The sequence below is a fragment of the Podarcis gaigeae genome (genome assembly GCF_964106915.1).
Source record: "Podarcis gaigeae genome assembly, chromosome: 4".
NCBI lineage: Eukaryota > Metazoa > Chordata > Lepidosauria > Squamata > Lacertidae > Podarcis > Podarcis gaigeae.
In genome coordinates this window covers 85,388,790-85,657,859 of record NC_139677.1, presented here as the reverse complement: position 1 = coordinate 85,657,859, position 269,070 = coordinate 85,388,790, and the positions used below count along the sequence as shown (strand labels likewise).

General features: G+C 42.5%; 9 protein-coding genes across 32 annotated transcripts; 4 read left to right on the top strand and 5 right to left on the bottom strand.

Moving 5' to 3' along the window:
• Positions 1-6,182: 6,182 nt before the first annotated feature.
• SLN (sarcolipin) lies at positions 6,183-8,980 on the bottom strand. Its single transcript, XM_083737611.1, has 2 exons — positions 8,798-8,980; positions 6,183-6,792 (listed from the first exon to the last, which is right to left on the bottom strand). Exon 2 carries the CDS (start codon positions 6,693-6,695, stop codon positions 6,600-6,602), a length of 96 nt encoding a protein of 31 aa, XP_083593737.1. The 5' UTR covers positions 6,696-6,792; positions 8,798-8,980; the 3' UTR covers positions 6,183-6,599.
• A 38,006-nt stretch (positions 8,981-46,986) lies between these two features.
• SLC35F2 (solute carrier family 35 member F2) lies at positions 46,987-75,104 on the bottom strand. Of its 2 annotated transcripts, XR_014563618.1 has the most exons (9): positions 74,659-75,030; positions 64,916-65,091; positions 63,161-63,288; positions 60,981-61,140; positions 57,323-57,479; positions 54,830-54,882; positions 53,653-53,807; positions 47,818-49,508; positions 46,987-47,745 (listed from the first exon to the last, which is right to left on the bottom strand). XR_014563618.1 is itself a non-coding variant. In XM_083737044.1 (8 exons), exons 1-8 carry the CDS (start codon positions 74,844-74,846, stop codon positions 49,260-49,262), a joined length of 1,266 nt encoding a protein of 421 aa, XP_083593170.1. In that variant the 5' UTR covers positions 74,847-75,104; the 3' UTR covers positions 46,987-49,259. The 2 variants fall into 2 exon arrangements, 1 of the variants encoding a protein (XP_083593170.1); XM_083737044.1 differs by having other exon boundaries at positions 46,987-49,508; positions 74,659-75,104.
• Positions 75,105-90,405: 15,301 nt separating this feature from the next.
• On the top strand, positions 90,406-100,333 carry RAB39A (RAB39A, member RAS oncogene family). Its single transcript, XM_083737394.1, has 2 exons — positions 90,406-90,876; positions 97,991-100,333. The coding sequence occupies exons 1-2, from the start codon at positions 90,530-90,532 to the stop codon at positions 98,415-98,417; spliced, it is 774 nt and encodes a 257-aa protein (XP_083593520.1). The 5' UTR covers positions 90,406-90,529; the 3' UTR covers positions 98,418-100,333.
• Positions 100,334-106,369: 6,036 nt separating this feature from the next.
• CUL5 (cullin 5) lies at positions 106,370-142,057 on the top strand. 3 transcript variants are annotated; one of them, XM_083736510.1, is made up of 19 exons: positions 106,370-106,827; positions 115,492-115,601; positions 117,935-118,034; positions 118,451-118,627; positions 119,296-119,437; positions 120,297-120,442; positions 120,524-120,604; positions 122,220-122,313; positions 124,611-124,741; positions 126,166-126,273; positions 127,712-127,776; positions 128,509-128,641; positions 130,181-130,312; positions 131,667-131,790; positions 131,950-132,125; positions 132,250-132,411; positions 135,460-135,578; positions 136,371-136,494; positions 138,068-142,057. In XM_083736510.1, exons 1-19 carry the CDS (start codon positions 106,804-106,806, stop codon positions 138,260-138,262), a joined length of 2,343 nt encoding a protein of 780 aa, XP_083592636.1. In that variant the 5' UTR covers positions 106,370-106,803; the 3' UTR covers positions 138,263-142,057. The 3 variants fall into 3 exon arrangements, with proteins under 3 accessions (XP_083592636.1, XP_083592638.1, XP_083592637.1); XM_083736511.1 differs by having other exon boundaries at positions 106,414-106,827; positions 115,492-116,479; XM_083736512.1 differs by lacking the exons at positions 135,460-135,578; positions 136,371-136,494; positions 138,068-142,057 and adding an exon at positions 132,896-133,121 and having other exon boundaries at positions 106,405-106,827; positions 132,250-132,457.
• Positions 142,058-144,173: 2,116 nt separating this feature from the next.
• On the top strand, positions 144,174-157,476 carry ACAT1 (acetyl-CoA acetyltransferase 1). Of its 3 annotated transcripts, none has more exons than XM_083737050.1 (12): positions 144,174-144,339; positions 146,446-146,493; positions 148,357-148,474; positions 149,147-149,242; positions 150,030-150,130; positions 151,184-151,327; positions 153,438-153,588; positions 154,052-154,147; positions 154,400-154,513; positions 155,211-155,275; positions 156,103-156,260; positions 157,125-157,476. In XM_083737050.1, exons 1-12 carry the CDS (start codon positions 144,304-144,306, stop codon positions 157,243-157,245), a joined length of 1,248 nt encoding a protein of 415 aa, XP_083593176.1. In that variant the 5' UTR covers positions 144,174-144,303; the 3' UTR covers positions 157,246-157,476. The 3 variants fall into 3 exon arrangements, with proteins under 3 accessions (XP_083593176.1, XP_083593178.1, XP_083593177.1); XM_083737052.1 differs by having other exon boundaries at positions 144,175-145,022; positions 145,081-146,819; positions 147,174-148,474; XM_083737051.1 differs by having other exon boundaries at positions 144,195-145,022; positions 145,081-146,493.
• A 1,496-nt stretch (positions 157,477-158,972) lies between these two features.
• On the bottom strand, positions 158,973-180,471 carry NPAT (nuclear protein, coactivator of histone transcription). Of its 13 annotated transcripts, none has more exons than XM_083736026.1 (18): positions 180,076-180,471; positions 176,683-176,801; positions 175,897-175,957; positions 175,176-175,248; positions 174,396-174,436; positions 173,386-173,613; positions 171,804-171,885; positions 171,200-171,344; positions 170,323-170,414; positions 170,150-170,237; positions 168,520-168,625; positions 167,872-168,000; positions 164,542-166,155; positions 163,063-163,178; positions 162,871-162,970; positions 162,539-162,596; positions 160,522-161,644; positions 158,973-159,670 (listed from the first exon to the last, which is right to left on the bottom strand). In XM_083736026.1, the coding sequence occupies exons 1-18, from the start codon at positions 180,110-180,112 to the stop codon at positions 159,593-159,595; spliced, it is 4,290 nt and encodes a 1,429-aa protein (XP_083592152.1). In that variant the 5' UTR covers positions 180,113-180,471; the 3' UTR covers positions 158,973-159,592. The 13 variants fall into 13 exon arrangements, with proteins under 13 accessions (XP_083592152.1, XP_083592158.1, XP_083592159.1 ...); XM_083736032.1 differs by having other exon boundaries at positions 158,973-159,667; XM_083736033.1 differs by having other exon boundaries at positions 168,526-168,625; positions 180,076-180,462.
• Positions 180,472-180,516: 45 nt separating this feature from the next.
• On the top strand, positions 180,517-232,789 carry ATM (ATM serine/threonine kinase). Of its 4 annotated transcripts, XM_083735739.1 has the most exons (63): positions 180,517-180,817; positions 183,331-183,439; positions 183,529-183,641; positions 184,846-184,991; positions 185,202-185,366; positions 187,342-187,507; positions 188,288-188,526; positions 188,856-189,019; positions 189,361-189,524; positions 189,629-190,000; positions 190,865-191,059; positions 191,465-191,560; positions 192,658-192,883; positions 194,065-194,190; positions 194,582-194,707; positions 195,017-195,106; positions 196,082-196,250; positions 197,264-197,463; positions 197,743-197,825; positions 197,912-198,055; positions 198,987-199,062; positions 199,165-199,295; positions 199,867-199,987; positions 200,800-200,976; positions 201,402-201,562; positions 201,929-202,175; positions 203,352-203,470; positions 205,341-205,467; positions 205,899-206,098; positions 206,723-206,897; positions 208,725-208,889; positions 209,161-209,293; positions 210,902-210,991; positions 211,836-212,007; positions 212,108-212,249; positions 212,588-212,764; positions 212,999-213,176; positions 214,158-214,245; positions 215,018-215,173; positions 215,741-215,849; positions 216,691-216,779; positions 216,864-216,966; positions 217,277-217,425; positions 217,587-217,691; positions 218,230-218,349; positions 218,691-218,925; positions 220,244-220,408; positions 220,637-220,756; positions 220,870-221,087; positions 221,413-221,620; positions 222,740-222,844; positions 224,030-224,185; positions 224,523-224,661; positions 225,408-225,490; positions 225,857-225,997; positions 226,491-226,607; positions 227,241-227,390; positions 228,642-228,807; positions 229,698-229,784; positions 229,873-229,987; positions 230,238-230,301; positions 231,335-231,471; positions 231,570-232,789. In XM_083735739.1, exons 2-63 carry the CDS (start codon positions 183,368-183,370, stop codon positions 231,748-231,750), a joined length of 9,153 nt encoding a protein of 3,050 aa, XP_083591865.1. In that variant the 5' UTR covers positions 180,517-180,817; positions 183,331-183,367; the 3' UTR covers positions 231,751-232,789. The 4 variants fall into 4 exon arrangements, 2 of the variants coding, with proteins under 2 accessions (XP_083591865.1, XP_083591866.1); XM_083735740.1 differs by lacking the exon at positions 194,582-194,707 and having other exon boundaries at positions 180,570-180,817; XR_014563543.1 differs by lacking the exons at positions 209,161-209,293; positions 210,902-210,991; positions 211,836-212,007; ... (27 more) ...; positions 231,335-231,471; positions 231,570-232,789 and adding an exon at positions 210,120-210,642 and having other exon boundaries at positions 180,527-180,817; positions 208,725-209,125.
• A 783-nt stretch (positions 232,790-233,572) lies between these two features.
• LOC310843591 (protein MFI) lies at positions 233,573-247,095 on the bottom strand. Of its 4 annotated transcripts, none has more exons than XM_083737177.1 (10): positions 246,981-247,083; positions 245,019-245,085; positions 244,085-244,205; positions 242,025-242,117; positions 241,084-241,137; positions 239,686-239,886; positions 237,464-237,597; positions 235,936-236,106; positions 235,666-235,721; positions 233,573-233,954 (listed from the first exon to the last, which is right to left on the bottom strand). In XM_083737177.1, exons 2-10 carry the CDS (start codon positions 245,054-245,056, stop codon positions 233,803-233,805), a joined length of 1,020 nt encoding a protein of 339 aa, XP_083593303.1. In that variant the 5' UTR covers positions 245,057-245,085; positions 246,981-247,083; the 3' UTR covers positions 233,573-233,802. The 4 variants fall into 4 exon arrangements, with proteins under 4 accessions (XP_083593303.1, XP_083593304.1, XP_083593302.1 ...); XM_083737178.1 differs by having other exon boundaries at positions 246,790-246,992; XM_083737176.1 differs by lacking the exon at positions 245,019-245,085 and having other exon boundaries at positions 246,981-247,095.
• A 5,864-nt stretch (positions 247,096-252,959) lies between these two features.
• POGLUT3 (protein O-glucosyltransferase 3) lies at positions 252,960-266,866 on the bottom strand. Its single transcript, XM_083737292.1, is given in 10 exon segments — positions 252,960-253,786; positions 254,364-254,468; positions 256,003-256,197; positions 257,976-258,172; positions 259,709-259,925; positions 261,654-261,751; positions 261,754-261,939; positions 262,515-262,545; positions 262,548-262,702; positions 266,736-266,866. Coding segments are annotated over 9 exon segments (1,209 nt in total). The 5' UTR covers positions 262,602-262,702; positions 266,736-266,866; the 3' UTR covers positions 252,960-253,660.
• Between the last annotated feature and the right edge of the window lie 2,204 nt (positions 266,867-269,070).

The window sequence follows — 269,070 nt, the reverse complement described above, 5'->3', positions numbered from 1 at the left end:
TCCACCTAAAAGTAGGGTGGGAACGTGACAAATGGTGAGGTTGAAAGCACCTGTGATTATAAAGGTGCACATCTGAGTGTCTGGAGCGACTGACGCTCCCTATTGCAATAAACACTATTTACCACAGAATCGTGTAAAATGCCAAGCTCGAAAATGTGCTGACAATGCTTGGTTTAAGTTTTTCAGGGAGAAGGGACGTCAGTGCCTCACATAGCTGTTTGGCTTTTTCTGTTCACTAGCAGAAGCATTGCAGCTGCAACATCAAATGCAGATACATTTACGGCTTACTGTGTAAACTGCCCCAGTTCCCCCTCCCACTTTTTTTTAACAAGCTGCCTTCTGACTAATCATCCCAAAATGTAATTTGGAACTAGATTCGGGTCAGAATGTTCAGTGGGAATTTGTACTAATGAGGCCCAGGGGCTATTATTCGTAATGCTTGCTGAGGCTTTTGACTATCTCTTTGCCACTTGTGCCTAATAAAATAGCATGAATTATTTAAAAACATGCTGTTTTGTTGGAAACAGTCCCGACGTCAATGAATTATTCATTTTCCTTTCACCCTTCTCCCAACAGGTATGTGACAGCTTAGATTTCACACAAGGTCTGCAAAATGCAGTGTTATTCCAACAATAGAATACTGTTGTATTCCACTGTTACAATAATTCTACGTTGTCATGCTGCAACGTAGAATTGTAGACTTTGCTGCAGCATAGAATTGTAAGGAGGAGTTTGGAGGAGTTTGGATTTGATATCCCGCTTTATCACTACCCTAAGGAGTCTCAAAGCGGCTAACATTCTCCTTTCCCCTCCTCCCCCACAACAAACACTCTGTGAGGTGAGTGGGGCTGAGAGATTTCAAAGAAGTGTGACTAGCCCAAGGTCACCCAGCAGCTGCATGTGGAGGAGCAGAGAAGCGAACGCGGTTCACCAGATTACGAGTCTATCACTCTTAACCACTATACCACACTGGTTGGAAGGCACCACCTCCTGCAATGCAGGAAACGTTTGTGCAATATGGGGCTCAAACCCACAGCCATGAGACTGAGTCTCATGCCCCAATGGCTATCCCAGCTGACATGCTGTATCACTATCATTTAGGACTGGGAATTTCCATCTGTTCATGGGCTGAATGCAGCCTTTAGTTACCTAAATGTGGTTTGAGGAACCAAACACATACGCTCATCATCCTCATCAAAGCCCCATCTGTGCATGCCCTCAGGGCTGGCTTAAGGCATTTTGCTACCTGAGGTAAAGGATGGTATACATTCCATGTATACAAGCTGACCCGGGCTGCCATTTTGAGTCTTACCACAATGTCAGTGATGAGACAGCATCCACCATGCTTGAAGGCAGTGTCCTAGTTTAAGGGGTGGGAGCAGACTGTGAAGAGGGCCCACCACTCTGCCTTCCACGCCCTATCCCTTAGCATCCACAATCTGTGGCAGACAACCCACTTTGGCTAAAGCTAGGATCGGGCTTGCCTGTCCGCACATTCTGCTGTGAGGCAAGTGATGACGAGAGAGAGGCCATTTTTTTTCTGGCTTCCTGCCCGTGGAGTGTGCTCCCCAGGGAAGTTCTATATAGCTATACATGTCTCTCTGATGCTAGGCAAAAATCTTTAGGAAGGAGAAAAGGGGGGGGGGGGAAGAAGGAGAAAGAGGGAGGATGTGCTCAACAAGTGCATTGCTGCGAGAGAAAACAGGATGTGGGTAGAAGCTTTTACTGCCTAACCTACCCTTCCTGCCAGGCCTTTCCCTTTCCCAGCACCGCACAGGATCAAATCCTGCTGCTTACCAACTGGTAAGCAGAAGTTTCAAAGCTGTGTGCTTTGTGCTTCACAAATTGCTTCCTTATGTGCAGGGAAGATACGAAGGATCAGCCTGCCTCTTTGGTTTTGGGGGTTGGTAAAAGGATGTGCAGTGCCTTCTTCCCCTCCTCTGCTCTCAACCTTATGTTGAAAATAAGGTTTCAAAAATCCTTAACCCTAATCCTCATGCAGGTGGGGCAAATCAGGGGACCTGTGCACCAACCTAGTGAATATAATCTTATTCTCTTACACTTTCCCCACTCAATCTTTCTGCAGCTTTGTCCAATCTTGAAAATGCTGGCTGTTTCCATAATTCAGCTTGAACCGTAATCAAGGTGCCACTTGCTCTGAGATTCTGTAATATTTGAATTGGTGTTAAAGCAGGCCATTGTCAGCCAAGGATGCTAATGTGTTTGACAGCTCTTTGCAAGAAAAAAAAACAACAACTAAAAGAATGCCCCTTTAGTAAGGCTGACAAGAGGCAGAATGCACAGGCCCCAATGGATCCGCTGTGGGAAAACACTTGAGGAGTATGTAGCCTGAGGCAATAGCTTGGTAGACTTGAGTAAAAGTCCTTTTAAGGAAGTGTGAAAGATCCTGGCTAACTGGGTCAATCATGAGTCCTCTTGACATGCCTCAACTTTCAGGCTGTTTTTGAGCTCCCCGTTTCAAGTTCTTTTAAAATAGGTAGGACCAACAGGCATGAGAGAATGGAAAATGGCATGCTCTGTGAATTTGATCCCAGGGAATGAATATTATATACAACTTTTCAACCGATGGGTGTAGCGATTATGTTCCACTCCGAAAAGCTGTGGGTTTTTCCCCCAAAAGAGGGCATGAAAGAGACTTTGGCTGAAGTGGGATGATGGATATTAATACTCAAAGTCAGTGTAGATGTAGACAAAAGTATTGTTTTACCATTCAATGCCTTGTGAGCAGCACTGGATAACTATGGACCACAGTCCTTATTTCCTCACAGGCTTGTGAGGAAAAAGTCAAAGAGAAAAAACATGTATGCTGCCCTGAGCTTCTTAGAGAAGCATATACCGTATTTTTCGCTTTGTAAGGCGCACCAGACCACAAGACGCACCTAGTTTTTGCAGGAGGAAAACAAGAAGAAAAAAAATCTGAATCTCAGAAGCCAGAACAGCAAGAGGGATCGCTGCGCAGTGAAAGCAGCAATCCCTCTTGCTGTTCTGGCTTCTGGGATAGCTGCATTCGCTCCATAAGATGCACACACATTTCCCCTTACTTTTTAGGAGAGAAAAAGTGAGTCTTATAGAGCAAAAAATACGGTAAATGTGACCTCTAGGGATGAGGGAGAAGTTTCATTTGGTTCACATTTAAAGGTGAATCTATCAAATCTACACTTTTTGAAACTGTGAGAACTGAAGCACAAACTTTGAAATGTGTATTCATGTGTGACCTGTTCCTTTTCTTCCCATACAAGAAGTACATGTCTTTGCAACTGCCACAGCGAACATGCAGCTCAGTACTACAGCATCTGCTTTGCATGTGGGTCTCGGGTTCAATCTCTGAAGAACTAGGAGAGACTCTTGTCGGAGAGCCACTGCCATTTAGAGTACTGAGGTAAATGGACTAGTGGTTCATCTTAGCATAGGCAGATTCCTGCTCTTCTACGTCATTAAGCAGGGCTTTGTCAGCCCAGTGAAAATGAATGCCTTTTGAATAAGCACACCCCCGCCGTGCAAAATATTTGTAGCTTGGAAGTTCTAAAGATTAAAAAAAAAAGCATGAATATTTAAGCTTCAGGATAAGAGCTGACTAGCTAGTACAACTGTGCTAAATGACTTTGGAAAGCATACAATTCCACCCCTGCCCTCTACCCCCATTCCTACAAGCTAAACTGAAAATAAGCCCTGGGCAAAGAAGACGACCCAACTCAGCTGTAGAAGTGAGGAATGATTTAGTGAGCCTTTGAGGGCGACATTCTGAAAGTGTCAACATTTATCAGACTTCAACTCCTGTTCTGTGCTACATCTGGGCGAGAACTAAGGCTTTATAAAGGTCCTTCTGACCTTTTCCTTATTTAGCATTTTAGAAAAATTCTGTGGCCTTTGGGGCATTATCAAACAAAGCTATACGGACATATTTCCCCTTGATCTCCATGTTTCTTTTAATGGTGCTTTTGTTATCCTAAGGAATGTAGATTGGCATGCTGTTGTTGATGACATGCCCTTTGTAAATGTTATTTTGTGCTTGGTCTTGAAAAGAAATCTAACTTGGTTGCTAAAAGGCCCGTCATGATGGAGGTGTGTGATATAGATAAGGCCTGAGGGAATGTCAGTCAATTAAGGCCACATCTGCATCATATATTTAAAGCACTATTAACAGCCATGGCTTCCCACAAAGCATTCTGGGAGCTGTAATTTGTGAAGGGTTCTGAGAGTTGTTAGGAGACCCTTATTCCCCTCACAGAGCAACAACTCCCAGATTTCTCTGGGAGGAGGGATTGATTTCTAAACCCCTCTGGAAACTGTCACTCTGTAAAGGGAATAGCTGTGGAGGCTCCCAAGCAGTTCCTTGGAAACATTTTAATGCCAGGGGAAGGCTTCATAATATCAGATGAAGACACACACGCACACTTATGTGAGACAGAGGCACGGCATGTGAACTACAAGACTTTTCCAAATTAAACTGCAGGGGATTCACGGCCTATGGAAACAGATGGTTAGCCATTCTTGGGAGGCGGCTGCATGATTCAGAGGCCACTGATGGCACGCAAACGAATTGTGAGAATTAGTGAAAGTGTGGGCAGCTTCTCCTGATAGGCGAGTCCAGTGCCAAGGTTATGACCTCTCACTTAGCACAGGCCAAGTTCTCTTCTGGGACAGGGTTCTTAGGTTACCTCACAACTCTGCTCCTTCCAACACTGGTAGGGCAACATGAGACGCTTAGGAGCATGCAAGTGAAGTAAAGACTAACACTGTGCCTTCTCTACTGAAGAGAAGGGGTAGTATGTGGAAGAGCTGCAGAGGTGGTTCCAAACTGTGGCCTTGCATTTCCACAGTAATCCAAGAAAGATGCAGGGCCAATAAGGTGAGGGTATCCAACAAGGTGCCTCCATTTGCTGCCGGGCTGCCCTTTTCATCAATCCTGACCTTTTGCCATGTTGACTGGGGCTGATGAGAGCTGTCGCTAAACAACTTCTGGAGGTTGTAAGATTGAGGAAGCCTGTCTTTAATCTTAATGCTTCAGATGAGAAGACATTACGGATGAGGCTTGCATAAGAAGCTGCCTTCTACCATTGGCCATTCAAACTACAAGAAATGAGATCCCGACCAAACACCAGGAAGAACTTTCTGACAGAACTGTTTGACAGTGGAACAGACTCCCATGAGAGGTGGTGGGTTCTCCTTCATGGGGGGGGGGGTTTAAGCAAATGTTATGTATACTCTAGCCAAAATTCCTGCATTGCAAGAGGTTGGACCAGTAGATGACCCTTAGGATCTTTTCGAACTCTACGATTCTATGATAGGCAGTGGCTTTCCAGGGTTGCAGTGGGTGTCTCTCCCAACCCTACTAGGAGATGCTGGTGATTGACCCTAGGAGCAGCTTTTCCATGTAAAGCATGGGCTCAATCACTCAGCCATGACCCTTGACCTTAAAGCCCTTTCCAAATAGCTATCTGAAAAGGTATTCAGTATGGAACAAGAGAAGCGTTGTTATAAACCAAGTGCCATTCTAATTACAGGATGGCATTGCAGAGAGGGCTATCGTTGGCTAGCTCAGGTTGCAATCATAAGAACATAGGAGAGCTTAGGAGGAACATAATAAGCTGCCTTATGCTGAGTCAGACCATTGGTCCATCTGTGGATCATTGTAATGTCTACACCAACTTGCAGTGACTCTTCAGAGTTTCAGGCAGAAGTTTTCCCCAGCTTTACCTGGAGAAACCAGAGATTGAAACTATGACCTTTTGTGTACAAGACAGATGCTCAATCACTAAGCTACAGTTTCCCCCCATAATTATATACCCACTCATCTACCATTGAACTTAATGGGGCCCACATCGTAGACAGCTATAGAATTGCGCTGTTATTGTTTAATTAAATATATATATTTAGACTGACGTGACCTGGGACTGGTGTATCTCAATAAAAGTTCTCTCTCCTAGTGTACTTCTGGTGTCTTCAAGAAGTTCCCTTCTCTAGCTTCCATTTCCCAAATTCCACAGAGCATCTACAAAGCGTAGGAGCAGGGTCTTATTTGGAGTGGCACCTTGCATGCTATTTTGTGACAATTTGGTGGACCTAATAAAGGTATTGCCCTAATGTGGCTTTGAATCCACCACCACCCTTATGAGCCAACATATTTATCTTTTGAAGAAAATTAATGAGAAGGGAAAAAATGCATCCTACTTAGTTCTTTATTCAAATGACAGCAACAGAGGATGAATGAAGCTACGTGATCACATTTCAGCTACGTAAATCTGACCATACAAACAAGAGGGAGTCAGGAAACAGACAGACACAGACTTGAAAGGTGCTCGTAGTCACCATAATGGCTCCATGTGTTGATTGTGAAGGACAAGAATACGTCGATGCTTTCATTGCTTTGTAGCTAGCTTACATATTTGCATCATCCTAGGTCAATTTGAAATTTTGGGCAGATATAGGCAAGAGGTATTTTAGAGTATTGTTTTCTTTAAAAAAAAATTGACACACAGACAAAGAGCAAGCATAGGACTGCTCCTGTATAGTAGAATTTGCATTCTTTTTCCGAAGGTAGATCCCTCACTCACTCCCAAGGGGTAGGAGGGAGTCTTTCAGTCTTGGTATGACTTCACCAGAAGCCACATGAGGAGAACCGTGATCAGTACAATCATGAAGTTGAGGAAGAGCTCTTGTGTGGACCGTTCCATGGCTATGAAGAGACGAGTGGAGATCTGAGGCCGTGGGGGTGAACGCCAAGAGCCACCTTTCGTTTCGCGTTGTCCTTGAGATCAACCTTGCCCTCTCCTAAAGAACAAGGAGAAAAGCCCAACAAAACAAGACGTGTGGAAATCGGAAAGCTGCTCCAACACTATTTATACCGCTGTAAGTAAATGTTATTTCAACTGCTAACCTTTAGAGCGAGTAAGAGATTAAAAAAAAAAAAGCAGAAGGTATCTCTAACAGCTTATCGCCTTCTTCAATTTCTGCTGTGAAACAGGCTCTATTCTCCATGTCGCCAAATATATATATACACAAGCGCGTGTGCACACACACACACTGGAATCCTGAGGATCTCATTTGGATTTGCGATCCTTTTTCTTAATAATGATAGATAACAATACCTTTATTTATGGTTTTGTAAAGGGAATGACATTGGCAACCACACTTGGACGGGAATGTAATGATTAAAATCCTAATATGTATTATTTTAAAAAGAAAAAACATGATTTCATTCCCTTGAGGCAATGGGATAGCTGGGGACGGTCAGATTTTACTAGGCTCCAGTTCTCATCCTCTCCAGCTAGCATGGCCAATGGTTAGGGGTGATGGGAACATCTGGTTGCCCATTGTTTTTCATCTCTCTTGTCATTTTTCTTAGCAAAGCGACTAACCCGCATGGAGTTTAGTTGTCTTCTAAGACCATAAGTCTTCACAATGATTGGTACAAACCACAGTTCCCATTAGCTTTTCTACATCTTTGGCAATGCTTTGGTCCGTACATCTTCTGTACGTAGTTACAAAATGCTGAATTTTGCTTAAGAGGCTGCACAACCAGTTTCCAAAAAAAAATTATAAGCAGCAAAGATTTCCATTTAGTTAACTGCAGCCAGTCTGGGTCTTCATGTCTTTTATTTAATTTTTCAAGTTCTCTAGGTAAGTCATGGATAAATAAATTTACCATCAATCCTGTGCCTTTTTAGTGAAAGTAATGGTGCAAACCTATTTTTTTTTATTCAAAAGTAAGTCTCGCTGATCACATCCTTAATTCCACTGAGTAAAAGCGGACTTAATACCAACCGTGTGTGTATAGAATTGAAAATTGAAAGCAATAATACCATCAAATATTACTTTGGTAGTGTTGGTATTATAAACTCATATTAATAATTTATACCCTGCCCAACTGGCTGAGTTTCATAAAACCTCATAATATTATTTTTAAAAGACATTAACAATAATAAACATTTAAATAGTGCATTTTTAAGAGTGCTTCATGTAGATTTTCTCAGTAATTCTTACAAACACCACTGTAAGGTATGTCACCATGCTGTTTCTTCTGTTTTGCAGATGAAAAGCTCAGGCTGAGAAATAGTGGCTTAAAGCTGTGGTTCACCGCTGAGCTGAGATTTACCGGTAGTTCAGACTTGCAGCCCACAGCTTATTTCTCAACCATTTTGATGGTTGTCAAATCAGATCAGCATAGAATCATCAAATCAAAGAACTGTAGAATTGTAGAGTTGGAAGGAACCTGAGGAATGCAAGAATCTCAGCATGTGCCACCCTGTCCAATTTGAAACCATACTTGACCTTGCCTATCTTCATAAATGATATTGCAAATGCTATATTGCCTTCAGTTCTATCAGCCCTTAGGTAAAATCTGCCATGACTATTGGGTTCAGTCCTAATAAGCAGCTCTGATCAATTCATTTCTCATTGGTCTCAGTTCCTGGGGATAATAGCAATTTGTCTCACAAGTGTAGAAAGAGAATAAATGAGACAAATAATATAAAGCTCTTGGTGCCGTAAAATTGTAGTCCCGCCCATAGAAAAAGAACAGGTGTACCCTGATAAAATAAATTCTAATGACTGCAGCCAGCAAGCATTATATAATATCATATTTTTATATATAAATAAATAAAAACTAGGGAAACTTCAATGTTAGACCAGGAAGGACTAATGAGACATTTTCTGCATAAACACAAGATGCTTTAAATGTCAGACTGTTCTCAAACTTTGGGTGTTTAAGTTTTCTATCATCTTTGAAGATAGAAGGAAGATCTATGCATATAATACAGAACATCTCTTGGTCTACCTGAAGGGGATTGATGGAGCACAGAGCTTCAGCCTGTGGTACCCAGGGCTTCCTCAGCTTCTCTTCATCTCCCAGTGCAGTCTGGATTCCCAGTTCCTCAGTTGGGACTAAAGTAGCCAGAGGAAGGAGACCAGCAAGGGAATTGGCAACAAAAACAATGACGTCGCCAGCTGCATATTTAAGAGAGGTTGGGCTGATGAGCGGAATTTTGCTCAGGCTATTTATGCATGGAGCCAGAGAGGAGGGGTATGTATTGATTTACATATTACCTTTGGATTCTTTCCTGCGGTTGATTGTAAGAATGCCCAGGAATACTTAACAGAGGAGGGAGCTTCTAGATTTTTTTGAAGGCAATTCTGCTTCAAAGCCAAAGGATCATCCACAAAGAGAAAGGGGACCACAATTGCCAGGAATGTTCTGTGTTCTTCTTGATCAAGGCAAGACTTTACTCAGCCTTTTGAGTGGATTCCAGATTTCCACCTGTTGCTGTCTTAAATCCTGATTATAGCAGCCTCTTTTGACTTATCGTGTTCCTATATGTTTAACCAAAGATAGAACAGTGGGAGCAAAATAGCTCTTGTGTGCCAAGTCTTAAGTAACAAAGTACTGATGTCAAATGCAGAGATAGGGGTTCAGATTTAAAGTATTCTGAACATGTGTGCCTTGATTGCTATGTGTATTATTTAGTGTATTAGTTAATAGTGTTTTGATGCTCTCCCCCTGACCGCATGCTTGCTTGCTAGCTAGCTAGCTAGTTTATTTCTTTATATGTTTTTATAGTGTTGTTGGTGCCTAATGTTTTGAAGAGACCAAGAGGACTGGTCTCTAATGCCTGGAGCTTTTTAAAAAAAATATATATGTATTTTTATTAAAGATTTTCTTGATTTACAAAAGTATGTGCAATGTCTTTCTCTTGTATTTTTTCCATGTAACATTTTTACAAATTAGTTTCATTTGTTGAGATGTTAGGAATAAAGGGGAGAAAGGGGTGGAGGGGGGAAAAGATGGGTGGGGATGGGGTCGGGTGGTGATGTTTCTATTTTACTTAATATATGTAGGGTTTGGTGTCAGCGTTGCTTGTGCAGGTTTTCTGCTGTTCACTTGTGTTCCTTTGGTGGTGAGAGAGGTTGGGGTTGGCCTAGGGTGTGGTTGTTCATTTGTGGATGGCTGTGGTGGTCTTTGTTTTCATGTGTGTGTGAGTGGGGTGGGTGGGTGTTTTGGGTCAGGTTAGCCATATTGATTTGTATGCTGTTGGTGGATTTTAGTCATTGTCTTGTTGGGCTGTGTATGTGATAAAGGGGAGCCATACCGGGGTGAAATGCCTGGAGCTTATGTTAGCCCATTTTATTTTGTTTCAGGGAGAAAACCCTGTTTGCATTAAATGTGGGAAATGTTTTTTCACTTTTTAAAACGGAAGGTGCTTCCATACTTAACTTCACCTTGAAGCATAGAGAAGAACGCCTAGCACAGGACCAGTTAGGACACCAACATGTACATAAATGCCAGGTCATAGAATCATAGAATTTTATAATTGGAAGGGACTCCGACGATCATTTCGTCCAACCCCCGGCAATGCAGGAATATGCAGCTGTCTCATACAGGGATAGAACCTGCAACCTTGGCGTTACCAGCACCACACTCAAACCATCTGAGCTATCCGTAAAGCATGTCATGCATTGGTTAAATGGGCCAAAGCGTGACCGAGATAGGGCAATAGAAAAATCCTTAGACAGTATGACCTGCCCTATGGATGGTCTCCTAGCATGTCAGCCTGATGTAGCTGAGGAGTCGTCATGCAACAAAAAGGCAGCAAGGAGATCCTAAAAGGCAGCACATTCAGGTTTCTAATCTTAAACTGAAAGCCCCACATTGTGTCAAAGGAAAATTGAATTCTTCCTCCCTTTGCCTTCATCTGTCAGGGGGATGGGACCCAAGGCTATGCACATACACACACATCTTCAACTTGAAACACGGTGTGTTTGTTTCCCACATCTCCCCTGCGCAGCGTTTCGAGTCACACTGCTGTACAGACTGGAGAGAGGGCAACGGTTGTCTGAAATGAGCACACCTCAGCTTAAGTGCAGCTTTTTGTTTTCAAATCAGACGGAAGCTGGTTCGAGAGAAAGTGCATCATCAGGTGTATTTCTCAAGCAGCTGCAGGATACTGATGGATTGTGCCTGGCGTCTTGTGTACTTGGCTTCAAACACCAGTGGTGGGAGAGTGCTAGAGCTGGATTAAATGGTCATGTGTACACACAGCTCGAGAGGCTTTCTCAGCCTGGGAGAGGAAGAACCATGTTCAGGGAAGGGGTTGGGAGCCATGGGAGGGAGCTGAGGGGAGTTGAAGTAGCAGAGGGTGCAGGCATGCTATGGAGAGAGGAGGAAAGTCGATTAAACAAGAAGGTGATTGAGGAAGTCAACAAAGTAGGCTTTGATCTCAGTCCATTTGAAATGCAATGACCATGTTCAGATTCCTCCAACATAACCCCATGCATGTCTGCATAGAAGTGAGTTTTGCCGAGTCTCCAACATAAAATGGCAGCCTTCGTGTTGGGCAGGTGCAACAGCCCATCACTGGTGCCTGCATCTGCTTTCTTTGATTCCACCTTACATACTTCTCTCAGATAAGGATTTCAGTGGCTCCTAGCCATGATGGCTAGATACTACTACCCCCAGTGTCAGAGGCGGTACATCTCTTAGTATTAGGTGCTGGGAAGCACAAACAGGAGAAGGCTGTTGTACTCATGTCCTGCCTGTAGATTTTCCCGGGCGTCTGATTGGCCACTGTGAGAACTAGATACTGGACTAGAGGGGTCTTTGGTATGATTCTACATTATTCTACCCTTTGTGGATCTTTGCTTCCCATTTCTAAACAAATCCAAATCCTTTAAGCTTTTAAAAAAAAATGCCCGTCCCAAGTTCCTTCTTCATCCCTTACATATTCAGACGTGAGGCCCTGGTCTATATTTAACGTCCCCGTGTTTGTGACAAATTCCTCTTGAGTAATGCACCAAGCAGCATGTAGTCCTCCCGTATAACTTTACATAACGGGACTGCAATTTCTCATAATTCTGTTCCACAGAGGAGACTCAATCCAAGATGGCTGATTTCAAAAAGCTTAAGGAACTGCTGGGTCAGAAATACTCCCATGGTCAGAAATGCTCCAAGAGAAGGGAGTAAATCTATCTCAAAGTTGGGAAAGCACCAACTAGGATTTGGAAAGGAGGTGTGAGGACTCTAGGACCCTGTCAGAGACTTGCACCTCCTTCAGCAAACCCCACCTTGGGTTGGACCACCCCAGACTAGATGTTCCTCAGAATCCCTTCCAATTCTACGATTGTGTGATTCTATTGTTCCTCTTTTGTTATCTTCTTTGGTGATGCATAGTTGGAAGAGCTTTCGGATAAGAGCAAAGATGACTCCAGCAGTTAAATTTCTTGAGGCAAAAGTGAACACACGCATATTCCAGGTAGCAACGAAGGACGAGCAAATCTGTCTGTTCTGGTTTCTCACAGTAGTTCTACTTTTGGGTCTTTATTTCAGTTCTCTACATTTCTGTATCCGTTTACTTTTTAAAGAGAAAGAGAACAAGAAAGCCATCACAAAAAATCATTGGCATTTTTGTGTGCACTTCTGATATCGATGATGAAAAATTATATCCTGTCCTTTCTCCCCAAGGAGCAGAAGGTGGCAATTTTGCCTAATATATCATCATCACCATCATTATTAAATTTATTATCCGCCATTCACCAACAAGTCCCATGGCAGGTCACAGCCATTCAGCATTTAAAAAAACAGTTACAACAGATTGCAATCACAGGAAGAGGGTGTGCCCTGAAAACACACATCTCAGATGTCAAAGGTCAGGGAAAAGAAGTGTCTTCAGCATTCATCAAAAGCTGCATAATAGCGAAGAATTCAGAAGCACCTCTGTTGGGGAGGAAATTCCACAACTTGGCAGCATATACACTTCTTTCCCAATATGCATTTTTGTATGTTCTTTTCACGTACACATGAACTTCTATGCACACTTTCCCCTAATGCATGCATTTTGTGTACACATTTTTCCTTTGGAGAGGTGCATTGCAAAATTTGGAGAAGTGCCAATTTCAAAGAGCTGTGTTTCAGTTTGAATATTGTTTCAGGGACCATGACTTAGGCAGGTCTGCATTTTAAGCTGGATTTCTCCCCAGGCCTAGTAGCAACGTCAGTGAAGTGATTCGCCTGTGAGGTGCAACCTCTGTGGTATTTTCTGGCACACTTCAGCAGACCGCTTCCTATTTAACAGGAATGGGAAAGGCATGCACACTGCTTGATCCTCAGAGAGAAGGAGCTGACTCAGCTGCCTTGAGGGAAATCAAGCTCATGGGTAGCATTTACAAGGTTAAACACTGGTGGAAGCAAAGGCCTAATATTAACAGACATCTTACTCAACAGAAGCGTCAGCTGGTTTTAGGAGTAGCAATGAACTTTTCTCCCATTGGGTGAGTCAGCACCCTCCCTCCTTCATAATTTATTAAGATATTTGCAGTGTAATTGACGGGGACATATGCCAGTAATTCAAATTGTGACTCAGTTCTCAGTCTTACACCACTCCCACCCCTCTTGTGCTAAGTGGCCTGTTTATTATTATTTTTTAAATTATAAGGCACCCAGTGTACATATATTGAATTAAACATTCACATGTTGTTGCACATATATTTTAAGGCATGAATTTTCAAACGTTGCAGGGGGTGATGAGGGACTAGAGGTCGACTTGTGATGACACAAGTGCTAGCCAATCACCCCTCTGCACAACTAGCTTCTGGTGCTGACATTCCTGTTTACCCAGCCATTCGATGACTGAAATAAACTGACCATGGCAACTGTAAAATTAAGAACTGCGAGGGTATGTGATTGTTTTTTTAAAAAAATGTTTTTAGATGTTCTATGTGCATTTGCATTTTATTGCTTTTGCTTTTTTAAAAAATATATTTTTATTTGGTTCAATTGAACTCTTTTAACATTCTGGTTCCTTTGAACCAGCTCCTTTGAGAGGTAGGATTCCATGGTGGAAGTGAGAGTTTGGCAATCCTTCCTTCCAAAGTGAGGAAAGCCTGGCAGGACAGCTTACTCTATGGTCTTAACTATAGAATTCTCAATTTGGAATATAAAGGGATGAGACAATCTATTCTGGGATAAATCAGCATGTAGGTTATATGGGGCTGATTTATCCCAGAATAGATTGTTTCACCCCTTTATATTCCAGATCGAGAACTGCACGAGAGGGTCTTATACAGATACCATCTTATCAGGAGGTCTGTTCCATATGACATAGGATTCAGGCCTTTAGTATGGGGACATCTTCACTTTGAAACGCCCTCCCATTACACATCAGACAGGCACCATCTCTCCTGATGGCACTGTTGAAGACCTTCCATTTTCTACAAACCTTTTAAGTGGCACAAGACATTTTGGCACCTGAGGTGAATCTCAAAATGTTATGCCCCCCCCCCCCACACACACCAGCAAAGAAGGAGTGAGTAAAAATCTACCGGTACATCAGGAACAATGAGGGACTAAAGATGTACAAGGGTGGGAGGAGACCACCAGAACCTCCTATTCACCAAGAGGCCACTGTAGAGGTGGCATTGGGGGGCTGCCAAGGAGGTAGCAGATTTGGACCATGTAGACCTACCTGAAGCATCTAGTCCTGCCTGGTGTAAGGTATCTGCCGCCAGAGTATTCCCAAAGGTGGCTGTGCAACTCTTGTCTGAAGGCCTCCAGTGTAGAAGAGCCTTCCCTCCCTATAGGTCATTGGCCCCACCGTGTAAATACTCTTACTGTCATTCATTTGATAAAAAATAGAGTCCATCTATAAGTACTTGTTCCTGGTAAGCCCCACAGGAAGATTCCCCAAACCTGCTTATATTTTGCCCGTTTCCCTGAATGTGTTGATTGTTCCTAAGGCTGCAACATTTAATCAATACAGTGGTACCTCGGGTTAAGTACTTAATTTGTTCTGGAGGTCCATTGTTAACCTGAAACTGTTCTTAACCTGAGGTTCCACTTTGGCTAATGGGGCCTCCCGCTGCGGCTGCTGCGCCGCTGGAGCACGATTTCTGTTCTCATCCTGAAGCAAAGTTCTTAACCCGAGGTAATATTTCTGGGTTAGCGGAGTCTGTAACCCGAAGCATCTGTAACCCGAGGTACCACTGTATATTGGTTGGATCAATTAATTGCAAACAATGTGGTTGACTAAGAGGTGCCCCTGATTCATTATTCATTGCGTATCTGGTTTTTAATTTTTGAAAAACTTATTATTATTATTATTATTATTATTATTATTATTATTATGATGATGATGATGATGATGATGATGATGATGACTTATTACAAGCAGATGGCATCTTAAAAATTAGTATCCCTTCCTGTATGTGGGAGAAAGTGGGTGGGGAAACCTGCAGGCGAGACCCTAATTATTACAGAGGCAGTGCAGCACAGATGCAATTTCTAGAAGCTTCTCTTCACAAATTATTGTGCATGCCACTTCATGAGCCTGTGCCAGAAATGAAATGTGAGAATTAAGTGAAATCCAGAGCAGATGAGAAGATGAGCTGTGAGCCTGGAAATCCTTAGCTGCAAACTCATTGGGGCTTTACATGCAACCTCCCTTCATATGTTACTTAACACGTAAGAAGAGGAACAGGATTACATCCCTGACCCTACCCTACAAGTTTGGTGGTTAGGCATTGGAGTATTGCTGGAGAAGAGAGGAGGGGAGGTAGCGCCATCACCTCCCCCCGCACATTGAAGGGTATTCCGTTAGAGGACTCTGGGGGTGTGGACCTGTCCGAAGCCTGGGGAGGCTAGGGCCTAAGACACGACCCCTATTGGTGGCCCTGGGGGAGCTCCTAGTTGATGTGCCTCAGCAGTACTCCCCCTACTGGTGGTTAACCCTTCCCGGACTCCACGCAGACAGGCGGGAGTCAGATATAGTCGGTTAGGTCCAATGCCTAAGCCAATACCACTCACAATCTGTAACCAATAAAGTTGTGGCCTTTTTTAGCCCATTAACCTAAAATACTATTGTCAAGTGTCTTTATTCAATCTCGTGGGGGGGGGGGGGTCGGGACTTTGCCACACAATGCATACTTCACATATAACAAGCTTTCACCTGAGAAGAGGAGCAGGATTGCACCCCTAGCCTCACCCTAACATCCACCCCTCTGGCAAGCCTCCACACAGTGCAGAGCTGTTCAGGATATTGGCCTGTTTATTTTCCAGAACATTTTAATTTGTAATAGCTTTCAGCTTTCTTCTTTCTTTCTTTTTTTGTCTCCTTGACTGCTGTTATGCTCTCTGGGCCCCACATCCCCCCCTCACAGAATTGTTAATAATCTTTCAGGTGTTTGGGATAGATGCACGAAGCTGCCATCTTTGTCCTCAGAGAGAAGGGAGATTGCACTTTCAGACTAGCATCTTGACGATGCTAACGGGACAGTGATCTTGCATTACACGGTGTGTACATATCCTTAATCTACAGTGGACATTTTCCTGATCTGATTCACGGTTGGGCACAGTGGGACAGGGAGATGCCAAGAGCATCTCTGCCAAATGTCGCAGCTGTGTTTCTCACTTCTCCACTACTGCGCGTCGATCGCCGGATCGTGTTGCCACAGTCGAAACGAGAGGCCTGTGAGCAGATGGCATATTTTCTTGTGTACATGAGCAATATAGTCAAGCATACCCCGGTTGCTAGGCAACTGCAGGCCACACTGGAAATAGTGACAGCAGCAAAGTCAGAGGGGAAGAGGAGGCAAACTGAACCTCCTTATTGCAGAGAAGGAACTAAGATTCAGAGCACAGCTCTGGGTGACAGTTCCCCAGAGAGCCAGTGTGGTGTAGTGGTTGAGAGTGGTAGATTCGTAATCTGGGGAACCGGGTTCGCTTCCTCGCTCCTCCACATGCAGCTGCTGGGTGACCTTGGGCCAGTCACACTTCTTTGAAGTCTCTCAGCCCCACTCACCTCACAGAGTGTTTGTTGTGGGGGAGGAAGGGAAAGGAGATTGTTAGCCGCTTTGAGACTCCTTAAAGGGAGTGAAAGGCGGGATATCAAACTCCTCCTCTTCTTCTTCTTCTTCTTCTTCCCCAGCCATTTCTTCTCTGCATCATCGTATTATTCTGTTTGAGTCACTCGGTTGAATGGCTTCCACTCATTCACCAATGAGAGCCTGTGGGGTGTAATGGTTAGAGTGTTGGGCTACCACCTGGGAGACCAGGGTTCGAATCCTCTCTGAGCCATGAAGCTCACTGGGTGACCTTGGGCCAGTCACCATCTCGCAGCCTAACCTACCTCACAGGATTGTTGTGAGGATGAGATAAGGAGGAGGAGAATCCTTGAGCTCTTTGGAAGATAAAAATGGTGGTATAAATGTAATAGATACTGCTGCTGCTGATTTCTTCCACATATGGTATGTAAGGGCCAAACTATACATTTATCAGGAGACCCCAGCACATTTCAATTGACAGTAGAGAACAGGTAAACTGCCCCTCACTTCACTAGAGCATGCTACAGTGACCTTCCTCTTCACAGCAATTTGTGTTTCTTGCTGTTATGGATGCTCTCCTTGACTTAATGTATTGCACCCAAAAAACTAGGGGCAGAATGCAAGCAGCTGCTACATACATCCACTGGATTCATGCATGATCTGTGGTTTTTGAGGGTTTCTAAAATGCTCTTCTTCCCCTTTTGAACAGCAGGCCCCTGTGTCATATCACAAATTGCGACTGAAAGCCCTTTCATTTTCGAAAAGTTGTTTCCATGTGGCATGGAAAGCTGCTATTTTCAGAACTCAAGTCCCTTTAGGTATGCAGAATTTGGCTTTGCTGCTGTTGCTTTTGGAACTCTTCCCTAGATTAATTTTGGGGAAACCTAGCCAGATGGGCGGGGTAGAAATAATATATTATTATTATTATTATTATTATTATTATTATTATTGGTAAATTAGTAGGTGCTGCCCTTGGTTCTGAAAATAAACTGCTGTTCAGAAGTTGAGTATTTCTGGAGTGGAACTTACCGTAACTCTCTCTGGCTGTTTTAGTGGCAAACCTGTCAACGCAACTAAACTGTGCAGAACCAAAGCAGACTCTCCCCCCCCCCCCCATGCAAGGATACTGAACATGAACTTGACAATGGGACAGCAGAGCTATTTAATCCATGTGTAAGTGCTAGAGAGTCAGTTCCAGATGTCTGGTTCAAAAATATAATTGCATCACAGCATGAATGGCTTTGCTGGGCTTGCCTCTTTCCGTACAGCAGGAACTCAGTTACACTGAAATCCACAGGGCTCCTCTGATGGTGAGTAATTACTGCTTTTTCATGCTCCGAAAGGAAACCTTTCTATGTGCAAAAGTGACGTGGTCCTGTATTCATCTGAACGTGCTTTGAACCCTCTTCAGATCTTCCCACCCAGTGCAGGAAGGCTGGGTAGTCAAGCAGTTTGGGATGGGAATGTTTGCCAGCCAATGTTATGTTCGCACATGTTCGGAGAATGCATGAATAGGACTTTATTTTGAGTTCTATGGAACACTACCTAATGAAATCCAGCTAGCACCAGCTGTAATGAGTTTTAGGCACCCACTTAAGACTTGGCTATTCCCAAAAGGCTTCCTATGAAAACAATTCCCTGTTTTAACAACCTTCCTGTCAGGTGTACTTCTGGTCCTTTAATCTAGTTTGCTCTGATTTTCATTCATGTGGTGGTAGTTTTAACTGGGATCTTGTACACCACAAGAGTTTGTGGTATATAAATGAATAAAAAATAAGAACAGTGGGCTTGTAGCAAGCGGGCAAATACCCCTATTTCCCGTTAAAGTCTAGACATAGCAAACCCCAGCCACCCACACCTTTGTTTAATCAATAGTTCATATGATCAATTTCGTATCTCAGCTCCCATCAGAGTGACTAGGTACAATGCAAGTGAACACTCTTACAAATTGTTCAGACAATTGAACGTTAAGAACATAAAATGTAACAAAATCATAGATGCCTTGCCCTTACTTAGACGGAAAGTCCAGACACAAGCTTGAGTGCCCCTCGTTCAGCATCAAAATAACACAAGAATAGCCTTGTTGCATCAGAACCAAAGTCCCTGTCTGGGCCAGAATTAGTGTTTCCAGCTGTTCTAATATGACAGCAATGCTGTAAGAAGCAGGCCCCAAATGGTGACACAATTAATTTCCCTCATATCAGCATTCATGCAGCTTCTACCTGAGGGATGTTCCCCCTAAAGCAGCATCAAGCAGATGAAGGTCCACCTTCCCAAAGCAGCTGTCCCCACCATAGTGGAAAATAAATGTAATGGAGCGAGTTGGGCTGTGTATGCAGCAGACATTCAAAGCACATTTTGCCCCCAAAGGATCCTGGGAAAGCGTGTTCTCCTTCATGGAGAGCATGTGTTGCGGTGGGGGCCGCCAGGACACTCCGAAGTTGGGGGGCGGGCTAATTGATCGTTGGCCACTGATGCGATTGGGGCTTCCCTTGTTGTTGGGAAGAAGTTAATGTTGCCACTTATTGATTGACAGCCAGAAATAGTAAAACTCCTTGCACGAGGCTAGGGCTTCCTCTTTTCGCCCGTGCATTGGATTGCCCGTCCCTCCCTCCCTAGAATAGGGTTGTTCGCTTTGACCTATTGAATGAATGAAGTGATTCACAAAGACCAGGCTGGCTTTCTCCCTGGTAGGCATTTGTTTGACAACACAAGAAACATTATTGACATCTTGGAACTTCTACAAACAAATCTGAATACCAGAGCGGTTTTGATTTTTGTTGATGCGGAGAAGGCCTTTGATAATATTTCTTGGATGTTTATGAAGAAAAATTTGGAAGGGATGGGAGTGGGGCGGGGGTTCGAAAATGGTATAGAAGCAATCTACACAGAACAAAAAGCTAAATTGATAGTAAACAATGTGGTGACAGAGGAGTTTAAAATTGAAAAAGGGACACGCCAGGGGTGCCCCCTATCCCCCCTATTGTTTATTTCGGTCCTAGAGGTGTTGCTAAATATGATTAGAAAGGACCGGTTGGTCCAGGGAATTGAGGTCGGAGTGAAACAATATAAATTGAAAGCATTTGCAGATGACTTGGTATTAACACTTCAGGAACCAGTCTCTAGCACTAAAAGAGTGTTAGAATTAATCTCTGATTTTGGTCGGGTGGCGGGGTTTAAGTTAAATAAGCAAAAAACCAAGGTTTTAGCAAAAAATTTGACAGTTACAGAAACAGATGAGTTCTCTAAAGAAATGGAGTTGAATGTGGTTAAAAAAGTAAAATACCTAGGGGTGTACTTGACCTCCAAAAATTTGAATTTGTTTAAAGATAATTATGAGAAATGCTGGTCAGAAATCAAAAGAGACTTGGATATATGGTCAAGACTGAAACTTTCCTTGTTAGGCCGAATAGCTGCTGTAAAGATGAATGTATTGCCGAAAATGTTATTTTTGTTTCAGGCCCTACAGATCGTGGACAAGGTGGAATGTTTTGGAAAGTGGCAGAAGGATATCTCTAAGTTTGTTTGGCAGGGCAAAAAGCCCCGAATAAAGTTTAAGATATTAACTGACGCGAAAGAAAGAGGGGGATTTGCCCTGCCAGACTTGAGGTTATATTACGAATCCGCAGCCTTCTGCTGGTTGAAAGATTGGATTTTATTGGAGAACACTGATGTCCTGGATCTGGAAGGGTTTGACAATGCGTTTGGGTGGCATGCATATTTGTGGTATGACAAGGTTAAAGTGCACAAACTGTTTAAAAACCATATTGTCAGAAGAGCAATTTGGAGGGTCTGGATAAAATACAAAGACTTATTGGAGAGTAAAACTCCGAGGTGGCTCTCACCGGTGGAGGCCAAGGCTCGTAAGAGACCCAACATGGAGGCCCATTGGCCTAAATACTGGGAAATAATTGAAAAAACTGGAGACAATTGGAGGTTGCTAAGTTTGGAGAAATTGAAAACTAAGGTACGAGATTGGTTGCACTATGCGCAAATTCAAGAGGTATTTAAAATAGATAAAAAAGTTGGATTCCAGGTGGAAAAATTGAAACTAGAGACTGAATTGTTAGAGCCAAAAAGTAAACTACTTTCGAGAATGTATAACTTGCTGCTTAAGTGGAATACACAGGATGAGACAGTCAAATCCGCTATGATAAAATGGGCTCAGGATGTGGGGCATAACATTATGTTTGCAGACTGGGAAAGGTTATGGAACACCGGTTTGAAATTCACGGCATGTACTGCCTTGAAGGAAAATATTATGAAAATGGTATACCGGTGGTACATGACCCCAGTCAAGTTAGCCAAGATATATCATCTGTCTGACAACAAATGTTGGAAATGTGGAGAGGCGGAGGGGACATTCTTCCATCTCTGGTGGACCTGCCCGAAAGTGAAGGCCTTCTGGGAAATGATCCATAATGAACTAAAAAAGGTATTGAGATTTACCTTACCTAAAAAACCAGAGGCCTTCCTTCTGGGCATGGTGGACCAGAGAGTGATTAAGAAGGACAGAACCTTTTTTATGTATGCTACCACAGCAGCAAGGATCCTGATTGCAAAATACTGGAAGATACAAGATTTACCCACGCTGGAGGAATGGCAATCGCAGTTGATGGACTATATGGAACTGGCTGAAATGACTGGCAGAATCCGAGACGTGGGAGAAGAAACAACTGAGGAGGATTGGGAAAAGTTTAAGGACTATTTGAAAAAACACTATAAGTTGTATGAATGTTAAAAAAAAAAAATGCACCTTTCAGGAAATTCTAGCTTCAGCAAATGTAAGTTATTGGAATGAAAATTAAGACACAAGAATTCAGAGGTAAAATAATGAAATAACTTTATTGTGTTTAATATAAAACATATAAGAATTGAGTGACAGTAAAATTGAAAATAGGGAACATGATAAAATGGAAGTTACAATAAGTTTTGAAATAAGTTAACAAATTGCTGATGCCTTATAAGACAGAGAACGCAGGGTTCGGAGGATGTGAGGAAGTCCTATAGGTTAGATGGAAAAAGAATATGGAAATTTGTTATTTATATCTCCCTTTCATATAACCACTCTTTATTCTTTTTTCTGTATTTCTGTATCTTTAAAAAAGCAATAAAAAATGTATATAAAAAAAAAGGAATTGGGAGCTAACTATTGCTTGTCCACTCTGTCAAGGGGGCTCGGGCCATAGCAATGAGCTCCTGGTTGCATTTGGGGTGAGGGCAGGTTCCCTGCTCCTCGTAACCCCCAAGTGTATACCCCCATTCTGACTTTCGCATCGTGCGGAATGTCAGTCTGTCCCCCATGGTGGGGGCAGATAGTCGCAACCAATGCCTACGCAACCACTCACAAATTTGTATTTTAATAAAGTTGTGGCCAAAATTATGCCAAAAATCTTAAACAAAAATTTCTGTGTGATGTGTGAGTTATTGGGGTGGACCTGGGGACCTCGACATGCAACTGTAGTTTGCTCCTCACAGAGTTACGTCTCCCAGAACCCTTAACAAACTGCAGTTTCCAGGATGCTCTGAGGTGGGAAATGTGCTTAAATGTCCAGTGTATACAGAGGGAGGGAGGAAAAAAGAGGCGATAACCTGACGATAAGGCTGCAGAATCTCTAGGAAAACCAACAAGACTGGCGTCAGGAGTTGGCGCTGCCAGGCCTCTGCCAAGCCTCACACCCCTGCAGGTGTCTCACCGTTGATGTGCAGAGCTTCCTGGCCCAGCTGCTCCTGCTGTTCACTTGCCCTCTCCAACCACGCAGTTATTTAATGACAGGCTTGAGCACATGGAGCGCCATTTGTCCTTGCACAATCACTGGGGGCGCTTGTGTGGACTGGGACCAGAAGAAGAGAGCAAACAAATCAGCTGAGGTGACGGCTGTGAGGAGGCAGGGGCGTAGGAAGGGGGGGCGGTCTGCCCCAGTTGCCATCATGGAGGGGGGTGACAAATCATCAAGGAACAATTACTGCCCTAGTAGGGCGGTTCATTAAAAACTTTTTTAAAAAAATGCCTGCTCCAAAGGTCTTATCTTACTACACTAGGGATTATATAGCTATACACTGGTACCTCGGTTTAAGTACTTAATTCATTCCAGAGGTCTGTACTTAACCTGAAACTGTTCTTAACCTGAAGCACCACTTTAGCTAATGGGGCCTCCTGCTGCTACCGTGCCACCGGAGCACGATTTCTGTTCTCATCCTGAAGCAAAGTTCTTAACCTGAAGCACTATTTCTGTGTTAGTGGAGTCTGTAACCTGAAGCGTATGTAACCCGAGGTACCATTGTATATGAAATTTCAGACCCCAACCTCTTGCCCCCGGTCCCGACGTCTTCCACAAGGACTTCGACCGCCCGTAAACCAGACCGTGACAATAAGTCCCACTGATCATGGTGAGACTAGATTGCTGCTGCGCAGTCCTGTTTTTTAAATAAATGTTTTCCTTTTCGGATAGTACAGAGCATGGTGAAATCACAGTAAATAAAACCTCCCCTTTAGTAGTTTCAAGCACTACTACAGGTTCCACATAATATCCATACTGCATTTACTGTGACAGCACCTACACTTTGCTAGACTCTTTTCAGGCACCTGCTAAAAGCATTCTTCTTTAGGCAAGCATACCTAGATGCTTAGGAAGTTGAAATAATTTTTAATCATAATATTTTAGCTTTTGTATGTTTTAAAGCAGGATTGTTAATTTTTCTTGATTTTACTGCTGTGGTGTTTTTGTTTTGTTTTGGTAAACCACTTTGCAGGTTTTTAAAAAAGAAATTTTATTAAATAAATAAACAATAAATATAAATAAAATGACACAAGCCAAAACACAACCCATCCTGTAGATTTATGAATCTGTCCACAGTCGCCTACTTGTTATCAGAGGCCCAGAATCCACATTCCTTTGTAAGAAAATATGAAATAACGGAAAACCATTTTTTCAGGCAAAAAACAAAACAAATCAAAACAATGGGGGGTGGCAATAAATTTTCCACACGGGGTACCACCTGACCTTCCTACACCTCCTCATGCAAGGAGGGGAACCCCCTGAGGACATCTTGCCCAAGTGCCTACTCCCCCCCCCCCAGCAAAACTAGAGTTGACACCATATAGGCGCCAAGGCACTTTGGGGTCCCCCCAATGTTCAGAGGGTGGACGAGGCTGCATGCAGACCGGGCGCAGCACAGCTTTGGTGACCGGAAGCTCCTCTTTCTTCTGCCACATGGAGGAGGGACAGGGGAAGCACCCCCCAGTCGGTGGCGCAGGGCAAGGACGAGGACAATACTGGAGTCAAGCGTGGCATGGCTCTGTGGTTGGTGGCTCCTCCTCTTCCTTCTCCTGCTGCTGCTGCCACTGGCCAATGGTGGCTTTCCCTGCCTTCCCAGGGGGAGGGGGAAGAGGAAGGTGGGGGCCACCAACTGCTAAGCCTGTGCTGCCACTGCATTTGGGTCTGCCCCTGGCACCTCACAACATCACGCATGTGTCATCAAAACAACGTCCCACATTGTGCTTGTGATGTCAGAATGTTGCGTCGGGCCTGCACTATCTTTCCCAGAAGCTGGTGCCTCTGGCCGACACTCTGAGCTGCGATAGTAACAGAAGAACTGAGCAACAGCATAAATCTTCTTTATTTGCAGTGCTGGAATTGTTTGCGTTGCTTGCAGAGGCATAATGTTTGTGCTGCGCTGATTGCAGACCCATAATGATCTACTACCCTTCCAATAGTGACATGGGGAGAAATTAATCCTGAGCCAGTGTCAGTAAAGCTGGGCCTAGTGTAAGAAAGGACAAACAACATGATGAAGGGATCCAAGTAACTTTTCCACTGGAACAAAGGCTAAAGTGTTTGGGGCTTTCTAATTTAGGAATAGAAGGCAAATAAGGGCCAAGCCATATGTAAAGTGGCAGAGCTGTGGTTGTATATCCTGATATATTTATTATCACTTAAAAGCAGCCCTAGGGATGTGAGAGCTAATTGGGTCAGAGCAGTAGCGCTGGGGGCTGTCATTGTGCTTCTCTCCAAACCCGCTTTCTGATCTAAATGCCCTCACCACCAGAGTTTCTGTTAGTCCTGCTGGAGAAATCAGCTTGCTGGCAATTGTTTCCCCAGCAAGGTCAGCAGCACCATCCTAGCCATGTCTACTCAGAAACACTGTAAGTTCTGTTGAAATCCAGGAGAGCCCAGGTGATTTCAAACGTCTCCTCTCCGCAGACGCTGAAGAATATCGCCCTCTTCTTGGCATCATTGGTGAACCCTTTGGCTTCTAGGAGGAAGGTGAAACAGGAGGCGTATGCTTCCCAGTCTCCTGATGCTGGTTTGAACGGCGAGAAGCTGCTGTTGGTTGCCATTTTGAGTTCCTTGGGTCCCGGAGCTGAAGCCTGGATACACGGTGCGAGGCAGCAGTGCAGCAGGTTGCGGTGCTGCAGTGCTGTGTGTGGTGGTCAGCTCAGCAGGATCCCATCCTCGTCGCCAGTTGAATATATTTGGAGTCGAGAGTGGATTTCATGCTCTTTATTCAGCTCATAGTGGTGAGGAGGAATTGAAGTTCCCCCACAATATCTGCTTTATATACATTATTTACACAATGGGCTGCACGTGATTGGCTAATTCCGGGATTCTCCTATAGGCCAATCAGGTTGTGGATTCACTTCCACCTGGAACTGGATTGGGTGGCTCCTGTGGACCAATCATACTGCTGCATTGATCTAGGACCAATCAGACTGCTGAATTTTGGATCCTATTATTCTAGGACCAATCAGACTGCTGAATTTTGGATCCTATTCAACTCAGTACATAACACCTGTTAAATTCAGTGGGGCTAACTCCCAGGTGAGTGGGATTAGGACTGCAACCTAAATTCGTTTGACTTGGTACATTTTGAAATCAATAGGATTTAAGCAATGACTGACTTATCCTGTTGATTTACATGGGACCCAACTTCAGCTAAGTTAGTCTGGATCCAGCCTCTTGGCTTGTTGATGCTACATCCACAAACATTTTCTGCTGTTTTCTATGGGCATATACGGCCATCCTCAAACCAGTTATTGGTTCAGATAACTGAGATGGTGGTATCTTGCTGAGGTTTTCATAAGTTTGAGAAGTCTGCAATTCTCCAGAAAAGAACTGGGAAGTTAAAGAAATAGCCAATTGTTTGTTCCCATTTCATCACATATCCCCTCCTGAAGACACTGAGCAGTGGCCATTGCGGTTTCCTTGTATGGATCTGCAGTGTTACTTGTACTTTGCATCATCAGCACAAATCTGACAGGGGTTTAGAAAGTGACAACAAACCAAATCTGGGAAGGAAAGAATGATAAGAGGCACTTTGGTCTTAAGACAGAACAGAGACGATTCCGAACAGAGAGGCAATGTTTACAGGAACTCTTTTAACTTGACCTACTTATGTTTTCTCACTCTAAGAATAGAGCATTCCAGGCTTCTTGCCATGTTCCAGGATTTCCAACAGTTTAAGAGAGCAAAATCCCATGTACTTTCCAAGGTGGAGGGGAACAGTGGTGCTATTTAAAGGGATCTGCGAGTAAATCTCCCTTTCTCCTGTTTTGGGTTTCAGATCTTGGCACGGAAAAATAATCAATTAAAAGCGGTATCTGCTGTCTAGAAACAGACTGACAAAAGCCCCAGTGTGGGAGCCACTTCCCCGCCCGGTGCAATTCCCACAGAGCTGCATGCCGCATGGGAACTGTGCCACTGCATAGGCAAGGCTCTTTTCCATCCACCATTAGACCAGGTGCTGATCCAATGGTATAAGCACAGGTTCACTCCAGCCATTCAAACGCATCGTTCACACAAGTAGCATCATCGCACCTATTAGGTGTCAAGTACCATCTATACAGTGGGACGCGGGTGGCGCTGTGGGTTAAACCACAGAGCCTAGGGCTTGCCGATCAGAAAGTTGGTGGTTCGAACCCCATGACAGGGTGAGCTCCCATTGCTCGGTCCCTGCTCCTGCCAACCTAGCAGTTTGAAAGCACATCAAAGTGCAAGTAGATAAATAGCTACTGCTCTGGCAGGAAGGTAAACGGCGTTTCTGTGCGCTGCTCTGGTTCGCCAGAAGTGGCTTAGTCATACGCTGGCTCCCTCGGCCAATAAAGCGAGATGAGCGCCGCAACCCCACAGTCAGTCACAACTGGACCTAATGGTCAGGGGTCCCTTTACTTTACCTTACCATCTATACATCATTTTCGTATAATTTTCCCTCAGGTTGTAACAGGCTGTAAACTTTATATCATTATTCCACAGTCATTCCCACACCTCTGTCTCAATATTATGACCACTATCCATTGCCAGTACAATTGTGTCTGCCACAATAATGCATTTAAGCATTTCAGTAAATTAAATCACTGCGCTTAACAGTTCTCGCAGGTGGAATGGCTATATCGCAATACCCCTTCGCATGTTTGTGCATGAAAGCTGCTGCATCATGGCTTATCCCTGCACTAAAGGTAAGGGTAAAGGGACCCCTGACCATTAGGTCCAGTCATGGCCGACTCTGGGGTGGCGGCGCTCATCTCGCTTTATTGGCCGAGGGAGCCTGCGTACAGTTTCTGGGTCATGTGGCCAGCATGACTAAGCCACTTCTGGCAAACCAGAGCAGCGCATGGAAACGCCGTTTACCTTCCTGCTGGAGCAGTATCTATTTATCTACTTGCACTTTGACGTGCTTTCGAACTGCTAGGTTGGCAGGAGCAGTGACAGAGCAACGGGAGCTCATCCCATTGCAGGGATTCGAACCGCCGACCTTCTGATCGGCAAGTCCTAGGCTCTGTGGTTTAACCCACAGCGCCACCTGCGTCCCCCCTCTCCCTGCACTACTTTGGATCATATCAGAAGACTCAGCCAAAGGAGAAATTCCTGTGCTATGGCGTTTTCCCCCACACCAGTGCCAGTCCTTCTGGGATGAGGAGGAGCTTCTGGGTGGGCTTCTCCCACAAGGCCTGGGACTTCTTGTCAGTAATTCATTCTCTCATTGCTGAATCATGTGATCCTTATTTACGTTCCATACTGCTGGAGTGTGGGAACGGAAACTCAGACAAGAGAACTTCCGTTCTTTGTGCTTTTGTTTTCCTGCTCTTTGTTCTGTGCTCTCGGACAGAGAAGATGTGTGTGAGCCACTGCTCACACCAGCCATGTTTTGTTGTTTTGATTTGCTGCAGATTAATAAATTTCGTGATGCCACATGCCTACACAGCCTTGCTTCCTGCATATCTCTGCTAAGTGTGCATACAGCTCCACTGTCCCCTGCATACAGGGCATTGTACGCACACTTCTGGCAGTGCACAGGCAAGTGCAGCCACCTGGCAGATGCTCCCAACTTGAAATGGTAACATGAGAAGGAGTCCATGTTTTCCATGGCTGCTTCCCCTGACATACATATCACCTTTAGGATTATTTTGGTTCTTTGGCTTCAAATGATCAAGTGTTGTCTTGTGGCACTCAGCAGCCTTGTTCTGCCTTTCAGCAAGGAGTAAAAAGCAGACTCTGACTCTGCTAAGCATTGCTACATTCATCAACAAGAGCCTGGGGATGACACCAGCCCATGCCACAGAGGTCAATCACAGAGGGACAGAAGGGCTACATCACATCCAGGCCAGGCTTGCTTTTGCCATGAGTCTGATGGCCATGAGTCTGACTTTACAGAGGGCAATCTTCTAGTTCAGGGTGTCCCAAACCTGGGTCTCCACCTGTTTTGGGACTACAATCCCTATCATCCCTGACCACTGGTCCTGCTAGCTGGAGGGCCAAGTTTGAGAAACCCTATTCTAGTTGAAGCTCTAGTTGGAGGTCTTTTCTATCCAAAGGTCTGTTGGGTTAGACTTGTTTAAACCATAATAACGGGGAGCTGGGGTCTTGAGGTTGCCCATCAACACTGAAAACCTGGACATCAGATTGAGTGAGGCACTCAGATCACCTACCTGGTCACACTATTCCTCACTATGGTGAGATGTCCTTGGTTTCTGTTTAAATTACAGCCATTATTTCTAGGCAGATTGTATGCAGATCTCTGACCTCCTTTACTCTCTTGATGGTGACAGGTTTCCTCTTTTTTTTGGCAAAGTTACCCTACATAGCTGATAACTGAGTTCTAGGAGAGTTTTAGCAGCTGAATAAGACAGGCCAATTCCAAAACTGTTGTAACGTGGAACTGGGGGGAGTAACCTTTTTCAGGCTGAGGGTCACATTGACCCATAGGCAACTGTCTGGGGTCACGTGTGTGTGTCAGATTGGCTGAAGTGTAAAAAGTGGTTTCACCATTTTTAAAATAAATAAATAAATAATACATGGATATACAGATATATATATATATATATATATATATGCAGGTTTTGGTGTCCTCGGGTGTCTTCCCGTGTAAAAGTGTAAACTTTTACACGGGAAGACACCCGAGGACACCAAAACCTGCATTCCTGTACCCGTGAAAATCTACGAAAGCAAATATATATATATATATATATATATATATATATATATATATATGAATTCCTGGATGCTAAGTACTCTTTGCTGAGAGAATCTCAGCAGAGGTTGAAAGTCACAAAATATGTGACTACATTTCCACAAAATAGTATGTGACAGTATGTGGAAATAAAGGCTGTTATACCTTTAAAACGTGTGCCCTTCAAAGTGAGTTCCAAAATGTCCCCTTAAAAAGTTCCTTTCCAATTTTTTTTTTAAAAGACAAATGAGTGGGGTTTTTGAGGTCACAAAAAATCTAATGGGGGACCAGAAGTAGCCAGCAGACCACAAGGCAGCCATCCCTGCCATAACCTGTCAGAGAATCGGGCAAACTTTAATTTGTCATGTTTTCTCTATAGCCTCTCCCTGTCCCCGTCCAGAGCATGCAAATTGCCAAGCCAAAAAATTTAGGCTGTACCTTTAAGACTTGCTAACCTCAGCTTCTTGTAAATCTTTAGGGCTCCTTATTGTTTTTCAGAGCTGTGTGGCAGGAATAAGTTTGGCAGATGCAATGCCTGCTCTCTGAGCAATAAATAGCACCCATGAGAAGAGAATAACCCACCGAGATTTCCCCAACCATAAAGCAAGAAGATGCCTGGGTTCTGGGAGAAGCTTTCAATATGCCTGGGTTAGTAGTGTAAATTCAGGAGGCAACGCTTTTGCCATCACTTACTTCTATGACAGGGAAAGTTTCATCGTGTTTCTGCGTGTCGTGGTTCTCTGAAGCCCTTGAGAACTCACTAGCACAGTCAATCCAGGAGGCTGCAGCTCAACCAACCATCAACTTAATCAAAGTCTGCTTTCTCTTGCCAAGGCATATTTGAGGCACTTCTTAAACCCTTAAGAGCACACACACACACACACACACACACACACACACACACACACACTGTATTAAGAGCAGAGGAACAGTCCGGGGGAAAAGAAATTGGCAATCATACTACTACTACATATTACTACTCCTACTATACCTGAAGGAGTGTCTCCGCCCCCATCATTCTGCCCGGACGCTGAGGGCCTTCTGCCGGTTCCCTCATTGCGAGAAGCAAAGCTACAGGGAACCAGGCAGAGGGCCTTCTCGGTAGTGGCGCACTCCCTGTGGAATGTCCTCCCATCAGATGTCAAAGAGATAAACAGCTACCTGACATTCAGAAGACATCTTAAGGCAGCCTGTTCAGGGAAGTTTTTAAGGTGTGACATTTTAGTGTATTTTTGGTCTCTGTGGAAGCCGCCCAGAGTGGCTGGGGAAACCCAGCCAGATGGACGGGGTACAAATAATAAATAATAAATAAATAAATAAATAAATAAATAAATAAATAAATAATAATTGTTGTTGTTGTTATTATTATTATTATTATTATTATTATATTTATTTCTTATACCCCACCCAACTAACTGGTTTCCCCAGCCACTCTGGGCAGCTTCATAACATACAGTACTTCTAAAACCTGTTTTCACACCTGCAGGGTGTTTTTCTTTTAGCCATTTACAAAAGTTGGCTCTCAGATCTGATATTTAAGCTAATGACATGTATTACATTGAGAGACTTGCACCGCAAACCCATCTATTTCCCAGCCTGAGCAAGAAAGCAACTATGCAAGTGGTTTGGTTTAGCCTGGAGTCCACAGATTAGACAAAATTTAACTAGACTCTCATGCAGCACCTGCTGGATAGGATTAAATAAAGTCTGTGAGCTTAAGATGATCTGCTTGATCTCCACAGATGATTCTGCCAGTATTGACTTGATGTTAATAAAGCGATTAACTCGGAGCAATAAACCTCAGCCATGTGCAATCAAAACATGTCTTCTGTCTTTATACTCCAGTTACAGCAGTCATTCTTTGAGGCATCAAAGCAGGAAAGATTGCCCTTCAAAACCATTTTTAAAGAAGAACAAAGTAAACTGGTTGCAATTTTCATTGGCGTGCAGCTCGTCTACAGTTCGTTGTCCTATAACTTGGAGACTTTGCAGCTTTTGTCACTTAGAGTAAAGACGTTGCAACTTAGTTCTGACAATGGAGGCCCCAGAAGGTCAAAAGCCTTCTAAATAATGACGTTTCTTGAGTATTGAGAATTTCGGCTACTGTTGAGCTAGGTGGATCCCAACCTTTGCTGAGATTCTTCATTCTGCAGGAAGGTCAGAGGGTGGAACTGGCATCATTGCTCCCCCTTCCAAAGAGACTGAGGTCAAAGTGGAAAGGGGAGATTTCCTCCCTCCTCCCACTTGGCTCCCCACCATCCAATGTCCTCCTCTGTTTCTTCCTCCTCCTGGGTCAGGAGCTGCCAAGACAAGCCTCATCCCAACAAGGCTGGGGAGCTCTTGACTCAGGCATCTGAAACTTACCTCAGCACCCATCCTTCACTGCACCTGAGGGCAACAGGTTAGCATATGGGGTGCTGGGTTAGTCATGTGGCACATGCAGCTCTGTCCTCCAGCACCTCGCTGCCCATCCATGCCCACCAGCATCTGCTTCCTCAGGTGACCACCACCATCTACCTAATGGTAGGGCCTTCCATGCCTCCTGAACAATGTGAGATGGGAGGGTGCTGCTGCTGGGAGATGTGGGACTTGCCCAATATCAAGCTTCAATCCTAAACTAACTTTTGGAGGTTTGCAGAAGGAAAACTTGAGTAGGCATCAAGTAAAATTATGGTATAGCCCAGGGGTCAGCAAACTTTTTCAGAAGGGGGCCATTCCACTGTCCCTCAGACCTTGTGGGGGGCCGGACTATATTTGGGGGGGAATGAACCAATTCCTATGCCTCACAAATAATGCAGAGATGCATTTTAAATAAAAGCACATATTCTACTCATGTATAAACACGCTGATTCCTGGACTGTCTGTGGGCTGGATTTAGAAGGCAATTGGGTCAGATCTGGCCCCCGGGCCTTAGTTTGCCTTCCCATGGTGTAGCTCATGACATTTCAAGAATTTTTGACAGCAGTTGTTTGGGAAGTGAAATGTTGTGGGCGATCTTTGATAAGTAAAAGCTGTCCCCAGTACCAGTCCATATGAAGAAAACATCCTGGGATTTCTTGTTAAGTCTTACGTTGCGTTGAAAAGGATGCCCTTAAGCAGGGTCGTAAATAATTGAAGCGCAGCACAGTTAAATATTCATGTGGTTTGTTTATAGTTTCTGGTTTGTTTATCGTCTTCCAAAGCTCTTGACTGCGGATAATGCCTGCTCTTGGTTCATATGTAAGCAACGCAGCAAAGATTTGGAGTGGGAAGGGTAGGTCTAAAATTTTAAGTTTCCCAAACATTTGGAAGCCCATCTTGTAACACTTGTTCAGGGGAGCCTACTCCCAGGTAGCTGTGTCCAGTGGGCTTGCAACCATAGCTGGCAAGTGTCCCTTATTTGGCGGGAAAGTCCCTTATTCCAGTGTCATGTCCCGCTGCTGTCCCTTATTGATGGATGGCCCTTAAATGTCCCTTAAATTTCAAAGGAAGCAGCTCCTCTGCCTCCCTCCCTGATGGCCAAGTGTGTTGCTTGGCTGTGTTGCTCACTAATAATAAGTCTAAGAACGACTGGGGGGTGGAGCTTGCATGCCTTGTGTGTGGCTAGTTAATGCAAGCTGAGGGGGGTTTTGAATGCTGGATGCCATTTTGTTGCATGTGCTATTCAGTTGAACCTCTGGTTACAAAGTTGGTTGGACAGTGTTCTCGAAGCTACCAGCATGAGTTTGACCAGAATGCAGGAGGACAGGAAGACTGGAGTGCCTGGAACAGGTGAGGCTGCAGGTCCCTTATTTTGGCTGCTGGTCCCTTATTTTCAAGGCTGCTAGTCCCTTATTTTCAAATTTGTAAATTGACAGCTATGCTTGCAACATACGCAGGGGCTATGATCGGGGGGGGGGGGGTGTCTGTGCACAAGGCAAAATCATGCAAAATAAGGAAGACTTTGATAGTCTTTGAAAGTCCAAACCACTTCCAGGCTCTGGGAAGGTCACACAAGATCTCAGGCAGCCCTTTCTGACTGTTCCTCGCCCCCTCTGGCTTTCTATTCTTTTATATATTATCCCACCATCTTACCAAAAACTGCCACCGTGTAAGTAAATCACTACTTTACAGGACTGCAGCCTTAGCAACGAAAGATCAAAACATACAGCATCAGCTCACGAAGACTTGGAACTCATTCCACATTTTGCTTTTAAACCTTAAACTAGTCATTTTTACTTCTTTGCTTCACTGGAATTTAACATGCTATATATTCTCAGCACTTGACACAGCTGCTCATGACTCGCTAATGTCCATATCCTCTTTGTCAGGTCTTCCTGATTTAGAAATAATGTTCACATAGCTTCAGGAAGCCCCTTTAAGACAGAGGGAATCTGCCAGGGTCTAGAGATTCTCTGTGTTGAAAGTACTGTCATACTGCAGCCCTGTCCACTGTCAACAGAATACAGCTGCACAGCAGCGTTGACAGTTCAGCTTTCTTTGCAGTGGGCTTGTGTATGTAGATATATTTTTAGCAGAGCTGCGAGAGTAATTTGATAAATTTTAAAAGGTGCCCTTGGTTAATCGGGCAGAAGACTCCATCTATATTTTTAATTGTTTGTAACATAGCAGCTTTCTCACACATGCACACACAGACAAGGCAGGCAGCACCATCTTGGAGCGCTGCTAAACTAGAAGCATAGAGTTGAAATACTACACTTTGTTCACTCATTTTTGTCATGGGGCATGCACTCCAAAGCATAATATAGCCAATGTCTTGCTGAATTTTACAGATACTTCTTCCATCTTTTCTCAGACAGCAGAAAAGGTGGCTTTATTTGAAAGGATGGTACAATCTCTACAGGTGTAGAATACAGCTTTATTTGAAAGGATGGTACAATCTCTACAGGTGTAGAACAATGCTCCTCTCCCATCTTCCTAGGAAGTGTGGTTTCAACATGCACAGTGGTGTCTCAAGCCAGTAAAGTAAGCCTATCACTACTGTACACAGCTTCGCTATAATCTTTTGGTAGGTACTCCTTTATCACCCCACTTATTCTTAAATCAGTATTTTGTTTAGTGAGAAAAACTTTTCTGGCTTTTTTTTACATCACACCATTACATTACATTTACATACACACAAACACACAGACCCTGCTTTTTTCTGGGGGGACGCAGGGGTACACATACCCTAAACATTTTGTGAATCTAAGTTTGGCCTCATTGAGGGGCAGTATGTCAATATGAGTAGGAAAATGAGAGTACCCCTAAATGTTTCTTTAGAAAAAAAACCACTGTATGTATATCACATTAGTGCTTAGATGAAAAGGTGTAATTGCACTAATAATTGATTATATTAAAAAGAAAAACCTTGCCACCTTTTCAGTCACTGCCATTTCCAGCAACATGGTTGTTTTAATGATTAAACACTTCAAATCTACACTTGTGATACTTTTTTCCCCCAATAGGCATAATTACACTTAAATAAATAGGTACTTTAACCCTACTTAAAAGATAAATATAAACCGTAATTTTAAAAATAACTCGGGGGGAGGGGGGGAGAATATTTTTTAAAATGACCTCTCAGGTGAATTGGGCCTTTTGCTCTCAAATCTACAAGAGCCATGTGTCGCTCACTGGTGTGGAGTAATATAGTGAGATGAACGCATGTGCCAAGTCAACAGATGGAGTAGGAGGCAAGGGGGGGAGAGAGAGGATGAGAAAAATGGTGGTGGGGTAGATGAGCTGTGGGGTTACATAGAGGAGGAGAGGGGAAAGGCGGAGAGAGTGAGCCACCTCAGCTGGTGGCAACCTTGTAAGATTCACTTTGGTGACTCAGACTTATGCCCATTTCCAAAAGTGACCATCCAGAATCATTGGGAAACTTGCAAGGAGAGACCCAGTAGTGATCCTTTGGCGTTTGTTTCTAGCATCTGTTACTTCTTTATATAAAAAAGGCATTTCAGCCACACTGGAAATGATTGAATAAAATGACTGATATTCTGATAATATTGTAGAATGCCTAGTTTAGATTCTTAGTCTTTTTAAAAACAAAACAAAACAGTACGTACATGCATTTCTTACTGATTGTAGATCAGCAATGTAGGGTTACCATAATAACTTTGTCAAGTGCTCTGAATTGATTGTGTTTGTATATTTGCCAGGCAGAAGAGAACATTGCGAACTCTGCCGCACGCCTGATGAGAATGGACGCGTTTGTCCTGAACTTCATGCCACGTAGAACTAACATGTGTAATATGAGTAAAGGTCAGCATTAAAATAGCCATTAACATGTTTCCTTCTTCAAATTCCAGGAGCAATGCAATTGCAGAGAGATGCAATCTTTTAAATTCATTTCAGCCACATACAAGAAATTCATATTTTAATATTTGCAGCTTTGCGTTAGAGCGAGACAAGGCACCCTGTTTAATAAACCCATCTCTGAGCTGGAAAACATAAATTGGATTAATCTAAAAGGCTTGCCAAGAAACTGCCAAGGACCCCATCCCTCAGGGCCTATCGGGTTTATCAGCATTCACTTATTTTGATGGCCTTTTATTTACACATGATATAAATCTAAGAGAGGCCGCAGATACTTTGAAGGATAAGATTTGAATTTTAAATCATCTCCTACTGGAGGCAGGAGAGATGGGGAAGAGTAGATGCTAGCTCTTTTGAAGTGCAGAGAAGTGCATAGCAGAAGACACAATTATTTTGGTTTAGGATGATGCTGATTACTAGGGATGTTACTTCCAAGGAAGCTGAATGTTGGAAGATTCGGAACTGAAAATAAAAAGTACTTCTCCACACAGCACTTATGTGCTGGCCCCGGGGGTAAGGTACCGTGGGCGTAAGCAGAGTCCACACGAAGAGGGGCGAGGTCCGAGGCGGAGAGCCGGGCGGGGAACAGGAACGCTGGAACAGGAGACCGAGCAGGGAACAGGAACACCGGATGATCAGGAACAGGAGGCCGAGCAGGGAACAGGAGCACCGGATGGTCAGGAACAGGAGGCCGAGCAGGGGTCAGGAACACAGGAAGGTCCGAAGCCAACAACGACGTTGCTCCCGCAACCTGGGGCCGGGCTGACTGGGCTTTTATCCTCTTCTAAGGCCAGGGGTGGTCCCGGCCCCCAGGAGCCCCGCCTCCTCTGGCCTTAAGGCGAGCACTCCTCCTGGGAGCAACCAGTTCCCTTCGCCTCTCTGCCCTAAGCCTCTGCAGATCAGGAGAGGCCGAAGGGTTACTGGGCCCTGGAGGAGGCTCACCTGTAGCCACTGAGTCCTCAAGCACCTCTGGGGCCAGAAGGGTTTCACCTGGGGCCAGCTCCTGGTGCTCTGCCACAGGTGCAGGCTCTTCAGCATCTAGGCCTTGCCCCAGTTCAGCCGGCCCTGGAGGCGGGGACTCCTGTGCAGGCTGGGATTCCTCTGGTTCGTCCTCTGAATCGGAATCCCAGGCCATCACACCTTAGTGCCTTCTTGCGAGTGACACCCACATTAGAAAATTTCCTCCCCAGGGAATTTTGTCAAGTCAATTATATTGTAATATTCTGAGCAGGGAAGACCCTGCTCCTTATGCCCGTCTGTCAGATGTCATGTAACTTAGGGTTACCAGATGTCCCTTGTTCCCGGGAACAGTCCCCGGATTTGCAAATCTGTCCCCAGACAAATTCCGTCCCCGGAATGTCCCCAGATTTGCAAATCTGTCCCTGGGAAACATGGCAGCAGCAAGAGCTGCTTGCTGCTGTGGCGCCCGCCATTTTTCCTCACTGGAAGTCCCCATATGATGTGTCTTGTGCACAACACATTATATGGGGACTTCTGGAGAGGAAAAATGGAGGGCGCGACGGCAGCAAGCAGCTCCTGAAACCAGCCAGAGCCAACTGCACTACCAGGCTGGCTCCGGGTTGCTGACTGCCGCTGCCACTGCCAAAGGGGAACCAGGGACGTCCGCGCTACAGATTTCCTGCCCCCTGTCCCCTTCCCCCCTTTGTTCTGACTGATCGGGGGAGGCTCGGGAGTCGTGGGCAGGTGGCTGTTGCCCAGTTTTTTAAAAACTCTGCACATTTATGTTTCACAGGGTGTGAAAGAAGGGCTTTGCACCTTTATACAATATGCATGTGTGCTTGGGTCCAGGGTCATTTGCCTCACCATCCCCACTACAGACTCCCTGTTGCTACTCAGCCTTATTTAAAAAAAAAAAGTCCCCAGGTTCATTGAAAAAAATCTGGTAACCAACTATGTATTATGTTTTCATACCAAGTATGCAGAGGAAGGGCTAAAGACAGCAGCTTTATGGAATATCTTAAAGGTAAAGGTACCCCTGCCCATACGGGCCAGTCTTGACAGACTCTAGGTGTTATGTATTGAAGTTCTCACCCAGGCCACCAGGAGTATTGTGTATGTAGTTTTCACTCAGGTCCAGCTGTTTGCTGTTCAGTTCTATTCCAGCTTACAAAATAAAGAGCTACTTGGAGAAGTCGCTGTGTCGTCTGTCATGTCTACACACTATTCAACACTGGCGACGAAGGTGGGATCGATGGACATCAGAGCACAGCCAGACGCGGCCACCCTCTGAGATGAGTTGAATCACAGAGCTGAAACACTGAGCGAAATCACGGAGCAGAACCAATACAGAGCTGACCGTTCTGGCTAGAGCACAGTGTACCATCCATCGCCTCCACGTCGGCATCGGAACCATGGCTTCACTCGTGCCTCTACCGCCGTTTGCCCCAGCCTCTGAATCCTGGGACTCCTACCTCGCTCGGTTTGACTGCTACCTCCAAGCAAATGAGCCGACAAGAGGGTCTGTAGAGCAGAAGCGGGGCCTCTCCTCAGCCTTTGTGGCCCCGAAGTGTTCGCGACGGCCCGAGCATTGGTTGCACCTCTAGCAGTCCAGGCAGCACCTTGAGACACGATTCAAGAGAAGCTCTGCAACCACTAAACCCCAAAGCCGTCCAAGATTGCTGCCCACCATGCGTTCTACCACTGGAACCAGGCAGAGGGGGAGTCAATCAACAACTACACCACCGCCCTGCGACAGGCTGCAATGCACTGTGAGTTCCGAGACTTAGATGATGCCCTGATGGATCAAATCATCTGTGGGGTCCGGGACATCCGTCTGCAACGGCATCTTCTCGCCAAGCCAGACCTCACGCTGCAGAAAGCCACTGAGGAGGCTGTGGCCTCAGAAGCTGTTGAACTCTCCGCACAGGAAATCCACAAGGCCAGTAGACCGTATTTAAAGGACTATGTTGTTGGACATGTAACACTGTTGGTCTAATGGAAGTAATGTGAAATGTAACCGATATGCTTTGTGCCTAATTGAACCATTACGTGTAGTGCTGTATATAAGGAAACCATTATGATTGTAACTAACGCCTTATCTCGGTGGGGAGGGGTGTTATGTATTGAAGTTCTCACCCAGGCCACCAGGAGTATTGTGTATGTAGTTTTCACTCAGGTCCAGCTGTTTGCTGTTTGCTGTTCAGTTCTATTCCAGCTTACAAAATAAAGAGCTACTTGGAGAAGTCGCTGTGTCGTCTGTCATGTCTACACACTATTTAACACTAGGGTTGTGCGCTCATCTCACTCTATAGGCCGAGAGCCAGCGCTGTCCGCAGACACTTCCGGGTCACGTGGCCAGCGTGACGAAGCTGCTCTGGCGAGCCAGAGCCGCACATGGAAACGCCGTTTACCTTCCCGCTAATAAGCGGTCCCTATTTATCTACTTGCACCCGGGGGTGCTTTCGAACTGCTAGGTTGGCAGGCGCTGGGACCGAGCAACGGGAGTGCACCCCGCCGTGGGGATTCGAACTGCCGACCATGCGATCAGCAAGTCCTAGGCGCTGAGGTTTTACCCACAGCGCCACCCGCGTCCCATATGGAATACCTTAAGAACTCCTTAATTTAGGAGTTCTGGGACTCCTCTTAACATCAGGTTTCTTAGCAGTGGTATTTAGTTTCACCCATCACTAAACCTGTTGAATATTTATAAGGGTCCTGTAGTTCCTCACTTAAAGCCCACTTACTCAGCTGCCCCTTCCTTGTAAATGTGTCCCTTTTGGAATCTGGTGCTGTCCCTCCTGTTGTTTTGGAGGTAATGTGGGTCTTTCCCACCCAGTGGGCATCTTGCTTGGGAAAAGGACCGTGATCCAACAGAAAAGAACCACACTCGCTCTCTAGCAGGATGGGATCTTGTTGGCATCCATCTGTCGAGAGAGAGAGAATGGAGTGTGTCTCCAGGCGTGAAGTCAAACCACTGTGTTAGCTGCACCAAAGTCACCACCCTGGGGGTTGGGGACAAGCCTGGGCAGTGTGTACGGAGGTTCTGCTGCCCAGATGACAAGACCTCCTCCTTGGCTTCACTGATGTGGTCCAAAGGAGAGCAATGCTCGGTTGGTTTCAGCTTGGCTGCAGGACTTGCCAGGAGGTAGTGTACAAGGTGTCGCCCAACCAGTTCAGATTTGTGTGATTTGTTGCTTCTTTAGCTTTTCTTCTCTCAGTTATAACCCGCAAGGCAATGGAGGTTTAGGGTCAGAGTTTTCCTTCTCCTAGATGGGCTACCTTCCCAGGTGGACGAGCCCCATCTACCCCTCAGTTCCCTCTACAGCATGTGCAGAAACCGCCTTCTTGGCTGTTGGACCCACTATTGGTCTCATCTGCTCAACTTGCCAGAACTTGTCTTCACTTGCAGGGGAGAAACTACCCCAAGAGTACAATGCATCCCCCACCAGATGTACTACTACTCCCCTAACATCCCATACACCCCAGCTGGGGATCACACCACGGGGGAAAAGTATGCACACCTTTGCAGGTGCCTTCTCTACAAAGAATGGCACTGGACTTCAGGGAGCATAGACTTGTAATTTTTCTTTTTATTTGTGAAGGTCAGAAGAAAAACAGAGTGTAAGTGAAGCATTAGCCGACACCATAAAAATATCATCTTACTAGCTCTAGAATGATTTGTCATTGTTAGGTAAAGCAGAATTGTCAGCCAGGACAGTCACAGGTCTGTGGCATGTTTATGTTGACACAATGCATCTGCAGTACTTCTGTCCCATGATTTTATCTGAGAAGATGGACTGCCAAGTCTGGTTAATTTAAGAACCTTAGTGAACTCCATTATTACAGTGGATTTTTAAATACTAGGCAGCGCAGTCCTGTGCACATTTACTTAGAAACAAGTCCCACTTGGTCCGATGGTGCTTACTCCCAGGTAAGTATGCTTTACTGTGTTAGTGCCATGTGGAGAGTCACTCTTGCACTACAGGGTAACAAAAAATGGGCGAAAGATAAACAAGAACGTTTGTGGTATCCAGTGTGACGGGATTTCACCAAGAGGCTTATGGGACAAGCACCAATTTGATATGAACCAGGATGTGAACTGGATTTGAAGCAGAACCAAACCTTTTGCAGGCCCAAACAATATTGGAAGCAGGATGGTAGTGATAGAAATCTGTTTGGGAACAATCCTAACCCCTGGTGTATCTGCTCAAGGTTAAAAGGTAAAGGGACCCCTGACCATTAGGTCCAGTCATGGCCGACTCTGGGGTTGCGGCGCTCATCTCGCTTTACTGGCCGAGGGAGCCAGCGTACAGCTTCCGGGTCATGTGGCCAGCATGACTAAGCCGCTTCTGGCGAACCACAGCAGCGCACAGAAACGCCGTTTACCTTCTCGTCGGAGTGGTACCTATTTATCTACTTGCACTTTGACATGCTTTTTGAACTGCTAGGTTGGCAGGAGCAGGGACCGAACAATGGGAGCTCACCCCGTCACGGGGATTCGAACCGCCGACCTTCTGATCGGCAAGTCCTAGGTTCTGTGGTTTAACCCACAGCGCCACCCGCGTCCCTTCTGCTCAAGGTTAGGGGTTTGGCAGAAATGGCCCTCCACTCTAAGGAGGTTTCCACAGCCATGGAAGTCCCTGCTTTAGACTCATGGGATTGTAGAGCTGGAAGGGACCCTGGGGGGTCATCTAGTCCAACCCCCTGCAATGCAGGGATCTTTTGCCCAACGTGGGGCTCAAACCCAAGACCCTGTCTGCCAAAGTTATGGGCTGTTGTGAAGCTATTGCCAACAGTTTGTAATGGGAGTGGACAACAGCAAAATATTCAGAAATAATGGTCCTTCTGGATTGTGTCAAAGGTCAAGTGAGAAAAGTACATATAGTGGTGGTTATTTATTTTGTTAGCTACTGCACAGTCTTTCTCATGAAAGCTTGGGCTACATATATAGATGGAATGTGAGCATAATCCCATGTACAGTATATAAATATATACAGATCTATTTTATTTTTTAAAGACTGTGAAGAACAGGTCAATTTACTGGCAGAAATGACTGGCAGAATCCGAGACCAGGGGAGAGAGACAGCGGAAGAAGATTGGAAGAAATTTAAGGACTATCTCAAGAAACATTGCAAAATTAATGAATGTTAGAATGACGTTGGTTTAGAAATTATGTGGTTTCCAGCTGGAATGGATAAGTAATAAGAAAAGAAGGGCCAAAAATTAAACGAAAATTAAGGGAAAGGATTTGCTGAACTAATAAAATAGAAATTGGAATACAGAGAGGGGAGGTATGAGGAAGTCAGGAAAGTAAGTTATAAGGAAAAAAGGGGGTTGAAACTATACTTGTTTTTTATTTTTGTCTGTTTTTTATTATTGTTTTGTTTTGTTTTTACATAATTTTTGAAAAAATTAATAAAAATCTTTAAAAAAAAAGAACAGGTCAATTTACATTTATGAAAATTTGAAAAATGTAGAGCTTTATGATTTTAAACATTTATGAGAAGGAAAAACTTAACAGTTTAAAAACTAGACTCCATTCATACAATACTGGAATCAATTCAGATCTGGTTCATTTGTTGCATTAGAAGTGATGTAATATTTGAGTTGACTGGCCCATTTTGGAATTTATCATTTCCATTTTTAATATTTGAAATCTGCAATAAAGTATTTTGAAATGGTGAGCAACTAACACTTTGGCACTGTTACTGCTGCTTTTAGCTTTATTGTTATTTTACACTCAGGACTTTTAACAAAGCTCCTAACTCAGGGGAGACCATTCCACTGGAATGTGCCCAACATCAATTAAACCCATTGCAGCTGTATTTCACGCACCAGCCATAAAAGTTCTAATGGCTTCAGAAGTGAATGCTTCTGTGCTGATGGAACTGTGAGCTACTGTACATTGCATGGTAAAGATAAAGTTCCTTTTATCAATTGATTCATAAACTGCTGGGATAGCTTCAAAATACATAATAAATTATGTTTATTACAGAATCCCATCAATAAGATTGTATGTTTGAGAATTGGAGAAGGTGCAGAGATCATGAGCTATGTGTAGTAGCAGTTGGGAACTGGCAAGGCCCATGTTTTTGCAGCATTCTGCAGGAATCCAAGCTTCAACAAAATCCGTGCGTATTCAAGGTTTCTCTAGCTAGACACACCTCTGGCAAGAAGTGTCTCAATATGGACATAAGAAGAACCTGCTCAGTCAGGCCAATGGCCCATCTACTCCAGCATCCTGTTCTCACAGGAGTCAGCTGAATGCCTTTGAGATGCAGTTTCCAGCAACTGGTATTTAGAAGAATACTGCCTGTGATGGCCTGGGATTCAGACTCGGAGGCTGAACCTGAGGAATCCCAGCCTGCACAGGAGTCCCCGCCTCCAGAACCAGCTGACTTTTACTGAAGGCTTGAGCCTGAAGGGTCCTCACCTGTGCTGGATCCTCAGGTGCAGGCACCAGCTGAGTCTGCTCTGGCTCCTGAGGTGATGGAGGACCCATTGCCTGCAGGTGCTCCACTCTCAGCCCCGTCAGGGGAAGCTGAGGTTGCCTTTGGGTCGGGTAACCCTCCAGCCTCTCCTGAGCTGCAGAGGCTCAGGGCAGAGAGGTGGAGGGAACTAAGTTCCCGCAGGAGTAGTGCTCACCTCCAGGCCAGGAGAGGCGAGTCACCTGTGGACTGGGGCCTCCCTATGCCTCGGGGCAGATAAAAGCCAGCCAGCCCCAGTCCCAAGTTGCGGGAGCAACATTGCTGGTAGCCTGTTCCTGCCTGCCCCCTGTCCTGCTCTTCTGCCAGAGTTCCTGACCTCACCCGACTCCCTGCCTTGGACCCCGCTTCAGCTTTGACGGACAGCCTCCATACCGCACCCTCAACCTCGGACTGGACTCGGACCTCGCCGCACAGTTAACCCTCGGGACCAGCACACTGCCTCCAACAGAGGAGGTACAATACAGCCAGAATGGCTGCTAGCCATTCATTCTCCATGAATATGTCTAACCCCCTTCTAAAGCCTTCCAAGGTGGTGACCATCACTATCTCTGCCAAAGTACAGTGTGGGGCTGTTTAAAAGCCTTTTTGCAAACAGCCCACCCCAGCTTGCAACCTGCCTCTGCTGCCCACCCACATAGGCTTCTGACAACTGTGAGCAGCGGCAATCTGAGGCTGTCTCAGCCCAACTTGATTAAACCCTGGTTCCACCCAAATTGGCCCAATTCGGGTCAGATGTTAAAGAAATCCAGTACTTAATGGCTGTAACTGACTCATACATCATCGTGGTTTTGCTCCATAATGATCCAGAGCAAGTCACAATGAAAAACAATGCCGGGTCCTTCAAAATAACTCAGGACGCAATCAGATTCATCCAATATTATTTACTCAAGGCAAATTAGCATAACAGTCATAAATCCAACTCTTCCAGATTGGCATCTCCTTAAGAATCCTGTTGCAGCAAAACCTTAACTTAATAAGACTAAAACTTAGCACCTAAGAATACTATGTACAGATCACCAGACAGGGACAAAGTAGAGAGAACCAAGAAAGAAAGGGAGAAAGGGAGACCAGGTTCCTTCTGGCCTGTCATTATAGGCAACATGACCCTGAGAGAGATAACTGGGCCAGCGTAAACAGATGCAATCAGCTTCTCTGAAGAAATAACCCAAACATCAGGAACCTTCAGCTTGTTTCTAAGCAGAATGGAAACTTACTTGTCAGTTAGAAACTTCTGGCTTGTATCACAAAGAGAAAGTTCCAGAATCTTCTTGAATCGATATTCTACAATTTAAACCAATACTTTCTGTACTTCAAAAATGCAAGCCATGACAGTTTTGCTGTTTTCTTTTACTTATTTACTTTTTATCCTGTATTTTATTCTACTCATACTCAAAGTACCCACCAAAAATGTTGCAACCTTTCCTCATAGGGGAGCTGCCAAATTGATTTATGGGAATTTGCAGCTGCAAGTGTGTTAATGGGCACTAGGTCAGGTGACTTTAAGAGAGGGCTGAACAAATCCAGGGACGACAGGGCAAATCAACAACTGCCAGTCTAAATGGAACCTCTAGTTCCAACACAGCCAATACAACTTCGGGTACCAGAGCAAATTTTCTGCTTGAGGGCTTCCCAGAGGCATCTGTTTGGTGGCTACAGGAAACAGGATGCTACCTTTGGTCTGATCCAGCAGGGTTCTCCTTATGTTATTTTCTTAAAGGCAGAAACACACAATCAAAATAATTGCATGAAAATGCACTTCCTGGACCGTACCACTTCAGATTACATGAAAGATATGCGTGTCATACTTTTTTTGTAAGCCTATATATATATCCATATGGCAAATAAGTTGCCATCTATGGTCTTCTTCACTGATAAATAATAAAAAATAATAATATGTGTCAGGGTTTCAGGGACAGAGAGCGAGGGGGAGGGGTCCCAGGGCGACGAGGAAGAGGACGACGACGACCCGAGGTTGTCAGTGAGTCCGTCAAGTGAATCCGAGGATTCCCAAAAGGGAGCCCCCCTGGTCAGGCCAAGGGGCAGTAGAGAGGGAAGCAGTCAGAAGCAGGGGAACGAAGAGGGAATCCCCAGTGGGGGTTGGAGATCGGGACCGGCCTCTCCGTCGGAACGGAGTGAAAGGGGTGGAGTTGCCAGTGTGTCAGAAAGAGCAGAACAGGAAGCAGAGAGGGGAAGGAGTTCGGAGCAGAACGTCCTGCCGGAAGGGGAGGAGTATAGTACCGAGAGTAGCGTAACGGTCGAAAGGAAGGTCAAAAGCAACGTACGCGCGCCAAGTTCAAATGTGGAGGCGCGCGGAAATGAGGAGAGCCCTGAGGAGGAGCCTGGTCCCAAAGCACGAAGGAGGGGGGAGCAGGCGTCAGAAGACTCAGCCTCGGGGGAGTCCCGGAGGGAGGGAGCACAGGGGGGCAGGAAGACCCTGCGGAAAAGGAAGGAGAGGAAAAGGTGGAGCAGTACAAGCCTCTTAAGCTGGTGCAGGAGCGGGACTGACTCAGAGGGGACTTCTAACATCTAAGGGTAACAGATGCTGAGCCACGGAGCTTGGATGTAACGACAACAATGTTCTTCAATAAAACCTTTTGTATATAACTTGGACTGGATTTTGGTCTCTTGTGAGCTGGGACCTCGGGTGGCTCTGACAATATGCTTTTATACATGCAAGGTGTTCCTTTTATAAAAAAAAAATCCTACAGGAAGTCAAAGATGCAATTTGACTTCCCTGCAGTTTCAGGTGGAAGAGTCCAGCAAGAAAGAGAGACACATGATGATCCTGCTGTTCTTTATAGCTCAATTGAGAGGCTGTGTCATGTCAGAAATTGGGCAGGTTTCCCATGAAGTGTCTTTCCCTGGAATCTACCCAGCACACACAGTTCCCCATTTCAGTTGTTAAGCGTTGCATCCAGAATGTACAGGACAACTGCACCTGAACCCAGCCTAATTATCTCAGGAAATGTCTCTACAGCAAAGCTGGACCTGCCTTGCTTCGCTACAGCTCATGTTTACCTTTCCAGCTGAGCAAACACACACCCTCTCCTGACAACCAGGCACTTTGCTAAGGGAAAATGGTTCTCTGAGTGCCATCTTGTGGCCAGAAGGTACTCTTACAAAATACTGAGCACCCATCTAACGTGCCTTACCGTATTTTTTGCTCTATAAGACTCACTTTTCCCCTCCTAAAAAATAAGGGGAAATGTGTGTGCGTCTTATGGAGTGAATGCAGGCTGCGCAGCTATCCCAGAAGCCAGAACAGCAAGAGGGATTGCTGCTTTCACTGCGCAGCGATCCCTCTTGTGGTTCTGGCTTCTGAGATTCATAATATATTTTTTCTTGTTTTCCTCCTCCCCAAACTAGGTGTGTCTTGTGGTCTGGTGCGTCTTATGGAGCGAAAAATACAGTAATTTCTGGCTCGGCTCCACATTAAGGCACACTTTTTAGTTTCAACAACTTTTGCAGAGCACCTTTCTGGAGGGGCAAAGGAAAGTATTCACTAGTGACACACAACAGGGATGGGGCGGGGTATGAATAAATAAATAAAAATATTACCATTCTTATTGTAAGGAACCTAAGCCCCTCCAGATATTGTTACGACTACAACTCCCCTCAGTACCAGCCAGCATGGCAAATGATAAGGGATGATGAGAGCTGTAGCCCAAAATTTGGAGGCCAGAGTTTCCCCATGCATGACAGGCAAGCACAAATTCTGAATTACAAGCTCACTGAAGAGGGGAGCAACCATAACTGATTGCTTTGTGTATTTCTGATGCACTGGTGGAGTGTATTCTTGTGAATTTGCTTGGATAACTTTTGATATATTGTAAGGCAAAGAGAGGGCCAGGAAGCTCTAAATTGTCCTCTCTGAGCTTACTCTACCTCACAAGGTTGTTGTGACTTATAGAGGGGGGGACACCATTAAGCCAATAAATGCTCTTTTGAGGAAGGGTGAAACGTAATAAAAAGGCCAGCCAGAGAAATACTGAACGTCTATTTATTTTCCATCCTTTAAACAAAACTTTAATATGAATTCCATTCCCATTTTAAACATGCTGCCATGGAACTGTACAAAAAAAGGATCCAAAATCATCTCACTGTTTATTAAACAGCGTAAATCTTTATATAATATATTGATACTTCGCAGGGGGGACAGACACCCATGTATATCAAAAGAGCAGGGTTACACTGTGGTCCTAAACATATTGAACTGAAAGTCTAACTGAGTTCAAATGGCACTTAATACTTAATAATGGCTAGGAGGAGTGCAGCTCAAAAAGGAGAATAGCAGCCCTGGCACAAACTCCTCTGAATTAATAGTTTCAATGCAGCAGATTTCAGCCCTAAATATTTAGTTGATGAAATGAGCAACTCTCCTCAGATTCTAGTCAAACTGGGATAATAACCATCTTGATAAGGACCCAGCCTAAAAAGCAACTTTATCACAGTGTTGCAGGATCAGCTTCCAGTCTTATTATTCAACGGCGTTGGGCTTGAATTATTGTTCAAAAGCTATTTATAACAATAATATTATGGCACAGCTGGAGAAACGTTAGCACTGATCCAGAAAAAGCAAGGTAACACCCACAAACAGAAGAGAGTGCTGTTGCAGAGAAGTTAAGTTGGGGAGACCATGAACACCATATCCAGGAACTGGGAGTATCACATGTCACCAAACTCCTGCTGTCAGCTCCATTAGAGCCAATCGTTGGTAGTGATGGCAAACATGGGGACGAGACCTCTGCCCTCAGTCTTGGTACCACCTTCCTCTTAACAACTGGTGTCATCAGAGCTGATGATCTGATGCAGGCACATGGCTTTCTGTTGAACAGCACTGGAGTGTGTGAAAAAGCTGCCAATACTACAGTGCTGATCCTTAAGGCACAACACGTAGACCAGTTGAATACTTTAAACAGGAGCAGTAAGTTGTTCGACTGGGAAGGGAAAGCAAGAATGCCTAAATCAAATACCTTCTCCCCGGAAGTATTCAACCTGTTTTTCCTAGAGCTGGCAGCTGGACTGGATTTGGAAACGATGGACACTGCTTAGGGCCCGTGACTCATCCAAGTAGGGGTACATGCATAGAGATCTGTGCATCCTAATCTCTCGCTGGATAGGGGCCCAAATATTGATTATGCTTCGACAATATACATGTGCATAGGTCATGTACAATTGGTTCTGAAAGCATATCTTATAGCTGCAGAGGTGTACACCATTAGGCAAATTGTCAGTGAATGGATTTAAATATATATATATATGTGCGGCTCGATACATTATTTATTGTGGCGAAAAAGACCACCTTCACATTTCCAAAAAGCTGATTTACACACATGGGATTTTGCATCCCTCAAACTTAAAACACACCAAGTGTTTACCTGCTGAGCTCTCTGTCACCAGAAGGGGCGTGGTCTACTCTAAAGTATATCTGAGATCCAAAAGGACGAGACAATTTAATGAAGACAGAAACAGCGCCAATAGGGAGGCAGGCTCAGTGCCTCCTTTAATTCAGATGGGTCATCAGCATCAGTTGCCAGTGCAACCAAGTGTAATTTCAAGTGTTAAGGTTCAATTAAATTATTGCAAAGATGATGAACAAACTCTGAATTTTAACTGTGTAGGAGTAGGAAATGGTTAACCAATTCAGTTTTTTATATATATAAAAATGTTTCTTGTCCTCATCGCTTAATTTTAAAGATGGTTTCTGGCCCTCATGGTCTTGTGGTCTAAAGACAGGGATTCACAGCTCTTCACAGACGCCTTTCTCTCTCTCCCTTTACAGTTTCCAGCTTCTCTTTCAGTACTGGCCATGTAACCTGTTTCAAGTCTCTCTTCCCTCTCTTCTTCTTTTGTCAGTCTTGTTCTTGCCAAAAATATTCCACAGTCCTTCAAAGTGCAAACCTTGGACATTGGATAAATTACTCAAAATGAGCCATGAGTGCAATTTGGTTTCTTTAGTGTCGATTTTTTTCTCTCTCTCTACAGAGAGCATTGCTAGTCGTTCCCTTAGTTGTCCCTACCTTTTTATTTCCCTGTCAGCTCCAAGGACAGATCTTCAGTGAACATGACTTGGTACAGGTGGTTCGACTAAGGATCCGGCCCTCGTTATCTCGCGGTGAAATTCTAGACTTTGGCATGACCACAAACTCCACCGTAGGCATCTCTCCAGTTTAATCCAACCTAGCGCAGCATTACATTCATTATCGCTTGTTTACTGACATTTCCAAAGTAATTCTGCCAGCTGAGAGGCTGTGCGCTTCACAAGACGGTTAGTTTTGTGTCTAGCGCTTCCTCTGTCTGACTTCCTTCCTTACTGTGTTGTGTAGGTGAGACGATGGACACATTCAGGTGGTTCTCTTCAATTTTTAAGGCAAGATTGTCAAACCCAGTACTGGATCCCAAAGGCAAGCTGGTTGAGGCGGCCTCTGCACTACGGGTCGGCGTTGAGCAATACATGATGAATCCCACCATTATGACAGCAAAGGACAGGATATACAGTGCTGAAAACTGATAAAATAAGAAAAGAGAGGAAGAATCAGGGCGCCTGTTTAGACAAATGCCTTGCGGCCACAAAAATCACCTTAAAACTCATTTTATTTGCCGTGGCTTTGAACTGAGGACTTTTATCTGCTTGGCATTGTTTTCTGCTGCTTTCTACCGTGTTGCCAATTGTTCTAATTTTTAAAGTATTTTTGTTGTACGTTTGTATTTCAGAATTGTTTCAGTGGTGCCTGTTTATATACTTTTTTAAAATTGCCTTTAGCCTGGACACCTCTTTAAATTGCCCGAGGGTGGCGGGAGGCAGAGGTGTAATAATAATCCTAGTATTAATAATGATTTTATTATTTATATGCCACCCATCTGACTGGGCTGCCAGGCTTCCAAAAAAAATAGTAAAACACAACCATGCCACAACATCACAACACCTTTTCACTTGCACCCAAAAGACCTGTGAGATTTGGTGGACAGGGAGAGACGGAAAATTATTATCTCTTTACCCATAGCTACATTTACCCCCTTTGCTCCCCTGCTCAAACTTACTGCCCCCCTGACTGTTCATCGCTGATGCAATGACCAGTGTCTGAGCAAGGGAAAGGGAGGGCAGGGAGGGAGGTGGGAAGAGGAAACAGGGCCTCTATTTACAACACTTGGCCCAACCCACTGCTCCTTCTAAACAGGGCATAGCCTCCAGGAGATGAGAAACACATCTCCCTTCCCAAGAGGCCCTGTATTCTGTCGATTGCAAAAGACCCTCTTGTTTGTCCAGGTCTTTGGAGAAGCCTGAATGTGGCTGATGGCCGGCTGTTCCTTGTGTGTTGTGCCATAAATTCTGTGTTTTAAATTATTTTATTGATATTACGTTGCATATTTTCAAGGCTATAATTTGGCTCTTTTCTCTGTATGCTGCTCTGGGCTCGTAAGTGTAGGCTGCAAATATGATCAATTATCATCATCATAGCTCCTGGGCGTTATTTTTAAACTAGGGGATACCCCACTGTCAATCTGCTGGTACCAGCCTTTAGCCTTTGCAGAGAAAAGGAGCCATCCTTTGAAGCAAAACTCCACCCGACCTCCTTTTCTCTCTGACTGTAGGAATAAGCACAGCAGAAGCAGCGCCAAGTTATCTGGGACTTCTGAGATAATGGGCAAGGTCTTCATGGCCTATCTGATGTTTCATTGTGTTCTTTTATATTGTGCTGGAAGCTGCCCAGAGTGGCTGGGGCAACCCAGTCAGATGTGAGGAGTGTAAGTAATAAATAATGATGACGATAATAATAAAATAATAATAATAATAATATGATAATAATATGATAATAAATAATATGATGATGATGATGATGATGATGATGATGATGATGATGATGATGAAATGGCTGTAGTAGCACCACTGCACCAAACCCAAAAGATGGAGGTGGTACTTTATCATCATTCCACCATGTTGTATAGCATCCAGCTGGAACCCACCCAAATTAAGGGAGAAGCTGAGGTATCCCTTGCCAAAGTGATCGGCTAATGGCTGCTGCTGGGAGTCCTGGTCTGGGGCCATAACAACTATTCTTCTTTAGAATCCCAGCCATCTATTTACACAGGAGAATGCAATGCGGGGATTGGGAGGGTAGTGCCCTCCTGCGATTTTGGAGTACAGCTCACATCACGGGGGCCCCCACATCTAAGGGGCCACGTTTTCTCCTGCTAAAAGTAAAAAGATGCACTTCAGGAAACCTACACAAATTTATTCCGTGGTCCTGATGAACGCAGCCGTTTAAAATTAAGCCTGTCTCCCCGTCTCCTTAGGCCTGGCTTCTGTCTCTTGGTCGTGTTAGAGAGTGACAGAGTGCTGGGAAAGTGCTGAGGACTGGCTCTTGTAGATTTAGATCCCCATCGCCGCTACCAGAGGTCACAATCGCCATTTGTGCAGAAGGGCACAATGTGCAAATACAAAATCCTTTTGCTTTTATTATGTGTTTTGACTTTGTTTCATTACGTATTTTCATTTTGCATTTTTATGCTGTGAACGTCCCTGAGGTCTTGGGGGGGGCGAGGATGATATTCAAATTTAATAAACAAATGAATAAAATAATCCTGTGGGCAGCAGGGTTGCTAAAGGAACACCTAATGCATATCAGTCACACATGTGGGTTCACTGCTCACTGAGGACTTGCCTGCTAGAATGAACCCATCATTCAATAAATAGAAAGCTGCCCTTATACCACTGGTCCATCTAGCTCAGTATTGTTGACAGTGGCCTCCTGGATGTTTCAGACTCATAGCTCTCAACTTACAGATTTGAAAATAAGGGACCAGCAGCCTCGAAAATAAGGGATCAGCAGCCAAAATAAGGGATCAACAATTACTTTGATGAAATACATATTTTGTTGTGTGCAAATGGCTTTAGATACCTATTAGGTCCATAAATTACCATATAGCATATATTCAACACAAAAAAACCAGCAACAATTTGTTGTTGACAAAGGACAGCTGGACATAGAAAGCGCCCCATTACCTTCAGTAGCTTATTTAAGGGACATCATCAATAAGGGACAGCAGTGGGACATGGCGCTGGGATAAGGGACTGTCCCGCCAAATAAGGGACGTTTGCCAGCTATGTTCAGACTACAGTTTGTATCTGCTCCAGCCACCACGGCCATGATTAGGGAAGATGGGAGCTGTGGCCCAAAACATCTGGGGGCACCAGCTGGGAAAGGCTGGTCTGTGCTACCAGGCAGCCTGCTCTCCAGGGTTTGTGGCACGAGCCTTCCCAGCCCTCCCTGAAAATGTTGGGGGCTGAACCTATGACCTTACGCATAAAAAGCTTGACAGGCAGAGGCATGAAAATTCATCAGCATCATAGAATCACAGAGTTGGAAGGGACCAAGAAGGAAATTTGCTCCAACCCCCTGAAATGCAGGAAATCTTTTTGCCCAGCATGGGGCTCAAACCAACAACCCTGAGATTAAGAGTCTCATGCTCAACTGACTGAGCTATCCTGCGGGCCGATGGGCAGGTGACTGACTGAAGCTTTAGGAGTGTTGAAAGTATGCCCTAATCCTCACAGAAACTTATTGGTCTTAGAAGCAAAGGCTGCTACTGGCTGACTTGGCCAGGTCTGAATGTTCCGACACTAATTAACTTAATGCGTTTCCCATGGATTCGCTTATTTCAGAAGGGTTTGCCTTTGCAATTCCATCAAGCAGCTCAGTCCGTGAAGTCAGGGAGGAAAGAGCATGTTAACCATATTGCACACAATTATTAACCTACATATGCAGCAGACCCAAGTATAATTAACTTTCATCCTGTCATAGATAATTGCATGGTGCACTTTGTCCCCAAATTCACATCTATAGCAAGACTATTAGGGCCAATTAAAGTCATGCCTGCATGTGCCTGCCACAATTCTGTAAGAGTGCTGAAGGAAAATGACATTGTGATATTGAGCACAAAATTCTGCCCCAAAAGTACAGTGTGTGTGTTTGTGTGTGTTGTTTTAGAAGCAAGTTCCTAGACCTCATACCTGCAACAATATACTTCAAATAAGTGGGCAATGCCTATTGATATAACATACTGAGGTCCAGCGCCGAGGGCCTTCTGGCGGTTCCCTCGCTGCGAGAAGCCAAGTTACAGGGAACCAGATAGAGGGCCTTCTCGGTAGTGGCGCCCACCCTGTGGAACGCCCTCCCACCAGATGTCAAAGAGAAAAGTAACTACCAAATTTTTAGAAGACATCTGGAGGCAGCCCTGTTTAGGGAAGCTTTTAATGTTTAATAGGTTATTGTATTTTAGTTTTTTGTTGGAAGCTTCCCAGAGTGGCTGGGGAAACCCAGCCAGATGGGTGGGGTATAAATAATAAATTATTATTATTATTATTAGCCAGAGGAGGCACGAGACAAGGTTTCTGTGTTCTGCAAAGATCCTAGTCACTCCCCTCAACTACCACCACCAGGCAAAACAATGCAGATGGCCAGATAAATTATGCAAAGTTAGAGAAATTATGCCAATTGATAACTGTGACAGAATTTTGCTGGGGTGGGTGCAGAATGTTAATTATTTTTAGCACTGAGCACGGATAGCCCTAGTTTAGATGCTAAGCCACAGAAATAATTCTTGAACATAGACTAGCCGCAAATGTCATTGATCTGAAAAACTTGCTCACCTTGTAGTCGAAGAGAAAGAGCCCGAAGAAGAGGCTGTAGAGGTCAGCGGTCAGAATGCCCAAGTTGACGGATGTAGCGCTGGTTACTTTGATCACGACTGGCATGAAGCTGTACAGTCCGAACATGCACAGTGCAAAGGCCAGGAAGAGCAGCACTGCAAGGCAAGGGCTTAACATTTAAGGCACCAAATGCTGCTAATAGCATGAAAGAGGAGGACAGTGTATTCTCAGGAGCATTAAACCCGTACAGCTACAGTGAGATAAGAAGATAAGAGAGGAGCTCTCCATGGTTGGACCAAAGGCTGAACTATGCCAGCACCCCATGCATGGCCCATCATTCAGCCCAGACACTGAGGTCCAGCTCCGAGGGCCTTCTGGCGGTTCCCTCCCTGCGAGAAGTGAGGTTACAGGGAACCAGGCAGAGGGCTTTCTTGGTTGTGGCACCCACCCTGTGGAACACCCTCCCATCAGATGTCAAGGAAATGAACTACTATTTGACTTTTAGAAGACATCTGAAGGCAGCTCTGTTTAGGGAAGCTTTTAACGTTTCATCTTTTATTGTATTTTTAATATTTTGTTGGAAGCCGCCCAGAGTGGCTGGGGAAACCCAGCCAGATGGGCAGGGTATAAAGAACAACAACAACAACAACAACAACAACAATTAGCAATAGTTCCCTTCCACTCTTGTTATTATTTGGCAACTACTATTCAGAGAGGTACATTGGCTCTGAATCTCCAAGTTCTGGGCAGGCCATTGTGACAAATGGCCACTGATACACTAAACCTCTCTGAACCGTGCTCTCTTTATGTCTGTTGTGTCAATCAAACTGGCAGGGTCACTCCGTGTTCTAGGATTAACGGAGAAGAAATGGGGAGGACAGAAAGTTACCTCTATCCAGTTCCTCCAAACATGATTTTATACGTGCATCATGATTCCTTACCCCACACCCCAAGTTGCCGATTTCCTTAACCAAAAAAGCTCCTTACAAGACACCCACACAGCTTTTGGAAGTGAATAGGAGAACCTGGGGCCTCTTCTACTAATTACAAGTATCACCCTATTTGGGATTGACCAGGGTCTGAGCAGCTTTCCAGGAGCAGCATGGAATCCCACCCCCACAGCTACATGCAAAGCAATTGCAAGGTTATTTGCTTCGGTGTTTCAGAGCACACATACCAACTTTCCAGTTCCACTGAATAGAAGCAATGTCTTTATGTTCCACAATGGCTCTACAGGGAAGGTGGGAGAAGGGGGAGGAAAGAAAAACACCGGCATTAAAATATGGAGGTGTGGTTTTCATAATGATCAACAGTTAATTATAACAGGCATTTAGGTTATGGATTGATCCTATGAAGGCTTTCTTTGAAGCAAGTCCCCCCTGAATTAGGGAGACTTACTCCTAAAGCAGTGGGCATTGGATTACAGTCTCTGTGGACAATACACACAAGAGTAAACTTCTGGCACCTTAAATGAGGAAGAGGTTTATTAGGGTGCAGGTGAGGAGCAACACAATGTTGCTCCCTGTTCGTTATTTTAGCAGCTCTATTCCATTCCCCTGGGCCAAGCTTCAGAATTTCATGGTTACTGACCATACTGGACTGATTTGGGGCTTCTTCCCACTTTGGGTTTTTCCCCAATGGTTTTTGGTACTTCTGCATATCTCTGGGTTGCCCCAAGTCCATTGATATCTCCCTCTTATGTATGGGTGGCACCATTTGGGCTACGCAAATAATGACTGGAACGAGAGGAAATGTGCCACCTGAAACTGTGCTGACCAAAGCCCACTTTATCGGCTATTTATTTTATTAAAATTATTATATTCCACCTTTCGTCTGCTTGGTGGAGCCGCAGAAGCAGCTCATAAACTTCAGTAAAACAATCAAAAGATAGCATAATAATCCAAAAAACCCACATTAGCAATAGCTAAAACAGGCTGAATCTGAAGGGCCAGTGCTGATCTCCAGATAGTGACCAGCAGTATTAGGACCCTGCTAATATCTTCAGGATTTTAATATAAACCCATAAAATAGCTCCAAGGCTGCAATCAGCGCACAGGCCTACTGCCACTTGTTTCTAGCGACTGCAGTGTTTGGCTAATCAAGAAGCAGAGTTTAATAATTGAAACATGTTTTTTCTTGTTGATCCATTAACAACAACCAGGTCATATTTGGCCTTAGTTAACTCTGTGGGATTAAAATGGTAATTGAATCACTCCCTTGGGAGAATCAATAGTGCCTCATTCAAAGGCATGTTTGCATAATATTCTTCTTGGCTGGAACTAATTCATCATCCGCTGTAGATAAACACTTATTTTTTTAAAGGTGCATTTAATTAAGTCTAGATGGTTATACAAAATGGGATCTGCAGCAGAATATTGCAGTGTGTCAGAATGGCAAAGTTGGAAGGGGCCACCAGGATCATCTAGTCCAACTGCAATTGCAATGAAGAAATATTTAGCCCAACATGGGGCTCAAACCCACGATCCTGAGATTAAGGGTCTCATGCTCTACCAACTGAGCTATCTCAGTGTGTGGACTTCTCCTGTTCAGTGTTCCAGTTAAAGCAGTGACGCCTTCTTCCAGAAAACTCAATTTCATTTCCACTCAAATTTTCCATCCCGTTTCCACCCCCACCACTATCAGTTAGCAAACTGTGCCCACTGGATATTTTTGGGGAGGGGGGAAGGGTTTCCATTCCTATGTACTTATGCAAACCTTGGTCCTTCCTAGAGCCTATAATACTGCCCTCTTGTGCATGGATGGTGCATTTTCGGCTACATAAGGATCCATACTTGTAGAATGAGTTCATCATCAGCATATGGGATTACTTTAAGAAACACAATTAAGGGCCCTTTGCCAACTATCAACACCATAGCTTCAAGTTTCACTGGAAAGATGCATTTCCAAAATAGGGTGGCCACTTTTTCTACGGACAATGGTGCCTTTCAACACTACTATAATGGGCAGAAGTCAGTCAGGTGAACTGATCTCAGCATGGAGAGATGAAGCAATGGGAAGAAGTGTTGGGTTTGTGCTTACCACTCAACTGTAAAAGACGCAAAAACTCTTGTCTCTAAAAAGATGGCAACGTGACCCAGAAAAACAAGATCCCGGGCCAGAAATGATTAATCCCAAGATTGTCTTTAATCCTACATCTAGTTCATTGAAAGTCAAGGAGATAATTTGCATGAATAATCATTTACAGGATTTGGAATTTCAAGGGACAGCATGGACAGCACGTAAGCCACAAAACGAAAGTTAAAGACACACCAGGTATGAGAAGAACAAATCAGGTAAATACTTTGATGTCTAAGGGTGCAGGTCACAACCCAGAGATCCCACCCTATAACTTTATGTTATTTTTGATATACAGAAGATAGAAGAGGTAAGCAAATGAAAGAGATGGTGGAATGAGGTGGGGAGATGAGTAAGAGAAGCGATGTCTGCCTAGTCTCCCAATTTGGGAGAAAATTGAAATGTAAAGGACTTCTCCAGGTTGCATCCTGGCAATCCCACAAGATGCCTTTGCTCTTGAACAGGTTAATGGCAATGCTAGCAATGGATTACTAATAACACACCCACCAATTCATGAAAGGAAGAAATCATTCTGTGATGCAGAAGGTTTTTTGTTTTCTTAATTAGAATTAAAGTACGTATAATAGATCCTTACAGCTGCAGACCGCTGATAATAGTCCCAAACAAGCCCACCATTCCTAGAAACTCCACTCTGCTCAGATTTTTCACAATGTATTCCTCACTCACATTCGAAATGGCATATAAGGAAGCACCAAGGAGGACTAAGACATCGCCGATCACCACGTCGGTACCTGCACAGAAAATATAAATTGACACGCACAAAAAGAGGGAGGCTGCTGTAAAATCCAACTTGCAGGCATTTTTAATGGCAAAATCAGGTATAAGCACACAGATCATTTTTCCAACTGTTTATTCTTTCCTCCAAGGAACTCATGGTCTCCTCCTCCATTTTCTATATTCACAGCAATGCCATGAGGTAGCTTAGGCTGAGAGTGAGCGATTGTGACCACCCTGTGAGCGTCATGGCTATCGGTATTTGAACCCTGGTCTCCCAGGTCCTAGTCCAATGGTCTAACTACTACACCACATTGGCAACTACTGAAGCATTTAAAAAAGTGTGTCGGGTACTTGCCACAGAATCTATTTTCTCTTTCAGCTCAGAAGACATGACTGTGTTTGGACATCATGATAAACCATAGTTCATAAACCATAGTTTATCATGCTTAAAAAAAAAAACTGGCACAAGGAGATAAGAAGTTTCTTTGTTTTATCCAATGCTGTCGTTCTGCTTGAGCAACAGCAGACTTCTACTTGTGCAATGGAACACCCTTCTCCTTTCTGCAGCCTCCACACACCATCAAAATCTGCTCCAACGGGGGGGGGGGGGAGGGCTGGAGCAGATTTGGGGTGGGGAGAAGAAGTCCCACTGCTCTGGTGGAACTCTAGGCACATACACTGAATACAACTCCCTACTTCCAATTAACGCCCACATTTGTGTCCGAACTTTTTTATTATTATTATTATTATTATTATTATTATTATTATTATTATTATTATTTTAATTTAATTTAATTTCTATACCGCCCTATACCCAAAGGTCTCACTGTGAAGAACTCTACACTGTGGTTAATTATATATCATGGTTTGAAGTCGGTCTGTTTCAAACAAGTCTTCGTCCGCTGCTGACCATCAGATCTTTGGAGAAATCTGAATTCTAAACAAAACCTTCTTTTCTGAAACATGGTTTTGTGGAATGTTTAAGTACTGTATTGGTCTGGATATAGATTGGACTCCACCCCACCCCAAACCTGGCTTGGGGTGTAGGCCTATGTTTACGCTTAATTGTGGGTCAGGATATCTTGTTTTGCTGCCTTTGAAAAAGATCTCTGTTTCATGGTGCGGCCTGCATTTGGGGGCAACTTATTTTCAGACCAATATGTACTACCTGTTAGTTGGGCACTTTAAGAAACCAAGCAAAATGTAGTTAAGAGAAGAACAAGACCTTAAGTTCCCCCTCTTACATTAACAGCCTAATTTAGCCCTTTTGTAAAAAAAAATCAATACATGGATCTCCGTAAGTTCTCAGTAAATTCCTAAATGGATGCTAAGAGTATGACAGACCCTTTTTCGGTTTGCTTTTGGAGGCCCCAGGATTTAGAACTGTTTTACTAGCTGTAACATGATCCAGTTGTGGGATCTTGCTCAATATCGAATCAATGCTAAAAAAACACTGCTCTTATTAGAGACGCAAGCTTTTTCACCCTAGCAGGGCTCCTGTTGCTTTAGCCAGCAGAATTTGATGCAGGTTTTTCCTATTGGAATGGCTGGGTTGTGGATTTCTGCCTCTCACACTGCTGGAGATTTGCCAGGAAACTCTGGGCCTTTCTGAGCAGAATGGCTTCAAATCTAGGATAGACTCTCCAACTGGAGCAAACCTGTGGAGCCTGAATGGCAGGTGAGAAAGATCTGACAGAGATCATTGCTAGGTTGCAGGTACTGTGGTTGAGAGGAAGCCTTCGCCCAAATCCATAAAAGGAGAAGCCATCATTATGAAAGCATGCTCAGTACATTTCCATTCAACAAGGCAAGGAAATACTGTATTTTTCGCTTGTGGTCTGCACCAGACCACAAGACGCACCTAGTTTTTGGAGGAGGAAAACAAGGAAAAAAAAATTCTGAATCTCAGAAGCCAGAACAGCAAGAGGGATCGGTGCGCAGTGAAAGCAGCAATCCCTCTTGCTGTTCTGGCTTCTGTGATAGCTGCGCAGCCTGCATTCACTCCATAAGACACACACACATTTCCCCTTACTTTTTAGAAGGGAAAAAGTGAGTCTTATAGAACAAAAAATATGGTAGTTCTTTGAGGTATTGTCAGCACTGCATCGGATGCTCACCAGGCCAATCCCGACTCTGCATAAGGTAGCTTCAGACATTCATTTATTGAAGTATTTCATTTATAATACCAGCTAGCAATGTCCCACCCATGGCCATACAGCAGGGGCAGGGAGGGGCGGTGGTATATCCTGCTAAATAACTGTTTTTAGGAAAACTTGTCTTTAAAATCTGATCTTACTGGGGATTTTAAAGTGTATTTTATGTAAACTGCCTAGAGGTTTTGTTGATTAAGCAGAACATAAATTGTGTGTGTGTGTGTGTGTGTGTGTGTGTGTATTAATTTAATTTCAGAGTCTTGGATTTTAAGATTTTTACTTTCTTTAGAGATTTCTGTCCTTTGCCAAAAATACTCACAGGGCAGTTAACAAAAACAGGGTAACATAAAACCCTAACAAAACAGAAAGATTACACCAGTTCTCATGAACTGCATAATTAGTAATAATAAAAAAATTACTTATCCTATCAGACTCTGAAAACCCAACAAAAAAGGTGGTGTTTTACCTGGAATCTAAAAGAATATAAAGATGGGGAGAGATGTACATAAGTTAACTTAAGAAAGTTTGTGAAAGGTTTCCTGCCGTCTTCCACTCCCCCAGCCCCCTACATTTTCCAGGAAGGCTCCCAGAGGCACTTCCCAAGGGAGAGAGACAGAAACCTTTTTCTCTGAACTTCCTTACCTTAGCATCCAAGCCAGAATATACATTTCAGAACCATGCAGTAGTCGGCAACACATTTTCAGGCATTCTGACTCCATGCATCTTTTTGTTTTTCAGCCAGTGATACCAAAAGCCCTAGCACTTCAGAATTCAGGCTTTCTCAACTACGCACAGAGCAGCAAAGAACACTGATTGGAATTCAACACAGTACTAAATGCTGGCGGTGTGCAAGACCCCCCTCCTGCCCAAAACCTTTTCTGGGTTCCCCCCCTCCCCAACCCTCAAGGAGCAGACTTAGGGGGTGTGAGGCGATTCACAGGGGAAAGGAGGAGTGCCATTGCATAAGAGGACCTCATTCTGTGCATTCAACAGCTTAGTTGAATCCAGTGGCGTAGCGTGGGTTGTCAGCACCCGGGGCAAGGCAAGTAATTTGTGCCCCCTAACCCGTGGATTTGCGCCCCCTAACCCGTGGATTTGCGCCTCCTAACCCTAACCCCCAGATGTTGCGCCCAGTGCGGCCGGCCCCCCCTGCACCCCCACGCTACGCCACTGGTTGAATCCTGCCCGTATATTTCCCCATCTAAACAAGAACATGGTTATTATTTCCTCGAAGCAGAAATACTTGACATATTCTGGAATTAGTGAAAATCTGATTCAGAGGAAGGATTTGAACACTCAGAGGATTCTACCATGGACGCCATGTTTTTCACATTTCACCATGACATTTTCTCCAGCCCTTACCTTCCCCATTGTGCCTCTCAGCTAACACGTCCGCACCGACCATGGTGCCTACGCCCAACAGGCAGACAGCAACCGCAATGAAATGGATCAGTTTGTATCTTGCGCGGAGGATGAACCACGATAAAGCCATCAGCACCGGAATCCCAAAGCAGTCTAGGAGCTGCCATGTACAGAAAGGCATACAGTCCGGTCATAAAAATAAGGGCACATGAGGACTAATAACTCCTCCAGGTGGCAAATATTAAATTCATTTATTTATTTTTTACTGAAATTTGGAAAGAAATACAAAAGATTCCTATTGGATATCTTTGTATCAAGACTAAATAGCTAGTCTAAATAATCTAAATAAAAACACAGAGCTGTAAGAGCAGACATAGGCCAACTCAGCCCTCCAGGTGTTTTGGGACTACAACTCCCATCATCCCTGACCACTGGTCCTGCCAGCTAGGCATGATGGGAGTTGTAGAGTCCCAAAACATCTGGAGGGCCGAGTTTGCCTATGCCTGAGTAAGAGGGAGAAGAACAAAATAAGAAAGAAAGGAAAGATGGGGGAAGAGGGAAAGAAAAAGAAAGAGGAACTTTCAATTCTTCATCTGTCAGCTGTAATAATACAGAATTATTCAACACATGCACTCCAAGATAACACCCAACAAATCCACCTTCTGTAAACCAACATTATCTTCAATCTTCAAGCCCAGATATCATAACTTCATTTTCTTTTTCATGCAAAAAGTCTCTAAGAAGTTTCCAATCCATGGGAAGACATCGGCAAATTAAACAAGGTCGAAACTAGCCAAGCGGTTTTTGTGTCTTTTGAGGATGGGGCAGCAATAATAATTTATAATAATAATAATTTATTATTTATACCCCGCCCATCTGGCTGAGCTTCCCCAGCCACTCTGGGCGGCTCCCAATCAAGTGTTAAAAACCGTACAGCAACACTTATTCCTGATGCGTAAGGTACCTCTCATGCTTAGCATATATTTAGAACAACAGTATTGTCTGGGGTGTTGATAGTTAAACCAGCCCTGCTCTCCTCCCCCCTCCCTCCACACACACATACACTGAAATATGTCTCCCTCCTGTAGCATCACTGACCCACAGAATTATATCTGGCATTCGCTGCTTGATCCATTCACCCTGTTCAAGGAGAGACTGCAATAGGGGTGGCATTGTAGCTATTTTTAACAGAGACAGCCAGGTTGGTAGCATACAACATTGCCTTTAAACAATCTGCTGGCATCAGCTTGTTCCACAGGGGCCACCCCCTCATGGATCTCTATCTAAGGCGACAGAAGTTGCAATGTTTGCATTATGTTTCTTCCACAGCCAGGCCCTACACATGTTTACTCAGAAGTAAGTCCCACTGAGTTCAATGGTGCTCACTCCCAGTGGGACATACCAAGAATTGCTGTAGCCTTAATTACCAGGAAACAGCAGCGAGCATCTCACCATTATCAAACCTCAAAATCTACAAAAATACTTCCTCAAATTGAAAACAACCAGACGAAGCAAAAAGGTATCTTTTATCCAGAGAAAGCAGCTGGAAGACTCCCATGGAGAGGATGTTTTGAGCTGGAGAGGATGTTTTCTATGTATTTGTATTAAAAGTCATTAGCCAGTTTTCAGAAAATGCATCTGCTGCCCCGTTAACTAGGGGACACCTTTTTAATCTACCAAAAGGTTTCTAACGGATGAATTGGGTAATCACTGCTGTCCTAATTTTAGACAGGACTCTGTTGGATGTTTACCCTCAAACACTGAAACAGTGCTGGAATAGGAGGCCACAGTTCAAATCCCCACTTATGCTCATTCGTGGTTTTTTTGCATCTCTCCCGTGTAAAACAGTCCTACACAGTCTCGAGATTATGTGATGACACTGAGCCTCTTCACTGTCCACTCGTTCTATTTACACCCCTATCTTTCCTTGAAGGAGCTTCTCCCCACCTCCATTTTATCCTCACCACAACCCCATGAGGTAGGTTAGGCTGAGAGAGAACTTGACTAGCCTAAGGTTACCCAGTCAACGTCAAGAGGCTGGGTGGCGATTTAAAGCATCAAGTCTCCCTAGGCCTAGCCCATCACTCTGACCAATACATCACACTCGTTTATCGGTGGCTCCTCACACATACACACACTCATTTTTAAAGTCTAACAAGACTCTTTGCTCTCTATTCTACCTGGACACTTGTTAGGGTGGTATACTGGTAGGCTTTGACGATGGAGTAGTTGGCTTCAACGTCAACTAATCCAAGCAAAATGTACTTCCACCATTTCCTTCGCAGGATCTGCCAGAGGTTGTCGTCATCTGCAGAGAAAGCAAAACACGCATGTCAACATTTAGGCATGGGTCTGCTCTCTGGTCCATCTCTTCTACAGAAGCTACCTCTGTATCCCCAAAAAAATCTGAGTTACATTTGATAGTTTTATTATTATTTCCTCCAAGGAACCCACAGTGACATATGTGCTTCGCCCCCTCTCCATCTTTGGGCCTGTGAGGTAAGTTTGGCAGAGAGCTGGCAACTGGTCCAAGGTCACCGAGCGAGCTTTGTGGCCAAATGGAGATTTGAACCCTGGTCTCTATTTGAAACACATGTCTATTTTGAACACATGTCTCTATTTGACCAAGGAGGCATCCTTCTCCAAAGCTCCTCAGAGAGGCCTACCTTACCCATTCTCCAACAGCTTTGCATCACCATGTGAAAACTTTTCTTTTCGACAAGCGTTTGACCAGACAAGTTTTGATATTTTCCCCGCCTAGAGTGGCTGGGGAAACCAAGCCAGACAGGTGGGGTATAAATAATAAATCAATAATAATTAATAATATTAAGTTTACATTTTTTTATTAGCCGCCACTCATTTCTATTTGTCGTTCGTTTTTATTTTACAATACAGTGCTTTTATTGTCTAGTTTTACTAAGGGAAAAGTGGAGTACCAATATTTTCTACCGATATAAAGTGCTGTTACGTTTACAGTTCACCTTTCCACTGGAAACAGAACAAACACCACCCAACCTGACTAACAGTAAAAATCGTAATAAAAAATGACCAATCCACAAATAATGTTTTGAAACATTACTTCTAAAACTTATTTTATCCATACAGTGATAACATATATTATGTATACTTGTTTTTAAAGCCTGTTCATTTTTATTGATTTTTTCTTATGAGTATTCCTCTTACACTATTTTATGTAAACTTCTTACGAGAATTTTGAAAAAATCTTGCCATATAAATAAATAAAATCTAAACATCAGGTTGTTTTTTTAAATGGCACCTTTAGGGAAATACCATACGGAAGGGAACTCTCCATAAAACATCCCCGTGAGGACAGAGTATGAATAGTGGGCATGGAATTCTGAGAGCAGAGGTTAAGTGAAATGGAATGGAGAATCCTGGGCTGACTGACTGGAACAAGAATGCAGTGGTACCTTGGTTCTCAAACACCTTGGTACTCAAACAACTTTGAACCCAAACACTGCAAACCCGGAAGTAAGTGTTCTGGTTTGTGAACTTTTTTTGGAAGCCAAACGTGCGCCGATTTGAGTGCCACACTTCTGTTTTGAGTGTGACGCTGAGGTCTGTCTGTTTTTGCTATTTATTTTGCGTTTTTGCGGCTCTTTTTGGCTTGTTTTTGTGACTGTGTGGAACCCAGTTCAGCTACTGATTGATTGTGTGACTGCAGTACATCGTTTAATGCTTTCATTTTATGGATCAATGGTCTCGTTAGGATAGTAAAATTCATGTTAAATTGCTGTTTTAGAGGTTGTTTTTAAAAGTCTGGAACGGATTAATCCATTTTGCATTACTTTCTGTGGGAAAGCGTGCCTTGGTTTTGGAACGCTTTGGTTTTGGAACGGACTTCCGGAACGGATTAAGTTTGAGAACCAAGGTCCCACTGTACTCCACAATTCTGTGGCGGGTCCCACTTGTACCTTTTCTGAAGGCCAGAATCATTGTGTACACGAGGAAAAGCAGGCAATAGTTGATGAAGCTCTGCAGCATTGGAGTGTTGACCTGGTACTTGTCCGCCAAGTACTGGCTTGTAACTGCAGTCCCACATATGAACAGTGAAAGTATCTGACCCAGGAATAGCGTTTTCACAATATGCCTGCGAATGAGAAAAGTTTAGAGGACCATTATTCTTCTTCATGCATTTTTATTATTATTAACCACATACCAATAATTGGGAGCTGCTTCTGTTACCTCACGTCAGCAAGTGAAGCGAAACTGTACCAAGAAAAATCATGCCTGTGACCCTCTAAATTTTGTTAGACGTTAGCGCCACCATCGCTGACAATTGACCAAGCTGGCCATGTCTGAAGGCCCATGGGTTCTCCACCCCTGCCCAACAGAATGATTTGGTTTAACATTTTTTATGGATTATTATTTTTTTTACTGCAAATGTATAAAAAGGGGGAAATAAAGGGGGGGAGACACATAAAGAACGGGAAAATACAAACCACCACAGAACTAAAACAAACCCATCAGCTCACAGTCACAATTTATTTTATTCACATTGCGTCAAGCAAAGCTAAACACTTTGAACCTGCCAAGCTTGCCTAATACTGTATTTGCACTTGGCATCCATCCACTGTTACTTTAGAAACCAAAAAAAAATTCCACAGAAAATTTTTCCACATCGCATTGCTCAGCACCTCACAGGTTCAAAAGCTTCTCCAGCAGATTTCTTATGTTTGTTATTGTGTATAGCGAACTATGGAGTCACTGCAAACCGACCTGCGAATTCATTACTTTAAACTCAAGAGATGCCATTTAAACTTATTTATGTAGCATACATATTTCTAATTCATTCCTAGGAAGCTGCTGGAGAAGTTTATAAAGTACCGTATTTTTCGCTCTATAACACGCACCCGACCATAACACGCAGGTAGTTTTTAGAGGAGGAAAATCCGTAGGCATGCCACCCGTGGGCATTCCCTCCATAACACGCACAGACATTTCCCCTTACTTTTTAGGAGGAAAAAAGTGAGTGTTATGGTGCAAAAAATACGGGTAATTGAAACGACAGGGGTTATTTCAGTCGAAAGTTCAAAAGGCGGACCATGACACTATAATTATGACACATCAAAAGCTTCAAAAGGTATAAAGAAACCGATAAAGAGATAAACAAACACAATTAATACAAACTGCAAGCCTGTGCAATATGTCCTATCAAAATGTTCTCAGCCTATCAACCATGTATGGTAGCACAAGCAAAAGAGAGAGACCGTGAGTGTCTTCAGCATTCACAATTCACCAGGAGCATTTTGAACCCGGCTATTGACCAACTTTGCCAACAAAGGTTTGTATAGTTAAAGCTATGGTTTTCCCAGTAGTGATGTATGGAAGTGAGAGCTGGACCATAAAGAAGGCTGATCGCCGAAGAATTGATGCTTTTGAATTATGGTGCTGGAGGAGACTCTTGAGAGTCCCATGGACTGCAAGAAGATCAAACCTCTCCATTCTTCAGGAAATCAGCCCTGAGTGCTAACTGGAAGGACAGATCGTGAAGCTGAGGCTCCAGTACTTTGGCCACCTCATGAGAAGAGAAGACTCCCTGGAAAAGACCCTGATGTTGGGAAAGATGGAGGGCACTAGGAGAAGGGGGCGACAGAGGACGAGATGGTTGGATAGTGGTCTTGAGGCTACCAGCATGAGTTTGACCAAACTGCGGGAGGCAGTGGAGGACAGAGGTGCCTGGCGTTCTCTGGTCCATGGGGTCACGAAGAGTCGGACACGACTAAACAACTAAACAACAACAATTGACCAACTGAAGATGCCCCGGGCACCAGGATAGCTCCTGACATCTCCACCATCTGGAGCTGCATACCTGGGGATCTTGACTGTTTTCACACACTAGCAACACATCCTCTGGAATGCTATGTGTTATATTTTATCTGTAGAATCAGAATGAATTTCAGGAACCAAAAAGTTATATTGCAAAAATACAATTTTCGAGCCAGCTGGCCCCAAAATGGCAACTAGGCATTCTGTTTTGGCGACTGTAACCATGGTTTAAGGAGCCATTTGACACCTAGTTTATATATCTGAGTTTCTAACACTGTGCATGTCTGCTGAAGCACTTAACAAGCCCACAATTCATCCAACTTTTTATTTGGTAGGTTGTAGGCCAGGGAATTCAGAAGTGAAATGAAAGTCACAGGGCCAAATACATTTTCTTTAACACCACATAAGCATCATCACCACATCTCTATCCCATCTTTTAATCAAAGAAAGTGGTTCTCTTCCTCTCAATGCTATCCTTCCAACAACCCTGTGAGGTAGTTAGGTAGGTTAGTTTAGAGAACATGAACTTCATGGCTGAGTGGGGATCTCAACCCTGGCTTCCCAAGGTCCTAGTAAAATCATGATTTAATGTGAACCATAGTAAAACTTCAGGTGCCTGATTCACAATCACTTAAGCCTTTGTTTACTGCATCACAGAAGAGTTAAAATCACCAGAGAGAGCAGCCGAGCCTTAATCACTCGCAGTTGTGTAGCTTTGGGGGCAGCGATGGTTTCTTAACTATAATTAAGGAGGGGGTTCAGATTTTGCACGTATTGCTAGGCCATGTAAAAGACATTTCACAGCACAAACTTGTCATCGCCTGCAGAAAACAATCAATAGCGAGATTAATAGATGATAAAATGACAACTATCTGAGGTGCTGGATAAATGATTAATAATGAGAACACATGTTATTAAAGGCAAATGTGTGGAATTAAATAACCTTTTATAGGGTTTTAGAAGCACGTTGAAGAACGCTGATGGCAAAAACTTTAGTTTTCCACATGGAAAGGACAGAAAACACACATGCGTAACCAGCATCTCCCTCTCCACTAATTCCCCTAATTGTGCTACTGGGATGCCTATTGATTACCACTGTTCTTATCTATTATTTATCAGCCTATAAATAAAAGAAAAATAACCTTCCCCTCCCAAGCACTTGGATGCATCTCTCTGGTCCGCTTTGCGAAGACAGTAAAGATTAATTGCTTTGGCTCCTTTCTGTGATGAGGTAATGGCAGTGATCTCAGGCAGACATTTAGTTCTACAACGCATGGCTTTGATTTATTCCGCCGGCCACAGGCCACAAAAGCTTGTCCCGCTCATTAGTTGTCTCGTGTATAGTATACTCCTGCCCAGTCATTTCATTCCTCGGGAGAGACACTCTCAGTAGTGACTTGTGAGCCAATGGTTCGATTTATGTCCTTTCAGTGTGGCAGAACCTGCCCCTTGGAATGCGCTCCCAATGAATGTCAGGCAGGCTCCTGCAGATCTGGCACTTGGGCACCTGCTTAAAACTCATCCAGGCTTTCCCTGAGGGGTAATACATGATGATGTATTAATCTGATCTACTGATTTGTGAGGCATTTTGTACTTGTCTTACGAATGCAATTTTATTGACAAATTTATGCCTTGTTCACTCACTGCCATGGTATTCCCCACCCTCCTTAATGGTGGTATATAAATCTTTGCTAAATAAATAAATAAATGGATATGGGTTGCACCTCTTTGGCTCCGCCTCAATGTCTGCATGCCCTCCTTACCAATGATACCACTGTCCATTCTGAAAATACACACTCCAGTGGCACAGGCCTCACTTCAGCTGTTTTATTGCACACTGCTGCGGTATGTATGAAAATCAGGCAGGCTAATCAGGTGGGTCCTCCATTTCTCTCCCTTCCAATTGCTGGCCAGATGGTGAACAGGTGGGGAAGTCCAATGAAGCCTGACCTACCTGCATTTTTCAGATATTCACTCATATACTGCAGCAGCTTTGGATCACACCAAGTAAAACATCTCTTGCGGTTTAGAGGCATCACCCACTTTCCAATGAACTGCCTGTTTATCACTCTGCTGTCACTTTGGGAAGCAATCCCAATCAGATTCAAACTCTATGAAATTCAAGTTTTCAGGCTGCTCTTCTGTTTAAGAGAGCTTTAGTCTGCTCAATTTTGAAGAAAATTAAGAAGTAATGAGTAAGCCACAGCGACGTTTCAAAAACATTGCCAAAAAGGCAGTCAGTTCACTCTTCTAGCTCACAAAGCAGCTAAGCGAGTTTATTAACTCACACCGCGAGACATGAAAGTGTGACTGCAGGTAAATGTTTTAACCGTTACGTTAATGGCAATCCAGGCAGGCGTTTATAAATTAAGAGGGCGCTCAACTGTTGCGCCTGAAGCCTAAATTAACTTAAGAGTTGCTTTTACTCCAGAAGTGCCGCATGTACAAATGGCAAGAGAACTTGTGGAGTGGCAATAAGTTCAATATATTTTGGATGGTAGCTGAAGGCAGGTGATTTTCCCATGCAGCTGCTAATATTTGCACTGGATTCTGTTGAAGAACTCCTCCTACCTGATCAAAGTGAGAGAAGATATAATTAAGCTGTTTATTACGATCAGGACTGCGATAAGTGCTAAATGGAAGTTCAACAGTCTCACATTGTTGTTGTACCCACCCTTCGCCATCCGATCCCAAGGTGTGGCACAATAATTTAAAATTCAATATTAAAAACCATTCGACACAAATGACTAACAGCAACACCTTGAACGGTCTGGGAGCAAATCAGCAACCTATCTGAGCAGATGTGTCATGCGCTGACAGGCTCTCACTCCCGTTTGCAAACATGCCGCAGCATTCTGCATGAACTGCAAGAGGAGCCCCACATAGGGTGCATTGCAGTAGCTCAATCTTGAAGAAACCATTGCATAAACCAGTGTGGCCAATTCAGGAACAGCTGTAGCTGCTGTACTAGTGGCACTTCTAGCCACTGAGACTACTTGGGCCCCCAGTGACAAAGTTGGATCCAGAAGCATCCCCAGACTGCAAACCTGCTCCTCCAAAAAAGGAGAATGCAACCCTATCTAGGGGAGGCAATTGACCAGTTTCTCAGGCACTTGGCCACAGAGCCCCTGACTTGCTAGGATTCAAGCTCAGCTTGTTTTCCTCTCCTTCATCTCACCACTGGCACCAGTCCAAGGGACTGCATGGCCTCTCCCAATTCAGATGCTATGGAGAAATAGAGCTGAGTGTCATCAACATACTGATGGCACCTTTCCCTAAAACTCCTAATGACCACTCTCAGCAGTTTCGTATTGACATTAAATAGCACTGAATATAAGATAGTGCCCTGCAGTACCCCATTATGTAATCTCTAGGGCATTGAAAAGCACTCTCCCAATGTTATTCTCTGGTCCAGGATTGGATCATGGTCAATGGGATAAAGCGCTGATGAGAGATCAAGAACAGGAACAGTGTTAGAAACTCAGATACGTTAAATAGGCACCAAATGGCTCCTTAAACCAATGTTACAATGGCCAAAATAGAACGTCTAGTTGCCATTTTGGGGTAAGACAAGAGCTATACTCTCGTTTTTCCAAAAACAGACTGGCTTTGATTGATTCTCTGTTCAACACCTGGCTGGTTCAGATGACTACTCGGAGCTAGGTTAAGAGCTTTTGAGAAATTAAATTTTAAAAGTCACTTGATCCAGGGACTGTCCACATATCTACTCGCCTATTCCGACCTTCTTTTTCTTAATGGCGGACATTCATTCCACAGTGAACTATGATGTTGTTCACTGCCCCTCCTCAGGCTGCACAGAAAAAGCATTTTGGCTCCTGAAATTCATTCCAATTGTGAGGATAAAATAGAACCAACAGAATTCTACAGAATGTGGTTATTAGTGTGTGAAAACAGTCAAGACCCAATAATCCCCAGGCAGACACCTCCAGAGATGGTGGAAATGTCAGGTACCCTCCTAGTACCCAGGCATCTCCCTCCACTTGTTCGGGGCAAGATAAAGCAATGAAAGAATTCAATTAATAATGATGATGATAATAATAATAAGAGTAACAGCCATGGGCAGGCTGTCTTTTTCTGGTAAGGTTCTGGCCTATGTCTTGTTCTGGTAAGGCAATTCTTATGTTGTCATAAGACAGTGGTGGGCAATCTTTTTTCTCTCCACAACAACAGGAGAGAGTCAGATCACTCTTGCCTGAGAAGTGAGCTGATCACTTGCAGAATGCCTTTAAAATTAGGCCAAAATTAGGTCCTAGGTATCTCCACTGTGCTAAAAGAGTGGTGCAAGAAAATTCCCTGTTCTTCATCATGCTCTTAGTCACTGTAAGGCCTAAATTAACCTTTTCTTTTTGTCACGGGGGCTGTAAGAACAATTGGGGACAATCCAGCATAATTTAAGTACTTTAAAGGACCACTAATTTAAGAAAGAATGGGACGCAGGTGGCGCTGTGGGTTAAACCACAGAGCCTAGGACTTGCTGATCAGAAGGTCGGTGGTTCGAATCCCTGCGACGGGGTGAGCTCCCATTGCTCGGTCCCTGCTCCGGCCAACCTAGTAGTTCAAAAGCATGTCAAAGTACAAGTAGATAAATAGGTACCACTCCGGTGGGAAGGTTAACGGCGTTTCCGTGCGCTGCTCTGGTTCGCCAGAAGCAGCTTAGTCATGCTGACCACATGATCCGGAAGCTGTCTGCGGACAAACGCCAGCTCCCTCGGCCAATAAAGCGAGATGAGCGCCACAACCCCAGAGTCGGTCACGACTGGACCTAATGGTCAGGGGTCCCTTTACCTTTACATTTAAGAAAGAAGGGGTTTAACATGGGGTTTGAATTTCCAAGCAACATTAGCTAGGATTAAAAGTACGTCCACTTTAGCCAAGGCATTTCAGAACCTCAGTAATTTGGAATCTTCAGATTGAAGAACAGAATCTAAGCAACAACTACTCAGTTGTGGTTAATTGTTCTTCAACCTGTAGCCACTATATCCACAGGCCTCAGCCTTCAACACCAGTTGAAACTGTTGTATAATGTCCTCCCTCCCCTTACCGCAATGACATGTTGCAGTCTGAAGGCCTTTTGACGCATGGGCCTGCCATTCTGCAAAAATATATCGCTTGACCTTTCTTCCAGGAGGTAATGCAAGGTTCTTCGTTTAGAATAATACAAGAAAAAACTTGGCTGCCAGTTTAAGAAGCAGAAATTCCTTTGCAATCTGCTCTGCAACCTGGACCTTAAACCTTACAGAGCAATAATTTCCATCAAAAGGTCTCAAGCAAGCAGTTTTATCAATCTCCTATATCGCTTGGCTCTGAAAGAGAGGAGAGCACTGCCTGAGACAACACCCCTCCCCGTAAGATTCATTCGTTTAATCGTTTGGAATTCTATTTAAAAAAAGGATACAGAAGCAGGAGACAGATCTGAAGTCCAATCTGGTCAAGTCCCAGTATAGGGATAAGAGCTTAACCCTTCTTCACTTCACAGAAGGGCTGCAACAAATCATTAGCTTTGCACAAAGCACAGCAATATCTAGCTATGACACTGTCTGTTTATAATGAAAGGGATGGTAACAGTTCAGGTAGGCACATTAGGCCAACTTCCATTGTCATACAAGCGTACAACCAGTGCTGTTTTTCTAGAAAAAGGTCCGGACCTCACCCTTGTTATCTTATGAAGGCAATGGCACCCACCTGAGGGGCGCTAGAACTGAGTTTCAGGTGGAGAAAAAGCGCTCTGTACAACCTTATAACAGCAAAGCAATTTCCAGGCCTAAAAACGTATTCATCAAGCTGATCCAATAAAACACATTGCCATACCAGTCTTGAGATCAACATCCCCATTGCCTTGCACTCCCCCAATAAGCAGCAGGGACCTGCCTGCCAAAAGCATAGCAGTTCTGCCCCACCCAACAGCCACTTTTGCCTCAGGTGAGCTCTGTTTGCAGGGAAGCCTCTATGATCAACTGATTGTCTAGGTCCTGCCAAGTGCTGTGCACAGACCTGCGATTATACCTTTTAAGACCAAGAGGACGATACTGCCATCATGCTTCAACTTTCCCAGACACATTTAGCCAACTGCTGTTGACAACAGAATATTGGACAAGATGGAGAAAGTCAGTTGCTCAAGACCATGATCTCGGAGTACCAGGCAGAGAGAGGTGTGGACTGAACCTATGTTTCCTGCACCTACACCCATTTCAACAACGACAAACAAGTAAGACGGAAAGGTAGGTGACTTGACCATAACCACAAATTAAGCACAAGGCAGGATGGGTGGGCAAACCTAATCCACTAATCATTTCTCCTTCAATTAATTCCCTACCCAGATGCCCCAAATCAATCCCTCAGTTATTTGGGTTTTTTTTACAAAGTTCACAGTTTTGTTGTTGTTGTTTAGTCGTGTCCGACTCTTCGTGACCCTATGGACCAGAACACGCCAGGCACTCCTGTCTTCTCACAGTTTACCATCCAATTAATTAATGCTTCAAATACTCATTCCAGCCAAGATTATCCCCCCCCCAGATCCTCCAATCAATTTCACAACAGCTGGTTCCTCCCCCACCACAAAAATTGAATTTCCTACTCAGATACCCCCCCCCCACTACCAAATCAATTCCAATGGAAAAACATTAGGTTTCCGCCTGTTCCTTGCAAAAGCAAATAGATGCCAACTTTTCTGCTGGGCTCTCCTTTGATACTCTTTTACAATAACAACCAATATTCCATTATTCTGCCTGCAACTTAAAGGAGCAAGGCTTACAGAGCAAAGAAAACCTGGAATTCAAAACAGCCATCCGATTCTGAATCGCCAGCCACCTAATGCATCAGCCTCCCATTACTTTTGTTGCACCACCTCTCTGGCTACTCCACCCATCGGCCACTCAGGTGTTGGGGCATGCAAGTACCTAGCTGCAAGCATTTTGTTCTTGTTCACTGGCACCAACATCTCAGCCCAGACCCAGAGGCAACGTGCCTATGCTCCCTTACATCCTTGGCAAGGAGATGTATTTTGTGGTGATTTTTGTGCCCTTGGGCTGAGGACCAACCTAACCAATCTCTAGGTTTGCCCCTGCCCACACCCTAAAGAAACTGATCTGCCATCATATGGGCCTCTAGAAGTCTACAGGCTGATCCTAGGTCCCTTCAGACATTTGTAGGGTGTAGAAAACTGACTTATGCCAGGTCAGGCTATCATCTAATGTTAGGAACTTAAGTTGCCATAGAGGGAGTCAGATGATTGACCCACTTAGTACTGTCCACACTGACTGGCAGCAGCTCTCGATGGTTTCAAGCAGGCATGCGGAGGAGATGCTCCTCCAGTCAGCCAAGGCCCTTCCCCACTGTCTACTTTCCAGAGCCTCTGCCAGCAGCATACACAAAATAATAATAATCAGCCGGGAACATTCTGCCTACATAGCATATGCTTCACCGCTCCCCAAGTAAATAAATTTCTTTATTCTGTGTCAGCCAGCCATAAACCACTAAGACTTAAGCGGATGCACGAAGGCTCTTGTCCGAATACCCCGTGGCGCTCACGAACTAACCACAAAAAAAAAAGTACGCCTTGAGCATGTGCAGAGGGCACAGCCTCAGCCAGCCAACCCCAACCCACCCTACTCAAGTGGAAGGATTCCTCCGCCAGAAAGTGAACAAACTTGCTTCCCACGTGAACATTGCCTTGTTTCCACCCCCCCCCACACGCACACAAAAGCAGAAAGCGCTCCGACCGCGTGCCGCTTCAGAAAAGCACGTGCGCCACGGAAGGCGCAGCCCGGAAGCGTAAAGATAACAAAAGTCTGCTCAAAATCGGGTTGTAAACCCTCGAAGAGAATTGATCGGGTGCCAGCGCCTCGCTCGCTCGCCCTTTTGTGCTCACCAAGAGCAGAGCTTGTCCCGGACACGTGTCAGAAAGCTGCTGCGGAAGGATCGTGGGGAAACGACTGCTGGTGTTGATGGTGGTGATGATGATGATGATGGTGCCGCCGCCGCCGCTGTTGCTGCAACTGCCGGCGCGGCGGGGTTCCCATTCTTCAGCTCCAAGGAGGTCGAAGGCAAGCCTTCCATCGCAATCGGCAGCCTGAGCGCAGATCCGCTCAGGAGAGGAGGCGCGGGCGGCAGAAAGCGGCGCGCAGGAGGAAAGGGAGGGGAAAGGAGGCGGGGCCGCCGCTACTGCTGCTCGGCCGACCTCCTCGGATTTGCTGCTGGGTGATGCTGCCGCCGCTGTTCCTCGCTTGTCTCCTGCAGCAAACGATTAGCAGTCAGCAGATCGCACAAGCCCGGATCAAAGATGCACAGCGCCCGCTGCCTGGTTGCTTGGGCACCTGCGCCAAAGGGTGCCAGCCAGGGGGAGTCAAAACAACCTCCCAGGTCCTCCCGCTTTTAGTTGCTCGAGGCTTCATAGCACCTGCTGCTAAGAAGACCATAGCTGTCAACTTTCAGATTTGAAAATAAGGGATCAGCAGCCTCACCTGTGCCGGAGACAGTCTACGGGATATCTAACAATCCGGGATAGCAGCGGGAAATGGCGCTGAAATAAGGGAATTTCCCGCAAAAAAAGGGAAGGTTGACAGCTATGTAAGAAGACGCCTGTGTGGCCTTGATGAGAGCTTCCTGTTATTTATGCGTTTGTACCCTTTTCGCTCCTAGGGACTCCAGGCGGCCTACAGATAAAATCAGAGCAGCCGAATTATTATTTTTTTAAGCATTAATAGAATTAAACCCTGTCTGTCTCTAAGGGCTATTAAAAACATTGGAGAAACTGACTGCTTTTAATGCTATCCCTAAGCCTGCTGAAAAAAGGTCTTCACCTGCCAAGGGAGCCAGTCTAGCTTTTAATGTATTTTTCATCTTTGTTGGAAGCCGCCTAGAGTGGCTGGGAAAAGCCAGCCAGATGGGCGGGGTACAAATAATAAATTATTATTATTATAGCGAGGGAGCAGTGGCAAAGTGGGGAGGGAGTACAGAGACAGTTGTCCTGGGCGCAAAATTGTTAGGGGGTGCAAAATTTAAACCCCTGGTGCTTCCTCAGTACAGCTGCACACTTCTGATGCTGAGCTCTGTTGAAAATGGCCTCTCCATGCAAGTCAGGAAGTGACTTTTCCAGACAGCAGAATGACTCCTCTTATCTCTGCGGCTGAGATTTCCTGGGTGACATAAATGCCTTTAGGCAGTTGAATGTGCCTGCCTTCTCCCTCCCACCTCCCCATCCATGAAGTCCCAGGTGTTAGCAACTCACTAGAAGGGAGTTCCAGTGACCGGGAGCAACCACTTAGAAGACCCTCTCCTACGTCTGTACCAAGCAAGGGCACCCGGTTCCTGGGAGCTGAAACACTGTGGAGGGCCCCAATCTCTTTTTTTGAGGTGGGCCAGGCCAATCCCCTCAATTGAATCAGTGGCCCTCAATCCTTGGTAGCACCTCTGCTACTAGGTGTGTTTGTGAGAGGTCGAGAGAAGACAAAATTGCCTTGTATACACTTGGGATGGCAAAGCAAAGACCCTCTCCCATAGGATTCTGAATGACAGTGGGTGATGAAAACAGCATTATCCTTGCCCAAAGCTGTGCTTTGTGTTTCCTTGAGTTTCGTCCTTCTCACATATGTGGAAATGTAGTAGCAAAGTCCAGATTGCCAGCTTGATTCTTCTTGTCTCACATCTGCATATTAAAGTAGCAAAGCCCAGAGTGGGCGATCTTCGCACCTCACATCCAAAGCGGAAAGAACAAATCACAAACAAACACTGCTCAAATGTAACTGCTCTGTTCCGGCTTGACTCTGAGGTTACAGATAGTGAAACTGCAAGGCTTTATTATATAGACTTTTAAAAGAAACTTGGTAAAGGAAAGGAAATAACGGAATGAAGAGGTGTGATACATGTTTTTAAAAGAAGGCTGTCATGTGTCTGGATTTTCCTGGACATTACCAGGATTTCAAAGGTTGGGGGAATTTCTGAAAGGCAGTGCTTTGTCTAACTTTGAGGTTTGTCTGAAAAAAGCTCAAGAACTTTCGGGGGGTCCTGGTTTTTACTTTTTGAAATAAATGTCTCTAACAAATATTAGCTTCCTAGGTTACCAGATACAAAAATTAGTCCTAGTGCTTCTGCTTTATTAGGGTTGCCAAATTACTAAAACCAAAATACAAAATGCAATCTAATTGTGACAAGAGTCCCTCTTTTTTCTGGTCCCTGTTAATTATCTAAAACATTTGCACCCCACCTTTCCAAAAGAGTCAGGGAGGCTAACAATTCCCTATAAAACAACCTATAGAGAGAGGTTAAGAATACAACAAAGAGTCAAAATACAACAAAACACTTGCTCAAGACGCAGCCTCAGCAAAAACAAAAAAAACCAACACCCCCCTCCCAAAAAAATAGAACATAGACCAAAGTTCATTAAAATCACTAACAAACAAAGGCCTCCGGATAATGCCTGATTAAAATGTTGTTCTGAACTGCTTAAAGATCACTTGAAAAAGTTGGGCAAGTTGTTTAGTCTGGAGAAGAGAAGATTAAAGGGGGGGGGGTGAGAGCCCTCTTCAAACATCTGAAGGTCTGTTTGGCAGAAGCTGGAACAGACTTTTCCTGTGTTGTTCCTTGGGGCAGTACTGGGATCAATGGTTAGACTTTGCAGGGAAGCAGAATTTGGCTCAACACGAGCAGCAAGACTCTAATTGTATGAGGAGTTCAGCAATGGGACAAACTGCCTCTGGGAGGTGATGATGAGTGCTCCTTCACTGAAGGTGCCTAAGCAGAGGTCGGGCAAGAATGCTGTAGTTGTGTCCTGTGTCCTGTGGTCCCTTCACCAACCTGGTTTTGGACTACAACTCCCTAGCTGAGGCTGATGGGAGTTGTAGTCCAAAAAGTCTGGAGGGCACCAGGTTCACAAAGGTTGGATTGGGTGACCTCTGAATTTCATTCAAACTCTAATTCTGATTTATTTCCATGCACTCCCATGTCATGGACACAGAGGTGGAACCAGGTGGGGTACCACCGAATGAAGAAGGCTCAGAGCCCAGGGACTGGTGTTGGGATGACAATGAGTGGTTAGAGGGAGAAGACTGGGAAGATGAGATGTTGGAAGCTGAAGAGGTAACAGGATTTAGTGAGTCTGTGGTAGACAGAAATCCAGAATCAGAGGCAGAAGCTGAAGCGGGGAGGAGGGAGGCGAAGAGGCCAGTGTCTCCTGCTGCTGCTGCTGCAACAAGCTCCCCTCCTCTCCTGTTTCCCAGAACCAGAAGAGGGCTGAAATGGACGGTGCAGTGACAGGCTGCAACCGGGCACAGTCTCTGATTGCTTGGAAAAAGCCCTAGAGAGGAAGGGACTTAGACAGCTGTTGGGAGGCAGGCAACTGATCCATGGGGCAAGACCTATCAGGGAAGAGCTGCTCATTAGGCCTGATATTCCACCAAGTCTGTGCAGATCGTCTTCTTCCTACTAAAGAGTTAATTCCAACTTGCATGGTGTGATTTGCTGCCAGCTTGTCCCCAAGTTTCAGGCAGACTGCTGCATCAGATATGGCTGTAGCTCAGTTGTAGAGCACCTGCTTGGCATGCAGAGAGTCATAGGTTCAATCCCTGGCATCGCCAGGTAGGACCTGGGAAGCCTGGAGAACTGCTGCCAGTCAGTGTGGAGCCTCCTGGTTGTTTTACAGAGGACAGGGTTAATTAATGGCTATGTTCTTCCTCTGAATGCACCATGCCTCTGAATGGCAGTTGCTGAGAATCACAGGTGGGGAGAGTGCAGGTATGTTCAGGTCTTGCTTTAGTGCTTCCCATAGGGTATCTAGTTGACCACAATGAGAACAAGATGCTGGACTAGATGGACCATCAGCCTGACCCAGCAGATTCTCCTCATGTTCTTCGATACAATAATAACAACAACAACAACAACAACAACAACAACAACAACAACAATAATAATAATAATAATAATAATAATTTAATTAATTAATTTATATCCCACCCTCCCCGGCCAGAGCCAGGCTCAGGGCAGCTAACACCAGTAAAATTACAGTAAAAACATAATGGGGGGTGCAATTTAAAATACAGGTTAAAATGCAATTTAAAATGTAGCCTCATTTTAAAAGTAGCCCATAGATCAAAACCATAAGGGGAGGGAAACATAAGGGTCAGACTGAGTCCAAACCAAAGGCCAGACGGAACAGCTCTGTCTTGCAGGCCCTGCAGAAAGAGGCCAGGTCCCACAGGGCCCTAGTCTCTTGTGACAGAGCGTTCCACCAAGTTGGAGCCAGTACTGAAAAGGCCCTGGCCCTAGCTGAGACCAATCTAACCACCTTGTGACTTGGGACCTCCAAAATGTTGTCATTTGTGGACCTTAAGGTCCTCCGCAGGGCATACCAGGAGAGGCGATCCCGTAGGTACGTGTGTCCTAGGCCACATAGGGCTTTAAAGGTCAAAACCAGCAACTTAAACCTGACCCTGTACTCCACCAGGAGCCAGTGCAGTTGGTAAAGCACTGGATGAATGTGATCCAGTGATATCCAGCTACCTGTCTTGAAGGAAGACAGGGAATATTTCTTTTTTAAATATAAAAATAAGTAATTATTACAATCTCAGGGAAGGTATACCTTGACAATAGCATAAATGCAAACCCACGTAGTCTGTGCACAGTTGTTGAATGTTTAACTTCTGATATCCTATCGTAGGCAATTATGTTGTTGTTGTTTTTCTAGTCTAAGTTTAACCCAAGAGCAAATACCTTCTTGGTTCTTAAGTCCTCAGAAGAGAGGCTGTTGCTGTGTAAAGAAATGATGCGCTGCACACAGTAGAGAGTTACAATGTGTTGATTAATTAATTAAAACCAGCTAATTAAAAGGGGAAATTTGGGCTCTGGTCCTTAGTGTGAGAACAGGGAAGTTATATAGGCGCGTTCTTGTTGGCATCTGCAGAATGTTGGACCAGCATCCTTGGTAAGATCCTGGGCTGTATCTCCTATTTTATTTATGTACTGCTTTAACTAGGGGCCCCTGATCACTCTGCTCTCTAACCGCATGTACCTGCCAACTCTTTTGCTGCCACTCCATGCTTTACAGTGCATTTTCCTGTCATAAAGTTCTATTTCAGGAGGCAAGCAGGTTCTTTTGTTTTTTATTATTATTATATATCCCAACTTTCCTTCAAGGAACTCAAGGTAGCATATACAGTCATACCTCTTCAGGTTGCGTTTTTTCAGGTTACACACCCGCCAAAACCCGGAAGTACCAGAACGGGTTACTTCCAGATTTCAGCAGTCGCACATGCACAGAAGCGCATGTGCAGAAGCATCTGCGCACGCGCGGGTTGCGAACGTGTATCCCGTGCACAGATCACGTTCGCAACCCGAGTGTCCACTGTATATATTTCTCTTCCCTCCATTTAATCCTCACAACCCTGTAAGGTAACTTAGGCAGTGGTGGAGCTTCATGCTCCAGCACTGGGAGCAGAGAGTAGGCGGGGGCATGACTGGCATGCGCCCCGGGGTGTGTGGTGCGCGTCCCGTGGGCATGTCATGCCGCATGCAGGGGTGTGGCGTGCATCCCAGGGGCATGACACACTGCCTGCAGGGGTGTGGCGCACGTCCTGGGGCGTGGCGCCCAGCGTGGGGGAGGTAGCCGCGATGGCATCTCACTGGGACCGTGGTGCCGGGGGCAGTGCGCTCCCCCCTTCCTCCGCCAGTTAACTTAGGTGGGTTAGGCTGAGAGACTGTGGCTGGCCCAAGGTCACCCAGTGAGCTTTGTGGTCAGGTGTGGACTAGAAACCTGGGCTCCCAGGTCCTACTCTGACACTTTAGCCAGTATCGTACCCTGCATTGGCTCTCCTTGTTTGTTACACAAGAGCACGAAATCGTTTGCACAGCCAAAATTTGGTGGAATGTAAGCGAATCCTACCCTAACAGTCTGCAAGTGCTCTGTGTCAGGGATTATTAAGGAACACACTCAATCATCCTGATCCCATTAACACCCATTCTTACATTATGATGATTCTTGTGAAACGAAAAGGAAAAGTAGTTTTTTTGCCCATAAGAAAAACTTCATTATTCATATGACACAGCCAATGCCTTTTCTAGGCCAAACAAAATTCCACAAAATAGTGTTCAAGATTTTGGGTTCTTCTTTATAACAATCATAATAATATCATTTTAGTTAAGATTTTATGGTAAATCATAACAAGTTGATGGAAACGCACAAAAACTTAAGATCCTAAAAGTAAAAAGATTAAAACATTCCAAAATCTACACTGCATCCCATTGCAGACAGGAAAGAAGTCTAAAGAGCAGAGGCAGAACACTAAGTCCTTTTGAACGAACTACATTCGTTCACCAGATGGAGCCTCAGTACAAACGCAAAACGCGAGAACATTCAGGGAACCAAACCTTACTTTGCATTTTGATGCATGTCAGCTCAGCCATATGGTTTTTTCTCATTATTGAAGGTAAGGGTGTACAGTGGGTAAAGATGGAAAAAAACTGAGACGATTGGGGTTCCATGAAGCATTTCTGCTTTTTGGAAACATAAATTCCAGTCTCTGCAATGGCTGGATAACCAGTTCTCATTTACATTATTTAAAGCTTAGATTAAGTGGGTACCAGAGCTATCCCTACTTTTCCTGCTACAACACCACCCACTTTTTATGAATAAAAGCAGGACGTACTCTATAAATTGATGCAAATCCTTATGACTTGTATCGCCTACTTATTTTTATGTAAATAGTATCCCATTGATTATAACAGAATTTGGGAGACAAACCTCTCCCCTGGCTTTTAAGTTGCCAGCTACATTCATTTCTTCTTTGCCCAGCTATTAAAAAAAAGCTACAATACAATTAACCTCATTTGAATGAATTGCTATGCGTTCCTTGGGCCCACAAAAGTTTCATTGCATAAAATTTTGCTAAATGCTACTTCTGCTTCAGACCCAAATTGTAGGTCCCAGCTGGGAAGTTCAGGTAGAAGAAGACAGGTAGAAGGTGATGGGAAGACCTCCGCCCAAAACCCTGGAATAGGATTGTCATCTTCCTGCTTACAGAAGACAGTGTCTATTTCAGATGTCCTGTGCTTGAAGGGCTGGTCAGCCCAAGTTCCATTTAAAGGCAAAGAACTGCCGGAAGGGAGAGCAGGAGATTTGCAATTGCTCAGCAGCAGCTGACACCTGGACAGGTAGTAAGATCTATTTTATTTCTATTTAAATTATAGTATAATTATTTCTAGATTTGCAGCTATACGTGTACATGGGCATAAGCAAATGCTATGCAAATCAGTGTCCTTACTCGTCCTCTTTATTTGTTGGCGCATTTTCTCTTTCATTCCTTTTTTGGCAATGCACAAGGGTTCACCCAACTCTGGAAAGCTTCTGCTGGAGAGAGCAGATTATATTGGGCTAAGCAACTTGTGCTACAGGTATGAGGCTCTAAAAGTAAGCCATTTCATGTGCAAGAGTTGTGCCTCCAGTTTTTATTCAGAGGTTTGGGAAACTGCTCTGAGGAGAAGGCTCAGGGCCACTGTTGTTTTCCTTACAAAAGACCATGCAGCCTTCTTGTTTTTCTGCGAAGAAATACCACTACGTGGAATGAATATATGAAGGTTTTCCCCAACGCCCCCCCCCCCACTCTTTCCCTGAGCATTAAAATGCAACACACAACATGTACTTTCTAACTTTGTTCTGTCTGATTCCAGGAAACGTGGTCCTGAATTTATATTTAAGATGCTTGATTGGTATAGAAATATATTGCAATTTCTTTTCATTAACATTTGTCACTTGGCCTTAAATATCGCTGGTAGGAAAAGCAGCTTGGAAGAGGCTGCATTTAGTCTGGGCACCAAGCCAAATTGCACTTCCAATCCCCCACACCCTGCCAGCCATTACTGGAATTAGCAATAACCCTGAAATCTTTGATGTGTGCAATGGGTTTTCAGCAAAATCTCACTAAATTGATTGGGCGGTTTCCCCCATCGTTTCCACTCCATGTTCTTCTTCCAGGTACTTCCAGGTACTTACACCTGTTTCCAGGTCTCTTAGCTGTTTTGCACAAACAAATACAAGCATCATTATTTATTTTGTCTGCTTAAAGCACTTCTAGGCTGCATATAATCATAATAATTGTAATTATAAATATTCGAACATTTGTTGTAGCTTATACTGAGAAACAATTGCGGGTTTCATCTTTTGTAAGTTGCTATGGGTGACAAACCAGTAAACAATAAAGCAATAAAACAATGATTAAATGCCACATGCTTTGGAGAAATAAAAAGGCTGGATAATGAAAGGATGAAAGAGCTGGTGCTTCTTTCACTTATCACAATCTGTAAGCAGGGTGCCATCACTGAAAAGGCCCTCTCTCCAGTTGCTAGCCATCTCATCTGAACTTGGATTTGGGATAAGTGCATATGGGAAAAGACAGTTCCCTGTTTCCCAAGCTGTTTACGATTTTAAAAAATTAGGTCACATTGATATGAGCCCAGAAACACACAGGACACCTGTTATGTTGTGGGTGAACATATCAGACGACACAGTGATTCTTCAACCAGCTCTTGTTTATTCACAGGCAGAACAGAACTGAACTCAAGGGTTCACCCAGCCTGCTTATATAGAGCTCCACTACAATGCAACAGTAGCTATCCAATCACTGAACGTCACTTTCAATCCCTTATTTGCATATGTGGACCTGAGTGAAAACTTTCTACAGTATCCCCCTGCTGGCCCAGGGTGAGAACTTCAGTATATAACAACACCAATGCAGATCTTTTAAAACAGGACTTAGAAAGGACCTATATGTTTAGAATGGCAAGTTCTGGATAACCACCAATCAAAGTCTCTGGGCTGTCTTCAAGAGCTGCCCCATGTACAACTCATTGCAGTAATCTAACTTGGATTTTTTAAAAGCATTGATAATAGTGGCAAGTATGCATCTTTGTAGCAATTATCCAGGAGGGCAGTCTGGCAATTAAGAGTATAGAAGACTGTTTATAAAATTTATAAGCTCCATATCTCTCTCTCTCTCTCTCTCTCTCTATATATATATATGTACTCGTTCCACAAACAAGTTTCTGAAAGTGAAATACAAATACAGTGCAAGATAAAACAATGATTATAACCATTTAAAACCACAAATATACAAATCTGAAACAGCAGCAAAAAGAAAAGAAAGAGAAAACCCCCGGAAGTGTAGCACTAGCAATACATTAAGCAGCAACAGAATCAAAAGCTTGTTTCAAAAGAAAAATGTTTCAACTGCTATGCTAGCAGAAGACATAAAAATTGGAAGATAACCTAAATGTGGAATGCCTCACACCACCATAGAAAAAGCTGTTTTGCAGGTCACCACCAGCTTTGCCTCAGAAGAGAACGTCTGATTTCATATCTGTAATAAACTATAATAGATAACTATGATAGGTCATCAGTTCAAATAAAGGTGCTACCATAAAAATAACATTTGAACATTGAGACAAGGAGCAGAGAGGAAGATATAAGGTATGATTTCACCCTCAACACAAAAGCCTCTGCTAATTAGTTATACCTTGCAAGTATTCATTGCTACCGCTAGAGGCCACTTGTTCACAGCAACCAGTTCAAACACAGCTCTGTTTTTCCCCTCAATCTCCTTTCAATGTTTGGCCTATCTTTGATAAACCAAGTAAGGGCTCATCCACACTTTCGCTTGACCTGTATTTTAATCACATTGTGTGCAGATAATTCCCCCGGTGGACAAGAGCTTTTCTCATTGTTACGTGGATGTGCTTTGCAAAAGTCTGATCTCAACCTGCTGAATCAGAGCTTATTGAATGCATGGGAAATCTAAACAGAGGTTTTGCTTAACCGAGCATCAATTCAGCAGGTGAGATTGGATTTTTGCACAGCTGTGAAACTTAGAAATGTGCTCATGGAATCAGGTGGTTCTATGAGCTCCTGCTATCAATACTACTTGAGCCTGCAAAAGTTTCAACCTGAACTTAGGGCCCTCCATTCATGATCATTTGTGCTCATTGTGATATCAGCACAATCCCACTTTCAATACTTTTTGTGCCTGCAAATGTTTTGGGTGGACATGCTGCTTCATTTTCAGTTGATACACGTTTTGTAGCTTCCTGCTGAAATCTTGTAACTTCTCATACAGCAAATGTTCCGTGAGGGGTTTTTGTGTGTGTGGGTTACCGCCACTGCCACCGCCATGTTTGCTGCACCATAGCACAAAAGTGTCCCTCCAAATGACAACAACACACTAACACTGGGGAAGCATCACAGAAACAACTAATAAAGCAGAACAATGTGTAGATGGTCCAGTATCAACCCACGACCAAGGCGTTATAACTGCATCAATGATGTGTTGCGTAATACGCCTGAGGGGAATATTTTGAAAGCAGATATGAAGGAAGGGAATTTGGCTTTGAAAATACAGCTCTGTATTTAAGGAAAAGAGAGAGAAATCTACCACGCTGAAGAATAAATATTGTAGGGAAGCCAAGGAATTCTAACAGCCCAACATGCTGTAGAGTCTGTTCATTTAGCTTACTCGAATTTCTGGAGTTCACCAGCATCTGTGCAAGATTTGGAGCACTGTGGTTCTCAGCGGATGGGTGGAGGGCATTCCTAGGAAGCCACAAACAGATGCCAGCAAAGGCACATGCTCCCCACCAACCCCATTCCCAAGGGTGTCTGTGCAGAGATTTGTAGCATGAACTTATGAATGCCTACTCAAAGACATACCAATAGAATTAGTATGGCCAAAGCGGAGTGATACAGGATGTGCTTTGCTGGAAGGTGGTCCCAGATTCAGGCACCAGAATCTCCTGGTAAGATTCCTCCTGTCTGAAGCCCTGGAACACACTGACACTGAGAGCAGACACTCTCTGAGTACTGAGATAGGTAGCACATTGGTATAAGGCAGTTCTATGTACTCAGAAGTACCGTATTTTTCGCTCTTTAAGACGCACCAGACAACAAGACACACCTAGTTTTTGGAGGAGGAAAACAAGAAAAAAAATATTATGAATCTCAGAAGCCAGAACAGTAAGAGGGATCGCTGCGCAGTGAAAGCAGCAATCCCTCTTGCTGTTCTGGCTTCTGGGATAGCTGCGCAGCCTGCAATTGCTCCATAAGACGCACACACATTTCCCCTTATTTTTTAGGAGGGAAAAATTGAGTCTTATAGAGCAAAAAAGTACGGTAAGTCACGTTATCTCAGAAATTGGGAAGGACCAAAGCTCAGTAGCAAAGCATTGGCCTTGCACGCAGAAGGTCCAATTTTTTTCCCTTGGCATTGCTAGGTGGGGCTAGAAATGTCCACTGTTTGAAACCCTGGAGAGCCACTGCCAGACAGAGTAGGCAATGCTGAACTAGATGGACCAGCTGTGTGCCTTTTTTTCCTGACTTCAGTGGGACTCATTTATAAGCGAGTGCATATATCACAGATCAGCAACCAACTGCATGCAGCCTCAGCCTCATGTCGTGAAACTTTCAACACCTATTGAAGCTGCCCTCGCCTTCCATTCTATCAGAATTCATGTTCATTTCTTCTTTATTTCCTCCAGCTTTTAAATGCACCCTGTTCCCCTTTCGTTGTAGCTTCCAAGCTGAAATGAGCAGCATTTTATTTGTTGGAAACAATTTTTGTTGTTGTTGATTTAAATCTTTTCCAGGTTGCATGGCTTAGAGAAGAAAAGTTCCACCCACCTCCCAGCTGTCGGAGAACAAATTAGTAGGCTTTCTACTGTGTGTGAAGCAAACTAAAGCCATAAATTACTTTGTTTTCCAGAACAGTAGCTGTATTGAACTGTTGTTGTTTAAAAATCCTCTGTATAGTTAAGCAAACACAGGGGGGCTGACTTCTCAGGTTGGGAATTCTCATCTGAGATAGCTTTGGTGAAAACTGAAGCAAGCTGGTCTTTATTCTGGATTCATTAATACAGAACACTTTTTCTCTCAGACTTTGTCCACTGCTGGAATGCAACTTATGACAGATTATCTGGAGGGGATGTAGCCTTCAAAAACATTGTCCACCCCGATGTATAGCACTGAACTGCATCCTGTTGAGATGGCGGCCTAAGGCATTAGTTGATTAATCTGTTTTAAGTTATTTATTAATTAACTTCACATCCTGCCTTTCTTCCTCCAAAGGGGCTCAGGGCAGCAGCCCAGGGCCGTTGAGGGGTGTGGCCTGGAGAGAGGAAGCTCATCTGAGGAGAGTCCTGAAGGCCAAAGAAAGGGGTTCCAGGATCCACATTTTATTATTGAAGCTGAAGTTCAATGTCCCTCCTTGACAGCACACCACTTGTTCCTAAAGCTACTTTGATTCTGATTCATTCCTGTAATAGGAAATGAAGACAATATTTGGAGCAAAAATAGAATATGACAAACGGTGCGTCCATCTAAGAACCAGCGGTAATTTTGTTAATGAAATTGTAAATCATTTTACACTTTCTTTGTTGTCTTGAAAATCCCCCTACACCGAGATACAATCACATGCAAATGTGAGACTAATTGATCAATCAGCTGAAGGGTAGATGATGACCAATCAACTAAAAATGCAGTCTTCTCCAGATACATTCATTCATTTAGCTTGATTGTTCCCTACCAGTCACACATGTGTCATCAGCTGGGTTTGTGTTGGTCTCTCACATTTCTTACAGAGCAGACAACAGCAGAACTCTTCTGGGCAGAGCCACACAAAGTGTGGTGCTGGCGCTGGATTTCCCCTATGCCCCATTTTGCCTGCGAGCGATTTCTCCCAAGTGCATTGATTTCCCCCATACTCTCAATTTGGCACACACGTTGCACTGCAGTTCCACTCTGACGTTTGCTTTCCCTTCCCGTCTGCACAAGCCAAAAAGCTATGTGCCCTATCCAGGTCCTAAGCTGTGTCCGGGATCACCCCAGGCTATGTTCTCAGGTAACCTGATCCTGAGCTGCATAGGGGGCTTATATGTTAGCATCAACACTTTGGACTTGTCCCAGTAGAGGATTGGCAGCCTGTGGAAATCCAGCAAGCAGGGTGTTTTATGCCGGCAGTAGCTCGCTCTCACAAGCAACCAAGCCACTGTGTTCTGCACCTGCAGACCAACCCAAAGGGTAGCTCCACATAAAGGACATTTGCAGGAATCCAGCAGTGAGGAGCATGGGCAACTGTGGTCAAGCTATCCTGATCTAGGAACAGCCGTGGGTGCCTTACCAACCAAGTAGGAAAAAGGTACTCCCATTCATCAAAGACACCCGTGTCTCCGGTGACAGAGTTGGAGCCAGGATCACCCCCAAACTATGCCCATGCTCCTTCAGGAAAAGTGTGACGTCCCAGATCCAGGAACCACTATCACACACAAGCTTCCATCTTGCCAGGATTCAGCCTTGGTTTTCTAGCCTTCATCCAGCCTACAACTGTACCAGCTGTTCCCAATTCAGATGCTACAGAAAAATACGAGTTAGGTATCATTGGAGTTCGGATGGCACCTTGCTCCCAAACTATTAAGGTTCCCTCCCAATGGGTTCATGTAGATGTTAAATAGCATTGGAAACAATATAGTGAATAATAGAATCATGGAGTTGGAAGGGCCTTCAGGATCACCTAGTCCAACCTATGCAGCTGTTCCATATGGGGATCAAACCTGCAACCTTGGCATTATCAGCCCCGTGCTCTAACCAACTTTGCTCTCCAGTGCCCTGAGATCCAATGGAAGTTGTTTTCCAAGAGCATCTGGAGGGCACCAGGTTAAACATTTGCTTTCACTTCAGTTTTCCATGAGTTTTATTTAAAGAGGGGTGTTTTGACAAGCTGGTTCCAGTTTTCAAACTGTGTGTTTTGTTGCTGCTGCTGCTGGTATTATATAGCACTCAGGTCTCTGGGTGCTCCGTTTCGAAAAGGTGCTGAACGGACAGCTCCCTTATTCTAAACTCCTGCTTGCCACGGGAGATCCTCAGTCTATTTAACAAGGAAGAAGAGCCACTTTCGGGGTCGGGACTTGGACGCAGAAGCCCAAGGCTCCTCAGCAAGGGGGTCCCCTACACGGAGCAGCTCATCTCACATTTTGCATTCAATGGAGTAATGCCATCTAAAGACCAACCCACCCACATGATCATTATGTCAAGATCCTGCTGCCTTATACTGCACCACTGAGAGATCTATTCCATTTCCAACCCTCTGTGGGTGTCACAGAGTGCCACCCATCAGCCAGTGCCAAGCCAAACATTATTCCACTTAGCAAAGCCCAAGAGCCTTTGAATAGAAGCTGTCCTTGCCAATGGCCGGCCAACCAGCCCCATTTGCCAGTGAGCTCAAAAATCTCATTCCGCAGCAAGACACCTTAAAAAGATCCATAACGATGATTTTGTAGTGTGCATACACCTGTGTCAAAATGCTATCTAACTCCTAAGACAGCAAGAGGAACCAGGCAACCATCTGTTTGATTGCCCTTGGTGTGGTGGAGGTGCATTTTAGCTTGAGAAATTTGCCTTCTCTGTAGTGTGTGGTTTTGTTCACACGCTTACGTCGCACAGAGCTATTTGCTTTGTTAGCATCTGCCCACGATGCACTTAGGCAACCTCTGATCCTGGAGGTAATATATAGTCACTATAACAACTTGTAGCCATCAAGAGGCTTATTCTTCCAAACTTTCTTTTAATCCCTTTTTCAAAGCCATCTAGGGTGGCCCCCTTCATCACATTTGGTGGGAAAGAGTTCCATGGTTTAATAAAGTGATGGGTAAATACTTCCTTGGAGTGGGAGGTGCTGACAGTCAGGATAGAAAGTCGTGGGTTTGATGGACCAATGTTTACTTCTTCATACATATCTTCCAGGTAATGTATTTTAAAATATACGCCGACAAATCGGACATGCCAATGAAACAAGCAAGCGTTTTGCAAACCCGCCGGACAGGTGTACCTGTCAGTGAGCCAGGATTTGATTCTAGCTCCCTTTTAAAGCATACCCTCGGTGGTATCTTCACATTCGCTTTGGTTTTTTGCCACCATGCGGTGATGTGAAACCGCTAAGCCTGTTTCGTACCTCCTTCTAAAGTAGGAGCCCTGCCTGGTCGCTCCGACGTAACCAGAAGCATTGTCCTGACTTAAACCCTCCCCAAAGAGCCAAAGAACCCGTTTTCAGTGCCAAGCCTGGGAACATCAACGCGCCTCTCTGGGCACGTGCAGAGTGCTTTTTTCCCGGGGGAGAAGCGACGGACCGGTGACACGAGGCGAAAGGGGCTTGTCGGGTCCCCTCCATTTCAGAAAGGGAGCCTGGGAGCAAAAGGGGGAAACCGATGCCGAGCCCCGGCAGCCCCTCGCACAGAAGCGGAGCCAAGCTGCCAATCCACGCCCACCCGACGATTTCAAAGCCTCCTTCTTTTCCCATCCCAGTGGCAGCAAAGCAGTGGGCAGTCCCCGCCCTCCTCCTCCTCCTCCTCCAGCACCGCCACCACTGGGGGAAAACTGGAAAAAATAAGCCCACCCACCGCCCAATCGAAGGGAACAAAGGCGCGCCATCCGCTCGCCTGGAATCCTCTCCCTGCTCCGTCGCCCCCCGTCTGGGCTCCTCCGCTTTCCCCTCTCCGTTAGCAGGGCAGGAGGTAAGCAAAGGCAGCTCCATTTCCCCCCAGACCCGACCGCCATCCCTTTCCATACCCAGATCCGCCTTTCAGACGGGGAGAGCCTCGGCCCGTGGCTCCCTTCTCCTTCCCGCGCTGCTCGTCGAGTCCCCGCGCTCGGACCAGAGGCGCCTCCGTCCCGCCCTCCGTGCTTCCCTTCCTCCGCGCGTCCCTCCCTTCCTGCTGCGCCAATGCCTGGGATAGGGGCCGTGGGAGCTCGGTGCAGGCACCGCCCGAGGAGGCGCCCCAACAAGGCCGAGGACGGCGGCGGCGGAGCCCACCCGGCCGCCTGCTCCTCCTCCGGGGAGAGCGCCATGGACGCAGCCATCTGGATCTACCAGTTCCGCCTGATCGTGCTGGGCGACTCGACGGTGGGCAAGTCGTGCCTTTTGCACCGCTTCACCGAGGGCCGCTTCCCGGGGCCCATGCACTCGGATCCCACCGTCGGGGTGGATTTCTTCTCCCGCCTGGTGGAGATCGAGCCGGGCAAGAGGATCAAGCTGCAGCTCTGGGACACGGCGGGCCAGGAAAGATTCAGGTATAGCAGGCGCCCCTTCCCGCCCCCTAAGTAATATGCATGCTGTTTAACTAAGGGGTGTCTCCGGAATCTCTCCCCCCCCCCCCGCTACGCTGACAAGAGGCTTCTGAGTATATGCAGAGTGCCTGCTCTTCGCCGCAGATCAGCAGCTCCGTGGATCAACCCCACCCGCCTTTCCCGCTCAGGGCGTGTTCGTGCGTGTTAACCCCTTGAAGGTAGTTAACTTCTTGCATTCATCCTTAGCCAACCTGCTGTCTTCCCAGTTTTCGGACTACAACTTCCATCAGCCACGACCAGCGTGGTCATTGGTCAGGGATGTTGGGAGTTGTAGTCAGGAAAAAATCTGGAGGGCATCATGTTGGCAAAAGCTTCTTTGAATGTGCTGATTCAGATCTCTAGCAACACCAGTGTAATTAGGTTTGCAGAAGAGCAGAGTCCCCAAGGCTGGCCCTAACATTTGGCACAGTGAGACTGTCACCTCAGGCGGCAGATTTGGGGGATCATTTGAAGGCAGTAATTAACTTAGGATGGCTGTGTTTCTAACCCTAGGGAAAGAGGCTTGTGTGGTTTTCTATCTCAGGTGCTTAAATAACTTGGTCACCTACAGGCACTATGCAGTTTGTCTGGGAAGTGTTCTGCCTCAGGCAGCAAAATACTTGTGCTTTGTGGCACCTAAACAGGTTGAGTGTGGCATCAGCTTTGGTGGACCAGTGTTGACTTCATCATCGGGTGCATGAAATGTGGTTCTCAGTGGGGATATAGATAAGACACACGTGGACATACGCACTAGAGAGGAAGAAATGTCAACAACGGGGCCTCTCACATTTCAGGACATTTGGGCCTCATCTCTTTTCCGCATCCCATGAAGCAAGTTCTAAACCACAAAAGCTTTTGCCACCCCCCAAAATCTGCTTGTCTCCAAGGAAGTCTTCTGTATTTGTTCCAACAGGCTAATGGGGTAGCCCCCTATGAAATTAGTCACTGTTGTATTCCGACAACCATTCCTGTGTCCACAACCACCCAGCGCCTCCGTCATCCAAGGCCTCTTTCTTCCCAAGGCTTATTTTCAGGGAGGCTTTGTTTGTTTGTTTGTTTGTTTGTTTGATTGATTCTCTTTCTCACAATAAGAACCATCAAATTTGGCTTCATGGTGGACCAAATAAAGTGCATAGTTAACTTGGGGGACTCAGTGCCACTGGACAGCTTTAAAGGGAGAATAGACAAATTCATGGTGGATAAGGGCTATTAATCATAATAGCTGTTTACTAACTCCAGGATCAGAGTCAGAAAGCCTCTTTGGGCAACAACAGGAGGAAAGGAATATTGTCCTCATTAAGAGCATAAGAAGAGCCTACTGGCAGTAACAACAACAACTTTATTATTAAGCCCACAAGCAGGACCTGCATGCAAAGGTTTTCTCCCTATTTGTGATTCCCAGCAATGTGTATTCAGATACATGATGCCCCCAACAGTGATGGTAAAACCTAGCCATTGCACGAATCACCTATAAATCTGTCCAATCCTCTTTTAAAGCCATTTAAGTTGGTGGCCAATCACTATCCCTTGCAGAAGGGAATTCCATAGATTAACTCAGGTCCTCCATGTGGGCTTCCCTGGGCATCTAAGTAGGCCCCTCTAGGAAACAGGAAGCTGGACTCAATAGACATTTGGTCTGATTCTTGTACAGTACGGTGGTACCTCGGGTTAAGAACTTAATTCGTTCTGGAGGTCCGTTCTTAACCTGAAACTGTTCTTAACCTGAAGCACCACTTTAGCTAATGGGGCCTCCTGCTGCTGCCGCACCACCGGAGCACAATTTCTGTTCTCATCCTGAAGCAAAGTTCTTAACCTGAGGTACTATTTCTGGGTTAGCGGAGTATATAACCTGAAGCGTATGTAACCTGAAGCATATGTAACCCGAGGTACCACTTGGATTGGTTCCCCAGGCCTGCACTTCAAGTGTTGATGCTCCTAGGACAGCTAACAAAGAATAAATGTGATGTGAAACTACTAAAATCAAGCAAGAAAATAACAGCAACAGAGCAGCAGGACAATAATGCAAGCATAAAAACGCAGCAGCAGAATAATATTCAGACTTAAACTTAGTTTGAAAAAGGCCTAGGTTTTTTGTTGTTGTTGTTTTTGTTTTTTTGGATATGTGAAGCAATAAGAATAGGAGTAGAAGATATTTTCTTCACCACTCAAGGGCAACCATCCCCCAGACAGGTGGCTGGGTAAGAAATCCCAGTCGGAGGATGTACCTTTGCCTTGCTTCCCAAACTCTTGTTAAAATGAACTGCTGATTCCAGCTCCTAAATTTCCGTGTGCTTCCTTTGCAGAATTGCTTCTGAGGGGGCCAGTTTGACTCCACTTTTCCCCATCTTCTGTGTGAATAATGGGGCAGTTTGATTCTGTTTGCCAAGGCAAACCTTGGTTTTCTGTTCCGCTAGGTGTGCTAGTTAACATAGCAAAGTTGGGATGGTTGTGTTATCAACAACCATTGCTGTTATGAACACGTACTTTGCTTATCTTAATCTTTACATTCAATGGGCACAGACCGTACTTTTTGTACTTCATTGCCATTTGGCTTCATTTCTCCTCTGCCAATTGCCAACAACACTTCATGCAGCTGATGAAGTAGATTCTAGACCGTGAAGGCTCATGTCATAATAAATCTGTTGGCCTACAAGCTCCCGCCAGCCTATTGGTAAGTGTGGTTAGGACTGCAGCCTACGTCTGTATCCAAGTCAAAGTAAATAAAATGAGAGGCCAGTATAGACTTCATATATTGTACTAGATTGTAAGCTAGTAATTTAACATAACAATGCTCAAGGTCAATCTATATTGCAATGAACCATATAGATGTGTTGTTTGCTTTCTAATTTACCAGTCAGAGAGACATGTTGGAAGAAATGTGGCTCCAAACTGTTTTTGCTTCATTAACTAGCCTTTAGCAGTTGGTTTATGACAAATTTAGTCTTATTGAAATTATCACGTAGACCATTATTATAATTATTGTGTATAACATTCAATATCTGCTAAGGAAAATTATATGCATACTTGATCAGTCAAACAGTACATTGGAAGTTTGCACATTCAAATACTCTCAGCTTCTTGCAGCTGTGAAAATAAATCAAACAGGACAATTCCTAGGATTATACAAATTGAGACTGCAGATAGCGGGTTGTTTTTCAGTTTTTCCGCCAGATAAAAATAAACCATTATTCACTCTTGTTTGCTTGTTTACCCATTTGATAGCTTGTGCTGCAATGAACTTTGGGTTAAACAGTAAGTGAGACTTGACTTGACTCCTCTAATGCAGAAAGCTAGCAGCTCAGGCAGAACATTAGACTAGAACCTTCTACCCAATGTTAGTTTTCTGTGGCAAGGACACTACATTCAGACATGCAGTTCCCCATCTGAACTATAAAATGGTACAGTCCCAGGCAGTGGTTTGGTGGTAAATTTAGAAGTTCAGGAGCTCCTCATCACAGCCACTACAGCCACATTTTAAAGGAAAGTCAAAAAAATACTCAGGCACCCATACTGAGACATCATTTTATATGCATACACTGCGGTACATAGCATAATACCCACTTTATTAGAATCTACATAACTGCAACAATCCTATACATAGTCTCTAGGGTGTAAAGTCTATTGAAATCAGTGGTGCTTAACTTCTGACTGCATAGGTTCAATATGTAAAACTAACTGAACATTAACGAAATATCTTCAGTTGGCTGAACTGCAACCATTGCCTTTTAATTACAAAAGCAAGCAGTCTTTCAATGAAGAGTTTGCCATTTAAATTGCTAGCTTGACAAGGGAATCCCATCAAAGAGGCCCCCATCCTCTGTTTGATTATTATTATTATCACCATCCTCGGACTTCTATGCTAATCTGTTGCAAAGAAACTTGAAAGCCTCATTATCATCTCATTCACTTGCCACAGCAAGGCGATTTGTTAGTTACCACAATGCTCCTCCAGATAACATCATTCCTCCTGCTCTGAGCTGCAGTCTGCTGCATTTGCTCTCCACTATACCATAGGTTCGAAAGCACGTCAAAGTGCAAGTAGATAAATAGGTACCACTCTGGCGGGAAGGTAAACGGTGTTACCGTGCACTGCTCTGGTTCGCCAGAAGTGGCTTAGTCATGCTGGCCACATGACCCGGAAGCTGTACACCGCCTCCCTCAGCCAATAAAGCGAGATGAGCACCACAACCCCAGAGTCAGTCACGACTGGACCTAATGGTCAGGGGTCCCTTTACCTTTTTATACCATAGGTCTTAGGAACTCTGTAACATCTGCCTGCTTGGACATGCAAACACAGAAGTTCATTTCAGCATCCTACAAACCCTCACAATCCCTTTAAAAAACAAGAAGATAATTCCTAGTTTTTACAGTTCTGCAAGTAGGCCATGGTCAAGCGAACTATGCCAAAGAATGCTCTTGGCACCCCCAGAGTGAGTTTGGATACTTGCTTTTCTCAAACATCAACACCTCAGTCCTGCACAGGAAACGCTTTGGAACCTTGGAGGAAATTCAGAAATGGTATGTGATACAGCACAGGAAATCTTCTGCTCTGGGGTTGTGGGGGAGAGATAAAAATGCTGCTGGATGCCTAAAGTGGCCTTTTGGATTTCATCCAAAAGCTTGAAAATCTATGTCAGTGCCTGAGGAATCCTCAGCACAGCAGAGGTTAGGGCAAATGAGGCACAGCTTATGTTTCAAGCATATTCTTAGCCACATCTCACACATTATAAAGAAACAGATAGGTAGCCGTGTTGGTCTGCCATAGTCAAAACAAAACAAAATTCCTTCCAATAGCACCTTAAAGACCAACTAAGTCAGTTCTTGGTATGAGCTTTCGTGTGCATGCACACTTCTTCAGATACATGTTATAAAGAAACATTGCAGGGAACATCAGCAGAATCTTGTGGCACCTTAAAGGCTAACAATTTTATTATAGCATAAGCTTTTGTGGACCGTAGCCCCCTTTATCAGGTGTTTTCCATCATCTGTCAGCTAAGAAGTACCAAATTGCTTGACACAAAACGCAGCGTAATCCTAGGCACAACTGCTCAGAAACACATCCTATTGCGGGGTTAGATAGGACTTAGTAAGAGTACCTAAGATTGCAATTCTAATCAATGATTCTCTCTGGCAGGGTGCCCTACTTAGAATATACTCAAGAAAACCATCTGATATAGATGCACTCTTAGGACCTGATCATACAGCTCAATTCTTCTGCATGATCATGTATGCGGGTACATTTTACTGGACACCTGCAAATTCTGATATGAATACAGTCATAACTTGGTTCTTGAACGGCTTAGTTGCCGAACAAATCAGCTCCCGAACGCCGCAAACCCAGAAGTAAGTGTTCTGGTTTGTGAACGTTTTTCGGAAGCCCAACATCCAATGCGGCTTCCACTTGAGCGCAGGAAGCTCCCAATCTAAGCTGCACCTTGGTTTTTGAACAGTTTTGGAAGTCGAACGGACTCCCGGAACGTATTCAGTTCAAGAAGCAAGGTACCACTGTAATAAAGTTGCTTTTAAAAAATAGACAGCTAATTATATTCTTTCCACTTTCTCAGCAGTGTGCAGTATTTTAATAGGACATAGCAATTTACAATCAAAGTTCATATTAAGCAAGAAAATTCTGGACAGGCTCATTTGTTTCAGTGAATAGCTCCCAAGCAATGGACCAAGCTTTACTTGGAGGTTGCACTTTCTGCCTTCCAGGAAGAGCATCGTGGTAAAAGAGAGACCAGCTTGGCCCCATCCATTGGCCAGAGGAGCAGCAGATGCAGGGGGGCTTGCTCCCCACCTCCCTGCCAGAAACAACACTTGGTTTCACCTGCAGGTTGTTATGGGACTTCAGAGGTTCAGGGGAACAGACTTACTTTGGTCCCTTCCATCAGCCAGGTGACTAAGACTGGTGGATTATATGGATTTTGGGTTTGTGTGTGGATGTGTGTGTGATCACAGTCTCTTAACAAGTGACCTTGAGGACTGTTCAGATGTATTAGTAACCAGTGTGGTGGGCAGACCTGTGGAGCCAACCTCCCTATGCTGGCAACTTTGATGGGACCAGGGGTAGGGCAACTGCAAGGTCATACACTGATGGGAGTCCCAGAGTGGCTCGGTCTGCCAGTGCACCTACCCAGCCCCGGTCAAACCACTGCCCTGCTCAGCCCCAACCAAGTGCTGGTGGGAAGAGGGACAGCTCCATAACTTTGTCCCACGAGACTGTCTACTGCCATTCCATTGAAAGGTGGAAAAGAAACCTTATCTAAATACATAAAGGTAAAGGACCCCTGGACGGTTTCGCGCTTTCAGGCTGAGGAAACCAGTGTTTGTCCACAGGCTGCTTTCCGGGTCATGTGGCCAGCATGACTGAACTGCTTCTGGTGAACAGAACACCGTGATGGAAGCCAAAATGCACAGAAATGCCATTTACCTTCCCGCCACAGCGGTACCTATTTATCTACTTGCACTGGTGTGCTTTCTAACTGCTAGGTTGGCAGAGCTGGGACAGAGCAACGGGAGCTCACTCCGTCGTGGGGATTCGAACTGCTGACCTTCTGATCGGCAAGCCCAAGAGGTTCAGTGGTTTAGACCACAGCGCCACCCGCATCCTATACAGTGAGCTGGCTTGACAATTGCAGAGAATTAGGCTTGCAATCCTGCTTCTGTTGCATCCTTTGGTCACATTCACAGCATACATTTAAAGCACATGGCATCCCCCCCAAATAGTCCTGGGAACCATAATTTGTTGGGAATTGTAGTGTGTGGGTGTTCTAGCTTAAAAACTATTGGTGATTGCTGGGGAGGAGGGTAAGGGAAAGTTAGATATGCACCATACCTCACATCAGATGCCTCTCTATTTTCTCTTCACATAATTTGTAGAATAATTGCAAAAAAAGACTGACTACTGCTACCGAATTAGAGCAATTCTTCTAATTTGTCTTTTTTTAAATGCCAGGATTTCATATTGTTCTAAAATCTTCTCCAGCTCACAAGGATACTCCTGTCTTTAAAGAAGTAAACGCAGACAAGCTGGAACGTTCTTTCCTGTTGAGCATGTTTCTCCCCTTTTGTTTTGCAGGTCAATCACGCGTTCCTATTACCGAAATTCGGTAGGAGGCTTGCTGGTGTTTGACATCACTAATCGGTCTTCTTTTGAGCATGTGTACGATTGGCTTCAGGAAGCTAAGATGCATGTGCACCCTTTCCAGATTGTGTTTATCCTCGTGGGACACAAATGCGACTTGGAGACACAGCGCCAGGTTACGAGAGAGGAAGCTGAGGAACTAGCATCTGCCTGTGGCATGAAATACATTGAAACATCAGCCAAAGAAGCCACGAATGTTGAAGAATCCTTCACTGTTCTCACTAAAGACATATACGAACTTGTGAAAAAAGGAGACATTTCGATGCAAGAGGGGTGGGAAGGGGTAAAAAGTGGCTTTGTTCCAAATGTTGTACATTCCTCAGAGGAGGCTACCTCACTCGGAGACCAGTGCCCTTGCTAAATCGCTTGCATGCCAAAGAAGCGTAGTATATCAGGTGTCTGGAGAACAGGGCCCGGTTATACAAAATATTATATATGAAGATGCATTAGATCAGGGGTAAGCAATATCCACTGAGTTGCTTACAGCCCCTACAGTACTTATGTGTGGCCTGCACGCTCCTATAAAGATCCTGAGACTCACAGCTTTTGATTAAAAAGCAAAGTGCATTTCTGGTAATTAAATATGGGATGGCAAAGACAATGAAAACAAAGAGGCAGGTTGAAAAAAAAAGTTGGGATGCTTTGTTTTCCACTTGTGATTTTTTGAAGTATATCTCAAAGATTTCTTTTTTTAAAAAAAAAAGCAGTCTCAGGTTTCTTCAGCCTTTGTTGCTAGTTTTTCAGAATGTTGAAACAATGGGTTTTTGTCACGAGAAATGCGGCATATCCGCCACCCTGAGGTTTGGCGACCACTCTGTGCATGAAAATGATATGCAAATTACATGAATTATCTGCAGCAAAAGTCGTGCAGTTCTGCAACAATCCTCTGGTTCCTCGTGTATTTTTTCGAGGAGGTCCTTGATGCTTTGATCACGTTGCATAAGCCTACATGGGATCATGGACTCTGTTTGTGAACGTAGTGGCCTATCCAAATCACAGAACGGAAGTTACCAGTAAATGTTTTGCTTATTTGTATCATATAATAGGGAGCTTTATATTTCACAGTGAATCAGTTTGCTTGGGCTGGACGTGATACGATTTCCAAAAAAATGTGCAGTGTATTCTCACCCCCCAAGAGCTTTGTACTGCTGTCCAACCCTCAAGGAGGGGGGCGGGGAATTGCAAAACTGGGGAAGCAATACTGGGCAACCCCTAAACATATCCACAAGATTCTTCCCCTGCTGTAATACATGCAACAATGCTACCAGCAACAAAGCTGAGTATTTCATAACTAAAGCAGAAGCAGTGAGAGTCCAGGAGGTGAGAGAGGCATCCCTCCTAATTTCCTTCCTCCAGGAGATATTTATATATTATATTTATTTGGCACTTTTCTCACTATAAGTTGCCAAGGACACATTTATTCTGCATCCAGTGTGCTTTCATCGCTGGCTTTCGAAACCTCAGCCACAATGCATATCTACCCTGCCATTTCTTGAAGCAATACTGCTGTTTGATGTGTTTTCCCTCAAACTGGATTTGATCCGAATGGAAAACTGAAACCACATTCACTTTGCTGTGTACATTTGAGTCTGCCATTGCACACGCACGGATGACGGATGATATAGGAATTTGGAATTGGTGGGGAAGCCAAACATTTAACGTGCATCCAATAAAGACATCCCTGCCTCCTTTCTGATGTGCATGACGGCTGCAAATGTAAATAAAATTCAGTGGGGAAAACAAGCTCTCTTATGTTTTCAGCCACTAATGCTTAAAACAAGTCTATTCCCTATCTTCCTTTGCCCTCTTCCCCCTTTTATTTGCTTTTCAGCCGACCCGTGACTGTCTCAAACTGCTCTCAGCCATAGATTTGACTGGAAGACAGTCTGATCAACTGGTTTCTTTACACTCTTCCCCACTGCCAGCTGACGCCAACATCTTGTAACATCATGGATACCTGCCAGGATGTTATTAGTTTTTTTATGTCTTTTTTTTAAAAAAAAAACACCCTGTGCATTTCTGCGCACCTAGGGAATCCCCTGTCTACACAGAAGCCATTTGCTTATTTTTGAGTGGCCTCCTCTTTCACTTTTAAACCACTGCTTTCATTATGACTCAAGGGAACAATATATATAGATATTTATCTATCACAGGGGGAAAAATGCTTAGCAGTAAGGTGTTTTCTACAATGCTCTTATTACTGTTTTTATTACGTACAAGCTTTTAAGACATCACATTTTGAAAAGAGGTTAAAATAAAACTATGGACTGTACTGTATGCCTGATGAATCCCAGATTTGATTCACTTGGCCTTATTTCTGGGAAACGGCCTGTTGAAGAGTGTTGCCTTGTTCTGTCATCTCTTGTGCCACTTCACTGCAAACATCGAGTTTTCCTTCCCACCAGGGCCTCTCCATAGACTGAAATGGTGGGGAGGCTCCATGCATGTATGGGAAAGCTTATATACACAGGTAAGCCCTGTGCAAATCGTAGCACATATGGGCTTTGCATCAGTGCCATGTACTCTTCTATTGCATTCCTTTGCTCATGTAATAAATGTATAGGAAGTAAACCGAATACAGTTGCGCCATCACTTTTGATATTCCTGTAGCAATGGGGAAAATGTTATAAACATCAATATATTTCTGAATCTTTAAAAGTGCATGGAAGAAACACTGTTTACAACAACGTATTTTCTCTCAACCATCTATGTAACTACTGGTGGCTTAGATACAAAATAGTTTTCTCTGTTGCCAACTGTGTAAATAAACCACTTAATTTGCCTAATGGGTAAATACATAATTCCAAGTATAAGAAGTTCCTTTCAGCCGGCCTTGCAAATAAGCCCATAAAAGGATCACGACCAACAAACTAATTAGTCATACATTCCTCTTGTGTGAACCGGTGGTATCCAAAATACGAGAAAGTCATCCAGCCGTGATGGGAATCGTGACCAATCCCTTCACTAATTAAATACAGAGGATGAACTCCTGAAACAAAACTGGAGACTTTTGATTTAAATTTGTATTCACGTTGCTGTGCTTTCATTGTATAATTTCACCTTTGATCAACCTTATGTGGCCAGCCTGTCATCTTGGCATGCAAGTACTGTATATCCCAGAGATTTGATTTCTAGTGCAATACACAACTGACATGTGCATTATGGAAAAGTTTGCAGGCACAGACAAGGAAGCATGGTCACTGCAACCATTGCCATAGGGGCACTGATATTTTCCTCCTGCTCTGTCTCAGCCACATTTGGAAAGAGCACAAAGCACAGCAGGAAAAACTGGTCAAGCTAGAGTGACCAGAAGCCAGTTTAAAGGAAAAACTCTGACCATCTGTCTACTGGCAGAAAAAGTGTTGTAGTTATACCTTTGTAGTTTCTAAGAGCATGCCTTGTGAATCACACAGATCAGAGAAACTCAGCAGTCAGTAGTGCCATACTTAGGGAAAAGAGTACAGCTTTTGCATTAGGCCTGCCTTAAGTTCAGTCTGTAGTTACATGTTCTTTCGAAGCTAGTTTGGAAAATATTTCCACACTCACCCCTGAGATGCTGCAGTCAAAAGTAACTGGCACTGGACTACATGGACCAATGATATTGCACAGGCAGTCCCTGAAATGCTTAGAAGAGATGTTTTGCCCCTGCGTGCTTCCTGTCACCCACCTCATCCATCTTTCCCAGGAATACTCATGCACACACATATATCCATGTGCAGGAGTATTGATTTATTTCCACATCAAAGCTTTTGGTCTAAGTTTCCTTGTTTGGCATTCTTCGCGTGGCATCTCCTGTCAGTTGTATGTGAGTGGAATGAGGTAAATATATTCAAGAGATACTTCTGTGTTTCAGGTTTAAACACCAGAAGAATTCATACCATCACCAATCATTTTCAAGGGGGTGGGGAAGAAAGATGCAGTTTGCATTGTTATAGAATGCTATGGCTCAAAAGACTGGGATGCATTTACAATTCTCAATACAAAGTTCAAACACTGCACAGGTTGTGGGTGATGGGGATGTTAAACACTGTAGAGCAATTTATGCAGCATGGTCTCTCAAACATAATTTACTAGTTTTTATTTCTGAAGTTGCACTGAAGAATTCAGCTGGGAATCATAAGACAGCGCTCACACTTCCTGCTGTATTTATCCAGCATAATTTCTGATGGTATAGTCTACTCCGTAAATCCTGCTGTGTTTATTTATTTATTACATTTATAGTTCACCTTTTCCCCAAGCAGCTCAAGATGTCATATATAATCCCCTTCTAATTTAATCCCCACAACAATTGTGTGAAGTAGATTAGTCACCCAGTGAACTTCCAGGCTAAGTGGGGATTCAAACTCTGGTTTCCCAGGTCCTTGACCAACACTCTAACCACTACTCTACACTAGCTCTCTATCTAACTGGTGTTCGCTGGGGCTTACACCTAGGAAAGTATACTTGGGATATTATCCGAAAAGTACTGACTGCAATGGCGTAGGCTATGTAATAAACAAAAATCTTCCCTTATGGGGAACACAAGACCCTTATAGAGTCCTTTGTAGGTTCTCCATCGGTCAGAGAAAATAACAGGCCAACCAGATAATATTGAGAAGCAAAGCAGCTAGTAAACCTGATCTTTATTGAACTGTTGCAACAGGGTGCTCCCCTCACACACAGGAAAGGAGGAGGACCCAGAACCAAGGTGTGCCTGCCCTTATATAGACATTTTAAATTCCCTGCCCTGGAGCTCAAGACCACCCCTCCATACATCATACATATATGACAGAAGGGATGTAACCCAAGACCACCCCGCACAAACATCATACCTACATCACAGAAAAGGTGGTCTACAACAGAAATTTGAATGTTGTAGTTTTTCCTGTCTGCCAGGTTATCTGATAATGCCTTATGTGATTGCCTTTCCTGGTAGTCTGACTATTCCTTTGAGATGGTGATTTCTTTATTTCTGCCCCCCCCCCCAGCCCTCCTTGCAGAGCAAACATTTGGTCAGTTGGGGAGTTAAAATGGTTTCAGGGCGGTCTTCCTGTGCTGCTCCAGACATGTGGTCCCCATATCTATGTACGTGCTAGATTGGTACATTTATGAAAATTTATTATATATATAAGACCTTACATTTTTTATTTCAGCTGCAATCCTATACCCACTTGCCTGGGAATAAGACCAACTGAATACAGTGGAATTTACTTCTGAGTAGACATGTATACAATTGCCACTGTTAGCTGCAACTTCTGTTCAAAATTAGAGAGTCCACATCAGCAGTCTGGTGCCATATTGAGTGTCAAGAAGTCTGCTCATTTATTGATCCAACATACAGCACATTCCAACATACAGTTAGCAGAGTAACAAAAAATTAGCACGTTGCAGGATTCCCCCCCCCCCAAATAGACCAGAGGCAATTATGATTTCATCCAGCAGAGCTGAAGGCACATGAGCATAATGGCCACAAATCCATACATTTTCAGTATTGACGTTGTCCATAAGAAATTCAGTTGCAGCAGACTTAACTTAAATTTACAATAACTTACAATAAGACTAAAACCTTAACACTATATACAGAACACCACACCAGAAGGGAAGAGAAAGTGAAACCCAGGCTCCTTCTGACCTCATTATTATAGTCAGCATTAACATTGACAGAAGGAGATAAGAGAATCAGTTTAAACTAGCTGTACTCAGCTTCCCTGAAGGAATAAATCCAAACATTAGGAACCTTCAGCTTGTTTTTAGGCAGAATAGAAACTTCCTTGTCAGCTAGGAAACTTCCAGCTTGCACCACACAGAGAAGCTTCCAGAAGCCTCTTGAATCAATTAGAATAAGAAAGATCTCTACACTTTAAACCAATACTTTCTGTACCAAGAAATGCAAACTGACAATGAGTTCCAGAGCATGGTCTAAGAAGGACATGTGATGTGGCCACCTTGCTAAAGCTAAGCCAGGGTCTGGATGGCAGACCCGTGTAGACAGTGTTTATTTCCATGACGAGATATGCAATAGAAATACAACATAGCAACACAACGGCTTACTATATATGCCAATGTGCCCACTTATGAGAACAGGATGCTGGACTAGGTGGGCCACTGGCCTGATCCAGAAGGTCTCTCCTTTTGCTCTTATGGAGCTTCTGAACCAGGCCCAGGAGCAGCCCCCCCCAGAGCTCATTGCAGCATTCCAGCCTCAAGGGCTCCAACACATGGACTACAATGGTCAGGCTCCCCCTGTCCAGGAACAGCTGTAGCTGGAAAACCAGATGATGCTTTGTAAAAGGCACTCTTAGCCAGAGGGCACTTGGGCCACTAGTGGCAATTACCCCAGCTCAAGTTGGTGATGTAGGTACCACCATACAATAATTATTTTGCTTAATGTCAAAATAGGTTTCTATCCAGTTCCCAGTGTATAAAGACCAGTTACCGGTACACCCAGTTACACAATGTTGTTGTTGTTGGCATCCGTCTGTCTCAGGACACAATGGAGGAGTGTGCCTTTGGAGGTGTGTGCCTTTGGAGGTGAAGCGAAAATGTTGGGAGGTTGCAGCGCCCGCCATAAAGAAAGACATGTTTGGATGCAGCTGGGGCAGAGGAAGGCACATATAAACATCTACCTGTCATTAAAATACACAACAAAACCATCAGATTAAAGTATACATTGTGGCAGTGAATCCTGGAAGACCTGATCGCTGCCTTGCTGGCCTTTTCCTATCTGGCCTGGGACTGACTCCAGCTACAAAAGCGGAGGCTGCGGAACAGTATTGCTTAGGAGTTTTATTGTTGTGGCTACAAAATAAAAAAAAATTCCTTCCAGTAGCACCTTAGAGACCAACTAAGTTTGTTATTGATATGAGCTTTCATGTGCATGCACACTTCTTCAGATACCATTGTTGCTGCTGTTATGGACATTAACCTTTCATATTTTTATTTTTTAGATCTGATGATGATATAAGTAGAAATTGTTCTGATTTGGCCGTGTGCTTTTTGAGGCGTTATATTTATTGCTTATAACTGACTATACCCTTGGGGTTCCTTCTAACTCTAAGATTCTATGGTTTTGTTTAGCTGAGATTCCTACATTACAACAGGTTGGACTAGATGATGCTTGGGGTCCCTCCCTTCCAACTCTATGACTACTTTTTTTTTTTGCTATGTTCGCAGTTGTGGGCAAATCTATTATTATTATTATATGTGTAATGTTTTATTTTGCTTTTATGTATGTTGGAAGCTGGCCAGAATGGCTGGGGGCAACACAGTCAGATGGGTGGGGGCACATATAAATAAGACTATGACTTCAGTGGTACCTTGGTTCTCAAACACCTTGGTACTCATACAACTTGGGACCCAAAATACTACAAACCCAGAAGTAAGTTATCCAGTTTGTGAACTTTTTTTGGAAGCCAAACATGCTCCGTTTTGAGTGTTACACTTCTGATTTGAGTGCCACACTTCCGTTTTGAGTGTTACACTGAGGTCTGTCTGTTTTTGCTATTTATTTTGCATTTTTGCGGCTCTTTTTGTTTTTATGACTGTGTGCAACCCAGCTCAGCTTCTGATTGATTGATTGCGTGACTGCACTACATTGTTTAGGGGACGTGGGTGGCGCTGTGGGTTAAACCACAGAGCCTAGTACTTGCTGATCAGAAGGTCAGCAGTTTGAATCCCTGAGCTCCTGTTGCTCGGTCCCTGCTCCTGCCAACCTAGCAGTTCGAAAGCACATCAAAGTGCAAGTAGATAAATAGGTACCACTCCAGCAGGAAGGTAAACGACGTTTCCGTGTGCTGCTCTGGTTCGCCAGAAGCGGCTTAGTCATGCTGGCCACATGACCACTGGCTCTCTCGGCCAATAAACAAGATGAGCACCGCAACCCCAGAGACAGTCACGACTGGACCTAATGGTCAGGGGTCCCTTTACCTTTACTACATTGTTTATTGCTTTCATTTTATGGATCAATGGTCTCGTTAGATAGTAAAATTCATGTTAAATGGCTGTTTTAGGGGTTGTTTTTTAAAGTCTAGAACGGATTAATCCATTTTGCATTACTTCCTGTGGGAAAGCGCGCCTTGGTTTTGTAACGCTTTGGTTTTAGCACGGATTTAAGTTTGAGAACCAAGGTACCACTGCATTATGACGATGCTGGTAAGTCGCCTCGGAGCATGGAAAGGCGGTGTGCGAATAAAAACGATGCTGCCACAGCAACACACACACACACGGGCAGCTGGCAGCCTTCGCCACAGCATGAGGGAACACTACCGAGGCCTGCGCTCCGCCCGAGAGCAGGAGGCGAGGCAGGCGCGGCCTCCGCCCTGCAGGGGCCGCTGTGGGCCGGAGCCGCTCTCCCCTCTCGGCGGCGGGCCATCCGGCTCCTCGGCGCCGCATCATGTGGGCTCGCCCAGCCCCTCGCGAGGAGCCGGGCCGCTGCCGCTGCTACCGCCGCCTCCTCCTCCTCCTCCTCCTCTTCCAGTGCCCGGAGTCTCCCGCTGTCTGGGCTGGTTCCGCCATGAGGCGCTGAGACCCGAGGCAGGGGAGCCGCGAGGAGCCCGTCGCCCAGCGGCTGAGGGGGCCGGGTGGACGCCGAGCCGAGGCTCCCCACACGGTTCCGTCCCGCGCGGGGCGACCGAGACCATGTAAAGCGGCCCCAGCCCGAAGAACCAGCCCCGGACGACGGGGTTGCAGCTGCTGCCGCCGCCGCCGGCTTGTGAAGGCCCCGCAAGGGCGCCTGTTTCTCACTCTGTGTTGTGTGTTTTGTGGGGAACATGGCGACGTCTAATCTGTTAAAGGTGAGAGAGAGGCAACCCCCGGCCTGGTTGGGCGGCTTGCCTGCCTGAGGGAACCTCCGGCCTTTGGGGGTTGGGTGATATGGGGGGAGGAGCTGCCTGGCTGATAAGGAGAGGGAGGGATATATATGTGTGTGTGTGTGTGTGTGTGTGTGTGTGTGTGTGTGTATATATATATATATATGTAAATGTAATGTGCTGTGCTATATATATATATATATTGCTGTGCTGTGTGTGGTGTGTTTTTTAAAAGCATATATATATAATGTGCTGTGCTATATATATGTAATGTAATGTGCTGTGCTATATATATATTGCTGTGCTGTGTGTGTGGTGTGTTTTTTAAAAACATACATATATATATATATATATATATATATATATATATATATAATGTGCTGTGCTATATATATGTAATGTAATGTGCTGTATATATATAGCTGTGCTGTGTGTGTGGTGTTGTTTTTTTTCAAAGCACCGAGCAGCACTTCCGACAAGTTTGCTCTGGATCTCGGCAGGATGCAGTTAAACACCCCCGTTGGCTTATTGCAGCGCCGCCGTAACAAAGCAGAGGTATCATAGGCAAAACATATCGGCTTCTGGGTGCCTGCCTAAAGAGACCCGACTGCCAGGGTTAGGGTTACATGGTAGGAAGGGGTAGAGCCACAAGCCTGAAGGTTGGAACATCTTATAAGGTGAAGGGAGTGTTGCATTCCCTTCACAAGGTTTTTCTGGATTTCAGCCCCTGTGTCCTGCAGGGCGAAGGCAGGGGAAGAAACAGCATTTGAGGAAAATGACAAGTGCTCTAAGACATGGTGTCCTAAATGTATTCTCTGCACCCCAGCCTCTACCCTCCTCCAGTCATCAAGGGTTTTAAGTGGGGCATATGCAGGACAGCTTCCCACTGGATTTTGCCCCCCCCAATCAGATTTGTTGTCAGTCGCTTTGTTCCCCTTAATCATATCCAAAATTTTCTGCTGGAGGTGCCTTTGCGCATTTATTATGATTATTTATTTATTTGATTTATACACTGCCCTTCATCAAAAGATCGCAGGGCAGTTAACATCTGCTTCCCAGTTGCTATCCTTTGCCCTTTCCCCTTGAACTCCATGTATCCTACAAGAAGTGCCAGCCTTTTGCTTCTGAACACTAGTTTGTTCTGATGTAAATGAATTCCATCTTCAACTGGAAGCATGGACTGAGAAGGGTGATGAAATACTACAAACCTTAATGTGCTCTTACACTCCACGTTTGGGATCCTTTCATTAATTAAACTGAAAGCAGAGGATGGGTAAGCTGTAGAAGGCAGGTAAAACTCAGGCTAGGAACAGAAGGACTGGAGCTAGGAAACAAATTAGATAACAAATCAGGAGCATAGGCAGTGAGTGGGTGAGTGTGTTTGGGGACATAAAAGAAAAACAAGTGCTCAGTATTGTAATTGAGTTGAGGATTGGAGATGCTGAAAAAAAAATCTCAAAAGGCGTAAAAAGCTGTCAAAGGAAAATAGTGCAGGAAGGGTGGTAGTGAGAGTGAGTATGTGGGGGGAGAGTATTCTTAAAACGCACAGATGTAGCAGCTTGTGTGTGCGCAAGATTGTATGTGTTTGTGAATAGCAGAGGGTAGCCAATGTGGGACCCTCTGGAAATTGTGAACTCTCAACAGCCACAGCAAGCATAGTCAGTGGCCTGGAGTGGTGGGAGTTCTAGTCCAACAACATCTGGAGGATACAGCCTTAGCCCTTCCTGGTATATAGCAAAGTGGCAATAATTGAGGGTAGGGCTGGAGAAATATCCAAACAAGATTTTTCCCTGCCCCAATCTTATGTGTGGCTGACCCATTAAATTTTATTTTTGTCCCCAAACTCTGAGACTGAAATAAAGAAATTTAGAATGTTTTCCATTCCTGATAGGTATTGTAACAAATCGTCATTTAATCACCAGGCTTGGGTGTTATGCATTAAGCAGGTTGGCACTAGCATTTTTGAAAATTGATGTCTGGTGAACTTGTTTTAAGCCAAACACTGCTGTAAGAGATTGTAGAACAAATAGGTATATTTTATTATTTGCTTATTGGATGTTTATGATGCTAAAAATAACTAAAATCTCTAGTTTAAAACAAAAATACAGCAAAAAATCCTAAATACGAGATAAAAACATGTGATAACATTATAAGCTATTTTGCCATAGCAAAATAAAAATACAATAGCCAAAACTTATTTGCTTTATGCAAAATGTGCAAGCCCAAGCCATTGAAAAAGTGTTAATGTATTAAGTGACTTATTTGATAACTCTTGTCCCCTGATCATCTTGCTGTCAAATGATAGGTTGAGAGAGGACAACAGACTTACTTTTCTGCCTCTTGTTGATAAATAGATTTTTTAAATTATTGTAATAACTTTCAGGAGAAAGTATACTCTTGTGAAAGTTAACCTATGCCTTTTTCCTGTACATATCAAGATATTCATAACTGGAGAAATGAATGCCATTTATCCATCAGTTAATTCAGATACTTCGAAGTTAAAATATAATCAGAATAGGTTGTTTCGTGAAGGTGAAATTTCAGTTTTCACTGTTTCCTGAAAATTATGAAAGGGGTTTATGTTTTGCCCTTGTCTGAATTTGTAGGTATGTATAACCAAGAGAGATGGGACGCAGGTGGCGCTGTGGGTTAAAGCCTCAGCGCCTAGGACTTGCCGATCGAAAGGTTGGCGGTTCGAATCCCTGTGGCGGGGTGCGCTCCCGCTGCTCGGTCCCAGCGCCTGCCAACCTAGCAGTTCAAAAGCACCTCCGGGTGCAAGTAGATAAATAGGGACCGCTTACCAGCGGGAAGGTAAACGGCGTTTCCGTGTGCGGCTCTGGCTCGCCAGAGCAGCGATGTCACGCTGGCCACGTGACCCGGAAGTGTCTCCGGACAGCGCTGGCCCCTGGCCTCTTGAGTGAGATGGGCGCACAACCCCAGAGTCTGGCAAGACTGGCCCGTACGGGCAGGGGTACCTTTACCTTTACCTTTATAACCAAGAGAAGGGATGTAAAATAGTGCCCATGTAGAAGTATAGTGGTTTCTTCTTGAAACAATACTCTAAAAACATCTGCAACATTAAAATTAAGTATATTCAAACCTAAGATCAAGCAGGTTGAAATATTTATGCTTTTGATCTTACTTTTGATAGGACTGGGATTATGAAGTGAAATATGAGGCTGCTTTTAGAAAGAGGCACTTACCTCAGAAGTCTTCCAAGAAATATATAGTGATACCACATTGAAATGTTGAGGCCTTGATGGCTGTAATCCATCTGTCAAACTCCCTTTTCCAGAGCATGTTGCAAACCAGTGGCCTATGGGCCTCATCTTCCCCCGGAGGTATCTTTATTTGGCCACCTGATGACTCTTCTCTAACCCTGTGAGGGGATATTTCAGGAAACACACATTAGTTTATCTGTATTACCTGTGATGATGAAGACACCCCATCTGAGTGTATGTGCTGGGGGATGTCAACTTAGTAATAGAGCCAGACCATGTATGGTTGGCTTTAATGGCACTGGCTCTTTAAAGTCTGAAGAACTTTAATTGCCCCAGAGGGTACAGAAGTTTGCCATCCGTGCACAATAGCATTCTTGGCAAATAAAGCCCAACCTCTGAACTGCTTCCCAGTTACCTGTAAATGTTACCATGTGGCTTTGGAATAGGCTGAGCTATTAAACTAGGTACGGTAAATACACTGTTTCTCCTTACACGTCACCATCTAGTTGGAGTTCTCCCGTTCTTTCTACTAGCAGACAGGCACTTCTCGCTCTCTTTCTAGAGCCATTTTTTCTTCTTGTCTTTCTATTGAACGCAGGCAGGTTCTTGGCTTAGTCTGCAGGAGCCAGCTCAGATCAGTTTGTTCTTTTGCTCTGACCAGGGCAGGAGAAACAAGAAGTTAAATAAATAACCATTGGCTGTTTTTCTAACTTAGTCCCCTTTTCTTCACCTTATTACGGAGAACATGCACCCAGCCTCACAAGTGCAGATCAGCCCTTCCTTCCTACTCAGAAGCTATAAGTATACGAAAGGGACAAATATGCCCAGTCATGAACTTCCCTTTTGGCTTTCTGTCCTTTTGCCTCCCTCATTCCCTGCCTTACCACTGGTCTTTGCCTCCCTCTCCATCTGGTGGTGAAATCCATCTCCTTTCCTTGTTTAGGCCTGAGGCAGGTATTTGAGATTGGCTACCAAGTGCTGGGTCTGTGGGGTTTGTTAAGATGCCCAGGCCTAAGTGAATGCATTATGGACAGTGTTCATATGGCTAACAGCTATAGGCTGAATAGGTATTCATTTACATAGGAGTATGTCTCATTGACAACAGTGCAGTGACATCTCAATAAGCCACAATACAAATATATTGTGGCTTCTTTCTCTCTCTTAGGGTCCTCACTGGTGCAGTCTGTAGCAGCCATCATCACTTGTCCCAGCCTCTCTATAACCCCTGATTTCCTATGTCGCCCAGTCATTGCTTCTTGACTCCATCTCCTAGCCCAAGTCAGTCTTGCAAATTAGACAGTTGTCACTTTCCTGTCTACCACCACCGCCTGCTAAACTCCCTAAGTTTTGACTTCGGCAATAAAATGCAGCAATAAAACAGATGCTAATGTGTTGTAACCGTAGGACCAGAATTCCATTGATTTGCAATGAAGCCATATTAAAGCAGTCTTTGGACTTATTTTTCATGTTTCAGGCATCTATAATGTTGGCTCCTATAACAAATACAGTGATAAAAAAGCCATGTGAACCCTAGTAGTCAATGGAGCATATATGATTCCAATAACATCAGTAAATTCTTAGTATTTAGTGTACAAGGCTCCCATGAATAACCACAGCATATGATGCTGTCATGGGTATATAAAATGGGTAGATAAAATGTTTTCTTAGTATCAGAGTAGCTTCTGGCATCTGCTCAACATCTGAGTAACAGTTCCTCTTAAATTCTCTGCCAATATACATAGTGAATTTGTTCATCCCAGCAATATGTATTTGTATGAAAATGTTAACTACTAGCTGATATTAACCAGTCTTGCTCAGAAATTCTATGAAACCAAGAATTACTGAGTTTTATAAATAGGTAATTTGTTTTTAGGTGAGTGCACACTCTCTCATTGGCCTGATCTGAGAGTCCAGATCAGCCCCAACCTGAGCGACACCCAAACTGGGCCTGAGCCCCAATCATTTTGGCTACAGGACTAATGCTTATTTAGGGTTTTAAAAATTCCTATACAGTCAGGAGCGGAGCAGGGCATTTAGACATTGTACTCCCCCCCCCCCCCACTCCACAGGCACTGCAGAGAGCAAGAGAATTAAAGCCTAGTGGGTGGGTGCTGCTTCACCAGCGTGTTCCTTGCAGGGAACCCACTGGTGAAGCAAACCTCTGCAGCCAGCAGACTTGTACCCATAATGGGTGGCTCCTGCACTGCTGCTGTATGTACTTGACTGTTGTGCCAGGCATGCCTGCCCACTCCTCACCGATATCATTTCCCCCCAGGGTGTCCCAGTTCATTGTGTTGCAGGGTCATGGCATCTCCACTTCCACTGACAATAGCACCTCCTCCCACTCCCACTATCTTCAAATGTGTCCAAACTGGTACAGGTTGCAATGGTTCTGTCTACCATTTTGATTCAAAATGGCCTGCAGCCATTTCCAAACATAAACGAAAATTCTCCTCCATCTTGGGATCCATCAAATTTGATGATGATATCTCAAGTGGCATCTGAATGCATTGAGACAAACCACGTTCTAAAATATAATATTAATAATAATAATGTAGAATAATATATATATATAGAGAGTGTGTGTAGATGTGCCTTAGGTGCTAGTTTCTCTCTTCCTAGAAAAGACTGCAAATCAACTTGCCTGGGGTGGGGTGGAGGGCTGCTGTTCTCAGCTACCTATGAGGAAGACTGGAGTGGATGGGGACAAAATGATGTTTGCAGAAGGTATTCAGAGTCTGAGGTTCTGCAACATGTCACAATAGGCTACCTGCAGTTGCTTAAGGTAAAAAGCTAAAATTTTGCCTGCCACGCTGTGCTAGAAGACTGGCTAGAATTCTTCCCTTTTGTCCCTTTGTATTACTGCTTTGTGGAATGAGGTAATGGCAACTTGTTATATAGGCATAATTGTGCCAGTACAGTTAAGGTGGATAGGTAATGAAACTTTATATCATTGTAAATGCAGAACATTCTCCGTGTTATTAAAATCCAGGCAATTTGTTCAGATTGTCTGAAATTTAGCATGGGCTTTCTCCATGTTGATACGTTAAATGCAACTAGCTTGCTCCATAAGCTAGCTATATTTGAAGAAAACTGTTGAGGAACAGCCAAGTTGCAGCAATTACATTTCCCTTCATTTGTGGCCATTTTTTGCTCTCCCATAAGATGCCATAGAATCATATAATTGTTGAGTTGGAAGGGACCATGTGGAAGGGACCCCTTGCAATGCTGAAATCTTTTACCCAACCTGGGCTCGAACCCATGACCCTGAGATGAAGCGCCTGCTTTTTCTCACTCATTTAAATGCACCTAGAATAGTAAAGGAAGTTATATTACAAGTGTCTGGCATTTCAATTTTGTGAAAATTCATTATCTTCATAAAGATAACTATCTTTTAAAGCAGGGGTTGGCAACCTCTGGAGCCGCATGTGGCTCTTTTACACCTTTGCCACGGCTCTGGGGCGGATACTAGCGAGGGGAGGAGGCGCATTGTGCGCCCTGACACTCCCCACTGCAGCGGGCGCTGTACTGGCTGTGACGTTGCATGGGGGAGGTGCGTGCGTTAGTCACGCACCGTCCCGATGTCACCTACCCGCCCGTCCGCCCGCCCACTACATTGTAAGGGGCATGTACGCTGGTCACTACATTGAAAGGGGGCATGTACGCTGGTCACTGTTTTGAAGGGGAGTGAAGAACACACATACACAAAAAGGTAACTTGTTAATTTAACGTTTATTTCTATGAGGAGGAGTAATTCTGAGGGGTCAAACAAAGAAATAATAAAAAAGTGACAAAAAAGTTATTTTTATAATGACGAGTTTGCGGCTCCCAGTTTGTTTTTTCTTCGGAAACGGGTCCAAGTGGCTCTTTTTGTCTTAAAGGTTGCAAACCCCTGTTTTAAAGTCTCTGTGCAAGTAACCAGTTAAAGGCAAGTCATGAAGTCATGCTTAGTAAAAAGATCAAAGGAAAGTTTGGGTAAATAGAGTCTAAGTTGTGAGCACAATATGTTTGAATGCACAATGTGTTTGCTTCTTGCATGGTGCAGAAATTGGATGAATGCCGTACAGTTTCCTGTTCCTCTCCCGTCTAAATATGGAAAAGTTGTGAATGTCTTAACCCTTCTCTTAAACTGGTCGCTAGTCTCTGGAGAACAACAGCGGGAGAGAGCAATTGTCCTTGTGGGCTTCCCATGAGCGTCTGGTGATGGCCACTGTGGGAAACAAGCCTTCACTCTGATCCAGCAGAGATCTTTGAATTTCTGAGGCTCATGATATATCGTTGCATTTAATTTTTCAGTGCTTAAAAATCCAAACTCCTAGTATGGCAACATATCAAAATTATCATTATTAGTCAACTTGAATACCTAGTCCTTTCGCTTTGATTGAATGAATGTCTGGGTTAGTGCAGTGTGTCATTTGTATCTGCATACAGTGTTTTCTCACATGGATTTCTGTCCCTCTCAGTTTGCATCCACTGTCTCCACTGCAATAGGATTTCCTGATCACAGGGTAGATGTGGTGTTTCCACTGTAGCTCTATCACTCTCGCTTGAAGGAGAATAATTTTTATGTGTGTTTCTTTATCAGCAAGAACATGAGAATTTGTGAAAAGGGTTCAGTGCAGGCACATTTTAAGTGTCAAGTATATTTGCATGTATTTTTCCTCCTACCATACCTTTTTGCAACAAAACAGCAATATTGACACACTGAATATGTTAGACTGAGAGCAATAGAGCACTGTGTTCAGATGTGTTTAAATGGACCCAAACCTTCTTTTGTTGGATATCAGTTGGATTACAGAGTGCACATACCTCACCTGGAATTTCGTACTCCAGAATCTGCTTCCAAGTTTAAAATGTGCTGCATACGTTAGTCCATATCCCTAGTGCTATAAGGTTACAGTGGTGTTTGAAAACCTCCAACACAATGCAGATAAATAAAACAATGAAAATGCATTTTGTCAGTTTTTCATTGTCTCCCCTTTTTGTGGCTCATGACTTAAAAAGCTTCTTTCTTGTTTAAGTTCTGGACTATTACTTAAATGTACCTGCTGGAGTATCATATACAGCTTAGGGGGAGAGGAGATGAATCTCTCATTGGGACATTTTTAAAACATAGCTAGTTCAATATGTTTGAAGTCTGAACCTGGGAAAACCAATGTGTGCTGTGATTTCTACTAAGTTTGTTCCCCTGAGGATTGCAGATAACACGGTGTGATCATGAAACTTCACAGGGTAAGATGCAATGAGTTATTTAAAGAAGTGGTTGTCTAGTTGATCTATTTGACTACAGGTGGACCCAAGTGCACATGTAATTGGAAGCCCCAATGAGCAAAATGGACTGGATTCAGAATAAACATATATAGGACTGGGCTGCAAGATTAATGCTTATTTGACCTGTATTTCAAGTATGCTGTCTTCTTTCTTGAAGAATAAAGGTTCACTTCAGTTTGAAGACAAATGGGATTTCATGCGCCCCATTGTTCTGAAGCTTTTGCGCCAGGAATCTGTCACGAAACAGCAGTGGTTTGATCTATTTTCGTAAGTAGTGTGTATCATTTGTAATTCTTGGGTAATAGAACAATGGTAATGGTTTGTAATATCTTGTTGAAACAGTTGTTTAAGGAAAGACCCTGTAATAGACTTCTTTCTTAGGATACTCATTTGTTTTCAAGATAGCTAGCAATTGACTTTGAAAATTAGAATGGTAATGAAGTGATTTATTTAGGATTATCATTTACTTAAACTGTTATGTATTGATGTACTGTGCTCATAGGTTCCACATTCAATTCCACATTCATAATTTTTCTCTGATAAAATGATTGGACAGTTATTTTTATATAGCACAATCTATTGCTATTCTGTCAACAGACATCTAAATTCTAATCAGTGCTTTACTCAAGAGCTGAAAATATGCTGAAAAGAGCAATTTCCGAAGCTAATAGCAGCTTTTAGCAGTGCTGCATTTACAAAATATGCACACACACACACAAATGGATTTCAGGACGTATTTATGGGACACACATACCCTTTTTTTAAAGAACATTTGTTCCATTTTTTGTTGACAGGGTTTTTCCTTCTAAAGACTAGCAGTAGACGGGGCTTGCTTCCTGGGCTGTAATGGTCACTTGAACTAGCAAGCCCCTGGCTATCAGGGCTATGAATTCCCCCTCAAGTTGCTCTTGCCAAAAAAGGGAGTTGCTGTTAAGCCTTTTCCTGACATTCTCTCCCCCACCCCACCCCTCCGGCCAATGTTCCTTGAGCTGAGAGATGAAGATTGGGAGGTTGGAGGATGGAGACACATGCATGGGCAATCATATGTTCATAGGAGAGATGGTACCCATGCCTTGTATGCAAGTGAGCTTACTTGAGTGTGTAACACACCATACATGCTGACCAGAGGGCCTTGCTGCTCTTAGGTAAGCTTGTGGGCTTGCCCTAATATGATTTCTCTCTCTTAATGTGTGCTTAGAATGAGCAGATGAACGTGACTCTTTCCTAAGTGGAATTAAAATAGTGTGGCAAACTTGAGAGGGAAGGGGCAAGCAATCGGGGGCAAGAAGTCTTGAGAATTTCATCACCAGCTCTTGCAAAGGTGAAACCTCATATGAGACATCTTTGCAAGACAGATTGCCATAGAGGATTTGGCAGTCACATGGGTGGCAGATTAAGTTGAAGTAGATGTAGTCCTACCCTGAGTACACACATTAAAATTAATGGATATGTCTAACTTATGTTCATTAATTTCAGTAGGTTTACTCTTGAGTAAACCTTAGTTGGATACAACTCATAGGTTTGCTAAGCTCCAGATCTGATAATTTCGAATAAGGACATAAAGAGCTTCTATATATATGGAGTCATATTAATGGTATCTATATAATCTATATAAATGGTTGTTGGCTGGTTTTATCAGTGGGGTAATCTTAAAGGCGGGTGAGTGGCCAAACCCTCTCCCTCTCCCTCTCCCTCTCCCTCTCCCTCTCCCTCTCCCTCTCCCTCTCCCTCTCCCTCTCCCTCTCCTCAAAGGGACATGTTAGAAAATCCAGTTTCTTTCTAATACTTGAAGTCAGGGAAGAGACACATTGGAGTGCCTAAGTGAGAGCAGAGACAAATATTGTCCATTTTTTAGCCATTTTGCAGGGAAACCAGATTGATATCTGGCTCTGCGAGTGAGAGAAGGGCTTTTCCTCTTTATTTGCTTGCCTATGCCTTCATCTCACTACCTCATACTGCTGGAAGTCCAGAAGGAAGAAGGTGACGAGCACTTGGGGTATGTGAGATTGTCAGAACATCTCAGGAGAGCAGCTTTTGCTAACAAACCGCTGGTTGTTAACCTAATTATGACCAGTCGCAGTTCTTCAGAGTCTCAGTCAGGGCTGTCTTAGACTTATTACCAAAACACCTTCAAGCTAGACACTGAACTTGGGATGTTTACAAAAGTATGTGATCTAGCACTAAGCTGCAGCTCTTTCTTTATGTGTGACTGGGGAGATGGTGTTTCTCCACCTGGAAATAGTTCTGTTTCCCAGGACGGCAACTTTGGTTAGGCATACTCTGTAACATTGGACTTTGTAAATGAATGATAAAGTGCCAGATTCTTTTTTCTACTGTGAATTATTTGACTTCAGACATTAATATTGCATGTACAGATTTGTATATGCTGATATGTCTATTTAAAACAGCCTAATGGACAAAGTAATGCGCGGTCCCATTTTTCCCAGCTGTGGGTAGGCACTATATTGTTGACATTTAACAGGAGTTGCTTGAGGACTGGGGTTGCTTGAGGACATTATTATCAAGTGGCCACTTAAACTGAAATTTCAGCTATACAGTTTAGTATTATCTTGACCTGACTGAATGTATATATTTTCTAGGGATGTGCATGGCGTTTGCTTGTGGGATGATAAAGGCCCAGCAAAAATACACCAGGCTTTGAAAGAAGATATCCTTGATTTTATTAAACAAGCACAAGCAGTAAGTTTTCAACTTGTCCACAAGTAGATTCTTTTCTCCTGATATCTCAAAAGTGTATTTTCTCAAAGGCAGCTCAACTTTGCATACAGAACTGAGAATAACCACAAACATGATGGGTCACCTAATCCAAATCTCCCTGGATAGGGCGGTGTGTACTGTGCAAATGTTGGGTATTGTCATCTTGCAGCTTTTTTACAAGTTTGCTTTTGTAACATCAGAGTTCTCTGTGTTATGTATGGCATAATTTTTTTTTAAAAAAAGAACCAATAGCTTCATTGGTGGTAGGCATTAGAAGTACTCGTTTGTGTTTTTATACTGTATCTGTTTTTATACTGTACCTGTGATCTTCGGATGAAGGGTGGTATAGAAGCTTAACAAATAAAGATGATAATATTTTGAGCCATCTCTTCTTTCAGAGAGTGCTGAGCCACCAAGATGATACTGCATTACTGAAAGCCTATATTGTAGAGTGGCGTAAATTCTTCACGCAGTGTGATATCTTACCCAAGCCATTTTGTCAGTTAGAGATTACTCTCATGGGCAAACAAGGCAGCAATAAGAAGTCCAATGTAGAAGACAGTATTGTACGAAAGGTAAGTGCTTTACTGTAAATATACACCATCACAAAGAGAGTGTGTTGTAGCACGAATACATGGCATAGCATAGTGAAATCTTGCATCGTCCATAGTTATACTGAAGCATCACTTTAAAGTGGGGGTTAGAACTGATGATTTACTGAACTGCTTCTCTTTCCACTGCCAGACACAATTCCATAATGCAGTGCTATTCATCCAATGTAGTGGTAGCTTTGCATATTCCTGCTGCTTTTCTCTTAAACAAATTTGTAGGTAGGTGATGAATATGTTCTTCCTTTGAAAGTGTGAAAAGAGTGTGGCCAAAAAAAGCAGTTGGTTTATGTTTCCCTGAGTTTTAAAGATAAGACAGGGTGAGCGCATAATTAGCTGGAGTTATTTAAAACACACTTTCTACTCAATTAACAATGCTCACTATAAAGTGACCACAAACCTCATTGGAGAACTTTTTTTTTTTGTTAGTCCTTGGTAAAGAGAGTGGCAATTGTAACAGAACATTTGTTTTTTTTAATAGCTGTCATGTGGACATGCTGTACAATTTGAGAAATAAGTTTAAATCTGAAACTGAACTTTTGCTAGGCCCTTCAAGGGCCAGTTTTTAATGGGTTGCCTTTTGATAATTTGTACATACCTTTTAATGTTATTTCTTCTTCTTTCTGTCTTTGCAGCTCATGTTAGACACTTGGAACGAATCCATATTTTCAAATATAAAGACTCGCCTTCAAGACAGTGCAATGAAGCTGGTCCATGCTGAAAGGCTAGGAGAAGCATTTGACTCTCAACTTGTCATTGGTGTTAGAGAATCGTATGGTATGTGTTGTTTTATGGGACATGTCTTCAGAACCCCATTAATATACAAACCATCATAGTTTGCCTCCAGCTACAATTTGCATTGACAAAAGGATTGATGACAAGTGTACAGAAAAGACCAGTAATCTCTGTAGTCCAGCAGCAGGAGCAGTTTTTTTTCTTGATGCTTGAAACTTGTCCCTTGTCTTGATTAGTAAATAAGGAATTTCTTCAGACATTTCAATCAGTGATGATCTTAAGATTCATGTTACTGCTGCTTTTGCACAGGCAAATGCCCTGGGAATTATTCTTTTTTTGTGGGGAGGAATCTGAAATCCCATGGGTTGGTGGAAGTTAAATTCGATATTTTTTAAACACTACCCTTTTGGTGCTGTAAGTTCCAGAGTTAGCCCTCCTGGCCTGGCCCAGCCCTTGCCACTCTCCTAGAATGCCCATTTTTCAGGTCTTATGCTGGAAAGATCTTTCAGTAATGACTCAGGTGACTGAGCCGACAGGTTGAGGGAGTTAAGACTGGCATATCTTTGCCCAAATTGGCATATGGGGCTTACGCCAGCATAGCCCAGCAGGACCAGGAATCGGCTGACTGAGCGAGGGATCCTGTGGGTCTTTATTTGCTCATCCTGAGACAAGTCCCTTACCTGCTAACTTACAATCTAAAATTGCCCTAAAAAGCACACTTTTATTAGACTTCTAAGTTGTCATAGTCTTATGTCCAGATGATCAGGAATTGTTTTAAAAAATGGAAAGCTAGACTATGTTTTTCTGCCTATTGTTATATTCATTGTCATTAATGGGAGAAGTGTGTTTCATCATATAGAAGCCCAGGAAGAATGCTTTAACTTTATATTCCTCATTTCAGTTAATCTGTGTTCTAATCCTGAAGACAAACTCCAGATTTATCGGGATAATTTTGAAAAAGCATACCTTGATTCAACAGAGAGATTTTATAGAACTCAAGCCCCTTCGTATTTGCAACAAAATGGTGTTCAGAATTACATGAAATATGTAAGTTCAAAGGTGTTGGTATGAAGTTGTTGGTCCTGTTAATGTTAATATTCTAAGTAATTGTTGTTCTGCTCTCTACAGGCAGATGCTAAATTAAAGGAAGAAGAAAAAAGAGCACTACGGTATTTAGAAACCAGGCGGGAATGTAACTCTGTAGAAGCGGTATGTGTTAGTTTTAGCTATATATAGCAGGTATAATTATATACCATTGTATGCCCATTTACGTGGGTACAAACATCACCAAGCTCTGTGGGACTTGTGTATGGGATTGCCCTGTAGAATGTGTACATGCTTCTGCTTTTTTATCCCTGTGTTTTAGGACCCTTGTTCCCTTGATTATTAAGGGACGCAGGTGGCGCTGTGGGTTAAAGCCTCAGCGCCTAGGACTTGCCGATCAAAAGGTCGGCGGTTCGAATCCCTGCGGTGGGGTGCGCTCCCGCTGCTCGGTCCCAGCGCCTGCCAACCTAGCAGTTCGAAAGCACCTCCGGGTGCAAGTAGATAAATAGGGACCGCTTACCAGCGGGAAGGTAAACGGCGTTTCCGTGTGCGGCTCTGGCTCGCCAGAGCAGCGATGTCACGCTGGCCACGTGACCCGGAAGTGTCTCCGGACAGCGCTGGCCCCTGGCCTCTTGAGTGAGATGGGCACACAACCCCAGAGTCTGGCAAGACTGGCCCATACGGGCAGGGGTACCTTTACCTTTACCTTTTCCCTTGATTATAATCTTTATTAACTGTTTTTAATATTGTAATTCAAAATTGCTGTAACCCACCCTGGAACTTCATGGTGAAGAGTGGATGATGATGATGATGATGATGAAGAAGAAGAAGAATAAATAATACTCACATTAGTCAAAATGTGTATAAACGTAATTTTATCTACTATAGGGAGTGTCCTAAATTTGCTTCATACTGGGGAGTTCTGTATTTTGCAAAACTGGAGACTAGCTGATTTCAGATTATCCTCCAAGCCAGAGCTTCCCAAACTGTGTGTCACATGAATACTCCCCATGCTCCTCCTGGGGCTGGAAAGGGGTTAGTTTAACCACCAGTTTGCTAATAAAACTGAATTGCCGTGTCACAAAATGATGCATGTCTAAAAAGTGTGTCACCAACATGAAAAGTTTGGAAAGCTCTCCTCCAAACCATAGTTTGAGCAAGCCCTCCAAACCAGAATTGCAAAGCACAAAATGATCCTGGTGTGCTGTCCTAGTTTGAAGGGTTCAATCTCCCCCAAACACTTCACCCAAAATGTCTTCCATATCATTTAAAAAAAAAGACAGTCCCCTCCCATTCCTCATTCTCACAATCAGAGAAGTCTCCACACCAAAGGAAAATGGATTGGGAGGGAGGGATAAATAAGCAAACTCAGGTGTAAGTTCTTAGTTACCAGTTCTTTGAATGATAAACTGGATTGGAAAGAGTTCAAGGAGTTCATAAGTTCTTGGTGTCTCAGCTGCACAGATGAAGTGGCCCCACATCTGTTCTGTCTTCTCTTATGTAGCCTAATGTAATGGCTGCTATCAGGTGACAATTCATGGAGGGAGGAGCTTGACTGTATTCCTTCTGTTTCCTCCACTAGTATTGCCTAATGTAATGTCTGCTGCAAATTGTGGCTTGATTAAAAGAGGAAGTGATTGATTGAGGCATGCATGAAGGAGGGAGAAAGGGGTGTGTGGAATGTTCCTCATCCTCCAAAACATGATTGCAAGATCATCTCAATTTAGCTGATGCGTTTCTACATCCTAAGTACACTAATGGTTGGACTTCTACATTTCAGCTTATGGAGTGCTGTGTGAATGCTCTGGTGACATCTTTTAAGGAGACAATTTTAGCTGAATGCCAAGGCATGATCAAACGAAATGAAACGGAAAGTAAGTGAAGTGTAGCATAAATTTGTGTCATTAGATTGGTATGGACAGAGTAAAATATATAACTGATTTATATTACTGCTTTTGTAAAGAGTAGCACACAAGAAATACAATTTGACGTAGAACCAGTTCAGAGTTGCTTGCTGCCCTGCATCACTATGTGTAAATATATTTTATCACATGTTTCTTTGTTGCATTTTTATCCTGCCCTTTCTCCATGGAGCTCAGGGTCTGTGCACAAAGTTATTCTCCCCATCTTAATCCTCAAAACAACCCTGTTAATTCCGTGAGTCTGAGGAATAGTGGCTGGTCTAAGGTTAACTTCATGGCTGAGTGGGAGCTGAAATCTGTTCTACCTGCATAGTCTAATAGTTGAACCACTATATTACACATCGGGATGTTCATTGCAGTTTCAGTGCATTTCATGTAACTGAATGAGGGTTAATCCAGTGGTAGCTGAAAGCACACTTGGCCCCACCATATTGCATTATGATTGCTGCTGCATGCTTTTAGCTGTATTTCAACACCCTTGTCTGTCGTTTGGGTCTACTTAGTTTTTATCATTTAGGTGAACAGGCATATCTTTAAGCCCTAGGAATGCTATTACTTTATATGTGCCCTTTTGGCAAAGGTTTATGTTGATGACAACTGATGTCATTCTAAGTTGCTTTTTAATACATTGTTATCCATGGGTGGAAATCAGAAGAAAGAGACTGCATAAACAAACAACCCTACACACTATAATCTTTTGTTTAATTTACTCCACTACATGGTATATGTTATTTGTGGGGTTGTTTTGTTTTTTTAAAAAATAGCAATTAGTTCAAAATGGATGATTCCACCTTTCATGGTATAAACATCTGCAGTTAGGCCTGGGAATTCAAAAGGTATCTGACCTTTAAAAAATATGCTTGGCTTCTCATCCTGACAGCACTTCTTTGGCACTAGTCCAGAGCTGAATATAGCAAGGCAGCAAACGTCGTACAAGTATAACTTTCAGTCCTCAAGGGGAATGAGACTTTATGGGAACTTGGAACTATTGAGAAATTGATTAGTGAACATGGGCTATTGCAGTGAATTTCGCTGCATAGTCCTGGAGAAGACTGGTCCATAAAACCACTTCTTCCCCCACAATTTTGCTTTCCCCTGCAACCTTCCCTGAATGAATCAGTGATTTATTTGATTTACATACTTAATTTGAATTATATACTGCTTATTCTTAAAAACCTCTGAGTGGTTTACCTAAAATGTAATGCTGGCCCTGGCTAACTGTAAGCAGCAAATCAGGAATCCTCCTTGAGGATGCATTCTTTCCCTTCCTTCTCTTCCTTTTATTTATTTTATTCATTCATTCCCCGCCTTTCCCCCTGATGGCACTCAAGGTAGTTTCTCTTCTCTTCCCTTCCCTTCCAAGGGTTAATATAGTTCTCTTTCATGGTCCCAGTGCAGTCCCATTTATCGGTATTGTGCCTGTGCAGAGCCTTACTTTGGAGCCTTCTAGAGCTAGGCTAATGTTTTCTGCAGGCAGCTCACCACCATCTTAGCACACTCTCAAAAGGGCCATGACTACTACTGTAAGTTCCTTTCATCCACCTCAGTGGTAGCATGATGAGAGACTTCCTACTTCCTTGTTCTGTTAGAGGTTGAGCTTGGCTATTTAAAATCAGCACTATATTCCTTTTTATTCTTTCTTTACTATAGTGTATTTTATTAATACACTACATACAGATTTTAAAAAAAATATTTCACATCTGCTTTGATTGCTGTGAGCCTCAGGGTGCTTCTGTCTTCTCCCAACAAGCCTATTTTACTTTATTTTCACAACATTTATATACTGCTTATATACACGTATACCATAGTTCAAAGCCTAGATTACAAGGATCCTGGTATTGATTAACCATGGTGTGTATGTGATGGAAGACGATGGTTAATGCTAGAAAGGAAAGGGGAAAATTGGTTCATGGAGGAGAAAGTGTGCATTCTCAAGGCTGGCTTCCAATTTGCACATTGTGGTTTGTACAGAGCCCAGGTTAAGCCTGAACAGACCCACTGGATAATCTCAAGTCATTATTCATAGAATTCCCACTGATAGTTTGTGAAGTGGAGGAGTGTTTTGCAATTAAGAAAGCATGAATCAAACATATTGCAATTTGTAGACATTATTATTTGAATTTATATACTGCCCTATACCTGGAGGTCTCAGGGCGGTTCACAGAATAAAGCTTCTCTGGAATAAAGCTTCCAGGTGCCTTGCTACAGATGAATTGACTTGTGACTTCTTCAACTTTTTTTGTCTTCAGAGTTGCATCTAATGTTTTCATTGATGGATAAAGTTCCTAATGGAATAGAGCCTATGTTAAAAGATTTGGAAGAGCATATCGTTAGTGCTGGATTAGCAGATATGGTAGCAGCCGCTGAAACTATTACTACTGTAAGTAGGTGTTTCTTGACTTTATCCCTTACCCTTAGAAAGCTTTCCCTATATATCAGGAATATTTTGCAAAACTAATTCTCAGTTTGGTGTGAAGTAGGTGTCCAAAGTGTTGGTTGCCTTTTTTTTACCACCCAAGAAATCATGCAGCCAAATGTTTGCAACTACGTCCAGTATGATATGCTCCTTCCCACTTCAGTCCCTGCTTTGCCCAGGAACCACAGTCTCTACTAAACCTTGAAATGAATGTGTGAAATTGAATTGAAAACCAGGCTGTTTACTAGATACAGTAGGGAAATATTGCTGCTTCCTTAAAATCATTGGGGTTTTAAAATCTCATGAAATAAAACTGCAAGCTTTTACTTTTGTTGGGGTTATTAAGCAATTACAGATTTCTATTACAAATTGAAACTTTGCTTCAAAGCAATCAGCACAATTAAGAGCAAGCCAAATCCCTGGAACGTGGGGATCTTAAAAGAACTGCCACCACGCTGGCAAGATAAATTCCCTGCACCAGATTTAATGGTAGAGAAATTAACCATGGCTCTGCCTTCCAATCTGCATTGAGAGTTAGCACATAGCATGCCATTGGGGGACTGCCCAGTTGTGATACGAATGAGCAGTCAGAAGCCTCAGATTTGTACATTCATTCTCTCCAACTTTTGTGTGCAGCGATTCCCTACCTCCAGTTCTCGTTTGAGGCCAATCTTAGTAAGCAAGTTTCATCCAAACCATGGTTAGTGTCAAACCAGGATTGGGGTTACTGTCAAACCAGGTGAATTGCCATGCATACTAGGCACACCAAGCCCCAAACCTTTAGCTGGTGGTTCACGTAATGCCAGTCTTTGGTTTAGCATAACGTCTGAATCACTTCTTGGGGTGAAATTGTATTTTTTGTAATAGGAAAAGTAGCTGAAATTGATGGTGGCCTGTAAAGTCACCTCTACCTTCTAAAGAACTGGGACATCTTCCTCAAATGAAGCAGTTTTATTGGAAGCACCTGGTGTACTTTTTCAGTCTATAAAAAGGGATAGATCAAAAAGCTGACAGTAACCAGATATCTGTCAGATTGTCCACTAACACTCAACAATTTCCATTTTTAATATATTTTGAATAGTTCTTGTTCCTTTGTTCTAACAGCTTGTACTTAACAAAATTTCTGTAGAATATAGGTTCTTCCAAGAAATGTGTTTTAGGAATATAATTCAGAAAACTTTATATAAATTGTTTGAACTTAAAAATGGTAATGTGCTTCATAAAATCTAGCAAAAGTAATTACTTTTGAGCTCAATACCCTCCATAAAAATAAGTAATTCACAGAAAATTGGTTTAATTTACCAGTGCCACTGATTAATAATAATGTGCTATTTTTTCTCACAGATTTGGCTTTTTATTTTTTGTTGCTTTGCTTCTTCAATTTTTAGGATTCTGAAAAGTATGTAGAACAATTGCTCACATTATTTAATCGATTTAGCAAGCTGGTTAAAGAAGCTTTTCAAGATGACCCAAGATTTCTTACTGCCAGAGATAAGGTATGATTGTTATTAATTCAGTTGGCAATTTGTTTCAGTTTTTAACACTGTGTGTTTTAAAACACAATGACATACTTCATGTTTCAAGTCTACAATTTGTTATTGATGCTTATGGGACTTGCATGATGTAAATGAAAAATATAATAACTTGTCATCTTAAGAATTCTCTATATAGAAGTAATTGCAAGATTTCAATCATATACTTATACAATTACATTTGATACTGTCACAGCTATACATGCCTAATTAATCATGATATGTCAATATTGCCCAAGTATCTAAGTCGGGGATTTGTTAAGGTGATTATAGAAATAGTAGTGAATTGAAAGTCCTAATACTATAAACTGTATATAAAATGTTGGAGAATACCATCACAAGGTATGATGATATAATAATACTAGGTGTACTGCTGATATAATGGTAGGTTTTAAAATGCAGGCAACAAAACTGTTACATTTCTATGAATAGTTTAGCTAGTTCAGACATCATATTCGGCTGATTTAATAATTGGGATTACCCTGCATGTGTCAGGAGTGAGCTAGCAGTAAGTCACCTGGAGTAAGTGAACTTTCTATTAGAAAAAAGCAGGGTCTGCACAGGGTTGCCAGGCCTAAATGAGCACATCAGCTCTTCTTCAGTAGGTCTTGCCCCAGGAGACAGTTGCAGAGACTGAAGGTCCACAGCTGCCTCTCACTTCTCCAGGGTTTTCCTCAAGCAATCTGAGACACTGCCTGTGCTTTTGCTCCTCTTGCTAATGCCTCTCCTAGCCCTTGGGAGACTCTCCTAGTCCTAGTCCTTGGGAGACCAGCGGGAAGGGGAGCTAGTCGCAGCAGGAGAGGGAGACACCCATGCTTTTTCACCAGTCTGACTCACCTCTGCCTCTTGGCTTCTCTCACCCCCCCCCCTCTCCTGCTGCAGCTTCTGGCTCTGATTCTGGACTTCTCTCTGCCACAGACTTCCCCCACTCACTAAGCCCTATTACCTCTTCAGCTTCTGACACCTACTCCTTTCAGTCTTCTCTCTGACCACCCATCGGCAACCCACCTCCAGTACCCAGGCTTTGAGCCTTCTTCCCTTGGGGAAGCTGGTTCCTGCTACCTTTCCAGCTCGTTCCTCCTACCATTCTTCTGTGTCCAACCTTTCCATGACAGCATGTTTGCACACACCTAACCTCCACCCACCTATGTGCATTTCCCCTTCTCTTTTCTGATTAGCGAAGCATAGGTGCCAGCTCCCACTAATTCTCTTTAGCTTTCAAACTTAATACTGCAATTAAAGTAGGGAGCGCATGAACCTTCAGGGAGTTCTTGGTGGCCAAACCATAGCTTTGCAATCAGCCCTGTGTGATGTCTGAAATTAAAGATGAAGATTTTGAATGGTCGGTTTTGGAATCTGTTCCTGTGTTGAGAATTGAATGGATGTTTTCATTTTATTTTAGGCATATAAAGCTGTTGTTAACGATGCCACAATATTTAAACTTGAATTGCCATTGAAACAGAAGGGGTAAGTTGTTCGAATATTGGCTTGAATCTAATTGCCTTCTCTTTGACGTCAATTAGGCAAGTTCCTTATATAAAGTTGGTTTTCCAGGCCACCTTGTGCTTACATCCATCTTTCCCATGCTCGACATTGTATATTCAGTCCTTTACCATAAACAGATAATTGTAAGCATCAAATTACTAGAAGTTGCAATGCCACATTATATTTAAATACTTGAAACACTTGAAATTTCTGAATCCTTCCACCATAATTGACACTGTTCTAATCTAGAGGCTCAAAGAAGCCACCTTCAGAGGAGTCCCATGAAAGTGCCTGCCTTGTGGTGCTTTTGTACTGTATATTCTCCCGATTGTAACTTCTGATTGTTCATTTAATAGTAGGCCCAGAGTTTAAGTCACACACAGCTTGTGGTGATGTTAGGAGGAGCTGTTTGTTTTGATAAATCTTCTCTTATACATGCTGCACTGGCTTTCTGAGTACAGTCCCTTCTGCTAACTCATTTACACAAATTACTATTCTCCGTATTAATTACATCTGTGAAATAACATATGGACCCTTGGAAGGAAAAGAAGCAAGTGGAATTTAAGAAAAGTGTGTAAACGTTTGCCCTTTTTATTGAAGTGTCCGCCCCCTTTTAATTATTAGCAAAAGCCTAACCCGCTATAATGGTGTGCAACTTCACATTGAGGGCTGCTCAGTATAATTTTGTGATAACTGCTTCTCATGTTCGTTTAGTGTTGGACTGAAAACACAGCCAGAGTCCAAGTGCCCGGAGCTGCTTGCGAATTATTGTGATATGTTGTTGAGAAAAACACCGCTAAGCAAAAAACTAACCTCTGAAGAAATTGAAGCAAAGCTTAAAGAAGTGGTATGTGCAGATTCTAGTTTTTATCTGAGAAAAAAAAATACAATTGTGATCCCCGCAAAATTTCTTTTGATCACTCTAAAAAACAGCAGGATTAATAGGGGGAGAGACAGTCAATGCCACAACAGTTCAGTTCTTAATCTAGTTGCTGTCTGGGTGCAGAGAGTAGCACCTTACTTTTATGCACAATTAAGTATTCCTTAATATGTCTGACAGTTGCATGCAATTTAAGTTGGCTGATGTGGGGTTCAGACCTTTCACAAAATCCTCTTTTCATGCATTACTTGTGTGAAGATGCAAAATGTACTGAAAATGTGTTGGATTGTGCCTTTAGGTCTGCCCCAATGGCTAGCAGCTTCTCTCACTTGGCCATCCTCTCATTACCAGAGACATCTGGTTCAAAGAAGCATTTGCACACAAAATCCCTGGAACTCTGATTGCACTGAGTTTGAGGGCTCAGGGCAGCCTCTAGTTGAAGAGGTTACTGCAGAAAAACTTTCCTGCCCCTAGTGTCAATGCTAATATGTGGATTGTGAGGCCAGGAGCAGCTGTGCATTTTGAGGTTCTAAAAGTTTGGCATCCTCCAAACCACAACCCCTTTCAAAACAACCCACAACCCCTTTCAAAACACTTTGCCTTATTATTTCGGGGGGGGGGGGGAGTTATTAGTTTGTTTCTGTTTTATTACGCCCATCCCCTCACTTTGTATTTTTATATTGTGAACTGCCGTGTGATCTTTGCATTAAGGGTGGCATACAAAATAATAATAATAATAATAATAATAATAATAATAATAATAATAATTTTTAAAAATGTGAGTAGTGTGAGAAGGAAACTAAAGAGTCCCCATGTACTGTTGTGTTTGAGCCCTGGCACCTTTTGTTTTAGAAAAATTTAAGCACACTGTATTGCACACTAAGAGGGATGTGGATGGCGCTGTGGTCGGATTGGAAGGTCGGAGGTTCGAATCCCTGTGACGGGGTGAGCTCCTGTTGCTCAGTCCCAGCTCCTGCAAACCTAGCAGTTCGAAAGCACGTCAAAGTGCAAGTAGATAAATAGGTACCGCTCCGGTGGGAAGGTAAACGGTTTTTCCATGCGCTGCTCTGGTTTCACCAGAAGTGGCTTAGTCATGCTGGCCACATGACTGTATGCCGGCTCCATCGGCCAGTAAAGCGAGATGAGCGCCGCAACCCCAGAGTCGTTTGCAACTGGACTTAACTGTCAGGGGTCCTTTACCTTTTTATTGCACACTAATCTCTCAATGCTACTGTGTGGTCTTTTTGCAGAATCAGATACTGCTGTGATCAAAAGGGAGAAATGCAGAACTTTTCAATTAAAAGTGAAACTATGTGTTGTTAAACCACATTTGTTCCTCAGTGATAGCTTGAGAAGGAACGTAATTATATCTGTAGTCATTTCATAGAGCAGACTGCCGAAAGATCAATTTGGGAGTATGAGCTTGCCACCTCCTGGCTCGGCTGTGCAGTAACAATAGATGTTAGTAGCAACCACTGAAACTAGTCTAATGCTTTTTTTAAACAGCTATTGGTGCTCAAGTATGTGCAGAACAAAGATGTTTTCATGAGATACCACAAAGCTCATTTAACAAGACGTCTTATATTGGATATATCAGCAGATAGTGAAATAGAAGAGAATATGGTAGAATGGCTGAGAGTAAGTATCTCAAATCCTAATGTTTTTATTATTCCTCTAAGTTTGTTGATTAAAAAGGGCAAATATTAATGTTTTAAATATAAATTATCGAGAGTCTACCTCAGGGGTCAGCAAACTTTTTAGCAGGGGGGCCGGTCCACTGTCCCTCAGACCTTGTGGGGGGCCGGACTATTATTTTGAAGTGGAAAAAATGAACGAATTCCTATGCCCCACAAATAACCCAGAGATGCATTTGAAATAAAAGGACACATTCTACTCATGTACAAACATGCTGATTCCTGGACCGTTCGCGGACCACATTTAGAAGGCGATCTGGCCCCTGGGCCTTAATTTGCCTACCCGTGGTCTACCTGCACTGCAAATTGGATGTGTGCTAATGAATTTCCTTCTTAGAATAGGCCTTTATGTTTAAAATTAAGTATTTAAAAAAATTAAAATATTGAAAATTAGTAGTAGCTCTGTTTCATAAGACTTAGGCTTACAGTATTTTCTGTAAAACAGAATCTCTCAGAATAAGCCACAGAACTCATAATTTAATTAGATTAAGTTCCTTATGATAATATAACTTCTTTATGATATAACAGCTATTTATATACACAATGGCCAAGTGGTGGCCCTTACATTAGCTCCAGCCACCGCCAGTCCTCTCCATGGGACTCTGTGAGCATTGCACGGCTCTCTTTTCTAGGCAGGTGCATCTCATATGAGGGTTTCTTTCCCCCTCTCTCAAGAAGTTAGTAGGCACCCCTTCCTTCAGAGTAAGTGAGTTAACACCTTGGAAGACTTTTGACTGATGCAGAAACTTTGGGGGCAATCTTCCTGGAGGCTTGCAGAATTACTCATTTCCTGAAAGAAAGAATGTCTGCCTATATAATGGGACTGGAGGCCAAACTCTTGTTTCTGGCCAAGTCATTTGTAGGTAAACAAATTGCATCACGATGGTATCCAACCCCAAGAAACTCAGTGGAGTGGAAATAGAGGCCTAACTGTTTTTCATATAGCTATGCAACTCACATAGCAGACATTTTCAGACTTGCTGTGTTAGATGTGCAGAGCTGATCATTGGACATTGTCAAATGCAGTAGTTACTAAGGCCATACTAGCTGGTGCTTTCCAGATTTACATTTATCAACATGCTGCTTCATCCCACTTGAGACCATCTGGTTTTCCATTATCTGATAGGCCTGTGTAGCTGTCAAGCAGCGGGGGGGGGGGGGGTATGTGTATATTGTCTATGCGGGTTATACCTTTTGAATTAACTATATTTGAAAAATACAATGCTACCGTGCAGTACAAACCCTTCCTTTTAAAGATCCTATTGTGCCTACATTTAATTTGCCATCTCTTTATGCAGGAAGTAGGTATGCCAGCAGATTATGTAAATAAGCTGGCGAGAATGTTCCAGGATATCAAAGTATCTGAAGATTTGAACCAGGCTTTCAAGGAAATGCACAAAAATAATAAGCTGGCCCTACCAGGTACTCTTATTTTCCTGTGTTACATAGAATGACGCTGCTTGACTCCAGCATGAAAAGAGTCAGTTTCTTTATTGTGCTAACCTGTCAGAGATGTTTTGCTGTTAGCTCTGTGTGACTTACATTCTGATTTGGAATTCATCTGTGTTTTTGTTTGTACAGCGGATTCTGTGAATATCAAAATTTTGAATGCTGGGGCCTGGTCCAGAAGTTCTGAAAAGGTTTTTGTATCGCTGCCCACGGAATTAGAAGATCTCATCCCTGAGGTGGAAGAGTTCTACAAAAAGAACCACAGCGGCAGGAAACTTCACTGGCATCACCTTATGTCCAATGGAATTGTATGTATGCATGTGCCAGTCACTTCTGTTCTGTATTTATGTAAATATGTACTTGGTCTTGGTGAGCTGGAGACAAGTCTGTACTTAAGTACAGTTCATGGATAATTTTTGCTCCCTTTAACAGATAACTTTTAAGAATGAAGTTGGCCAGTATGACTTGGAGGTAACAACGTTTCAGCTGGCTGTGCTTTTTGCCTGGAACCAAAGACCCCGAGAGAAGATCAGCTTTGAAAACCTTAAACTGGCAACAGAACTCCCTGATGCTGAGCTCAGGAGAACTTTGTGGGTATGTGCCCAGATTTTTAAACTAATTTTATTTATAGGACAAGGGTGTGTGTCAGATGGCTGTTGTGGTTGCTCAAGAGTAACCAGGCAGGACTCCAACCTGTCTTTTACAGGCTTTATTTAGGTACAAACTATTTACAGTGAAGAGCGTCAAAAGTTTATGTCTGGCTCAATCGCTAGCAGAATCTGGGAGTGGTCTGTTTTTGGACCTCCCCCAACATAAGAGTTTCTTTACTCCCAACCTTCTCCTTCCTTCTCTGCACCTTAGGCTACTGCGCAGCACGGGCGATGGCAAGGGCCTGTTTCCCTCCTGTCCTCCTTGCCTAGGAGTGGTGTTAAGGCTCCCACAAGCATCCTCTGGTCCTTGCACCTCTCCCTTTCCTCCTCCCCGGAAGAGGAACTGCTTCGCAAGATTTTCGGAGGCTCCCTGTAACACAACTGCTCTTCTGTTCCTCGCCTCTGAGCTGATGGCAGTTCCCTGACAGTGTGTGTGTTGGGTGGATAATTTTGAAACAAAGCTCAATTTGCTATGCTTTTTAAGTAAAATCAAGTCACCTAAAAGTAAACCATAATAATATTGAGAGGGTGATAATTGCACAGAATTCCTGACTTATCTTTTATGGGAAATTGGTTTGGTAGTCTTAATGTTAAGTCCTATTTATTATTATTTATGTTCCACTATTAAGGATACACACCCTTCCAAGGTGACTGAGGGGTAAAAACAAAATACATTAATAACAGAACAAATAACAGAACAGTGCAGCTGATGTCAGTAGGCCCTGTGGCAGGACAGAACACAGAGCAGTTGATTCCTTCCCTCCCTCTTCTGTTTCCAGAACAGTTTGTTTGTTTATGTCATAAATTTATCACTAAAATATTTACAACCATAACTTAAAACATAAGTTAAAACCACAATAGAATAGACAAAAACAAATAAAAACTTATACAAAATTTGTAAGTTAGTTGCTAAGGGTGTTGTCAAAGAGTTAGGGATAGCTTTAATGAAGAGGCGAGGGAGAATACTGTAGCTATGAATATTGTTGAACTTTAAGAGTTGTCATACTTCCTGTCTTATTTTTATACTGCCTTTTTATGGTTAGAATTATTGATGATGATTCATATGTTTTTGATCAAAACAGCTTGTTCTCAGTGTAAGGGGGAAGGGAAGCTATATCTCACAGTTCCAACATAGTGATGAAAAAGTGGTCAGGTGTGTATTTCATCTGCTGGTAGTTAAACATGATTACAATTTGCCAAGTAATATTGGCTCTGTGCAGCAGTTGGAGATGGACTTTTCTTCAGGGCTTTTTTGTATGGTTGGGGGTGGGCAGTCTATTATGGTTGCTTATGTAATCACTGTTCCAGAAAAAGTTGTCCAGATATGCAGACATCACCTACTTCAGTGACAGAACCAAGCCTTAACCAAAGTCTTGCCATTAGCTAAATAACAAGGCTGGATACAACCCATAAGTTTTTAATAACTCAGTTTGGTGCAAGCAGGACTTTTATACTTTCCTTTTGCTAAGGGTGTTGTCAAAGAGTTAGGGACAGCTTTATTCAAAGTATTTGTTTGTTATTTACCGTATTTTTCGCACAATTGGACACACCGGACCATAGGACGCACCTAGTTTTTTTTTTGGGGGGGGGGGGAAATAAAGGGGAAAAAATTCCCTTTATTTCCCCCACAAAAGCAGGTCAGGGAAACCGAACCAGGTTGAGGAACAGCAGGATAGTGGCGCTGTGCCTCCCTGCTGTCCCCCGAGCTTGTGGGGCTGGCTGATGTCTGCCTGGCGCGCGGGGCGCTCTGCTTCAGCGGGCTCCACCCGCCAGGCAGCAGGCTGCTATCCGCAGCGTGGGGAGCCCTGCGGCGAACTCCTGCAAGGCTCCCCACGCTGCGGATGTGTTCCCGAAGCGCCGGGCGCTCTGCTTTCAGGGCGCCCCTCGCGCCGGGCGGCAGGCTGCTATCCGCAGTGTGGGGAGCCCTGCGGGGAACTCCTGCAGGGCTCCCCACGCTGCGGATGTCTGCCTGGCGCGAGGGGCGCTCTGCTTCAGGGTGCCCATCGCGCCGGGTGGCAGGCTGCTCTCCGCAGCGTGGGGAGCCCTGCGGGGAACTCCTGCAGGGCTCCCCACGCTGCGGATGTCTGCCTGGCGCGAGGGGCGCTCTGCTTCAGGGTGCCCATCGCGCCGGGTGGCAGGCTGCTCTCCGCAGCATGGGGAGCCCTGCGGGGAACTCCTGCAGGGCTCCCCACGCTGCGGATGTGTTCCCGAAGCGCCGGGCACTCTGCTTTCAGGGCGCCCGATGCTCCGGGAAGCAGGCTGCTATCCACAGCCTAGACATCCCTGGGGACCTCCCGCAGGGCTGCCTAGGCTGCGGATGTGTTCCCGAAGCACTGGGCGTTCTGCTTTCAGGGCGCCCGACGCTCCGGGAAGCAGGCTGCTATCTGCAGCCTAGACACGGCTAGCGAAGCGCTAATCCCGAAGCTTGGGGCGTGCGGAGCTCTGCGCGCCTCAAGCTTCTGGGTGCTGGCAAGGTCTAGACGGCTAGTGGAGACCTTGCCGACCTTGCCGGCACCCAGAAGCTTGGGGCGCGCTGAGCTCCGCACGCCCCAAGCTTCGGGATTAATGCAGCACTCCACTAGCCGTGGGAGAGCTAGGTCTCCCATGGCTAGCGGATAGCTTCCTGAAGCCTGGAGAGCGAGAGGGGTCGTTGCGCACCGACCCCTCTCACCAGGCTTCAGCGAAAGCCTGCATTCGCTCCATAGGACGCACACACATTTTCCCTTGCTTTTTAGGAGGGAAAAAGTGCGTCCTATGGTGCGAAAAATACGGTAGCTTTCATCGTTCACAGTTGCTTTGCCTACTACGAGAATGTGTATAAGAATTGTTCCGTTTTAGCAGCTGGTTAAAATAAAGCAGGATTTCTCTGCTGTTTGTATCTAGCAAACAGATAGCATGACAAAATGCTGCGGATTTGCCAAAATTTCACCTGAAAGCTTATTTTCATGATGTGTATCTCTCACTCACTCACTCTCACCTTTCTTCTCAACAGTCGCTTGTAGCATTTCCAAAGTTGAAACGTCAGGTTTTGTCATATGAACCTCAAGTCAACTCACCCAAAGACTTTACTGAAGGAACCCTCTTCTCAGTGAACCAGGAGTTCAGCTTAATGTAAGATGTAGAATTGGTTTATTCCTTAAGCGCTTTGTAGAAGATGAAGGACAATTTTTGGTCCAACAATACTTAGATTTCATTTTGCAGATGTGTCATATCAGAGCAAAACTTAAAATGGTTGACATTTTTGCAGTTAATTGAAACTGAATGTTTTGGCATTGGCCTATCAGGTTTGAAGTGTTCTTATATCTTATCTCCTACTTATAGGCAGAAATTAAAATGTTTTCATTCTTGATGTTTTTCACGATGTACTTGGCAAACATGTTTAACCAAGTCCTTTTTGTAGAGGTCAGAATTTTGTAATAAATATTATTCATTTTGGCAAGTTACAATTAATCTTGCTGATGTGTATACGCACGGGTTGAACACCTGCAAGTGGGGAGATACCTGTATTTATAGCGGTAGAATACAACACTTTGGTTGAGTCCCAAGTGCCCCCAATTAAATGCACCCTTTCACCCTTGTTTTTGACACTTGAGATGCACCTTTTTAGGACCCACCATATTTTTGTAAGTTTTTAATTTGTTTTGAATTGTTCTTAGCATTGTGTAATGATTGTATTTAAATACTTGTGTTGTGGTTTAATTGTTGTCACCTGCCGTGATCTTAGGGTGAAGGGCAGGTAATTGTAATGATGATAATCCTAATCATAATAAAGGTTTTTGAGCATTAGCACTCAGAAATAGCTTTGCCTGAATTCTTGGAGAGTCTCTTTGGATTAGGACTAAGCAGTGAAAGCATCTTGCATATCCAATATATTTTGCTTCATCTCATTTTTTATTATTTCAGAAAAAATGCAAAAGTTCAAAAGAGAGGTAAGATAAACCTAATTGGTAGACTTCAATTAACTACAGAGAGAATGCGAGAAGAGGAAAATGAAGGGATAGTCCAGTTAAGAATATTACGGACGCAGGTACGTTAATCCTATATAACCTTCTGGCTTTGATTCAGTTTTCTAACTGTTCAACTCTGTGATTTATTTATTTTTTACACTACTACAAGTATGATCTCTCTGTATGCTCTTGAAGTCTAAAGTGCTTCAGTACCTGACAGCTTGTTTTTGCCTTCCTTTACAGTTTATCTAATTAAATGAAGAGTAGATCTGTCACTGTAGGATGTGGAAATTCATGTTTAACTATCTGACTTTGTGATCAAAAGGGCTCCACAATACAGGCAGGTGAAAATCTGCTTTGCACCAGGCTACACAGGTGCAAAGCCGCAAGGGGCAACATGAACAGAAGCAAATTTTCTTATTCACAACATAGGAACAGGGACTGAGTTGCAAAATTGCTGCGGGTCCATCATGACTAGGACTGTGTGTTTTATGCGTTCCCATTGGCACACAAATGGTGATATGGGATGCAGAATTCAGCTACTTTGGTTTTAATAGAAATAAAAAGGAAACGGTCTTGTCATTCCAAGATATGCTTGGAAGAGTGTCATCCATGCTTTCTGAAATTTCAAAGTCAGCATTCATACCTAAATGTGTCATTAAAACTATGTAACCTTGGTAGTGCCACACTGACACAACAGGTTGATTTGTAGAGTCACCCTAGCAGAAATCTATGTGTGTTGTGTCCCAGGGCCTTGGGAATGTGCACCCACTGCTGCCCAGTGGCAAAGTGTGTGCTTTGTTTAATTAATTTCTGTCCTGTTTGACCATACGTTGGTAGTTTCAAACCCCTGGCTCACATGAGATTCATGAGATGCTGAGCCCCATGCCCTACAAGTTCTAAGAACTTAGCTTTCAGGAGGAATGTCTGAGCCAGCTTAATAATGACAAACTTAGTCCCAAATCTTTTAGCTGAAAATTCATAACTTACACGATCCTCTCCAGTATGCATATATGTAATATGTTAGTTTAGAGAGGCTAAGTGTTATTCTCACAAACTGCCCTCTGCCAGTACTCATACCCCTGCAGTTTTCGAAAGCAATAGGCTTTTATGATATTAAAATAAAATGGTAGAACCTTGTTTGACCTTCACTTTTACCAGCATAGTTGCAACTTTGTCTTGTGTTAGTACAAAATGTTTTCCTCTCTTGGTTGCTGTGACTATGTGTCTAGCAACTCTGAAGGCAATATCTGAAGATCTCTGTTACATTGTTTTGTTGTTATTATCATTTATGTATATTTGTATGCTGCTTAAGAGATTTTTAAATATTTGCTTAACATTAGGAATGCTTTTAAATATAAATAGATAAAGGTAAACAAATAAATAATTGCTTACGATGTTGCTAAAGCAGTCCATGTGAATTCAACTAAGCTGGTAAGTACAGATCTAAAATGAGGGGTGCGTCTTAAGCTAAGTTGGCTGTTCTTTTCAGTTAGTATAATAGGTAGCCCTAGTCTTCAAAATTCTGTGATTTACGAAGTGATGCTTGTGAAATTGACTGTCTTCTCTGTCAACCAGTTAAATAGATTTGGTTTGTTAACCTTGTACAACAGACACCCAAAGTGCTTTTTCTTACCTTTTTCCCTTGCTTAGGAGGCTATCATCCAAATAATGAAAATGAGGAAGAAAATTACTAATGCTCAGCTTCAGACTGAACTAGTAGAGATATTAAAGAACATGTTCTTGCCACAGAAGAAAATGATAAAAGAGCAGATTGAATGGCTTATAGAACACAAATATATCAGAAGAGATGAATCAGATATCAACACTTTTATATACATGGCATAGCTTGAAGACTCTCTTACTGGAAGATGCCAAGGAAATGTGCATTGGAGATGCCTTGAGCAGACAACTACAAGAAAATGAACTGTGCTGAGAAAGGACTTGTTTGACTTGCATTACATATTCAAATCCCTGCCTTACCTTACCAGAGGACTTTGTTTTGCCAACCTTTTTTTTTTTTCAGCTAGCATGATGGCGTTCCCTTCATGTTGCACAGGTTTTTAACAGCATGCTGTTTTTGTGGGGAAACTTTGCATTCATTGAGAGCCCGTTGTGATATTTTTTTAGATTTCCATTGTACCCACCTGGAAGAGAACAGATTTGGGGTTTCTAGATGAACAGTACCTTGCACAAGGAAAATAATCTTCAAAACCCATGCACTGAGGGTTGTCACATTTTTAAGAAAGCAGCGAGTAGGACTAGATGTAGCAGTTCACACTTTGTGTTTCGGATCAACAGTCTCCTTTTGATCCATTTTTATGTACGATATTTGAGCAAGACACAAATAGCATCACAGCTGAAGATACATATTTATCTTTGGGCTCAAGCAAAGTGCTTCAGTATAACTGAATTTGGATACTGAGACACAAGTGATGTTAAGCAGGATATATCCTGTTTGTCACTTTTCTTTACAAAACTTGGGTAAACATTTGTTTCTTGGACAGATGACTTCATTCCCCTCCTTTTTAAAATAAGAGGTGTTGCTTTCTCTTGATTATGGCTTCACCCTTAAGAACTGTGTTTCATGGATGGATCTGTTTATGGTGAAACAAAATGAAATATTAAGTGTATCTCTTTGTACATTTAATATAGTATGCTTGCGTAAATCTGAATGCATTAAAAATAGCCAGTGCACAACTTATCCAAAATAGGAATTAACATTTTGACAATCCCTATATATTTCTTCCTTGATTATTTATTTGAAAATCTCTAAATGTTACTTTTTTTTTTAATACAGTTCTACTCTGGCGGGGGGTGGGGGGATCAACTGTGTGGAATATGATAATTCTTTGACCTCCTAGACCAGCTCCACATATATATGCTGACAGATTGTCATAAATCTGACTGTTCTACAAAAAAGGAAAAAATGCTGCCACCCGGCTTCCATTTGTTTCAGTGAGCCCCCACTGATGGAATGTGCACATCCCCCCCTTTCCCTTGATAAAAATCTTCCAGAGACTTAAAGCAATGCACATTAAGGCTTAGGGCTAAAGAGTGCTTTACTGAGGGCAAGAGAACTGCCACACCACAGCAAGATGCTAGTCATTTTCAGAGTTAACTGCCAAGTCTCCAGCTGCTTTAAAATGTCCATGAAGAGTCGAGCTTCCTGCCTCAGCATTACTAGTGTGTGTGTGTGGGGGGGGAATTACCTAACGCCAGTTCAGCTTTTACCATACCCTATTCCTAAAGGTTATGCCTGGGGAAAGCAATGTTGCAAAACGGCCTTTAAACTTTTAGCAGTCTAGAGCAATTGTCTTTCCTTCTTAAAGTTAGTGATTATGCTTACAGGTTGCAAAGTGAAATAGTAACAGATAGCTGTGTGGGCAGAGTGAAATTGGAAATGGTTGCTGTATTTTACCTATAACGGGGCTCCAAAGGTAGTCTACCCATCCACAGGCAGAGGTTGGTACTGACGCCCTTAAGTGATCATAAATAACATACCAGTGTGGGTGGGGAACTGTATGTGCTTTGGAATGGCAGAGACTGACAAATGTGCATGGAAATGCAAAAGTGGCAGGTGAAAACAGGCAGTGATTTAAAAACCTCACTTTCTGCACTTAATGTGTGCATTTTTATTGTGGATCAGAGGATAATATTTTTTAAAAATTAACATAGAGTTGACATAAAGTTAACTTCCAAGTTAACATAGAATTGTTGAATTTGAGCATCAAAATTTTATGGGCGAGAATTTTTAAAAAAGGTTTTACATACTTGTCAAGCACTCCTTGTTAAAGGGAAAGACAACTAAAATTGATCCCCCAGAAGTCTACATGCTACAGGGTTTCTAAAACTGCATTTGGTTTGGAAGTTGGTTTGGAAATGGGTAGAAAAGGGCAAGTAATTTTTTAAAATATTTGTACATATTTCTTGAATACTTTGATGAGAGTGCTTTTGAATTGTATGCTTCCCATTAATTTGTATTGGAGGCAGTAGGCATGACACATTAAATATAAAACCAGCTTTAAACTTCATATTTAATTTCTTGGTATCGTTCAGACACTAGCAGCCTGATTGTCAAAAAATATTCCTTTCCCTATTTTTATTCCTAGCAGTGCAACTACTTTAGAACTTTGGAATTAGTGGCTAGGATGTAAATGACCACCATGGACTTCATTTGTGACTATTCATAAAGCCCTCCCATCAGCCCCTTGTTCTCCCTAAAAAGAGTGCGGTACAGTGGCCTGTACTTCAAAAGGAAAATTGCCAAAAAGAAAAAAGGAAAAGAAAAAACCTCAGAAAACCCATCCACATGCAGAAGCACTTTAAGGATCACATGAGGCTGTTTGGATCTTGCCAGTGAGAGTCTGTCTTGCTCATTTACATAGCAGCAAAATTCACAGTGCCCTTGCGTCTCCATCTCTTACGGTTATTTCTTACACAAGGTACCTAAATGTTTCTAGGACCAGGGGAATTACAACGGACAATGTGCCTATAACTTTGTTCAGTTTTTTTCTTTTCTTTTTGTGTACATTGGATCAGGATGTCATGTAAAACACTGAATCTGAAAAATCACACCAGCAATTTCCTTAACAGCTGCAGAATCACATTTAGCGTTCTCTTGTCAGGACACTTTTCACCAAGATGCCCTTAAGGCTAAAGCTTATCAGGAAGAGAAACAAACTGGTTTAAAAATGTATGGAGAAATAGGAAAACATCCAAATCTAAGAATGAACTGAATCATCAGTAGTCATTGCAATATGGCAACATGGCACTTTTAAAGCTTGATTTTTAGCTTTGGATATTTTTCTCCAAAGACCTAGCATAAAGAGGTGCTGCTTCTGAAAAATGTATGTTGCCACAAGCACTGCCATTGTGGTTTGTATTAAGTAATACTCTAGATGTGAAAAATAATGTAGGTTGCATTGATTTTAAACATAGTTGTTAAAAAAAACAAAAACTTTTGTCACAACATATAAGGCTCATACTTAATTTTGAAGTCTTCCATTTCCCCCCTTTATCCTACTGGTGTCCCTTGTTTTCTACCTATTCATTTGTTCAAAGCTGTTGTTGGAGCATAGTGAAGTTTAACTTAAGTTTGAGTGGTGGCTTCCCCCTTTTGGGGGGAAAGAAAGTAACATGGCCCGGGTAGTTGAATACTTTGGATTTATTTGCATTACAGTATCCGTTGTAAAAGGTACAAATTTTAAAAATGCAGCTGAGAGAAATATTTGATAGCTTCACGGAAAGATTTGGTATCTTAAGCGCAAAACTATTTTCTATTTTCATGGAACTGGCTGGGATCCTATCTTTGTAAATTCAAGGTCATATTTGTGAAATAAAACAATACACAAGAGCTTTCCTGTTTTAATAGACTATATGTAGCCTGGAGTGCAGCGCAAACATGAGTTTCCTAGGTTGTAATATCCATCTACATATGGTTATTTACAGTTTTGAATGTGTGCCACTACATACTGAAATAATGCTGTACAATTTTGACTGGTAGCAGTTTCTTCTTGTATGGCAGTCCGGCTGAACTATTTTGATGTACTGCTTAATTTTTGGATTTTATTTTTTAAGTTGTATAATTTATTTTCTTGCAAAATAAAAATGTAATATAAAATATTATAAAAAACCACAAAACATTTTTGGTGTTATCTTCAGAACCTTTTGAAAATGGGAATGAAACACAGTCTATTAGGGTTCCTAGACTACCATCAGTTGTTTTGAAATCCAAACCCAAGCTAGTCCAAGGTATGAATAAGTGTTTTTATCAGCATTTAACATCACATAGGTTCCAAGGGACCTGTCTGAGCATTGTTAGAGGGATATGCATTTGTATTGGCTATATGCATGGCACATACAACTGCCTTGCCAGACAGCAGTGCAGCAATATAATCTGATCCAAATCCACAGCACCTAATTATCTGTTCTTTCTATATAACAGAAGTTTACTACCATTTTAGTACAAGCTCTCTATGTAAACCTTATAGTAGGGCAAAGTAATTGAAATTTTAAACTAGAAGATTTGGATTGCAAATTGCTATTAAAAATCAATACTTTCCCACCGCTATTTAGTGCTGCTTACTCAATTAATGTCGCTTTAGTACTTGGTTATATTGCCTTCAGTCCCATGGACAGTTTGGATTTGTAATTGATCTGGTGACACTCAATGACATTTTATTTTTTCAGAAATTTGAGCAGTACAGCACTAGTAGACTGAACACTTAAAAGTTGAGAAAAAAATCCCTTTCATGTTAAGAGATGAAAGAAATTCCAGCTGTGGTTGAGGCACTTGGAGGCAGTAGTCTGCCAAGACATGGAAGACTGATGTATGGCTTGTCCTTTAAGCAGTTTATTTTAACCAGTAGCTCTTTGGATCACAGCCATTTTTTACATGATGATGCATATATGACACACAAGTGCTTTTACAAAGGGATTTACTATGCATGAAGTGGTCGTTAGCCGTTTTTCATCCTGTTCCATTATTATATTCTTGGAAGTTTGCTAAAATAACATTTACATAGCTCCACACCTGTCATATAAAAAGAGTTTACAAAAACTTCGGTTTTATTGCCTAATCTTCTTTTACAGCCTGTACTACGACTCATTGGAGTCCACAGTGTATTCTTCTGTTTTCTGTATTGCAGCAAATGTCGATAAAACATTGGATCATTTCAGTGTTTTTTAAAACAAAGCCTTTAGGCTGGGTCCAGAAGGCTGGTCCTGACACTCCTGAACATCTTTTCCCCCCCAAAACAAAACAGGAATTCGATGGTATCCAAGGCAGTGTGAGATGTGTGTTTTTGACTTAATGAGATTTAAGTCCCAAATAAGTATGCCTAAAACTGGGGCATCAGAGTATGCTTGTATACTGATAAGGCTGAAAGTCACTTTACTGTCACATTGTAAAAATCCAGATTAGAGCAATACCTTTCTTAGGCCAAAAAAAGTTCACAAAATAGTGTGCAAGCTTGCATGTTCCCCAGAACTCTTCACCAGACTAGTTGGGGGAGAGAGTGGTAAGCAAAGCAACTTTGTGTACCGGTAAATTGCTTTTCTCGTTTGGTGCCTCTTTTGTGTGCATGTTCTGCTGAGAACTTGTTTTGCCATTGCACATTTATGGCAGTGGGGAGCAATAGTGAATGCTTCCTCTTCAAACAAGGTAGCTCAGTTGGTGAAGCACGAGACTCCTAATTTCAGGGTTGTGAGTTTGAGTCCCACGCTGCCTAAAAGATTCTTGTGTTGCAGGGGGTTGGACTAGATGGCCCTTGTGGTCCCTTCCAATTCTACAATTCCATCCCAACCTAAACTGTCAACATCCCTGCCTACTGTGTTCAAAGCACATTCGAAGCACATTCTTTCCCTCAAAGAATTCTGGGCACTGCAGTTTACTCTTCCCAGAGCTACAATGCCCAGCGCCCTTAACAAACTACAGTGCCCAGAATTCTCTGGGGGAAGGAATGTCCTTCAAGCGGTTCACTTTGATGCTGGGAACTGCGAAGCCCCTCCCTCTGAATCAAGGATAGTGTGTCTCTTGTCCTTTCCCCAACCTCTACCCCTTGTCCAATGAGCGCCGCTTATTAATTCCCACGCCCCCTCCCTCGCCAATAGCACTGCTCTCTAATAGCCACGCCCACGCCTCTTCAGGCTCCAATAGGATTTTATCCCAACTTTGACGCGCCCTCCCCTCCTCAGACCGGAGGCACAGGAATCGAGGGCAGGGCGGGTCCGCCCTTGGGCTCCTATTGGCTAGGTCAAGGGGTGGGCGTGCCCTTCTGAAGGTGACGGCGGCGGCTCTCGCGCTGCCTCGGAGGTCCGTTGCTGAGGCAGCTGAAGGGGTTCTGAGGGCGACTGCTGGTGCTGCGGAGGCCGGCGCAAGAGCGAAGATGTTGGGCGGGCGGCAGGTGCCGAGGACGCTTCGGGTGAGGAGGGAAAAACTAGGCCAGGCCCGGGGGGAGGGCGGGTTTGGTTATGGAGGTCCCGCTTTCCCCTAACGGACGACCCGGCCGCCTTCCTTTGTCCTCCGCGCTTCCCCTCAGGGACGGCTGAGCCCCCCTGAGGCACAGCCGGCTAAGCGGCGAGCCCCGCCTCCCTTCGTCCTTCCCTGCGTCAGCGCCGCGTGCCTCTTAGGCCCGGCCTGCGTGCATGCGCCAGGACGAGCCCACCTGAGGTGGCAGAGTCTTGCTTGCATGGAGCGAGCCATGTTCGAGCGCTCTCCTGTATTTTCTCTCTCCTAATAAATCCTTCCTGAGAAACGCTGATCTTATTGTTGTGGCCCCCGAGTTTTGCTGCCCTTTTTTTAAAAAAAAATGTTTTTTAAGGATGTGTCTCTGTGGATAATGTTCCAAAGGGGATTGTCTTCTCCTATACTGAAGTGGTAAACTCCCAAACTCTTGCTACCTTTCAATGCTAACACACACACACAGAGTGTAGTGGGAATCAAGCTGCTGCAAGGTCACATCACTTCCCCCGTGACTGCCTGCTTGAAACCTTTAATGTTGTTAACTGTTGCATTTTAAATAAAAAATAGGGTTTTATTTTGTGGTGGCATTGGCACCTAGGGTCATGGACATTTGCCAGCGCCCACTTGAGAGTCCCATGGACTGCAAGAAGATCAAACGCATACATTCTGAAGGAAATCAGCCCTGAGTGCTCACTGGAAGGACAGATCCTGAAGCTGAGGCTCCAATACTTTGGCCACCTCATGAGAAGAGAAGACTCCCTGGAAAAGACTCTGATGTTGGGAAAGATGGAGGGCACAAGGAGAAGGGACAACGGAAGATGAGGTGGTTGGACAGTGTTCTCGAAACTACCAGCATAAGTTTGACCAAACTGCGGGAGGCGGTGGAAGACAGGAGTGCCTGGTGTGCTCCATGGGGTCAGGAAGAGTGGGACACGACTAAATGACTAAACAGCAACAACAACTCCAGTCCTTGCACAAGCAGACTCTGCAAGTTCACTTGTGGGAGGCAGAAGCTAATGACTGCAGCAGTATCATTGTATGGGGACTCAAGTGGCCACAGGTGCTGGAGATGGGAGGCCCACGGAAGACAGCCTGCCCAGCACCCCCAATAATCTGAAGCTAGACCTGCAATTTACATGCTACTGTATCTGTAGGCAGGGCCTAATTCTTGCTCTGTGGTTCCCCTCTTAAAGGTAAAGGAGCTCTTTGGAGCAGAGACAGCCCAATATACTTGGTTGCTTGAAACAAAAAAGCCAATCAGCAGATCTACTTTCCTCTTTCTGCAAATGAACATGGTGCATCAGAAGATCTCCTGTGAAAAGGGTCATCTACAGGAGAACCTCCTGATGGAGTTTGCCTTTTTTGGATAAAACCTTCCTTCCATTCTGCTGTCCTCAATGATGCTCAAAATCTGCTGCTATGGTGGTTGTCTCATGGTGTTTATCCATCTAATATCATTCATAAGTTATGTTTGTATCAAGGAGCAATGGCCCCTTTTAAAACAGCACTCCTCTGGAGCGCCCATGGAAGCTGCTAAAAACAATAAACCTGGATCCTCATCTTTATGTGCGACTGCTTACTGTGGCAAAAGTTATCTAAATAAAGAGGCTAAAACAGAGATTAAAAACTGCTGTGTGTCTGTCAGAGTTTGTTAACCTAAATGGGCTAAAGGTTATAGGATCAAAAGGGTAAATTACCAAATAACATAGCTCAGCATCACTGACTTGTTTTCCAGTGGGATTGTACAATATTGCAATCTTGTGTAACTGACAGTTATTATAAGCATCAGGATTTTTGTAAAGGTATATTGCTTGAAAATTCTTCACAAAGTTATGACAGTTGTTGCCCTTTTCTGCCTATTCACTTCTGGAAGTATTTCAAAGAGTAGCAAATGCTGCTGCTGCTGCTGCAAATAAGAATAATTCTAAAGCTTCAAAGTATTAAGAAAAGCAAACAAGTGTATTTAAGTAGCTTGTTTAAAATATGTTAAATGGAAAAACACAATATTTTTGAATCAGTAAACCAGATGTTTTTACACTTACTGAAAAATAAACGCTTTTTTCAGATGTTAACTTATGCAAGCAGAGGCTACTCATCACAACATGGCTTAAATGTAAGTATCAATTGTAATAGGACTTCAGGTATTTGCGATGGCAATACCATACTTTGACCAGCTCTACAAGACCATGTTCTTTCCAGCAGCGAGTTGAGATATATTAAATGGATTAGGTGTGATGCCAAACATATCACTTCCTGATGTTCCTTTGGTTTTAAATTGCAAATGAAACATATTAGGGGTGGGGGGATTTTTGCCAGGACTATGGTGTGCAGGGTTTTCTAACTCGTTCCTCATCTGCTGTGGTCCTGACAAAAGATGCCTTGCCCACATAGATGCATTTTCGTTTTAGGAAGAACTATTAGTACCAATGTGGGACACAGGTGGCGCCTAGGACTTGCCGATCGAAAGGTCGGCGGTTCGAATCCCTGCGGCGGGGTGCGCTCCCGCTGCTTGGTCCCAGCGCCTGCCAACCTAGCAGTTCGAAAGCACCTCCGGGTGCAAGTAGATAAATAGGGACCGCTTACCAGCGGGAAGGTAAACAGCGTTTCCGTGTGCGGCTCTGGCTCGCCAGATGCAGCTTTGTCACGCTGGCCACGTGACCCGGAAGTGTCTCCGGGCAGCGCTGGCCCCTGGCCTCTTGAGTGAGATGGGCGCACAACCCCAGAGTCTGTCAAGACTGGCCCGTACGGGCAGGGGTACCTTTACCTTTACCTTTTTATTGGTACCAATGTAAGCTCTCCTGATGGGGCTGATAGTGGCCAAGGGAGGAGAATTTTCACTGGGACCACAGCCTAGGGCAGAGTTTTCCGAACTTCATGTTGGTGACACACTTTTTAGACATGTATCATTTCACAACACAGTAATTCAGTTTTACTAGCAAACCAGAGGTTAAACTAACCCCTTCCCAGCATTCGTGCGACACACCTACACACTGCAGCTGACACACTAACATGTCTCTACATATAGTTTGGAAAGCTCTGGCCTAGAGGCTAAGGGTTAAATTGGATTTGCTGCACACCACAGCCTGACAAAACACTCTACCATTCCACACTTCGATTAGGAATTAAAAAGCAGTGCATTCAGCATCCTACCTAGTCTGGCCCTAAGAATGATACATGTCTATCTATGTGCATACTTGAAAAGGTTACCTTGCTGCATGCATCTGATAAAGTGGGTTCCTATCCAAAAAGTTGTTGTTGTCAAAGTGTGTGCCATAATAAATAGATTCTAGGATGCCATAAAATTTTGTTGTCTCACTGCTGCAAATAACTTGTGTTCTCTTTTGAAATTGTCTAAGTAGACTGCCTATAATTTGGCCTACATGGGTTGTTACAGAACCTGCAATGTAGCTTCCCCCTCTCTCAATGTTTTCCAGCACTAGATAATATTATTTCTATTATCATGCTGTCTGATCCACCTACTCACTCCCTGGCAAAAAAAGAATAAGTAGAAAGTTCTCCCATCTGTATGTCTTATTTCCTTTAATTATCAGCAGTTGTACAGCCTTCTTGCTAAGATATAGCAACATATTATCTTTGAGTAAAGAGACATACCAATTAACTTATTTATTTATTTATTTATACATTTATATCCTAGCTTTCCTCCAAGGAGTTCAAGGTGGTTCTCCGTCAGTTTCATCCTTGCAATAACCCTGTGGAGTAGGTTAGGCTGAGAGACTGTGGCCCAAGTTCACCCATCAAGTTTCATGGTTAAGGGGACTAGAACCCTGGTCTCCCAGGTCCTAGTCTGATACTCTAACCACTACACAACCCATCATACAGGAGTAACCAGATGTTTCTGGAGCATACACTTTGATAACTGCTAAGTCTCACCTTACTAATTAAAACAGAACTTAAGACTTGAGAATATACCTTTCTGTGGGTAACTCATAATCGTTGCAATGGTTTTGTTTGTTAGGAAGTAGTAATTGTAAGTGCTGTCCGGACACCCATTGGCTCTTTCCAAGGATCCCTTTCATCACAGCCAGCCACTAAACTTGGTTCCATTGCAATTAAAGGCGCAATTGAAAGAGCAGGTAAGTCCAGACTCTCTTCAGAAGGTTTTGTGGAACAGGGTGGGATGGTGATGGATTGTTCGGAAAATATTCACCATCTATTCTGATCCAGGTTAAATAGCAGCTAGTGTTTGTTGTAATCACCCCTTGCCACTTTGCTATTATGCTGGAACAAGTTAGCCACTAAGTATTCATGCTGCTCTTTAAAGAAATGCATGTGCCTAAGGTGTATCTGTAAAGTACATCATCCTTTTTAAAGCATGTCACACTCGGTCTGCTTTTGAGCAATTATTGGTCCTCTTGTCATTACTCTGCTACCCTCTCCCCTGGTTTATTCTCAGTTCTGACATGGTTCAAGGATGTTTTATTGCAAACCTGTGCCAGGGACTAAAGCAATGGTGATCAAATTTGTACAGCAAACATTGTGCTAAGCTTGCAAAAAAGTACCTGCTCTGCACCACTTCACAAGTGGTTTTGCGTAGAAGTTCTGAGCTAAAAGCAGGGAGAGCTGCAATCTAGATGAGCTTTTTAAGGACTTAACTTTGCTCCTCAGTTTTGTCCATAAACAAAAGCGAAGTGGCAGCTTCAGCATCTATTTCATTCTTCTTACCCAGATGTTTCTTTTCTCTCTCATTCTATGAGCATATTAACACTTTATGCTTGGAAAATGCCTTCTCTGATTTTTGCCATTAGGTATCCCTGCACAAGAAGTGAAAGAAGTCTACATGGGCAATGTTATTCAGGCTGGACAAGGACAAGCTCCTGCAAGACAAGCGACCCTTGGTGCAGGTACCAAAACTGTTTTATGGCTCATGACTTCTTAGGGCACAAGTCGTAAATCCAACAAGGCATGAGTAGATTTCCTTTCATGCAGTGGGACTTCTTCTCCCCACACCCACAGCTCCTTCAGAGCCCCCTGAATCAGGTCCAGTGGGTCTCCCAAACCTCTAGAGTAGATTCTGAGGGTGTGCAGGGAGCTACAGTGAGGGAGAAGGTGAAGCCTTTTTCACTAGCACAGAGATGACATTGGATACAACCCTCAATGAGTAAGATTCACCGCTAAATTATAAAACAGGTAAATAACTGAGAAGTATGATTCACATAATACTCAACAAATTAATCTGAGTTTGAATTTTAATCTGAATCGGCCTTCTGTTTTCTTCAAACTGCCATAATCAGAACTGGAACATTTTTTGAGTTACCTTTTCTTCTTTTTCTCCTTCTGTACTTTCACTTCAGCCTAGAGTCCTTAGCATATATTGTGGTGGGGAGGTAATATGTTGCCTAATAACACGCTGCTAGTTTTCTGATGTGGTGAAGTCAAAGGGTTGAATCCCAAAGATAAAATGTTATGAATGGAAGGAACTACCGGAGATGTCAGGAATGGTCTTTCATTTTATAGAACTGAGACTAGTATGAGAGGACACTACTGGTCTGAAAAACACATGGTATCAGGAAGTCAGTGGGATTCTTTGGCATGAGTTCCATTTTAATTGATTAAAGCAACTTGATATATTCCATATATGCAGCTGGCTGACAATTCTTTGAAGTTTATTTTTATTTTAACTTGGCTCAGGTTTACCAGTTTCTACTCCTTGCACGACTGTCAACAAAGTTTGTGCCTCTGGAATGAAATCTATTATGCTGGCAGCACAGAGTCTGGCATGTGGGAGCCAGGTAGGAGAGTCAGTATATTCAGAAGACTTGTAAATACGTGGAAATGTATAATCTCTTAAATAGGCTAAAAGCAACTGTTTATAAGAGCAAATTTGCTGGAATCCTTTTGTATGCCTCTGAGAGTTTCTGCTCTTGCAAGATCTTCTTCCTTTAAAAAGGAAGTGTGTCAGAGAGATTTCTTGCCAACTGTACCAAACCACACTGCTTTGATTGTTGTGCTGGTATGGCTTCAGTATCTGACTTGTCTATGTTATTTCCTGTAACTTTCCAACAGTTTGACTTCAGCCCCGAAGGCACACTCTTCCATTCTCTCCCAATACAAACTATTAACATTTTATATTAAATCTACACAATTTTGGGGGGGACATCAAAAGGATATGCAACATGAAGATTAGCATAACCAGTGGGTGGAAAAGTAATAACGCTGTGTGACTATCTGAGGATTTTTATAAATTATTTTATTTATTTATTTAATAAAATGTATACACTGCTTGTTATTCAATATATTAAAAAAAAACCCTCAAAGGAAAGGAGACTCCATGGCCCTCCAGATTATGTCAGACTAAAATTCCCAGTAGCCCAGGCAGCATGGCCAGTGGTCAGGAATGATGGGAGTTGTAGTCCAACAATATTTGAAGGGCTACAGGTTTCCCATTCCAGTGTTTGTTATTGTGTATGTACCCTTTTGATTGTATGACGAATTGCATTGCAACGTTTTGCCTAATGGGAGACTCAAAACATCATTTAGATCTGAGCCAAGCAATTCAAAGGTGTGGGAGAGAAAGTGAAAGATGAAGGAACCTTTTTCAGGGTTTTTATTTTTCTTGCAGAGGTCATAGTGGGCAGGAAAATCAGTATGCCAACTCCGGGCCTGGCATATTTCCCCCCTTTTTTGGGGGGGGGGGCGTTCTGGGAGAATGGAGATTCTGTTGAGAGAGGGGGAAATTTGCTGTATCCTAGGCCTTCCCAGGGACAGTAGTATTGCACTCTTCAGTATTTTGTTTTCATCCTCCTTGTAATTTGGAAAAAGCTGTATATAATTTGTTGAAACAGGACGTGATGGTAGCTGGTGGAATGGAGAGCATGTCTAATGTACCCTACACAATGGTCAGAGGAGCAACGCCTTATGGAGGAGTAAAGCTTGAAGACTTGATTGTAAAAGATGGCTTGACAGATGTTTACAACAAAATTCACATGGTAAATACAGCTTTTAATGTCTTGCAAGTTTCGTGGCAGCCTATTTTTGTTGTTCTGTTGTTTTTTTTAAAAGTTCTCTTGGCAAATAGGATGTTCAGATACTTTCCTGATCAAAAGCCTACAATTGTTGAGTTTAGGAGCTACCCCTGCCACCAATGCAATGGCCATTCCAGGAGATCTTTTATTTGTTTAAACACCATCTGTCCCTGGATAGTGAACTCATGGATATGCAAAATAAAAATAAAAAATAAAAGTCTCCACCCAATCTATAAGATATCTGCAACTGAGAAAGGAAAGGAACTGAAAACACTGTGTGTGCAATTGCACAATATTAGGGTTTTGTTCATAGAATTTTCCGGCGAAATGTCCTGGAAAATCCAGACTTATGGCAGCCCATGCTGACAGTGTTATCAAGCCATTTTTTCCCTCAGAAATGGCTCAGAAATGTCCACTTTATTTTTGCTCAACCACCTTGGGCAAAACTTAAAAATGCTCAATAGGTGAACTGCTTTTGATCAGCTAGAAACTGTTGCTAGGAGATTCTGGATAAAACGCTGACTGTACAAGCTTATCTAGTCCATACAGACCATAGGATTCTGGACAGAGTTTACAATCTTGTGAAGGTTATCTGAAAGGTCGAGAACTTTGACCCAGAGAGGAATCTAGAGGTTTTTTTCCAAGTTCACCCACCCCACCCCCAAATTAGTATTTGATAACAGCTAGTATTAACAGCCTTAAACATTCTGTGACTGTTTGTGGTAAAAATTACACACATATAAAAGTCTGCTTACGTAGTTCAGTTGCTGAATATAAGGTATGGGAACCCTGAGCCATGAGCAGCGAACTGTTGGGAAATCAGGACTACATTCCTGTTTCAAACTTACTTGAGTCCATCTCATGCCTTGTTACACTGCCATTTCTACGGGGAAATACGCTCGGTATATATTACCCCTGCTATGCAAAAATCTCCAAATGAATCCGAACTTCAAAATCTAAAATCCCTGGTAGAGGACAGGAATCCTGAGATCACATTAAGGGTAGCCAAATTCTGTGTGATTGCCATAAAACGTAGGGAACAAACTGTGCTATCATAATGATTAAGGCCTTAAATGATAATTTTAGGTTATATTTTAGTGACTAAGTTTTAATTTATATATATTTTAACTGTTGCTGTAACTGTATTGTCCCTGTTATACCTAATTGCAAATTCAAATGTATCCCTATCTGTTTTATGACTTCCTTGATATTGTATGTGGACTGGAACTAGTCTGTGACCGAAATGATAAATTCATTCAGGTCTATTTCTTTTTTTAAAAAAAGATTTAAGCAGATTTAATCCACTTCAGTTGTTCAAACCTAAACTTCCCGGTAAGCAGTTGAATACCCTTTTGTAAACTACCAATAGTCTGGAGACGACGCTACTGAATCTAATGGGATTCAGAATTTGTGAATACATACCAAAATCTTATGCCTAGGATTTCAGCAATGCTGTTGAATTTAGTGCGATTGGCACTGTGGTGTGTTCAGGCTGGCAGTCTAAGTAAATTAAGAGATGATCTGGTCCATCTCTGGTGTTTCATTTGCATTCAGAGTGTGAAGTCGGGGAAAACAGGATGATACAGGAATCTCCACATGTACATGCAAAATGATTTGATCAGTTTCCTAAGGCTGCAGCCCTGAACAGTTATGTCACTTAGGCTGCAGCCCTACTTGGAAGTAAGTTCCATTTAGCGCAATGGTAGGTTCACCTTTAAATGTGAATAGAATCAAATTTCTCCCCCATCCCTAGTTATCCCATGACCTTTGCTTAACACTCAGAAACCACAAACGGCCTTGCTTCATGCTGTTTCATTGGAAAAGCTAGCACAGATTGTTTCAGGCAGCAAACAAACCAAGAAGCTTGTGAGTTGCATGGTTTTTTGTTTGTTCTCAATGTCTAACAGAGTCACAAATGAAATGGGCAGTTTCATTTCAGTTGGTTTAAATTTATTCATTCATACTTGAGTCCATTAAACTCAAAAGTGGGGATTTTGGCGATGGCACAGCTGATCTACACAAACCTGTCCAGTTTTTAAAATGACTTTCAGTGATTTCCTGTCTGCCTCCCCAGGGTAATTGCGCAGAGAATACTGCAAAGAAGTTTACTATATCACGGGAAGATCAAGACGCCTATGCCATAAAATCTTACACCAAAAGCAAGGAAGGTTGGGAGTCGGGAGTTTTTGCAAATGAAATTGTCCCAGTTACTATTTCTCAGAAAGGTAGTATAATTTCATATATAATACCTCCCCACCTTCTGTTTTGTGATAAACTATGTACAGAAATGGTATAAAATGTTGTATGCATTCTGGCAAACGTAACTTGTCTATGAAATGAAGACTGAACATATTTTCTTTTTGCTGAAATAGAGACCATTTCTGTTTACACCCCTATCCCCATATTAAGCTTTTTGTGTTTTTTGATCTTCCAAGCTGAGGTTTGAGTTTTCTTTCTGTCCCCCCCCCCCAAAAAAAAAAGTTTGTGGCCTGCTGGGAAGCCTATCTGCCTTTCTTCACTTTCACAGGAGGCTTAGGGCAGTGATGGAGCAAGAAATGAGACAATGATTTGAAGCATGCTTAACTGCAGCCTTTGCATGTTCTGCTGTTCCTTGTGAAATTAGGGAGTGCCAGCTGTCTAGCCACAAAGAAGTCTGAAATTGTTTAACTAAATAAAGTCTTACTTTAGGGAAACCAGACACAGAGATTAAAGAAGACGAGGAGTACAAGCGTGTTGATTTCAGTAAAGTTCCAAAACTGAAGGCCGTTTTTCAGAAAGAAAATGGTAAGCTCGGAAAAAGTGATGCCTGGTTTTTAATGTAGTAAAAGCTGGCCAGATTGCATTTTTTATTTAAACATACCTGCACTTCCTTCGGTGAAATGGTTTATATGGATGTGTGTTTTGATATAATGCCAGCCTTGTTGAATTTGAGTTGCTGTATGTTGTGTAGCCAGTGTTTTGAATATGGATTGATGTAGGCTGGAATTTAGGATGTTACTGAGGAATGCACTATATTCACATTGCTGCCTCTTTCAGGAACAGTAACTGCTGCCAATGCCAGTACATTGAATGATGGAGCAGCTGCATTAGTACTGATGACTTCAGAAGCAGCCAAAAGGCTGAATGCTAAACCATTGGCTAAAATAGTAGGTAAGAATCTTCTTGACTTTCTAGTGAAATGTTGAGAAATGCTTGATCCTGACAGATAATGGGTTAGACTGACTTTGTTTTAGGTAAGGTAAAGGGACCCCTGACCATTAGGTCCAGTTGTGACAGACTCTGGGGTTGCAGCGCTCATCTCACTTTATTGGCCAAGGGAGCTTCCGGGTCATGTGGCCAGCATGACTAAGCCGCTTCTGGCGAACCAGAGCAGCGCACGGAAATGCTGTTTACCTTCCCGCTGGGAAGGTACTTCCCGCTACTTGCACTTCGACGTGCTTTCGAACTGCTATGTGGGCAGGAGCTGGGACCAAGTGGGAGCTCACCCCGTTGCGGGGATTCGAACTGCTAACCTCCTGATCGGCAAGTCCTAGGCTCTGTGGTTTAACCCATAGCGCCACCCGCCCTTTGTTTTACTTTGCCTTTTATCAGCGGGTTAGGTTGAAAGGACTGCTTTTTAACTGAATGGTGCAGTCATAGCTTGACAATTTGTCAAACTCGAGAGAATTCAGGGGCCTTTGGGATGTCACAGCTGTTCCTCTAACACTGCCATGCTTACATCTTTTAAAAGCAATAATATCCTGAATTTTGCCAGAGGCTGTAAGCAACTATTGCAGGTACTCTAAATGCTGCTATGTATACCAATAATGACATTTTCCCTTTCTGCTTCACATTTGCTCTTTTGCAGGTTTTGCAGATGCTGCTGTTGATCCTATTGACTTTCCAATTGCACCAGCACATGCAGTTCCTAAGGTAATCATTTTATAGCATTCCCCTACCTTCAAATTAAAATCTTCCTCAAGGCAGGCTCTCTCATATTTATCACAGTACGTCAAACAGTAATACTTATACTTCAGAAGTATTCAGAATATTGGATAATAAGACTTAATGCCAATCAAACATGGAAGGTTTCTTAGAAAACTTCTGCCAAAATCATAATGCAACTTGCCTCTGAATCTTCTCATTAGGTTTTTATTTCTGTTGGCCTTTGTACTTTTATTTTCCGTTTTGGTGTTCACTACCTACTGATAACAAAGTGGTTTTTTAAAATGGACCTGAAAAGCAAAATATATTTGAGTAAAACATAAATGTTAGCTGACATTTCTCAGCAGCACTGTAAGTAATTTAAGTAGACAATTAAATAGGTGTTACTCCAGTTGCTTTATTGCTTGAAATCTACATTTCACTCTTAGGTTAATGCTGGTATTTTAGCATTGTGAAACACTGAACTATTTAATTTGTTAATACTGAATTCTGAAGTATCTCAGACCTTAGATTTGATCAGAAACTGGTACACATGGATTTCGTAATACAGGGACTGGGCTTATTTTTTTCTAGAGAAAGTTTGCTTGAATCCTGACTGCTGTAGGCAGTAGTAATTGTTAGAATTTTTTTTCACATGACTTGTGGCTTCAAGTCAGTTGAAATGTTTATCTTTATGGTTGGATGTCTCTTGAACTACAGTCCCAATTGTGCCAGTGACCCATTTTATATCTCAATTAAAACAGAAGGGGAAGAACCATCAGACCCTGTTGGTGATAAATATTATCTTTTATCTATGTGTTTCTGTCTTTTTTCAGATACTTAATCAGACAGGTCTAAAAAAGGAAGATATTAAAATGTGGGAAATTAATGAAGCATTCAGTGTTGTTGTCCTAGCCAACATTAAAATGCTAGATGTTGATCCGCAAAAGGTGAACATTCATGGAGGAGCAGTCTCTTTGGGACATCCAATTGGGTAAGTGAAGTAATACATTTGTTTGCACAACAAGAAGAAATTTGTATCTGACCCTCCCCTCCACAGCAAAGGCAAATAGTTAGTTATTATAGCTTCGGTAACAGTATTTAAATGTAAGAAGGCAGAAAGCATTCCTAGTTCTGATGTGTAAATTTACTTGACATGGTGCATTTTAAGTGCTTGCTCTTGGTACTTTTAAACATGCCTACTCTTATTTAAACTAAAATTATTAATAGTTTGCAATATTCTAAGTGCCCTGCTTCATAATCCACTAGGAAATAAGATTATGCAATGGTGCAGAGGAAGTATTAGCCCTGTAAAAAATCCAACTTCAAACCATCAACACCCTCCTTAACATTTATTGTGTTTGGTAGTGGAAAATCTCAACCATGATAACTGAAAAAGTTGTCTCAGAGTCTTGGGACCACAGATCAGTTCATCTAGTTTGGGAACAGGGCGGCTGGGAAAGACCTAAGACAATGAAGAGTTGTTGCTAAGCTGGCCAGTTCTGCATTAGACAGACCCATAGAAAAGTTTATTTTGGATACTTCTTCCCTATTGATTCCATTCCCACGTCCTCTTTTCCCACATCTCTTGCCTCCCTTCCCTCTTGGCATAGTTTCATCCTAACTCATCCTCCAGGATGCTCAGTGGTGCGTGGTTGTCATAGATTAGCACATGCATGAGACAGGTCTGTCACAAACTACTTACCTCTAGTACTACTCTTATGCTTCAGCTAGATATTATTTAGCACTATGCTGATTCTAAGGCATGGGCTGAAAAGCTGATTAATGAGGTTAAGCGCTAACATTTTTGCCAATCTATAGAACTCAAAACTTAACTAGGGTGCTTTTTCTGTTTTAGGATGTCTGGAGCAAGAATTGTTGTTCACATGGCTCATGCATTGAAGCAAGGAGAGTATGGCCTTGCTGGAATCTGTAATGGAGGTGGAGGCGCATCTGCGATACTAATCCAGAAACTGTAGACTCGAATGGCAAGCCTTAAGGCTCAACTGTCAAATGGCTGTTACAACTATTTATGGAATTGCAGCGCAGACTCCCCTGCCCAAGCTCAGTCTATCATTGTTTTTAAAAAAACACAACTAATTTTTTTTTTACTATATATCCAGTGCAAGTGGTTTTTTTATACCATAGGGGCTATAAAATGTGGGTTAAACTTCAATCAAAGACAATAAAGACTAAGTATAGTGGCTGGCTACTGTGGAAGTTTCATTATGTTTTATAATTTTTTTAAAAAATGGCTGTCACAAATCCCTGCTCACACTTACCTTGGCATTCAGACTATTTCCCTGTGCCCTAGGGAACGTGCAGTCCTCCAAGTCATGAAAGAAGTTTTTGTGTCTTTTGGCTTGGATAAGACAGGGCCTGCACAGCCCTTGTTCAAGCCCCTCCTTTACCTGCCCCCTACCATATATATTGTCAGGTGGATATAGCCTAGCAGCTGGTAACTATGCCCATCGGCTGAAAGTTACCTACCCCTGCTATAGTATGCTATCTCTCTGGTGTGGTTTCTCCCAGCATAGCTCTAATATGAATTCACAGAGGGCTCTTAATGGCATGTGAGGACTGGGTTGCTGTATTCAAAAGCTGATACTACTAGTTACTAGTTGGTTCTACAAAGGATGACAGCAAAAGCAGCAAGTTGGTCTACTTAAATTGACAATTTAGAAAGTATACTTGAAGTAACTTTCAAAAGCTGGGGTGAGATCTAGCATAGCATGAACAGTTGTTTGCACATCCTTCCAAATCTGCAAAGGGTTGGGGAACAAGATACCGTATTTTTCTCTCTATAACACACACATTTTCCCCTAAAAAGTAAGGGGAAATGTCTGTGCGTGTTATTGAGAGAATGTGTGGTCCCTGGAGCCGACTGGCCCGAGTGCAGGGGCAAAAATCAGATTGCGCGGAGGCGGGAAGGCTGGAGAGAGGAAGCTGCTGCTTTCCTGCATTCTGCCTCAGGGTCTTACTGCCCACCCTCTTCTGTTTTTGGTTGCTGTGTTTGCTCAAACGCAACAAAGAGCAGGGAAATCCCCTGCCCTCATGGCAAGCAGAGGGGAAAGGAAAGTCACACTGCGTGCAGGCTCCAGCCCAACCGGCTCAGGTTCCGTAGTCTAGGAGCGCAGCCGACAGCCACCACCACCTCCTCCTCTCCGTGCTCCAGTGCTGCTGCGTCCAGCATTCTAGGGACTCACAGGCAGCTGGAAAACATGCAGGTGGGAGAGGGGGGGAGGGAGGGAGGGAGGGCTGGCTGGCTTCGGTGGGTGGGTGGGGGAAAACTTTTGCCTTCCTTTCCTCCCTCCCGTTAAACCCCTCTCCTGCACTGTTAGCCAGCTGCTTCTCCGCACACCCCTCTCGTGCTCCTTGTCCCTTCTGTGTTTTTCCTTCCCTCCCCACTTAAAACGTGGTTACAAAGCACGGATCCACATGGATCCTGTCCTCCTGAGGAGCTGTACCAGAAAAAGGAGACAACAGATTCCCCCCTCCTCCATTGTCAACGGCTTCGGTTAAAAATCCCAATTCATGGCAGTCATGGTTCAAACATCTCTTTGGGAAGAGGAATTCCTATTAAGGGTGTGTGTTAAATACAACAACTTTTAGGAAATGTTCGAAAACACACCACACTGGGTTAGTGTCATTTACAGGTGTATTTTAAAGTTAAATGAAATAAAAATAAATTGCCTCTTAATATTCGTAAATATAGTAAGAAAGTTGAAAAAGCCTTTATTGTAACAGATTTGCAACTAGAGGAAAAGACAGGCACAAGGGAACCAGGTTGGGGAAATTCCCACTGTAGGACAAGCTGAATTGTTATTGTTAGAAGTTGGCTAGCTATCCAATTTAAGACTTGGCTAACCATTACCTTATGTTTTCCAACTTGAGCCAGCTATCTGTCCTGGGCTATAACCCCAAGCACAATGACTGAAAAGCAAGTTCCACAGTTCAACAGAACCTGCTTCTAAGCGTAATTTGGCTCAACAATGTATGACACTGAAAATGTCTGAGCAGTTAATGTGCACATTTTGCAAAACACATCCAACCCCCAGTGTTAATAAAAGTAGTACCTTGTTGTTTTACAACTCCAACAGCTGTACAATATTTACATTATCCCCACAAGTATAACTGTGCAAACGTAACTGGTTGTACATTAAGTGCTTCCTCAGAAGTTGATCTGCCAAGTTATTTATAAGCTAGCAACTTTCTTCAGAACCAGCGTGTCTTTTTAAATATGCAGTGACACTTGAATGCATCAACTGCACTCCCATTTTGTTATTTCACCTCAAAGTTGCAAAAGACCAATGAACAGTTCAGTTTTTATTCATCATAATGCAAAGATAACAAAAATTTATCCACATCCATTCCAGCAGGAAATGCGATTGGTAGCTTCTTCTGCTGAAAAAGGAAAAAAAAACACACAACCATTGAGGCAAACAAGATCTAGGTGCTTAAAAATTGCTTAGTTTCACAGAACTCAACACAAAAACATGTTTATCTGTATAAACCAATGAGTGGGATCTCCTGTCTTTTTCAAAAGTAGCTTGTACAGTTCTTTGGGATTATGCAGGCCTACACTTATAGAATTGGGCTGCTTTCCACCCACCACTTTTGGGGCATTAAATAAATTAAAAACCAGGATCACGTCTCATCCTGCCCAAAAGGCAAAATCAACCTTTGGAACAAACCATCCCTGACCCATGACATTTAAATGTTCTGCATCAACTGCTATTGAGATTCTTCCCCAATCTAATTTTGTTTACTTCTCAAGTCTATATATAAGTATATGTAGTCCAACAGTGGACATAGGCTTAAATGGTCAACTGGTAAGTGTACCAAAACTTCATAGCTATTAAAAAAATAATCATAAAGGTTGCAATACCTGCAGTCTCTTACAACTTCAGCAGGCCAATACAGGCTAGCTTGCAAACATTGGTTAAGCAAGCAACTGTGATTCTAAAGATTCATTAAGACAAGCTCTAAAGATGGGGAGATGTCTCCTCAGCCAAATATTTCTTCTGAAAAGTTGTGACAAGTAAAAAAATGAAGGAACCGTTTCCATTAGGTTAGGAATGCCAATGTGAGCTTGAGAAAAGGCATATTACAGGATACATTATGATGTTTCCCATTCTGGGCCATTTAGCTAGACAATGGGATTAAAAGCTGTTAACTCTTCTTCTGCCTGTAGGTACTGTGCTGGAAAAGAAACAGTACCATGCAATTATGTTTGAAAGGACTAGTTTACTTACCTTCACTTTCTTCTTTTTTATTGGCACTGTAAAGTTCTGCATATCTTTTTTACTGGCAGTCCGGGCATTCCTCTCACATTCAACCATGTCTTCTGGTTTCCTTTTTTTTGCACTTCTCAAAGACCTAAACTGTTGCGTATTGTCTTTAAGAGGTGTAGTGGTACTAGTCCTTGCAATGGCTGCTCGTGAAAGTATCATTAAAGTGTGGGCAGCCATACTAACACTGTTTTCACTGCCTGTTTCACTAGCTGGGCTACAAGCTGGCAAGTCAGGAGTAGCTGGAGGGACCATGATCCTTGGTGTTGTACTGTCTTCACTATACCGTCTACATGCGGGCGTCCTTATTATATCAAAGGTATCCTCAGAGTGTCTATCGCCAGTTCCTGAAGGTGTGCGTGGTACTGGCAAATCCACATTTTCAGGAAGTTTACTAGCGGGGCTTTGCCTCTGAATGTCATGCAGCATTTCCACAGCTTGTTTAGTTAATGGACTGGTCAAACAATGGGCTTGGTTGGCAGACCTGTTCTGGTCTTTTTTTGGCTCCTTTGAAGGTAAAGCTGCTGAAATTTTGCAATTTGCATTTGGCTGCAGCCCCTGCTTTTTAGTCAGTTCCTGAGCAGAGGAGGTGTTCTTCTCATTATGAAGGCTAACGTTCTGTTGGCCGTTTGAGAGAGTCGCCACCTCCTGGTTTTTGGGGGGTTTGTCAACAGTCCTTTCCAATTCGTTCTCTTTATTTGCAGTCTGTTTTCTTAACACATCCGATGCCAATCCTGGACCTGAATGTCTCTTCTCAGATTGGGTGTCCTTTGCAGTCAAGTTTCTGCTAGTAATATCAGGCTTACATAAAATCCTAGGCAAAGTTCTCTCTCGTTCCCTCTTGCAGGACTGAGTTTTAGCAGTTGAAAGCACAGCGCTGGGAGAATTCCCAGAGCATAAAGGGTTTTCACTCCTTTCTTTCTGTGATGCTGGAATACTTCCTACTGGAGCAGCCAGAGTGTTGTCAAAGCAAAGCACTCTCCTATGGCTTTCATTCTGTTTGGAAGCGGAACTTAGGGTGTCAAGAGCAACTGTCTCCAGCTTCTTTTTCAATTCTGCACAAACATTCTTGTCTGAGTTTGCATTTCTGAATGGGGGAAAAGGGTAGGGATTATCTGACAATTCTGTCATGAAATTTCTATTTTAAATTATTTTGGTATCTTTTTAAAAACTATTGCTGAAGGCTATAAACTCAGCCATGTTAGTAGCAGAGAGTACCAAACAAGTTGGTTTAAGGGGACATCCCCACCTTCAGTTTAAAAATCTTTAATAGCTCAACTTTTGATTTACTGAAATAACAAAAGGGTGAAGAGAAGCAGAACACCCTCCATGCATATAAAAATAAAGGGAAAAGTACAGAATTAATTTTAAAGGTTTCCCTGTTGTGAACTTTACCCTTCACAAAACATGTAAAATTTGCTGAATATACACAAAACCACCTCAGGCCTGAAAAACATAGGACCGTTTCATTGCAAAGGAAGGCTAAGCTCTAGAGGTGCTTCCTTGTCCAAATCCTTTTTCTTCTAAAGAACAAGGCCTTGAAGGCAACTAATAGGGAGAAGAGATACCCACTTTAATTTAACTACCCAATAAAGTTTCTGAACCCTCATTTAAACATTCATGTTAAAATACACGTTTGCCACTATTTTTAAAACAAAATTCTTTGAACAAATGGAAAGTAACAGCTACAAGAAAGTTTATACTCCCTATCAGTTGCTATAAGCCAAAATTTCAAAGGCTACTAAGGAACAATGTAGAAAACAGTCCAAACCACTCAAGTGAAAAAATATAATGTGTGAAGTTAGTGATCACTATTATATTTGCCAGCAGCTCCCATGATTGCAATGCCTAAACATTATCACTGCAAATGGCAGAAATAACTATGGACCGCTCATATATTTTACCATGCGAGTGCCTTCCCAGAAATGTTGAGAACTGAGAAAAAAAACACCCACATTTTATGGAATGCAACTTAACTGACCTTTGTGCATGAGAAGCAGGACGATTTATAGGCTCAGATCCACTGGGTACCAACTTTCCTAAAACATTTGTTTAAAAATCAAACTGTTAATTAAAAGAAACAAGTCTGGATTTTTAAAAAAAAATTAACAGCATCTAAAGAAGCATACTCTAGGTTTCATATGGAAGAAAAAGACAAGTCCAACATTATATACAGTCTGCTACAATAGTTTCTACCTGCAGAACTGAGTATCTTGGGCTGCTGAGGAAGGAATCAGATTTGAGCTGGCAACCTATGAATTCTTCCCATGCTAGAAACAGACTTCCCTTCCTTCAGCCACATCACTAGCTCACCTGTATTTGTCTTGTTTCTTGGGATCCTCTGAGATTTGGGAGGGAGAGGTAGTTTAGGAACACCACCACCCAAAGAAGTCTGTACTGGCATGTGCAGAACCTTGGAGAAAGTGAAAGCAGCACAATGAAGGTTTCTCACAAGATTTTCCAACTCAAGAATGACAGTATGGAAATTTAGCGGCAGCGTTTTACCTGACGGGAAGGATCTGAGAATGTATGTCCATTTTGCCCCATTAAAGATACAGGAATCATTCCCACCATTCCTTGCAACACAGGTTGTACTGGAGATGCGATTATGATGGCAGAACCTGAAAATCAAAGGACTCATGTGAGCAAGCTGTTAGTACTTACTCAGAGAGTCTCTCTCACTCTCTGTGCCAATGATCCAATGTCAGAGAATGATCCAAAGGCAAATGGCACTGTTCTACCAGTAAGCCTAAGTGTGTATGACCCCGTAAGCTACCTGGAAGGCAGACTCCCTGGGAACCCTATATAAGCAGCTATAAGCTCTTTAAAGAAAGAGCAGTAAATAGCTCTAACCACATTATTGCTACTAAGCTGAGATATCTTGCTATGAAGAACACCATCCTATATATACAGCAGGTTGCAGACAGCAAGTTCTCTAAAACAAAGGGCTAAAATAGAAATATGTTGTTCTGCATGGGAGTGACCCAGCCTTTGCTAGGTACACAGCTATAGGGAGGAAATAATGTCTGACACGTTGCCTGCATTCACATCTATTTTAGCAACTATTTGTGTGGCAGATGAACAATAAGGCAAGAAAAGAAGCAAAGAAACCCCTGCGACTGTGTATGTGTTCCTAAGAAACCAGGCTTCTCCAATGCATTTCAATTCCAGGAAGGGCTCCTTTGTTTTGCTTTCTCCCATCTCAACATATTGGTTAGGTGCTCCAGTCTAGAGCTTCAAACAATAACTCGGGGGGATTTGCAAGGCAACCATCAACTTAATGTCTTATAGCAGAGATAACCAGTGTAGTGCCCTCCAGATGTTGTGGCCTGGAGCTCTCATCATCCATGATCACTGATCATGCAACCAAGTAGGTATCCTAAGGGTGAGGCAACTGTTAGTATATTGCTCTTAGTTCTCATTCCATTTTTAGAACAAACTTCAAGCCAGAATACAGCTTTCCCTCCAGACTAGTTATATGAGCTCCAGAAACAAATAGTGAGATCCAGAAACAAAGAAATCTCAGCCTCTAACCCAAAGGGGTAGCTTTCTTAAATCAACTTTTCTTCGTATTTGAATGCATGCGCATACCACTCAAAATCCTTGGTACTTAATTCTAAAGAAGCAAATATGTCAATTTACTTGCCACCCACTGGTTTTTGACTTGTCACAAGTTAAGCACAAATTCCATAGTGCTAAATGGGTATTAAATCCATGGAATCAAGGTTTAGATATTACTGGCCACAGGAACCATTTGAAAGTAAACCATACAATGAAACTCTTCTGCTTCTATTATGGGAAACTGGATTATTCTGAAATCAGCTGCATGATTTTTGCATCTGGCTACCATAAACACATTTTATAAGTTACCTACAAGTGAAGAGCAATGTAATATGTAAGTTCTAACTCATTTAAATAGTAAAGCAACAGACTTATGACCAAAACCAGTATAAACTTCAGTTACGGTTTTAAACCAATAGTTACCCTGTGAAAAGTTTGGCGACATTGGCGGGTTCATGGCAAACAAGTTGCTTGTTCTAGGAGGAGTCCGTAACTGCTGTGGTGTTGGAACCTGCGGTGCAAGAGATGCTGAACTGCCAGGCAACATAACCAAGTTTGAGGGAGTAACGTTTGTATTTAAAGCTGGCTCAGTCATACAGGTGGCAATATAGACACCATTGGAGTTGCTGAAAGATGTGTTTGTGGCTGGCATCAGCTGTATAAATCCCCCATCCTTGGCAACGCTGGACGTCCCAGCAATGGAAAAAACAGCACACTCCTCATTTGATATGTTGAGTGTACTCGCGACAGAGTCTTGAGGTCTGAGCACAAGAAGATTCTGTTCTACCAAAGCTGAATCCCCAGTTCTTTCAACCTCTTCCGAAGTTATGCATCTGGCTGGTCCCGTTAGCTTGGCTGGTGACTTAGCTGGTGAGGACAGGATTATAGTCGGCAAGTTTTCTCCAGCGATGCTGGAAACTGCATTGTTCAGCTCGGCATCTGCTGAAATGAATGTGTCATCGCTGATAATGATCTTTAAGGAAACTACGCTGGAGGGATCTACATCTGTGGCTTGACTACTAGAGGAAACACTGCCTGATTCTTTCTTCCCTGGACTTGATTCTGCCACTGGTTCTGGAGGAGGAGAGCAACACGCAGCAGATGTGGTGGGATTGCTATCAGTAGATCTCTCTGAACGCCCCTCATTATCAGAAGACCGAAATAAGCTATCTGCATCTGATTTTGTGGAAGATGATGGCTCTTGCATTTCTATCTGTGAGGTTTCAGAGCCTTCCAATTTCTGGTTTTGAGGTTTTGAACAAAGTTCTTGGTGCACAGGCTGATCATCTGAAAGGAGGCTGTTGGAAGTATCCACAACTTCAAGCTGGAGCTCTACAGCATTTGGATCAGATGCATTCGCTACAAATGCTGCAGCAGAATCAGACTCAATTTTATCCTGGTTTTGACAATCAGAGGCAGCATGACTGTCTGGGTTTTGCTGGCCAAGTACAGGAAGTTCAGCTGGCTGTCCCATTATGTGCTCTAGATTTTTATTTGTTTCTGCTGAATGGCTAGAGTTGGCTGCAATAGTTCCTTTCAGCATTTCATTTCGGGCAGCTCTCAGAGGGGATAGCAATTTTGCATTTGTCCTTTCCGCTAGTATATTATTAGACAATGAACAACTCTCTGCTCCTCCAGACAGTGAGATATGCATCACACCCAACTGATCATACTGCAAATGAGGCAAGTTTTGAAGATCTTGACATAAGAGGTCTTTATCAGTTCTACCGTCTCTTGCTGCTGTTCCTTGTTTGCTGCAAGAGCCTACACTGTGTCCACTGAACTCTGGGTCAGAGACATGATTCTGCTCAGATTCAAAGACTGTATTGTGCTTGGTTCTTTGGCTAACCATTCCCATTTCTACAGGGTCACTTTCACTCCTCACTTTAGAGTCCCTGGGAAATTTTTCAACTCCTACATTTTGCATCTCCAGGTGTTCTTCCAAGGTGACTTCACTACCACTGCAACCAGTCTTTCGAATATGTGCTTCTTTTGAATGATCTTCTGTGTATGACAGAGTTACTTGGGAATTATCACCTGCAACAGATCAATACAGTTTCACTACAATCTAGTGTTGTAGGACACCCCATGCCAGAATAATGTTACAAAAATAGATTACACCACTTTTGTGTAAAACACATTGTAAAACCTCCATGGAGATACTAAAAAATTTGCACTGGCCTCTTAAGAACCATGTCATTGTTTTGCCCTCCCTTTATCCAGGGAGGACCATTATCCAGCATCTGAAACTCTCCCCTTTAGAAGAAAATCCCCAGCAACCCCACCCTTCTATGTACAGATGAGTATTTTATTAGAAAATATTTGATTGTTGTGTCTTAAGTGATTGGAAGTCGTTTAAAATATCATAAGCATAAGTTCAAGGAGTAATAGAACCATCTGGTTTTAAAGTTTCTCATCTATTTTTTTTTCTAATTTCTCAGTGCAGTAGTAATGGTAGTTATTGTTTGGGGTGGCTATTATTGTTTGGGGATATCTTGCACTCTGAATTTACAAAGCTGTATTTAATGGATTCAAGTTATAAGAAAGGAGATTTCAACTAAAGAACTTTCTGACAGTAAGAGATGTTTGACTATGGAAGAGACTCCCTCAAGAGGTGGTGGACTCCACTACCTCGGAGATTTTTAAGCAGAGGTTGGATGGTCATCAGTCATGTATGATCTAGTTGGGATTCCTACATTGCAGGGGGTTGGGCTAGATGACCCTCAGGCTCCCTTCCAACTCTATGCTTCTATGATAACAGCTATGAAGCTGATTTTGTCTAATACAATATATGAGTCTAGTTTAAAGACAGGGAAACAATTTGTAATCCATTTACATTATCATAGTACTATGAAGGTCATCAGCTTCACTGAAATCCATGGTGCTATAAAAATATTTGGGACTTAACACACACAAGTGCCATATGAAATAAGTTCATTAAGCCCACCCTGGTCTTTCGCCTCCAAGAAAGGTGAATTCTAGAAACAGGTTAGTACCCCTCCACCTCTATTTTCACTCATTCAGGCTGTAGCATTGCTTTACCACTTACGTATCCCACAAAGAGCATGACGGGACTCCATCCACGACCCATGGGGTGCTGGAGAAAGACTTATTGGGCTGAAAGAGAGATGGCTATAGTGGAACAAGCATACTCTCTAAACTAAAGAGTGGACTGGACTCTGCACATCACAATGTAGGACCTGTGGTCTGAATAATCTCCACTAATTCAGGCTAGTATTGGGGAGTTACTTTAGCACATGCTCTTAAATCTAGTTTTGTGCTACTGACTTGTAATCAGAATGGCATTTGAGCTCCAAAGCCAACAGTTGGCATTAGCTGTCATTCTAAGCTGATTTACGGAAAGGAGAGAAGGGGACAAAGTTACCTTGGTTAGAAGTCCAAGCAGCTGTTATCATTAGGCTATATAAAGAACAACAAGGCTCACCTTTTCAAAAGAAGACTGAAGTCTCAAAGAAACTCAAATGTCAATTAAGCAACTTGCAGCCCAGCCCTTTGGATGTTTATCTAGAAGTTAGTCCCATCCATTTCAATAGGATTCACTTCCTACTTTGTGTACACAGGACTGCAGTAACAGTAATTTTAACATGTCCACAATTGCACATCTCAAATTTCCCAGTCTTTAATAGTGTTTTATCATTTGTGCAGGGTTAACAATTAATATTCTAGGCCCTGGAACAAAAGGACATTCTACAAGTATTGAAGATAACTGGAAAGCTTTGAAGAAGTGCTTACTGATTTCCTTTGTTGCAATAAAACTTTCAAGTGCTCCTAGGCTTTCTTCGTCCACTAAGATTGCATTCTCTAGTCCTCCATTCTGAGTGGAAATACTGTGAGAAGCATTTCTTCCACCCTTAGCTTTACCTGTTTTAAAAGAAATGGAAAAAATAAACTGAAAGGGTACTAATATTTGATTCAATGCACAAATTATACCTAACATATATTCCTTAATCAGGTATGTTTTTCTGTTTCCACTAAATCAATCATCCATAAAAGTATTTTGGGCAATCGTGGAAGAGCAAAAGTTATAAATATTGATTCCAAATATTTGTACTACTTGACATTTAACAAACTAGATATAAACTGTAGACCACACATTTAGGGAGTCCTCTGTGAGCATGTGTGGCACTTGGTGTGCATCAGTTACAGACAGCTACATAAATGCTGAAGTGCTATACCCATAAATACTTTACAACAATATGAGGCATAATATGCCAAGTTCCTACAAAACTCATAAGGGGTGATAACTGACTTCTCAACATATGAAATTGGCCAGAACATAGGACTGTAGCCAATGCTCGCTCTACTCAGAATAGACCCACTGAAATTAAACCAGACCACCCCTTAGCCTTTCATTGCAAAGTATTCAAAGTGATAACTAACCCGCACCAAAATCAAATATATCGAAGAGTCCTTGAAATGCTGGATCTGACTCTGTTTGCTCCAGAATCTCCTGGATGGCTTCTTCGGTCATGTGAATCTCACCCTGCTATGTAGGTGATATAAAAATAATCCACAAATAAGTTAGAAGATGTAAACTGTTCTCTCTAGATGTAAAATGTATGTTGAAAGGTAACATAGGAAGAAAACCTCCTTGAAAAATCAGAAGGAATTTATAAAATAAACCTGACCTCAATGGTAGAAGCTGAAGTGACACCAACCATCTTGACTGCACTTGTTTCTACTATAGTTCCAAAAGGTGTCAAGGGAAATATATACACATAAATTGGGATCAGCAACAAATCAGTAGTGCAGAATACTCCCAATTCAGGGTTCTACCCAGCCAGCCATACTCTTTCCCTGGGTACTCCATTCCCATCTGCCCCACTCTTAAATATAGTTTTCCCATTCACTCTGCCTCAACTGATAGCCAGCAAGCTCTCAGTGCACTCAAAGAATGCTCAGTCCTCACTGGGCTGTTTGGGTTCTTCTTCCCCAAGTTTTTCAATTTTTGGAAACCATGGAGTTTCTCTAAGCCCAAAGATATTGCCCCATATGTGTGCAGATGGTAGTGTTTTGGCTACAAACATATCCATATTCAGACAATCAAGCTTGCTATTAGTGCACAAGATTCGTATGCTAGACTGCTTAACTGTCCTTTGTGTTACTTCCCTTTAAGGTGGTTCTGAAACTTCAGTCAGTACAAAATACAGTGGCTCAGTAGTTGGAAACGTATAAAAATATTTGAAATAATTTTCATTACAAAACTACATCAACCTCAGTTTCTGTATCCGACATTAGTCATACTGAGTAGGACAGCTGAAATTAATGTGTATTACTAATTTATAGGCATTAATTTCAAACAGTCTACTCTTGAGTAGAATGTAGTTGGGTACCACTCAGTTTGTAAATAAAATTCACTTAACAGATCATGTAGACCAGGCATCCCCAACCTGCGGCCCTCCAGATGTTTGGGCCTACAACTCCCATGATCCCTAGCCAACAGGACCAATGGTCAGGGATGATGGGAATTGTAGTCCACAACATCTGGAGGGCCAAAGGTTGGGGATGCCTGGTGTAGACATAGCAACCAAAACCATGATTTTAAGCACAACCAAGAACTTCTTTAGGAGAAGTCCTACTGATTGATAGTCACAAAGGATAGTAACTGTGCTATCGTACAGCTCTCATTAATTTCAATAAGGTTCAGGGTAATAATATTCCCAGTTAACTGTGCCTCAGTTACTTGTAAGGTCTGCACAACTTGCAAGCCACCAAGGTGAAATGTGGAGCATCAGCAACATACTGTGGCCTGCTTTGGCCTTGCTAACACCCCTGGGTTTGCAGTCCCATGAAGAAAGCAAAAGAAGGTGGTTTATCAAGCACTGATGGCTGTCATACACAGCTGGTGGTCTGCAGCTTGGCTAAGTGAGTGACAAGTAATGCAGTCTGCTTTAAAGTAAGAAATGTGGGCTGATTCTTTAACTATTTGGTGTGCTTTTTCACTTACAAATGCATGCCAGGCATCAAATACATTTTATATATGAGTGTGCATTAGTTCTTGGAATCTTACCTGAAGACCAAGGAATTCATCAATTGAGGACTCTTGTATTGTTGGGCCACTGTCTGCCTGTTTTGCTGTCTGAGAAATATTGCCATCACTGGAACAGATAGTTACAAATAATTAGCAGACTTCCAAAATAATTTACAGATTTGGAACAGGAGGTGTCAAGAAAGTTATTTTACCTGCCCAAGAATTTGTTGATGTTTTCAGCTAGCTTCTCCTGAAGACATTTGTTGCTCAGAATTTTCTCTCTGGCATTTTCAATAATCATTTGCTAGAAAACAAATTTGAAGCAGTCCAAAATTACTAAAAAAGATAAGAAAAACTGATTCTACCAGCACTATTAAGTAACACCCCACCCCCTTATCCAGAGGTGCCTCCTTCATTGAATGTTTAGTTAAAATTCCTGCATTGCAGGGGGTTGGACTAGATAATCCTCAGGGTCTTTGTGATTCTTTTAGTACACCAATTCTAAATTGCTCTCACGTCTCCAAACCAATCTTAAGAGAAGCAAGATTTAAGTCCTATTTATACTTTATATACTGTTATATACTTTATGCACATTTACTATACGTATTCAGGGCCAGCCTACCCATGAGGCAAGGTAAGGTGACCGCCTCAGGCAGCAGGGTCCACTGGAACAGCAGATCCCAATGTCAATCTTTCTTCCACCCCTTGTTCCTGATATAATTCTTCCCTGACCTCTTCTTCTCTGGTGAGGAGGGAGGTACCATTTTGGTGTCAGCCTCAGGTGCCAAAATCTCTTGGGCTGGCCCTTATACATTCATATGTGTGCACAGACATAGCGACTACATGTCATACATCTAAACCTTTCTGGATTAAATTTAAAAGTTGGCCCAGAAACACCACTATAAGCTATACCAAAAAGGGACACACTCTGGAAAGTCTTTAAAAATGCCTTATTACCTGAATTTTTCATAGCAATAAATGAAGCTGGAATTGCAATAACAAACTGCAAGGGTGTGGGGAAGGAGAAACAAAAGGCGAATAGAAAAAAGAAAGTAAATGCTGTTCTGCATTTTTTTTTAAAAGGCTTACTGGAAGGTCACCCTCTATAAGTTCTAGCTGTTCACTTCCTTCTTCCATGGGTGAGCTTTCTTCTTCCACCATTGCGGTGTCCCGTAAATCACAATTGGATAATTGTGATCCTGATGATACAATGCTTTTTTTCTTCTGGAAGTCACTGAAGTATTTCAGAAGTTTAAAGAAATGAGAAAGGCATAAATTGAGGAAATTTACTGCAACTCATGTTGTAAATCTTATCTATTCATTCCTCCGGCTCTTTGCTCAGAGGAACCTAGTGGCCTTAAACGAGATCAACACCTGTTAAGAGTACTTGCCGCATAACCTAATGGTTTATAATCTGTAGACACAAGGTTAACTATGCAATCCTATACATGTCTATGCAGAAGTAATTCCCATTGAGTTCAATGGGGCTTACTCCAAGGTAAGTGAGCACAACTATGCAGCCCTGTGGTTGAGGGCAGAAATGAGGGAAGTGACTTCAAATGAATTTATACAAAAGGGAATAGTAAAAAGGAGCAGGGTGAATACACTGTTGTAAATAGAGGATTAGGTGCCCTTCAAAATATAAACAAGATTCATAAATTATAAAACACATTAGCCAAAAATTAGCAGTTACCCTTTTCTTTTTCCGGGAGACACCATGCTCGAGTGAAGCTTCCGTTCTTGGGGTGCAGAAACCAAGTTTGCAGTGTCTCCTGCTTTAAAAAGAAAAAATGAGTGAGACAAATGTTGCTTCTGATTAAGATTTTTTAGGCTACCAAACATTTTCTGTTGCCAATAGGAAAGGCAATGACAAATGACAACAGGCAATTGAAATACGGTAGACATTTCCCTCTTCTCTCTTTTTAAACAAAATATTTTCCCCATTTTATTTCTTTATCATCCTCCACATGTGTTTCAAGGCAATTTACAGAAACAATACCTGAAAAGGTTTTTTAAGCAGTACAAAAAACAAGTAAAGATGGGTTTTAAAACTACTGATAATGAACACCTAAGACAGACCTTTTCATCTGAGTGGAAAAGCTTGTTGAAACAAAAATATATTTAACTGATCAGCAGGTACAAGCAGTGGGTGCCTGTCTTATCTCAGCAGTAATGGTATTCCACACAACAAAGGAGCAGCTGCACTGAAAACCCTGCTAGGGGTTACTGTGGAGTGGGATTCAGTTATTTTAGGAATGTCAAGGAGAAACTCTCATGTAGAAGAACATAGTGACCTACTGGGTGTAAAATCAATAAGATGATCTCTCAAATAACCAGGTCATGAGGATGTTTTGATGTGTTTTCAGGGGAAACTATAGATTCTAACACATTTCCCATGTTTAGTGCCAGAAAGCCAGTTTCATTGCTTTCAGTTCACCTGGCTCTTTCAGCATATCCATTCTAACCACTCTCTCACAAACATACACAAATGGAAAAACAAAGGACCAATAACAACTGGGGGGCAAAGGAGGAACAACCCAGGTTGGAGGAGCAGGGGGAAAAAATCAAAGCCCTGCCAGCTTCACACTGCTAGAGTAGAAAGTGGGGTGGGGTGGCGGTATTGTTTTTAAATGGTTTTCTTTTCCACTGGTCTCAACGAAAAAGAAAAGAAGTATGCTAGCTTATAGGGATAATGCGTATCCTCCGATTCATCCCCAGAAGACATCTTTTTTGTCTTCTTCATTGTTGGGACAGGAATAGTTGCAGAGGTTTCTGCAACTGATAGGAGAACTCCTTTTTAGGCAGAACCTCCTGCTTCACCTGAAAGGTATCTGAAAGTGGGGAGGGAGATCTGCTAAACAAGAGGTGGGGAGCCATTTTCAACCCAAGGCCATGTTCCCTTCTGGGCAACATTCAGGTGGCCACATTTCAGTAGTGGGCAGGGCCAGAGGCAAAAGTAAGTGGAGCAACACATGTGAATTTTATTCCTTTGTACAGTAAGCTAGTTTCTTCACACTCACACATCCCTCTCTATCTTTCATCTAGATAAACTAAAGACATTAGCAGAGTTCAAGGACCTATTCCAGACAGGAATAAACACCTAAAGAGGCTGTGAAGCTGGGTTGTGGATCAGGATGGTGTGTGGATTGGGGAGAGTCCCATAGGCCAGATAGGGAGGCCTGGAGGTCAAGCGTGAGGTTCCCCAACACTATGCTAAACTGTGCAACCCCTGGGACACCCTCCCAAGGACCACAGAATTGAGTATTCAAACTTACTGTTAATATTGTTTTCTTGTACTTGGAACTGGGGTGCCGATGAAGAACCTGATCTTGTCTGGGCCATAACTGGGATTACAGTTGGTTTAAGAATAACTTGTGTGGCTGCCATCGGAGCAGAGGTCAGTTGTCCTGGCTGGTGAGCTACAGAGGACCCTGAATTTGAGGGAAGTGATTGTGGAATACATCTTTGCTTTTTCATATCTGCAATTGCACTTCTTGTGCGGCCTAGAAAAAGACATAAAATAAAAGGAGATAGGAGCCCATCTCAACAGACTGTTAGTTTCTTAAGCTGTGCCTTTACTACTTTGAGAGCTGAATTGTGGCACTGCAGTAAAACCAAATGTTCCTTCACCCCTGAAGTAATTTTGAACCAAATCAGGAATGCAGGTAGTTTTGTTGCTAAATATATTTGGTGTCAACTACTGAAAGAGGCAGCCAGCTGCTTGCTGGCACTACTATGGAATCACACACAAGATTCAGGAGTGTTGACACATGCTACAAGGGAAAAGAGTTTGTCCACATTCCAGGATTATGGAGTCCAAGAGCTGATTTAAACGGCAGAAATAACACATGGTATTTTCCTGGATCACTTCCAGATCAGGACAACTGTTGTTTCCCTACTTCCAATCACTCTGAACTAGTACAGTGACAAGCTGAACTTGCCAGTCTGTTGGGTGGGTGATGAAGAAAACAAAACTCTCAATGCTTACTTCAGAGATACAAGATAAAGCATTTCCAGCTTTAATGCAACACGAAAATATTAAGCTCTGCCTCTATGGGCCAAATCCATCACATTTACACTGTCAAATGTTAACAGTTCTACCATAAATATTTCAGAAAATTTCTTATTACAATAAGATTGCAATTCTAAGTATACTATGATGTACAAGTCATACTGAAATGAATTCGACTGATTTTCAGTTGATTTCCTCTTGGACTGGGAAAAGTTTAAAGGTATTAGAGGGGTGAATTCAGATTATGTAAAATAGATGTTTTCAGATACATACCCCGTTGATGAGCACAAAATGCACCAGAATTCTGCATGCTCCTGCAACAATCAAATTGCCAAGTGAAATTAGAATTCAATATACAAGTGTAAGGGAAACTTGGCTTCATATGGACCAGTGAGACAATAGTTACATGGACATTTAGATTAGGGATTAAAGCAACGGGGGGTGGGGATCAAAATTAAACATAATTAAAATTTTGTTATCAGTAACATATTTCTATGGTAAGATGAACAATTTTCAAAAACACCATCACCCTGATTAACATTTTGTAGTAAATAAGCTTGGTTTTATTTTGGAAGTGTTATATATGTGCTTTGGGGTTGGTTGGTTGCAGAAATGGCTGCTTACAGAGTTTGGGGTGGGTGATTCCATTGTGCAACCAGTAGCTGCAAATCATTGGGCCGAGCACAAAGCACTTTAGGAGTTCCCACCAAACCCCCTATTTGAATTCAGCCAATCTGGCTGGGCCTGCAGGGTGGGGCTTTGGGAGCAGACCTGACTGCAGCAGTTTTCACTGTGGTCCACTCCCAGCCCATAAAGGGCGGCTGAAGCTTTCCTTGGCACCACTTTTATCATTCTGATCAGACAAAGCTTTAAAACATCAGCATGCTGCGTCTAATAACTTACAAGCATCAGTGAGATAAAATCAGTACGAAAACATCAAGACGTCACCAAAATGCAACCGTAGTAAGCATATAGGAGAATTGTAGCCCTATAATAAGATGACAAAGGTTCCCTGTGACATGCAGACTAGTATTTGCTTTCAATACAAATTACCTGATTTGAGAAAGTGTGTAGTCCAACTTCTTCCATAAAGATGACATCATTGCTGGAACATCATTTGTTGCTTCTTTAAATAAACACATCAGACAAAACTTGTGTCAAATGTGAAAAGGACTGGTTAATCTATGAATCAACTGGAAAGACTACACAATAAAGAGATCATGATTCTAATTTCTTTAAAAATGGCGCTGCTGCTTTAGCATAAAGAGGATCATTTTTGGAGTCTAGATGTACAAGTGAGGTATGTAAGAAAATGTCACACTGTTGAAAAATTCTGCTAAGGGTTCCAGCCAGCCATGCAAACTTCAAGTATATTCTATTCCATTCCTCCTTCCCCCAGCAACAGCCACTCAGCTCTGACTCTGCTCAGTCCCCACTGGGCTAGTTTTGTTTTTCCTCTTCCTTTGCAGTTTCTTGGTCCCTTCTTTCTGCTGTTGAGTGGCTGGCTGGTGTTAAGTTTTTTGTCTATTGCTCCTGCTCTTTTGTTTTCATTGGTGACTTTTTTAAAAATTCTAAACTAATTTTAAGCCACCTTGAATTTATTTTATTTAAAAAGATAATTGTGTTTAATAATTTATGTACTCTGTCCTGACGTCACCGAGTAGAGTGTGGATTATAAATCTAAAGAAAACATATTGCACAATATACCCCCCACTAATGGAGAAAATAGCCAAATCTATATCTTGTATCTTCCAGTCCCAACACCCCTTCTTACCTTTCGATTTCATTGTGATATACTCATTCAGGATGGTGATTAAGTTCTTCCCAAAGAGAGACTAAAGAAAAAAAAGGAAAAGAACAGCATTCAACTACACAACTTCCAGCAACAACATACTGGAAATGTCTTGACTATCCAAAGCACAATGGTTATGGATGCCATTTGGACTCAAGCAAGCAATTTTCATGTGGACTCCAAAGCTCACCATGCAGTGGAGGGGTATTTATTGTTAGATAAATGATTTGCAGTTATGGGACTGTTGTCTTTCACATGACGGTATATGTTTTGACTCCACAGAGTGGGAAGCGACGGAGACAGGATGTTTGTGTTACTGTATTCTGTGAAGTGCGACTGTTGTCCTTTGTTCTTTCTCTTTGCTGTCTGATGCTAGAGAGAGAGGGAGCCATGTTGCAGTGCTCCGTGTGTGTTTATATGTAAATAAAGTAGATTAGCCAACATGCTGAGTTGCTGGGGTCTGTCATGTGAACTGTGCAGGCTCTGCAGATCCCTAAGCATGCTGGTGTCTGTTGGCATCGGTCGCTGTGATGTTCGGGCAGAAGAAAGCTTTTGAAGCTCCCGAATGATCGACCAGGAGGGAGGGAACATGCCAGTCAGGCATGTGTTTCTACCAGGGTCCTTCTCGAGTGTAGGCTGAGCTCCTAACATTTATTACCTGAATCAACCTTAAGTTGAAATATTCATTATGCAGAACTATCTTGTAAAGTAGAAAGCTCAGGGGCTGATCAAAACGTACAGCCACCTTTCTCACAAATATGTACTCACCAGTAAACAAGCTGGAACAAAGCCTTCCCCAGTACAGTGCTCTGCGTATTCTTTTAAATCTGAGCTTTCTAGTATAAATGCCCGACATGTGGCTAAAAGCTTTTCTTGTTGTAAATAACCTGTAACAGACAAAATATTTTCTGACCCTTTGTGCCACTATGAACAAGGAAAGAAGTTAAAGCCAACGATATTATACTTAAACTCATATATTTATCATGAGTTTTAAAAATGATCATTCCACTGTGAAAAGGAGTCTAGTCTGGTTTATATGGAATGTTCTTTTACAAGGCAATCCTGCACACACTTACTTGCGAGAAAATCTCATTGAATACAGTGGGACTTTTTTCTGAGCAGATAAATTTAGGATTGCCGTATTACGATACCATTTCAAAACCAGCAACAACAACAGCTAGAAACACTTTCTGAAGAAAGCCAATAAATATTTTCAGAAATTCAGTGATTTAAAGTTCAGAGTTATAAAATGCCATATTTACTTGAATGTAATGTGCACGTTTTTTGGCCAAATCACTTCACGAAAATTAGGGAGCACATTAGATTTGATGGCGCCAGCAAATCCTTTTTTGGTTTCAAGGTTTCAAAAATTGAGGTGCGCAATAAAAAGGTAAAGGTACCCCTGCCCGTACGGGCCAGTCTTGACAGACTCTGGGGTTGTGCGCCCATCTCACTTAAGAGGCCAGGGGCCAGCGCTGTCCGGAGACACTTCCGGGTCACGTGGCCAGCGTGACAAAGCTGCATCTGGCGAGCCAGAGTCGCACACGGAAACGCCGTTTACCTTCCCGCTGGTAAGCGGTCCCTATTTATCTACTTGCACCCGGAGGTGCTTTCGAACTGCTAGGTTGGCAGGCGCTGGGACCGAGCAGCAGGAGCGCACCCCGCCGCAGGGATTCGAACCGCCGACCTTTCGATCGGCAAGTCCTAGGCGCTGAGGCTTTAACCCACAGCGCCACCTGCGTCCCTATAGATTCACATAAATATGGTATGAACGAGGATGCAACCCATGATAAGACTGCTAATATATATATTTATATTGCTATCTGTGCCTTTATTACCAAACTGGAAACATGAACCATGTACCAAAGAAACAGTGTGGACATTGCTTTTCCTGTTGTTCTGTTTATGCACGGTGGTGGTGGGAACAAATATGTGCAGCTCCACTTTACATGTCTGATCCACTTGGCAGCCACACACAAACGTAACATTTGAATGTATACACATAAAAGGATACATTTAAACACATGTGGCCTGAACTGATATACAACTTACAATGTGGAAAACAACCATGTGATGCCAGCCCATTATGCACCTTATTAAAGTATGTGTAGGTGTCTGGTGATGTTGAAGATGGGACACATGCAACTCGTGGGTAGCAAAGCATGATTTCACTCAAGCAAACACAGGTGGGTGGACAAGGAGAAGATTGATCCCAATCTGCATCAAAGCTTGGTTTGTAGTGGGGAACCCTAATTACAATGCAATGCATTCAAGATTTAGGATTTGACAAAACCAGAACTCCTCTTTGGGGTGATGTGAAATCTATAGCAAGATGTGTGCAAGTGCTCCCTTACTGAGAGCAATTGTGACTTTTTCCTGTGTTTTTGTCTTCATGTAGACTTCAGAGAATCACTCTGTATGGTATGATGAAAGAAAACAAAACCATCTGCTATTAAACAATTATGTAAATAGCTTTGTCTATTTTTAATAATTAAATTTAAATTTAATGGGAATATAAACAAGAATTTAACTGACAACAAAGTTAATAGCAGCTGGTTATATTTTCTTGTTTGTAAAAACTACTGATAGCAGTTCCTCTCTTGCTTGCTATAAATTGAATTTATGCAAATAAAATAGCCTCCCCCCTATGAGCAATAGCAGTTGGTGGAGCGGCACACATAGTGCAACACTGCTCATCTGCCTGCTGAACCCAAAGCATCACTGCCAGTTCCTGAGAGGAAGAGGATTCCAACTAAAGAAAGGTGATTCCAACTAAGCATCAGGAAGAACTTTCTGGTGGTTAGAGCTGTTCAAAAGTGGAACAGACTCTCTTGGAAGATGGTGGACCCGCTTTCCTTGGATGTTTTTAAGCAGAGGTTGGATGGCCATCTGTCATGGAAGCTTTAGATGAGATTCCTGCATTGCACCCATTGGACTTGTTGAGCCTCAGCATTTCTTTCAACTTTACAATTCAATGATTCAACTCCCTTCTCCCGGAACTAGACATTAAATCCAGGGTGCCACTCAAATTCTACTCATGCTTGCTAGGAAGTAAGTTCTACCTTATTTGGTGGAGCATGTGCATCTTATTCAGTTGAGTATTTCCAGCTAACCATGCATAAGATTGTAGTCCAGTTTGGATGGGAGCAGTCCTTGTACACGTATATATAAGAATAAAGGTAAAGGTACCCCTGACCATTAGGTCCAGTCGTGGACGACTCTGGGGTTGCGGCACTCATCTCGCTCTATAGGCTGAGGGAGCCAGCGTTTGTCCACAGACAGCTTCCGGGTCATGTGGCCAGCATGACTAAGCTTCTGGCGAACCTGTTTACCTTCCTGCTGGAGCGGTGCCTATTTATCTACTTGCACTTGATGTGCTTTCGAACTGCTAGGTTGGCAGGAGCTGGGACCGAGCAGCAGGAGCTCACCCCGTCGCAGGGATTCAAACTGCCTACCTTCTGATCAGCAAGCTCTAGGCTCACAATGCTGTGCATAGTCTGACATTTCACTTATGACAGCTACAAAGAACCACAGAGTAGGAAAAGCCAAAACAGCAAGCTACAAAAATCACCCTTCTTCCTTCTCTCCCCACAACACACATACAGCCATCTTGTGATTCTAAGCCATTTTGGGAGCCATGTTAGCAAGAAAAGAAAGGGGGGAATAAAAGGTGGGCGGCTGGGAGAGCATCATATATATATGTAACAAAATAATAAGCAACTCCTTAGCCCCTGATCCCAGTGGAAGAAGACGGGCTACGGTGGAGTAAAGCAATAAACAAAATTAACCGCGCTTTAGCTTTTAGATCCGCGGAGGACGGCCAGGGTGAATTACAAAAATAACGATCGACAATATTTCTGCTTTTAGGGCAGGCTATGGAACAGTAAATAAAGAACAGCAACATGCAAAGGAGAGGGAGCAAAGCTTCTCACAACATAACACAACAGTGTGGCGGCGGGGGCGATGAATTAGGAGTTGGGGATCGCGGGCGTGTCCCTCTTCTGCTTTGGAAACGACGGAAGATGCGAGGGGCGCCCTTGGCTTGTCCTTCTCGGAGGCCCCCAGAAACACACACAGAGACACCGCGGGTCCAGGAGCAAAAAGAAGGGCCCGTTTTCCCCGGAAGCCCCCTCAGGAGAGGAAGTCTTTGCTCGCGCTTACCTAGCACCAGGCGGGCCACGTCGGACGGCAGTAACATGGTGAGGGGGGCTGAGGGAGGGACGGGGAGGGGTCCGCGCCCTTCCCGCCCCAGCGGGGCAGCGGCGGCAGCAACTCCCAGAAAAGGCGGTTATCCGCGCTCCCCTTTCTCTCCGCGCCCAAAACCTCTCCACAACAGCATCAGCAGCCGTCAGCCTCCGTCCCGCCCACCGACTTCCGGCAGCAGGAGAGAAAACAGGAGCTTTTCCGCTTCCGGCGGGGACGGGGGTAGGAGTAGGAGTTAGGAGGGGCGGGATTAGAACGCGAGGGGGATGGAAAACACCACGTCGATTGGTGATGAGCGTGGAGCAGCCACGCCTCCCCGCGTTCGTCGGAGCGCGAGGGCGGCTGCGCGCGCAAGGAGCAAGAAGCCCGCGCTGCGGGTCCCTTCAGGCCCCGCCCACCGCTCGTTCCTGGCGCGAGCCCTCGCCGCTCCGCCTCTTCGCCTCACTTCGCTCCCCCCCCCGCCCCCATTCATCTTTTCGGTTTCGTTTTCCCTCGCATCCCTCTCGTTGTCTCCGTTCGTTCTCCTCCGGCCGCTTCCTCTCTTTCCCACCCCTTTGGCAAGAATGCCGCCGTCTTGCCCGCGTGGCCTCTGAGGCGGGACCGGGGTGGCCGGTGTCCTCCCTCCCTCACGACCCGCCTCGGTCTCGTCACGGCGGCCTTGGACGTCCCAGCTGCCGTGGCGGCGTTGCGAAGTCGTCGTGTAAGTGGGGGTTTGGGGCGGGGTCACGCAATTCGCGGAGCTGTGAGAACAGGGGGCTCTGCCACGCGGGCCGCTGCCCTGATCCCCTCAGGTGCCCCTTCTGGAGTCTCGCTTGTGTGGCATCCTTGCCCTTTAGCGCAAAATGGTAAGCGTCGGAAGGGAACGGCTGAACCTGAATTTGTTTAGCTGCAAAATTTAGTGTTCTGTCAATAACATTTTAAAGTGGTAATGAATAACATTGTAGATCTGATGTTATTCCTCACTACTTTGGTGAGTAGCAAAGTAACTTTTAAAGCAGTAATGTATGTTATTCATTTACTACTTTCAAATGAATAACATTCATTACTATGTACTTTAAAATTTCTTTGTTACTCACCAAAGTAGTGGCGAATAACATCAGATCAACAATGAAATCGCGTTGATTAAAACAAATGCGGAATGCATCATAAATCAGAGGTTGCCAGACTTCTTTTTTTTAACCTTTGGACCTGTAGAGAAGCTGCCGTGGGTACCGTGCATGCACTGCAACAGCAGACTTGCTCTTCTCCCCCACTCCTTTCTAAAAGCAATTAGGATTGGAAAAGTGTTTTCACTTTCCCCTCCAAGTTAGTGGTCCCCTTCCTTGCTGTAACCCCCCCTCCTTCAATTCTTATCCAGGGGAGGAGCTAGGGGAATAGCAGCCAGCATGTTTCAGAGAAGACCTCTGCGGGTGCCACGTGGTTGTTAAGTTGTTTAGTCGTGTCTGACTCTTCGAGACCCCAAGGACACGGCACTCCTGCCAAGCACTCCTGTCTTCCACTGCCTCCCGCAGTTTGGTCAATCTCATGCTGGTAGCTTCGAGAACACTATCCAACAATCTTGTCCTCTGTCGCCCCCTTCTCCTTGTGACCTCAATCTTTCCCAACATCAGGGTCTTTTCCAGGGAGTCTTCTCTTCTCATGAAGTGGCCAAAGTACTGGAGCCTCAGCTTCAGGATCTGTCCTTCCAGTGATCTGTCCTTCCAGTGAGCACTCAGGGCTGGAGCAGGAACCGGCAAGCCACTCCAGTATCCCTGCCAAGAAAACTCCATGGACAAAGACAACAGGGTGCCACATTGCCAACCTATAAATCAATAGATCAGGTTATTACATCAACATACCTGAACCACGCATCAGAAAAAGCCTAAGTGATACATAACTGCCTCAAATGTTTGGACATTAACTGGGAATTCAAAGCTTAGTTGTAACTTCTTAACTGGGAATTCATAATTCCTTTATGGAACATATTTTAAAATATTTAAAGAAAGGATGCGCCTAGTTCCATTTTCCTAAATGCTGACTAACACACCCATCTGAAGATAAAAGCAGAGCTGATACACAGGATGTGGCTTGCAGGCAAGCTTATACACACACGTTGCCTTAGGCATGCTCATTATTGCACCCTCCAATAATGTTTACTGCCTCTGAGAGAAATTTTGCTACAGCCAGTGTAAAAGTATCAAACTTATCCTGAAGGAGAACCTTGACATGAAATGAGTCAGCAATTCCAGGTTGTTCTATTAGTATTTGATTGATTAGATGCTGTCTAACCTAGTTCTGCAGGGACACGGGTGGCGCTGTGGGTAAAAGCCTCAGTGCCTAGGGCTTGCCGATCGAAAGGTCGGCGGTTCGAATCCCCGCGGCGGGGTGCGCTCCCGTTGCTCGGTCCCAGCGCCTGCCAACCTAGCAGTTCGAAAGCACCCCCGGGTGCAAGTAGATAAATAGGGACTACTTACTGGCGGGAAGGTAAACGGCGTTTCCGTGTGCTGCGCTGGCTCGCCAGATGCAGCTTTGTCACGCTGGCCACGTGACCCGGAAGTGTCTCCGGACAGCGCTGGCCCCCGGCCTCTTGAGTGAGATGGGCGCACAAACCCAGAGTCTGTCAAGACTGGCCCGTACGGGCAGGGGTACCTTTACCTTTACCTTTAACCTAGTTCTGCAGACTACAATGCAATAAAATTGAGGCATATGATAATCTTATTGAACAAATGTAATACATTTACAGCAGTGGGGCTGATCTGGAAGCTGCTTCACTCTTTTCAATTGTAAGAAAACCTCTGAATGGTTTACAAAAATATAAAACAAAACATTCAAATTACAGTACAGTTAAAAGTTACTACAGTACAGTATTAGTTAAAAACAGGTACTATATTTAGAAATAGACAATGATTAAAACCAGCAGTAGCTAAAAAGTAAAAAACATGTAATTTATACATGCCTGCATTGGCTTGCCTAAACAATGTTTTAAGCAGGTGTCAAAAAGGGTAGTCAAGGCTCCTGCCTGATGTCAATATGCAGGAAGTTCCAGAGAGTAGGTGCTGCCACACTAAATTATCATAACAACCCTGTGAGGTAGGTTGGGCTAAGAGATGGTGACTGTACGCCCAGTGAGCTTCATGTCTGAGTGGGGATTTGAACCCTGGTCTCCAGAGCCAAACGCTAACCATTGTGCCACACCGGCTCTATTGAAAAACCGATTGTTATTTCCCTTTTCAGGTTCATGCTGTGAGTGCATCTACAACTTAGCTGAGCCATGAACTTTGCACTCCAAGACCTGTTGGCTTGCTGCCGCCATCTTGAAAGTGACAAGGCCACAGACCGAAAGGTAATAATAAACCACCATTCCTGCACTTCTAATATGCAACAGTACAATAACATGATAGTGTTATTCTTTATTCTGGATTACTTTTTTAGAAGGAAATTGAGAAGTTCAAGCGTCTCATCAGGGATTCTGAAACAATTCAACAGCTGGATCGAAATTCTGATTCCAAAAATGGCAAACAGATGAACTGGGATACTGTATTCAGGTACAATATTTTGATGTGTGTTAAACTTTGTTGAATATCAAGCATTCGACAAACATCTCAGTAATTCTTACAAAAACACAGCAAAGTCTGTACTTGCCCCCAAATTGTAAATTTGGGAGAGGGGTTCTGGGTAAGAGCTAAGGCCATCTAGGGAGTCTGTTGTCTTTTCGGCACCAGGAGAAAACTTTTCAAGGAGCGTCTCCACCCCCATCGTTCAGCCTGAGATCCAGCTCTGAGGACCTTTTGGCGGTTCCATCACATGTGAGAAGCAAGGTTACAGAGAAAGAGGCAGGGGTCCTTCTCGGTAGTGGCGCCTGCCCTGTGGAACGCCCTCCCATCAGATGTCAAGGAAATAAACAACTATCTGCCTTTTAGAAGACATCTGAAGGCAGCCCTTTTTAGGGAAGTTTTTAATGTTTGATGTTTTATTTTTTATATTTTGTTGGAAACAGCCAGATGGGCAGGGTATTATTATTATTATTTTATTTTCCGTTTCTTTTAGATCTCTTTTTCATCTCACATTTTATCTGATTGCTGTTTTGCTATAACTGTGATTAATTATTACTTTATTTTGTGTTAGAAATCACTCTAGAAATTTAAGTTGAAAAGGAGGACATCAAATATCTGAAACAGTTCAGGAACCCATGAATTGAACATAGGACTTCTGGTTCACCTATCAGTCTCTTTACTGCTATGCTACATTATTTGTTGTGGTTTGATTACTAGAAAGGAAGCAATATATCATTATTTTACCCAATCAAGTGAATGTTCAGAGGTTGCTTGGCCACCCTCTGTATCAGTTCATCCAGCTATTGTACCTCTTCCTTATGGCTATTATATATCTCATCAGCGCACCTAGTGTTTATTTTTTCCTTTCCATCCCGCTTGTCAGAGTAGTGAGCACAGCAGCCGCAGGGTTGTACTTTGCTTTTCCAGCCTGAGAAATGTTGTGACTGTGATCATGTGTAGTTTGCCCTGATTGTCCAGAGACAGCCTGTATTTTCTCAAGGTAAGCAAGTCACACATTGCATAGCATATGTTTTTTAATATCCCTGTGGAGCAGAAGGATCTAGTAGAATATCATAGAAGAGCTTGCACTGAAAATTCACTATTTAAAAGAATAAATTGTTGTTGCTGCTGAGCATTTTGTTTATTTTAATTAGATGATGTGCCTATAAATAGTGTTTATTTTTTGCCTTTTAAGTTTTCTTCAGAAGTACATTAAGAAGGAAACTGAAAGTGCAAGATTAGCAAAACCAAATGTGTCTGCATCAACCCAAGCAACACGACATAAAAAGATGCAAGAGATCAGCTCTTTGGTCAAATATTTCATCAGATGTGCCAATAAAAGTGAGTGACTCAGTACAGACATAATTAAGATATATTTTCGGGGGAAAATATTACAGTTCATTTCATTAACTCTACCATGTATCAGGTAACTTGTTTTCTAATAAATGTTACAATTTTTGGTTGTATTTCAACAGCTTCTCCCTGAATTTGACCTGGTTTGAGATCACTCATAAAAGTTAAAAACTCACTTTTATATTCTGCTTTTCACAGGAGCACCCAGGTTAAAATGCCAAGAGCTTCTGATTTTTGTCATGGACACAGTAAATGATCCATCAAGTTGTGCCATTTATGGAACTGATTGTAGCAGCATATTGTTAAAGGATATTCTTACAGTGAGGATGTATTGGTGTGCTATCCCTTCACAACAGTGGTCAGGTTTGTAGATATTATTCCTATGCTTGAAATCCCATGAACTGCTTGGAAGTGACGTCAAGAGACATTTTATACAGCATAACTTATTTTCTTTGAAGATGTGTGCTATATAGCTCCAATAATCGAAGTTCCCATAATGAACCATAGAATAACTGTGGTTTTTCTATTCTTGGTTTTTCTTCCTCTGTCATTGAATATCAGATTTTGGCTTTTCTAATATCCTTGCCTCGCTTGATTTATTATTTAATATTGACTTCATTAATTTTATAGGGATTTTCTCAAATTACATACTCATATTGAAATTACAAACCAAACAATTTCATCATGTCAACAATATTTTATTGTTGATCTGGGTAGTCATGAGGCCAGTTTGTACAAAGGTATGCTTGTGCAGAGTTCCCTTCTTAGTTTACAAAGAACAAGGAAGCTGTTTTGTGGGGGGCTGCATGAGTATAGAATACCCTGCTTCCCACAGTTTCTGTCTGTATTGATATTTATGTGCCTGAACTGCATCATTGATTATTCACTTTTCATGAAATGTGGCTGTAGTTGGACTTCATTTTGTGAATTTACTGTATTTAACTAAATTGCTTACATGGATGCAGCCCTCTTTTGAATTTTTCTTCAGAGGCAATTGAGAGTAGCTCAGACACATTGAAAATACAATTGCTTCATACATATTGATATTTCCTGCCAGAAACATGTAAAAGCATTTATTTATTTACTTATTTCATAAAAGGTATACAGTGGTACCTCCGGTTATGAACGGGATCCATTCTTGAGGCCCAGCTCTATCCCGAAAATTAAGTAACTGGAGGGCTGCTTCTGCACACATGTGTGGTGCCACAGAGTGTTTCTGTCCATGCACGCAGGGCAAACCCACTCTGGGTTTGCCGCGGCCGTAACCTAAAGATTCCGTAACCTGGAGGTTATGCAACTCAGGGTACAACTGTACACCGCTTGATTATGAAAAACCTCAAAGTGGTTTACAAAAGTAAAGCGATTTACAACAGTAGAACCATACACACATCTTTAAAAACCTATGTACCTGGGAAAGCTGGCCTAACGGGTTTTGCTCTGTAGCAAAACCATGCTCATTGTGGCTCCCACAGTTTATATATCTGCTGAAGAAAATATCTGCATGTATGCAGTATTTGTGTTCGCTGCATAAAGTTGAGACAAAGTGGAAGAGCTGGTACTCTCAGCTAAAATGTCCTTCTACATAGACCTGCAAATTTGTTACTAGCCTTCTAGGGACTAGTAGAGGAAGCGTTAAGAACTCCATTCTCTTGCAACAACATGCTGTATTTCTATACTGAGTGCTTCCATTGTCTGGTAGCCTGCCCAATTCTATACTGAGCACAAAAGATAGCTGGTGCTCCATCCTTTCTCCACCAGGCAGCTCAGTTGCCTGCATACAATTCCTTGTTGGATGTGATAGCAGGCAAGTTTTTAAATACAGTCAAATCTCAGGAAACCCGGAAATAAATGCTCCGGTTTTCAAATGTTTTTTGGAACCCGAGCGTCCGACACTGCTTCCGTTTTGAGTTTCCCTATTGAATTGAGGCTTCCACTTGCAGTTTTTGGTTTTCGAATGTTTCAGAAGTCAAACGGTCTTCCGGAATAGATTACGTTTGAAAACTGAGGTTCCACTGTACAAGGCTGGGATAATGAGAAACACCTTTTTCAAATGTGTGACATCTTAACATAAATGAACCCATTGGGGAGCTACCTGTTTGCTTTGCAACTATTCTTAACATAGGAATGATCAGTGGAAAGGACTGGAAATATTTAGTAAACACACACATGTTTTTGTGACTTAGTTAAGGAATAATAATAATAATAATAATAATTTATTATTTATACCTCGCCCATCTGGCTGGGCCTCCCCAGCCACTCTGGGCGGCTTCCATAAAAACCAAAAATACAGTAAAAATGTAATTCATACAGTAATATGAATTTGATTTTCTTCTCCTAGATCTCCAAAACCTGTACTTCAAATTGTTTCTCAAACCTTGTAGAGATATTAACAAAGTATTGGTGGCTAGAATAATTTATACATTGACCAGAGGACTGTGCCTCCAAACTGATGGGTTAAATTCTACAATTTTAAGCTTCTTCTCTAGAGCTATGCAGCTTGCAAGGTAAATTTCCTTTTCTTTTGGTGTATCAATTTTAAGTTTAACATGGTTACTCTTCTAAACTTAAACTTCCACTATTCTAATGTATTTTAAGTTCACTTGCTTTTCAGTCTCATTGAACTAATCTAAATCTTTTCTACATCTTGCTTTCATATCTTTGAATTACTTTCAAGTACGGTATTTGGAGCCAATTTTAAAATTAAAGCATTGCACTTTCCTTGCTTCAAAAACATTTGCCATTTCTTGGGGATAACAGCACAAGAGCAGAAATGATATCTTTCTTCCAAAATGTGTATTTTTTTTAGTTTTGAGAACTCCTTCTTATAATAAAAAGGTTTAGAAAAAAACTTCTCTGTAAGTCAGCTGCCACCATATTTTCCAATCTTTGTATAATCCTTTCTGCAAGGCTTGGCTGCAGCAGAAATTATTGCTCTTCGGGTCAGCTCAATACGGTCAACTTTCTAGTTCTTCCTTATGTATGACAATAGTTACCTTTATCACTGCCATGTGTTACCAAAAACTGTCAGCCTATCAGTTACAGGGTCCTATAACTGTCCTCTCTTCCAAAGCCTTTATGGTACAGTTTTCTTCTCTCTCTCACTGGAACTGAACTACATTTTTTCTCCTCCTGATGGTTTGCGTACCTTGAGTACTTTGGAGAAAAGGCAGAATTAAAATAAAATAGCATAGCATAGCTTGGGTCTCTATACCCAGTAGAGGTTAGTATTTGCATGCTCATTAAATTAGTTTACTATAACAAACCATGACTTTTTTCTGTTGCAGGCAAGAAAGGAACCTCGCAGGCCTCGATCATATTTTTGCGGCCATTAATGTATATTTGAGTGTATTTGCAGTCAACTACCGTATGCGGGTTTGTAAGCTAGGAGAGGAAATTCTGCCAACTGTGCTCTATATATGGGCTCAGTATAAGCCGAAAGATTTCCTAAAGGAGCAGATCATTCAGTTCATTCAGCTGCAGGTTCGTGTTCATCACCCAAATGGAGCGAAAGCCAAAGAAAAAGGTATGCATAAGTTACTTCATGCCCAATTGTGAAGAGATATTACAGGAACAGTTGGCACTGTTGGAGGGTGACTAAACTTCTGCATTCTTCTGTGGAAAGTATTCAGATATTTTTTAATTGGCTAGTATACTATCATTGTTTTTCATAGTGTCTATTCATGTTTGAGTCTTCAAATACTTGTTTGATTTAGCTGTTACTTTTTTGCATTGTTATATTAGGTATTCTTAATAGCTGGTGAACTTTTAAAATATTTGAACAGATTGTTTGGGGGTTGGTTCACATATTATAAGTTACACAGAGCTAAATTTGTCCTGTTCTTGTGCAAACAGGAGTATGTGACCCGACAAAATGGCAAAGTATTGTATACAACCTGTATGAACTATTAGTGAACGAGATAAACCTCATAGGCAGCAGAGGAAAGTATTCTGCAGGGTCCCGCAGTATTGCTGTGAAGGAAAGCCTGGTTGAGTTAATGGCTGACATTTGTCATCAGGTAAATTGTTCTGCTTTCAGAAACTGTTTCTTGTAAAAAGGAGTAAATCCTTTCCTATTGCAGTACAGCACGGAGACACTCCAGTATGACCTAAAAGTACCATGTTTTCCCCCTACTTCCCTGTGCACATGCACAGGTGTGTACTTGGGTACCACATTGACAATCTAAGATGGGCTTGGGAGGCTTGGGTGCAGATTCTGTATCCCCATCTAGAGGGCCTTTTCTGTTTGGTCCACTATTTTGAGCTGGGAGCTACAGTGCTTTGGCCTTACATCATTCTTTCTTAATGCATGTTTTAATGTAAAATGTTATGTTATAATATGCACTTATTGTTTGCAAAGGTCTTTACTGAAGACACCAAAGTCTTGGAGATAACTCAGTCGTATGTTGCTACACAGAGAGAATGTGGAGATGTACCATCCAAGCGTAGGAGAATTGAATCAGGTTGGGAGGTGGTGTGGAGCAACCTGCAAAGTTCACAGAATGACTTTTATGTCATACCCTGGTAAAAACAAACAAACATTCATTCTTGTCCGTCCGTCCCCGTCCCCCCCCCAATTTTCCAAGTTCCATTTTTTCCAAGATCTCTCTGCTTTTTCTACCCTCAAGGCTGCAGATTACGACCAGATTGATATCGAAGTACCCTATGAGCTTTCCTCACTGTGAACGTCCTCATTTGCTTAGTATACTTTACCAGCTGCTGTCTCAACAGCGTCGAAGAGAACGGATGCCTTATGTGTTACGTTGTCTTAAAGAGGTTGCATGGTGTCAAAGCCAACAGTTAGATCTGAAACCTGTGCAGAACTCAGAACTGCAGCGAATCTGGTCAAAAGTTTGGTCTCTGGTCATTCGTAGCCTAAGTCTTCAGCAAACTGAAGTGGAATGCTTTGGATTACTTCAAGTCATGATTCAAGGAGGCTTAATAGCAATGGATAGAGAAATTTGGAAGATATTTTCACTATCTGCATGCAAACCTTCAAGGTAACTTGGATCCTTTTGTAAGCACCAACTGTTTCTGCTGCATTAGTAAGATTAGTAGGATTGCTCCTTAAGACATTTCCGACACTTTCCCCTCCACAGACTAGTGGGATTTTATGAAGCAAGGTGAGGTGCATAGGCAGGTTGCTGTGGTAGCTTGGACCTGCCACAACAATTGGGACCAATGCCATCACTTGATGGCAAACATGTTGACTCAACCCTTCCCATTCCCACCCTTTGAATTGACAGAATGGGGAACTCCACAAGGATGTAGTGACGCCTAGCATCACTACACAGATGGTGGCCAGCAGAAGGATAACTGCCTTAATCAACAGTCTTCCCTGCAAGGCAAGCAAAGGGGGTTTCAAGTGCTCTGTCCTATACTAGTACAAATCCAATTAATATCCAGAATTGTATTTGTCAAACTTTTGCTGTGCTTTTACTTTTTTTCTATTTAATTTTTGTAACTAATATAAGAACGCTCTTATCTATTACAAATTCTGTTTGGGGTGTTTTATAATAGATTAACTAATGTAGTTTAGAATGAAAACTTATATACTTTACCTAGGAATAAGCTCCTTTAACTTCATGTGACTTACTTTAAAGTACACATGTATGGGATAGAACTGTTAACCTACACAGAGAGAGAGAGAGATTTCAGTTAAAAATCTGAAGATATTTTGGTGGAGGGGCATATGTGACTCAGCCACAAGACTTGTCATATTTAAAACAGATTTAGATCAGAACAGACATATTACAGTCTCGCCTCCCTGCAAAAAGGCACTGTTATTTTTGTAAATTTAAAATGCAGGTCTGCACTGGAGCTGTAAATTCAGATGGTAATCTTGTGCAAATAATGTCTTGTAGTTCTGCAGCAAAGTGCTTGGCATTAGCGATGACATCTTTGGAAGTGCCAGAGACTTCGAAAACGGAGGCAGTACAGAATGATTGGGAAGGAAGTGCGGCTTCTACATTAAAAGAAACCATTATGAAGTGGCTTCTGTTCTGCCACTTAGAGGAGGAGATGGAACACAGGACAGAGCCGCCACCTATCCTACGCAGGTAACAGCTTGAGAAATAAAGTGGCTTAAAACAGAATTAGTCTTACATCAAAGGAAAATAAAACTTTAATATTGTTAGGTTTTATTTGACCAGCTTGGTTTCAGACGTAGATAACACATTGTATTTGCCTGAACCCTCGGAATGGATTTGATTACCAATTAAATAAAACTGGCAGTAGAATACGTTGTTAGAGAGTTAAACAAGAGTTAAACATTTTCATTTCTTTTAATATTAATTTAGATTTATTTGTTCCAGTATATCTGATATACATTTTTTCTGTATCCTTTATTCAAAATTCTGTATTCAAAAAATTAATCAAGTTTCTATTTGAGGTCTCATAGAGATAAACAGATATGCTGTGTTGGGGACTGTCAAGTCTAAAACATGCTTTTGATTCTTTTGCAGTGACTTTCCCAAATTAGAGTTGCAAAAAATCCTTGTAAGTCTGACTATGAAAAATAGTAGGGCAGCAATGGAATTTTTTCACAATGCTTCAGAATGGTATGTTTTAAAGATCAACATAAGTATTTCTGTCACTTGGAGGTATTATCTTTAAGAATTGGTTTCATTTTAAAAAATTATTCTGTTTTATGGGCAGAATTTAGAAATTTGTTTCATGGACCCTATACCAGGATGAAGAACCTTTCTCAGCCCAAAGAATTCATTCCTTCCTTCTCTCTCTCTCTCTCTCTCTCTCTCTGTGTGTGTGTGTGTAACAAAAATCTAAGTAGTTTCCAGAAAAATAATAAAAGTGGGGCAACGACATTCAATGGAAACTACTTAAAAACTAGATGAAAGCAAAATAAAACTCAGTGTCGCAAAGAGGCTGAGCAAGAGAGAACTAAAAAAGAGGGTTCAGGCAAGCTTGGGTAAACATAAGGTTTTTAAGCAGTCATTATTATACAGTCTTCCAGAGCAATTGATGTGGCTCTTACCATAGTACATTTAGGCTACGATTTCCCTTTGGTTAGCAGGGTTGGTAGGTTGGGTTTTGGCTCAACCAACTGGTCAAAGGCAGGAACGAACACTTGGGAAGTAGGCTGCTCCCAAAAATCCAGCTTGTTTCCTGCTTTCGTTAAATACAGTCATGATAGCTTAAGCTTCCTGAAGACTGCATGTGGCTCCTGGGCTGATATTCCCCAATGCTGCCTTATACAGTTAAAAACCATCTGTCTGTGAAGTAGGTTTCTATAAGTGGATTGCCCTCACTGCCCATGTAACATGTAAATGGCAGGAGGAATTCTTAGCACTCTCCTCAGAAACCTGTGCATGTATTACTGCCTCTCTTCAAAGAGGTACAGTTTTTGCATAAGGCTGTGTTGTTGCTGCTGGGTTTATGGTGCCTTATCTTCCTGCTCTTCAAGAGATGAATAGAGCTGGTTGTACATTCAGTGGGAAAGGGGAGACTGTTCATAATTCATTAGACGGTGTACAGATGTTATTATATGAAGACATGCCTTTGGTTTCAACTCATCTATTAGAGTATTTTGGAAATCAAATACAATTAAATTTTCATTATTCTGTGTTTGGTTTTAAAGGTTTCAAATACTGTAGTGAAATATCAGTGATAGATAATATTTGTCATCTTTTTTTTTAAGTACACAACATGCACAAGACACAGAAGAAGCCAGCCGTTCAGAAATTGAAACATTCTACATGCAAACAACTTTCGATGAAATAGGCATGTTTACAAATGTGGCAAATGATACATTTGAAAGCAAATTGCTCAGTTCCAGATTAACAGTCAGTCAAAAACACAGAGAAGCCTTAGAACAGAACTTGTTGGAGATATCAGAACAACTTCTGAGTAACTTTATGCCTGAGGTAAGTTGGAAAAGAAAGGTATCTCAAAGTACATCCTCATCAAGAATATTTGTGAGCAGCTTTTGATATACGTCACATAATTAATAAAACAGACAAATGGTGGCTTGCTATGGTGGCTGGTGCCCATTGGGAATGGTAGGACAGAAGGCAGGGAGACCCAACATTATGGAGAGTCAGAGCCAAGGACAGGCAAAGCCTATCCCCAGCTTTGTCCCCATCCTCCCTGTGATTTTTAGGAGGGGAAACAGAAAGCAGGAAAAAGAAAGTTGATAGGTGGTGCCACTCCCTGGACTGATTGTAATTAAGAAGGTGGGCAGGTGGGGTCTGGCTGAGGGCAAGCTGAGGTTAATGGGACAGTGGCCCATGCCTGTTGATGGACCAGTCCCTGGTGGCTCATACTACATGACATTCATCTAAACATGGCATGTTTAGACATTCATCTAAACATGGCTGCTGCAATGAAGTGGGAGGAGTTCCTCTTTTCTGCTCTTGGATGGCGTAAGTTTCTTTCTGTGCCTGAATCAGCTCAGAAGAGCACCTCTGGGGCAACATCTTTGCCCTGGCAGGTGGGAAGCTGTTGCTGGTGATAGCCAGAAGAAAACCCTAAAATGGGACAATTTGGGGTGGGTTGCCAGTGGCCTTGGAGCTCCCAAGCAGCATCAGTCTTGATCATCAGCTGCAGCAGCCTGGAGCTACCACAAAAAACTTCAACCTCACCTTCTGCCTTGGCCAGCAGAAGTAGCGGGGCCTCAGATGCTGTGGTCACTCTGCCCCACTGCTCCCTGTCAGGTAGGGTTGCTCTGTCCTTGTGAGTCTAAAATCACACATAGGCAGAGTAAGTGCGCTCTGTTTACCAGCTTCATCTTAGCAGCCTGCAATTCATGAAGGTACAGTGGTACCTCTAGTTATGAACTTAATTCATTCCGGAGGCCCGTTCTTAACCTGAAACTGTTCTTAACCTGAGGTACCACTTTAGCAATGGGGCCTACCACGCCGCCGCGACGCGATTTCTGTTCTCATCCTGGACAAAGTTCTTAACCTGAGGTACTACTTCTGGGTTAGCGGAGTCTGTAACCCGAAGTGTTTGTAACCCAAGGTACCACTGTATTCTGAACTTTATATAAGTATTAATAACTATTCAGATGCAAAGTTTAGCATGTATTTTTGTGTTTGACTTGAAGGTTGCATCTGCAATAATCCTAGTACGTTGTGTCAGCCTCCTGACTGGTGTTCTTGGCTGCTACTGCTATGCTGGCATACTGACGGAAGAAGAAGCACGCAAATCAAAGCTGTTTCATAAAGCCAAGGTAAGGCTTTTTTGTGTTTTAAGGAATACACTAAATTTCTGGTTTCCAAGCAAGAGAAATATCTTAACAGTGGTGGAAGCATATCTTTTTATTTTTTACATTTAAGTTCCTTGTCACTTATTTTACAAATTGTTTAATGCTTATTTTTACATTATTGGTAGCTTTGAGGCACTTTTGTGAAAAAAGCGAGAAATATAAGGAACAGGAAAATAAATGATGTCAGGAAATGTTAGTAGAGACAAAGTTACTCATCTTTGTATGGTTGATTGCCTTAGCAAAAGCTGAAAGTTTCTTTAGCATGATTAGACTTGAATATGGATGGAATGCAATAAAAGCAATATATATCTGAGACAGTTTCTTAATTATTTGCATTTTTTTTTAATTTGCACAGTCTCTTATTCATTATGTGGGAGAAACTATTTATCAGTCAAAAAACAAGCTAAATGAAGATTCTAGGATCGTTTCGTTAAGGACGTTAATAGGACAGTGTATTAGTTGCGCATGTAATTGTAAGCAGGTAAGACACTTGTCGATCTTTCAGTCCATGCCACAATTAAGAAATGCTGAAATCCTTGTACTTTAAGCTAGTTAGGTCCCTTTTGCAGCAAACCTATTTCTCCAATCAGTTTAATAATTTGTAATCATGTACAGGTGTTATGTATGCACACAGAATGTTTATTAGTTCAGTTTCAAATGAATACAGCAGTAGCTAATTATACTTAGTTTTAAAGTGATTTGGTTATGTTTCCATGCCTAGTTAAAGTGATTAAATCCTGTTTTGGGGGATGTGTTCAATAATTAGTATATATTGGGTTTGTTTTGACAGAACAGCCTAAGAAAGATCATGTCTGGAATTTTCTTGCATTTGTTAACCTCAAAACTGATGAATGATCTTGTAGACATTTGCAAACATCTGGTGAGTAGTTACAGTGTATGGTATGAGTTCCCCATCACAGTTTATTTTGGACAACAAAAAGTGTATAACGTAAGCAGATATTTCACTTGAAAGACAGACAAAACATGCTGGGTTTGACCTTTTCTTATGCCTATTGAGAGTGAAGAATATAGCCAGACCAATTTGCTCTATGTACATTGCAATGCTCCCCCCGCTCCGCCATTAAACACCGGTGTTGCATGTATCCTGCTTCACACTTACTTTCTCTGTTGTTTCTCTTTCCCCTTACTAGTTTATCTTCCTTCTCTTTCAACTCTACCCTACCTTTAGCACCCTTGTTAGTAATGGTGGGGGCCAAGCCACTGCTAGTGCTGCACTGCTATGCTCCCTTCTGGCTAAGCTGCACCATCTTGGGGTTATCGCTTGAATCTCTCTATTTCTTCTAAAGAGACAGTAGAAATTAAGGCTGAATGAGTGTTGTATACCATTAGGTTTGACAAATGTGATATTGTCCATTATCTTCCATGACTGCAACTCTCACATTAAGGATAATACTGTACAGTGGGTTTCTGGATCAGTTAGAGACATTGGTGTGGATCTCTAATCTCTGAATAGCTTGAGATTTGTGTAGCCGAGGGAGTATTTCTCTTGAATAAATTTCTCTGCCAGTTGAGGTCAATCTGGACTCCTCAGCTGTGAGTTTTGTCTCTCTGTTTTACTTAAATTACAAAGTGAAATGGAGGTCCTCAGTAAAAGTCCCAGTCCCATAGTAAGCAGTATCAAACAGTGGTCTTCCACAGGAAAGTGATGCCGCATTTAACGAAGCAATCAGAAGTCACATTTTTCTGGTTTGTATACAGGTGGTACAGTTTTTATATACTGAAACGTACACAGAACTCTCAGTTAAGAAAATTTTAAGCTTTTTTTCATAAAGTATCTTGAGTTTATTGTAAGAAAGATGCGATGAAAGAATTCCAAATAAATAACTTCTCTTAGATGTTTTCTACTGGGAGGATAAGTGAAGCTGGCGAAGTGGATTTAATGGAAGATGATCCAGAAGAGAGTAGGATGGAAGGAGAAAATCCGACCACGTCAGATCTTTTTGATGATCACTCTGCTGAAGCTGGTGATGTAAATGAGGGTGGAGAGCTGCAAACTTTGACAGGTATCTTGAAATTGCTTTCTGTATCGTTTTGTGATAACTAAATGGTTTTAAAAGTTTTTGAGGGTACCATTCCAACAACCATTTTACACATGTTCAAAGCCTGTGCAACTTTGCTCGTGTGCATCACTGCAAACATAGAAGTGGCAGGTAATGTGGAAATGTGTGTGTGTGTGTTCCTGTATTTTAATTGCCTTCCTCTAGAAATACACCAGACTTCCTCTATAAATACACCAGAAGTTCAAAAGCCACCTTCAAAGTTGTTGTTTTTCTAAATGTGCTGACTGATTTATTTATTTTCAGAATATAGAGGTGACTGGGGAAGGACTTAAACCCTGCCCTTCCAATGTAATCACAGTACACAGACAACTAGGACAGAATTTGTCCTTTTTCTCAAAGACACACAATCTGTGTCAAGGCTGGTATTAAACACTAAGTTTCCTAGCCCTACCAGACTTGCACGATGTGCTCATGCTTTAGCAAATGCTGATACTACAGCTTCCTTTTTGACCTGGTTGCTGGTATAACTGCTTTAGAATTCCTTTAATCTCTATGTAGCTGCCCAGGTTAGGAATAGAGAACAACTTAGTTTGGTCTACAATATAGTTCTCAGCTCAAAAAGTGTGTTTGTCTCTCTGTGTGTTGGTAAGATACATTTTCTCAATGAATTTATTTCTAAACATATGCATTTAATTAGGTTTTTTGATAAAATGCTGATTTAAACATGGTTTTTCACAAGGAATTAAAAATATAATCTACGATTAGTGCATAAATGTGTCACAATGGATTTACCACCGAGCACATGTAAAATTTATAGAGATACGATTTTGACTGAGTTGTCCATCCCTAGTCCAGGAACACTAATTTACTGCTGTATATGTCTACGTGTGCCTTCAGATACTTGGGTATGTCTGCCAGGAAACTAGTAGTTATGGCTTCCTGGCATATATCTGCTAAATGTTTGGAAGTTCATGTCTTACATTTTTTTATTTAACACTACACCATTTTATGTACAGGTGCCATAAGCCCATTGTCAGAAGAACACTTGGCAAAGCAGGACTTGTTGCTCCTTGATACTTTAAAGTTCTTGTGTATAGCTGCCACAGCAACCCCAGTGCAAACTGTTTGCTTTAGAGCATCTGAAATTTGGAAGAAACTCTTGATGCTAATTGAGGAAAACATGTTTGATTATATTAAGCCGCAGCATCTGCATGTAGTGAGTATGATTATGAAAAGTCACTCTGCTGTGTGTTAAGTAGTCTTTGGCTAACTGTTCTAGGATCTTGAAACTTTAACATCATGTAGGCATTTTATAAACAATTCTGCTGCTGTGTGATTTTAGCCTGTGATAAGCTTTGTTCTACGTTAAAATATATACAAAACCTATAAACCAAGCATGAATATACCAGTATGCAGTCTAATATATATGGAATTTAAAATGTTTGATATAAATGAAAGCATTAGAAAAGCTTTTTAAAAATGTGTTTCGTTCTAGTACTTGGTCTTGTTGAAGGAACTCCCCAGTGAAGAAAACCCCTTGCCAGATGACTACCTTGTCTCCCTTCTCAAGCCTCTTTCGTAAGAGAATCTTGTTTTTAATGAAAAAACTGTGACATTAATATTTTGCAGATACATTTTCTCAACGTTTCTCTTTTTTCCTACAGGGATATATGTCCCTTTTATCGTCGAGATCAAGAAGTTTGCTCAGCAATTTTATATAATCTCCTTCCTATGGTGACCGCCTTGGGTGCTGCCAGAACAAATACTGAAGCCCTGGGTCCACTTTTAACTGTTGTTGCAGCATTTTGGTATGATAAGCATATTTTCACATGCAGTTAATTTCATGGTCATAAACTTGGCAGCTGTAGCAATTGCCAAGTGTTGGATCACATGGTCTTTTGCATTTGCTCCTTCCCACCACCCTTCTTGGGTCAGTAAGTGTATTTATCATGAAAGGGATTTCTTGGACCTATACAAACTGATGCCTTGCCCTGTCTTACTGTTTTTTGCTGCCTGTAGCTGGGGTTCTAGCTTGTATATACATTTTTTGGTCTGATTTCAGAGTCTTTTTGTTTCCTTTTGCTGTTTTGTGCCTGATTTTCCTTTCCTTCTTTGGTTTGTTGCAATTAAAAAAAACAGACTTGCAAGGGAGGGAAGAGTTCAGTTAAATTCTTCCAACTTGCAATTTTGCCTGTGACTGCTAGAGGGAGCTAAATACTATCCTTGGCATCAGCTCATATAGGCTCAATAAATCCTGTTCATGGTAAGTATCAACGGTCTTATTGATTGAGCAGACTCTTCCATATTTTTTATGATGTATGTATGTTATTTCTGTATGAAATACTTATGTTTGTTCTTCCAGTGCCTCCAATCTGGTTTCCAAGGATATGCTCTATTTTTTTAAAACTGTATTTATATTTATAACATTTTATAACATTTCTGAAAGTATACTAGTCTTAAGTGCCCTCAGCGTAATGTGTTTTAGTTGTGAATGGTGTAAGGAATGAATGTTTAGTTTAGACAAAAACACTTTGCTTCCAGGAAGGAAGCAGCAGTCAACAGTAGCTTGATCAGAAAGTTGTTCATATTATCTGTTCTTGAACTCTGCATAAATTAAAAACTAGCCAAGAAGTTTTGAAGCATGGAAAGAAATACTTTTTTTCTTATTCTGAGTGACCTGCCAAAAGTATAGACTTTTTTGCCTCTTTGAAATTTATCATAAAATATTGTTTGTTCCAGGCAATTAGCAAATAAAGGAAAATACACAGCTCCCGTAAGAATTGCCTTAGTGAATTGTATGAAAGCCTTACTTCAGGTAAGTCAGTGGCTAGAAATATTTAAACAAAAGGTTTTTGTTGGCTTTCCCAAGTTCCATAGAAATGTAGTGTTAACATTTTCTCTATTTCCCCCCCACCAGGTTGATCCTCATTCAAAGTGGGCTGTGCTTGATGTTAATGGTGAAGAAATCCCTGTGAGTGATGCTTTCCCCCACTTCCTTGCAGATAGCAGTTTTCAAGTTTGCATGATTGCAGCTAAATCAATAAGCAGGTATGCCCTTGTAGTTTAATTATTTGACATAAAGGTAGCATACAAAAGTTACACATTCAGAATTGCTTAGTGTTCTTTCTTTACCATCTCCCAGAAAGACATACAAGTAGAAGTTAAACAGCCTAGGCACCGCTTCAAAACCATGCTCGCTGTTTCTCGTATCTTTCTTTAGTTAGGGATATTGTCAAAGATTTATGGTAGGACTGGATATCCAGCTTCTACCTCTCTTCTAATTTTGTTCCTAACTGCAAGAGAAATAGATACTACTGACAAAATGCCAAATATCTAGTTCAGAAGTTTACAAGAAACCTTTAAAGAAAATGATGGGAGATAGCTCTTATGAAGTGTATATCTTTGATGGAGGCCCTTTGTCTTTTCCTTTTTGCTATGCAAACTCACACCCTCTGGGAAAGGGATTCAAAGTGACGGTTGCTTAATCACAAACATAGGGGGGCACCCCCAAGAACCACAGAAGGGCTCTCAAAATTAAATGCATTTAAGGCTTTATTTTAGAAAACAGAGAATGTTGTAAATTATTCTAATTTGATTTTTCTCCCTGCTTGATCCTAAGTTTGTTTCAAGATGTGAAGCTGAGAGATTCAACTGGCTTACTGAATGCTCTTCCATTGAAGCTCCAGCAAAGGGCTTTTGAGAACTTGTATCTCACAGTTCAAGAAGGAACAAAGAAATTGGTAATACACCCCCCCAGCACACATACACACTTCCACTGTAACATTTTCTCTTATTCATTGGAAGTTGTTGTTGGGTGTCCTTTTTAACCGTTTTTCCCCAAATCCACTGAAGTTTAGTTGGATTTGCCTGTTTTTAAGTCTTTGCTTCTGATTAGTCTTCCAGCTAGGTAATACAAGAAAATGAACATATTTCCATTCACTTACCAGGTGCACAAGCTACATCGTGACTTAAATGAGGTTGTTTAATTGATGACATGGGGGCACAGTAGTTGTGCTGTTACTGCAAAAGAGCTATCATGTTTAAGAGTAATGCTAATGTTTATTTTTTTTATTTTTTTTATTATTATTATTAGTCTACTTTGTATTAAACATTTCAGATTTTTTGTGCTGAACCCCTCTTGTACATTTTTTCTTTGATTAAATGTTCCTTTTCACTGTGGCCTTTAATTTCATCAGATAAACTATTGTATTATCTCTGCAATCTTAACACAGCTTCACTCTGCAAGCTGTCCTGGAATAGGGGTCTTGAGTGTTTGCTTCACTCAAAAACAATGGTGCTCTTATCTCATTTAATTGGTATGTGTGGGTTAAGTGTAAGGGGGAAGTCATGCTTAGGTTTTGCATGAGGCCTGTAAACGCCCAGTAGGAAAACTTAAAAATGATTGCTGCAAAGTAGACCTATTGGATTATTTCTTACATCTCAATTTCAGGATCATATTTTAATAAAATATAAATGGTTGAGGGAATTTAAATTACATCTATCACTTAAATATATTAAAAGTTCATCTTCATTCAATATTTTCTTCTTACAGGCACATGGTTCTGTGAACCAAGAGAACCTTCCTGATGAAGAGTTTAATAGAAAATCAGTTCTTCTCATGTTAATAACGATGATTTTACGCTGCAGTCCTGTGTGTGAAAAGCAAGCACTGTTTGCAATTTTCCAGTGTGTAAAAGAGAATGGATTAGAGCCTCACCTTGTAAGGAAGGTATGGGAAAGCACACAGTTAAAAACTCTAAATGAACGTGCAGGGCTTTAAAAAACTTCAAACAGTTTTCAAAGAATTTCCGTATTACTTAGATTTGAACCCATTAAAAGGTCCATGGTTTTGTGGTTCTGTATAAAATGGTTGTAATAAATAGGTCTGAGCCACTACTCGTTTTTCTCCATAGTGTTAATTCCTGATAGGAGCTTTAGTTCATAGACACAGCCGTCATTCGCACATCACAGTGAATAATAGTTAATGGTTTATTATGATCACATCTTTTACTCTTTCCTCCTACTGTGTGGGGGAAACAAACCACATTCCTTGGCTTAGCATTACACCCAAACTAGGGATATGTGAATGAAGCCACTTGTTACAGTTACTACCAGTGGTAGTCTCATTTGGAATTGCCCTTTTTTCGAATGTAGGTATTGGAAAGAATTCCTGGTACTCTTGGATACAGAAGTGTCGAAGATTTCATGAATACACACTTAGATTATCTTGTTCACCAATGGCTGAACTGCAGCTACAGCCTTCCAGATTTTCCATATATATTATTGAATTACCGTACTTTGGACGAGTTCTACAGGTATGCTTACGTTTTTGTGATTCCCCCACTATTTATCTGGAAACACTCAAAATATTTTGCAGCGATATGCCAGGTGCCACATTTTGTGTTTCTTTGGTTGAAGCAGCATATTCTCAGAAAGGTGCATAGTTTTTGAGTTACAATACCAATATTTTGGAATACCCTTCATACATTAAACTATGCTCCTGCTGCAATTAACTGGTCAGTAGCTAATTAGAAATAGGTGATCAAATGAACTTTTCAATAATAATTTGTCATAAGAATGCAGTTGTTGGATTCTGTTGTAGCTTTCACTGTATACTATACTTAAAGTGTAATTTCCCCCTCAATTGTTTTGCCATAATTAAAGAAAATCCTTAATTTCAGATCCTGCTACAAAGTTTTTATTCCACAACTGGTTGTTAAGCAACAGTTTGAAGAGGTTACATCCATTGCTAACAAGATTGAAAGAGGGGAGCAACAGCTCTTGGCACATTGTTTCCCCAAAATACTTGTCAACATCCTCCCTTATTTTGCCTATGAAAATCATGAAGATGGTGAGTTTGCGCAAAAGAAAAAGACAGCTCATGAAGTCTATGAGAGGCTGAAAGATGACAACTGGTTAGGAAAACAGGTACTTTTTTATAAACTTGTTGGAATTCCTAGACGATTCTTCTAAAATGTTCTGTGTTCTGCTGTTTGGTTAAAGAGGCATCCAGCGCTTACTGGGGTTTGTGTCCCTTCCCATTGCACAGAAGCCAATAAGCCTTTTGACTAAGCCCCCTCTTCCCGTTAGCTCTGCTAGCTCTTTTGTATTCACTTCCTGCCTTGCAGAAGAGGAGAGCAGAAGATACATTCCTCTTCTCATTTTTCTACTTCATAGCTCAGGCCTTCCTTCCCCAACTTAGTTTTTCTAACTCTTCCCCTCCCCTCAATGCCTCTCCTCAATGGCTCCTTCAGGGAAACATGCTACCAACAAAGATGTAAAAGCATGTGAGACTGTTTAGAAGCCATGCAGCAGTGTGCTATTCAGTAGCAAGCAGCTCTGACTCTGAACCAGCTTTCATGAGCAGCCAAGAATACCCATCTTGGATTGCAGTAACCGTGCAGCTCTAAACCCTGTTAATCCTGGCTGTAGTTGAGATGAGGGCAGGCATATTCTCATACTGATTCCACCCACCCCCAATTTTAGATGGCTGAGGTCTGAATCACCCCAAGGAGCTTAATTGATGTGCAACCCCTGTAAAATGGGAGAAAGCAACAAATGTGGTGCTGTCTGTCGGAACCAAAAGCAATTTGCTGATTAGCCACCAGATGGTGCAGGAGAACAATCTAAGGGCATCCTCACCTCTTGGTTTTAAGGGCTTTTGCCTTTTTGAAAAGGAGGCGCTTAAAGAGATGATTGTTGGAATTTGGGATAAATGTTAATCTGTGCCATCCACCCCCAGTGGGAAAGTTGCCTTAAATGAACTTTCCTCCCAGTTTGTTTGAAGGATGCTTTGCTGGGGTAGGTTGTTGCTCTTGGGGAGAAATGGAAGGTGCCCCCTGTTCGTGCATCAGACAGAGTATTGCTTTAAAGAACCTCCTCCTTCATAGGAAGCAATTAATAAACAAAATAATAGTAATAATGAGGAGGAGATCATCATACACACGGTGGTGGGCAAATAGGTAAACTATCCAGTTTCTGAGTTTAATACTTTTGAATATAACATCAGCATGGAGACTGACAGGCTGTGTAATAACCAGCCTTGTATTGTATTTCACATTTAAAATAAAACTAAACCTGTGTTGTGTTGTTTTGTTTTTACAGCTAATTGACAGTTTATTTCATAGTAATTTACCAGAGATTGTTGTGGAGGTATTGATGACACTGCATGAGTCAGCTGGTATCGCAGCACAAGAAGATTCTGCTCTAACGAGATTTACAGGGTACAGTTTCCCATCCTCTGCCGATTATAACACATGTTGGTTATTTAACCTTTGTAAGCAAATATTTAAGAAATGGGGATGGTATGTAGTTGTTTGATGGTCTGACAAACTGTTTTCTATTTGAGAAAGTGGTGAGTTAGTAATAGTACCTTAAGAACAGGAAAATCTGTTAATCTCATGAACCTACACATAGCAATAGGTCATAAAATTCACTTGTAGTTAATGGGGATGCCCACCACTGAGGAAGGTGATGGCTCAAAGAAGCAGGGGCTAGAAGCTCCTGGTTGCAACTTGGAAGGAGACCAGGGTGTGGGTTCAGAACCATGGATAGTGCTCCTGTAGGTGACTCCAAACATTCAAGTTGTTTCAGTGCAGAGCAACTGGATGCCCACCCACTTAGTGCTGCCTCCTGGCTGATTGAATGGCAGGTGCCTTCCACTGTAGCTCCTTCAGAGTAATTGGGTTTCCAGCTGTGGGGATCTCTGTGGATGACCCAAAGATTTTGTGGATCAGCCTTAAGAATCTAGTGGCAGAGGTCTCTCATGGGGGGAATCAGGGTAGCCTCCTGTGTCTACAGAACCACAAGAGAAGAACCAGAGAGTAGATATATCTCCTGAGAACTGCAGGTGCCAGAGGACTCTGCCTCTAAGGAGTCTGGGTCCAGGGTCATGGCATGACCTTTATCATATTGATATTTGTATGTACAGAAGGAAATTATGTTAGTGCTCTTGTCTCAACTGCCCATTTTCCCCAAAGTAAGCCTTCCCTGTTGGGCACTAGGCTACCTCCGGGTAGGACTGTGTTCCTCCAACTGCTTGAAGGCAGGAACTGTTGATGCTGCAAAGAAAGTTGATGGATTTCTCTCTCTTGGAGTCATTTTATTTCTTATGTTTACTTGAAGCAAACGTTGCCCTGCAATTGTGATCCTACTTTGCAACTTTTGAGGTCTGTTCACCAGTGACAAAATGCACCATGTGGTTCCACAAGAGTTTGTGGTCTATCAGTGAATAATGTCTTGCTTATAGATATTTCTATGGGTGTTAGCACAGTATGATTCTTCAGTTCCTTTTCTCTAGTTCACAGTGTATAGAAATATATTCATGCACACATTACAGCATGTGGACACAGAAAGGCAAGCAGTCATATTTCCCCAGTGTGCACTTGGTGTACACACTCATATGTTTGAAATAAAACTGGAGTCTGTCTTTATACTTTCAGCCCAGTGATGAGTCAGCAAATTGTCCCTAGACAATAAACTGTTATCCAGATTAGATCAGCAGTAGAGAGAGAGAAAAAGAGAGGAGATATAGAATTGTTGTTGTTGTTTAGCCATGTCTGACTCTTCGTGACCCCATGGACCAGAGCACGCCAGGCACTCCTGTCTTCCACTGCCTCCCACGGTTTGGTCAGACTCATGCTTGTAGCTTCGAGAACACTGTCCAACCATCTCGTCCTCTGTCGTCCCCTTCTCCTTGTGCCCTCTATCTTTCCCAACATCAGGGTCTTTTCCAGGGAGTCTTCTTTTCTCATGAGGTGGCCAAAATATTGGAGTCTCAGATATAGAATATATCTGAATGTAGAATATAGAATATAAGATATATCTGAATATAGAATATAAGATATAGAATAGGTAATATTAAATCACCTATTTAAATACAGCATGAGTCTTTTAAAAGAGGCCCCGTGGAACATGTGTACTTTGTATCCACGGGGCCTCTTTTAAAGGACTCACCCTGTATAAGTTAGTTTGTTTCCTCCCAGCTGAGAAATGAATCCGTATTTCAGTCCAATCTGTTCATATTTCTTTTCACAGAAGATTTTTGTTTGGGGACTCATCAAGGCTTTGAAAGGTTTGCATTTTTTTTTTCAGGGATCTGGATCCCACTCCTAATCCTCCTCATTTTCCATCACGTGTCATCAAAGCAACATTGGATTACATCAGCAGTTGTCATAAAACAAAGTCAAAAGGTCTTGTAGCAATTCTTTCCAAGCACCCTGTAAGTAACTGATTTCAGTATTGTGACCTACATGCAGGTGCTGCTTAAAAAAGAACTACTGGTCTTACCTGAATAGTAGATTTATTAGCCCATTCCGAAGACTTCATCGTCCACTGTAATAAATCTGCAATATCTTGTCTGTTTGCTCCTTCCTCTTCTGTAATGCCAGCTAGTTTACCCTAATGTCATAATATGGTTCATTTCCTTGTCTCCTTTAAATGTTCGCCTGTAATGTCAGGTGGTGGGGAAATACTAGACATCATGACTTCAGGACAGGGATAAGATGCTGGGGGCAAGGGAGGGAAGCGTAGAGTTAGTTAGTTAGATAGCTGGCTGTCATTTTTTTTTATTCATCAGATCTAATTCCAGACAATGTAAAACAGAAAATCCCCAGAGATTACTATCTAATGTCCTATCTTTTTTTTCTGCAGGAGTCATTCCAAAAAATCTTATTTGCCATATGTAAGCAAGCATCTGAAACAAATAATATATACAAAAAACATAGAATTATTATGATATATCATTTTTTTGTTCAACTATTACTGGAAAAAATAAAGGATGGTTTAGGAGGAGCATGGGCTTTTGTACTCCGGGATGTGATTTATACTACAATTTACCACATCAGCAACAGGTATGAGTATTATGTACTATTATTTATACACATGTCCAGTGTGAAAATACTTCAGCAACTGGGATTGGGCATCATAGCATTTATGGAGTTGCCTTACCCTGGTACAGCCCATCTCATCTATGGCTATCAGCTGTGACTGGTATTTAAAGAGCTCAAGCTCAGGCCTTACTGTTCAAGAATCCTATAAATGGAGATTGAACCTTGTCCGATGCCAGTAAGCCATGAAGTTGATTGGTGGTTTAAGGTATTAAGCTTTCAAAGACCTTCAATGATATTGTGAGGGACTTTGTCAAAAGCCTTAATGAAATCAAGATACACTGCATCCATGATATTCTTGTGGAGCAGCTGGTAAAATGTGAGCTGGATGAGGTAACTGTTAGGTGGATTTGAAGCTGGTTGGCTGAGCGGACTCAAAGAGGATGATGAGGAACACTAATAGTTCCTCATCATCCTGAGAAAAAGTGGCATTGCTTTCATTTGAGGGAGAGGGAAGTGTTAAGACAGGGGAGCATAGGACACTTTCTCCTGTTGTAAAAATCATTTGTACATCACCACCTTGTTTGGATATACTGTGTGTATTTTAGCTCCGCTAAGCTGCTTAATTTTTTAAAAAATGTGTTTTAGGCCTGTTCCTCTCAAAGGGATATCCCTCCGGAGCTTCTTGCTATGTTGTGACCTTCTCAGTCGTGTTTGCCACACAGCAGTAATATATTGTGGAGATGCCCTAGGGAGTCACCTCCATGTTGTTGTGGGGACCCTGATTCCCATAGTTGCAGAACAACCTGAAACCCAAGAAGAAGTAAGTTTTAATCAGCTGCACTTGCTAGGCATTTTATGTTTGCTTGATTTAGGTTTACTTGGGTCAGTTTAGAATATGTGTACTCCGCCTTTCCACCTGAGAACACCTAACGAAGCAACCAATATAAATGCAAGAATCAATTAGTAACAGTTTTAAAAGGCAATTACTGTGAACCCACAACTTATTCAGGGGTTATGTTCCAAGGATAGTGCATGGAACAAAAACCGTGCATAGTCAAAACAATGTAGGGAGCAATAGCAGGTGAGATTGCTGAAGTTTTTCCCCCTGGGTGCCTGCCCTTTTTACCTCTCCTTTAAAAAAAACCCAAGCATGTAAAGCTGAATACACATAAGTTAACTGTGTGTGTGTAAGTTGCAGGATTACTGTAACAAGGTATGCACAAGAGTATTTTAAAAGCCCCAGGCAATATTCCAAACTTCTGAGATCCCCTCAATCTCAAAATCTTGAGGTTTAGCAGCTGCTGTTTTAAGAAACGCACAACTAATTGCACAGTTTTTTGGATCCCATTGCCATTACATGTGTATGCCCACAAATTTTGGTCACAGTTCTCTTCCTCACTCCTCTGGAAGGAGTAAGATCTTGTCCTTGGTCTGTGCTGCATCTGAGACACTCAGTGTGAGATCAGGGATGAATTCCTGTTTCTTTCCCAAGCGTAACTAAATGTCTGCCTTAAATTGCCTTAAATGTCTACTTAATTGGTAGGAAAGCTGAACAACTTAACTATCTGCATTATTTAAATGCTTCATTTTTTCTTTTTAGGCGAATATGGATAATTATGCTCAAAATGCTTGCCAATGAAGAAGTAAATTATACAATCAGGGCTCTATGCTTGCTCATCTTAATTATGAGTCTTAGCGTGTCTGTGTCATTAAAGCTGTGAGCTGTGGGCTTCAGTATTTGCATTTAGATATATTTAAAGGCAAGAACTGATATGTGTTATGCTAATCTACTGCATATAATTATATCACTAATGTTATAAAATTCTGTTAAATAGTTTTGCTATTTTTTTGCAGCCTGCTGATATATTTCAGTGTAAAAGCTGCAGGCTGTGAAAGGCCGTACGTAGTATGTAGAAGAATTTGTGATGTCAGAATAGTTAGTTTGCAGTCAGTCTGAGAAGGTCCATACATAACCTTTGTCACTAACATCTACATTTAAAAGAGTAAAGTAGGAGTGGTCAGACAGCATACACTAGCATTCTGCTCATTTCCTTTAAATCACAGTAAGCCAGCAACCCTGTCTTACTGTAATGTGCACATGTGGCCACTGTGGATATTTAGATGCTACTTCTGCCTTTCCGCTTTATGCACCGTGAAATCAAAAGCAGGCCTTGGGCTCGTGCACATCATCTTCACTCTTTCCTCTGTTGTGCCCATAGCATATTGAAATGCACATGGGAACTGAGGAATTAACAGCACAGTCCTTGGTATGGTTGCACAGAAGTAAGTCCCATTGTCTTCAGTGGGCCTTATTGCCTAATAAACCAGTTTGGGATTATAGTTTAAATGTAGGGTTTTCCCTGACATTGGATATTGAGCCTGATAAACAGGCTCAGCGTCAAAGGATTGGGTGGAAGTGGGGAGTATTTTGCATTCAAATAAGTGCAGGATCTTCTGTTTGGGTATGGGTTTCTGTGCAGTAAGGAAAGAAAATACACAAGCATTGAGGGAAGTAACTGCTGAGCAGCTAGTCTGCAGATCATGGATCAGAGTATTGTGATTGCTGTTTTTCCATGCAAAAACGTGAAGACTTTCTAGAGTGGTTTCATTTCTTTGTTCCTCCACTTTTGTTTTCCTTTTCGTTTAGGTCTTGGGCTTACTGAGATACCTAGTGATAGATAACAAAGACAATGAAAACCTATACCAGGCAATCAAATATCTGGATCCTTTTCCAGATCACCCTGCTTTTAAAGACCTGCGTGCTATTCAGCAAAAAATAAAATACAGTAATGGTGGATTTTCTCTCCTGGAGGTAATACAATCAGTTTTCAATCCTTTGAAATCATAGCGGGTTAGGTCTTCCTATTCATAATCTACTCATGAGTAAGTCTCATTGATCTTAGTGATGTTAATTTCCAGATAAGATTTGACACATTACTCAGCCATTAAGAGTCTCTACATTTTTTTTTAGGATAATGAACATGTAGAACTCTTTTTGATTATATCTAACTGTAGAGATTTATGAAAAACAGTACCTAATAATTGTGCGTATCCTTATTATAAAATCTGTTTGTTGTTTGCAGGAAATTAACCATTTTCTGTCCATAAATACCTCTGATTCGCTACTGTTAACGAGACTTGAAGGTTTAAATGATTTGCGTAAGCAACTTAAGGAGCATAAAGAACAAATGAAGGACCTTATGAAAGAATTTCACGGTATGGGTTTGAGACTGCTTTTTAAATTCCTGGGAGTACTGCATATTGCGGGGGGATGACTAACCTAAGGGCAGCAGGGATGCATGATCAACCTGAAAACGAACTAAACCAGATACCAGTACAGTTTCTGTTTTGTATACAATGAACTATGCAATAAGCAAAAATAAATATCAGTCGAAGGATTAGGGAGAAACTGTTTCTTATCTAGAGGATGTTGAGGAAGGCACTAGGCGAAACATAACATTGAGAATGCATTTCACAGTGGGTACCACAATTTTAAAAGTGCTGTCCTTTTTTTTTTTGTTTGTTTGTTCACGACACACTTCAGAAAATAGCACTGGAGAAAGCAAAGATAGAAATAAATCTGCTCTGGCTGATCTCCTTACTTTCTAGAGACTCTCTTCCTCTTTCACTGATGATTTGCCTTGTGTCATTGGGGACAGTGTTGGCATATCATAAAGGTAAAGGTAAAGGTACCCCTTTTGGGACGCAGGTGGCGCTGTGGGTTAAAGCCTCAGCACCTAGGACTTGCCGATCGAAAGGTCGGCAGTTCGAATCCCTGCGGCGGGGTGCGCTCCCGCTGCTCGGTCCCAGCGCCTGCCAACCTAGCAGTTCGAAAGCACCTCCGGGTGCAAGTAGATAAATAGGGACCGCTTACCAGCGGGAAGGTAAACAGCGTTTCCGTGTGCGGCTCTGGCTCGCCAGAGCAGCGATGTCACGCTGGCCACGTGACCCGGAAGTGTCTCCGGACAGCGCTGGCCCCTGGCCTCTTGAGTGAGATGGGCGCACAACCCCAGAGTCTGTCAAGACTGGCCCATACGGGCAGGGGTACCTTTACCTTTTTAAAGGTACCCCTGCCCGTGCGGGCCAGTCTTGACAGACTCTGGGGTTGGTGCGCCCATCTCACTCAAGAGGCCGGGGGCCAGTGCTGTCCGCAGACACTTCCGGGTCACGTGGCCAGCGTGACAAAGCTGCATCTGGCGAGCCAGCGCAGCACACGGAAACGCCGTTTACCTTCCCGCCGGTAAGCGGTCCCTATTTATCTACTTGCACCCGGGGGTGCTTTCGAACTGCTAGGTTGGCAGGCGCTGGGACCGAACAACGGGAGCGCACCCCGCTGCGGGGATTCGAACCGCCGACGTTTCGATCGGCAAGCCCTAGGCGCTGAGGCTTTTACCCACAGCGCCACCCACGTCCCCGTTGGCATATCATACTAAAGACTAATTAATATGATGTTTGAAATGCAGTTTGGCAAGTCCTGTGAGTTTCTGTAAATATAATTCCATTTGCCTTTTAACAGGTTCTGTGTACTTCAAAGCACTGGCATTTAAGAAGAATTTTTTAAATTTGTTTGGTTACAACTTTACACACATGGTTGATATGGATATTGTGGGGTAGTTGGGGTTTGTTTTTGGGGGGGGTTGAGTCTTCAAATGAAAAATGTTTAAATTAGTAGAATTTGTAAATCTTACATGTGTAATCTGTATATTTAATGTCTGTTTTTAATCATATAATTTTAATTGTATATTTAATTTTATTGGTCTGTGATCATAATAAATAATTCATTCACTTAATACTGCTTTTATTACTTTTTACACCCAACTGTAGAAAACCCAAAGGACTGTATAATAGTGAAGCTGATAGCGTGTTTCTTACAACTTTCAAAAACAGCTGTTAATTCTACCAATAGAGCCTTGGGTAAGAAATTTAGCTATTCAAATGAGTAGAGTTCTTTTGAAGAGAATTAGTAAAAATTAGATTATGTTGCATGGTCATACAACATTTAATATTTTTATACCAGTTAATAACTTCAGAGAAATTTTGATTTGAATGTTGAAAGATAGCACCTAGAAACCTGTTTAAAAAACCTGATATTGCTCTGTTAGCTTTTTAAAAAAGTATTATTTACTAAATAGTTACTTTTATTAAAGCTTAAAAAACAAGATTTAGTTAATAATACTTCATCTTTGCATTACTTCCTTTGTCTCCTGTAAAAAGTATCTGCTTTCCTAAATTGCTAACTAATCCTTGCCATTTGAGTATTTCTAAAACTGGAATGTATTGGCTTTTCAAAATGTTTTCTCAAAATAGTACTGGTTCTAGTTCTCCAAGCTCAGTAAGCCCCTCAACAGTATAACAGCACCAATTGAAATTCTAAGTGCAAAGAAATTTGGGGGGAGATCTCCCTCCCTTTTTTTCATCCTTTCTCTTGTTTTGTAAGCTATTGCTGCTATTAAGCAATAGGAATTCAGGGAACATATGTGATGGAGACAGTTTTCCCTGCCCTGTTTATACACACTGTTGCTATCACTGCAATGCTTAGGCCTAGCCCTTGAATTCTATACAAATTAGAGTCCCTGTAGTGGAAATCACACAGAAAACGCAACATATTAAAACAGTAGAATACTATCTTTATTCTTAATTTTCATATTGAAGGGTCCAGTTGTATTATGTATATTTTGTACATAAATATGAAAAGCAGTGAAATGTGAAAAGCATCAGTGAAATATGAAAAGCATCATATGAATGTCTACATTTGCAGATGCAGTTGGAAGTTGTTTGGGAGAAATTGGCCCTATCAATTTTTCCACCACAGCGTTGCAGCACACTAAAAGCGCTTCATCCTCAAGTGCGGTTGATCTGTTTGAAGACCGAGAACTTCAATGGGTCTTCATAATGTTAACTCTCATAAATAATACTTTAATAGATCAATGGTAAGTATACAGGAGAAAATTTAACATGGTGTATAAATGTTGCCTTTAAGTAAATCTGAGATGACAATATCCAATTTCTAAAGCGTTACATTTTTTTCAGTATTGACGTTCGATCTGCTGCTGTTGCATGTTTGAAAAACATTCTAGCCACTGAAACTGGACATCGATTTTGGGATATTTACAAAACTGAGACTGATCCCATGCTGGTATACCTCCATCCTTTCAGGGTGTCTAAGAAAAAGGTATTGTGTTTTGTACTGTATTATAAAACTAGATGCAGAACCCTAACTCTCCTGTCTTAATTGATAAGACTATCTTGGATCAGTAGCTGCTCCCAGACATTTCCAGAGGCGTGTCCAAATATCTGAAGTAGTTTGACTGACTCCTGGATTTTCCAGAGCTTTTAAAATACAATTCTCTTTGTCCCAGCAGTTCTGCATAGTGAGATAAAGGGATTGTGAGCTGCCTTAATAGAGGCTGGAGGTGGTGGTTCAGGAGAGAAGGCTATGTAATGCTGCTTAAGGAATTTTAACAGACTCTTGGTTTCTTTTCTTAAAAAACAACACAAAATGATATTTAGTTCTTGGAAGTGCCCGAACAAGCAAGAGACACTCTTTCCGAAGATCTGGATAATACAAACCTGTGGATTCCTCAAGGTGAAAGCCACGATGTTTGGATTAAGACCTTGACTTGTGCCTTGTTGGATAGTGGAAGGATAAAAAGTGAACCCCTTCTTTTTCTGAAGCCACTGTGCAAGGTAAAATAAGTTTGTTGGTAGGATTATATTCTATTGCCCTGTCACCTTCCTATTTTAAAGTTTCATCTTACTACATTTTTTTATCTTTGACCATGTCATTTAGAGGTGTGTGAACTTTTTGAATGAACAATATATGGAATGCTTTGTTATAACTTAGTATAAGAATAAAGGTCACTGCTAAAGGCAAACTGAAACTAATAATGTGTTCAAGCAATTTCTTTCTTTGTGTTCTAGGTTCAAACTGCTTTTTGTCAGGCTGTCCTTCCATATTTGATTCATGACATTTTACTTCATGACTTAGATGAATCTGCGCAATCTCTTTTATCAACACACATTCAGATGTTTTTTACCACCTGTTGCAAATATGCACTATCTCCCAGTAGGCCATCTACACCTGCAAATTCTGATCCAGGTAACGCCATAGAGCTTTTCCTATGCCTCAACTAAGATATTATGCATGTAAGGGTGAGCTTAGGTGGGATTTGAGCTCCTTCTAGTGGTTTGAGGCAAAATTGCTGCTCCATTTAAAGCATTTCCCCCCATCCTTAAAAATAAAGACTAATAATTTAAAGATATGGCATGCAAGAGATTGAGAAAGAGGATGGGGGGAAACCCAACTCAAGCATTGGTTCTTAGTTATAGGGCTCTGGTAATGATCAGCTAGAATGGAAAGAGTTTTAAGAAGAGGAAGAGCGAAATATTGCTAGTTTGTCAGCTAAGCCAATGGAGAACATTGTTAAGAAATAACAGAAGAGTCAAAGCTATTTCTTTTTGTTAAATAGCAGAGACAGCATAGCTTAATAGATGGTTCAGATTTCTGCTTTGCTATAAACCACTTTCTTAATAGCTGTGGGGGTACTTCTGTATTTCACACACCATTTTCTCATTTAAAATACAGTGGTGCCTCGCAAGACGAAATTAATCCGTTCCGTGAGTCTCTTCGTATAGCGGTTTTTTCGTCTTGCGAAGCAAGCCCATTGACAGCTTAGCGGATTAGTGCTATTAGCGGCTTTTAGCGGATCAGCTGATAAGCGGCTTAGCTGCTTAGAAAAAGGGGGGGAGGGGAAAAAAACCCGCAGGAACTCGCAAGACAATTTTCGTCTTGCGAAGCAAGCCCATAGGGAAATTCGTTTTGCGAAGCACCTCCAAAACGGAAAACCCTTTCGTCTAGCGGGTTTTCCGTCTTGCGAGGTGTTCGTCTTGCGGGGCACCACTGTATATGTATTCATGACTTACCGGAGGAGTTACTTATCAGGGTGATTCAAAAGAATATTGAAAACTTAAGCATAACATCCCTCTATTTTGGTTTTCGTTGTTATTAACTTCCCTAATTCAGAGTTGTTATTGTACATCAGATCAGTAGCCTTCTGACTAAAGTTTTTCTTCAATGCAGACTCACAAACCTTTGTTCATGGAAGTTTGGATAAAATATCTCGACGGACAATGCTCGCTGTTGTTGACTTCTTAAGACGGCAAAAGAGGTGGATTAAGTTGCTGTGTTAGCCTTTATGTTATTGTATTTTTAATTTTACAACAGCGGTCTATTTGGACATTGAGGGGAGGGCTCTCAGATTTCTTTGTTATTTTTGCACTCACAATGATTTGTGCTCATGATGATATGGGGTGGTTACACATGTTGCCTCTTTCAATACTGTTTGTGCCTTCAAACATTTGGGGGCAGTGGCACTGTTTCATTTCCAAATAGTAAATGTCCTGTAGCATACCCCACAAATGTTCTGTGTTGTCTTTCCCCTCCAAATGGCAATAATGCCGTAACGTTAGGTTACCATTTTAGAGCAACTAATAAAGCAGAATATTGTGTGGGTGGTCCATTATAAATCCACCACTAATGCATAATTTTTGTGTCAATGACCTGTTGCAAAGTATACCTGCAAAAAAACCAAATCCCAGCAGTTTTACCAAAGGGCCTGGGCCCTTCCAGTCAATTGCATTTAGAAGACCTGTTATATATTGTTATATATTTAGAAGACCTGTTTCAGTTGTCAATAACAAAACAGCCATTGAAAGTGGTTTTGTATTTTGCCCAGAATTGTGTTTGTCGATTAAGTTGAAGCAACTTCTAAAATCTTTCTAAAGATGTCAAATAATTCTATGTTATTTCTTAAAACGACTGTTATAGTCCTGACAAAATAATGGGGAATAGGTTATAGATTTATAGAACATGTGCTGCTTTCAGTTTAAAGCCGTTTTATAAAGTGAGATGAATGCACTTGTGCTTAATATTTTGTTCAGGAGTCCTTCAAGTACAGTCTTCAGTGACAGCTTTTGGCTGGAACTCGACTACCTTCAGGTTGCCATGGCAGCTCAGTCTTGTGCTGCTCACTTCACAGCTTTGCTCTACACAGAAATCTATGCAGACAAGATAAATTCAGACAAACAGCAAGCAAGGTACTAGTGTTAAATACAGCCTATTCTCATTTATGTTAAACTAAAATACATTGATATACGTGCATGTGGTATAAGTCTGATTCAAAGGGTTCTCCTCTTGGATAAATTGAACTGCTTATTTTGTTTCAGCATGAGTTCTTCATGTTAAAAATCAATACTGCTTTCAAACAAAAGTCATTAACTTCCACCAACCAGATGGTTTTGGCCCATTGGCTTCAGTAAAGTCCATCCCTGCCTTAATCTAGAGACTATCTCAGTGGCGAGAGGCAGTGTGCCATGTCTTGGTTTGTTGAAATTCTGTGGGTTTTGTAGTTTAAATAAAATGAAAACAACACAGTTTTGTTAAGGGGAGACCTTTGCTGCCTCCCAAAGCACCTACTTATAGTTATCCAATTTTCCATTTAAGGCGTTGATTGAACAGGTCTGACCAAGGAAATGGACTCAGCTTAGTTAAGTAACAGAGTATCTCTAGGAGCTACTCATGGCTTAGATTTACTGGTATATCTAGTCGTTTTAAAAGAATTCATATCCAACTTGAAGACCAATTTTTAAACTTGTTTTCTGCAGGTCTACTTTCAAAGCAGCTAAGCAGCTAATATTTGAAGAAGGAAGTCAGAATTTAACACTAACTTCCTTGAGCAAGAAGAGCAAAGAGGAAACTGGAATAAGTTTGCAGGTATGGTACATTTTTGGCACAAAGTACTTTTTCTTGTTTTTGAGAATGTTTCAACTAGTTCACTCATAGATATGTTTCTAAGACTGCTAACAAGTAAGTTATGGTTACCAGGCGACTTGACAATTGTGTGGCCCCACTAGCCTCCATAAACTATACTGTTGACTTAAAATACTGTGTCGACTTCTATTTGAAAGCGCGGTGTTGGGCTGCATTCCCATTCGCTTCACAGATATTGCTTTTTCTGGGATGGGAGCTGAGGCTGTATTTTAACTTTCAGCTTCATGTATGATGCAGCTTGCTTTTGGCCTTATTTATCCAGTATGATAGAAAATACAACTAGGATCCAAAAGGGTATTTAGGTGCTCTCAGTGAAATTTTGGGCTTTAGTTACTTGAGCAGCAGGCCCAAGCTGCTTTTGATTCTTAGACTGGTGTGTGGTTGTGGGTCCAGGATGAATTGGGAGACACAGCCCATCCGTGGATGTCTCACTAAGGCAGCCTAGAAGGTCCATTCATGGTAAATGAACCAATGTTCCAGTACCCATCCATTTCAAAAGTAAATTGCTATGTGTCGTGTGTTGTTGCTATCAATAGATATGAGCCATGGTTCTCTAGCTCCTGGCCTCTATGTATTTTGTGTAAAGGAAAACATATTAATTTCTCTGAGCGTAGCCCACAGGGCTTTCTGTTTGGATGTGGGAGGTCTATCAAAGTGTGCTAAAAGTTTATAACAGAGGCAAAGACAAGTATTGGTCAGATGTAACATATTCCATAGAAGATTGCAATATTTTTTGTTCTGTAGGATGGAAGAATGTCAAGTAACTATTTTCACTTGTACCTAGGACCTTCTCATGGAAATATACAAAAGCATAGGAGAACCCGATAGTCTCTATGGCTGTGGTGGTGGAAGAATGCTGCAGCCTTTAACTAGGTAATAATTTTATTGGGGAAATTAGCAATTTTAACTGTAGGCAAAGTGTTATCAGTTTTAATATTATTCTCTTATCCGTGATAGGATAAGAACATATGAGCATGAAGCAAGATGGGAGAAAGCCCTAGTAACCTATGACCTTGAAACGACTCTTCCACCATCAACTCGGCAGGCAGGAATAATAGAGGTAATTTTTAAAGCAATGCATATCTCCCCCCCTTCCCCCCCCCAAATGCTCACATTCACAGGGGTAGTCAGTATGGTCCCCCCAGATGTTAGATGACAATGTCCATAATTTTGACTGTAACAGTTTAATTCTGTAAAAAAATAATAATCTAAGATTATGCTTTGACCTTGAACATGGCAGCCTGAAGTGCTACTAGGACTAGAAGTAAGTGGGACTTGGGTGTAGTAAAAATGCTTCACTTCCAGTCCTGGAAAGCATTTTCAGAAATCTGATCATTTTCATGTTAACTTTTTATCTCACTGATGGGCAGGCCTTGCAGAATTTCGGGCTGTGTGACACACTCTCCATCTACCTTAAAGGACTGGAACAAGAGAACAAAGAATGTTCTATGGAATTGCAAGAGATTCGTTATCAGGCAGCTTGGAGGAACATGCAATGGGATCAAATCTCTTCCGTCAAGTAATGCAAACTATCACTTTTTAAATGTTTGTCCCTTACCTAAAACTGCTACGGAGGGAGCCTTAGTAGCAGTTGATAAGCTGATAAAGGATTACTGTTATAAAGGACAGTTTAATAAAGTGTTTGCATTCAAATAGAAATTTTGTTAATTCTCTTTTAAGAGATGAAATTGGAGGACAAGGCTACCATGAATCATTGTATGATGCTCTACAGTGTTTAAGGGACAATGAATTCTCTACTTTTTATGAAAGACTGAAGTGTGCCAGGTAAGAAGCAAGCTTTGCATACAGGTGTCTGTGTATGTTATTAACAAAAAAAAATGCCAATAAACTGTAGCTTTCCTAACACATTGCAGTTTATGTTATAAGAGATGTATACATCAGTGCTTCATTTGTGTAAAATGTATGCAGCTTCCATGGATTTTAATGCAATTTATGTAAGGCATAACATAGCAATTTGAAACTTTTGAAAGAAGTGCATTTTGAAGATTAGAGATAAGGCTTAAGCAGATAAGAAGGTTGGATGCTGCAGAGGAGCTACTTGCCTTTTTACATGTAGTGTGATATGCCCCTTATTTTGTAGATCAGAAAATTCTCGTATCTTTTGATGGAGTCAAGACATTTTTTAATTGTAGGCATGTGTTACAGTCAGATTTATTTTCAGTTGAAGTTATATGTAATGTCTGTTTCTATTAAGTGCTGCTTGACAAGATATCCTTTCTGACTTCTGCTCACTGTGTAGTGGGATTTGAAATTGCTTTGGCAGGTATCAGAAGTTACAGTGATCTTTTTCTTATATTTGCAGAGTCAAGGAAGTAGAAGAGCTGTCTAAAGGCAGCCTTGAGTCTGTATATTCATTGCTGCCTACACTCTGCAGATTGCAGACCATTGGAGAGTTGGAATGCATAGGACAACTTTTCTCTGGGTACTTTTCTTTTCCAACCAATGCTTTACTTTTTCCTTCCTTATGACCCTGGATGTATTTTCACATTTCACCCATGGAAATTATTTTTTTCCTATGGGGTAATCAGAATCTGCATTTCTTCACTGCAAACCTAATTTGCATGCATAAAGTCCCAGCTTACATCCCTGGGATCTCCAGTTAGGGCTGGGAGAAACACCAGTGTGCAATCCCAAAGAGCCACTGCAAGCCAGTGTAGACAATACTGGACTAAATAGACTCAGTGATCTGACTCAACGTGAAGCAGCTTTATTAAAATTCAGTCAGAATTCCTCACACACTTCCATATGCTTTCTTTTTTTCAGATCTTTTACTGTCAGCCAGCTGAATTGTACATATCTGAAGTGGCAGAAACAGTCCCAGCTTCTCCAAGACAGTGACTTTAGTTTTCAGGAACCTATCATGGCTCTCCGCACAGTAATCCTGAAGATCCTTCTGGAGAAGGAAACTGAGAATGCCAAAAGGGAATGCATCAAAGACATCCTCACAAAACACCTGGTGGAGCTGTCCAGATTGGCTCGAGTGGCAAAAAACACACAGGTAAATAAATCCTTAAAATTTAGTCTAGATGTTCTCCCTTACGGATTTGCTATATTAAGTATAGATTGATGTTATTATTTTTAAAGAGGTACTCCAGGGGTTCTCCAAGATGTATTAGGAAATTATAATTCTCTAGTCTTGTTACCACGCTGTTGCTGTTTAGTCGTTTAGTCATTTCCGACTCTTCATGACCCCATGGACCAGAGCACGCCAGGCCCTCCTGTCTTCCACTGCCTCCCGCAGTTTGGTCAGACTCATGTTTGTAGCTTCGAGGACACACTACCTGTGTCCTATAGTCACATTTGCTAGCCTGGAAACAAACAAAAAATATTTAAATGTGAAAGTCAAGCCATTGTATTTTGGCAAGTGCATTTTCTCATTTTCTGCAGTATGCCTGATTGGCAATTAGGCACCTTAACAATATTAAGAGCTATGGAGCAGCAGCATGATATAGTCACCTTCTTGAATTCCCCAAAAGAAGTGCATAGTTTTGTTGTTGTTATTGCATCAGTTGCAAATTCTCTTTCCTTTTTTGGTAGTTTAAAACTTTCTAGTGGATCAATAAGTTGTCCTTTCTGTGAAATAATATAGCATACAATTATAGGCCTGAATATATTTCTATTTACTCAAAGCTGGACACCACTTGCACATGCCCACAGGTTCCTATTCTGGATTAATTCACCTAAATAGCTTCCAGCCTTAGTGTGTTATTCATTAATTGTGCTGTACAGATTGAAAGTATATTTAGGAGTGAAAGTGAGTGGAAATCATTCCATTTATCATTCTATAGCCCCTCTGGTTATGAGGCGTAAAAGGGAAGGTTCAAAATATACTAATCTGTGATCAGTGATTTGCAGTACACTGTTTCTGGTGTAAGAATTTGAGCACAGCCATAAATTCACTACATGAGCCATAAAATTAATAGATCCTTTAACTCTAAATACTGTTATCTTGGGCTCAGTCTTCCATATGCAATTATCTGATTGATAGTACTAGATCTAGATTCCCCTGTACTCTGATCCCATATCTTAAATTGCAGCCATATAATGTAGGACAAACTATTTGTGGCTTATAAGTGGTGCAGATTTTAACGTGGGTGTAAAGGAAATGAATTTTCATTTCATTCCAGCAATAGGATTTGCATACTGAATCCTTCTTGGAAGATTTAAGTACATGAACATGCAGTTAGATCAGGGATGGGATGTACTTGTAACAAGGTACAATTGGTATCAGATTTCACTGGATTCTAGAAATATGAAGAAATGGATGATATCTCAAAACTTAAGATAATTTTTTTTTGCTTCATTTTGTTTTCCAGCTTCCAGAAAGAGCAGTGTTTCAAATCAAACAGTTCAGTCCGGCTGGACATGGGGTATGTGTGTGGCAGCTGGAGGAAGCACAAGTGTTCTGGGCTAAAAAGGAAGAAAGCTTAGCGCTGAGTATCCTAAAGGAGATGATTAAGAAACTGGATGAAGATGACATGGTACATTTTGTCCTATGTCAGCTTGACAGTAGCAGCGTTGTTTAAATTCCTGTTTTGTTTTGAAGAAACACAAGGGCAACATATGTGACATACTTGTATTTGTGAAGGGCCAGAACATATGCAGAAAACCTTAACTGAAAGGGGAATTCAAAATAAAAGAGTGCTTGGGGAGAGGTCACTTTATATACAAGTGAGTATGTCTGACCTGCATGTTTATATTCTTCTAAGGTTAAAGAAGACCCAAGCCTGCGACTGATTTACACAGAATGTCTGAGGTTGTGTGGAAGCTGGTTAGCAGAGACATGCTTAGAAAACCCGACAGTCATTATGCAGAATTACTTGGAAAAGGTAAACAACTTCTGCACATATTTTTGAAATCTTATTTGCGTGCTTACTCATTAAATGGTGGTTGTTTAATGGCCAGGCTGTTGTTTTATCGTTTTTATAACATTTGGTTCTAGGCAGTAACAGCTGTTGGGAACCAAAACGATGATAGTAGCATCGAACTCAAAAGTGGAAAGATGAAGGCTTTTCTGTCCCTTGCTCGTTTTTCGGACACTCAGTATCAAAGAATTGAGAACTACATGAAATCATCAGAGTTTGAAAACAAGCAAGCTTTGTTGAGGAAGGCCAAGGAAGAAGTTGGGCTCTTAAAGCAGCACAAAGTTCCTACAAACAGGTAGGCCTCTCTAACTGAGGTATGTTATGCCACCAATTCGTAGTAAGTTAAGGCAGGTCTGTCAGCTGGTTGGGGTTCATCTAGCTGTATTTTGGCATGTATATTCTTGGGGAACAATGAGCATGTTCTTAGTAATGAAGCATTATCTTAGGAGTTTTCCTGCTTCTGTCATTTTATTGTGTAAACCAATAGAAGTAATCATTGGGTCAAGTACTGAGAATGAGGACTACCCAGGCTCTCTCTTTTTTATAAAGTCAATGTCTGTCAGCATATAAGTAAATGAATTTTAGATTTGTAGTCTTATTTCTAAATTTCTGTTGTTAAGATACACAGTCAGAGTTCAGCGGGAACTACAACTTGATGAAGGTGCAATTCGCGCACTGAGAGAGGATCGCAAACGTTTCTTATGCAAAGCTGTTGAGAACTACATTAACTGTTTACTGAGTGGGGAAGAGCATGACATGTGGATCTTTCGACTCTGTTCTCTCTGGCTTGAGAACTCTGGTGTTTATGAAGTCAATGTGATGATTCAGGTTAGTCTCACCGTAACTTTACTGCATCTGTGTATACAAAGATGCAACTTTATTACATCTGTGTATACATTCCCTCTTTGCAGTGAAGTAAAATATAAGGTTGGGGAGCAAATTGCACTGGATGTCTATGCGTGGGTGCATTTTTCCACATGTAAAATCTAAAACATTTAAGTCTCAGATCGTGTGGGTTATCAGTTGTACAGTTCATACTCATGTACCTTGGATTTTACATGATTAGGCCCTATGCATACCTGTTCCATACATACATATCTAGCAGGCACAGAGGCGAGTGAGTGGAAAGTTTTCTTGTTTTCTCGCTTTCTCCCCCACCCGCCACAGCCAGGACTCTGGGTTCATGGAGTAGGTGCAACATGTAGTGAATCAACCCACCATCAGTCTCTCTTTGAAGTAGTATCTTTCATTACTGCTTTCTGCTTCTTTTTCCCAGAGTCCTCTTTTACCTTATCATTCCTTACTTATGTCAGGATTTTTATAAGTAACAGGAGTAATGTAATGGATACACCACAAAACTACCTAATCTAGTGGTTTCATCGTCCACTGTAATAAATACATAGGAATTGAGGTTCCTCACAGTCACAATCCATGCAAAATACTGCCAGGCAGTGGCCTTGTTCAGACAATCAGTTCAGGCTTGATGGTTTGTTTGTGAAAATGCAAACAGGCATCAGAGCCAAGCCCCCCTCTCCTCCTCCCTGGTTTATTTCCCTAGTTTCTTAACTGACATTAAGTCAGAATTCCCCGGTTTAGATGTAACAAGGAACTTTGGCTTAATACACGCCAAAATCTTTGTGCCAAAGCCAGTTCACAATGAGGGGATGAAGAAGCACTCGGTCCTGACTCTCCAGTGTCATAAACAGTGCTTGCATCTTAAAATACTATAGATTATTCCCCAGCTTGTACAGTACTGCTTGTAAAACCTGGTGAGAAAATGTGTGAGAAATGGATGATAAAAGTGCTGCTGTGAAAAAGAATGTCTTGCACTGATAGCAAGTAGAAAAAAATATTGTGATGTACTGATATCTGAGCATACATGCAATTTGTGTTATATTATTAAGCAGTCTCACCTTCTACTTTTGTTTGCTGATTGTATTTTAACAGAAGGAGGCAAAGAAAATACCCTCTTACAAATTCTTGCCACTGATGTATCAACTAGCAGCTCGAATGGAAAGCAAGGCAGAAGGATTTCATCAGATTCTGATTAATGTAATTGATCTTCAACCATGATGCCCTGTATTCATTTAACATGCAAATACAAAACAAACACAGAAACAAAATACAAAAACAAACTTTATTTGCATGTAAATAGTTTGGGTGTTAAGGATTTTACAGTGTTGCAATGTTAGATTTTAGCTATTTCATTTTTTGCAGCCAGTTTTGCAGCTCAGAAATGGACTACTGTATAATGAAACGAAACTTCCTGATTCCTTCCTTCTGATCATTGAGCTTTGTGCCATCTCTTCCCATCCCCAGCTCCTTTGTCCTTTGTCCAGCTTTTCCCTTCTTCTCTGTAATTGCTCATGGCTCCCTGGTCTCATACACCTTTGCCCAGCATCGGAGAAAAATAAAATAAAATGCCCCTGCCTAGTGCTGCATGGTCAAGGAGCCTGAGGACACGCATGTGCAGTCCTCAGTAACTAGTTCAGAGGTTTTGTCCCTTTGACAGGGCTGAATTTTTCCTGCATCCAGGAACTAGTTTGGCACCCACACAGCCTCTCTTTATTCAGATGTTATGTAGAAATAGAGCTGAGTCTCGGTGTATTAATGGCACGTTGCCCCCAATACTCTTAATGCCAACCGCCAGTAGCTTTATATAGATATTAAATAGCATTGGGGATATCTGCAAGGGGGGCAAAAGCACTGTCCCAATGCTGGATTTTGTCTCATAGGTAGGACTAGAATCTATAGCACTGGCATCCCAATTACCATTCCATTTTATTTATTTTATATACCACCCTTTATTTGAGGGTCAGAGGGTAGTTTAAAGGCAAAAATGTATGGAGGCAGTCCAGAAGGAGACCATGGTCAGTGGTACTGAAAGCTGCAGAGAAGAGAGATTTTTTAAAAACAGCAGTAAAGTCACATTCCCTCTATCCTACTCTCTGTAGGTCATCCATTAGGGCCTGCAAGAAAATTCTGTCCCATGGCCAGGCTTCAACCCAGATTAATTCATTGAAGCTCATTCACATGGTGCTGAAACATGGTTTATTGTCGCATTCAAATAGAAATAGCATTTGAAAGATGAAGTCCAGTATAGAAATATGAAGTCCAGTATAGAACTGAATCATTGAGCATTGCTGCTGAACCTTTGATGCTTGCTTTAATATGCAGATCACAGAGTAAGAATGCTAGTTGTATAACTTTTCTTTAAATAAATATATTTCTTCACAGCTTATAGCTAGAATTTCTCTGGACCATCCACATCACACTTTGTTTATAATCTTGGCATTGGTGAATGCCAACAAGGATGAACTCTTCGCAAAGCCGGAAGAAGCAAGAAGCAGGCAAACAAAAAACACACCAAAAGAAACTTCTCAACTTGACAAGGTACTTTCATTCACCTGCTTCTGGGGTGCTTTAGGCTGGGGGAGCGGGAAGTGTCTTGTGTTTGCATGGACAGTATTGTAGTTGGGGCCTGTTTTTCATAATGTCAGGGCTGTGCAGTAAAGTTATCCACCAGCAGTTGGCCCAGTTTCCTAATGCTTCCTTTGTTGTCAGAGCTCTGAATTGTTTTAATCTGAAGTAGATTGTAGATTGTAATCTAAAGTAGATTGTAGATTGGCGTGCCTGGTCCATGGGGTCACGAAGAGTCGGATACAACTAAACAACAACAGACTGTAAGTAAAACACTCGCTTTTACCAGTATTCTTTTTTCAACCGATAGGAACGGATGGAAGCTGCTAGCAATATAATTAACATCATCAAGCATGAAAGAGCTGATATGGTGGCAAATGTTGAAGCCCTCTGCAATGCTTATATCACTTTAGCAAACATGGACGCGACTCCCTGGAAGTCAGAGAGAAGTAAGAATATGGAAAATGGGGATAATTGCGGTGGGAGTTGAAAATCAACAATAATCCTTCAGTTTCATACTGTGTAATAAATAGCTGAAAAATATTGTTTTGCTTCTCCAGGATGTTTTGTTGAAAGTAAATTAACTGTGCAATTTATAGGCTATACTGTGGTACCTCGGGTTAAGTACTTAATTCGTTCTGGAGGTCCATTCTTAACCTAAAACTGTTCTTAACCTGAAGCACCACTTTAGCTAATGGGGCCTCCCGCTGTCGCCACGCTGCCGCCGTGCGATTTCTTTTATCATCCTGAAGCAAAGTTCTTAACCTGAGGTACTATTTCTGGGTTAGCAGAGTCTGTAATCTAAAGCCTATGTAACCCGAGGTACCACTGTAATGATATTTGTTAGCCAGTGAACTGTATCCAATTTGTGCAGGTATCTGTAACAGCCTTTGCCTCAGAGCAAATCGGCAGTACTCTGGTTATTTTGGTATTTGGGCACGGGCCAATTTACAATGTAATATTTATAGTACAATTAGATATATTAAAAAGAGTTAAAATAGTAGAGAATGTCTGATACACAGTGGAAAGGCAAAGGGGTAGATGGCACCACACTAGAAAATCTAGAATAATTTCTGTAATATCAGAGACATGTTAGAAACAGTTTCATCATTGTTTGAAGTCCAGTGTGCAGGAGTTCCTATAGCAACAAATGTTAGTAATGGCATTTAAGGTAATTTGTGTGTTGTTTATGCAGGAGGCATAAATATCCCTTCTGATCAACCTATCACCAAGCTAAAGAATCTAGATGATGTTGTTGTACCCACCATGGAAATCAAGGTAAATGAAACTGGTTTATCTCAGTAATAATCCTTACATAGTCATATTAGCGGGGATTACAGTGGTACCTCGGGTTAAGTACTTAATTCGTTCTGGAGGTCCGTGCTTAAGCTGAAACTGTTCTTAACCTGAGGTACCACTTTAGCTAATGGGGCCTCCCGCTGCTGCCGCACCGCCGGAGCAAGATTTATGTTCTCATCCTGAAGCAAAGTTCTTAACTCAAGGTACTATTTCTGGGTTAGCAGAGTCTGTAACCTGCACGTGTTTCATTCTAGCAGACAGAGAAATGGCTATCAGTACTGTAGTGAACATGTAATATTGTGGTGAACATGATACAGCAGCGCCTAAATATATTTATGATTTTAGGTGGATCCAAGTGGGAAGTATGAAAATTTGGTTACAATAAGGTCATTCAAGCCAGAATTTCGCTTAGCAGGAGGCCTTAATCTACCGAAAATAATAGACTGTGTTGGATCAGATGGGAAAGAGAGGAGGCAACTTGTCAAGGTAAGTTCTGTGTGTTGCACGTGCTAGAGAGGTGTCTTTTTTGATTTAAAAACCATGAGACCTGTAAATTGAATGTAGAATATTGGGTTTTTAACTTGTGCCATGTTCTGTGGTGTGAACCTTGCCTTTGGTGGAAGTTGATATGTTTTATTTCTCTGAGCTGCTGTAAAGTAAAACCGTGGGAAATTTATATGCGCCTGATGCAGGGATGAATGGAAATACGTTCTTACACATTTCTAAGTATATATTTACTTATTTACTAAATGTACAATGTATTTCAAAACTTCTGAGTGATCCCAGAAGACAAAGTATAACGTGACAGTACTGCTCAATTGTCTGGATACTTTTCCTGTTGCTTAAGTCTACAGTACTTTGCATACTTGTTTTGAATAAAAGTTTCCCTCACTTCCAAATAAATATAAATAACATAAAGTTGTTGTAGTGTTCAGCAGATACCATTTCTATACCATTGCCTTTTTTGTATCTCTTAAAGGGCCGTGATGACCTGAGACAGGATGCTGTCATGCAGCAGGTTTTCCAGATGTGCAATGCTCTGCTTCAGCAAAATACTGAAACCAGAAAGAGAAAATTGACTATCCGCAGATATAAGGCAAGTTTTGCTCTTGTTCCATCAAAGTAGCCTGTTGCAGACATGATGTGGGTTCACCAGCCAAAGAAGCTTCCTTTATATAGGCTCTGATAATTACTGAATTTAGCTCTGAAAGTGGCACTTAGGACTTACTACTCGAGATCTTTTAAGCTGGAGGTGACAGGAATTGAATCTAGGACCTTCTACATGCACCTCACATGCTCTGCCACTGAGCTCCCATCCTTCATCTCCAACATAAAAAAATTGTTTTATATCAAGACAGAACATTGCTTCATCTAGCTCAGTATGGCAGTGACTCTCTAGGGACTCGGGCAAAGTTTTTCCACAGCAGCTACTACCTGAGATTCTGCTGAATGTTGGAGCTTCTGCACACAAACCTTGTTGCTCTCACAACATCTCCTCTCCTTGCCAAACTAGTTTGAAAACTGGGAGCTAGTGTTATAAATACATGTGTGTGCGCTCTCTCTCTCTCTCTCGGGATTTTATTTCACTTTCCACAGGGCATTTTCCAATGTAAACTAGAGATTGTACCCATGATTCCAAAATGGGTTTTCAAACTAAGGTTACAAAGGAATCTGATTTGAATTAGCACTGGTTAATCATGACAGTTAATACGTCTTCTTATCCCTTAAGGTGGTTCCCCTTTCACAGAGGAGCGGTGTCTTAGAGTGGTGCACAGGAACGATTCCTCTGGGTGAATTCCTCATCAATACTGACAGCAGTGCTCACAAACGATATAGGCCAAAGGACTATAGTAGCGTAGATTGCCAAAGGAAAATGATGGTGAGTCAGAAGCAAATCCTTCCCAACCATGATAAGCTGTGTCTAGCGGTATATTCCCACCCATACAATCTGTTTTGATGTGTTATTTCCCCAATAACCTTTCATCATGAATGGGGAGTGGGCCTGCCAGTGAAAGGCTATTGCCAACTTCACAGCTGCCACAAGAAAGAGGATAAAATTATTACAAGATTTTATGGCCTAGCTACGTCACAGCACATTTCACCAGGTCTTTTGTCTACTTCGCTTTATCTGTTCATTTATCAAATTTGTATACCGCCCTTGAACATAAATAAAAAAGCACAAAATACATTTTAAGAAATCAAAAACAAAACACCCACAAACCAGTAACTGCCCTCCCAAACACAGTGGGGCTAATGCCCCACTGTCCAAAATTTGCAGGACAGCCACTTGGAAGTCTCCATCTACCTTCACCAAAACTACAGGTTAGATACTTTAGGTTCAACAGAAGCAACCTTTGACAGGAGAATTCTACAGATTCTATCCTCCTTCTATATTCCAGGTCTGGCACTACCCACCCTACATGACCTAGCTAGATAGAGAGCATCCCATCCATGGGTCGTATCCTCCTTAATGCCATCCAGAGAAAGGAAGCTTGGGAACTTTATGTGAAAGGGGTGAAAGAGACCTTTCCCTGGTGCCAGCATTCAACCTTCATACACATACACTCGAGAGACAGCCAGAGCTTCAATTTTCTTAGTCCGTATCGGACCTTGTTCCAAGGGACTGACTTCGGTTTCACAAGCCTAGACCCCTACATCAGGGGACATTTCAACTCCTCAGATTTTTCTATACTCGCTTGAGCGTAGATCTTCAGAAGCTTATCACAGAGTTGCATGTGCCTCTCCTGGTGGAAGAAGGGCTTCACCCATTCATGGATGGATCCCCCATTCATTCCTCCAGAGGAAGTGCATTCATAGTAAACCATCCAGGCTTCCCTTCTTCCATTGTCAGTTCAGGTGAGAGATAATATCTGACCCAGAGTTAACTGGTGAACTTTATAGGTTAGGCAGGGATTTGAGCCTTTATCTCCCCCACCCTTAAGCCAGCACACTGTCCACTTTGCTACACTTCACTTCAGTTTTGCCCAATTGTTGCACATCTATTGGTATTTTGAAGGGCAGGTGTTTCATAAATGTTATGTGTTGTGTTCTCACTGCAAGTATGGCTGTACATAAGCAACAAAAGTATTTTTCACACCCATCTTTAAATTGTTTATGGTTTACTTTGAAGGAGGCCCAAAGGAAAAATCCTGAGGAGAAATGTAACGTCTTTATGGATGTATGTCAGAATTTTCAACCTGTATTTCGTTATTTCTGCATGGAAAAATTTCTTGATCCAGCAGTATGGTTTGAGAAACGGCTGGCATATACTCGCAGTGTTGCTACTTCATCAATAGGTACTTTAAAAATATGGCTGGTTTTTGGCACACTTCAATAATAATTTTCTAACTATAAAGACAAATTGAAAATAGTGTTTTGTTTCAACAAGAGCTAAAGGTCTTAATCTATTTAATAACTAAAATGTAATGACTCTTGCTGTTTTGTCCTCCTCTTCCAAGGTGCTCCATGAGCTTTAGTTGATAGTACATAGATTTTGATCACAGGGGACAAGTTTTAATTGTTGGGGCTGATAGTTTTGGCGCAGTTAGAGGGCTGCTTTCTTTTCTATAGGTATTTTCATTCAGGTGTATAGCTGACTGGGAATGAAATGCCAGTGTTACTCATTTGCTTTGTTGACTTAACTGTGAATCACCTCCCACTTGTTTTGGCATCTTCAAAATGCACCCATGTGTGAAAGTTTACTGAGCTTTAATCCATTTAATAATTAAAAAGTAAACTATCATTAAAAATGGTATGGTTTATCATTAAAAAGTGTACAGTAGCTGCTTTAAATATAAGATGGCAGCATGAGTGTACTGGCACTGTGACATAGCACTACATGGGATGAATTTATTTTGTGAATGGGAGAAAGAGAGGGAGCCGCACTCAGGTGTATTTTCTATCCTTAGGCATGTTCCCAAGCATTTCAATCCTCCCACCAGTTCTTTGTTCCTCTTGAAAAACCACTGCTGAAGATTAGGGGACCTTCCAGAATAGCACTTAATGCAACATGGTAGACTGTGGTTGGAAAAGGAGAATAGACCTTCTCAGAACCTTACAAGCAAGGAAAACCTGTTGGGCGGGGAATAAATAAATGCAGAGAGAAGCTGTGAGTTATATGTATAAAGGGGGAAAATGAAATGTAGGCAAGTGCTTCTGGGTTCATTTTTAGACTTCCTTCTTTCAGTTGGCTACATACTTGGTCTTGGAGACAGACATGTACAGAATATTCTGTTAGATGAGCAAACCGCAGAACTCGTGCACATTGATCTAGGTATGTATAAACACAAAGGATCATATATTATCCTTTTGTGTATATATAACCCTTTTAAAAACGTTGCCTTTCTCTTTTCCTCTGCCAGGTGTTGCTTTTGAGCAGGGCAAAATCCTTCCTACCCCAGAGATCATACCTTTCAGGCTAACAAGAGATATAGTGGATGGAATGGGCATCACTGGTGTAGAAGGAGTCTTCAGGAGGTATAGTATATAACTGCAGTTGCTTCTTAAGCATTTCACTGTTAAAGTTACAATAGAATTCCACCAGCTCAGCTTTTTGAACAAGCTTGTAGTGTAAACCAGTGAAAACCATGCTCGTTACATTTTTATTTTTGGTCTAATGAGACCCAGTAAGAAACACTGCCATTAGCTATAAAAAACAAAATGCTGTCGTATGTTGAAACTATTAGTGGAAAATAATTTAGAAAACTGTTCTGAAAATATCTTCTAGATGCTGTGAAAAAACTATGGTGGTTATGAGAAATTCCCAAGAAGCTTTGCTTACTATTGTAGAGGTAAGCCTTTTTTTTTTTTTTTTTTTTTGTGGCTGTCGATGAAAAGCTGAAAGGTATTGGTTGTATTTAAAAACTTTCATAAACTTCTTTGGCATTTAAACTGTGGCAGCTCCTAGTGCAAAAGTTTGCTTCAACATTCTAAACTGTTAGGCACACAAAAAGTTTATAAATATTTTAAGCACTTATAACTTGTCACAGGAGATTTACTGAAATATTGTAATGCAGCTCTGAACCTTTTCTGTTTCAAGGGAGCAGAATGTTTTAAGGAAGGAAAAGATGTTAGACTGACATATGAGCCCATTTGAACACACAACTGAAATTATTTAAATTTGAGGGCATGATCAAGCCCCAGCATGTGGCATGCATGCACACACATCTGCACATGAAGGATGGCTTGGGATCAAGACTCCCAGCATGTAGTACAACACAAATTACACTGGTTACCAGTTTGTTTTGAAGTGGTGCATTTAACCTTTAAAACCCTAAGCAGCCTAGAACCTTATTTTCTCAGGGAATGTCCATGTATCATATATGAACCAACCAGAATCCTGAGATCAGCATTAAGGGCCCTGAATTCTGTCCCACCCTTAGTAAATATTTTAACACAGTTGTAGGATGTTTTCTACCCAGTTTCCATTAGCAACCTAGCCACTGCTGTCTTGAACAGTTGGTATTCACACTTTGTGAAGACAGTCTTACAAATGACACACTATGGTAGTTCAACCTAGAGGTTACCATTTATCAGGTGGCCACAAACAGCTTAGCGGAAACTCTACAAGGAGTTTCTGTATTTCAAAAAGCAGATTCACTGTAGCTGTATTTGCTGTTGACAGAACATTTATAACTGCCCAATTGCTAAAATAATTGAAATGTTTTATTACCAAGATGGGACCAAATCGTAACATTTAATTCACATGCTGAACAACATTGCCAGTCTAAAGATTCTCCTACAAACATGGAATCTTTATTTGCCTGCCTTTTTAGGGCATTGAGCTAGCTTCATTTAGATGCATATTTTTGCCTTGTTTTACAGGTGCTTCTGTATGACCCACTTTTTGACTGGACCATGAATCCCTTGAAAGCTTTGTATTTGCAGCAAAGGCCAGAGGATGAAACAGACATTAACTCAAGTCTCAATGGTGCTGATCGGGGATGTAACAAAAAATCAAAGTAAGAAATCACTACCGGGGATGGGGGTTATGACTAACATGAACATCTGCGAGGCTCTGCAATTTATATTTTCTTGCCTTTTTTTTAATTCTCAACAGTGATAACCAGACGTTTAATAAAGTGGCAGAGCGTGTTCTGATGCGACTTCAGGAGAAGCTTAAAGGTGTGGAAGAGGGGACAGTGCTCAGTGTAGGAGGTCAGGTGAACCTTCTCATACAGCAAGCCATGGACCCAAAGAATCTCAGCCGCCTCTTTCCAGGCTGGAAAGCCTGGGTGTGAAAATGTGGGGTTAGTCTTAATGAGTAGAAAATGTTGCTGCAACGCAAGAGAACTTTGTTCCTGCTGTATTTAAAATCATCAGAACTGATGGTGGAATGCGCACAGTGGTCCTTGTTTTGCTGCTATGCAATGTACTTCACCAAGAGGGCACCACAACACTGGCAGGAGGCTACAAGTGTGTGCCAACCATGATCACTATCCATGCTAGATAACTAACATTTAGAAGTCCCTGATCTATGGCATATGGAAGGTGCACAAAGTTTTCCATGGCTTTAAACCTGGGAGACAAGAAACTGAAGTGTTATGAAATGATACATCAGACTTAAAGCTGACAAGTACATTGCCCAAAACAAGGCTCCATATCAAAACTGGGAAGAAAAATACGTAGAAGAATTAAAAATCATATGCACAGTGTAAACTCACAATAGATTACTGTTACTGATGGCTGCAATTATTTGCCTTAAGAAAATAGATCTATTAACTAGTCATTGTAATAATCTGGGTACCCTTTTGGTTTTTGATAGCTGAATTTTCAGTTTTCAAAAATATATTATTTTTGTTACTCTTAGCTAGCAAAATCTTACCATGTGAAAAATGATATTTTTTTTAACCTGTTTTCTATCATGGAAATAGTGGCTTTGTCCAATATTTTGTGTTTAAACAACATGCATTCAATTTCTAATGGTTGTGTTACTATTTTAAAAATGTAAATTGCTCTTTTATCCCCACCACTGATTATGTAATCCTTGGGAGGGAAAAGGGGCACTATAAATGAATATAAACTTACTAAGTAAGTTTAAGATATATGAAAACATGTATTTACCTTTCAGTAATAGTTTCTGGCATGTGTTTGCCATGTTCATGCCATGGAAGGAAACAATTTGTATATGTACTTGGTATTGGATTCTGTGCTATTGAAGTATTGATTCTCTACAAAATGGGTAATAACATACACCGGATCCTGACAAAAATCCTGTAGAGCTCAAAAGCTAGTGACAAAACTCTTGTATGTGAAATAAAACTTTGCTGTTACAGACAAGTATTGTCTCCAAAACCTTTTTTTACATTTGTCCCGTAAGAGAATAAATATAGTAGTATAGAAAAACTGAGCAGCAAGCCCAGAGGTTTAGAACAGTACTCCCAGAGCAGAGGGAGATTGTGACTACTTTACTCCTTTAGTCCTACTGCTGTGAGCTGAGCAACAGTGTCATCCATATGGGAGCATGGGGCTGGTCTCCTCCAGACAAACCACGAACTGCTAACCAAGAACAAATGCTTGGTAGGGTAGCAGAACTGAAAAGAGTGTGTCTGAGGCCACAGAGATCCCCAGGGACTTGGGGGGGGGGCAGGACTAGTTACCTCCCACCCATGTTATCTCAATGCCAGTGGTTGGACAGTTTCTCGTCATCAGTTAATGGCCCAAGAAGCAATGGCAACCGTTGATGCAGGAGTTGGGATTTCTTTTGGCAAGGTGGCAGTGGCAAGTGAGGCAAGTTTCCAACAATGCAGCAACGGCAGCCATAGGGTAGGACAAGATGGCATTGTTGGTGGGTACATCTGGGGCATGAGCCACGCCCAGTGGGGACATGGGCAGTGATGTTGCTGGGGGGCGGGTTGAGATGACAATGCGGGGGACCAAGCAGACCTGACACAGATCTGGGTTAGGTCCCCTGGATTGCAGGGAGTGGGGGGGCGTCTGCTACGGTCAGCTCTAAAACGACTGACTACCTGTTCATACATCTCACAATTTTGAGGGTCCTTGGAATGTCTGGGCAACACCAGGCACTTTCAGCTAGTAGACATACAAGTTTAAAACAGTATCTGCATTTCCAGAAGCAGCTCCTTTATTCAATGTGCTTTACCACAATACTGGAATAAGGTTTGACTTAAAATACTTTTGGATTTTGTGTTAATGTGCCAGGACAAATAAGGCTGCGAAATACACAAGTACACAGAGATAGCTACTTATCTTTCAACATCCAGGTTGTTTGTTGCTTATCTGTCTTCTGAAGCTTTGTTTTGCTGCTGCTGTAGCTGCTGACTGTAGAGTTGTCAGGTGAGTTTTGCCACTGAACTGTACGAAGTGTTTACCTTGCGCTGACTCTTTTTATCCGAATGCATTTGTGACTCTACTAGTTGCTTGATGGTGTTTGGTATCTCATTCGATTCCAAAGAGATGATTGGTTTGTCAGTAAACTGGAAACCTAAAGATTAGAATTGAAATTTAAGAAATGCATTTTAAATGACTATTTCAAATGGAACGTTGTGTTCAGAAGTTTATTCGTAGATGATGTTAAACAGCAGTTACAGTAGTAAGAGCTATTAGTTGGGATGCACTCCATTCAAATTTCAACTCTGCTATGAAATTCTGAGTAGTCTCATAGAATTACTTGAGGTTTTACATGCTGTTAAGATTCCTTGCCTGCTGCCAAGCTCTGCACTTTTTCTGCATTTATACAGAATTGCAGAACAGTCACTCTGTGTCAGTAGTAATATGTTGACAATAATGTCAGTTATTACATTTTGAATAATATAACCAAACCAAACAGCAAACATAACTAGAAAAAACATGCCGTTTGAACTAGTTAACACCCTTAATTGGTACAATGCCACAGAATTCCCTCAAATTCCATACTTCACTTCTTAACTGGGACAGAACTGTTTTCTCTTTACCATATGACAACAGTGAGGTTACTGAAGATGCAATAAATCTAAGCAAAAATTCTCTAAGCAATGTTCTTTACACACATTCTTCAATACCTCTGAAATTTAGGCATTAACATGTTTCATGAAATTCAGAGAATGAATTTTAGAGCCAGCTGTTGTTACCGGAAAAATCCGAGGGCTCCCTTGGACAAAAACAAAGACACCAACCAGTATAACTTGGAGCAAAACAGCAGCCTGTAGGCTTGGCCTTTATTGAACTGTTGCAACAGGGTATTCCCCTCACTTGCAGGAGAGGAAAGACACAGAAAAATGGTGTGCAAGACCTTATAAAAACTTTTGAAATTCCCATCCTGTAGGTCAAGCCCACCCCCAGAAACATAATGCATACATTACAGAAAGGAGGGGTTGAGGGAGGAGTTGTGGTGGTAACCTGAGTGTCCTGTCACCTGGCTGATTCCCTTCTCCCCCCTCCCCATGAGTCATTTTCAGAAGACAAAAGGTAGTCGAGGTTTCCTGCCCCCTGAGGGAAGATCTGATCATTGTCCTTTGTTCCAGTCCATGCTGAATCCACTCCCATATGGAAGTTCTTTGTGATCTTGATTGACTTCTGTCTAGGACCATCAGGGTTGGCATAGCAACTGGGCAGGGCTCCTGTGGATGTGCTGGGATGTTCAAGGGATTATGGCTGGCCTGTATCAAACCTTCCCCATTTTGTAGTCCTTCCTTCATGGAGTAAAATAAAAGTGGAACAGTGCAAATCCGATGTATGGTTGATTTTCTATGAATTTATAACAGAAGCGTAGCGTATGTAGTGTGTGAGTGTGAGTGTGTGTGAAGTTTGTACAAACTGAATGATGGGGGGGGGGGTTTCCTGCTACACTGAAATGCAGATGCATGCAGCAACTTCTACTGTGCAAACACTTAATGAAGTGAAGATTCTTGAAGAAAAATGCAAAACAGATCCACATAATGCATTATACAGTCCATGTGGCTATCACTTAGCTCTCAACCCAAACAATTAGGTTGGTAAGCTGATAACTAGATCTGCTCACACAATTCATGCTACTTCTATCCACAGCCATTCACTTTAGAGAAAGACTCTGCTTTGGTTGTAAATTAACAGGAATCATGTTACCAGCATGCAGGTAGCTGCAACACAGCTATTCTGCCAGCACTGTGTGTCAATTGGGTCTCCCATGCTGGAAAATTACATGGAGATTTTGCCAGAAAGAGGCAGAGGTCCTTTACCTTGGATGCAGCTGGAAATCCTGCTTGTTCCAATTTCTTTCCATTCCTTAACATACCTAGGGACAACAAAGTCCATTCAGTAAAATGGAACAGAGGTTAGCAGAAACACTCTCCCCCCGCCCCCCAATGGCTTAATGCTTTGAAATATAGGTAATATGGTAATATGGCACTATGCTGCCATTAACACATAACCTGGATATTTAAAAATAAGAGCAGCCTTTTTGACAATAAGTAATTAAGACTTGGAAGAAGAATAAAAAGTCAAATTACTCTTCGTAGTTGAGTGCATTTGTCCATTTCAGCAATTCATCCACTTCCCATTCCATTACGTTATCTATCCCCTCATCCTTCAGAGTGTTGATTAACCCTTCTGCTGCTCTTTGAATTAATACTGTTGCATTTGTGTCCTCAGTTTTAGTTTGCAGGCTTTCGCCAAAGTACCTAGGAAACAGGAGCAGACGTTTCATTTTACAAAGGGGTAGCAAAAATAACTGTGTCCTGTGGTACCTTAAAGGCTAGGTACCTTAAAGGCTAATGCATTAACTATGGCATCAAATCTTCATATGCATGAAAAGCAATCCTAAACTGGCTATCATACATGAAAGGGAGAGGGGGTTAGATGGAGATTTAATGCAAAAAGAGCAGACAGTGACAACTGCCTAAAAGCAAAATAATAATTAACAGTGGACCACCAACAAGGCAGTGTTCATGACAATGTAAACACCCTAGGAGGTTGCTAGTTTTCTGCTACTTTCTGAACACTGCAAGTTCGTGTTAATACCTAGAAAGTAACAAGTTTAAACTTCTTAGGACACCTCTATATCAGATCCTAAGACGGCCATCCTTGAACAAAGGAACTTTAAAAGGAAGTTCCAGGATGAAACTGCTGAATTAAAATTTATCAGGCAATTCAATTCTTTCACCTGTTGCTTGAATGGAAAGCGCAGATTTTCTCACACTACATGTGACACCAAGGCCGGGGGATTGTGTTATCACCAGGACTGTCTTGTCAACTGATCACCTTTTGATAAACCAGTGTCTCTTCTTTTTGCATGTAGTCTCCCTCTGAGCTCATTTCCCTTACAGTACGGACAGCTGGCTGGAGAGCAAGACATTCTTGTGCCAGCCCATTGGCAGTGGGAGGCTGAAGCAGTTTCCATTGGATGGAAAGCCCTTCTCCCTCTCCATCTCTGCTTTTCAAACCTCCAAAAAGCAGAGGTTCCAAGAGCCAAACAGGGCTGTGTTGTGAAACCTCTGTGTTGTAAAATCCCCTTGCTGTTCTTTAAATCAGTGTTTCCCAACCTTGTGCCTCCAGCTGTTTTTGGACTACAATTCCCATCATCCCTTGCCACTGGTCTTGCTAGTCAGGGATTATGGGAGTTGTAGTTCAAAAACAGCTGGAGGCACAAGGTTGGGAAACACTGCTTTAAATCACTGGTTTTCAGAAGTTTAATCAGCAGCACAATTGTTGCTTCAAAGTGCATCACCTGCTGTCAGTTTTTCCATTTCAGGCATTTTCCAACACAGTAAACAGGTGTTTTATTAAGATCCCAGAAGGCCACCATACTTGGCTGGCAGGATGCTTTGGGCTTGGAGGGGCCGAAATGAGCCAGCAAAAGCAATGGAACTTTTTAACCTATGATTTATAGCAAACTGTGTCTAGTTGGCCAATGAATATAGTGCCTGAAGGAGGAGGCCTTTATCATGACAACTGTATGAATGGTAATAAAATTATTCAGAAGACAACATTAAAACAGTTCACTGTTATGTACAGCACTTCAAACCTGCAGAAGCTCACATTTTTTTCAGCCACTCTATTTTTCTTCTTTTTCTTTTTCTTTCTACAGCTTGTTTCTTCTGCACCTTGCAGTAGTGGAATTCCTTTATTCGGATGTTGTCTTTAGCAGTTAAGGGGTCCATGCCCTTCCAAAACTGAAACACATTTTTTCACAAACTGTTACAAATGCGTAATAATTTTCTGACCCTTGTCAATGCTAACCTCCTTCCTTCTCCATTTATGCCATTGTCTCTACATTGGTACCTCGGGTTAAGTACTTAATTTGTTCCAGAGGTCCATTATTAACCTGAAGCACCACTTTAGCTAATGGGGCCTCCTGCTGCCGCCGCGCCGCCGCACGATTTCTGTTCTCATCTTAAAGCAAAGTTCTTAACCCAAGGTAATATTTCTGGGTTAGCGGAGTCTGTAACCTGAAGCATATGTAACCTGAAGTACCACTATATATGAATTTCCTGGTCACACACAGCTCTGCAGAGGATATTGCTGTTCCTGTACAGCCACCGAAATGTAACTTCCTTGCCTCTCCCCCTCGTTTTCTAGTGAAGCAAAATAAAAATAAAATCAATGAGCTTCAGTTCTTCTTGCCCATGTTCCGCTTAACTGACAGTTGCTTGCCAGGGCAGAGGAACATCAGAGAATGGTTGTGTTTGTTGTAATACAGAGGATAGAGGATGCTACCACAGAGTTTAGCCTTGCTGTCATCTTAGGTGTTCTGGTAGTCTCTTAACTCCAGAAAGATCCATGCTGCCTGGTAAAACATGGGAACCAAGGCCTCAGACATGCAGGGCAAAAACAGTTGGCATTTGCTGACATCGATTCATACTGACATCCTCCTCAGGTATGCAAGAACACCAATACATGGAATTTTTTCCCCCTCCTGCTCTTGCCTATAACTTAATTAAGCGATCCCAGGCACTTCCTAATTTGGTGCTCTTACGAGTTCCCAGGAAGGAAGCAGCTAACTAATAGCAGCCTCGCCACTGACTTTCAAGCATCTCTTTGAAGATCTTTTTATGCTGACATGTCTATGCAGCCGGTTCTTGGTTAGCCAGTCATTTTAATGATGGTTTTCCCCTAATTGTTTCTATGGTGTTTTATGTTTCATTATACTTTTATATACGGTTGTACATCGCTTTGATGTTTTGTATGGGTTGGCAGTATGTAAATATATTTATAAATAAAAGCACTGCTGCCGCCACTGCCACATTAGAATCTGTTAGCGTACCAGAGGTATACATGTGGTACCCTATTTGTACTCCACAATCTGTTGAACTTGCTACTGGCTGCAGAAAACTCAAATCCGAATGGTATACTCACTTGTACTTCCTTGTGATACTCTAGGACACTCTCCTAGAGCTTTCTCCCTTTATTCTCATTAAAATTGTATATATACCCACCGGTCTCAGGTGGGTTCACAACATAAAAGTTTCAATACAAAAGCACAAAATACATAATAAAAATAATTAAAACAATAAGCAATTCTAATGTATACAAACTAATAAAAAATACACTCCCCAACAAAAGCCCCAAAACAACCCCCAGCCCACAAATACAAAAATCCAAATTGACATTTTAAAACAATTTAAATAAAATAAATAAAACAACACAAACCCAAGTTAAAACCCCATCCCCAATTAGAACAGTAATTTTAGCTAACTGGACTTTTCAGAACACGAGAAGAGCCCATCTGTCCAACATCCTGATTTCATAGGGGACAACCAGGGAAGACCATGGGAAGCCCACAATCAGAGCCTGAATGTTGCAGCCTGATTAGTGATGATAATAATAATAATAATTGTTATTATTAATAATACCCCGCCCTTGTGGCTGGGTTTCCCCAGACAATCTGGGCAGCTCCCAACAAAATCTTTAAAATTCAATAAAACATCAAACATTAAAAACTTCCCTAAACAGGACTGCCTTCAGATGCCTTCTAAAAGTCAGATAGTTGTTTCTCCCTGACATCTGATGGGAGGGCATTCCACAGGGTGGGCGTTGCTACCGAGAAGGCCCTCTGCCTGGTTCCTGTAACCTCACTTCTCGCAGGGAGGGAACCGCCAGAAGGCCCTCGGAGCTGGACCTCAGTGTCCGGGCTGAACGATGGGGGTGGAGAGGCTCCTACAGGTATATTAGCACCACCAGGCACCTTGTCATGTCATATAAATTAGCTTTGCTGGTATTTGAGAATGACGCAGCAGATGAAAATGCTTTTATTTTATTACTCTGTTGGAAAGGAGTCTCCAGCCATTATTCTCTATGCGTTGGTACCAATCCCTGTGATCGTCAAAGCTTGCTTCCTGGAAACTTCGTTGTTGCCTTGACTTGGCTGCTAGCTTTGCGTAGTCTTTGGGACTGTTTGCACATAGATCCACAACAGGTCTGTGGGTAAATATCTTGTAATATACACATGGAGGAAACTTCACCTGCAGAGATATATACAATTTTAAAATGAGAAACTTGATTATTGACTACTGCACTTTTTAAAAAAAGTGTTATTGTTATTTTTTTAATTCTCTGTTGGTTGTCGTAAATGGCCCTTAATTTTAGTTCCTCTCAGAACTGGAAGCAGACTGGATCCTGCATTTCCCTAAAACTTACATTTAGGGCCTATGATGGAACTCATTATCATTTGCATTTGACAGACTAGAGAACGGAAAGCAATTTTTACGGGTATTTAATTCAAATGAGCAGAAATAACATGTAGGACTCGTCTTCCCAGGTCGACCATTTAATTGCTAAGATAAAATCCTTCTCCCTGATGTATTAGCTTTCCATGTAGATGAAGATTACTTTTCTAGGGAGAGTATTAGAGCCTGCAAAATCTCAATTTTATTAATTTACATTTAACAGACTTCAAAATATGCAATATAAAGTATGTAAGATGTTTAGGGACGCGGGTGGCGCTGTGGGTTAAACCACAGAGCCTAGGACTTGCCGATCAGAAGGTTGGCCGTTCGAATCCCTGTGACGGGGTGAGCTCCCGTTGCTCGGTCCCTGCTCCTGCCCACCTAGCAGTTCAAAAGTGCAAGTAGATAAATAGGTACCCTCCAGCAGGAAGGTAAACGGTGTTTCTGTGCGCTGCTCTGGCTCGCCAGAAGTGGCTTAGTCATGCTGGCCACATGACCCGGAAGCTGTACTCCGGCTCCCTTGGCCACTAAAGCAAGATGAGCGCCACAACCCCAGAGTCGGTCACGACTGGACCTAATGGTCAGGGGTCCCTTTACCTTTACCTTAAGATGTTTAGGTATCATTTGCACTTTTGACATTCATCTAAACCAAGGGTGAGGAATGCTTTTCAGCCTGGGGGCCTCATTCCATTCACAGCAATCTTCCTAGGGCCACATGCCAGCTGTGGGCAGAGCAATGAACCACAATCTTATCTTTGTGCAGGAGACTAATTGCCATACATACTGCCATACTATTCTCCATCCAGACAAGCAAGGGGCATTAGCAGAGTTCAAGAATACATTCCAGGCAGGTGAAAACACTGGAGGTGTCATGCAAACCAAGCCTGGGGAGAAATGGAGTGACCCAGGGAGATTGACAGGCAGAGAGGTCTGGAAGACCACATTTGGTTCCTGGGCCTCAGATGCCCCACCCCTAATCTAAGTTATACTTACCCCACCTAGTCTGAATCTTATATGAATCCCTGCTGCAGCATCTATAAATCCTGCCTGTAACCAAAGGAAAATAATTATGGCATCTTGTTTGTTATGAGACCCTTGGAGAACAGATATATCTAAGCTTTTTGGGTTGTAGATTATTGTTTACCTGCCTATTTCTCTTAAATCTTGATTACTGCTTTGCTTTGTTGTTGTTGTTGCTGTTCTAGCCAGTTACCAATAATTATTTGCAAACCTAGTTTATAGCGCATTAAGGAGCTGCAATCCTGTACCTAATTACCTGCAGAAATTTGGCTGGAACAATTAATCTAAAATTATATAAACTAACTTCTTCATGGAGATCTCAAAACTATGGCTAGCAAGATGAGGCAGGGAAAAAAGGAGGACAGGCAGGTAGGCAAACAGGTTTTAAAATATTGATTTGCAAAACTCACTTTCAGCACACTAAGGCTGCAATTCTGTACCTACATACCTGAAGGTAAGCTCTACTGAACATACAAAGATTCAGAGAATCAGAGAATTGTTGAGCTGGAAGAGAAGGGCATCCAGTCCAACCCCCTGCAGTGCAGGAATACATATAGGATACATATAGCAATACATATAGGATTGTGATGTCAAAGCACATTAAATGTGTCTACTGGAGTCAAAACTGGGTGTTTCACAGCAACAGACACAGTTAATTATTGGTATTATAATTTACTGTCAACAAGTCTACAGTATGTAGCTCTCTGAAACGTCTCTTGAGTAGTCAGCCATTTTAATAATTGCTATGTATTGCTTTTAAGTATTTTTATGTTGTTGTACACCCCCCCAAAGTTTTGCAAGAGGGTAGTGTATAAATACTATTATGCATGAATAATAGATAAATAAATAATAGTTGATAGATAGTAGTGAAACAGTGAAGTTAAAACAATGATCCTCTTCAATCTAACCCTTACCTCTTTAGGATCAATGAACCTCATCAGATGATAAGGTTCTCCGCATATTCTAAAGGAAATTAGGTCTTTATAGTAGTCAAACACACCGATATCCTGGCCACAAGAGATAAATAACAGTTGTTATTGTCGGAAGCTACCCAGAGTAACTGTGGCAACCCAGTCAGATGGGCGGGATACAAGAAATTCATCATCATCATCATCATTACCACCACCATTATAGTTTGTGAATAATTAAAAAAAAAAAAGTTCAAAGGCCAATACATCCTGGCAAGAAATTGTGAACTCTTCTTATCCCCTTGCTTTAAAAGAATCAAGTAGCTTTCTCTGTTCCAAACAGCTTAAGGAAGGGCTGTGACTCCTTAGCAGAGCACACACTCTGCATGCAGATAGTCTCAAATTCAATCGCTGGCATTTCCAGGTAAGACTGAGAAAGATCATTGTCTGAATGCCCCTGGGGAGCTGCTGTGTGGATTTAACACTGAGATAGATGGTCTGATTCAATATAAGGCAGTCTCCTACGTTGCAGATGATGGGGGGGGGGAATCCACCTGCGCCCCTGGAGAACTGCTGCTAGCTAGAGCAGACAAGACTGGTGTACATGGTCGCAAGTTTCACACTGGACAACTGGTTCAAGAAGACCTTGTTTAATGCTTTTTCTGAAAAGATCATGCATGAACTTCAGGTTACAAGAGGCAATGGCAACCCAGGGTACTTTACCACTGACTAGTGCCTCTTTGTGACATATATTTATAGGCAGTCACACAGACACTCTCATCCAAGTACTGTATATGACTTTTATTTGGAGGAACTTGTAATCATGTTTGGCTTTCCCTTCTCAATGCTTCATCTTGCCCCAATTTTTGTGGCTTGCTCCTTTCCTTTTGTGGTTTCTCCCCACCTTATGCTTTGCTCTAGAGGGTTTTTCTCCTGAGTTGCAGTGATACGCAATACACAATTTATGTGGGGGTGACATTCCAAGGCACTGTGCGTTTAAGTGAAATCGTGTATATTTGAAACACCATTGAAAACTTCTGCAAACACCCCATTCTGCCCTGCCCTATCCCAGCCAGTTTTGTAACATTTTTGTACGATTTGGGGGGTCACTACAGAGGAATGGGAGCTTCCTTTCTGGAACTAAGATCTGCTGGGGTTCTTATTTGATGTCTCTGGGATCATGATAGGAGAGGAAGGACTAAGACTCTTCTCCCTCCCCGCAGCTCTAATTCTCCTCAAAAAGCCCATTGGGTGCTATTTCTATTTCAAAAATGACATGTTAATTGCTTTCATATAGTAGGCTATAAAATAAGGCAGGCACGGGAAACCTTTGGCCCTCCAGATGTCACTGAACTTCGAACTTCCATCAGAGCCAGCCCACCCAAGAGGCAGCGTGAAGCATCCGCTTCAGGTGGTGTAAGCGGAAGAGCACATCATTGCCACTTGTCTTCTCCACCCATGGAGTAGAGAAGACGAGCAGCCACACCTAGCAAAACACTGCTGCTCAGCAGTGGGAAGCTCTTGCTATTGCCGAGAAGTGGTGGAGGGGCAGCAGTGAGGTGGGGCAGGGAGGAGCACATTCCCATTTCGCCTCAGGTGGCAAAATGGGATGGGTTGCCTCAGACTCCCATCACTCCTGAAGACTGGCCATGCTTCTAGCGGCTGAAAGGAGTTCTAGTTCAGCAGCATCTGGAGGGCCAAAGTTTCTCCACACCTGGTACAGTATATGGTAATAATTTGACCCTCAGATTCAGGAATACCAGGCTGACAAGCTAAAGTACAGTCCATGTGCTACATCACCAATAAGGTTATTATTTCATTTTAATTAATTTATTTGTTATATCCTGCCTTTTCCTCAGACTGGGACTTACAGATAAAAATACAAAAACACAGATAAACATTTACCATTGTTCCTTGAAGTTACAACATTGATTATAGTTATAAGCTATGATCTAGAAAACCACAGAAAATTAAAACCGAAACCAAAAAACCTAACTCATACTAGAGAAACCCCAGAAGCAGATTATTCTGAGGAAATGTATAGAGAAGTAGCACTTCCAACTTACCAGCCATCTTTTCCAGGCTCTTTGAATAACCGTTGCTGCTCTACTTTCTTTTTCATGTTCCTCACTGAGGTACAATTCTACGACAGCATCCGTTTTGGATGCTGAATGTCTTGAATGTTTCCTTCAAATAATACATTTTAAGATATATCATTCAAACAATTAGCAATTCATTAGTTTTGCATTTTTTTGAACTTCCCTCATTAAAAAAAATATACAAGATAATTTTGTCTATAACCAGAACTGGACTTACTATTTTACATTTCATAATTTAGGTGAGATATTGACAAACAAAACTATCACACAAGACATATATAGTTTCTGCAGAAAACAGAGAAAAAAATAAAAGCAAAAGTAGAATGCCCCCTGCAAGGAGGGAAACCAGGAGGTAATAAATGCTGGTGGCTTTGATAAAGAAAAGCATTTTTTACAATGGTTTCAATAATAGATAGTAACATAATCTAAACTCTTTGAACTTACAAGTTTATTATTTTACGATCCACAATGATAACAACATACACTCAACTTAAAAATGGCTTGCTTCCACTATATCATGCAGAAGTGATGCACTGGAAGTTAAAGGCTTTCATACATTCTCTGGGTATTTCATTCTCTGGGTATTTACTCAGGAGTAATTTCTGGTAAATTCAATGGGGCTTACACGCTTACCGAGGAGTAAGACCCACAGAATACAACAGAGCTTACCTCTGAGTAAAAATGCATAGAATCAGGCTGTTTGTTGTTATCTTTTAGGTACAGGCGACTTCCCACCTGTGCTCCAGACACACAAGTCCAGCCCATCCCATTACACCCCTGCCCCTTTCCACCCTCTTCTGGGTCTGAAAATGACATGTGCATTGGTGGTTGCATGCCAATTGAAAGTGCGCAAAATGGCTGCTACTTGTATATACTTGTATCTTTCAGTTTACAGACTTACCCACGCTTTTGTTGGCTTCTGGAGGGTTTAATTTCCATTGCAGAAAAATGCTTGAACCTGGATTATCCTATACAAAGAACCAATGGACCAGAACAAGAGTTTATCGCTCATTTTCCTGACTTTATGAAAACTAATTATGTGCACTAAATGAAGAACGACATCGGCAAAATAGTGGTTGCCTTCTATACAGTACCAATTTTCATTCACAAACATATAAGTACATTGTTGGAGCAGCAAAATAGAACTTTTCAAAAAGATGGACAGAAACGGTATTGCACAAACCTCATTCTCTATCTAATAGGATCCTTGGTGTTTCTTCAAAGATTTAAAGAGCAGGGCTGGCCCAAGACACTTCGGCACCTGAGGTGAACCACAAAATGGTGCCAGGGCAGAAGGGGCGAGTGAAGATCTACATCAGGAACAAGGGTGAAATAAGGATCTACATCGGGAACTAGGGTAGGGTGGGGGAATCAAATAAACCTTACTCGATGGTTGAAGTGGGTATCAAAAGCAGTTGTGGTGGGGAGAAATGGGCCCATTTTGAACCAGGCAGGTGCAGTACCCAGGAGAAAACAGAGGGTAGCCCCCACCATTTCCTGCCAAGGTTGGGAGGAGGGGTGGGACAGCCGAGGAGGTGGCAGATCTGACCTCCAAGGAGTGCACCAGCAGCAGCGTCCATTGCATTCCTTGGAGGACGGATCTGCTGCCCCAATACATCCTGCCACCTGAGGCAGTCACACCACCTTGGTCACAGGTGCGCCGGCCTTAAGAACGTTTCAGAGGATGTAGTTTACAAACTGCTGCCCTAATTTACAAAGTAAACAAAACTGGATTTGAATAAAAAAAATAGCAAGCCAGCAGTAATTTGTTTAAATGAAGATAAAAGTGGCTTCATCGACACGTCTTCTAGATTGCATTGTAAATGCTTAATAACAGTCGCATTTAGATTGGATTGCAGCAATGTACTCTATCTGTGGAGCTGCCTTTGCAGGTGGTTTGGAAACTTCAACTGGCTAAAAGGAATCTGACAGATTATTATCCAGGGGCAATAGATCAGGTCATACTAGTTCAATATTAAGCCGTCTCCATTTGCAACCAGTGTACTTCTGACCTCCATTCAAAGTTCTCTCTTTTGGGGCATAAGGGTTGGAATAGCATTTGTACATGATACCTCCCCAAATGTATCTGCTCAAACATTAAGATTAGCTTCAGAGCACCTGCTCTGTATTTTTCTCTGACACTAGGTAGCAAAACACAAACAGTGGGGGGGGGGGGTGGTGTCTTTTCACTGGTGGTGCCAAGACTTTTAAAACATTTTATGAGAGGCGCCTAGTGGCTCCCTCTTTAAGGACTTTTAGGCAGCTGGCGAAGACTATAGGTTTCTTCAAAACTTCAAAGGGACTTTCCCAGGGAAGAGTAAATCAGGATTTAAAAGCGAGTCATGGGTGCTTCCAGACTGCTGCTATTTAAGGTGGGATTCTGGTTGTGTAATTGTCGAGTTTGTTTGGCAGTTTTGCGCGCACGCACACACAAATACCCTGCACTTCCCCCAAAGAACTGGGTTTTTTTGCCGTAAGGAAAGTGATGGAAATTTAAACTGGAAAGCAGGGTGGGTGTGGTGCATATAACATTTGCTGATATGCCAAGTAATCTAACTTCCCCACAAACGGGGAATGCGCCTTCAACAGCAAACAAATAAGGGCGAATGCCAAATAAACCACCCGTCTGGAAGAGCCCTTCGTCCCCAAGGAAAAGGCCAAAGAAGCCCCACCTGAAAGTTAGGAAGCGTCACCACACAAACAGAACCTGTGTGTGCGCGCACGTGTGAATGCTCCAAGAAATGCATGCACAGGTTCTACCATATTCCCTTCCGCGTTTCTGCGCCCCCCGAGTGCAGTGGTGGCGGCTTTCCCCTCCTCGGAGCCTCCCTTCCCCTCGTCCCACCCCCGGGTCCCTTTTTACCCTCGCGCCCATAAGGAAGCGGCCTTCGTCTCTCGCGTCCCGCTCGCGGGGTGTTTTCCGGTTGCCATAGGAACCCCCGGAGGCTTCTCGGCCTAGTCCCTTCCCCGGCCTGAGGCGAGCCAGGGAGGGGCATGAAGAGGAGCCCCGGGTGGAAGAGGGGAAGGCAGGCGGAGCAGCGCAGCTTCGGCCCGGTCTAGCTTCATTGCCGTTGGGAAGGTCCATCCGTCTTCGAAAACGGGCGCGATAAATACATAAAAAGTAATTAGCAACCTTGTTTCTGCCCATGTTAACAAGAGCTAATTTATTATCAGAAATTAGTAGCAGGTGAAGTTGTTTTGTCGGTTTTTTTGCAATCACCTGTGAATGGCAACAGAGCAAAGGCTCTAAAAGAGGCAACTGCAAAAAATATTATTATTATTATTATTATTATTATTATTATTATTATTATTATTAGCACTTATCCCGGGGAGTCATTCTTTTTTTAACTGATCCTTTAAGGACTTGGGAGGGCGTTGCTTTTGTTTTTGTTTTATTTTGGTTGTGTATTTCATGTTTTTATATTGCAATTTTATCTTGCGAACTGCCCCCCCCCCCCCCGCCAAGACCTGTGGGTATAGGGCAGTATATACATTTAATAAATAATAACCCATGAAATTATATTGCGAAGAGTTATCCTCAGCCCTCAGAAAAAGGTGGAATATTAAGCCACGCCATAAATAACACACCTTCGAAACCACAAGATCTAGCATGTCTATCCCAGGTCAATTGTAATTACTCCTAGCTAGTTCCAATAGGGAATAATTAAGAGGCATTAATTCTTAGTTAATTAAGTTCAAAGGTTCCCAAATTGGTCAACAGGCTACCAGCAGCCCAGAGCTTCATTCAGCTGGTTTGCAACATGCCTGTGGATTTGGAGATGACATATCCATCACACTAAATATTTATACTGATTTTTTTTAAATGTTACTTTTGTTTCTTATACTTTATTTTATTGTATTCATCTATGTTTTGAATTCTGTGGAATTCAATTTGTTGTAAGAAGTAAAAGACACAATAAAAATACAGTTCAGAAACAGTGTCTAGCACAGTGCATTACAATTGCTACAACAGGTAGAAAATGTCATTAAGTGAGCCAACAAGTTTTCATGTGGGGGGTGTATGTGTGTACATGGGGAGCGGGGGATTTTGGGAACGACTGTCCTGGTTAAAGGACTTCTCCTTATAACCACAGCTGTGAATACGCAGTGTTACATCCTGATTAAGGTAACCAATACTGCACATTATAAAACCCTCACCATCTCCACTGTAGTCTGAATAAACTGTACAAAATTTGCCATTTAATATGCTTCTGCTGCTCATATTTATGGTTTCATTAATTTATATATAGCTTCCATCTCACTAGCCATCCCCACCTCTCCAATTTCCAAGACATTTTCACAGCCACAAGAACAAGTAATATCTTCACTTAAAGAGGTTTTCTGGATACTTAATTCTGTGGTTGAATTCCAGTAAATTGTCTGAAATAAATCTTGGGTCAGGATGTCACCAGCACTCCATGCACCAGCACTGGTGACCACATGCTTGTGGTGGTAGATGGGCTCCACCATAAATAGCAACCTCCCAGTCGACACTTGATTGGATAGGAGTTTTGGTAATGTAGCTATGACAACGGCACACCCCTCCAAAAGGATATGAGAGAATGTGACGCTAACAAACAATACAAAGATGAAGATCTACCAGGCTTGCGTGTTGAGCATTCTGCTTTATGGAAGTGAGTCACGGGCAACTTACACCTGCCAGAAGCAAATTCTCAGTGACTTCCATATGTGTTGTATCAGGAAGATTTGGAGCATCATATGGCAGGACAGAGTCTCAAAGATGTGCTCTTCCAAGCCTACCTTCCCGGCATGTTCACACTTATGTCTTAGAGATTTATACAATGGCTTGGTCATGTACAAAGAATTGAACACGGCACGATCCCCAAGGATGTGCTACAGAGAGTTGGCTTCAGATACCAGGCCTGTTGGCAGACCAATTGCGTTATAAAGATGTCTGCAAATGTGATATGAAGACTGGCAACATTAACCCTGCCACATGGGAATCCCTTGCAGACGACCGCAGTGCCTGGAGACAGTCAGGTTGTGTGTCCGCAACAGTCACCAGAGCAGTAATGACTGCAGAGAGGAGTGCAAAGAGAAGAAATGCCATGGTACATCTGTAACAGTGAAACCAGACACCTTCATCTGTCCAAGCTGCAATAAAACATGTCTCTCCCATGTTGGTCTCTACAGCTTTCTCTAGCCAAAGATAAATCACAGACAAGCGCGACAAATATGCTCTTCACCTGCATATGAAGTAGCTACTGAGATTTGAGCCAAACTACCTATTTGAAGCTCTGTTTGATCTTAGGTATAGCCCTTAGCAACAAAAGTGTCTTGCATCCCAGCAATCTTGGTAAGGGCAGAGGTTGCATGTTCCCAAAATAAAATGAAACTAGTCAAACTGTTCTCAGCAGCTGGGGAGGGAAAAACACGCAGACAAACCAAAGAACAGTACTGAAGATCAGAGTTCAGCTCTTGCTTTGTCTTGTTCACAAGGACTGAAGCACACAAAATAGGTGGAAAGGTTAATGTTCAGCGCCCGTTTCAATATTCAAGCAGAAGTTCAAGCAGTCCCTGTCTAGGGTATGTTCTTACTTGGATAGAACAAATCATTCAAGGAAACTGAAGTGTTTTGTTGCCGAGTCACTCGGAAGCCCGCTTCCATGAAAAGTAGTGGAAGTGTTCACACTGACCTTAGCTTATTTCATATGAAAGCATGAATCATATACACAAATAACATTAAGATAAATGTTGATCTTGTCATTCAATCTCTTCCCTTTCCTTATATGTGACTATTTGGGCCCTTCCATAGATTCTTTTTGTTAATTCACGAGTACTTGCGCTCCTGATGCCATTGGGGCAGACCTGCATATTCCAGCTTTCAATACGGTTTTACACCTGCAAAAGGTTTTATTGCGGCTGTACTCTGCAATAACAGATTGCAAATAACCTTGATGCAATAACAGTGCATTGGTGGTGGGTTTGTTCTGTTTTATTAGTTGCAAACAGCCTCTCTGTCATTGTGGATTCTGGAGAAGAGATTTGCTGACTCTTGCAGACACCATAAAAGGCACAGGGAGCTACACCAGTGCCTACAGGTGCCCCCTGGCGTAACTACATAGATCACAGAGCACAAAAATGGGGCTGTCAAGGAACTAGACATCAACAATCCATGTCTGGCATGTTCTGTTTGGCTTGGTGAGTCACAAGCTGTGCAGGCCTGGTCAAGACGAGGCCTGTAGGCAGGTCTCCTGCTTTCTGCCCTGTGCTTTATATTGCGGTAGTGCCCTTTTACGAAACACAAGGAACAAAACTGCAGCGTAGGTTGAAAAACCCTCTTCCACATGATTTATTCCAGAGAATCCAAATTTTTCAAGAATGAGAAACCAGAAACATAAACTCAAGTAACCAGAAAAAGCTGAAGTTTTAGATGAAGATCTTGATTTGCTATACAGATCTGAAGGACCTTTGAATCAGTCATAAATGGACTGAATGCTATAAACACATAAGGAATGTAAACTATTGTGGTTAGTAATAACACCACAAACAAAAGCAGTTGTTTGAAATGAGTCCATGTTGCTTTAAAACAACCAACCCTGATTTACGGATGCTACTGCTGATGTTGTAGATTTGGCTAATGCTGTATTAGGTCAGCAACAAAAAAAAGTGATGAATGTGAAAAGGATTGCATTGTAAAACGTGTTACATTTTCTCATTGGAATCAATGGGACATGCAGCCCAATCCTTTGCAAGTAGTTTACTGAGGCTTACATCCAGGCTTATGTGCTGTTTTAAACAGCTGCGGCACTTGTGTGTGGACTTCAACCCTGCTGAACTCTGTGGGACTTGCTTCTAAATAGATGTGTAGAGGATTGCACAGAACATAATATTGGGCTGGACTGCAGCTATGATTCATTTTCTCCTCAAACCTCCATCCACAGGATTATTTGCTGAGTATGCTTTCAGCACCTTTTAAATAAAGCAGCTCCCCTAATTTAATTTTTTGCTTTGGGCATCTGGAATCCAGATGAAAGTGTCACCAAAACAGCACTTTACCAGAGTCACCTACTGCTTACAAAAAGGAGTTCGTTTATAAATCTGGGCATGGTGTATATCGGAGACGATGAACCTGAAGATGGTGCTCTTCAGAAGTTTTGGAGAACAACTCCCAATATCGCTGACCATTGGCCATGTATTCTGGGCCTGATGGGAGCTGAGAGTCCAAAAACATCTGGAGGGCCACAGGTTCACAACATTCCTGGTGTAAAATTAAAATATATCCATATGTAGCAAATACCATCAAGGAATAGGATTAATCTCACACCAGTTCATTGGCTCCATGTGTGACAAACGGGGCTTTGTGGTGGATTGATAAATATGAATTAAGGTTTGCTCTAGAAAAAGCTGGGGTAGGTAGCTCTGTGCTTGCCTGATTCTCACTATACATAATTTCTGTGCACCTAGAAGAGATACTACCCAACATTTGCCTTCCATCAACTTACGTTTCTTCTTTTTTAGGTTCAGCAGATATTTTGATTAAATGATACCCCAAGCAAAGCCTTTCTGGTGGCAGGGAATCATGAACAGTTAACTTCATAGGTGATGTGGTTCAATTCCACGACAGAGCTCCGTTGGCAGATTTTTGCAAGCTTTCCTTTCCTGTTAATGGGGGGTGGAGTCTTGTTACACAGCAACTTCAAAAAATACTCCAGTGCTTTTACACAGTGACCTAATTTAAAGATCCGGGAGGCAGCTTTTTGGTAGGTGCCTATTCTGAAATACAAGATGCAACTTGTATTAATGATAACAACACTAACTCAATTGACAGATTCATACATGTACAACACTTGCTCAACAACATTAAGAGTTCACCTGTCTGCAAAGCCGTTTATGGCACACCTACATTTCATTTGTCTAAATGGCCTGGAAAACACGCCAGAGGTTAGAATAGTAAGAAATTCAGGGGAGATAAGTGTCCCCTCTGTATACTTCCTACAAATAATAATAATAATAATAATAATAATAATAATAATAATAATAATAATTTATTATTTCTTTGCCGCCCCCTGACTGGGTTTCCCCAGCCACTCTGGGCAGCTTCCAACAGGATATTAAAAACACAATAAAACATCAACCATTAAAAACGTCCCTGTACAGGGCTGCCTTCAGATGTCTTCTAAAAGACAGATACATGTTTATTTCCTTGACATTTGACAGGAAGGCGTTCCACATGGCGGGCACGACTACCGAGAAGGCCCACTGCTTGGGTCCTTGGAACCTTACTTCTCACAGCGAGGGAACCACCAGAAGGCCCTCGGAGCGGGACCTCAGTGTCTGGGGCTGAACAATGGGGGTGGAGACGCTCCTTCAGAACAAGTTGCCTTGCATCATTAGATCAATTATTCAGGCTCAGCACTGACTGTATCAGGGATGAGGAACCCGTGGTCTTCCAGCTGTTGAACTCCCAACTCTCTTGAGCCTTCACCCAGCATGGCTGATTATCAGATATAATGGGAGTTGGTCCCCAACAACATCAGGAGGGGACAGGCTATCTATCCCTGGACTATGCTAAAAATCAGCTAACAGCTGCCCCAAGTCTAGGTTAAAGTCTTGCTCAAGCCCTGCTATGTGGCATCCTTTAATTTGGGACTGAACCTATGACCTTTTTACATGCAAAGCCGCCGATTCAGATGGGAATTGAGACTCAGGGTTAGTAGCTGCTTACAGAATTTGTAGCTGAAGTGATATTTGAACAAGAGAGTTATTCCGTTTTTACATGGGGAAATGTGGTACACCCCCCCTACACACAAATGCTGCCCTAGCCTTCCTTTGAGAGGAAGGGTGGTATCTAAACCCAACAAATAATTAACAAAACAGCCCATAATTCTACCACTTCATTCTATACAATGTGCAGAACTGCTCTTAAAATGAGTTTCAGTCATTAAACAGCAGGATCCGATTTAGACAAGGAATATGAAGAAACAGACCAATTTCTCCCCATCGCTAATAAAAATTAAGCATCTATGCCAAGGCAGCTGGTAAAGTCGCTAAGGGAGGGTGTGTGAACTGCGGAGACCCTGTTCATAATCACACTCTAGGTGTAAACTCGCTAATCTAGGGTGCCCTCAAGCCTTAGTTGTATTACACAGCAAATAACACTGACCTGCCTTAACTGGCTGCTGCGAAGATTAAGGAGACAAATTATATGGAGTGCTTTGAAAGTGATCTAGAAAACTAGCCCCATAAACACTTCATGCAAGGGAAGGACACAGTCTGTCTGAGAGCTTTCCTCACCATTATATATTCCCTGTTCAGATTTTTAAAAGGCACACATGGCAACTTGTAGAGGAAACAGAGAGCAAAGGAAGGTATCCAAGACAACACTCCAACACACACTTAGCGAAAAGCAAGCCCCATCAAACTGAATGGTGCTTACTTCTGAACAGACGCTGTAGGACTGAATCGTGAATATTTCTCCATGAACAAGCTAGTTCCACATTCCACAGTGTTAAATGTGATTTTAGGTCCTGCCTCATTCTTGCAACAGGCTATATATTTGATCTCATTTGGCAGGGTTACTTATAACTCTTCCTTTGAAGGCTTTTTCCTGTGGCAGCTGCAGACTGAAGTCCTGTCATGAGGCTGAGGTACAAATTCCATCCCATCCCGTATTTCAGGTCTACCAGCTTGGCGTTCAGCATATTTCTGAAATATGTAAAACAGGTTGGAAAGAAACTGAAACAACAGCAGACTATTCAAAACAAAAACATCTCTCCCTTTCACAACCCTGGTCATTTCCAGCATGTTTACCCTGTTTATTGAGCTTAAACGTTTGTGGGGACATTATACAACATCACTCCTTAATGAGTGATTTATTTTTTGCAGGAAGTTTATACAATGTTTTGTCAAGCAAAGGTTATCCTGCACTTTCCGAAGCATTTTCTTATCACTTTCCCTACTGCAAGAAGTCCCCCAAAATTCCTGGAAGTGGATTTCTTGTGCTGCAAGAGGGTCAAATCCACTTTAATTGTACAACTTCAATTTAGCGAGAGAAATGATTGTGCGATTACACATGTGTGGCTGGCTCCTCAACCACCTCTCAGCAGGATATGTGGCCTGTCCCTGGTTTAAACTATGGTTAGTGAGGCAGGAGCAAACCATGGTTCCAGATCCTGCTTTGCTGTGAAACCAGACCATTTTAAGACCACCACGGTCAAGTTTCATGAGAGAGTGGACGGTATGGTTTGGAACAGCATAAGCATAGACTGAAATCCGGACTAACTTGGAACACTTTGAAATAGTAGCAATAAAACCGATGAGGCTGCAGTAGTTCTCTTGCAGCTGCCTGCCCTTCCTTGGCAATTTTTCTGACTTCTTCATCATTTTCCTAAGGATTAGAAACGAACTGTGTTCAAGCATCAATACTTGGCCTGGAGTCTCAGCTGTTGTAGTAACTACTGTATTGTAACTGTCTATTCTATTCTATTCTATCCTATCCTATCCTATCCTATCCTATCCTATCCTATCCTATCCTATCCTATCCTAAGCCACCTTGAGAACTTCCGTTAGTAAGGTAGGATATACTAAGGAGTCTTATGCGATTGTGTTCAGCAAGAAGGAGCGCTCAGATTTTCAGCAGCTGCAGAAATGCTAAGCTATGGACAGCTACTGTATTGTACAAGCCTACACAAAGAAAGAACCTCCAAAGTTAATTCCAGTCTTTTCATACTTTTACCCACACTTTATCCAAAGCTTTAATGATATTATCCTCCCCCAAGCAGCAGTAGCAGCTTGGCACAGTTAGGGAGAGGGATTTCTTAATTTCAGGAAAGCTACCCTTATTGCCCAAGCAACAGCTAAGTGTACAGACAGGTTTGACATCTCTCACATGGATTTGGTTACTCAGAACACAGAGCAGTAATTGTCTTCTTCCACCCATATAATCATTACGCATTTATGTGCCGCGGAGCTGAAGAATAGACCCATCCCTGTTAATACAAGAAAATGCGGCTTAGATTGAAGATACAGAAGAACACAATTGCGAATTTGTACTTTGTAGTTCTGGGGCTATGTTTCAAAGTTCCTAGTGTTTTCCTCCCTCTTCTCCAGAGTAGAACTTTTGGAAGGTTGGTATTTTTTAAACAACTACACTTGTCTCTTCATCTATTAAGTTCTCAGTTCCAACCTAAACCACAAAGAGTCTGAACACACTCCACCGTGGGCTGGCAGTTACAACTTGCCAGCTGTGGCTTGTGATTCCAACCTAGGGAGGTTTTCAAAGCTATGAGAACCAAACTATAACTTCTGCTGGACGCTCATCCTATCACATCCGGAGAAGCTGAAAGGTGCTGAGCTTAGGTGCTGATGCACATGGGCTACTATTAAAATGAGGGTGCATTTTAAATTGTATTTTAACCCGTATTTTAAATTGGTTTCCCCCCCTTTTTCCCCTATTATGTTTTTATTGTAATTTTACTGGTGTTAGCCGCCCTGAGCCCAGCTCTGGCCAGGGAGGGCGGGGTATGAATAAAAAATTATTATTATTATTATTGTTGTTGTTGTTATTCCTATAAGGATAGCAGGAACATGGCTTATCTATCCTCATGTTTTCTTTAAAACAGACTACAGCTGGGAAATGGTGCTGCAATCTATAATACAGTGGTACCTCAGGTTAAGTATTTAATTCGTTCCAGAGGTCTGTTCTTAACCTGAAACTGAAGCACCATTTTAGCTAATGGGGCCTCCTGCTGCTGCTGTGCCACTGGAGCCCAATTTCTGTTCTTATCCTGAAGCAAAGTTCTTAACCTGAAGCACTATTTCTGGGTTAGTGGAGTCTGTAACCTGAAGCGTATGTAACCTTAAGCGTATGTAACCTGAGGTACCACTGTACCCAGTTTTTCTTCTGCGGCAAGGATGATTACCTTGGCCCACTTTATTCTTTCCAGCAAGTCTTCCAAGTTTCTTTTAACAGGAACGTAGTGGGTCCACGGCGCCAGCTCCTTATAGAAGTGCTCGTAGTACTGTGAAGCCTGCTTGATCACAAGGCTTTCCCCCAGCATGAGGTAGGGAAACCTGTAGGCTGCAACTGTGCCATCTAGACTCACTTGGTATTTGTACTGAGGGGAGAGGAGGAGGAGGAGGAAAGCAGCATGAACCAAGCATGCATTGGGATCAAGCACTGCACCCTTGGCTAAGTTAAATCGTTTCACAGTTTGGGTAACAGCAACAAACCCTATCTGTTTTCTGGTCACCTTTCAGCCTGAGGCTGCAATCCGAAGTACCTGATAGGAAACTCCAGCCACGTCCAAGAGGGTTTTGTGAGCTCTCCTTCAAACCACAGAAAGCAACCCATCGGATAAGCCCTACCTAAAACTCTGGGGGTCTGCTGATGCAACATGAGTTAAATGACAACCAGAACTTGACATCAAAGGAGACCCAGTACAGTGGTACCTCAGGTTACATACTCTTCAGGTTACATATGCTTCAGGTTACAGACTCCGCTAACCCAGAAATAGTCCTTCGTGAATAGTGAATCGCCGGAGCACGATTTCTGTTCTCATCCTGAAGCAAAGTTCTTAACCTGAGGTACTATTTCTGGGTTGGCGGAGTCTGTAACTTGAAGCGTATGTAACCTGAACTGTATGTAACCTGAGGTACCACTGTACACTGTGTTGGGTGTACAAATAAGCCTGAAGTGGTATAAAGGAAAAAATCTCATGTTTCAAAGAGTACATAAAAGCGCCGCTGCGAGCAGACCAAACAACCATCTAATTCAGCAGCCTGCTTCTAAAGTCACCAACTAGATGTCTATGGAAAGCCCATAAGCAGGATATGAGTGCAATACCTCTCTCCAGCAACTGGTATTCCTAGACCTACTGACTCTGTGATCCCGGCGGCAATATGCCGTCAACATGACTTATCGCCATCCTTATCTTTTTTGTCCATTTTGAAACGGAGGCTGCTTCAAAGTCTCCAAAATTCCTACCTCTGCTGCTGTTCAGATCACAACCCACATACGCAATCTCAGGTGTGATGATCACACAGGCATGTATTTTGGATGCATTGAAGCTGGAGGAAATGATAGGCAATGGGTATACGCTCGTAGTAAAACACACAAGTATGCAATATTGAGGGAATGTAAAAAGGTAAAAAGCTTCTGGGAGATGATATATAATGAAATGAAAAAAATGTTGAAATATACATTTATAAAGAAACCAGAAGCATTTTTACTGGGCATTGTAGGAAGTGATATAAATAGAAAGGAATGCAAGCTCTTTTTATATGCAACAATGGCAGCAAGAATATTATTGGCCCAAAAATGAATGCAAGAAGAATTACCGACGAAAGAAGAATGGAGGACGAAATTAATGGACTATGCAGAACTGGACAAACTAACAGGAAGGATTTGAAATCGGCGGGACCAGAGATTCACAGAAGAGTGGAGTAAATTTACGGATTATTTGAAAAGTATTTGTGAAGATCAGACGATGTTTGTAGGTTTGCAAGAAGTTTTGTGAGGAGTATTATTGGAATTATTGCAAAAATGGATAAGGGGGAGGATGATTAGTTAAGAAATTTAAAGGTAATATAAAGTTAAGAAATGCATAAGAAGTGATTAAAACGGTGGATCATCAGAGGTGCTGATGGAAGTCCAAAAAGATTGTATAAGTGATAAAGTTTTGTGGTATGTATTATAATTTATATGTTAAAATCAATAAAAAGTATTATAAAAAAAAAACAAGTATGCAATATTGCATGTTTAAATGAGGCACTAGTTTCCAAGCAGGATGTTCCTTAACACTGAAACTGGCTCTTAAATCAGAGCTTCAAGAGAAAATGAAAAACAAGGACATTTGTCTGTCTCCTCTCGGTGTTAGCAAGATAGGCGGTATACCTTAAAGAAGTCAAAGAACCCCATCAAGGGAGCCTTCCCCAACTCCACCTCCTTTTCTCGGAAGAAGAAGTAACCTGTTATTCCAGCATCCAGCAGTTCTGGGTTTTCCCTGGAGAGTTGCACCAGCTGAAGCCGTTCTTCCCGGCTGTCTCGATCTCTGAAGAATCCTTGTTCCGTTTTGTTGTCCCAGGCAGGTCCTGGAATTAACGGGTGATAGAATAAAGGAGGAGGGAGAACAGAAATCTTGGAAGTCCTAATGCGGCTTTTGCCAACCTGGTGCCTTCCAGATGTTTTGGACTACAACTCCCATCAGCCCCAGCCAGCACACCAAAATGCCCTAAGCAACTTGGGAGGCCTAATATTTGTCCTCCAGAGATTACAATTTGCGATCAGTATTATTTTTCTTCAACGAGGCAGATTTGCTAAGGACACCCCCACCCCACCCATTATCAATGTTCAAAATACTATTCTTCCTCTGCCACGGGAGGCACTATGTCTCTGAATACCGCAGGGTGGATTTGATTTAAATCAAATCGATTTAAATCACGATTTAAATCACTAGTCAGTAAGACTTGATTTAAATCATTTTTTTATAGAAAGACTCATTCTTGCTGGCATAGAATGAAGGTTTCATTTTTGGAATAATAAATTTTCAGAGTAGTTTTTACAGTTATATCAAAAATTACTGATTTGGTTATACTATTAGAAATACATAGACAGATAATTATGAAATTATTGTGAGGTTTAATAATAATAATAATAAGAAGAGTTTGGATTTGATATCCCGCCTTTCACTCCCCTTCAGGAGTCTCAAAGCGGCTATCAATCTCCTTTCCCTTCCTCCCCCACAACAAACACTCTGTGAGGTGAGTGGGGCTGAGAGACTTCAGAGAAGTGTGGCTGGCCCAAGGTCACCCAGCAGCTGCATGTGGAGGAGCGGAGACACGAACCCGGTTCCCCAGATTACAAGACTACCGCTCTTAACACTGGCTGTTTATTAACTGTTTATAATTTGGACAACTTTTTTGCTGTACCTTATTGGACGGAGCAAAACAAACATTTCCTTAATAACAATTTAAAAAAAATATTTAACTAAAACAATAACATTATAGCATATGTATCCATGTTTGTTAACTGATGTGGTTAAACATTTAAATAAGAACAACAACTTTGTACACATGAAAAACTTAAAACAAATCCTTATTTCCTGATGAATAGCCTTTGGACTATAATGTAACTTAAATAGAAAACGATCTTTAGAAACATTTTTCCCTCCGAAAGCATTTTATTTTAAAAAACCAAATTATTTTTTTTTAAATCCAATTTAAATTTAAAAAATCTGATTTAAAATTTAAAAAATCCTTTTTTTTAAAAAAATGATTTTTATCCACTCTGAAATGCCAGATTCTGCGATCACAGGTGTGGGGGATGCTATTGTACACAGGCTCTGCTTTGGGGCTTCAAGTATTATTATTATTATTATTATTATTAATAATTTATTTATACCCCGCCCTTCCGGCTGGGTTTCCCCAGACACTCTGGGCACCTTCCAACAGAATATTAAAATACAATAACCTATTAAACATTAAAAACGTCCCTAAACAGGGCTGCCTGTTGGCATCTGATTGGCCATGTGAGAACAGGATGCTGGAGCAGATGTCCTGATCCAGCAGACACTTCTTACATGCTTATCTCTGTCTGGAAAAAAACCCACACACAGATTCCCATGTTACCTGTGTTTCCTTGAATAGACAGGAGGTCATTTGTGACGCCTTGCAGAGTTTCTAGGGTTGAATGGGTGACATCGTAGGTTGGAAGCACCAGGTCTGCTGAATCCAGAGAGCCACACCAGGAAAGGATAGGCAGGGGGCCAGGGGTGTCGTTTGCTTTCCGATGCTCAACAGGCCAATCCGCAACATTGAGGTAAAATTCCACATCAGGAAGGTGAACCTAAAACAAGCCAAAACACCTTTATAGTATACCTGAAGGAGCGTCTCCATCTCCATCGTTCAGCTCCAAGGGCCTTCTGGCGGTTCCCTCCCTGCGAGAAGTGAGGTTACAGGGAACCAGGCAGAGGGCCTTCTTGGTGGTGGGGCCCACTCTGTGGAACGCCCTCCCATCAGATGTCAAGGAAATAAACAACCACCTGACTTTTAGAAGACACCTGAAGGCAGCCCCTGTTTAGGGAAGTTTTTAATGTTTGATGTTTTGCTGTGTTTTTAATATCCTGTTGGAAGCCGCCCAGAGTGGCTGGGGAGGCCTGGCCAGATGGGCAGTGTATAAGTAATAAATCAGTAGTAGTTCAAGTTCCTTTAGCTTCCACATGATGTAACAATTAACCCAGTGTTATGGATCAACAAGCTGTTATAGATTAAAAAGCCAAATTTGGTGGTCCCCTATAAAAAAATGTTTTAGTCTCTGTATTTTGTCCTACCATTTTCGTTGTTGTTTCGGTTACATCCCACCCCCCAAATGTTTCCTCTTTTTTATGAATGAACTTGGAGCATCTGCAGGGTCTCCAGTTGGGACTGGTAATGTCTCCTGCCTGAAACTCAAAGAGCTACTGCCTGCCAGTGTAGACAATATTGAACTAGATTGACCAATGGGTCTGGCTCAGTAGAAGAGCTCTTCCTATGTTCTCATAGCTGGGCCCCATCTATCCTACCTTGTCCCAATCCAACCAGAGATAGAAAATCCTCGTCTGTGTGATTCGCTGGTTCAGAAACCACAGGCAAAATTGGATGTCCATCCGAGTGAGAAGCTTTCAGCGGAACCTTTGGTTGTGCATTCAAGTGTGCATCCCAATATAGATGGGGAAGCACATTTCGATGCACATCTGATTTACTCCCCCTCTGCTGATAGTGGCTCCCAACATAGGGCAAATCGTTTATTTGAAGCTGCCAACTTGCATGCTATCACTCAATACACACTGAAAAGCTTGAGAGAGGTGAGCGCACCTGCAAATTTGAGACTTCCCGCACAATTCTACACATATCTACTCAGAAGCAAGTCTCAATTGAGAGCCTTGGGATGGATCTAAACCCAGGGCAGGGGGGAACGCTATAAATAAGTCAGAAATTAGATAGTTTTAACAAAAGAAAAAAATCTCTATGGAAAATTGCATTTTAAAATTTCCTGCTCTCTGTTGCCATCTGGTGTTGCATGTTTATAGCGCATCCAAATTGCTTTTTTTTACTAATGTAGCTGAGCACCAGGACTCTGATCAAAGGATATTGCTGGTGTGCAGACCCCTCTGGTGGATGTCTGTTATATACTGCTGCATTTTGCACACCACACTATGCCATGGCTTAGTGCAACATGGATGAGATGGAGTGTGTGCTCCCCTCTTACTGCGCAGGTAGGAGGGCAACTTTGGAAGACCGCACTTTCTGTTTTACTTAACAATGCAGCTATGTGGGAGGAGGTGAAGGCAGAATGGGAGTATATGAGGCAAAGGCTTGCAAATGTGCTAAAAAGAACATTGTTTAGGGTCAGGGTGGCTAAGCTGTGGTCTTCAGAACTTGCTGAGCTACTATTCCCATCATCCCCAACCGGCCAAGGCTCAGCAATGATTGGAGTTGTAGTTCAAGAACACCTGCAAGAGCCACAGGTTAGCCATCCTCGCATTATGTGCAAACATGGCCAGTGTGTACTAAGCGAGTATCTGTGGAAATATACCTTCCTTGCCAGTGACAGCAACATTTCATCCGAGAACATTTTGAAGTCTGTATACTTCCCCAAGGACCGGCGATAGATGTGATTGCTGATGACAGTAAATGAACAATGGCTCCCATCTTTTGGGCAAATCTTCGTGGAACCTCATCAAACATCCGCTGAAGATCAATGCTGGGAAACACAGCGAAATCTTTGGTAATCTGAGGGTGCTCTGAAGGACATGAAAGACTTTTCTCCCAAATCTGAGCATCTTCTTCCGGGCATTCGCAATATTCATGATAAACTGGACCTGAAAAAGACAGAGGATGACCTTTATAAAATATTCCATGAATTCAAGATGGCCCTTCTGCAAGGTGTTCCAACACATCTACTCTCATAAGCATCAGCATCAATGTTTTTTACCAGCCTTTACTAACCTTGTGCCTTCCAGCTGTTTTGGAATACAACTCCCATCAGCCCCAGTACATATGACTTTCTTTTGGTTCAAACCAAGGTTTCCCAAGCTTGACTGTTCAGCTGTTTTTGGACTACAGTTCCCACCATCCCTGACCATTGGTCCTGTTAGCTAGGGATGGTGGGAGTTGTAGTCCAAAAACAGCTGGAGACCCAAGTTTGGGAAACCCTGGTTTAAACCAATCTTTCTTATCCAGGTCTCTGCAATGCAAAAAGGGAGCCATTTTCAAGAGAACTTTTTTTCTTTTGGAGGCAGTTAATTGCCTGCATAAGGTCTGTTAAGTTTCTGGTTGTCTACACATACATGCCAGTTCGGTTTTACAGGTGTTCTCCCCTACGCTGCCGATCAACTGAGCATGCCCAGCGGGTCAGAGCCCTTGAAATTCAGGAGAAAAAACTCAACCACGTTACCCTTCAGGATATAGGGAGATTCAGCAACATGTGCTGAATCTCCACCTTTAAGCCTTCCTTGATACTTCCGTACAACCGATATCGCATGAGAAAGGAGCCATCATTCCTGTCCAGAAACTTAGGGACATGGATCTGGACGACTTCTTTGGGGGAGATGGGTTTGATTTTCACTTCAAACTGTACATTTCCTAAAGAAGAAGAAAACAGATATAACTTTAGACATTCTGTGTTACTTGCTTTAAGTTAATAACACCTTGGCTGTGAGGTCCCCCACCCACCTGACCTGGGAGGGCAGGGCCCGGACTGACTCCAGCTACAAAAGTTGAGGCTGCTGAACAGACTCTTGGCCTAGGGCATTGTTTAAGAGGTTTGCTGGGGAGGGTTGTTGTTGCTGTTAACTTTTTGTATCTTTGTTTTGGACCTAATTGTGATTTATGCAAAAATTGTTTGATTTGATTTGTCTACTTTTTGATGTTTTAATTTATTGTTGAGGACTACTTTCGTTACGTTTGTACTTATGTAGTTTTTTCATGCTGTAAGTGGCCTTGAGTATGGTTTTGGCTATAGAAATGCGGCACACAAATAAAACAATGTATGTATGTATGTATGTATGTATGTATGTATGTATAAGATAAGCCCTGCTGAATCAGATCAACAGCTGATAGCCACAATGACTATATTCTACCTGTACTCTCCCCAGTTTTCATTCCAAGCAACTGGTATCCAGAGGCACCTTCTCCAACAATGGAGGGGCTGAAAGCTATCATGGTTCGAAACCAATGATAAACTTAACTGCTGTCAATTTATCTAAAGGTAAAGGTAAAGGTAAAGGGACCCCTGACCATTAGGTCCAGTCGTGACCGACTCTGGGGTTGTGGCGCTCATCTTGCTTTACTGACCGAGGGAGCCGGCATACAGCTTCTGGGTCATGTGGCCAGCATGACGAAGCCGCTTCTGGCGAACCAGAGCAGCGCATGGAAACGCCGTTTACCTTCCCGCACTCTACTTGCACTCTGACGTGCTTTCAAACTGCTAGGTTGGCAGGAGCAGGGACCGAGCAACGGGAGCTCCCCCCCGGTCGGCAAGTCCTAGGCTCTGTGGTTTAATCCACAGCGCCACCCACATCCCTGTGAATTTATCTAATCTCATTCTAAAAGCCATCCAAGTTGTTGGGCATCACTACCTCTTGTGGGAACACATATCTTAACTATGTGCTGTGTAAAGAAGTACTTTCTTTTGTCTCTCCTGCATCTTCTACCATTCAACTTCAATGGAAGCGCCCGAGTTTTAGTATTACAAGAGGGAAAACTTTTTATATACCGTATATCCCTATTCACTCTCTCAACATCAGGCATAATGTTAGGCACCTCTATCGTATTTTGTGACTCGGAAACTCTCCAATTACAATGCCACTTCAGTAGCAGAATTAATAACCTTGTTTTCATGTCTCTCAGCATTAGCTATTCTTCCTTACGAAAACACAGCCGTGTGCAATTCTTTGATCCCATGCAAGAGCAGGAAAGTCACAGAATTTGATACAGGCTGGCAAATACAGCCACAACTTGTACCCACATCACGAGTGAATCAGCCTTAATGTAAACTGACAATTTAAAAAAGGATGAAAACAGAAGATGCTACCTTAGGCTATGCTATCATCTCAACGTAAACAAAGCCAAGTAATACAAACAGAAATATGAAGAGGAGTTAAGAGCGCTTGCAGGCGAAGCAGTCTGAATCCTGGCACTGTGGACAGAATGAAAGTTGATCAACCAGTGGCGTAGCGTGGGTTGTCAGCACCCGGGGCAAGGCAAGTAATTTGCACCCCCTAACCCGTGGATTTGCACCCCCTAACCCTAACCCCCAGATGTTGCGCCTGGCCCCCCTGCACCCCCCACGCTACGCCACTGTGATCAACTACTCAGTCAACTTTATACCTGTGCAAAAGTCTGGCGAGTGTGCCATTTCAGAACAGCGTGCCAACCATGTTGTTCCAATGCCAAGTGCACGAAAGCACGATCCTGCCTAATGTACACATTTTTTTGCTATTGTACAAAATGAGCCGCTCTTCTTACAGCTCACCAGAAATAACCATATCCTCTTGCAGCTTATTTTACGGATGACCTAGCAATATACTCAAACCCTGTTGCAGGCAAGTTGGGCCTGTTTTGCTCCCGCCACTTTGATGATGCATCCTACCTCCTCAGGATGTTGGCAGGCTATTAGCTTGCTTGTCATTTTCACCTTGAACTTCCATTTGAAAGGGTGTGAAAGTATATCACTCTTGCGCAACCACCTTCCTTCTTGCCTTTAAATTTCTTCTTGCCGTCCTTACTTGCTGGCGCATATATGTCAACTATGACGCCTGCCCTGTGACCCTGAAAATAGCTTTGCCCAGGCCCACGATCCCAAAACAGACTTTGCAGGAAAAGCTTGCTGGCAGAACCAGGGATAAGGAACATACTAGATTGTGGAATAGATCCATCATTCACATACAAAGCTGGGTGTCGGGGAGTCTTTATTTTGAGATTAAAAGGAGGGGAAGGACAACAAATATCTGTGGTCTTTCAAATATCATTGGACTCCCAACTCATGGAACAACATGAGCCTGTTTGAGCCAGACTCTGCGACCATCTCTTTTTTTAAACATTTGATTTCCAGCAGTTTGCAGGTGGCAATGTTCAGCTTCTTGGTAGTGGCACCCGCCCTGTGGAACGCCCTCCCATCAGATGTCAAGGAAATAAACAACTACCTGACTTTTAGAAGACATCTGAAAGCAGCCCTGTTTAGGGAAGTTTTTAATGTTTGATGTTTTTATCGTGTTTTTAATATTCTGTTGGGAGCTGCCCAGAGTGGCTGGGGAAACCCAGCCAGATGGACGGGGTATAAATAATAAAGTATTATTATTACCATATGTAGAGCCAGTGTAGCAATGAAGAGTATTGAGCTAGGACTAAGGGGTCCCAAGTTAAAATCTGTATTGAGCCATGTGGAAGTCATTATCTCTCAGACGAGCCTACCTCACAGGGCTGTGGCAAGAGTAAAAGTGGGAGGATTTTTTGAATATCTTGTAGGAAAGACAGAATATAAATGTAAATGTAATAATAAATAAATAAGGGGAGGAAACCTTTCCTAATGAAAGAGTCTAAATCTGGGAATGGGATCATTGCTACGTCTATGCCTATGACCAGCTCTTGCACACAGCTTTTAACATGACTTAACGCTGGACTCAAACGGCACCTAAGAAACCTCTGCAAGGAATATGATCCAAGAGCAGGTGTCCTCCATCCTGCAACTTCGGCCTACCTTCCACAAGCAGAGATGGTGGCAAGGCCCGGGTGTCACGTCAAAAATAACGCACACCCACTGTGTAGATTCAGGGACACGGATGGCGCTGTGGGTTAAACCACAGAGCCTAGGACTTGCCAATCAGAAGGTCGGCGGTTCGAATCCCCGCGACGGGGTGAGCTCCCGTTGCTCGGTCCCTGCTCCTGCCAACCTAGCACTTCGAAAGCACGTCAAAGTGCAAGTAGATAAATAGGTACCACTCCGACGGGAAGGTAAACGGTGTTTCTGTGCGCTGCTCTGGTTCGCCAGAAGCTGCTTAGTCATGCTGGCCACATGACCCGGAAGCTGTATGCCGGCTCCCTCGGTCAACAAAGCGAGATGAGCGCTGCAGCCCCAGAGTCGGCCACGACTGGACCTCTAATGGTCAGGGGTCCCTTTACCTTTACTTACTGTAGATTAAAAAAATAAAAATTTAGCACAGCACTGAAAAAGGTTCTTCTTGTTCTTCCGGTTGTTTGTTTTAAATATGAGCCTGTACTAAGAATGCCCAGGAAGCTGCCCGACGCCAAACCGGGCTACTAGTCCACCTAGCTCGCTAATGCCCACACTGACCGGCAGCAGCAGCTCTTCACGGTTTCGCACAGGGGATCCTAATAACCCCAAACTCTCCATGAAGATGCTCAACCCTTCCGCCCCGCCTGGCCGTCTTTCCCGCCTCACGAGGGCCTGCTGCCCCTTGCCCTGCAAAGCAGGCGCGGCTTCCGGGGCGCAGCCGGACCTGTCGGGCAGCAGGGAGCCCTCCTGTCCGCCAGACGCCGCGGCGCTGGGCGTCTCCCGTGCGAGGCGGGTCTCCAAACCTCGCTCGGAGGCGCCTTGGCCGGCCCAGAAGGAGACTCAGGAGAAGCTGCTCCGACGCCCGCCCGCGCGGCGCAATACCTGGCGGGGAGCGCGTGAAGTTGCGCCCGTCGCTGCCGACTGCCTGCAGCCAGAAATACCGGACGGGGAGGGTGGCCTCGGCCCGCAAGCCGGGCCCCCAAACCAGGCTCCTTTCCGCGCTCACCGCCGGCGGAGGCTCCGCAGCAGCCGCTTCCGAGAAGCTCTGCCGGGAAGCCCACCAGACGGCAGCCCCGAGCAGCAGCGCGGTTTGCAAACAGCCGCGCGCGCCCCTGGGCCTCCCGCCGCCTCGACGTGTGCGCAGCATTGACGGGGCCTAAGCGATGGGAGGAGGGAGGGAAGGTCCACTCCGACGCCCCTCCTGGTTCCCCTCTGAAGTTTTTGCAAACTTTGCTGCTTCTTTTGAGGGGGGGGGGGAGAAATATCGAGTGGCTTGATTTGATTGGGACGTTTGATGGCCAGTCACGAGGGGTGGCAACATCCCTTTTCCTCTCCAAAGCGCGGCGCCCAGGCAGAAATCCAAATTGGTCCCGGGGGAGCGGAGGTGGGTCTTTATTCTTAGGGGCCGAGTCCCCTTTGGCTCCCCGATAAAATGTTGGAAGGGGCGGACCCCCCCCCAAAAAAGTTGATGGGCACTGCCATTCAAGTTGCGTGGGTGCACCCCATCATGTGATCAATTTACGCAGGGCGAGTGCTACTTGCCAATCCGAAGCGTGCGGAATTTCTCCCGAGAAAAATACAGCAAATAGAGGAAGAGGGGTTTGTATTAGAATGCGCAGCTCTGGATCATAGCTGTCAAGTTTCCCCTTTTCATGCGAGGAATCCTATTCGGAATAAGGGAATTTCCCTTTTGAAAAAAGGGAAACGTTGATGCTCTGGATTGAACTGCTACACTTAAAAAAAAATCGCAAAGCCGCTTTAACTCACCGAAATGCCTCACAGTCGTCAACAAGGTGTGGAGTGGAGTCTACCAGAATTCTTCCTCAAATTTGATGATAAACAAAGCAGAAGGTGGGATGAGGGGGAAAAACGCTGGCTTGGTATTGAAGCCAAGCGCATAGGTATATGTATAAGCATAAGCACACATATACTATATTAAAAGCCAAGAGCATGGGAGTTGTCATTCAGTGCCAGCACCACTGTTCAATGACATTTTGGTAACTAGTGAGGATTCTCAAACACCTCGACCCTTTAGATTCTCAGGACTTTGAGATTACCAGTATTGGCCGTGAAGAATAAAACAGCCCACCTTGCTCCTTTTAAGCCAGCCTTGTAAATAAGCCCACAAAAGTTGCTATTTGTCTGTTGTTGTTGTTGTTGTTATTATTATTATTATTATTATTATTATTAACCACAGGAGACTGCCTTCTCTAGAGATGCCAAGGATTAAACCTGGGACCTTCCGTATTCAAAGCAGTTGCTCTGCGACTGAGCTATCTTATGTATGGCTCTTCCACCTTTTTCTGGGGGGTGGCATAAGGGGGAAAGGAGAACCCTGCCCCTTTGCAGCAGCTCACTGCATTTGCATGCTGGCCACAGAGCTGTTCAACCCTCAGCATCCAGCCTCCTTTAGCAGTCTACGTGCAGCTTCCTCCTCATTGACGTGCCAGCAGGCTCCCGCTTAAATGCAAATCGGTTTTGAACACCAGCTTGATCTTCAGATCTGATTGTGAAGTGTTCCGCATATCCTGCCTTTGGGCACTCCGAGGCAGCTAATTATCCCTTGCTCATGTCTGCAGTGCATCAGGCAAGCTGCCCCTGGAAGGCACTGCCAGTTAAAAAGCTGGCAAGGAACAGAATACAACACATTACACCCACCGTTCACTTCAACAAAGGAAGCTCCTGTGCTCCTTCTTCTCGAGAGTGAATGCGGGTCATTTTATTCAGGAGCTCCAGACATGCATGAGTGTCCAACCAACTAGCCTTTTACTTAAGAAGCTGTTTTGCCTCAGGCAAGAATATTTGTCCACCCGGCACAGTACTGTCTCTAAGGTCTCAGGCTGCGCTGCCTATAATCCTTTGAACAGAATATGCCATTAATGCATGGGGAGTTAGCTAGGATGCAGCTCTTCGCTGAGTCTCATCAGGGTAGTGCTGGAAAAGCAAGAGTTATTTGTGTTCAGGCTGTTGAGAGGAGTTTGCCTTACTCTGCAGTTTTCAGTATTTATACTGCAGGGGAGTATTTATGTATGGCTTGAAACAGGATTTTTGAGATGTATTTAAAAGTTTGTGGGACAGAACTAATAAGCAGTGTTCTAGAACCGTGCTTTTGCATGGGGGAGGGGGGAATAGCTTTTGGACATTTGTGTGAGGCTCAGGAAATATCTAGTTACATCCCTGCAAGCAGGTCATCAGTAAAGCCAGTTATTCCTTAATA

What these genes read in the sequence shown, in the direction of transcription:
- ATM (XM_083735739.1), top strand. Translation starts at nt 183,368, where the DNA reads ATGAACTTTGCACTCCAAGACCTGTTGGCTTGCTGCCGCCATCTTGAA. An exon ending in TCCCTTCTCAAGCCTCTTTC is followed by an intron (nt 197,826 to 197,911) that starts GTAAGAGAATCT and finishes TTTTTCCTACAG; the next exon opens with GGATATATGTCCCTTTTATC. An exon ending in ACTGTTGTTGCAGCATTTTG is followed by an intron (nt 198,056 to 198,986) that starts GTATGATAAGCA and finishes TGTTTGTTCCAG; the next exon opens with GCAATTAGCAAATAAAGGAA.
- NPAT (XM_083736026.1), bottom strand. Translation starts at nt 180,112, where the DNA reads ATGTTACTGCCGTCCGACGTGGCCCGCCTGGTGCTAG. An exon ending in TCTCCCGGAAAAAGAAAAGG is followed by an intron (nt 171,345 to 171,803) that starts GTAACTGCTAAT and finishes GAAATACTTCAG; the next exon opens with TGACTTCCAGAAGAAAAAAA. An exon ending in AAGAAACAAGACAAATACAG is followed by an intron (nt 162,597 to 162,870) that starts GTGAGCTAGTGA and finishes CAAATGTTTTAG; the next exon opens with GAAAGTTGGTACCCAGTGGA.
- SLC35F2 (XM_083737044.1), bottom strand. Translation starts at nt 74,846, where the DNA reads ATGGAAGGCTTGCCTTCGACCTCCTTGGAGCTGAAGAATGGGAACCCC. An exon ending in GATTCTGGCCTTCAGAAAAG is followed by an intron (nt 63,289 to 64,915) that starts GTACAAGTGGGA and finishes CTTTCTCTGCAG; the next exon opens with ATGACGACAACCTCTGGCAG. An exon ending in TGAGAGGCACAATGGGGAAG is followed by an intron (nt 57,480 to 60,980) that starts GTAAGGGCTGGA and finishes TTTTCTGTGCAG; the next exon opens with GTACCGACGTGGTGATCGGC.
- CUL5 (XM_083736510.1), top strand. Translation starts at nt 106,804, where the DNA reads ATGGCGACGTCTAATCTGTTAAAG. An exon ending in CGACGTCTAATCTGTTAAAG is followed by an intron (nt 106,828 to 115,491) that starts GTGAGAGAGAGG and finishes TCTTTCTTGAAG; the next exon opens with AATAAAGGTTCACTTCAGTT. An exon ending in TTGCCATTGAAACAGAAGGG is followed by an intron (nt 127,777 to 128,508) that starts GTAAGTTGTTCG and finishes ATGTTCGTTTAG; the next exon opens with TGTTGGACTGAAAACACAGC.
- LOC310843591 (XM_083737176.1), bottom strand. Translation starts at nt 247,048, where the DNA reads ATGGCAACCGGAAAACACCCCGCGAGCGGGACGCGAGAGACGAAGGCC. An exon ending in GCTTCCTTATGGGCGCGAGG is followed by an intron (nt 244,206 to 246,980) that starts GTAAAAAGGGAC and finishes TATTATTTGAAG; the next exon opens with GAAACATTCAAGACATTCAG. An exon ending in TAAGATTCAGACTAGGTGGG is followed by an intron (nt 239,887 to 241,083) that starts GTAAGTATAACT and finishes ATATCTCTGCAG; the next exon opens with GTGAAGTTTCCTCCATGTGT.
- RAB39A (XM_083737394.1), top strand. Translation starts at nt 90,530, where the DNA reads ATGCCTGGGATAGGGGCCGTGGGAGCTCGGTGCAGGCACCGCCCGAGG. An exon ending in GCGGGCCAGGAAAGATTCAG is followed by an intron (nt 90,877 to 97,990) that starts GTATAGCAGGCG and finishes TTTGTTTTGCAG; the next exon opens with GTCAATCACGCGTTCCTATT.
- SLN (XM_083737611.1), bottom strand. Translation starts at nt 6,695, where the DNA reads ATGGAACGGTCCACACAAGAGCTCTTCCTCAACTTCATGATTGTACTG.
- ACAT1 (XM_083737051.1), top strand. Translation starts at nt 146,371, where the DNA reads ATGGAAAAACACAATATTTTTGAATCAGTAAACCAGATGTTTTTACAC. An exon ending in CATCACAACATGGCTTAAAT is followed by an intron (nt 146,494 to 148,356) that starts GTAAGTATCAAT and finishes TTTGTTTGTTAG; the next exon opens with GAAGTAGTAATTGTAAGTGC. An exon ending in AGGCGCAATTGAAAGAGCAG is followed by an intron (nt 148,475 to 149,146) that starts GTAAGTCCAGAC and finishes TTTTGCCATTAG; the next exon opens with GTATCCCTGCACAAGAAGTG.